At 37.7% G+C, this 205,505-nt stretch overlaps 1 protein-coding gene and 1 pseudogene across 5 annotated transcripts; both read right to left on the reverse strand.

Annotated features, from left to right (window-relative positions):
• Positions 1 to 23,934: 23,934 nt before the first annotated feature.
• Positions 23,935 to 204,995, reverse strand: LRRC28 (leucine rich repeat containing 28). Of its 5 annotated transcripts, XR_012330255.1 has the most exons (12): positions 204,864 to 204,995; positions 201,016 to 201,243; positions 185,758 to 185,798; positions 172,616 to 172,653; positions 171,816 to 171,953; positions 151,491 to 151,573; positions 84,352 to 84,463; positions 72,089 to 72,191; positions 56,859 to 57,034; positions 54,956 to 55,115; positions 32,866 to 33,216; positions 23,935 to 24,236 (listed from the first exon to the last, which is right to left on the reverse strand). XR_012330255.1 is itself a non-coding variant. In XM_019945867.2 (10 exons), the coding sequence occupies exons 2-10, from the start codon at positions 201,181 to 201,183 to the stop codon at positions 24,164 to 24,166; spliced, it is 1,104 nt and encodes a 367-aa protein (XP_019801426.1). In that variant the 5' UTR covers positions 201,184 to 201,243; positions 204,864 to 204,995; the 3' UTR covers positions 23,935 to 24,163. The 5 variants fall into 5 exon arrangements, 1 of the variants encoding a protein (XP_019801426.1); XR_012330252.1 differs by lacking the exon at positions 151,491 to 151,573 and having other exon boundaries at positions 84,352 to 84,558; XR_012330253.1 differs by lacking the exons at positions 151,491 to 151,573; positions 204,864 to 204,995 and adding an exon at positions 204,665 to 204,803 and having other exon boundaries at positions 84,352 to 84,558.
• LOC109551766 (coiled-coil domain-containing protein 117-like) lies at positions 81,630 to 84,341 on the reverse strand (annotated as a pseudogene).
• Positions 204,996 to 205,505: the final 510 nt, after the last annotated feature.

Below are 205,505 nucleotides of genomic sequence, written 5' to 3' on the forward strand. Positions count from 1 at the left end.
AAAGATGGGGCTCCCGGGGGTGAAGTTCGAGTGTACGTGAGGCCCAGGTCCAGGGCAGCTCTCCAACCACACTGCCTCCGGCCTCGCTGTGTCACTCGGGGTCCAGCTGGAGGCAGACACCCCACAGCTCTTTGAACAGAGGGAGTTTACCATAAAGAATGGCTAATTCTGTGCATGAAAAGGGAAAAGGGGAAACCGAGGCAGCACAATAGGGGAGCAAGTGCAGGAAGAGGGCTGGGGACGAAGAGGCCAGGGTGGAGTGATTAAAACCCAGGACTGAGGGACCCCATGAAGCTGGGACCCAGACCTGAGGAGGTGGGCACAGCTGGCTGCTGCTGGTCCCCCACAGTGAGGGGAAAGGAACGATGGGACTCTCTTCCACGGAGTGGTGTGTAGTTGCTGAGATACCACATGCTAACATCTCACACTGCTACAATGTGTTTGTGTCATAGCTACACCAAGTGCTCCTGGAGCAGGTTTGGCTGGCAACCAGCCTGGTACCTGGTACTAGTGGGTATCCAGAGATGGAATTAGAGTTGGTGTGTTTAAATCTTGTCTCCTCTACTACACAGTAGGTTTTTGAATCTCGGCATCTGAACTGATGGCTTCCTAGGCATGGACAAGTCATCAGGGACCTCACAGAATTTCTCCAGGATCTCTTTCTTACCCTCTGTCTAGTCTTTTCAGGCTGCTATAGCAAGTTGCTGTAGACTGGGTGTCTTATAAACAACAGAAATTTATTTCTCACAGTTCTGGAGGCTGGAAGTCCAAGATCAAGTTGCCAGCAGGTTTGGTGTCTGGTAGGGGCCTTCATCCTGACTCAAAGACGGCGTGTGTCCTCACATGGCAGAAGGGATGAGAGAGCTCACTAGGTCTCTTATATAAGGGCACTAATCCCATTCATAAGGGTTGCACTGGATTGACTTAATCACCTTCCAAAGGCCCCAACCTCCTAACACAATCACAATGGGGATTAGGATTTCAACATACGAATTTTGCAGGGGACACAAGCATTCAGACTATAGCACCCTCCATTCCAGACCTACTTCCTCTGATGTGACAGCCCTCACACCTATTATGGTGACAGGGCAATTGACATATAGTCCCCTCAGGTAGGTGAAGATTGCATGGATTATGTATTTCCTATAGTTGGTAGCAAAGACAAATGTCTCACTCCTGGGCAGGTGACATCTGTCCTGAACCTGGGATTCTGTAGGCTTCCTCTGCTGAGCCCTGGCGACCTCGGGTCCCCTCTGCTCTGGCTCGGTCAGAGCCGAGGCTCTCCTGCTGGCTGGGCTCTGCCTCGCTTCCTTCAGGTGATGTCCTGAGACCGCCCTGGGAATCACAGGAGATCTGCTTGGCTTTGTGCCAACTCTATGGGGACTGAGGGGGCACCTAAGTCAGGAACTAAGGCCCTCCCTCCCCTGAAAACCTCTGCAATTGGGTTCCCAGGGAAGCTGCCTCTGGGTGGAGCCTGGCCCACAGAAGTTTTTCAGCGTATCCTCTGGGGGTCAGCCTGGTGGGAGGAAGGGAAGGGGCTGGGTGGGATGGGGCAGAGGGAGAAGATGGTCTCAACCAAGGGCTCACAGAGCTCTGGAGCTGGGGGTGTTCAAAGTTTGGGTGAGGGGACTGAAGCTTATAACCCAAATTGATCAGTTGCTAGACATGTGGCTGCCCTTGGGAAGGTGTATGTCCTTGGGAAGGGGTGTGCCCTTGGGAAGGGGTGTGTCCTTGGGAAGGGGTGTGCCCTTGGGAAGCAGTGTGCCCTTGGGCGAGGCAGCCCTCGCAGCACAGTGTGCTGGCAGCTGAGACACAGACCTGGAGGTTCTAGGCTCCTCCTTCTTTGGACCATAAGCCTCATGACTCAGCTTTGGAGATGGAGGGCAGCAAGGGAACGCAGTCACAATTTGTGGGGGCGAGGAGGGAAGGGAGGGATTGCACGCTGTCCTGTCGACCCCCACAGCCAGCCTGGGACCTTGGGGAGACGAGTTCAAGCAGCACCACCTGAGTCTGACCCACCGCTAAGGGCCTGTGGCCCCAGGACCCAGTTGCCCATAGCAGGTGCTCAGTACAACCGCTGGTGCTTGTGCCTTGGCCTCATTTTTTGTCCCTTCCTGTGCGCTTCAGGAATGATCGCTTGTGAAGATCAGCCCTGGGTGCTGCCAGAGACCCTTATTTTAAGGGCCACCCACTTCCTGGCCCTCCGCACTGGCCACTCACTAGCTCCTCTCTGATGAGGCTGACAGGAGCCCCACCTTGTGTGCGTCTCAGTTACTAGTGCCACGAGGACACTCTGTGACAGATCGCCACAAAACTGAGCAGCTTAAAACAAGAGGCATAAAAAAACAAAACAAAACAAAACAAAACAAGAGGCATTTATTGATCTAGCAAGTCTGTGGGCTGGTGACTCAGTCTAGGCTTGCCTGAGCAGTTGTCCTGGTGCTGGCTGGGCTCACTCACCTGCCTGGGGATCCACTGACTGTTGGCTGGTCTGGGGTGGCCTCAGTGGGGCAACTGGGGGCACTAGCTCTGTTTCATGTGCACACTGACTGGCAGACCAGTTGAGGGTGTGCTCATGGCCATGGCAGAGAAGCAGAATAAACAAACCTCCATTTAGCAGCACTTTTCAAGCCTCTACTCACATCACACTTGCTAACAGTCCATTGGCCAAAGCAAGTCACGTGACTCCCATGGGGTCACACAGGGAGGGCCCTACAAGGGGACTGATGGCGGATGGGTGTTGATACAGGGAGGGTGAGAACTGACAGCCTCCTGCCCCATATGCTGCCCAACGGTAGAGGGAAGGCTGACCAAGAGGCTCTAAGAGTCACAGTCATAAGGTAGTTCTGACATTACAGCAAATGGTCAGGCTCCTGAGCTCTTCCACGGGTTGGACCAGAGTGGCCATGAGAGCATCACCATGAGGCTCCCTGGAGTCCAGAGCAAGTGGAATGCCAAAGGGCACTCCTTAGCCCTGAGCAGAGGTGACTTCCTGGGAATGGGCGTGGGTGGGCTGAGGCCCTGGGGTCTGCTCAGAGTTGGCCTGGTGATGAACCCCATCACAATCACAGCCACACGGGCTGGCCTGGACACTATGGGAGGGGAGGGGCACAGGTGGGACAAGGAGGAGGGGCAGCAGGCCTTACCCAAGGTGCATTCCAGGTGCCGCGTGTGGGAACACAGACTCGCAAACAATCCAGTTCCCTCCGTGGCAATTCCTTGTGACCTTTCTCAGGATGAGGGCCCTCCTGCCTTCCCTGCCACACTTCCACAGGTTCCTCTTCTTAGAGTACTTCTCACTTTCGTGCTGGAACCAAACGAGATGCCACACAGGGTATCTCCCAAGGGGATTCAGAACATGGAACAGACATGAGTAGTCCGGGCATTCACGTTCTCCACGGTAATCGATGATAGGATTTATGCTCATGTGCTGGGCAGGAATTTGGGGTGGAAGGAATATTTATGTATTTAGTTGTTATTGATAAATTTACCTTGAGCCTGAGGCTTCATCATACCAGGCTGGAGGGAATTTGATCTCAGTTATTCTTGGGCTTCCAAATAGCAGGAGTCCCAGGCTTTCTGTTGTTGGTCTGCCCTGGCATGGCCCCCAGCCTCTCTGCTATCACATTTGCATTGTGTGGGCGCAAGAAACTTGATGAGTCTCAGAGTTCTGGAAGACTCACATCTCCAAGTGCAGACAGGACTGCCCAGGATCCTCGACACTTCTCCCCAGGGAAAAAAGAAAATTAATATCACACACATAAAAACCAAGAAACCAACTCAACTGATTCTCCATTCTTGCAAATAATAATAGCTAAATTTATTGCCTACTTACTATGTGTCTAGCACTGTTCTAAGTTTCTTAGTAATAATTAACTCACTTGATCATCATAACCACCCTATGAGGTTGGAATTACTCCCATTTTACAGATAAGGAAACTGAGGCACAGCACTGTTCCGTAGTTTGCCGAAGGTCAAATAGCTAACAAGTGGCAGGACTAGGATTTGAACCCAGGTGTCCTGGCACTCTTGACTTTTCTGCTCTCCGGCTTCTCTAAAGAAAAGCACAGCCTGCAGAGGATTGCCAAGTGGCGAATCCAGGACCCCTGTCACCTGGGAGTGGAGTCCCAGTCTTGGAGGTGTCCAAGAGGCTTCACTCTATTCTCCTCTGGTCTCCAAGCCTGTGGTCCTCAGTCCTTCTGCTGAGGGTCTTCACAACAGCCAGAGAGGAACACTTGGAAAGGGATCCAAGATGGGCAGAGCCAAGGCCAAAAGTACCTTTGACACACCTGTTATTTCAGTCAAATCATCCTGTGGCATCAATATGCAACAGTAATCCTCCACTGCCCTGGACCAGTCTGAAGACGGCATGTCTACCAGAAAGTGAGTGGGTGGGAGGTTGCCCTGAGGAGGCCCCCCTCAGCTCTTGCTCACCTAAGCTAAAAGGAGACTTTCTCCATTAACACACCAAACTACAGGAACTTTGTTCTCACATAAGTAGATGCCCAGTGTTAGGGTGGGCTTCAGGGCTGTTTTAATCCAGGGACTCTGGCCTTATCTCTCGGAAAGTCTCTCTACTCTCTGCTCCCTAACTGAGGCTTACCCTTAGTTCAGCTTCCTTCATGGTGGCAAAATGCTGGCAGCAGTCCCAAGCCTCACACCCACATGCCCAGATGTCCAGAGAAAAGGAAGGTGTTTCTTTCCCTACTGGCTCTTAAGAGGGTGGAATGTTTTCACGTCTCACTATCTCCAACTGGGCCACCCGCCTACCACCCAGCCATGTGAGGACCAGCTCTGGGGCCCAGGATAATGCCATGTGCTGATTGGCTTAGGTCTCGATTCCTCAACCAATCACGGTGCCCAAGACAATGGGCTGACATTTGGACCAATTAGGCTGAGCACTGAAGCAGGGATGCTTGGGACAGGCCTGGGGAAGGGGATGGGGGGCAGAGGCTGGTGAGCAATGGACAGATGGACCCCAGGTCTAAAAGGGGAGGAAATTAATCAAAAAGGAGGCAAGCCCCCCAAAATCGAGCTCTCCAGCTCAGGTTGGTCCTTTACCTCAGAGGCTGAGCAATTAAGCTCGCTTGTGTCCTAGCTTGTGTCCTGCCATGGATCTTTCCGGTATGGTGTGTCCTGATGACCTGGAGGCCAAAGCCAGAGAGAGAGAGAGAGACAGGGTCAGAGAGCAGACAGTGGCTTTGGGTGCCTCTTTCACAAAGCCCTGGAGCAGGACCTGGGGCCCCCCTGCTAATATCTCCCAGCTTCGAGGGGCATTTACAATAGAGCCATTCTGGAAGGATTTCCTGTTAAGTGGGGCCCCACTATCAGGAGGTCGATGGCCTGGAACCCCTGCTGCCTGTCAGACTTGTGTTCTCAGTGATGATTTTGATGAGTCCAGATTAAAGGTGCATTTAAACAACAATACAGCAGCTGGAAAGGTGAGAGAAGCAGGTACAGCATCATCCTCCAGCCCACCCTGGGCTCCCAGGTTCCCTTTGCTCCTCGCTGGCATTAGGCACGGGTGCTATTCACGGTGCCAGGGCCAACGTCACGACCCAGAGTGGGAAACAGTGTCATTTAAGTGTTGGCTGGCACTGAATACCTTTCTGCTGCCTAATGCCACACACAGAGCCCGCTCAACTTAAAATTGGGCAAACGTGCCTTGCTTTTTATTTCTTTAAGGGACATTATCACCAAAGTGATCATGTTGTGGAATAGAAGGAAAAGGGTTCCTTGGCCAGACACACAGCCCCGGAGTCAGCAAATGCTGATCCTTTCTGGGGCTGCAGGCAGCGGCCAGGAGCTCAGGAAACCCACGTGCAAAACGGATTGACAGGCTCCATCTCAGAAATGCAGTTTTAGTGAAATGCCCATTGAAGCCATACCATACCGTGTTATACATGGAACTTTCTGTATGTAAACATATGACAAATAAACAGAGAAATTCCAGAACACATTCACAAGAGAGGCTGCCTCTGTTGCAGGGGCCGGAGTCTTGGGTGGGTATGATATGAATTCCGCCACTAATATTTTTATTCTCTCCAAGTCCTTCCCGAGGTTGGTGGGAATGGAGGCCTGGCTGCAGAGGGAGATGCGGTTTGATGTCTGACCTTGTTTTGGGTTTAAAGGCATCCAAGTAACTTGTGTCAGCAGTCTGAAGTGCGTCAGAGCCAAGCGTCTCCAGCTGGGCCCGGAGCCACGAGAGGAAAGGCAGCGGCAAGCTGGATGCCTGTGTGAGTTGAGTGGAGGCTGGAATTGGGTCTTGAAAGTGTGATCCCCTTGGGAACAGGAGAAGGGCTTTCCTATGCCACCCCTCCCAACCTAAGTCAGCTCCAGGGACACAGAAATATTGAGCTGAACCCAAGAGAGGGTGTGAGTGGGCAGGAGGAGGGGGGTTGGGGGAAGAAGGTTTCCTTTTCAGTCCCTGTGAGGTACCAGGCATATTTCATGACTCCTGAGGAAATCCTTGGAGCAGCTCTTCATGGCCCCCTTTCACTAGGCAAGGAAAGGAGGCTTGGAGAGGCCGAAGGGCGCAGCTGGGCTGGTTGAACACGTGCTGTCTGACTGCAGAGCCATGTCCCCTCCAGCCAAGGCAAAGGGTGCCTCTAGATACTGGGGACACAGAACGTGGAGGAGCTGGGGGACAGGACTTGGGGAGTGCCAGCTCTGGAGTCGGCACTGCCTGGCCCGCGGGATGGCTCAGCCCTCCCTTTAGCAGCTACCTAGGTTCTCGGGCTCCAGGGCCAGGCCCTTGAAGCTCAGAGGAGCACTTCTGAACTGGGTCCTGGGCCAAAGAAGTCAGCAAAGGGGAGGCAGGGGCTCGGGAAGCATCGCACAGAGGCCGTGCGCATCTGCTTTACAAGGGATTTAAATCAACCCGGAGGCTCAGCCTGACCTGAGTCTCTGTTAGAAGATTATCAAGAAAAATGGAACAATAAAAAAGCTGTTACTTAATAAATGCAGGTTTCCAGGGTAGGCACGTGGGGCCCAGGGTAGGTCTTGGGGGTAGACATCAAAGGGCCTCTCTGAATCCTCTCTAGCCTGTGGCTAGAAGCAGCTACTCTTTAGCTGTTCACCATGGGCCTTTACTTGTGTCACTTGAGGTCCCAACCAAGTGGTGACCCCCTCAGGCAGGGTGTTCACATAGGATGGACTTCCTTCTCCACAGACCTGCTGCCTGGCTGGCTCCGATGTTGAGAGGGGGTGTGACATGGGGCAGAGCAGGCAAGGCCCCAGACAGTGCACCTGACTCGGATGGGAGGGCAGAACACATCCAGGTCTATGCACTGTCTCCCCACTCCTGGTGCCTCCGTGTGTGTATCCTTGTCCATCTGGTCCCAACTGTCCACCTGGAGTGACTGGAAACTTCCTCAGAGCAACATACTGGATGCAAGGTGGGGATATGCCCAATTTGAGGCTACAGGTGTAGGCAGAGAGGTTGAGGAGGGCAAGTTGAGCTCATGGAATCATTCAGTTTTCTAGCTTGGGTCTGGGTAAGAATCAGGACTCTTTTTTTTTTAAGACTCTTTCTTGTCTGCAGAAGTATCACCAAGTCTGTTCTATTCTTCAGTTGGAAGGAGTCTTTATTTTTAAAACACTCACCCTGGCACATTCAAGCCACAGAGTGGCAGGGAGCCCGGGGAGACCTGGGAGGGCCCTGTCCAGCACCTGGAAGGCTGGCCATTGCTTTCAGGGCAAGGATGGACATTCTTATCACAACCCCTGGCCCTGTCAGGCCAATTGAATGCCTCAGAACAAAGAACACATTTTTTGATCGAAACACTTTTAGGCACAAGAATGATTTTTATGAGCAAGAGTTGTTTATTTTAAGAAGAAAGATTGATGCCACCATTTCATGTCTGCAAGAGTCACCTGGCCCAAGAAAAGTGTCTATACTTGCTCACTTCTCAGAAATGAGCACAGGTGCCTTTTGCTCCCTGACCATGTCACGATCAATTACTCCAGCCACAGCCTACCCAGCTTCGTTGGCTGGAAATGGCAATGTTTGCCAAATAAGAACAGAGCACAAGGCTCCTGGGGTATCTCCTCCCCTCTCCCGGGCCGGACCCACCCTCTTGCTCTGTCAGAAGCAACCTGTGGGATGGGGAGAGGGTGGAGAGCCAGAAGCCGGAGCCCACTCCCAGCACTGGGGCGTCATTTCATCTCACTGCACTTAGGTTGCCATCCAATCCCTTCATTCATTCATTCATTTTGGACAAGACATGTCTGATCTTTGGAGTCTCCCAGTAGTGTGGTCTCATGGGCTCCTTTTCCCCAAGGCTCTGTGGCCTGGAAGAGCCTCTTTCTTCTCCCCATTACCGTGGGACCACAGTCTGAAGCAATGGCAGTTGGGCTTCCCTCTGCCATGGCCAGAGGCAGCTCCCCATCTTAGAAAGGAACTGGGTAAGAATCAGGACTTCTTTTTAAGACTCTTTCATAAAAAGTGGGGACCCCAGGGAGTCTCGTCAGCCCACTTCTTCCTCCCCAGGTGAACTGCTTTCTCTAGTCCAGCAGCAGAGGGAAGTATTGAGGGGACATTCTGGGACCTCATCAGGCTTGCAGGATGGAATCTTGTTTTTACCGAGCTTGGAGGGGAGTTCCTGGAGAGGACTGCTATGGCCAGCACCCAGTCCCCGGGCCCCAGTCACCGCCTCACAATGTCCCTGCCTGGAACAAACAGTGGATGTGAACAGGGTGATGTTTATCCTTATTTGATTATAATGTGGTCCCTTACCTCTCTCCATTTCCCTTTTCTACTAATGTCTTTTCACTCCAAGGGCTGTAAATGAATATATTATGAACTTCTCAAAGGCACCGGCCATGTTCCCTATGTATGTATCCCTGCAGGGCATAGAATAGTATCTTAAATATCATAGATGCTCGGTAAACATTTCTAGAAAGATAGGACCTGAATGTCACTCAGACAGTCACTCATCACAGACTGCATGGGAAGGACTGCATTGGGAGGAATGGGACCCTCATACGTAAAGAAGGAAGTCATCTATAGCATCAGAGAACTAGGAATAAAATGTCACAAGAGTCAGAGAAGAGAGCTTGCTGCTCACTGGCAGTGGTGAGCAGGGACGCTTGCCCTGAGGAGGGGAAAGTGAAGAGGTCCAAAGGCATCTGACCCAGAGAGCAGAGTGAGCAAAGAGTAAGCAAAGGGTGGCTGCGTGAGTCCCAGGGCACAGACTAGACTCCACACTGTCACTGTCACTGGATTGGGTAAGGAATAGGCCTTCCCCGGGGATGTGGGTCTTTACAAAGCCAGACTCAGCAAGAAAGGGGGAGGCACGACCTGCCCTCCTGCATGGCACAGAGTAGGGCAGGGCGGGCTGCTGGGTAGATGTCCCAGTGAAGGCTTCCTGCCTCTGTTATTCTCCTTTTTCATAGGGCCTATGTGAGAAGGCAGCCCTGTCACAGGGGAATGCCTGGACCACTTGGTACCAGCAAGCCTGCTTTGTGGTGCCAGCTGTGTGCAGGAGGAGTAGGCTGGAAACGCCAGCTACCTGGCCACTAGAGACCTGGGCCCAGGAAAGGTGTGGAGAAACCACCTGTCCCAGAGGAGCCTGAGCCTGGGGGTGGCCCCCCTCATTGGAAGAAGGGGCCCGGGTCCCAGCCACACAGTTTGTAGAGTGCCCTGCTCCCGAATCATAAAGGCACAGTGTCCGCCGTTGCTGACATCTAGATTAAGTAATTTTGAATTTAAGAAAATAAGAGGATCAGCAGCCACTCTGTATAAGAAATTCAGGAAAACAAAAAGCAGATCAGGTCGATACAAGAATGACTTAGTTTAGGAAGGCAAGACTTATCTGTATGTAAGAGAACGTGGATGGGACATTCATTCTGAAGTACTGTAGGACAGGGGACAATTTGTCATATGAAGATGTCACACATCCTTTCCCCCACCCACTAATGCCAAGTGCCTCAGACCCATGTGACGGCCCAAAGCACCCCCCAAAAGAGCCAAACATGCCCTAGGTGGCGGTGCCTAGGCTGCGAACCTCTGACTGGAGAGTCCTGAAGGGCTCAGTGGGGGCTCGGGCGGGATGGTGATGAGGGGCTGCCTGGGTTGCAGAAATACTGGTGGATGAGAGTTGGCTGACTCTGGCAACTTTCTGGACTTGGGAGGCTAGTTAGAGGGAGGACTCAAGCATGACTCATGCTGGAGGCCAGTAGTGGCTCCCTGATGACAAGGCATAGATGTGGAGGTTAGGGCTGGGGCCCAAGAGGAGTGCTGTTGGGCTTTTTCTCTTGTCTGTTTCTTAAAGCTTCATGAAGTATAATTTACGTACCATAAACTCACCCCCTTCAGTGTAGAATTCAGAGGTTACCGGTGTACTTACAGAGTTGTGCGGCCATCACCACAACCTGTTTTAATGGGCTGTAGAGCTTTCATGAAGCTGAGGAGGCACACCAGGCCTGGGGCGTGTGGTCAGGCCACCTGGGGTGTGGTCAAGCCTGGCCTCAGGGGCATGGTCAGGCCACCTCGGGGTATTGAGAAAGCCCCTTCTTCAAGGTGATGGTGGGAGCTATGGGCCACCTCGGGACTGTGTTGACTTAAGGCGGAGACAGAGAAGGAGGAGCCAGAGACATAGAGAGGTAGGAGGAGGGGCCTGTTGGGCCCGAGTTCAAGGAGAGGCAGGTCAATGAGGTGAAGACCACTGGTGATGCAGAAGAAGATGGGAGGGTGGGCAACTGCAGCAGGGGAGGCGGGCTGTCAGCCACCTCTGAGAGCAGTGTCAGAGGGTGGTGGAGGCAAGATGGAGATGGAACGGGAATTGGGAGACTTAGTAGAAACCTGGGCACCTGTCTTCCCCTCTCCATTCCTCATCTCCAGTCCTGCCTGGTTTACCTTCTCCTCCGACCATTTCTCCCATCTCCAATCCGGTGAATCCAAGCCATGGCCACCCCTCCCCCTAGGCCACAGTGAATTCCAGTGGGCCTCTGTCCACTTTCCACCCTCAGCTGCCTCCAACCCATTCTCCAGGGAATCACATCGAGAAGTGGGACGAATGTCAACTTCCCCCAGACATGTCACAGCTTCTCGTTATCCCTGGGGAGAAAACCTGATGGCTTTAGCAGCAAAGTGCAGCTGCCACACCCTAGGGTCCTGCTTCCGTGCCAGCCCTTGGTCTCTCTGCCCAGCGTGCCCATTGCTGGTCTTCCTCAGTCCCGGAACGCACCCGTGCTGCTTCCCTGCTGCAGAGCCATCGGGAGGTAGACCTCTGCCTGGACCTTGTTCCCCCAACTCCTCCACGACAGGCTGCTTCAAATCTTTCCAACTCAGGAGCCACATCTGCCCCATGCAGCCCCTTTCCTGGCACTTGCCGTTCTTTGTAACCATCCATTTTGGTATGTTTATGTTTGCTGTCTATTTTCTTCACTAGAATACCAGCTCCCTGAAGGTAGACCGCAGCTCTGTATTGTTCACCCTTGAATCCCCAGAGCCTAGCACAGGACCTGCCACTTCAAAGGTGTTTCCTGGGAGTGAATGAATGGGCGGAGTTTTAACTTCAACCCCTTTCACAATTAGACTGTGAAGACAGTTCTACTAATTTTCCTTTGGTACCGCTTTCCTCTTATAACAAATGTGGCCCTCCCAATCTCTCAGGACCGAAGATCATTCTTTGCTGTATTGTTATGCGGTTCTGGCTAGTTGTTTAGACTGCCGGAAAGTCTTGGTTTCCTTCTGATGTTGGAACTGTGCAGATTCCCATACCAACTTGTGCCCTGCATGGCACGGAGCCTGACAGAGGAGAGGGCCTGAAACCCAGTGGAGTTTATTAGTGTCTTAGCCAAGCCTGATGCCTGGGGGACAAGGTGCTGTCCCCAGGCTGCATCTCTTGGGGGCACAGCCTTTGAATCTACTCAAAGCCAACCTGGCCCTGCCTGTTGGTCTCTTTTCCCAGAGCCCCAAACAACATGCTTCTTTCCTGTCTTGTGTGGCTTTTCTCATTTGTAAATTCTGGAATAGGGAACCAAGTTTCTCTCCTCACCCTGCTACATTCTGCTCCCCTGTGGGCTCTGGAACATGTTGCCAATCTGTAAATGATGTTTTAGTTCTTTGTTGTTGCTTTGGAGCTGTGAAACCTGTGATGTTAACACCAGGTGCTGAAAAATGAAAACTTATCATCAATCCCATCATCAAAGCAAGGTGGAGTAGAATGGTTTCAACTAGTCCCAAATTTCCTGGAGGAATTTGGCCTCTGTTCAGTTCCCCTCTCCCGAGGCTGATGTTACTAGCGGAACAGAGTTCTCTTCAGCTGCCCAGGACAGTCTTGGGTTTACGCAATTAAAAATCCCATCCAGTGGCCTCAGTGCTAAGCATAAGACAGGAACTATTTCTTGACTGAAAATATATTAGTTGTTTCTTGCAATTGGACTGTGGGACTCTAAGAATAGTATATTTTTTTCAGTAAGCAGAGCTTTAACAACCAGCAAGTTTAATTAAGCTTTTCTGCTGCACTTTTTGTTTTAAAAAAATTTAGTAGCAGGAGAGTATTTTTAGAACTGAAGTGATTATTTTGTGTAACAGATACATGTCTGAATATTCTTAAACCTCTATGTAGGGCAAAACATAGTTAGAGAATTGACTTCATGGGTCTAAAAGCATGACCGGTTGTTTCTACACATGTCATCAACACCATAGCTATTTATTCTATTCATTCATTATGTATACCCTGCCTTCTTTCTTCCTAAGTACAGGTGGGCTAGGATTGGGAGGAGAATTTTTTTTAATGTTTTACAAACTTGGTGTACACTGAACATCTTTTTTTCAATTCCCTCTGGTTTTGCTGGTCTAGGTGGGCTCCCTTCCTAGATTTGGGTTTCATTTGGATTTTTTCTTTTATTGAGAGGCACCATGATATCACTTAAGAGGTGAATGTTTTATATGTTACTTCAAATAGTAAAAATAACATTAAAGTTTTTGTTATGATAAAGCTGCAGGTTGAAAAAGAAAGCATTCGTCTAACTAAAACTATGAAGTGTGCAGTGTCTCAGCAGCTTACTGTGATGAAGTACCAGATGGCATGTTTTCAGATGAAGGCTCTAGCTAGCTACACTGGATCTTTAAGACTTTAGAAAAAAACGTGACATAAAAGTGGTGCAAAATGAAATATCAGATTTTTCTAGAAGGTTCTTTGTATACAAGTAGAATAAAGGTGATTTTAATATTGGTAAAGTGGAAAATGCAGTTTGCAGTTTATGGCCCCTACAACTCCTGGTTAAGATCATTAAAATATTTATCTACAAATAATGCGAATCATCTAACAGAAAGGGAGTAACTGATCCAAAGTAGAAATTATCCACGCTTGCACAGATTATCTACAATTTTGGCAGAGGCTGAGAAGGAACCTGTGAGAAACCTGAGGGTGAGGTGGGGCAGGACGTGATGAATTCTATTTAAGGAATTTTCCACATCCTCTGAGGTGAGTTTGCCAATTCAGACACATCAGTGAGATCCACGCAAAGATATGGGACTGGGCAGGACTGTCCCAAAGGAAGGTGGCATGTGAAGACAACTCCTTGGGGTGGCCACAGGCACAGGCGATAATCAAGTCATTTCTTGCTTTCTTCTTGATATTTGTGGTATCAGATGATTCTGCTCTTTAATCTCACATTTCCATGTTTACCTTTAGAATAAGTTTCAGTATTTCCCCATATCTCTTCGTCTGCCAAACACTGCAAGTCCAGGGACTTTTTGTGAAGGATCAGGCACCATTTCTTCTTTAACGATGTGAGAACTTCGGGCCTTCCCTTCATCTTCAGATCTTCACTTGGCTCAGCCTCCTACAGGAAAGAGAGATGCGCTCACTTTCAGTCTAGGTTTCCTAAGTTCTTCAGAGGAACTACGACCACCATAGCCATCAAGACACACTGCAGCCACCCACTCCCTCGCCGATGAGCATCTCGGGTCTGCTGCCGGGAGGTGAACGCCTGGCACCGAAAAAACCAGGGCACTGTGAGTCGGGTCATAGTAGCGCTGGTTTGCTAGAGGCAGAGGAGAATACCGACAGTATCAAATTCAATTTCTTTGCTTAAATTTGGATTCTGTTTCCCTAAGCAATGTGCATATTGTTAAAGCAAAAGAGGATGGAAAGAAAACACAGGTACTGGTAAAATTATGCTCACTTTTAAGTAATGCCTTCTTCCTGAAGCAGCGGTATTTTTCATCATTCCCCACCCCCACCCCCACCCCCTTTCTTTTCTCCTCGACCCTTATGTCTTCACTCTTCACACTTCCTAAGTCTGCAGAGTTCCTCAGCCACTTGGCTGTGAGCCACGAAAACTCCCCCAAAGGGTTTGGTTTGCTCCTCTGCAGCTGACACACGCCCTGCCCCTCCTGCTGCTACCCTAGTCTTTTTCGATGCCATTTTCTCATTGGCATTAACACATTTCTTTCTGTGAGCTGCTTGTTTTAACTAAAGCTGTATCCCATATTCTTATTTTTGCAGTGATCCCAGATTATTATGCTAACTATAAATATTTTGGCTGCGAATCTGATGTAAGCAATGTTTTGAATTTAATATTAAACAAAAGCTTAATTGATCAAATCCCAGATCATTTTTTGTTGTTGTTCTAGAGAAAATATGCCGAATGGAAACGTTTTGGGGGAAATCTCTTTACTGAAAACTGTAAGTGGTCGTGGCATACTAGACAGTTACACAAATAAAAGTACATTTTGAATTAAATCCTACTTCTGGGCTCTAGTCACAATGAATTTGACACTAAATAAAAGGTTAAAATTTTCCAAGACTGCTCTAGTTGAAAAGAGCTAAACTGATGATGTATATTTATAAAACTAGTAGCAATCTAATACTTGCTTATAAAAAAATTAATCTCCCATCTGCCTTCCCAAATAAATTGGTACCACATAAAGAAACTAAAAAATATTGATATTTTCAAATACAATGGAAACAGTTTTTTTGTTTAAAAATATATTAAATATATATATATTACATAGTATTGGTAGAAATGTAATACTGTGCAGCCAGTGATTATGTATGTATTTTTATTGATATGGATTTTCACAAAATATTAGTTGAAGAAAGCAAGTTATAAAATAGTATATATGCTAAGATGCCATTTAAGTAAACCCACAAGTGTATGTGTAGCATTCATAGAAAAGAGTGAAAAGATAGACAAATACTCACCAAAATATGGGGGGATTATTGGGATGGTCAGCTTTTTCTTCAACCTTTTCTCTAGGCTGCAGTGTTGCTTTTGTAATCAGAAAAGGCTACTTTAATGTGAATTACAAGCTGTAAGAAAATTACATGGATAGAGAATTCTTGCAGGAAGACTGGGTTTAAATAAAAAAGAGCAGGTTTTCATTTTAGGGCTGTCTACCAAGTGCTTTTATGCATGATTGGATTATATAATCAATGTTCAGGACTCATTAGTCATAACTCAAAACACAATTTACCTGGATTGTTTCAAATAGTAAGATCATACTAATAATATTACAACTGGGTTTTTCTCTTAAACTTTTTTACCAGACCAATCAACCACAAATAAAGAAAATAAACCTGAAGAGTGCAAGACTCCTGTTTCTTATATACAATTACAAAATCCCTATCTTTTTATTTAAAATCTAGACATCATTTTGGTCTACTGAATTAGACTGCATACCCTCAAAGTGGGTGTAATTGTTTGGTCAATAAATTTAACAGTGATTTTTATCAGTTTCAGAGAATTATGAATAGCCTTAGATTGAGGTACTTTTTAATACATTATAAAATAAACATATATCTGTAATTATGCTGAAAAGATATGAAATGACCTTTAGTAAATAATACCTCCCTGTAAATTTTTGTTCTAGATAAAGAATGGTACCAGGGCACTTCCCTGGTGGCACAGTGGTTAAAACTCCGTGCTCCCGATGCTGGGGGCCCAGGTTGATCCCTGGTCAGGGAACTAGATCCCACATACATGCTGCAACCAAGAGTTCACATGCCACAACTAAGGAGCCCACCTGCTGCAGCTAAGATCCAGCACAACCAAATAAATAATTTTTTTTTAAAATAAATGAATGGTACCATAGTGTTGCAAACCAGGGGAAAAAGCAAGTATGACTTCCAAGTACTTTACAGAACAGTACTTACTAGTACTTTACAGAATTTTCCACTTGATTATATTTTCAAACACATTAATTTCTTGGTGTTTTACTTTCAGTGGTCTTTAGTCCTTGAGGAGCCCTCACTGGAATGGTGACTGTTTGCTCAATGGATTGAGTTGGAACCCTTACCAACTGGGATTTTTAAATTACTATAGATTTGGCCTGATGCTGGTGTTAACCAGTGAGCACAGACTCTGAAACCAGATGAGTGTTAATACTGAGTTTCCATCCACTTCAGACACACTGACTGCAGTTCCATTCATGGCTTCTGGAATGGTTGTTGGTCTATCCAAAAATAGTTCATTAACAGATATGTAAAGTAAGTTGCATCACTGGCTTTGAGTTTAAAATTGAGATATAATTCACATACCATAAAAGTCACCCCTTTAATGTGTGCAATTCAGTGGTTGTTAGTATATCCACAAGGTTGTGCAACCATCATTACTATCTAACTCCAGACCATTTTCATCACCCAAAAAGAAACTCCACACCCATTAGCAGTCACAACCCATTTTCCCCTCCCCCTACCCAGGCAACCATTAGTCTATGATTGTGATTTCTTCTTTCACCCATTGGTTAATTAAGAATGTTCTAATTTCCATATATTTATAAATTTTTCAAATTTCCTTGTTTTTTATTTCTAATTTCATTCTATTGTGGTCAGAGAACATACTTTGTATGATTTCAATCCTACTAAAAATATTGAGGCTTTCAAAATGACCCAACATATGATTTACCCCAGGGAATGTTCCACGTGCACTTTAAAAGAATGTGCACATGCTGTAATTGGGTGGATTGTTCTATGTATGTCTTTTAGGGGTGCTTGGCTTAAAGTGTTGTTCAAGTCTTCTATTTCCTTGTTGACTTCTCTCTACTTATCCTATCCATTATTGCAAGCGAGGCACTGAAGTCTCCAACTGCTATTATTGAATTGGATATTTCTCCCATCAATTGTATCAGTTTTTGCTTCATGTATTTGGAGCTCTGTTGTTAGGTACATATATGTACATGATTATGTCTTCTTGATGGATGGATCCTTTGATCGTTATGTAGTGTCTTTTTCTCTAGTAACAATTTTTGCCTTAAGGTCTCTTTTGTCTGAGATTAATATATCCACTCCAGCTTCCTTTTTGTTAAGTTTGCATGGTATATCTTTTTCCATCTTTTTACTTTCAAACTGTTTGTGTTATTGATTTGTAAGCAGCACATAGTTGGATCATGATTTTTACCCATTCTGGCATTTCTACCTTTTAATTGGAGTGTTTAATTCATTTACATTTAATGTGATTACTGATAAGGTAGGATTTAGTCTGACATCTTTCAACTTGTTTTCTATGTCTTATGTCTTTTTGTTCCTCTATTCTTCCATTACTTCCATGCCTTCTGTTGTATATTTTTTAGTGTGCCATTTTAATTCCATATTTGTATCTTTTACTACATATTTAGCTATTTTCTTAGTGGTTTCCCTGATGATTATAATTAACATCTTAATATACAGCAGTCTAGTTTGGAATAATACCAACTTAATTTCAGTAGTATACAAAAATTTTGTTCCCATATAGGTTTGTTCCCTCCCCCTTCCTTTGTACAGTTATTGTCACACAGATTCTGTGTTTTTTCACTTTGTGACCATCAATACAGATTTATAATTTTTTAATGGAGTTGCCTCTTAAATCAGATAGGAGTAAAAAAGTTATGAACAAAAAATGCATTTATGGTCTTTCATATTTACCTATGTAAATATCATCGCTCTTTATTTCTTCATGTGGATTTGAGTTACTGTCTATTGTCCTTTTATTGCAGCCTGAAGGACTCTGTTTAATTATTTCTTGTAGGGCAGGCTTGCTAATGATGAATTTTGTTTTTATTTATCTGGGAGTGCCTTAATTTCTTCTTCATTTTCAAAGGATTGTTTTGGGGATACAAAATTCTTGTTTGATAGTCATTTACTTCAGCACTTCAAATATGTCATCCCACCGCCTTCTGGCCTCCACAGTTTCTGATGGGAATTCCTTGCATCTGAGTCAATTCTCCCTCGCTGCTTTCAAGATATTCTCCTTGTCTTTATCTTTGGACAGTATGATTATATGTCCAGGCATGAATTTGAGTTTATCCTGCTTCAGTCTTATTGAGCTTCTTGGGTATGTAAATTAATATTTTTCATCAAAGTTTGAAGTCTTTGGTTATTATTTTTTCAAATATTCTTTTTCTCTTCTCCCCTTATTTGACTCCCATTATGCATATGTTGGTGCACTTAATAGTATCCCATGAGTTTCTGAGGCTCTATTAATTTTTCTTCATTCTCTTTTCTTTCTGTTCCTCAGCCTGGATAATCTCAATTGATTTATATTCAAGTTTGCTGATTCTTTCTTCTGCCTGCTCAATGGCAGGCAGATGATGTTGGGCATCTCTAGGGAATTTTTCATTTCAGTTATTATATTTAAACTCTACAATTTATATATGGTTACTTTTAAATAATTCCTATCTTTTATTGATGCTTTCTATTCGGTGAGACATCATTTTCATACTTTAGTTATTTGAATATATTTTAAATAGCCGATTTTAAAGTCTCTGCCTGCAAATTCCAATGTTTGGACTGCCTCAAGTACAGTTTATTGACTTTTTCCACTGTGTATGGGACATACTTATTTCTTTACATGTCTCATAATTTTCTGAGGAAAACTTTTTTTTTTGTGGTATGCGGGCCTCTCACTGCTGTGGCCTCTCGCATTGCGGAGCACAGGCTCCAGACGCGCAGGCTCAGCGGCCATGGCTCACGGGACCAGCCGCTCCGCGGCATGTGAGATCTTCCTGGACCGGGGCACGAACCCGCATCCCCTGCATCGGTAGGTGGACTCCCAACCACTGCACCACCAGGGAAGCCCTGGACATTTTAAATAATAGGATAACTGTGGAATTAGATTTACTAACCCCTTTGCCAAGGTTTTGATGTAGTTGCTAGTTTTTGTTTATCTAGCAAGTCATATGAACTAATTCTTTAAAGTCTATTAGATAGACACTGAAGTCTTGCTCAGATAGTTTCTTAGTGAACTAATGATTGGACAGATATTTCCTTAAACACCTGAAACCAGTTAACTCTCACGGTCTTTGCTGACGGCTTTGTGTGCATGTTGGGACACACTTCAACACTCAGCCAGGAAGTTGACAGCTCTGCCTTCACCTTCAATTTCTGCTTGGGCAGATCATCAAGATCAACCTAAGGTGGCAGTTTAGGAGGTTCCCAGGTCTTTCCTGAACAGGAGTAACAATCCTTGGCTTGAGCAACGTCTTTGGCATGTGCATGCACATGACCATCTAAATTCCCAGGAATGGCAGAGCATTTCCAAAGCCTCTATGAATATCTCATTCCTCAGCTTTTCCTTTTTTAAGTTTATGGTTAGCCTGTTGTTTGCTCCAATGTTTATTCACTACTTCAGGCAGCCACAACTGCTTCTGATTTTTTTTTTCATTAAATTTTTTTTTTTCCCCTGTGTAAAAGGCTTTTCATACCAGGCAAGCTCTGATCAGAAAAATAAAGACAGCCTTGCAAGTGAGGTCTTCCAGGGAACCACCAGACAGTTCTCTGGGAATGAGGCTTTGAAGAAGCTCCAACCCCACTCTGCCCCTTCCAGTGGCTTCTACATTACGGACTGTTGGTTTTCAAGGATAAGCAGAGCTGGAAATGGGCAGGGGGAATGGAAATAGGACTAGTTAAAATGCCACAAAGCTTACTGTTCTTACTGAGATTCAGCTATTTCTCTTGCATAAATATTCCTTGGGTTGCTATGAGGTTAATTTCCAGAGTTCTGAAAAAAGTTGATTCTGACAATCTTTGCAAATTTTCTCCTTGTCTTTATGGAGAGGAGAATTTTCAGAAGTCCTTATTCTCCCATTCTGGCTGGCTTTAAGTATTTAATGTCCTTTTATTTTTCTTAGCAAAATGAATCTGGTTAAAACAATAAAGCCACCACCATTGACATTTCTAGGCATTCGCATGGTTCAAGCTCAACTATTCTATAAACAGCAGTATCTGTGAGAACTAAACGGGATATAGTATGAATTATAGAAAATGTCCACACTACAAATGAATGGTGCCAAAATGTTTCAGTAGGCAGACTCAGAGTATTAGAAAATTTTTTCATTATATAAAAAAGAAAGAAGGAAAGAAAGGAGGGAGAGAGGAAGGGAGGGAGGGAGGGAGGGAGGGAGGAAGGAAAGAAAGAATGATCTTGGATTACTATAGTCTCAAAATTGCTATGAGAAGCAAAACCTGACAGGTAAGAAGCATAATCCACACTCTGCTGTAAGATGAATTGGGGGAGGGGGGGCGCAGAAACCTGGCCAACCCTTGCAAGTCTCTTAATTACATATAGAAATGACCTCCAAATGCTCCACCTTCTGTCCAGCCACCACACTGGACTGCCAGTACATTTCTGTCTCTGATGTACAAGGGACCATATAGTCATGCTTCAAAGAGAATATCCTAGGCTGTAAAGCAATCTCTTTTCCTGACCAAGGATAGCATTCACTCAGCTATGATCAATTCCTTTACTAGAGACACTTGCATCACTTTCAGATCTATTGGCTAATAGCACAGGGAGGTACTTCCTGGGTAGGGATAATGAAATTTGAATGATTTTTAGATAGACATGTAGTTATCTTCAAGAATACGGACTTATAAAAATCCCATCAGTTTAAGAGAAGGCAAGATATTCACTTAATTCCTGGAGAAATGTAGAAGAGCCTCATTAGGAGCAAACAATAGTTGCTGGAAACCACAAAAATAATAAAATCATAATAAAATGTCCAGGGTTATATAAGGATACATTTTAAAACAAGATTCCTTATTTTTAAATAATATTACAAGTCTATGAAATGAATTTACATCTCAATATTTAATTACATCAGGTTGCATTAGTTAGGAATCCATGTTCATAAATCATTTGAATAAAAATGTTTTGATTTCTCCTGAAGCAATGTATCGTGTTTAAGATGAACATGTTTGATTTTTCAATTCAGGGAACAGAAACCTAATTTTACTATTAATGATTTCTAAAATTGGCTTTGAAAGAGATTACAAAATAGGTATATATTTTAGGGAAAACTGTGCAAACCTCGTAAGCTGACTGGTATTGAAGGCTTTTTTCTTAGACTGTAAACATTTTAATTCTTAATGCTTAATGTGGAAGAAAAGTGAGAGGTACCTTAAACTAGGCAGACAAGCCAGTGTGAAAGGTTTTAGTGAGTGTTGAGTACATTGACTAAAAGATGTTTAATGCAGACCTTGCTTTTCCAGAAAGGAGGGCCAGGTAACAAAGCAGTTCATCATTCTTTTCTATTAACCAAAATGTATCCTCCACTAGCCAGGACTCTTTTGTATTGATCATTTTAAAAAATGTTAAAGTGTGCTCAAAATATATATTTTATTCATTGAAGATGCAACATTTCATTCATCTACACAATGTTATGTAATTGAAGATTTTGGTATGATAACAATTGGGCATTTTGAAGAACACTGATAGGGTAATCCACTTTAAATGGACCCCCCCCCCCCTTGTACTATATCATAAGAAGGCCTATGCCCAACAGGGTATCCTGTATTTTAAAATTTACCATTAATCACATATCAGATTACTGATGAAAACTTACCTGAACAGACTGTATTTTCCAAATAACTCACTTTTTTGGGCATTATTATAATTGCATGAATTATTTCTCTACCTAGTATAACCATTGCTCAAGAAAACATATATATAGTAACTTTAGAATTTTCTGCAAAGCTCTGGACACAATTAAATATTTAGACTGTAGGCAAATCTTCTCCAGTCTACAACACTTCTTTATAATATCAAAAGACATCAGTGAATCCAGTACAAAATTTTTATAATGAACAGCACCAAAGAAGCCAAATTATAAGTTCCATTTCTCATCAATTAAGCTGGGTGCTGCATCAAGGATTAAGGCTGAGGCCACCCAAAGGTTGTCTGCCTAGCCCACTGCTGGTGTTCAACACACATTGCTTGTACAGAGGCTGTTTGGATTGTAAGTGTCTTTGTAAAATTTCAAACAAGTTAAAAGTATTACATATCCTTATCTCAACAGAATCCTGAATATCAGGTTAGCAAATTTCATAGTTCCATTTTAAGACATATGATTGTAGAGGGTAAAGTAGAAAGATGTTGAAACATATTACTGTCACTTAAATGATAGGTAGCAGCCACATAGGCCTGAACCACATTTGTGAAATTTCATGCCACATTTTTCACCTCCCAATTTATATACATGGAGGGGTTACACTAAAACTTCAATTATTCCAAAGGATGAAAGAAGTGTTACATTTTGATATAGATCTTCAGTTTCTATTATACCATAAGCCTTTGAAATATTAAGGCTGAAGAGGCCAAGTTATGAAAGGGACAAGAGGAAGTAAGAACAGTGGAAATACAGTTGATAATGTTCTGCCTTCACCATTCTATGTGGATAATCTGCTTTCCAGGCAGCAGGTGGTGTGACTGTGAAAAGATCACACATTTGTCAGTAACTATGTAGGATTTTTAGCACTGTTAGAGCCTAGCATTACAGATTTAGGGCAGCTAATAAAATTCCATAAACCAAATTTTTGACAAGTCTGAAATTTTTTGAAAATAATTTTCCTACCAAGTAAAACTTCTTGGTTCCCTTTTAGTCCTGTCTCATAGAAAACTATGTATAATTAAACTTTTTTAAAAAAGTAAAAAAAAGAATCACTTCACAGTAACCAGATGAACATCTGGCAGCAAAGCAATATTAAAATGCCATCCTTTCAAAGGAAGAGCAAGTATGTGAGTCCTCCATTAAGAGCATTATCTTATGTCAGAGCATAATCTCACACTTTCCATTTATGGCCTTTTTGCAAAAGTCCAAGGCTGAATTTGGACCTGCTTTTTCCTGTGTTTTCTCAATGTTATCTGGACAACAGTGTGTCAAGTACATAAGAAACCTAAGGTCAAAATGAAGATGATCTAATGCACCAGGTATTTAAATAAATGTGCACAGGCTGTACTTAGAATCACCTTGCTAAAAACTAGTAGCAGAAGTAGCTGAAGCCTGTTTGTCATATGTAACAAAAATATTTCAAAGTCAATATAAATTTAACCATAACCCATTTAACAAAAAACACCAGAGATCATATATTAATGTGTTTTTTTTCTCTCCCTTTCTCAGTAGCCAGAAAATGTTTAAGTCTAGAAAGAAAAGGATCAGATCTTTTAAAGCCTCATATGTCCCTCTTCTCATATAAAAAAATCTTATCAGGAAATTAAAAATTCAAAAATTATTTTTCTGTAGTTTTTCAAAATAAGTGTGTATTTCATTTATAATCTACAGTTTTATTTTTAAAACCCCCTCACAAAAGTCTCTTAATATGTTGCAAAACTTTATAAACAAGGTTGTAACTTTCCAGAGGGTATGTGCCAGGACCCTCATGAAGCCCCTACTGGAGTCTAACTTGGAAGCCAACTCAGGCACCCGCCCCCCCTCCCCCCCCACTGCTATTCAATACTATTGAGGTCACAGGGTTTACTGAAATTTGTTAAAAACATGGAGAATAACCTCTGGGGAATAATTCTCTGGGGAAAGAAAGAGAGATGAGAAGATTACAGATACCACTGAAAGTATGTGTGTTCAAAAGTTAATTTGGTTATATTATCAAATTACAGTTCTTCAGGGAGCTTAAACTTGCTCTAAATTAGATTCGGGGAGGCACATCAAACTAAATAGTCTGCATAAGAGACTCGCTGACATAAAAGAAAAACACGGAAGACAAAGGGTTCTTAATTTGGGGAAGGATATATTCCAACTTGGGGGAAGGGTGAAGGCATTTCAGCTCTGAAGCTCGATCATGACATTTCCAGAGTCCTGCAGTCCCCAAGCGTGACAGGACAGATCGGAAGGGCCTGTTGGGCCTGGCTGGACTCTCCTGTCCCTCTGTCACACTGTGCGATATGCAGGCAACTGCAGTGTCAAGCTGGCAACACTCCTGAGGCTCTTGAGTGTTTATCAACTCAGTAGGTCAAAAGTCTGCAGACACTGGGTGGAGCAGCAGTAAGCCACAAAACTCACAGTTGTCCTCCTGGAAGGGGAAAGAGGGGGAGAAGGACACTGTGAGTTCAAAAGGAAAGTCTCAGAATTCTTTCCATTAGAGACAGTCTTTTCCTTTGTTAAAATAAAGGATTAGGATGGTCAACAGAGTACACAACAGAAATATAAATTCCTTTTAAAACTGAGCACTGGAATCAGGTGAGGTATGTGTGTGCTTATTTTATTAGCAGTTTTCAGATGACGCAACATCCCTATGTTAGCAGCAAAGGAAAAGTAAGCTTTTTCCATGTTACAGTCTGAATTCGGCTTACTAGAACCAGTGCAATGACAGAATTTGAAATACGTTATAAAAGTCACTTTTTCTAAGAAAAAGTCACCAATTTAGCTAGAACACATATATATCGAAGAGCTTAAAAAACATAATTTTAAGGAATTTATCCTACAAATGTATGCCCACAGATTGCTTACAGAGGTAATTTCAGAATCTGAATCATGTAGTTTGAGGGTCTTCTCCCACACAACAGAGGAAACCCATCTCAGACTCCTGCTTGGCATATTTCTGCAGCGAGTCATGAGCCCTCCGATCCCAATCTGGGCAGCTCCAGTTGTTGGATGCCTTGTTTTCCCACCAGAAGTGCTATCCTCTGGTGAGGAGAGATTAATCTACTGTTGTTTTCACAGGACCCCTGTGCTGACTGTTTTCTCTTTTCTCCACCCCTCAACTCAGTCTTTGCCTTTCTCTGTAATCCAACAAGGTGACCTCTACAGACCCAACCTCCAAGGCTGCCTGATAGCTGGTTTCAGGCTGAATTAGGACAAGGGAGGTATAGCAGGAGGGTAAAGGGCAGGAAGAGAGAAAAGTTGAATATTTTCTTTTTCTTCTTTTTTTATAAAAAGTCTAGTTAATAGAGGTATAGTTACAGACAAACATAGAATAAAATTCACCCATTTTAAGTGTACAGTTGAATGAGTTTTGAAATATATGCAATTATTTAACTAACACCACCATCAAGATATAAAATACTTCTCATATCCCCAAATGTTCCTTGTGTCCACTTGCAGCCAACCCCCATCCCCTAAACCCCCTGACAAGTTTCTGGCAACCATTGATAATTTTGTTTCTCCGTGGGCTTTATTTTTCCCTGGGCCACCACAATCCTCCAAAAGAGGCTTTGCCATTATTTCATCTTGGATGATCAAAGATCTCAAGGCAAGAGCTAGACCTACTTCTATGGGTTCTCTTGCCTTAGATTTTTGTACTAATCCAGGATTCCCTTACCAACTGGTTCCAGCTAGCTCCCCTGGATGGACCCTCCTGTATGGCTCTAGTTCTCACTAGGCTCCAGTCACACTCAACCAGGCAGTTGACAACTCTGCCTTAGCCTTCACTTCCTGCTTGCACAGAGTCTCACTTCCTGCAAGCAGAGGTGAGAGCTCAGGGCCTTCTTGGGTCTTTTCTGAGCATGCTCACATCCTTTTGCATGCACATGACCTTACATACTCCTAGGAATATGTTAGTGCTTTTCAAAGCCCCAGTGGAAACCTTAGTCTATTGTTTGCCCCAACAGCTACCCACTGCCTCAGGCATCTGTGAAGTTAAGCAATTGCCTATAATTGTTTTGACAATTTTTGACAAATACCCTCAGAGAAGAGGCTTTTTGCACTGGTGATCTCTGACTGAGGAAATAAAGACAGGCTTGCAAGTAGGGTTTTTCAGTGAAACACCTTTTGAAGATGCTCCAACTTCCTTCCACCCCTTTCCAATTGTTGCCCAGCTGCTGGTTTTAACTGTGATAGCAGATTCTTGGTTTTCAAGGTTAAGACTAGAAGTTGGGACTATAGGTTAAAATATCACAAAGGTCTCTGTTCTTTTTGAGATTCAGTCACTTTTCTTGAATAAATGCACTCTGGATTGCTGTAAGCCTTTTGTTAATTTCCAGAGTTCTGAAAAATTCAATTCTGACAAGTTTTGCCAGTTTTTTCATTGCTTTTATGGAAAGGTTGACTATTTCTATCCCACTCCATCTCTACATCTCTGACCAGAGCTTTTATTGGGCAACCCCTCCTGTTGGTTCTAAGTCTCAACAGCCTCCAGATCTTCCTTTGTCCTTCATGCTAAAAGATTAAGAACGGTAAACCTTCCTACTGCTGTAAGTTCCCAGGTACTTTATCATCCTTGTGGGTGCTCTGAACCCTGCCTGAACTTCTGTAAATAGTCCTTCTCCATTAATTTCTCTTCAAAATCCCAGCTTCTGTGTGTTTTCCAGCCAGTACCCTGATTGATTTAGTAGGGAGTAGTCTAAGGAAACAGTCCATCAAAGTGGGATTCTGGGATTGGGTTGGTAAGTGCATGAATGACCTCATTACCAGGGAAAAATGGGACATCACTGATTACTCGAAGTTGTGGTATCACAATTACTCAAATTATCACTAAGACTGCCAGTGGAGGGTAAGGCACTGGGAGTTCAAGTGCTGTGGCACTTGACTGCTGTGGCATCATGGTGAATTCAAAGATTGTGGAGGGAGATGGCTTCTTTTGACTGCTTTAAAAGATTTCCCCAAATCCCAACCCCCTTCCAAAAAAAAAAAAAAAGATAAGCTTAGTGCCTTCTTGAACTCTCAACTCAAGGCATAGGTAGAGAATCAGAAAGTTTCTATGGTGGCTTTAAAGGAATTCTTATTTTATGAAGCTGTGGGAGGGACATGCCTGAGGCCTGAATGTACAGGCTGCAGAATCACATACCAGGTAAAAGTATACTAAGTCTCTTACGCTAAGGTAAAGGTTCTTGTGGGAAGGGGTGAGGACTTAAGAATTGAGATGGAAACCTTTGTGTAGACACAAAGCTAAGGACCTTAAACCTCTAATATCTCTAAACATTTCTTCACATCAGAAACAGCCCTTCTTACTATCTAAGAAAACAAGCATTCACTTGAATAAAAAGATTTCACTGACTTCATCTGGTGTGGTTACCTAAAAAGGAAATTCCTATCTTCTTCAGGCAGGAACAATACTCACTGCCTCTAGGGCCACAGAGAGAGCAAAATCCCAGCATGATTCAGAGAGTTAATTGCAAGGGCTGCTCCTGGGAGAGATTATGTACATGAAGGAGTTGTAGAATCTTGTCAAATTTTATTTGCAGAAATCTGGAGAGTAAGCATGGAAATGGAGTCTAAGTATAATACATTAGCCAGTGAGAATAAGTCTAAGGTTGGATCAGGCCAAGAAGGGTGTTTCACGAGGCCTCAGCATTTAATGTGTTAGTATGAGTACCTATAATGGTTAATAGAAGTCTTGCTTCAGTAGAGGCCTACAGTCAATGAGACAGAGATGCTAGAACTTCCACTGCACAGTCTAGAGGGAGGAGATCAAAGGCTTAGAGAAATGGGAATGTTGAAGTGGATCCAATGTGGCCTAACCTGCTTAGCCACCACCTGGAAACCTCTGGGAGGGTCAGGAAGACAGTCCCTTCACTAAGACATTAATATATGTATTGGTGAGGGGAAGTCAAACTGGAAGTAGCAAGCACACCTGATACTTAATATGACACATGCCTACTAGAGGTGAGAGAGAAAGCCTGCAAAAGCTCAGGTGTCTGCTACATTGGTAAAGTTTCAAACAGAAAAGAAGAGTTACATCCAGAACTGTCCACTTGAAGAAACAGATACACACTTGTGGGTCCCTTTGGATTTTGGAGGCAAAACACATTTTGGGAGCCCCAATCTTCCAAGGTTCTTTCTCTTACAACTAAAACACCCTGGTCATAATACAACAAACAAGCATTGGAAGACTCTGAAAGACATAATGAAGATAGACAGACTATGATCCTGGGACTTGAGAAGCAACACAGCAATGGTAAACTCCCGAGGCTTCCTTATTGCCTCCCATATACTTCAGATAGGATGCTGTAGGAACTTCCAACCCAGAACCACCAACAGGCAGAGTCAAAAAACCAAAAGAAAAGAAAACAAAACACAACAAAAAAAACAACCCCCCCCAAAAAAAACTCCAAGAAAAGCCTGTTATCCCTATCCAAAGGATTAGGACAGAGAAATCCATCAATTTCTATCGAAAGTAAATAACTAGTTGCTTAGGGCTAGGTATGGGGAAAGAGAGAGGTGATAGATAAAGGGTACAAGGTTTCTCTTAGGGTGAGAAAAACGTTCTAAAATTGTCTGTGGTATTAGTTGCATGTTATCTGTGACTACAGTACAAACTGCTGATTTGTATACTTTAAATGGGTGAATTGTATGATATGTAAATTGTCTCAATAAAGCTGTTAAAAAATAGCACTAAAAGGAGAAATAGATAAACTCACAATTAGAGTGGGAACTTCAACTTCTTTACTCTTAGCAACTGACAGAACTACCAGACAGAAAATCAGCACAGGTGTAGAAGAACTGAACAACTCAATGAACCAAAGAATCTAATTGACATATACAAAACACTCCACCCAAAGGCAACAAAGTACACTTTTTTTTTTCCTAAAAGCCCATGGAATATTCACCAGGACAGACTATATTCTGTGCCAAAGAACAAGCCTCACAAATTTGAAAGAATTGAAATTATATACAGAGAACACATCTGGTTTCATCTCTGACATAAAGAGCCTAGAAGTCCTCACTCCTGTTCTTACAACAAGAACAAGCTGAACAAATTGAAAATCAACAACTTTTCTCCACTCACCAGAGAACTGAGGTCATAGGGCAAACTGCAACTTCAAAATCTGGTGAGACAGGTACCTCCAGAGTCACAGCTGAGACTTGCTTACCTGGATAGAAGATGCTAGAATTGCTGGAGGCTGAGTGTGGACAAGCCTGAGAGTGAGATACTCCTGAGGCTGCAATGTTAGGGTGATACACACATTCTTAGGTTTTACCTACAGAAACCCTACAGGCTATCATGGTGAAAATCCGTAAAAGATCCCCTTGTTGCTCATTCAGGAAGAGAAAAAGAGTAGTCATTACGTAACATGTCCAGAGCATCCTCCATAACAAAGGACAGTTCTCCAGAGAAAGTTTACCAGAGCCTTATCCCAGGTGTGGAAGGGCATTCTTCCCACCCTAGCCCCCTTTAGCCTGCCCATCCCACCTAAGAGGGGAAAGCAAACTATGCAAGATGAGAAAAATTTATGAAGGTCACAGCCTAGAAATACAGGCCCACTAAAATAATGATATAATCATAAAATTTAGAACATTTTCCTCCCTCATTTACCACAAGAGTAAATGGCCTCCAGAATAAGGACAGTGGATTACAGATAAAATTGATACACAGAAATCTCTTGCATTCCTATACACTAACAATGAAAGATCAGAAAGAGAAATTAAGGAAACAATCCCATTTACCACTGCATGAAAAAGAATGAAATACCTAGGAATAAACCTACCTAAGGAGGCAAAAGACCTATACTCTGAAAACTGTAAGACACTGATGAAAGAAACTGAAGATGACACAAATAGATGGAAAGATATGCCATGTTCTTGGATTGGAAGAATCAATATTGTCAAAATGACAATTCTATCCAAGGCAGTTTACAGATTCAATGAAATCCCTATCAAATTACCAATGACATTTTTCACAGAACGAGAACAAAAAAATTTAAAATTTGTATAGAAACACAAAAGACCCCGAATAGCCAAAGGAATCCTGAGAAAGAAAAATGGAGCTCGAGGAATCAGGCTCCCTGACTTCAGATTATAATACAAAGCTATAGTCATCAAAACAGTATGGTACTGGCACAAAAACAGAAATATAGATCAACAGAATAGGACAGAAAACCCAGAAATAAACTCACGCACCTATAGTCAATTAATCTATGACAAAGGAGGCAAGAATATACAATGGAGAAAAGACAGTCTCTTCAATAAGTGGTGCTGGGAAAACTAAACAGCTACATGAAAAAAAAAAAAAAAAAGAAAAGAAAGAAATTAGAACATTCTCTAACACCCTACACAAAACTAAACTCAAAATGGATTAAAGACCTAAATGTAAGGCCGGATACTATAAAACTCTTAGAAGAAAACATAGGCAGAACACTCTTTGACATAAATCGCATCAGTATTTTTTGCATCCACCTCCTAAGAGTAATGAAAATAAAAATAAACAAATGGGACCTAATTAAACTTAAAAGCTTTTGCACAGCAAAGGAAACCATAAACAAAATGAAAAGACTACCCATAGAATGGGAGAAAATATCTGCAAACAAAGCAACTGACAAGAGATTAATCTCCAAAATATACAAACAGCTCATGCAGCTCTATATCAAAAAACAAATAACCCAATCAAAAACAGGCAGAAGATCTAAATAAACATTTCTCCAAAGAAGACAAACAGATGGCCAAAAAGCACATGAAAAGATGCTCAACATCACTAATTATTGGAGAAATGAAAATCAAAACTACAATGAGGTACCACCTCACACCAGTCAGAAGAGCCATCATCAAAATGTCTACACACAATAAATGCTGGAGAGGGTGTGGAGAAAACGGAACCTTCCTACACTGTTGGTGGGAATGTAAATTGGTGCAACCACTATGGAGAACAGCATGGAGGTTCCTTAAAAAACTAAAAATAGAACTACCATATGATCTAGCAATCCCACTCCTGGGCATATATCTGGAGAAAACCGTAGTTCGAAAAGATATATGGACCCCAGTGTTCATTGCAGCACTGTCTACAACAGCCAAGATATGGAAGCAACCTAAATGTCCATCAACAGAGGAATGGATAAAGAAGATGTACTACATATATACAATGGAATATTACTCAGCCATAAAAAAGAATGAAATAATGCCATTTGCAGCAATATGGATGGACTTAAAGGTTATCATACTAAGTGAAGTAAGTCAGACAGAGAAAGACAAATATCATATGACATCACTTATATGTGGAATCTAAAAGAAATGATACAAATGAACTTGTTTACAAAACAGACTCACAGACATTGAAAACAAACTTATGGTTACCAAAGGGGAAACGTGGTGGGGAGGGATAAATTAGGAATAACAAATACACACTGCTGTATATAAAATAGATAACAACAAGGATCTACTATATAGCACAAGAAACTACTCAATATTCTGTAATAACCTATATGGGAAAAGAATCTGAAAAAGAATGGAAATATGTATATGTATAAATGAATCACTCTGCTGTACACCTGAAATTAACACAACATTGTAAATCAACCATACTCTAAAATACAATTTTAAAATAAATTAATTAATAAAAATAAAAAAGCAAAATAAATAAAATCCCAGCACTGTTAAACCTTGGGTTCATCTTACTGGGCCCACCCAGGGGCCTGCAGGGGGTGCAGTGGGCAGTCCTGAGGGTGCTGGGGGAAGGGGGCTCACCATGCTCCTAAAGCTCATTTACCAACAGTGCAGCCTGGGCTTGACAGGATATTGAGGTGAGGATCTAGTTTTTAAACTATACAGGAGTATGGAAGAAAAGTCATGAGAAAATAGGAGAGAATGAAGAATGTTATGAGATAAATGCATTCCCATTAAAATTTTGCATTTAAAAACAAAAACAGCTGCAAGATGCAGGCTCTCTGAGGAGTATACAGGGAAGCCCAAAGTTAAGCAAGGAGAATCATAAAAGGACACTAAAGGAATCTGAATTTCAATCTGAAGCCTCTAGTACCTACTACAACAAACATAAAACAGAGCTCAGTTCCTAGCCAGATTAAAATAAAATCTCATACTAAATGCCTATTTAGCTCAGTTCTTATTACCCAATATGTCTGTCTTTCAACAAAAAATTACAAGAGATGCCAAAAGGCAAGAAAAAGCACATGCTGAAGAGACAAAGAAAACCTCAGAACCAGACTCAGATATGACAGAGATGTTAGAATTATCATAGGGAATTAAAAAAAAATAGAACAGAAAATCCGCGATCTGTGGGACAATTTCTAATGGTGCAAGATATGCATAATTAGAATACTAGAAAGAAAAGGAGATAAAAGAGAAGAAGAGAAGAATTTGAAGTAATAATGGTTAAGGACTTTACAAAATTAATGACAGATCCAGAAACTTAACAACACTAAGCAGGATAAAAATCAAAAACAAAAACACTACACATAAGAAATATTATATTCTATCACTTATATGTGGAATCTAAAATATGACACAAATGAACATATCTATGAAACAGAACAGACTCACAGACATAGAGAACAGATATGTGGCTGCCAAAGGAGAAGAGAGTGGAAGAGGGATGGATTGGGAGTTTGTAGTCAGCAGATGCAAATTAGTAAATATAGAATGGACAAACAACAAGGTCCTACCACATAGCACAGGGAACTATATTCATAATCCTGTGAAAACCATAATGGAAAAGAATATAGAAAAGAATATATATATATATATACATACACACACACACACACACACACATATATATATATATATAAAACTGAAAATCACTTTCTGTATAGCAACATTGTAAGTCACCTATACTTCAATGAAAAAAAAAAAGAAATATCAAACTGGAGAAAACCAAAGAAAAAGGAAATCTTAGAAAAAAGCCAGAGGAGAAAAAAACGTTACCTATAAAGGAACAAGTATAAGACACAGTAGACTTCTTATTAGAACCATGCAAGCAAGAAGAGAGTGGAGTGAGATATTTAGTGTGCTCAAAGAAAAAAAAAATCACTAACCTAGAATTTTATATCCAGTGAAATTATCCTACAAAAGTAAAGGAGTATAAAGAATTTTTCAAACAAACTGAGAACTAAGGGAATTCATTGCCAGCGAACTTGTCCTGCAAGAAAGGTTGAAAGGAGTTCTTCAGGGAGAGGAAAGGGTATAGGTAAAAAATTCAGATCTAGGGCTTCCCTGGTGGCGCAGTGGTTGAGAGTCTGCCTGCCGATGCAGGGGACATGGGTTCGTGCCCCGGTCCAGGAAGATCCCACATGCTGCGGAGCAGCTGGGCCCGTGAGCCATGGCCACTGAGCTTGCGCATCTGGAGCCTGTGCTCCGCAATGGGAGAGGTCACAACGGTGAGAGGCCTGCGTACCGCAAAAAAAAGAAAAAATTCAGATCTAAATAAAACTAGGGATGACATGATACTATATATAGAAAATTCTAAAATCTCCACACACACACAAAATTAGAATAAATGAATTCAGTAAAGTTGCAGGATACAAGATGAATATACAGAAATATGTTGCTTATCGATACTAATAATGGATTATCAGAAAGAGAATTCAAGAAAACAATCTCTTCTACAATTGCATCAAAAAGAATAAAATGCCTAGAAATAAATTTAACCAAGAGGGTGAAAGACTTATACTCTACAAGACATTGATGAAGGAAATTGAAGATGATACATATAAAAGATACCCTCTTTTCATGGATTGGAAGAATTAATACTGTTAAAACGTCCATACTACCCAAGGCAATCTACAGATTTAATGTTATCCTTATCAAAATACCCAAAACATTTTTCACAGAACTAGAACAAATAATTCTAAAATTTACTTTTTTAATCTATTTTTTTCATTTAATACTTTTCAACTTGAATTTTAGTTTGTCAATAATAATACTGCCATTCCCACCTTGTTTGTTTGTCTTGTTTTGGTGTAATTTAGCTTTTTGTCTTCAAAAGTTTAAGTAATTTTGTCTTAAGGTATTCTTTCCTCTCTTGCTTTCACCTTCTCTCTCTCTCCCTCTCTCCCTCCCTCTCTCTGCCTTAACACAACTTAAGACATAAGAATCTCTTGAGGAATTGAATCCATTCACATTTATACAGTAGGTCCTTACTAGTTATCTGTTTTATATATAGTAGGATATATATGTCAATTCCAATCTCCCAATTTATCCCTCCCCCCTTACCCCCTGGTAACCATAAGTTTGTTTTCTACATCTGTGACTCTACTTCTGTTTTGTAAATAAGTTCACTTGTGCCCTTTTTTTAGATTCCACATATAAGTGAAATATGGTATTTGTCTTTCTCTGTCTGACTTACTTCACTCAGTATGACCACAAAAGACCCTGAACTGCCAAAACAATCTTGAGAAAAAAGAACAAAGCTGGATGCTTCCTGACTTCAAACTATACTACAAAACTACAGTCATCAAAACAGTATGGTATTGGCACGAAAACAGACACATAGATCAATGGAACAGAATAGAAAGCCCAGATATAAACCCATGCACTTATGGTCAATTAATCTATGACAAAGGAGGCAAGAGTATGCAATGGAGAAAAGACAGTCTCTTCAGTAAGTGGTGCTGGAAAAACTGACAGCTACATGTAAAGGAATGAGATTAGAACATTTCCTCACCCCATATACAGAAATAAACTCAAAATGGATTAAAGATCTAAATTTAAGACTGGAAACCATAAAACTCCTAGAAGAAAACATAGGCAGAACACTTTTGACATAAATTGTAGCAACATTTTTTTTGGATCTGTCTCTTAAGGCAAAGGAAACAAAAGCAAAAATAAACATATGGGACCTACTTAAACTTAAAAGCTTTTGCACAGCAAATGAAACTATCAACATAATGAAAAGACAACCTACTGAATTGGAGAAAATATTTGCTAATGATATGACCAATAAGGGGTTAATACCCAAAATATATAAACAGCTCACACAACTTAGTATCAAAAACAAACAACAAAAACAAAAACCAAACAACCTGATTAAACAATGGGCAGAAAACATGAATGGGCAGTTTTCAAAAGAAGATATACAGATGGTTAATAGGCACATGAAAAGATGTTCAACATTGCTAATCATCAGAGAAATGCAAATCAAAACCAAAATGAGATAGCACCTCACATCTGTCAGAACAGCTATCATCGAAACGTCTACAAATAACAAATGTTGGCAAGGATGTGGAGAAAAGGGAACCCTAGCACACTTCTGGTGGGAATGTAAATTGGTGCAGCCACTATGGAAAACAGTATGGAGGTTCCTCAAAAAACTAAGAATAGATCTACCATATGATCCAGCAATTCCACTCCTGGGTATACAACCAAAGAAAACAAGAAAAGATACATACACCCCAATGTTCATAGCAGCATTATTTATAATAGCTAAGATACAGAATGGAATATAATTCAGCCATAAAAAATAATGAAATTCTGCCATTTGCAGCAACATGGATGGACCTGGAGAATATTATGTTAAGTGAAATTAGTCAGACAGAGAAAGACAAATACTGCGTGTTATCGCATATATGTGGAATCTAAAGAATAAAACAAAGAATATATATAACAAAACAGAAACAGATTCATAAATATAGAGATCAAACTAGTTATTACCAGTGAGAGGGAAAGGGGAAGGGGTAAGATAGACATAGGGGATTAAGAGGCATAAACTACTATGTATAAAATAAATAAGCTATAAGGATATATTGTACAGTACAGGGAATATAGCCAGTATTTATAATAACTTTAAATGGAGTATAATCTATAAAAAATTGAATCACTGTGTTGTACACCTGAAATTAATGTAGTATTGTAAATCAACTATACGTCAATAAAAATTTTAAAAATAAAAACATTCTTCCGAATAAAATGAATAAATAAATAAATAGGAAGGTTGTTGGAGAAGGAATAAAGTTAAGTAAAATCTTTTATTTTTATAATTTTCAATTGATCTAAAAATTAACTTGTTTCACGTAATAAGGGTAACAATGTAGCATGATTACAACAGATGAATAGTGAAATGAATGACAGCAAAGGTATAAAAGGAGTATAGGTATAAAAGGTATCAAAGGTATAAAAACTTCAACAATGAAAATAAAAATACAACATATCAAAAATTTTGAGACATAGTAAAGCAGTGCTGACAGAGAAATTAATAGCTTTAAATGCTTAAGTTAGAAAATAGGAAAGGTCTTAAATCAATACTCTAAGTTTCTACCCTAACCTCCCCCTCCAAAAAAAAAAAAAAAAAAAAGAGCAAAATAAATCCAAAGCTAGTAGGAGGAAGTAAAGAAGAGAAACCAATGAAATTAAAACCTTCACTAGGATTAACAAGATCAATAAAATTGATAAATCTCTAGCAAGACTGACAAAGATTAAAAAAAGGAAAACACAAATTAATATAAGAAATGAAACAGGTGATATAAATACATATTCTGCAGTCATTAAAAAGATATAAGGGAATACCTTAAACAACTTCACACTAATAAATTTGCCAACTGAGAACAGATGAATCCCTTGAAAACCACAAACTACCAAAACTCAACCAAGATAAAATAGCCCACTTGAATAGTCCTATAACTATTAAAGAAATTGAGTCTGTAATTAAAAACGAGAAATTTCCAGGTCCACCCAGATTGTTTCACTGGATAGTTCTATCAAACACTTAAAGAAGTACTAAGAGGAATTTTTACACTGTCTCTTTCAGAAAAATAGGAGAGGAGGAACACTTCCCAGCTCATTTTATGTGGCCAGTATTACTCTGACTCTAAAACCAGACAAAGAGTACAAAACCAGAAAACTACAGACCAATATCTCTCATGAACAGAGATATAAAAATCCTCAAGAAAGTATTAATAAATTAAATACAGAAATGTATTATAAAAAGAACTATACACACCAATTAAGTGGGAGTTATTCTGGGTATGTAAAGCTGGTTCAATATTTGAAAATCAATGTCATCCAATACATCAACAGGTTAACAAAAAAAAATTAGTATGATATCAATGAACTCAAAAAGTATTTAACCAAAGACAACATCCATTCATGATTAAAAAAAAAAAAAACTCTCAGCAAACCAGGAATAAAGGGGATCTTTCTCAATTTGATAAATATTTGATAAAACCTACTGCTTACATCATACAAAATGTCCACACAAAATGGACAGTGATGTCCATTTTCACCACCTTAGTCAATAAAGCAAGAAAAAGAAATAAAAGGCATACAGACTGGAAAGGAAGAAATAAAAACTATTCCTACTTTCAGATGACATATCTACATGGAAAATGCCAAGGAATCTATAAAAAATACTCTTAGACTCTTAAGCAAATTCAGCAAGGTTGCAAGCACATCAGATCAAAATATAAAAATTAATCATATTTCCATATACTAACAAAAAACACATGGAAATTGAATTTTTAAAATATAGTATCATTTATAATCACACAAAGAAAGTGACATACTTGGGTATAAACTTAAAACATTTAAGGATGCTTAAAATTATTAAATGCTGATGAAAGAAATAAAAGAATACCTAAATAAATGGAGAGACATACTGTGTTCATGCACTGGAAGACTCAGAAATAGTAAAGATGTCAATTCTCTCCAAACTAATCTATAGATTAAATGCAATTCTTATCAAAATCCAGCACAAAATCCAGCTTATCTTTGTTCTTTGGAAACAAAGATAAGCTTATTCTAAAACTTCTACAGAAAAGCAAAGACCTTAGAATAGTTAAGACAATCTTGAAAGAGAAGATTAAAGTGAAAGTATCACTTCACCTGCTATTAAGGCCTACTATATAACTACAGTAATCAAGGCAGTTTGGTACTGACTGAGAGAAAGACACAGATCAATGAAATTGAAGAGAATATAAGAGAATATCTTCATGACCTTGGCAGTAGGTAAAGATTTCTTAGGACACAAAAAGCACTAGCTATAAAATTAAAATGGATAAACTTGACTTGACCAAAATTAAAACTACTCTTCAAATTATACTCGTAAGAAAATGAAAAGGCAGGCATCAATTTTGAGATTTTCTTAATTCAGGAAGTTATGTGAATTTTAAGTTATTAGATACTTTGTATTATCTTACTTTAAAAAAAAAAAACTAAAGTTGGTTAGAACCCTAGTTCAGATAATTTGCTACACCAGAATATATATGGTTGTATAAATAACAACTGAAATGAAACTCAAGCACAAAATGATCTTAAAAGGCAAGTGCAATTTTGAGGATCAGCTACCTAAACTTATTTCTTCCTGTTTTTTTAAAAGATAATTATGTTAACTAAAAAATCATTCATAGAAGTGATGCACTTCATACCACAACCATTTAATTAAAAATTAAGGTTCTATGCAAAAAAATCCAATTCCATAAAGATATGGGATTGTTATTCACTGATGCATACTGCTCACTGGATCATCATTAACTCCTTATGATGCTCAAGGGGGTAGGGTGGGTAACATGGAGGTGTCATATTTGTGCTACAAAGAAATCCCAAGCCTGTGTATTTATTTATTTAAAAAAACTTTTTATTTTATATTGGAGTATAGTTGATTAACAATGTTGTGTTACTTTCAGGTGTACAGCAGTGATTCAGTTATACATATACGTGTATCTATTCTTTCTCAAATTCCTTCCTGTATCTATTCTTTTTCAAATTCTTTTCCCATTTAGGTTGTTACATAATGTTGAGCAGAGTTCCCTGTGCTTTACAATAGGTCCCTGTTGGTTATCCATTTTAAATATAGCAGTGTGTACATGTCAATCCCAAACTCCCTAACTATCCCCTCCCCAGTGGTAACCATAAGTTCCTTCTCTAAGTCTGTTTGTGTTTTGTATATAAGTTCATTTGTATCATTTCTTTTCAGATTCTACACATAAGCGATATAATACAATATTTCTCTTTCTCTGTCTGACTTACTTCACTCAGTATGACAATCTCTAGGTCCATCCCTGTTGCTGCAAATGGCATTATTTCATTCTTTTCAATGGCTGAGTAATATGTGTACTTATTTACTTTTGGGAAACTCATCTAAGAGCATACTGTATTTGCTTGCTTCTTTAATGATCTAAGTTGTTACAAGTACGTCAACAAGTCTACTGCCTTAACAATACATTTGTGTTGGTTAGGTCCTTTAAAAAAATTACAGAACTGTGGAACCAGAGACATGATAGTTTCAGGGGAGAAACTTTTAGCTAAGCAATAAACTCTAGAATTAGGAAAAAGATGCTGATAAATTCTACAAAGAACATCAGACATGACATTTGTTGCTTTAGAATCTCTGAGCATACTTATAGGCAAGGCAGAAGAAAGAGCATTTCAGCTTAGTTTTAAAATAAATACCATTATTTTTAAGAAAAAAATCACAATGTTGTTGCATATATTGGAGCCCACAAAAATCATAAGAAATGTGGTGTTTTCTTTATAAACCTATTTTCTGATTAGAAACAAAAAGCATATCCTTGACTCATACAGAAATTCAAGCCAGAAGAAAAATAATATTAGAAAGAATCGATCAGATGAAATCCCAAGCCTGTGAACATATTACCATGTAAGAGAATTATGTGAGAATCATCTAATAACATACGGTATTTCTTGTTACATTTATGGTTAATGACTGTCTCTCATGGGAAGATTCTGTGTGCAGAACCAAAGACTTAAATATACACATGCTTCTCTACTAGATCTGCCCATGCCCTAGAACTTTACGAGTGAGATATGTATGGGAAAAGAAGTATCAGGTGGTTTGGTCATAACTGAACCCCTAATACCTAGTAAAGAGTTTGGCACCCAGCAGATGGTCAGTACATGATTGTTTAGTGATACAATGAGAAAGAAAAAGTTAAGAACAATTTACTTAAATTTGTTGAGGAATATTTTACCCATGCAAAATTGCATAAGTTACCTTAAGTTGGTGCCAACAAATAGGCTTCTGCTGAAAGAAAAAAAACCAAACCCAAACGTAAGTACGCAATTAATGTCAGTATTACTGATGTCAACTGGTTTCACAGAAGAAAGTAATACCGACACAACTAGGGCACCTACCAGGCACCGGTGGGGGACCATGGACACCTAAGGGGACAGGAGGGACCCTCAGTGACTGGCTTGCGGGATCTTGATTCCCAAGCTGGAGGTCAGGCCTGAGCTCCTGTGGTGAGAGCTCTGAGTCCAAACTTCTGGACTAACAGAGAACCTTAGATCCCAGGGAATATCAATCAGAGTGAGGCCTCCCAGAGATCCTCATCTCAGCACCAAGACCTAGCTCTATCCAACTGCCTACAAACGCCAGTGCTGGAGGTATCAGGCCAAACAACAAGTAAGACAGGAATACAGCACCACCCATCCAAAAAAAAAAAAGTAATGAAATGACAAAAAAATTTGTTGCAGACGAAGGAGCAAGGTAAAAACCTACAAGACCAATTAAATGAAGACGAAATACACAACCTACCTGAAAAAAAATTCAGAGTAATGATAGTAAAGATGATCCAAAATCTTGGAAACAGAATGGAGAAAATACAAGAAACATTTAATGAGGATCTAGAAGAACTAAAAAGCAAACAAATAGTGATGAACAACACAATCACTGAAATTAAAAATACTCTAGAAGGAATCAATAACAGAATAACTGAGACACAACAACGGATAAGTGAGCTGGAATATAAAATGGTGGAAATAACTGCCAGGGAGAAGAATAAAGAAAAAAGAATGAAAAGAATTGAGGACAGTCTCAGAGACCTCTGGGAGAATGTTAAACACACCAACATTCGAATTATAGGGGTCCCAGAAGAAGAAGAGAAAAAGAAAGGGTCTGAGAAAATATTTGAAGAGATTATGTTCAAAAGCTTGCTTAATATGGGAAAGAGTCAATCAAGTCCAGGAAGCGCAGAGAGTATCATACAGGATAAACCCAAAGAGAAACATGCTGAGACACATATTAATCAACCTATCAAAAATCACATACAAAGAAAAAATATTGAAAGCAGCAAGGGAAAAGCAACAAATAACATACAAGAGGATCTCCATAAGGTTAACATCATATTTTTCAGCAGAAACTCTGCAAGCCAGAACGGAGTGGCAGAACATATTTAAAGTGATGAAAGGGAAAAACCTACAACCAAGATTACTCTACCCAGCAAGGATCTCATTCAGATTCAACGGAGAAATTAAAACCTTTACAGACAAGCAAAAGCTAAGAGAATTCAGCACCACCAAACCAGCTTTACAACAAATGCTAAAGGAACTTCTCTAGGCAGGAAACACAAGAAAAGGAAAAGACCTACAATAACAAACCCAAAACAATTAAGAAAATGGTAATAGGAACATACATATCGATAATTATCTTAAATGTAAATGGATTAAATGCTCCAACCAAAAGACAAAGACTGCCTGAATGGATACAAAAACAAGACCCATACATATGCTATGTACAAGAGACCCACTTCAGACCTAGGGGCACATACAGACTGAAAGTGAGGGGAAAAAGATATTCCATGCAAATGGAAATCAAAAGAAAGCTGGAGTAGCAATTCTCATATTAGACAAAATAGAGTTTAAAATAAAGAATATTACTAGAGACAAAGAAGGACACTACATAATGATCAAGGGATCAATCCAAGAAGATATAACAACTGTAAATATTTATGAACCTGACATAGGAGCACCTCAATACAAATGCTAACAGCCATAAAAGGGGAAATTGACACTAACACAATAATGGTGGTAGGGGACTTTAACACCCCACTTTCACCAATGGACAGATCATCCAAAATGAAAATAAATAAGGAAACACAGCTTTAAATGACACATTAAACAAGATGGACTGAATTGATAATTATAAGGCATTCCATCCAAAACCAAAAGAATATACTTTTTTCACAAGTGCTCATGGAACATTCTCCAGGACAGACCATATATTGAATCACAAATCAAGCCTTGGTAAATTTAAGAATATTGAAATCATATCAACTATCTTTTTGACCACAATGCTATGAGACTAGATATCAGGTACAGGAAAAGAAAAACTAAAAAATACAAACATGTGGAGGTTAAACAATACACTACTAAATAACCAAGAGATCACTGAAGAAATCAAAGAGAAAATCAAAAAATACCTAGAAACAAATGACAATGAAACCACGATGACCAAAAACCTATGGGATGCAGCAAAAGCAGTTCCAAGAGGGAAGTTTATAGCAATGCAATCCTATCTCAAGAAACAAGAAAAACCTCAAATAACCTAACCTTACAGTTAGTGAAAGAAGAACAAAAAAAAACGGAAAGCTAGCAGAAGAAAAGAAATCATAAAGATCAGATGAGAAATAACTGAAAAATAATGAAAGAAACAATAACAAAGATCAATAAAACTAAAAGCTGGTTCTTTGATAAGATAAATAAAACTGATAAACCATTAGCCAGACTCATCAAGAAAAAAAGGGAGAAGACTCAAATCAATTGAATTAAAAATGAGAAAGGAGAAGTGACACTGCAGAAATACAAAGGATCATGAGAGATTACTACAAGCAACTATGCCAATAAAATGAACAACCTGGAAGAAATGGACAAATTCTTAGAAAAGCACAATCTTCCGAGACTGATCCAGGAGGAAATAGGAAATATAAACAGACCAATCCAAGCATTGAAATTGAAACTGTGACTAAAAATCTTCCAACAAACAAAAGCCCACGACCAGATGGCTTCACAGGTGAATTCTATCAAACATTTAGAGAAGAGCTAACACCTATCCTTCTCAAACTCTTCCAAAATATAGCAGAGGGAGGAACACTCCCAAACTCATTCTACGAGGCCACAATCACCCTGATCCCAAAACCAGACAAAGATGTCACAAACAAAGAAAACTACAGGCCAGTATCTCTGATAAACATAGATGCAAAAATCCTCAAGAAAATACTAGCAAACAGAATCCAACAGCACATTAAAAGGATTATACACCATGATCAAATGGGGTTTATACCAGGAATGCAAGGGTTCTTCAATATATGCAAATCAGTAAATGTGATACACCATATCAACAAATTGAAGGATAAAAACTATATGATAATCTCAATAGATGCAGAAAAAGCTTTTGACAAAATTCAACACCCATTTATGATAAAAACTCTCCAGGAAGTAGGCATAGAGGGAACCTACCTCAACATAAGAAAGGCCATATACGACAAATCCACAGCCAACATCGTTCTCAATGGTGAAAAACTGAAAGCATTTCCACTAAGATCAGGAACAAGAGAAGGTTGCCCACTTCCAAGTTTTGGAAGTTTCAGCCACAGCAATCAAAGAAGAAAAAGAAATAAAAGGAATCCAAGTCGGAAAAGAAGAAATAAAACTGTCAGTCTGCAGATGACATGATACTATACATAGAGAATCCTAAAGATGCTACCAGAAAACTACTAGAGCTAATCGGTGAATTTGGTAGAGTAGCAGGATACAAAATTAATGCACAGAAATCTATTGCATTCCTATACACTAATGATGAAAAATCTGAAAGAGACATTAAGGAAACACTCCCATTTACCACTGCAACAAAAAGAATAAAATACCTAGGAATAAACCTACCTAAGGAGCCAAAAAACTGTATGCAGAAAACTATAAGACACTGACGAAAGAAATTAAAGATGCTACAAACAGATGGAGAGATATACTATGTTCTTGGATTGGAAGAATCAACATTGTGAAAATGACTATACTACCCAAAGCAATCTACAGATTCAATGCAATCCCTGTCAAACTACCAATGGTATTTTTCACAGAACTAGAACAAAAAATTTCACAATTTGTATGGAAACACAAAGGACCCCAAACAGGCAAAACAATCTTGAGAAAGAAAAACGGAGCTGGAGGAATCAGGTTCCCAGACTTCAGACTATACTACAAAGCTACAGTAATCAAGACAGTATGGTACTGGCACAAAAACGGAAATATAGATCAATGGAACAGGATAGAAAGCCCAGAGGTAAACCCACGCACATATGGTCACCTTATCTTTGATAAAGGAGGCAAGAGTGTACAATGGAGAAAAGACAGTCTCTTCAATATGTGGTGCTGGGAAAACTGGACAGCTACATGTAAAAGAATGAAATTAGAACACTTCCTAACACCATACACAAAAACAAACTCAAAATGGATTGAAGACCTAAATTAAGACCAAACAGTATAAAACCCTTAGAGGAAAACATAGGCAGAACACTCTATGACATAAATCACCGCAAGATCCTTTTTGACCCACCTCCTAGAGAAATGGAAATAAGAAAAAATAAACAAATAGGACCTAAGGAAACTTAAATGCTTTTTCACAGCAAAGGAAACCATAAACAAGATGAAAAGACAACCCTCAGAATGCGAGAAAATATTTGCAAATGAATCAACCGACAAAGGATTAATCTCCAAAATATACAAGTAGCTCATGTAGCTCAATATCAAGAAAACAAACAACCTAATCCAAAAATGGGCAGAAAACCTAAGTAGACATTTCTCCAAAGAAGATATACAGATTGCTAACAAACACATGAAAAGATGCTCAACATCACTAATTATGAGAGAAATGCAAATCAAAACTTCAATGAGGTGTCACCTCATACCGGTCAGAATGGCCATCATCAAAAAATTTACAAACAATAAAAGCTGGAGAGGGTGTGGAGAAAAGGGAACCCTCTTGTACTGTTGGTGGGATTGTAAATTGGTACAGCCACTATGGAGAACAGTATGGAGGTTCCTTAAAGAACTAAAAATAGAACTACCATATGACTCAGCAATCCCACTACTGGGCATATACCCTGAGAAAACCATAATTCAAAAAGAGTCATGTACCACAATATTCACTGCAGCACTATTTACAATAGCCAAGACATGGAAGCAATCTAAGTGTCTATCGACAGATGAATGGATAAAGAAGATGTGGCACATATATACAATGGAATATTACTCAGCCATAAAAAGAAACGAAACTGAGTTATTTGTAGTGAGGTGGATGGACCTAGAGACTGTCACACAGAGTGAAGTAAGTCAGAAAGAGAAAAACAAATACCGTATGCTAACACATATATATGGAATCTAAAAAATCCCCGAATGGTTCTAATGAGCCTAGGGGCAAGACAGGAATAAAGACACAGACATAAAGAACGGACTTGGGCTTCCCTGGTGGCGCACTGGTTGAGAGTCCGCCTGCTGATGCAGGGGACACGGGTTCGTGTCCTGGTCCGGGAGGATCCCACATGCCGCGGAGCGGCTGGGCCCGTGAGCCATGGCCGCTGAGCCTGCGCGTCCGGAGCCTGTGCTCCGCAATCGGAGAGGCCACAACAGTGAGAGGCCCACGTACCAAAAAAAAAAAAAAAAAGAATGGACTTGAGGACACAGGGAGGGGGAAGGGTAAGCTGGGACGAAGTAAGAGAGTCGCATTGACATATATACACTACCAAATGTAAAACAGCTAGTGGGAAGCAGCTGCATGCACAAGAAGATCAGCTCAGTGCTTTGCGACCACCTAGTGGGGTGGGAAAAGGAGGGTGGGAGGGAGACACAAGAGGGAGGAGATATGGGGATATAAGTATGCATATAGATGATTCACTTTGTTATACAGCAGAAACTAACACAACACTGTAAAGCAATTATACTCCAATAAAGATGTTAAAAAAAAGTAAATTAAAGTAATACCCACAAAAAGCAAGGGTAAGGAAATGTGAAACATTTCATAAGTGATAAGTGATTTAACCATATAAGTATTAGAAGATATTATTTTGATAATATTTGAAGATAGTGAGTGGGAGGAAGGAATATTAAGCTGTTGTAACAGACAAAGGGAAGTAATAAGACAGAGACAGTTCTGCACGCCCTGTAACAAATGGGTCTCTATTGCAAGGCACAACAGTTACCCAGACATCTGGTCCTCTCATGTGATTACTCTGGCTTAAAAGACCATGGAGAATTCCTGAAAGAACCAAGCTCTGTAAATCTGAGCTTCAAAGCAGCCGACTGAAGCCATGCTTTCATCACTACCACAGTGCCCTGCTCACAGTAGATGCTCAATGCATGTCTGCTAACTGAGTGGATAAATCAGTAAATGAGTGGATGCATTATTCTGAGCTATTTGGAAATAACTCCAATGGCTTTTTAAAAATGGAAATAGAAAAAAAAAATCCTAAAATTCATATGGTCCCACAAAAGATCCTGAATAGTCCAACAAATCTTGAGAAAAAAGAACAAAGCTGAAGGCATCATGTTTCCTGATTTCAAAATATACCACAAACCTACAGTAATCAAAACAGTATGGTACTGGCATAAAGACAGATACATAGACCACTGGAACAGAATAGACAGGCTAGAAATAAACCCACACATATGCAGCTAACTGATCTTCCACAAGGAAGCCAAGCATATACAATGGGAAAAGGACAATCTCTTCAACAAATAGTGTGGGAAAACTGGATATCCATATGCAAAAGAATGAAAGTGGACCCTTATCCTACACCATACACAAAAAAATCAACTCTAAATGAATTAAAAACGTAAACAGAAGACCTGAAACTTTAAAACCCCTAGAAGAAAACATAGTGCACAAGCTACTTGACATTAGTCTTGGCAATGATTTCTTGGCTATGGCACCAAAACCACAAGCCACAAAACAAAAATAGGCATGTGGGACTACATCAAACTAAGCTTCTAAGCAGCAAAGTAAACCATCAACAAAAGCAAAACATAACTAACAGAATGGAAGACAATATTTGCAAACCCTGTATTTGATCATGGGTTAATATCTAAAATATATAAGAAACTCCTATCATTCAGTAGCAAAAAAAAACAATCTGATTTAAAACTGGGTAAAGGATTTAAGTAGACATTTCTCCAAAGAAGACATACAGATGGCCAACAGGTATATGAAAAGGTTCTCAACGTCACTAATCATCAGGGAAATGCAAATCAAAACCACAATGAGATATCACCTCACACCTGTTAGGATGGCTGCTCTAAAAAAACAGACAAACAAAAAGTAAGTGTTGGCAAGGCTGTAGAGAAATTGGAATCCTTACATATGTTGGTGGGAATGTAAAATGGTGCAGCCACTATGCAAAATAATTCCTCAAAAAATTAAAACTAGAATGATCATATCCAGCAATCCCAGTTCTGAGTATATATCCAAAAGAATTGAAATCAGGGTCCCAAAGAAATATCTGCACTCCCATGTTCACTGCACCATTATTCACAATATCCAAAATATGGCAACAAGCTAACTGTTTATTGACTGATGAATAGATTAAAAAAATGTGGTATGCACATACAATGGAATATTATTCAGCCTTAAAAATGGGATGGGGGCTTCCCTGGTGGCGCAGTGGTTGAGAGTCCGCCTGCCGATGCAGGGGACACGGGTTCGTGCCCGTCTGGGAGGATCCCACATGCCGCAGAGCGGCTAGGCCCGTGAGCCATGGCCACTGAGCCTGTGCGTCTGGAGCCTGTGCTCTGCAACGGGAGAGGCCACAACAGTGAGAGGCCTGCGTACCACAAAAAACAAAACAAAACAAAACAAAACAAAACAAAACAAAACAAAAACGGGATGAACCTGGAAGACATTATGGTAGGAGAAATAAGACAGTCACAGGACAAATACTACATGATTACACTTACATGAGATATCTAAAATAGTCAAACTCAGAAGCAGAGAGTTGAATGGTGAGTTACCAGGGACTGCAGGGAGGGAGAAATGGGAGTTGTGTTCAATGGGTATAGTTTCAGTTATGCAAAATGAGTAAGTTCTAGAGAGCTGCTGTACAATATAGTGCCTACAGTTAATACTATACTGTGCACTTAAAAATTTGTTAAGAAGGTAGATCTCAAGTTAAATGTTCTTACCCCAATTAAAAAAAAAAAAAGGAATAGGAAGCATGAAGAATCTGGATCCTCAGTTAGGAAGTCAACTAAGAGATATTCTACTTTAAGCTAAAATATTAACAGTTGTCATTTCCAGTGGCAGTACTTCCATTTGATACAATTTCCTTTTGCAGAATTCTATTTCCTAATTTTGCTTTGATGATAACATATGACTTGAACAGATTTATTTTGTCTCCCCCCAAATAAATAAGTAGAAAAGAAATCACTGGTCTACTAATGTTTTAATAATTAAACATTATTTTTAATTTTTAAAGTGACACCAGTTTGTTGTAAAAATTCAACACTACTCAACGAAAACCACTGTTCCTTCAGTGAGCCTTCAAGACGTTTTCTACGTATTTAACAATTTAAACTTTTGGGTTGGCCAAAAAGTTTGCTCAGGTTTTTTCCATAAGATGTTACGGAAAAACCCAAACGAACTTTGTTGGCCAACACTATATATATACATATATATATATATATACACATATACACATATATATGTAAAAGACTATATATGGATGTGTATATATATGTATATATTTATATATATATACATACCCATAGCTGACAAAAATTGGATATCATTGTGTAACCTGTTTAAAAACATTTTTACCTAAACTTAAAAAAAAATTGCTCCAAGAACCTTTCCTTGTCTTTTTTAACCTATATAAAGCTTTAAGCAAAGGATTTTTTAAAGTTCCTTTAGATACATACTATTTTTTAATTGTGATTTTGTGTATTTATAAAAATACATCCTTATTGAAAATATTCAAATGATTCTGTATTATATAGAATTGAAAATTAAAGTCCCCACCTGACTACTCCATAAGCCTACATTCCTCCCTTCCAAGGTAACCACAGTTTAGAGTTAGATCTACATCCTGCTGGATTTCTTTAGAGCACACACACATATATGTATATGTGTACACACATACGTATTTCAAAAGTATCTTGTTCAGATTAGAGCTTATTTTCATTTTATATTTATAGTACCATTTCAAAATTTCTTCATATGTAGTGATTCACTCAGTAGCTAATTACAGCATAGTGTCTAAAACATGGATTTGGAGCCAGACTTGCTATGGATCAAATCCCAGCTCTGCTATGAGGGCTTGGCCCAGTTTCTGATCTTCCTGTCCCTCAGTTCCACACCCTCCTACTCCTGTAACATGGGGGTTATATTAGGTTGAACCACATGGAAGGCATATGATTCACACAGTTCAATCTAATAATGGTACCTATCTTACAGTACTAAGTAACACAGCTCAACTTCCAGCTGGGTCTCCTGACCCCTAAGGCCTATAAGTTCTTTCATTCCAGCCCAGGGCCTCACTGTACAAAAGCAGAGATGTCACCATACCAACACCTGAGTGTACACTGTTAATATCTGCTATGGCCCAAACTTAACCCAAGCGATATGGGAAGGAACACTGCGATTCTGGGCCATTGGCAATTTCTGTTTCAAAACATCCTGGTGATTTAAGTGAGCCTTTTGAATGTCTGTGATGGTTAATTTTATGTGTCAACTTGGCTAGACCATGGTACCCAGTTGTTTGGTCAAATATCAGTCTAGATTTTGCTGTGAAGGTATGTTTTAGATGTGACTGACATTTAAATCAGTAGACTTTGAGTAAAGCAGATTACGTTCCATAAGGTGGGCCTCACTCAATCAGTTGGAGGCCTTTAGAGCAAAGAAGTAGAAGGACTTTTCCTTAAGACAGCAACTTAAAAACCCTGAGTTTCTAGCCTGTTGCCCTGAGAAATTCAGACTTAAGACTGCAATATCAACTCTTTTCTGAATTTCCAGCCTGTCAGCCTGCCCTGTGGTTTTGGACTTGCCAGCTCCCCAGTCATGTGAGCCAATTCCTTAAAATCAATCTCTGTCTATATTTATTATTTACAAATACAGATATAGATATATGTTTTGTTTCTCTGCAGACTGCTAACTAATACAAGTTCAGCTACTGGTAAGAGATGCTGCTGTAACAAATATTTAAAAATCTAGATGTGGCTTTGAAATTAAGTAGCAGAGGCTAGAAGAGTTCTGCCTTGAGACTATTGGTAGAAATATAGATGTTAAAGGAGAGCTGGTAAGGGCTTACAAAGGAAAGAGGAAAGCTATAGAAAAAGCTTCTATTGTCTTAGAGAATACACATATTGTCATGAACAGAATGTTGCTGGAAATACAAGTGTTAAAGGTGTTTCTGGTGAGGTCTCAGACAAAAATGAGCAATGTGTTATTGGAAAATGAGAGAAAGATGATCTTTGTTATAAAGCACAGAGGACTTGACTGAACTGTGTTCTGTTGGATGGAAAATAGAACTGCTAGGTGATGAACTTGGATACAGGCAGACCTCAGAGATATTGCAGGCTCAATTCCAAACTGCCGCAATAAAGCAAATACAGCAATAAAGCAAGTCACACAAATTTTTTGGTTTCCCAGTACATATAAAAGTTATACTTACACTATATTGCAGTCTATTAAGTATGCAATAGCATTATGTCTAAAAAAATGTATATACCTTAATTTAAAAATAATTTATTGCTAAACATGCTAACCATCATCTGAGCCTTCAGTGAACTGTAGTAGTAACATCAAAGATTACTGATCACAGATCCCCATAACAAGCATAATAATAATGAAAAGTTTGAAGTATTGTGAGAATTACCAAAAGGTGACACAGAGACAGGAAGTGAGCAAATGCTGTTGGAGAAATGGTACCAATAGATTTTCTTGACACAGGGTTACCACAAACCTTCAATTTGTAAAAAGTGCAATATCTGTGAAGTGAAATAAAATGAAGCACAAAAAGATGGGTATGCCTATATTTAGCTGAGGATGTTTCTAAGCAAAGCATTGAAGGCATGGCCTGGTTTCTCTTTGCTGCTTACAGTAAAATGTGAGAGGAGGAAGATAAATTGAGGGAATTGTTCAGCAAAAAGGAACCAGAACTTGAGGATATGGAAAATTCTCAGGCTATCTACATTGTATAAAATGAGAAAGCACGTTCTGGAGAGAACACCAAGGATGTGGCTGGACAACATTTTCTAAAGAGATTAGGCATGTGACTTGTGGATCCAGTCAACCATTTCAGCAGAAAGGCTGACAGCTTGGATCAAAGAGGACAGAGATGGGACAGGGTGAAGACATGCTGTCAGCCTTCTGGGATTCTACAGGCAGGAAACAAGCTATCAAGTAAAGGGAAGAATAACCCCGGGGATGGGGCCACCTCCTCAATTCCAGAGGATGGGGCAACTTCCTTAGTTTTAGACAGCAGGGCCCCACTTAGGGCTGAGGAGGTGGGGTCACCACCCCACTGGGCCTAAAGGACAGAGCATCTAGCCAGAGGATTATTCTCAAGCATTAAAATCTAATGGAATTTGCCCTTTTAAGTTTTGGAACCTCTTGTTCTCCTTTCTGTAAAGGGAATGTCTATCTTATGCCTGTCCCACCAATATATAGTGAAAGCAGATAACCAGTTTGGTTTTACAGGTTTACAAATGGAGAGGAGTTTTGTCCCAAGGCGAGTTATACCTGAGTTTTATCCATACCTGATTTAGATACTTAAGATGAGATTCTGAACTTAAGAGTTGATGCTGGAATGGGTTAGGATTTGGGGGGTGTTAGGATGGAGTGAATTTATTTTGCATCTGAGAAGGACATGGATTTTGGGAGGACAGACTGTTATGGGTTGAACTGTATCTCCCCCAAATTCATGTTATAGTCATAATCCCCAGAACCCCAGAATGTGACTGCTATGGACTGAATTGTGTCCCCCCATCCTGCCACCAATTCATATTTTAAGTCCTAATCTCCAATGTGATGGTATTTGGAAATGGGGCCTTTTGGAGATATTAGGTTTAGATGAGTTCATGAGGGTGGGGCCCTCATGATAGGATTAGTGCCCTTATAAGAAGAGACACTGGAGAGCTTGTGAACATGTGTGCTCGTGTTCTCTGCCACTCGAGGCAGCAAGAAAGCAGCTATCTTCAAATCAGGAAGACAGCCCTCAGCACAACCTAACCACATGCACCCTGATTTCAGACTTCCAGCTTCCAGAACTGTGAGAAATTAAATTTCTGTTGTTTAAGTCACCCAGCCTATGGTATTTTGTTATGGTGGCCCTAGCAGAGTAATACAGTAACCTTATTTGGAAACAGGGTCATTGCCAGTGTAATTAGTTAGATGAGGTCATTAGGGAGGGCCCTATTGAAATGTCACTGGTGTTCTTATAAACAAGGGAAATTTGGACACTGAGATAGACACACATAGAGGTAAGATGATGTGAAGAGAAGAAGGGAGACGATGGCCATCTGCAAGGATTAGATCCTTCCATCACAGCCCTCAGAAGGGACCAATCCTGCCACATCTTGATTTCAGACTTCTAGCCTTCAGAGCTCTGAGACAATATCTATAGAAGCTCTGTAAGTCACCCAGTTTTGTGGTATTTTGTTGAGGTATCCCTAGGAAACTCATAAAATACCCTTGAAAAACCTTGGGAAATACAAAACTTATGAGATGCATACATGTGTGGGAAAAGTCAGACACACGTTATACTAATAAATAATCCTATGAGTTGACATTCTCCATTTAAAAAAATGAACAGTAATCTGGGGGAATGAAAATTTGCTATGCCTGTCATGATCAAAAGTTATGAACATACTAGCCATTATTCTCTTCTATAAATATTTGAAGATTTGGGTATTTACTATTTATGCAAAATACTGTAATTTCTTTTTAATTGACTGTATTAAATTTAAGTTGGAACTAACACTCGTATGGGACTTGGTATTTTAGAAGAATATTCAGTATGTTCTTTTAAAATAATGACAGATGTCCACATTAATTTAGATATTGGCTGATACAGTGTATTATTTTATAAGAAGCAATGAACACTGAACAGAATATATTAGAAAACTTAAAAATAATATTATCAAGACCTTTTAGAGTTTATGATACTAAAAATATTGATTTTATTTTTAGCAATAAGCTATTGAGATTCAAGTATTTGGTTTTCAATTACAAAAGAAAGTACTTTAAAAACTATGGTAGAAACTGAAGTCAAAGCTTTTAACACAATCTCCATAGCAACGTGGGAAGGAGCAAAGTCTGGTGGACCAAATGAAAGACACAAATTCTCAGTTTCAGATCTTAGCATTAACTCGCCACAGAAAGCCATGTTTGTATCTTGGTATTTCATTTTTTGCTATTAACGTGGGCGCTTCTGGCTTTTCTTAACAAAAGGGCATTGCCTAAGTCCTATGTATTTGATACACTCATTTTATTAAACTAACACTTTTATATTTTACGTTCTAAAGCAATATAAGATATTCATACTGAATTTCTAGGTTTAAGCAGAGAAATAAGTAGCAGTAAATATGCAAATACTTATTGAACAAGTTTCCCAAATTTCATATAAAGATAACACAAAAATATCTTCATTTAAGGGATCTACTTTATTTGCACAAATTAATTACCATGATAGAAAGAAAGTTTATCTTTTCAAACAGGTATTTAGAATTTTATCAGCTACTAACAGAGCATCCTTACCATACTGAGTTGTTTTCATTTTCATATTTTTAGTAAGAAAATATCTTCTATAGGAAATTGTGCAACAACAATGCAGCAGGATTTTACTGTAGTTTAATGGAAGATTTTCCTATGATGATATCTTACTAATATGAAGATGATTTGCTAAAGACACATATATAAAATAAATTTTTAAAAGTCTTTGAGCTACAAAAAGAGATCATAGTTAAGTCACTTAATATTTATTACATACCAGACACTATCCTGGGCTCTTTACATAAATGATCTCATTTAATCCTCACAATGACCTTATTAAATAGATATTATTACTATGCTCATTTTATTGATGAAAAGATGAAGCTCAGAGATGTTAAGTAATTTGCCCAAGGTCTCCCAGGGGAAAGTCAGAATCAGGGCCTGTGCACTTGACCGATATTCCCTACTGCTCCTCATAGATGTGCCTATTTTATTAGTTTTTATTCATGTAGTAACATACTCAAATCCTGACTCAGTCCTTTCAACTCTAATTTAAAATGGAATTTTACTAAATTTGGTGATCTGATCACCTCTGATCAGAAGTAGCAGATTAGCAAGGTTTGGAGGAGGGCTTCTGTAGGCAGGCACAGTAAAGCAGGAAACATTAAAAACACAGAAAGTTGAAACAGGAACTGAAAGTATAGCAAAATAGGATTATTCAGGGTAAGAAAAAGACAAATGCAGTTTTGGGAAGGAGTGGGTAGAGAGATGGAAAAGGTAACTACCATTTGCCGAGCACCCATTATATGCCAAGTGTTTGCCTTCATCATCTGCTAATCCTTAGATGGCCCTGCCCAGCAGGCTGTTCTTTCCCCATTTTGAGGCTCTGAGAGGTTCAGCACCCTGCCCACGCTTGCTCTCATTCTACAAAAATGATTATAAAGGAAACGCTTCTAGGACTGAATAGGGGTAACCAGTTATCCTGAAAAATGTACTAACCCAAAATACCACATTTGATGGATAAGTGAGGTATTATAGTATTTTTTTTCATCTTTGAAAAATGTGAACTTAGAAGATCCTAAATTTAGAAAATCTATAAGCTGAGACTGTGCTAATGGGGGATTTTTTCATTTCATGTCCTATTTTTAATTGTCTGATATTCTTTTAATAAACTACCAGAATGGGGGGTTTTACTTAGTTAACATTCTTAGCAAATTCAAGGCACTGTGCCAAGAAACAGACAGTGGTAAGAGAATGCTATTTGGAAGGGTTAGAAATTCAAAACAGAAATACACACACACACAATGCTCAGCCACACACTTTCAGTTAGCAATGCGAATTAAACAGAAGAGCTGAGCTGGACCCATTATATAACAAATATTTTGTTCTTACATTCCTTATTGCCTAAAGACTATTGTGAATAGGGAAACAGCAGGAAAACACTCCTACAAAGAATGAGCTACTCTAAATAACATATACAATAAAACCGTTCTGTATAAGACCAAAAATGTAATAAAGAGAAATCCAGTTTTCTTGTGATACTGAAAATGTGCATTTGTTTCATTGAGCTGTATGGCAGGAAGCATTCTATGCCCCTTTAAAGCTGCTGACTTACCAACACTTTTATGTGTGTCCTCCACCCTTCCCCACGTTCCCACCCCTCCCCCAGGTGTAAGCCCTGGTGTCCACTTAGGAATGATTACCCCTGGTGCAGTCCTGCCATTGGCGTCTCTCTCAAGGGAAATAGCTTGGGGTAAACAATCGTAAACATGGGCTCACTACACCGGTGACAGTGCCCCAAGGGGCAGTGCAGCAGCTCCAGAAGACTTCTGGGTAACGAGACTGGAGACAGAAAGTCCAGATCTGGAACACAAGAGAAAATCATGCACAAATAAAAAATGAGATTTCCTTAAACTTGGCTTCTTAAAATATTTCTTATTGTTAGCAAATAAGTTCAGTTAGTGAAAAGTACTGCATGTTGAAGATTCTGTTATCCGATAGGCATTGAATAAAAATGTAACATTATTTGGAAATGAAAGATGCTTTTTTACATTTTTGATACTAAGAGAAAACCTTAATCTACTCTTTTAAGAGCAACCTGAGCTGTGCTGAGATAGAGGCCAGGAAAGAATAAGACCAAATATTCTTTAAGAACAAAGACTGAAAAGGCATTACGTTTACCGAGGGAGGGTCTGTAAACTTCTATAAGAGACAGAGAATTAAAAAAAGACTGGGACTGAAGACTAAAACAGACTTTCATTAAATTCTTCCTAAATCTATTGGGCATTTAGAATCTTTCAAGCTAAATTATATTTACTGAAAAGAATGAAAAGGGGAAACAAAAAAATCAAAGAAAATGAAAAATAATGAAACCAAGCTTTTCCTTGTCTCACTCCCATGAGCTGTCACTAATAAAAATAGGGTGTTTCCTCCTCAGTTTAGTCTGAGTTACACAAAAGAAACGTTTAAAGCAAAACATCCCAATGGCCCAGGCAATCCTGAGCACAAATGTACACTGGGTTGCTATTGAGAGTAAAACATCTAGAGAGAGAAACGGTCATGATGAGGTGACACCTAAAAATCACTGAATCATCTTGAGGAAGGAAATACAAATTATCTTATCATCTTTTATATCTGTCCAGACTTATCAATAACCATTTTGAAAAATGTAATTTGCTCATAGGTGAATAATTTCAGTTTTCTGTTTAGTTTTTAAAAACAACTTAATTTGTATTAGACATTCCTGGATGTTTAATGTTAGAGGTTTCTGTATGCATCTTTTTTTTTTTTTAAAGCAAAGACAAAACATTTAGTAGTTTTAAAAGCACTTGAAATTATTTTCTTATTAATGTTGCCTAGTGCTTTCTTAAAGCATCACAGGTCCACTCCATGTCACCTATGACATCTACACACCGCCAAATCCTGTGGTAACACTGCCAAAGGCTCCTGAAATTAATTTCCCTTTAGGTATATATATTTCTCAGGTGTAAGGAGGTTACAAGGCAAAAACTTGCTCTGTTGGAAGAAGTACCCAACTTTGCTTTAAGGATAAGATCTTTGCACATTTTTCGATATGGAAGAAAGTACCTCTGCCAGCCTTCTCATTTCCACCAAATATGTGCTCCCAAACACCAATTTCTCTCATTTAAACTGCGTAGTTTAACTTTTAACCTCTGTTCTTTGTGACTGAAGACCATATTTAGTGAATGCTTCTCTGTGTCTATAGGGGGTGCTGAAGGGCTCAGTGTTGATAAAATATTTTAATATTAAAATATAAAATATTAATATTAAAATAAAATATTAAAACTTTTCTCTTATAAAAAGTGTTCCATTACACAACTACGCAAATGTACTTAATGCCACTGAACTGAACACTTAGAGATGGTTAAAATGGTAAATTTTATGTTATGTACATTTTACCACAATTTTGAAAAATGAACACTAAAACAACATAAAACACAATTCCTAAGCTCACTGAATAAGAGGCAGGAAAAGAAAAGAAAAAAGAAAAGAAAAGAAAGAAAAGAAAAGAGGAAAGGAAAGGAAAAGAAAAGAAAAGGAAAGAAAAGGAAAGGAAAGAAAAGAAAAGAAAAAAGTCCCGGGTACCTTTTAGAAAACTGTGGTAGGTGTGATGCAGACTCCTCATGGCCAGCTCTTGCAGAGGCAAGACGTGATCCTTCTCTGTCCCTATGGCCTTCACCTCAGCAGGGAGGAAAACTGTTAGTTGCCCTGATGAAAAGGAAAGCAGCTTCACCTCGGAAACTTGAATGGGAGCACCACAGCTACAGAAAGACACACATTCACAGTAGTATTAGCCAAAAGGAAATGACTATATGTGCCAATAAAAATATGTTAATCAAACTATACATTTAAAATTTTAAGACACTGATGAATTAGCAGAATTCTTTTCAAAGTGAACAGATGCTATTCTGGGTTCCTTAATAAAACCTGGCATAGAAATTTAGATGCATCATTTGGAACTCAGCTAAATCTTCACTGAGGTCCAGGCACTTCCAGTAAGGACAAACTTAGAAGAAATTTCCTTCATAGGATTTATACAATTTGCTTTGTAAGCTCTATTCATCCTCATTTTCTTACCCTTTCCAAGTTTATGTTTATTGAAATTTTCAAAATTAAAAGGAACAAAGAGTACTCTGTTTAGTTATAGTACCATGGTTTAACAAAATTTTTGTGTTGGGGGAACAAAACCCTACAAAGCAAACAGATCTGTAATGATAGCAGATAACTTTATTGGGTCCTTCCATAAACCTGTGAAGAAAATATTCTTGGCAAAGCCTATTGAATAAGCCAAGTCACATCCTATTCCCTACAGCCACTCATAACCAGAAGGCAGAGGCATCCTTGTTCCTTTAGCTACAGGGTTACCAAAACTCAGGAGTCCAATCTCATTCTACCTCCTGTCTGAGACCACCAGCTTACCTAAAAGTCTCAACACTTTTCTTCTCTAACAACAAACAGATGCCAACAAGCCTTGGCTCTCCAGATACAACATGAGATAATCTCCCTACCCTCAACTAGAAACAGGCAATGAAGGAGGCACAGGACTGGAAGGCAGAAGCCCTCAGCTTATTTGTTCATTACAAGTTCCTGCATTTGCTCATTCCTTTCATCAGAAAATGTTTCCAGAGCACCTACTATACGCCAGTCAAAATACTTAAATTAAAAAAACAAAAGATGACCCCCTTCCCTTGAAAAATGTAATAATTACAATATAATTATTCTAATATTGGGTCAGAGAAGGTGGAGGAACTGACTTTTTCTAAGGAATTAGGGAAGGGTCTACAGAGAAGACAGTATCTGACCTAGAACTCAATTAATTTTACTCAATTTCTCCACTCAGCTCAAGAAAAAAGAACCTCAGAAGGCCACGCTGGCCCTCCTACTAAGCAAAACCTCTATCCCAAAAGGAACCATTTTTCCAAATTCTAACATTACAGTTTGGTTTTGCCTTCTTCAATAGCATGAAGAATCCTGTATCTGGCTCCTTTTGTCAACATATTCTTTCTGGGATGCATCCACGCTACAGTACGTACTATAGCTTATTCATTTTCATTGTTGTGTAGTACTGGTAAACATATGGGCTGTTTCCAGTTTGGGGCTATTATGAACTTTGTTGTATATATTATTTAATATATATGAGCATAAAATTCTGTTAGGGACATACTTAAGATCAGAATGAAGCTTATTATAGTGAGGAGAGATGGACAATTAAAAGATAAACACATGCTAAAATAGAGTGAAGAGGGGAGTGAGAGCTGTACTACTTTAGATAATATAATCAAAGAAAGTCTTTCTGAGGAGGTGACATTTCAGCAGAGACTTGATTGAAGAGAAGAGTTAACTCAGGGAAGGGGAACTCAGTCACAGCCCGGTAGGTACCTTAAACTGAGGACAAGGAACTAAGAGTTCAGGGGTCCAAAGCAGCAAGAGTTCACAGGACAGAGAACCTTAGGGGAGAGAGATGTACAGAGAGAGAACTCTGGAGATTTGCAAAGGTTCCACTTGAGTATTCAGATGAGTACTGATCAGCACATATGAGGAAACTACCTGAGGCTGGAAAAAGGACGAGCTGAAAAGATTAAAGGTAACAGTGCCCAGCAGTCACAGAGGGTTGGAAATAGTGTCTGCTCTTATCAGTCAGACTTGAACGTCATAATTCAAGGGGCATTGTGTAGAGTACACAAAAAGGTCTTATCTCAGTAGTGGTGAATAGTTAGTGCTAGACTGAACACCATTCCATTCCCACCTAACAAATCCTTAAGAGCCATATCTGAAAAGATTAAACTGTTTCCAGTTAAATGTATCCCAGAACATATATCAAGAATAGTTACATGAATACAAAAATATCCAGCACTCAGCATCATAAAATTCACACTGTCTGGCATCCAACCAAAAATTACCAGGCTTTTCAATATATGACCTATGATGAGGAAAAAAAAATGCAACTGAAAACAACCAAGACAGATGTTAAAACTGGCAGAAAAGGTCATTATAACAATAATTATAATTACTGCATAGAAGGACATGTTGCATACATAGCTCTCACCTAGAGAAACCAGAAATAAGAGAGCAAATTAAGCCCTAAGTAAATAAAAGAAATAATAAAGAGCATAAAGAAAATCAATGACATTGAAGAAAGGAATAGAGAGAAATCAGTGAAAGCAAAAGCTGGAACTTTGAGAAGATCAATAAAAACGATAAACCTCTAACTAGTCTAATCAGAGAGAAGACACAAATTACCAATATCAGAAATGAGAAAGGAGGTATTGTCCGATTTATAACAAAAATATAAGAAGCAACTTTATGCTAATAAAAAGTCCTTGAAGGACAAAAATTAGCAAAGCTCACTCAAGATACAGAGAAGTTGAACAACCCAACATTTATTAATGAAGTTGAATTTGTAGTTAAAAGGTTGGAATACTTCCCAACTCATTCTATGAAGCCAGCATTGTCCTGATACCAAAACCAGATGAACACACAAGAAAAGAGAAACAACCAGTATCATTCATGAACATAGGTGGAAAAAGTCTAAACAAAATTTTAGCAAATTGAATTTAACAATGTATAAAGTCATATGACCAAATGAAGTTTATCTTATTAATCAAGATTATATTAACCTTAAAAAAATCAATGTAATTCACTATGTTAAAACCTAAAAAAGAAAAACCATATAATCATTTCAATAGATGCGGAAAAAGGGTCTAACAAAATTCGATACCCATCCGTAATTTAAAAAACTCTCAGCAAACTAGGAATAGAAGGGAATTTACTAATCTGATAAAGCATATGTATGAAAAAACAACAGTCAATATATACTTATTGTTGAAAGACTGTTTTCCCCATAAGTTCAGCAAGACAAACATGTCTGCTCTCACTGCTTCTACTATTTAACATTGTACTGGAGCTTCTAACCAGTACAGTAATGAAAGAAAAAGAAATAAAACATGACCATATTTGAAAGGAAGAAGTAAAACTGACTTCCTTCCCAGAAGACATGAGTGTATGTAGAAAGTCCATGATAATCTAAAAAAAACCCTACTGGAACTAGTAAGTGAGCTTGGCAAGTTTGGAGGATACAGGATCAGTTATACAAAATCATTTGTATTTCTATATGGTTGCAACAATCAATTGGAAATTTAAAAAACTTTAAATACCATATACGATACTATGAAAAATATGAAATACTTAGAGATAAATCAGACAAAAGATGTCTAAGACAAGGAATTAGACATTTATTGTGATCATGGGCTGGGAGACTTAATATTGTTAAGATGTTAATTCTCCTCCAATTGATCTAAAGACTCAATGCAATTAAAATCACAGGCTTTTAAAAATATATATAAATTGAAATTTTGATTCTAACATTTATATAGAAATGCAAAGCAGCTAGAATAGTAAAAAAATTTTTTTTTAATTTTAAGATTTACTGTAAAACTATGGTAATCAAGACAGTGTGGTATTTGTGTCAAAACAGACAGATAAATGGAGCAGAGTATCTAGAAATAGACCCACACATATATGGACAACTAATTTTCAACTAACATACAAAGGAAATACAGTAGAGAAAGGATAGTATTTTAAACAAATGGTGCTTGAACAACTGGTATATCCATATGTAAAAAAAGGAACTTCAACCATACCTCATACCATACACAAAAATTAACTCAAAATGAATCATAGACCTAAATGTAAACTTAATTCCTTAAAAATTCTGGAAGACAGGGCTTCCCAGGTGGCGCAGTGGTTGAGAGTCCGCCTGCCGATGCAGGGGACACGGGTTCGTGCCCCGGTCCGGGAAGATCCCACATGCCGCGGAGCGGCTGGGCCCGTGAGCCATGGCTGCTGAGCCTGCGCGTCCGAAGCCTGTGCTCTGCAACGGGAGAGGCCACAACAGTGAAAGGCCCGCGTACCGCAAAAAAAAAAAAAAAATTCTAGAAGACAGTATAGGAGAAAATCTTTGTGATTTGGGTTACACTACAAGCAAGATTGATAAAGGAACAAATTGATAAATTGGACTTTATCAAAATAAAAAATGTCTGCTCTCCAAAAGGCCCTGTGAAAAAATGAAAAGGTAAGCCATGGACTGGGAGGAGATACTTCCAAAGCATATAAATGATAAAAGACTTTTATCCAGAATCTATAGAGAATTTTCAGAACTCAATAATAAGAACACAAAGACCCAAGGAAAAAATGGGAGACTTAGACACGATATCAAAGCAGATATATGGATGGCAAATAAAACATAAAAAGATGCACACCCTTATTTACTAGGGAAATGAAATTTAACAACGTAATGGAAAAATCACTACACACCTAGAATAAAATTTAAAATATGTAAGCACTGATAATCTCTTATATTACAGGTGGGAATGTAGAATGTTACAGTTATTTTTGTAAAGTCTGGAAGTTCTTCCAAAAATTAAATATACATGTACTGTATGATCCAGACACTCCACTCCTAGGTATTTATCCAAGGAAATTTAAGTCTAGGACCTTTAAAAGACAGTCTACATTTGTTCACATCAGTTTTATCTGTAATAAAGCCAAAAACTAGAAACAACACAAATGTCCATGAACAAGTGAATGGAAACAACCTGCGATATATCCATACAATGGAACTCTACATAGCAATAAAAAAAAGAACTGTTGATCCACACTATATCATGTATAAATCTCCAAATCCCTATGCTGAGTGAAAGAAGACAGAGAAAAAGAGAGTATATACTGTTTGATTCTATTCATATAAAACTCAAGAACATACAAATTTATTGACAGTTAATAGAACACAGATCAGGGTTGCCTGGAGATAGGATGCAGACAAGGAAGGAAGGATTACTAAGGGGCACGAGGAAACTTTGGGTGGTGGTGGATATGTTTATTATCTTAATTGCAGTGATGGTTTCAGAGGTACGTATGTATGTGTGTGTATACATATATACATCAAAACTTTTCAAATTATATATATACTTTATATAGGTGCAATGGGGATAAAAGCCTAACTGGTGTGAGAGAATAGAAAGAAGTGGAAAAAGTGAGTATAGACGACTCTTTCAAAGAGTTTTTCTCTAAAGGGAAGCAGAAAAATAGTGGAGAAGTTGGAGAATAAAAACAAAAGGTTATGTGAAAGAAGTACACCATAGAGGAATACATACAGCATCATTCAATTTACACAAAGTTAAAGAAAAGATATAAAACTTGACAATACACTATATGGGGATGTATTTACATATATTAAAATCGTAACTCAGTGAAAATGAATGATAAATACAAAATTCAGAGTAATGGCTAACCTTGGAGAAGAAGGAGGAGCATACATGGGAGAGAACCATACAGGGGCTTCAAAATTGTTAGTAATGTTATTTTTGTAAGTTAATGATATTTACACTGATGTGCAGGGTCAAAATATGGAAGCTTTCTAGTCAAATTTTAAGAAATGACCCTCTTACCTTAGTTGATGCAAAAGGGAGAGAACTTAAGCAGAAAGGTATCTCATGGATGCTGGTGGCCTTACCATTTCCTTGTGGATTCTGAATCATACCCCTTAACACAAGCAACACTGTATTCAATGAGCCATGGCTATTCTTGCCTACAGGCCAAATTGGGCCTGGAATTTTCTATATCCTGTCATTCCAGATACAAATTTTACTCCTCCCCAAATCTAATTCCTTTATAAAGTCTCTCCTGACATCATCTTTTACCAATGATATGTCACAACGTTTGATGTTTCTAAATCACACATTATCTAACTGTATTATGGAAGTTCTGTTGTTAACTCATCGAATGTGATCAGTTTTCTCTTCTATCTAGCAGTTCTATATTGGTGCCTAAGCAGTTCCAAATACAGATTGGTTGTTTTGAGTCTTCACACACAGGGAAAGAAATTTGAAAGAGAAAAGATAAAAAGGAAATGGTGAAAAGAATACTGAGTCATCCACATGGTGCCAAAAAGGAAATAATTTTGGGGTAGTTCGTGGGGGTCCAGTCTGTCTCAGGAGCAGATGTGCCAAAAAGATATGAGCATCACATTATCTGTATTTGGTTACTCACCAGGATGGCAACATTTAAGGAAATGGTTATTTAGGAAAATATAGTAATCTGTCAAATGGAAAATGTCTCATTTATGGATTAAATTAAATATATCTTGAGTTGTGTGTTTATCAGTGGTGAACTATGAAGAACCACAATATAGGCTAGTTAAATCTGTTAAGAGAATGACAGACAAGCCACAGACCGGAAGAAAATATTTGCAAATCACGTATTTGATGAGAAACATGTATTCAGAATATATAAAGAACTCTCAAAACTCAGTAAGAAAAAGCCCAAACAATCCAGTTTTTAAAAAAAGGGCAAAAGACTGGAATACGCTTCACCCAAGATACAGCTGACCCTTGAACAACATGGGTTTGAACTGCGTGGTTCCACTTAAACATGGATTTTTTTCAATCATAAGTACTACAATACTACACGATCCAGGGTTGGTTGAATCCACAAATGTGGAATTGCAGATGCAGAGGAACCCCGGATACAGAGGACTGACTATAAGCTATATGTGGTTTTTGGACTGTGCCGAGAGTCCGCCCCAACCCGCGCATTGTTCAAGGGTCAACTGTACATGGAGGGCAAATACGCATATGAAAACGTGTTCAACAACAACAGTCATTAGAGAAATGCAAATTAAAACCATGAGATAGTACCCACTTACTAGAATGTCTGAAAGAAGAAAAAACTGACAAGAACTCTCATGAAATACAAAACAGCACAGCCATGTTGGAAAACATTTTGGCAGTTTTTAATAAAGTTAAACGTATCCTTACCACATAGCCCAGCAAATGCATTCTTAGATATTACCCAAGTGGAATGAAATTATGTTCACACAAAGCCCCAGACATGAATGTTTGCAGTAGCCTGTGTCATTTCATTTATATGACATTCTGGAAAAGGTAAAACATAGGGACACAAAACATAACCATTTCCAGAGGCTGAGGTGTCTCCCGAAGAAAAAAGGTTCATTTTAAAGGGACATGGGGGACATTTTGGGGGTGAATGAAATGTTCTAAACCTTGATCATAGTGGTGGCTATACAACTGTATGCATTTGTCAAAATTCACAGTACTATACACTAAAAAGGGTGAACTTTTCTGTATGTAAATTATAGTTTAATAAAACAAGCAAAAACCAAACAAACAGTACCACTGTGCTAAAGCACAGTCCTAGAGCCCTCTGTTCTGCTGGTCATTAGCCTTTTAGTTGCTGGATTATGGGGCGATCTTAGGGGAAAGGCAGATACAGCAGTGGGGGACCTCAGGGGCTTTTAGTTCAATAGCTATTCATTAACTTGTGTAGAAATACTTCAATACTGTCAAAAATTTAACAGTTAGTATGGATACACTAGTGCAAAGCAGCTTCACAGTGGCCTGCCAACTGGTGTCAAAATTTCTATGATATTTTTCTTTGATTTGCTACTTTGCCTTTACCCCTCTTACTTTCAAAACCTCAGTTGACCCTATGTGATCACATAAACATGAAGAGTCTGTAGCAGCACAATTGTGACTTTGCATGAGTATTTCTGTGGGTTAGAAAGGTATTACCCTTATGAAGCATTTTGTGAAGATGAGGAAATAAATTTAAATTTTACTGTATAATTACTATTTGTTTCTTAATATGGAGAAAATTGAGAGGATCATATCCAATATGCTATTATGCAGTATGGCCACTAAGTCTGGAAACACAGGCAAACACATAATAAGTGACTCTTTTGATGATATACAGTAATACATAGTGTGATGATTAAATTTTTGTATCAACTTGGCTAGGCCAGGGCACCCAGATATTTGGTCAAACACCAGGCCAGATATTTCTGTAAAGGTATTTTTAAGATGAGATTAACATTTAAAACAGTAGACTTTGAATAAAACTGATTACCCTCTATAATGTTGAGTGGGCCTTGTCTAATCAGTTGAAGGCCTTTAAGAGGAAAAGACTGAGGTCCCCCAAGGAAAAATTCTGCCTCCAGACTGTCTTTAGACTCAAGCTACCACGTCAGCTCTTCCCTCGGTCTCTAGCCTGCTCTGCGAATTTCAGACTTGCCAGTGCCCACAATCATGTGAGCCAATTCCTTAAAATAAATCAATCTCCCTCTTCCTCTCAGTGCAAGCCCCCCCCAGCTACACAACACACACACACACACGCACACACACACACACACACACACACACACACACCTCTCTCTCTCTATTGGTTCTGTTGCTATGGAGAAGCCTAATACTCATGGTAAAGCATATTATTTGTTTCCAAACTTTATAGCCATACTTTAGTTATGAGAATCCTGGGCAAAATCATAGAACAAAAAAAATATAGGGTAAAAAGCAAGCAAGCAATTCATGAATAATTACTTCATACTGCTATTGCCTTAACAGCTGCTGCTTCTTAACCTTACAAGTGTTGATGAACTCTATAAGGAACACTGTCCAAGGAATTTAACAATAACAAATAAAGGTTTAGAAAACTGAAAGCCAGACTTTTCCTAATGCTTCCTCTGTCTCCAATAATTAGAAAGATTAGGTTTCTGACAAACTGCTGAAAAGACTCACATTAACAAGTATGTGGATCCTCATTTTATATAAGGTCTAATTTCCCTTTGACAATTCTTTTAGCAGAAGTTCCTACTCTTCACCGCTGGCTTGTAAACAGCTAATTAAATTCATTTTACAATACTTCTATTAAATGCCTTCTCTAGTTAACACTGGAGAAGAGTTGCAGCTATGTAGAATGCAGGCTACAAGGCAGGAATTCACATGAGTTAGTATCTTTCTGTTGGCCATAGCCAACCTCCCCTGACCTCATCAGATACCAAATATCCACCCCACGACATGGAATAATGCAGGAACAAGAAAGGTATTTTTCATCCCTGTTCTCAAGAAGCTAGTAGAGGGGCTCAAACATATAGAGGTGATTCTAGACCAAGGAGAAGAGGGAGACAGTATATGTAGTGCAGTGGTTAAGAGTGTGGACAATGAAGCAGATAATAACTCTACTGCCATCTAGCTTTGTGACCTGAGACAATCTTTCTGAGCTCTGGTTTCTTCATTTCTAAGATAAGGATGATTATCACAAGGGTTGCTGGGAGGATAATGTGCAATACGCAAATAAATCAATGAGTACACTGCCTGGTACACAGTAAAGTTTAAGCAATGTTTATAGCTGTGCTTTCTCTTTATTATTATAATAAATGATTTTGGGGGATAATATACATGGTGTGATGGTTAAATTTTTGTATTAACTTGGCTAGGCCACGGCACCCAGATATTTGGTCAAACACTAGTCTAGATGTTGCTCTGAAGGTATCTACTGTTGAAAACTAAGATTAACATGATGATATTCCAGAGAAAGGGAACAGGGATTCAGCTCTGTGAATGCACAGGGCAGATGGGGTTACACAACAGTGCTAGTGGCCAGACTCTCAGGTCCATGGAAGAGAACAGCAAATGGGAGAGAAGGCTGGAAAGGTACCTGTCTTGAAAGCTAGTGTCGCTCATCTCAGTAAGAAGTAATCATGAAATGAACTGTCAGTAAAGAGGGATGGAAGCTCCATGATACGCTCAGTTCACAATAAAATGAAATAACTAGTAGCTGGCAATTGTTAAGCCTTGGCATCTTTGATTTCTAACTCGATAGTTTTTATTACTTTAGAATAAATGCTGAGGTGGTTACAAAAAAGATTGTACATCTGAACCCTTAAGTGAGTTATTAAAATGAGCTGAAGTCTGTTATAAATGTTAGGACCCTTGGCTTAGTTACATAAATAATTTATAACAATTATCACAATTCCCTTTCAACTCAATGTTTTCAGAGCTGCCATTCAGCATTTAAACCTAAACAAGCTAAATGAATGGTAACATCATTTTGCCACGGAGATTATGCTCCAAAACATGTATGTGATGTAGCAAATTAATTCGTATGCATTTTCAAACTTACCATGCCACCAACCAAAGTGTTAAGAGTAAAGAATTAGTTTCAATTCCCTTACCAAAAGAACGCAAGTAACTGTCTTTTATACTTCAGAAAATACACTGTCATCCACATGCTCGTTATTGGGGGAACTGCTACCAGATTAACCCTTTTTAGCAAAAAAGTTTTTTTTTTTTCAGCTTAAAATAAGAGGAAAAGTAAAGGGAAAAAGTAGATATGGAGAAGGAAAGAAATTATGTCACCCTGATAGAATAAGCCTTGGTTTGGATAAAACGTCTGTCCTCTTGGCAGAGCCTCTTTAAGGCTTAGTTTTGTTCCATCTGAGAATGCATTTATTTTACTTTCATTCTTGAAAGGTATTTTTTGCTGGTTGCTAGGTTGACTGGTGTTTTTCTTTGGCACTTTAAAAATATCATTCCACTGTTTTCTGGCCTTCAAAATTTCTGATGAGAAGGCAATGGTCTTTTGAATTATTTCTTTGTATGTAGTTTGTCATTTTTCTCTGGCTGCTTTCAAGATTTTCTTTTTATCTTTGGTTTTCAGCAGCTTTGACTGGGTACAGTTTTCTTTGTAATCTATATTACTTAAGTTCACTGAGTTTCTTGAAAATGTAAATTTATGTCTTTCATCATATTTGGCAAATTTTTGGACAATATTTCTTCAAACAATTTTGTTGTTACCACCCCATTTTCTCTCTATTCTCCTTCTGGGATGACAAATATCAGGCTTTTTTGTACTGTTTGGCAGGTCCCTGATGATGCTGATGTTCATTCTTGCTTTCAGTCTTTGTGTGTGTGTGTGTGTGTGTGTGTGTGTGTGTGTGTGTGTGTGTGTGTGTGTGTGTTCTTCAGACTGAATCATTTCTATTGATCTACCTCCAAGTTCACTGACTTTTCCTCTCTTATACCATTCTGTGTTAAGCTCATCAAGTAAAGTTTTTACTTTCTGTGACACTAGGTCATATTTTCTTTATTCTTCAAATGTTACTTAATTTTGGATTGTACCCTGGACATTTTGAAAGTTATATTGTGGATACTCTGGATTCTGTTATATTCCTCTAAAACTTAAAAGGAGTGTCACTATTTTTGTTTTAATAAGCAATTAATTACTACATTGGAATCAAACAACAAACTCTGTCACTTGAGTGACAGCTCAAATCATACCTCAGTTTTTTTTTTAATATGTAGCTAGGCCGCTTTGTGCCTGCCACATGGAGGTGTGGTTCAAGTATCTAGTACAGTTTGTTTTTTGTGTGTAGGCAGCCCCCACACAAAAATGGACTGTGAGCCAAAGGATATTTTCTAGTATGCTGATTTAACTCAGAACTCTGAATGCATTTCTCCCAAAGACAACTCTGTTACCTTGAGTGGTTATATTAACAAACCATTTAACCAAATCATTTATCCAATTTGTACCCAAATCCAGCTATAATTGCTTATTTATATAAGACAAAGCAAAGCAGTGTCTTGGTTTCTTTTTCTCATAATCAGACAACTGAGAAAATAACTCTGGTATTGGGCCACTTTTAACATTAAGTTCTCCTGAGTAAGCAAATGTGCCAATTACCACTTTTTAAAGTTCTAACATGGGAGGGACTTCTCTTTCAAGGTAAAATATAGAAGAATGGAAGACATTTGTTTCTGTGGTAACAATAAGAAAAATCCAGACAAAATAAAAATTGTACTTTTCCAAGAGGCTAGCAAAGAGCATGAATGCAAGGAATCTGTGACAGCCATCCTCCAGGATGGCTCCCATGCTGCTCCCCTCCTGGAAGTTCCCTCTCACAATGAATAGGGTTAACCTGTGTAATCAATAGGATATAATAGAAATGGCAGTGTGTGACTTCAAAGCTAGGACATAAAGAGGCAGTCCGCTGCTCTAAATTTTCACCACTCTACTTTTCTCTTAGGGTATTTATTTTTTGTATTAGTTATTTTTATATATTAGGATAAACATCTAAATTATCTTTTCTACAATTATTAGCACAGTGCTGACTTGCTAAAGTTCAATAATTACTTGACAAATAAATGAACATAGAATAAGGAGGAGCTAACTTTATTCACATTTCTATGAATATCAAAGATAATTTTGTGAGACTTCTGAGATTTCTTGAAACTGTGCAACATTTGTTATTATCTATTTTTATATCTTTTTATATGCCTTATACCTGGTTCTCTATTTTCCTTCTGAGATGTGAATTATATATATATATGTCAGACATTTTTATATCATGCCACAGGTCCCTAAAGCTGTATTCATTTTGCTCTAATTTTCTTAGACTGTTAATCAGAGAAGGGTAATACAATTCTTTCAGAGAAAGCACAGTACAGCAGGAGCTGATGTGTTCTTTATTCCAGACCTACCTCTGGGCTAGAAAGAACATGTGATGGTGGTGGAGAACCAAGTGTGCTGATCCTTCTACGCTTAGCTTAAGTATCATCTCCTTGGAGAGAATTAGCACTGAGTTTGTTTAATTATTGACTGTTCACTTGGATCCCTAGCTAGATTATGAGGTCCAGGAAGGCAGGTACTTGAATTGTTTGGCTCCTACATTGTATGTCCATTGTCTAGACAGTGACCAAACAGAGTAGTTGCTCAATAAATACGCACTGAATAAACAACCGAACCAAGATCCTTGTTCAGAATCAAAAGGTACACTTTCTAGGCCTCAAATACCCTTATGCTCTTTATATAAGATTTACCTTAGAACCCTGTTCTAGACCTTGCCCCTCCTTTTCCCAAAACACCCCCACTTTGACTTGGAATGGGAGAGTCCCTTTGCACATATACAACAGATAAAAGAGATAAAAGAAGGGGAGCCCCTAAATTCTGTTGCCAAGACTTCAACAGTCACATGTATTAGAATTCTGAATACATTTTTGCCACAGAAATATTTTATAAGTAAGTATAATTTGGGGGGTGCAAAATGGGTTAAATGACCTTTTAATGAGCTGGCTAGGAGTATAACCACCAGAACCGCTTCTATAAGAAATGCATTCTGAGTTAAACCAACAGATTAAAAATACCTTTTGGATCACTGTTTATTTGTATGTGGGACTGCCAACACTCCAAAATCTATTAATATTAGAAAACTGATTGTTTGATAACTGTCTTTTTAAAAATTTTATTTATCTTCTTATTACTACTACCAAAGGAAGATGCTAATAATAATAAAAAATGTAGACTATCTGCTAGTAATTTGCATATTCTGCCTTACTGTTTTCTCAAAGATTTGGAACTCTCATAAAATTCACTACCTCTGCTACCAGATACCAAGTCAACAATTAAAATATATCAAAAAAAAAAAAAGGGAATTCCCTGGTGGTCTAGTGGTAGGGACTTGGTGCTTTCATTGTCGTGGGCCCAGGTTCGATCCCTGGTCAGGGAACTAAGATCCCGCAAGCTGCACGGCTCGGCCAAAAATGAAATAAATAAAATAAAATATACTATCTCTCTACTCTGCACAAATAGAACTTTCTGGCAGTCAGTAATATCCATGTCTAAACACCAAAGAAGAAGGCTCTTTACCTCAAGTAAGAGCTATTCTTTAATTGTGGTAGAGATTTAAATCATATTTCAGTGCAGTCTCTGAAGGCTTTGGTGAAAGAAAATTGCCTTCAGTTTTGGAGCCTACTTGCATCATTCCGTGTATCTTGGTAATTGAGGGTATTTCACTCACCACTTGGAAAAATTAGGCTATATTATAGATCTTTTACAAACTCATTATGATTAATGAGTGAGTAGGATCATAGCTGTCACATGATCAGCTGTAGAAAAATCAATGAGCTAAAAACTCCATTACATATTCTATTTTCTATGCTTCATAGAAGGTTCTGGAATATGTCTCTGGGCTTGTATTTCATCAGCCTATACAGGCACTGAATTCATCTAGGGCTCTCCCAAGATAACAACTGTATAATTTTTCTTAGGGGAAGGCCACTAGGATTACCCTCTCTGGAGCAATCACTGCTCAATGCCCATCCCCCAGAGCCATGCCAGCAGGGGAGTGGCTGTCGCTACACACAAGTTTATTGGCATCCCTTTCCTTGCCAGAACTACATACAGTATGAGCCAGGTTACGCAGGATGTTTGAAATTATAAGGAGAGAGTCAACATGCTGGCTAAGTACCCTCAAAGGTGTTCCAAGTATCCTTTGGCTGCTTAAGTGAGGCCAGTCAAAAGCAGGTTCTGGCAGCTGAGTTGTCCGGTGTTAAGCCCATGCCACTCTGGGAACCACTTTAGGGTTGGTTCTTTCTCACTGTTATAGAAGGAGAAGCTGAAGCCATCTTTCTAAAAGCCTAACTGAGAATGAAAGATCATTGCTGCTCTGAAAATAAAAGCCTATCGTTTCTTATTAACTGAAACATACGTTTTGGTTGCTAGAATCATGATTTGTATTGAGGGACTATTTCAAATGTTGAGCTCTAAATATTTTCAATTGGTATAGTCCTAGATACTAATGTGGTAAAATTGTCACTGCAATGGAGTGCAGAGAAAGAAAAGCTTTTACGTTAATGCAGATTCCTCCAGTTTCTGTGACTAATACTATTGAGCTTATAATGGTATGCATAGATTAATTTTTCTTTTGACTGGAAAATAACAAACAACTTACTGACCAAATTTACAGCTTACTAACTAAACCTGAAGTACAATACTCTAAATTGCTTGCTCAATATTCTTGACTTTTAAGGGTATTTGTTTTAACATATTAAGCCCCAAAACAAAACTGAACAGGATTATCAAAAGTAGTTCATCTATTTTTGAGTTTTATCAGGACTAAATACTGAAGTAGAAACAAAGCTAGCAAAAGAGGTGAGTGATAGTATAAAATGTGAAATCAGCCTTACCCACTGCACCCGATGACTTTGTTGTACAGATAGGACGGCAAGCCTTTCAGATGAATGTTGTTATCCACGTACACATATTGTAGTTCTCGAGATCGACCTAAATCTGGATTAGAAAGAAAAGTGCTATAATTCCTATAAACATACACCAATATAATGTGAAACATAAAATTTAATACATAATATTAGAATAATTCAAATTTCTACTCTGGAAGAAAAAAAGTGTTGCAGATTTAACTAGGTGTGAACTTATGTCAGCTGTAATATGAGATTCTACATCAGAAAACATGACTATTGAAAAATTACTCAACCCACCTGAACCTTGAGCATTTAAGCTGTAAAATGAGTACTGGGAATGAAATATTATTAGATTTCCTTCCCACATAAAAATTCTATGACTTTTAATAAACAATTTCTATTTATTTATTGTTTGTTATAGGTCGTTTATTTAGTTTCATTTTTCTCCATAGGAAAAAGTGTTACACAAACTAAGTTGGCAGGTCAGCCTACTGTGTCTCACCTCCCCTGGGCAGAAAGATGGGAGGAGGGGTAAAGGAGGGCTAGGGATCAATCTGACCCTGGCTGGGCCGGGCCTCAGGAGCCAGGTGTGGATCTAAGAATGGATGGAACTGCCCGTGGCTGCAGGGGCAGGAAGAAGCAAAGGGAACCCCAAATCCCAGTCCTCAGTGAGGTGTGAGGTACAGACGGATGGACAAGACCTGCAAGCCAGGAAGCCGGGACAGGAATTGGTTTGTACCAGGAAGGGAAGAGGTGAGAAAGGGAGCCCAAAGAGAAGAATCTGCAATAGGAACAAGTATGCCAGAAAGAGGGAGAATCCAGAAGTTTCGCAGAAGTAGCCGGACAAAGGGGGAGCAAAGACTGGAGGAGGATTCAGTGAGGAAACAAAGCACAAAGTACTGAAGGTGCTCTCTGGCCATCACAGGCAGCAGAGACACTTCCAAGTGCCGAGGTCATCCCTTCCTGTCTACTGTGTGCCCAAGATTGTTCGACCAGCTTTCCTTTCCACTCCTATCACTCACAGGGTAGAGCTATTTGTCTTCATCGTTACAGAGGCACAGAACAGAATCCTCAGTAGCCTTGCCAACCCTCTGCCTCCTGAAGTAAGAACATAATCTTCGAAAAGTTTTCAATCTCTGAAAAGTTTCAAACTATAATTCTGCTTGTGAAAATAGGAAATAGGCTGAAGGAGCTCTCTTTTTCCCCTGTCCTTCTACAGTTAGGAAAGACAAAGGCCCAGAAAGCTAAATTAGGTGGTTCTTAAGCATATTTACATTTCAAAACAAAACCCATTCACCCATTAAGGACCTTTTAGGCACTATGGTAGGCCTTGGGGATTCAGATATGAATATGATATTGAGGACGGACATGAAAAATGATAACTGTAATATAATATGATCACAGCTATTAAGAGGGTTGTATAAAGTCTCTGTTTCACAGATGGGTTCTGGATAATTTGTTACATTAAGTGAGAGGGGGATAATATAAGATTGAGGTAAGGAAGGGTTTGCCATGGAAATGGGTAGGAAAAGGTGAACATTACCTCCTCTTTTCCACTACAAGTCCTATCACAGTATTCTTGCCCAGGAATAGCACTGGGGCAAGTTACAAAAAGAGGAACCAAAATTGGCAGCACTGGGAACAGGCAACAAAAGCACTGGGAAGTGGCAACTCTTAGGGAGAAAAAAAAATTACTGGCCTACTAGCTAGAGATGCCCTTTCCCAGTGTGGTGGTTGTAATATATCTAACAAACACAATAAGCAGAACTGCTGTGTGATTTTGTGATTTCAGAGTAAGTCACAAAAGGCATTGTGGCTTCCTCTTTGCTCTCTCCCTTGGATCGCTTGTTCAGGAAGACAACTCCTTTGTCATGAGGGCCCTCCAGCAGAGGAAATGAGACTGCCAGCCAACAGCCATGTGAGTAAACCACCTTGGAAGCAGCTCCCCCAAGTCCCAGGTCAAGTCTTCAGATTACTACAGCCCCAAGACTATGTAAATATCCTGTTCCTTCTCAAAGTTTTGCCCATTAATTTTAGCATTCATCAATGGGTCTTGTTTGCAACAATTATTACACGGTATTCATTTAGTGGTGATTTTCGATTACCATCTTTCTGTCTACATTTATTAACTGGAATTCTTCTGTAAGGAAGAGCCATCCCTTCTCCCCCATTTATTTGATTTTTATAACAGTATGGATTCATGGATATTTATTTTATTGTAAGGACTAAAAACCCAATACCATTATTGTTCATTGTAGTGGTTAAAATGTTTCAGTTTTGGCAATTAGGAACACTTAAAATTGGTCCTTATGTTCTTTCAACAAGTTTTCATCCTTTTTTGAGTATCATCATACTTTCTGGCACCACAAGACAGTCCCAGCTCAGCTTGTATTTTCCCTGCTATAGCCCTGAAATCAATTACTTCTCCAAGGAGCCTTAATTCCTTTTAATAGGGTATGGTGTTTAGAAACCAAGATCTGAGTGCTAGGTGTGCTCATTACTATGGGAATGACATTGCTTCTAGGATCCCTAAGTAGAAAGATCTACAAAACATATGTAAGTATACTAACTCATGTATACGTATACAACTATATTGTTGGAAGTATACCTTCATCATAGATTCCTAGGAGTGGACTTGTTAGGTCAAAAGGTAAATACATGTGTAGATTCTTTGGTATTTCCCTCCAGAGGAGTTACACCAATTTGCATTCCCTTCATCAATGTATGAGAGCATTGGTTTTCCCACAGTTTCACCAAGTTTTAAAACATGTTGTCTTATTTAAAAATTTCTGTCATTCTGAATTTGTATTTCTCTAATTATCAGTGTGAACATTTTTCAATGTGTCTGAGGGCGATTTTTACATAGTTTCTTTTTTGTGAATTGTCTGTTCATATCTTATGTGTCTGTTCTTTCACTTATTAGCCATGTGATCAGAGCCTCAGTTTGCACATATGTTAAAATGGCATAATAGTGCCTAACCCCTCAACTTTACCAAGTTGTTAAAACCGAATGTGAAAGTAATCTGTAAAATTTAAATCACTATACAGTATGTTTTTTTAAGCATAAGAATACATAATTACCACAATAATATGTATTGCTACTTTAGTAAACATGTATAAACTTCTCTACTGGTATAAAAGGCTACAAATTTATAAAACATAGATGGAAAAAATATACATAGAAATATCAGAATCTACTTGCAATGAAAGAGACCTCAAAATTACATTAAAAATTCCTATTTTATATTTTTTCACTACTTCTCTGACTGTATACAAATCCTTTCATCACATATAGAAGTCTGCAGACTTTAAAGGCATATAGAAAAGTTTGGAATTTTTAAAAAATTGAAACTACACTGATAAAATATAAATGAGCTCTGGTCTCAGATATGACTGTCAGAGCCTACAGGGGTTTCAGGGAAAGATTCTTTACTTGAGTTTATGCAGTAGTAAGGAGTATAGGATACTAATTAATGGAGCAGGAACACACTCTCAGAGTCAGAGAACTTGGGTCTGAATCTTCATTCTTCTATTTACTAAATGTGTGTCCTTAGTTTCCTCATCTGTATAAAGAGAAAAATAATGCTGTCCCTTAATTTTAGTGAAAACTACTAACAAAGTTCATAAATTATCAAGCAGAATTCTTGGCATACAGCCTTCTCCAGTATATGGCAGTTATTATTATTCTCATTATTAGTGACACATTTGGAAGTGTGGCCTACAGTAGAAGGCCAATTAAGAGAGAATTCTCTTTGGCATGCAGCAAAAGGTACTCTTTTCTATACTTTAACTGCACAGAAAAGAGTTGGAGGCAACAGCCTCTAGAGACAGTAATTCATCTCCCTGAGCCAAGGACACAAAATGGGACATGACAGAGGAAATACCTCTCTCCTCTAATATACACAAAAGAGCTTGTCCAAATTAAATGAGGCTACATGCAAAGATCATAATACAAAGTTAAATAAAATTTGGCACTTGCTACTTCTTATATGGTTTAGTCCTCTTTCCTATCCTAGTTTTATAGGAAAAAAATGAAGAGTTGATGATTTTAAAATGCTATTTGGTTTAGACCTTATCTCAGGTTTTCAATATTCCAAAGATTTCTGTTTATACCTCCTGACCAATTTGTGTGGGGAATATAATTTTTTATACATGCCCGTAATGGAATGAACTACTTTCTACTGAAGCTGAAAGAAAACACAAATCAGCTGTGTTCAAATCTATTATACATTAGCCAGTATATTATCACACAGACATGAGTATTTAATACAAACATTTAAACTTTGCAAATAACACAATCTCAAATAGAGTAAGAAAAAGCAGTACTGAAATTACAAGATGTAGTGGGCTTTGGAGTCAGACCTCTGAAACCTGGCTTTCCAATTCAAATGCTCCAAGCCTGTTACTCCTCTGTGAAATGAAGATAATAATACCTATGTCATGAGCTTGTTATAAAGATTCAACAATGTATATAATGTCAAGCTTGGTCCCTTGCATAAGAGTGGTACTCAATACATCTTAGTCTTTTATCTCTCTCTCCTGAATATAAAGTGAAGATCACAAAACAGAGTGTATGATTCTAAAGAGAACCAGGCAACCCTTGCTTTAGCTGACACAGCACAGCCTGCTGGCAAGGCTAAGACAACTAAACACCCAGCAAGGTCACAGGCTACACAGGCATGGCTGTGAGAGTGTGCTCTTGCCAAAAAGCCGTCAGCTGGCAAAACCCCAAGCACAAAGGAATGGCATTTTTAATCATAATGAGGCTGAAATATAAGTACTTTCTGCATGAAAAAGCTTTGAGCTATTTCTTCTATTCTTAAAAAAGAAAATCCTCACTCAATAATTAACTTTGGAAGAGACCGTTAATCTACTAGCTAATAAGCTGGTTTGTTTCTTCCTTCTCTTAATTTCAATGGACCAATAGTTTTCAATAAATATATCATGCAGTAATATTTTTTTAAGTTCCTGTGCAAAAATTGCTAAGTATGTGAACTATGTAAAGCAAGGAAGTTGTCCATCTGCAAAGATGCTAAAGCAACAAAGAACTTTTTCATGTGGCTTTTTAAAGTGGTGTACTGTGTCTAAAATGTTTCCCTTTTTTTTCTTCCAGACTCATAGATCAAAGTATTGTTACTTAAAAATTAGCAAAAGCTAATAGTCCTGCATAAACTCCAATTCTCTCTCTCTCCTTAAACTTCAAGGCCCCGGCATATGCAGTCCACATGGCTGAAGATGGAACAAAAACCTCCTGTGTGTTGAGGCTGTTGCTCTTTTAACTGTAACTGTAAAAGCAAGCATAGAATGACAGCATGCGCCAGACCAAATAGGATCTGTTTACTGCACATTAACCAGCATGAAACTCATTTATTTTATCAAAAGGTGAATGATGTATTCTCTTCAACAAAATGATGGGGTAATAGAAACCACACATGAAAGCAATAGATCAAAACAGGTTGTTTGGAATGCTCTATCAATGTAATTCCAATTATTGTGGTTCAATAAATCAGACAGATTATTAGTCACAATTACATTTTTAATTACTGTAAAAACTGGGTTTCTTCACAATGAATTCAGAGTAATTTACAGTGTATTCCAAAATTATCTTTAAAACTAATTAAATTACCTACATGATGCATTTGACAAAGAGAACTTTTTGACTACTTATTCAGAATAATGAATTTTTTAAAGTGCTAGTTTCTCTAAATACACACACACACACACACACACACACTCCATTAAATCTTTTACATAATCATATTCTTTCTGATCTATTCAACTTTTTGTTTTAATATCTTTATTGGAGTATAATTGCTTTACAATGGTGTGTTAGTTTCTGGTTTATAACAAAGTGAATCAGTTATACATATACATATGTCCCCATATCTCTTCCCTCTTGCGTCTCCCTGATATATTCAACTTTTACCAAATAAGATTTCACAGTGAATTTAATAAGATATTTTACACACAGTAGATCATCAACTGTTAAATTAAAATAAATTGATTCTAATGAATTTGAATGACTGAAGGCTTCCTCTGCAGTTGGTTTAAATATTCAAGCATTAGCATCTCTACTTGCGTTGCACAGTCAAGTAATAAAGAAATTATTATAAGCAATGGGCAAGATACTGTGCTAGATGCTTAGGGTATAAGACATAAGCTGTCTCAACCCTTTCTTACAGTCTAGTCAAACAATAAATGTTTATATTGATTGTGTGCTTATGTAGTATTTATGAGTGATAGAAGTGTTTTAAATCTTATTTAGTTCTCACAAAAGTGCTATGAAGTAGGTATTAATATTACCCCATTACTGAGACTTAGACAAATTAAATAGCTTTTCTAAGCTCAAGATCATACAGCTATTAAATGGTAGAGCTGGAATTTAAAAGCATGCCTGCCTGCTTCACCATGACGTTAGTTAGGCAGCCTCCCTTAACAGATCATTTCCATATAAGCAGGGCACTCCCACATAATGTAGGAAGTGACACTACCTTAGCAGGCGGCATGGGTGCAGTAGGCACCTGAGGACGGGCATGCCCAAGCATCCAGGTGTGACGTCAGGAGACAATGACAAGGAGATAAATGATGAACAAAATATCCCTTGGCTTCTGTTAAAAGATGGGGTAGGTCTGACTTACAGATTTAGGGCTGCAGTTGCAAGAAATACCAAGAATTCCTTCAGAGAAGACCTAGAGAAGGAGCCTTCACGCTGACTGTCCCGCACAGGCTTGGGCATTACAGCAACACATCTTCTAGGCCAGGGCAGCCAGCGCGGAGAGCAAAACATCTTCACTCTGCATCTTACCTTCAGCTCTTGCTCAGCTGGACTGGGACCTGTCCTCCCTCTCCCCAGATTTAAGAACTTGGCTGAAAACTAAGACTGACAGAAACTCCAGATTCTTGCTTTAAAGTCAACTGACAACGTCTTCCAGACTTTGCTTGTACCATACATTCTTGCCACTATTTAGAAAACCAAATTAACAAAAACTTCGCTGGCAAAGATTCTGCTCATGAATCTAGCCCTCACACTACTTATTTTTGTTTCACATCTGTACCTTTTTAAGAATAAGCAGCAATTCTTTTTTAAAATTGATATCTGAGGAAAACAGGTTCACTTTTTCATATTAATCACTGCCTACTCCAAAATCCTATTCCAAAACTTTGAGAAAAATATACATTTGTCCCTTTAAAGTTCACCTACTCTAGGTGAACTTTTCTCTTCATATATTAGCATAGTAAAGTCAATGTCTGCCCACACTGTAGAAGCCATGTTAAATAGTCCTGTCAGCCATATTAAATAATCCTGTTAATGCTCTAAGAAAACCTTAAGGCAAGAGTAAAGGTCTGATATGATAAAAAAAATAAAGCAGAGGGGATCATTAAGACAGTGGAAAAAGTCAGATGAGTAAGCAGCACCAGGATGAAAAATTTTTTTATAAATACTTGCAAAAAGATAGAGCTCAAAAAGGAGGACTGCACATCCATTTTCTTGAACAAATATACATTGCAGAGTTACAACTTTGCTCCTGAAATAGGGTCATATAAACTTTAGTTAACAGAATACTTCTCTCTCATTTCTTCCCACTACTAGTTTTTGGACCTTGTTTTCAAGCCTTTCTTTTCTCCTTTTTCATTATGCCTTTGATTAGAGACCTGCCCAACAGTCTCTACAGAACACGATTTTAATGGCATGTTTGGGTCCCTCCTTGGAAAGCCAAGATACCTTCGACTCAAAAATAAGACTGATTCCAACCTCTGGGACTTCTGGTCTGAGCCAGAAGAAGTATTTTAGCACTGAAACGTATTTAAGGCTACAAACTTTGCAAACTATTCCCATTAAACAATGACCTCAAGGCAGTACTTCTTCAAGCTGCAGATCAAATACATTCCATGGTTCAGTAAAGTACAGTTTACATGCATCTCTAAGTCTGAGATTAAGGAATTATTAATTGGTTTCCATCTGGTTTCCATCCTAGAGTTGAAGTTCTAATAGCTTCACTTTGTGGACTTAAGTATTTCCTTGAAAAACAGTAAACAGCAATTCTTTTCCTGACCTTCTAAGCAGATACAAAGAAAGCAGGAATGAGAAGTAATAGAAAAAAACAAGTGTAGTTAAAAATTTGTGTCTTTTATATGCCATTTGCAACAAAAGAAGAGATTTCAACATGGGTTTTGAAAATGCCTACAAGCTACTTTCTAAATAAAACTGCACCAATACTTGGAATAAACTTTTTTTTTTTCCCCTACACAATGTATCCAGCTCCTACAAAGGAAAAACGACTACAGCTACTACAAAAAATTGGAGTGATCTCCTGTTATGTGATAAAGGGCCAGTTTTACATCCCTATCAAAGTTATAGGGTATAACCCACAGCAATAAAGGAGCTGTCATTTCACTCATAGCACACGTCCTTGGCACACAGAATAACTTCTCCTGAGAAAATAAATACTTCACTACTAGAACGTCCAAGGAACAACCCTGGGACTGATTTAGAAACACAAATAATTATCCACTGGTAGGAAGCTGTTTTCTCACTAACTTTGGGGTTTACTACATGGTAGTTTACACACCAGGATACTCCATAAATCTCAATGTCATTTGTTCTTAGCTAAGAATTCATTCACTGTTTTCTAAATTAACACTCAAAAATTCCACCTGCCACCGTGGGCGCAACTTTTGTTTTCTTAAACTACAGAAGTTCCTGACATTGAGTTTAGCTGACACAGCACTTCCTGGGGGCTAACTAAAAAATGCTCTTCCATAGTCAGTCTGTACATGGGCAACCTCACAGTACTTGTATCTATTATTCAACATTAAATAAGTTGTAAACATTACTGAATAATGGTTTATTAATTATGCAAGAGAAACCAGTAAACCTAGTAAAAAAGTCTTACAGGAAAAAACCCTTTTCTTTGTATTTTCCTAAATTTTCAGAAGCCCAGAGGTGAGTCAGATCTTTATGAGCTATTTAGTCAACAGAGCTATATTGAATCAACAACAAATATTCATGTTTCAAGGCCTCTATTAAGTCTCATAGCATGAGGCTCAAGTTATTAATTTCCCCACCTCCTCACTGACAGCAGTGGGAACAGAGTTTCTGTGTGTAGACTAATCTGTCATTCAGCTGTCATGGTATAGTTATAGCAGGAACATCCTTCTTTCTTGATACAACTTTTCTTCTTAAAAAGAACACCCTCCACGAGTGTTAATAATTTTGATAGTATTACAAGTGATTTAAGTCATCCTTACTATAGCTTCTGTAGTCATTTTTTGAAGAGGCTGTAATCTGACATTCCTTTAAAAAGCCCCATAAAAAACTGCTTTTCTCCTAAGTCAAAGTTCTTTGGCAAGAAACTGAATTCAGCGAGTAGCTCCCCAAAATAAGACTCCTACCTCCAATCACAGGCAGTGATATTAAAGCACCCATTTCATAAACACTCAAGTTCTACATTAGAATCATGGTTAAACATAGGAGCCTTCTATTTGAAAACTGTAGTTATATGTATGTGTATACACACCGTATCTCCTAACTACTGTAAAGAGGCATCCCTATATGCTAAGTTTCCAGGAACAGTTCAGTTCTCTGAGGAAAGGCAGTGCCAGCAGCTGCCTACTTCACTTGACTCTGTCCCGCATAGTTCTTAGCATTAGATGGCTTTGCTGTATCAGAAAGGAGTTCAAGGAAGGGTTTCAAGTACACAAACTCCATGGAAGGACAGCTATGGACTTATTTTCTTCCTAAAGACTTAATTGAATTCCCTTTCCAAATCCACCTTCAATGGCGTCAAAAACAAAAATCAAAAACCAAAATGAGACTGAGAAGATTGTTATTTCTGTCAGCTTCAATTTCCTCATCTTCATAGATTATGCTGTCTCTGCTCTTCTGAAGCCCTCTTTGGGCAACCTCATACTGTAGCTCTCTAGTTGTCCCACCCATTTCTTTACAAAGATCATCCAACCCAACAATATAGAAAGGCCACCAGTGCTTGTCTTGGCCCCCTGGCCCTTTACTCATGCTGTTCTCTGGAGACCAGGGCAGAGCATTGCTTCAGGCAGCCTGTTTCTTTCTCACTGGATGATCTTCATCACCATCCTCTTGCTTGTATGTCTTTCTAAAGTAGAGTAAAGCCTGCCCACAGGCCTGTGTCCTGTCAGGGCTGTGAGCCTTGTGAGTTGAGATGGCACCCAGGGGAGTGTGGAAGCTGCTTCCATATCTTGGGCTGTACACGGTCCCAGGTTTGAGAGTTACGGTGACCTTGAATGTTGGGAGGGACCCTCCTCAGAACTCAGTGAAGACCCTCTTGCCTCTCTCTTTTTTTTTTGCAGTACGCGGGCCTCTCACTGTTGTGGCCTCTCCCGTTGCGGAGCACAGGCTCCACATGCAGGCTCAGCGGCCATGGCTCATGGGTCTAGCCGCTCTGCGGCATGTGGGATCTTCCCGGACCGGGGCACGAACCCGTGTCCCCTGCATCGGCAGGCGGTCTCTCAACCACTGCGCCACCAGGAAAGCCCCCTCTTGCCTCTCTTTGATAACATATTAACAAGTTCACAAAGGAAAACCTCCTCTATCACAGAGGCAAGGCTTTGTGGGTGACAAGAAACCTGGAGATAGAAACTAACTTGTTAGGCTGTCCTTACCACTGAACACTGAGTGCTGAAGAAGGGATGCCCACTTCTGTAGCCACAGCAGCATTCACCACAGTGCATAGAGAAGATGCCCCAGTACATAACTGAAAGCAGAAAGCAGCCGGGCAAAGTGTAGTGAACTCTATCCTCTACCCCACAGCCATTTCTATCACTTTGCACTAGCCACTGCCACTCAGGTCATCTGCTGCTGTAACCACTCAGCAGGACACACAATGTCACTCCTTGGCACCCCAACTGTTAACAGTGGTCAGCCGCCTACTGGAATGGCTTCCCTCTCTTCTCTCAACACCACTGCCACCACAGCACACGCTCGACTGTGTCACTGGTGAAACAGCAGGTAGGAATGAGTAGCAATTGACTAGGGGGATGAGGAACCACAGCTGGAGTGAATAAGAAACAGCTATTTTATTCAACTTGAAAATAACTCTAAAGTAAGCAGGATAAACATTGTTATTTTTGGTTTACAGACAAGGAAAATGAAGCTCAGAGAGGTTTTGGTGATTTACTCCAGGTAATGTTCTACAACCTGTGGTTTATGCAGCAGGTATATTTATTTTCTAATACCAATTTATATTCAATAATTTTCTCACTTGAAAAAAACCTCTGATTTCTTAGAAAGGTAGGTTACTTCTGAAATGGTTTTACTTTATTTTCTTAATTTCTAAAAAGAATTTAATTATATTTATAGAAAAGTAATCTTCTTAAATTGGATAATTATTTATTATTACTCAAATTGATGTTCATGTCTCAGGATTTTCAAGTTTTCTTAAAGAGGTTTTTAATTGAAAATAATATGTATACTGTATTACGGTAGAAAATATTTCCTTTTAGGGGCTAGTAAATTATTCACTTCATTGCCCTCAGAGATAAATTACTCATAAAAAATGCTTTTATGAATAGGATTATATGATGCTTATTCTAACAGTTTAGCGTTCTGTGGGCCTTCAAATTTTAATTTTTTTTAAATGGCAGTTTTGTTTCTTACAAGTTAACAAAATAATTCAATTCTCTGTAAAAATAAATGTTTATTAAAGGTCTATGTTCTTTAACATATATCAAAATGGGCCAGCTACAGAGATCTACAGTGCAAAGTATGTTATTTATTAGCCAGGGTGACATTTCTAGCTCAGCAGGCAGTTCAAAAGTCTTTAAAAATTTCTAGTCTGGTTATCTGGCAATACTAATCATTAGGATACCCAATAAAAATTTTTTTACCTAGAAGTCAACATGTAAGCAGATACATTTGTACAGTAGCTATTCTTTCATATTGCTCAATACCTCTTGTCAATTTTATAATTTTATATATACAAAATATACATATATAATACATATATTTTAATTCCTTTCTCTGAGTAAATCATCTCATATCTCATATATTTTGTCTCTAAACAAACTTTTAGCACAAGTTTTTTAAAATATGAAATCCCTAACAGAAATAAACTTTTTAAACTGGGAATGATGCTTTGTTCACTGCAAAAATGGATTTAGAGAAGCATCTTCAAGATAAGCAGAATGAAGGAAACTAACTAATCCTTCCTAGCAAAGACTTTCCATCTTGTTCTTTAGCTGTTTTGCTTTACCACATAAACATGATTACTTACCAAGCGGCAAAAATGCAAGACGGTTTCCAGCCATGGAGAGCTCATTGAGGCTGGGCAGCTGGCAGAGATGGCGCGGCACACACCACAGACGATTTCGGTCCACAGTGAGGTACTGCAGAGAAAGGCACAGGTGAAGCCTCTCGGGTAAAGTTAGCAAACGATTGGTAGAAATGTCTAGTGTCTGCAGCTCCTTCAAATCGCCAACCTCTACAACCAAAATCAAGATAAATTGCATCCTGATTAAATGAATTAATTAAATAAAATGAATCAACACTGTAACAGTTCAACCAAATAAAATTAGTAGCTGCAAATATTTCCATAGACATTAATACTGAAGTGCAGGATTTAGGTCCAGTATGCAAATAATCCAACTTAAGTAGGTGTCTTTAAATTAGTCTACCAGAATTTTTTTAAAAAGGGAAAAGTGCTGACATTGGAGAAAGGAGAAACACAAAGTGATGAATCTGAGCCAAAAGTCTGTTACTATGGCTTCTGCTTCCCGATGAATCAAAAGTTGTCGCAAATGTGAAAGAAGAACAATTACAGTCACTTCATGGTAACTGGTTCTTGCTACTTTTGTGGTTTTTACCTTCTATCTAAGTAGATAGTAGGAGACTTAAAAACATAAATTATAGTATCCCAGTAAGTGCACCTTGTTCATGTGAACTAAGTAGAAAATTTCTGGACTAAGAATGAGGATGGCTTTTGAAATTTTCACCACAGTTAAGATTATAATAATAAAATTATTGTAAGGTAATATTTTTAGATATTGTCTAGCCATGTGGTTCCTCTTTTAAAACCCAAAATCCTATGAAGATTTACTTTAATCCCACCTGAATGAAATCCTTCCATTTACTCCAATATTCCTTCATTATTGGTGTCTATATTTGTAATATATTTGTATATATTTGTAATCTATTCCATGGTGAGACATGGCATACACCAAATCACCACTTCTGAAAGAGGGGGGAAGTTCTTTATAAGGTATTCTGTCCTTCTCAGGGAAAACCACCAGGAAGCACTCAGAGCAGAGGAGGTTCTGCTAACCAGTCTCTAGGGGAAGGACATTACTCTGTCCAGGACAGCACACTGCACTCGAGGCTCTACAGGGAGCACTGCGCAGGACAAGTCTGCTTCTCTCGTATCAAGGAACTTCCGTATTGAAGACCACTGTAATGCCACCTCTCACTTCTCCAACCTGACCCTGTTCAACAAGCTGTTCCTCTCAGGTTAAGGTTTCTCATGATCCTCCCAACTTGAATGCACCCCACTGGGCACATTCCAGTTTGTTCAGGACTTGGATTAGTATGAGCAATGTCTTCTCTATTGGAGAGAAAATCTTCTGCCTCTTGGATGTCCAGTTACACAGATTAGCTTTTCTTATTGGCAAACAGCTTGGCAAACTATGGCTCACAGGCAAAATGTGGCCCATGGCCCACTTTTGTACTGCACTCAAGCTAAGACTGGTTATTTTTAAGTGTGGTAAAACCCAACAACAACAATAAGAAAAAAAATGTATATATATATATATATATATATATATATATATATATACATATACACACACACACACACACACACATATGACAGAGACCATATGTGGCCTGCAAAGCCTAAAAACATTTAGTATCTCACCATTTACAAAAAAAAGTTTGCTGGTCTTTGTTATACACTTACTCTTAACAGGAGCATTTTTAATAACTATTTTTTATAAAAGTAATACAAGTGCAAAAATACATTAATTTCTAGTTATTTTACTAATATATAGAAGGGATTTGTGCTAGGAAGTTCACACTTTATTTTCTTATTTCCCCATTACTACAGAAATACATATTTGAAGACAGGAGATAGGATTCAATGAACAGTCTGTGACTCCCAATGGGAGTTTTGTTCTGTTTTCACCTAACTGATGCACATGGGGGTCAATTTCACTCTTGGCTCCATTAGCACAGTATTTCCTCTAGCCAAGTCTGTCTGCCTATCTATTTCAGATTGCTTCTGATGGGGCGTGTGGGGGTGAGGGAGTTGACAGAAGAACATGTTTTAGAACTGAATAAAAAGAAAAAGAAACAAGAAATCTTCCTGACCTCACTTTATAAAGTTATTAGGGGAGTGAAATGGGACAGAAATGCAACGAATCAGCTTACACACCACAGAGCCAGGTGCTGAGAGAAGAATGAGACAAGGTTTCTGCCACTAAGAATCACATCACATATAAAAGACATTGTGTGATAGGAGCTCAGGAAAAGAAGAGTTAGATGAAGGGTTGGAGAAGCTTTTGCAAAATTTATTGAAGGAAATGAGAACTCGAATAGGTCAAAAATAAAATGGATATAGCATTTCAAGCGAGGCATGGGGATGGGGTTGAAAGCATGAGGAAAAGCATGCAAGTGAAAAAATAGATACAACATGCACAATGGACTATTTGAGACCCGACAAGTACCAAAGATACCAATGGGAAAAAAAGCAGAAAATAAGTTCAGTACAGAGGGCTTGGTGGAGACATTGATGATAATGAATACTGGGTAGAGAAGTTTGGACTTATCACAGTGAGAACATAACACTTCCTGAAGATTCTCAAAGGATGAAAGGACTCTTTTGGAAATATGAAAATGGTAAATATGCAGAAAGCAATGAAATGGAAAGAGATTATAGGCAGAGAAAACAAGTAGACAGTTGATGAGAATGAAGGCAGTGTGACAGAGCTTACAGGTAAATTCCAGAGATATTTTAAGAAAAGCAGAGAGTATGCTTGGTTGGAAATGGAAAATGGTGAAACAGGAAAAAGTCAAAGATAATTTTCAAGTTTCTAGACTATTATACTCTAAGTATGGTGATGACAATGCTAAAAGCTTAATCTTTCTGTAGAAAAAAATTTTAATTACACCAATGCTTCTGAATTGTAGTACCTATAAGCCACCTACTTAAAAGAATTTGAAAAATCCATCAAAATCACATGGGAGTAAAGCAAAATAAACTATTTTCATCATTATTTCAAAAATAATTAACTGTGTAAAACAGTGTTTTGACATGGCTGCAAAAACTACTAAAGCGGGCTTCCCTGGTGGCGCAGTGGTTGAGAGTCTGCCTGCCGATGCAGGGGACACGGGTTCGTGCCCCGGTCCGGGAAGATCCCACATGCCGTGGAGCGGCTGGGCCCGTGAGCCATGGCCGCTGAGCCTGCGCGTCCGGAGCCTGTGCTCCGCAGCGGGAGAGGCCACAGCAGTGAGAGGCCCGCGTACCGCAAAACAAAAAACACAAAAAAAACAAAAAACTACTAAGGCTTGCAACTGTCCACCATTTTTATTCAGCATTGCCTTTATTGTACTGTGAAATGGGGAAACAATATGTGATTATGAATTTAAATTTTCTATAATTTGATTATTTACTTTTAACAGATCAGTATTCACATGCTGCTTTAACAGATACACATACATTTTCAGATATTAAAATTAATAACACTTTTGACAAAGAAAAGAACACATACTGTCAGTATCAAAGGTCAAAATACTAAGGAATGGGAAGAGGAAACAGGAGCTGACATTTCTTATTTCCTATACGTGATGAATAAGACTTAAACGTGCAGGACTGCATATATTAAATGAACAAATGTAACAAAAGGACATTTTTGTCTAAGTAACTTAATATATAGGCCTTTCCATTTGTTAGAAAAAACCTGAGCTAATTATAATATTACTCCAATTACAATACTGAGTAAAATACTATATATAATATAGTTGGAAAGTTAACGATTTTGTCATCCTACGAAAGTATTTGGGAAAGAGAGAGAAATAAAATTAAATAGCTTCTCAGGTGGAGTGAAATAAACATAATTTTCATGACCATTTTAAAACAGGCCACAAATATAAGACTATACATGGCATCTTTATTCTAACAAAATTAAAATATATACTTATTAAGCTCAGCTAATGGGAAGCACATTTTTAGAAAACAAGAGAGTCAAACAAACTTTATCTAAGATTCTAACTTAAACACAAGAGACAGGAAATAAACCTGGGGTAGCAATATATCATGCAGGAATAAAGAAACAGAGCCCAAAGTGTGAGCTCAAGTTAAAAACTGGAAAACTATCAGCCAAACATAAATCTAACAAATTTGGTCAAGTTCAGAACCTACACTGAGGCCAGGACAACAGGATACTCTTATATACTCTGCTGCTCTTCCTTCATTCCTGAAGATCCAAGTACCCTGCTTATATCATTTCCACCAGCCTGAAGAAATTTTATTTCTTTTAGAGTAGGTATGCTGGCAACAAATTCTCTTAGTTTCCCTGGGAATGTCTTTATATCATTGTAATTCCTAGAAATTGTTTTCATTAGATACATAATTCAGGGTTGACCATTCTTTACTTTCAGTACTTTTAGATGGTGTTCCACTGTCTTCCAGTCACTGTGGTGTCTGAGAAGAAATCCACAATTATTTGAATCATTATTTCTTTAGGTGTTCTCAAGAACTGTTCTTTATCTTTAGTCATTAGCAGACTGATTACTATGTATCTGTAAATGGCTTTCTTTGAACTTATCCATGGAGTCTGCTGACCTTTTTAAATTTGTAAATTTATGTCTTTCACCAAATTTTTGAAGTTTTAGACATTATGTCTTCAAATTTAAGAATTATTATATCTGGGTAAATATAACAAACTATCACTTTTCTCCTTTTAAGTTAAGTTTTGCATAACTGCTGAAAGCATTTCAATATATGGCATACTACTTATAAGTGTAACACAAAGGTCAGTGGGGTAATGTAAAAGGAGTTCCAAAGCAGATTTTGAAAGATTTGTATAATGTAATCCCTAAAGCAATAACTAAAAATAAGATAAACACTCAAAAAAAGATAAACCCAAAAAGCCAATAAATGAATTAAAACAGAATACAAAACATACATTCAAATAATACCAAAAAAGGCAGGGAAAAGGGAACAAAGAAAGAAAACCAGATGTTACAAACAGACAACTAATAATAAAATGGCAGGCCTAAATCTAACAAGATCAATAATAACATTAAAAGTAAATAGCCTGAGATGACCAGACTGGACTTAAAAACAAGACCTTAGTATATTCTATCTAAAAGGAATCTATTTAAAATATAAATACATAGATAGATAAAACTTAAATTAATACAAACATATGCCATGCAAACAATGACCCCCCCGCAAAAGCTGGAACTTCCAGTATGATGGATTGAGAAGGATGCCAAATCCTCTGCTGAAAAAGCAACTATAAAAATTACACAAAATTATCAAAAGCAACCATTTCAGTACTCTGGAAATCGACCTATGCTTTTCAACAAATAGAGAAGAGCTTACTCATGAAAAACTACTGCACTTCAGATTAGAAGAACAGAAATCTGTGGCATGCTTCCTTGGGGTGGCTCCTATTCCCCCAACCAGCTTGGTTAGGACAATAGTTCTAATACGGCAGGGCAGGCTGCAAAGAACCAACAACTTCACTGACAGAGTGAGCTGACTTGGAACAAAAGTCAGGGAGTCGATTTGGAACAAAATGTGAAAAACCCGTACCCAGTACTGTTGTCAGTAATGATTAGTAATCTTGGTCACAAGCAAACATGAAAGACCAATGATTTTTATGAGGCTGAGGGGTTCCTGGTTGGGGAAAGCAATGGAATGGGCAGATAAGCCAGAACTGCAACAACGAAGAATGGGATATAAAGCAGTCAGAAAGTATTTGACAGACTCTCCACATATCCCAGGCTGACAGGAGGTGGTGAGCAAGCATAAGGGAGACCACAGAGGGCTCCAGCTATTTACATATCCCAGGACTACACAGAACTTGCACACATGCACAGAGGAGAAAACAGAGGGCCCAACAGAAAATAATAGCTGGGGTAAACTTGAAAACTGCCTAAACATTAAATGTGTTTCTGAATCCACACACAGATCCACTGGCAGAGGATAGGAGCCTTACTAGCTTAAGGTGTTCAACCACTAAGTTATACAGACACAGGGCCAAATCATAGAAAGCTAGGCTTAAAAATTAAAACAAAAATAATAACAACAATAAAAAAACATGAAACAGAGACATCAGTCACTGTGGGGGAAATGAATTTCATGTTTTAGTCCAGGCAAATTACTAAGATAAATAAATAAGATAGCAACAATCTTTAGGTAGGAAAACATAATCAGGATCCAGAGTTGTTAAAATATATCATTTAAAATGTACACTTTTTAAAAAAATTATAAGACATACAATAAAACAGGAAAGGGTAACCCATATTCCGGAAAAAATGAGTAAATAGAACTGATTCTAAGTGGACCCAGATGTTGGATTTAGCAGACAATGACAGCAGCTATAATAAAAAGCAGCTATAATAAATATGTTGAAAGAACTAAAAGAATAAGTTTAAAGACTTGATGGAAATTATGATGACAATGACTCAAAAAACAGAAAACTTATTCTCAATAAAGAGAGGTAAGAAAACAGAAATTTGGGAGTTGAAAAGTACAACTGAAAAGAAAAATTCACTAGAGAGCCTCAACAGTAGGTCCAAATAGGCAAACAAGAAATCAGTGATAAACAGGTAACAAAAATTATCCAAACAGAAACCAGCCAAAAAGACTGAAGTAAAGTGAACAGGGTTAGAGATCTGTGGGACAAAATCAACTGCACAAACATATGTGTGACAGGATTCCATAAAAAGAAAAGGAGAATGAAGGAGAAGAAAAAAATATTAGAAAAAATAGTGGCCATAAATTCCAAATTTTGATGAAAAATATTACTCTAAAGATCCAAGAGACTCCATAAATACTAAGTAGGAAAAACACAAAGAGATCCACACTTATACACATCATAAACTGTGAAAGACCAGAAAATCTTGAAAACAGCAAGAGAATAATTACTTATTATGTTTAGGGGAACAATGCACACATGGCAAGAAGAAGCATTCTCTCTACTCAAGTTTCTAGCAAATGCAATAAGGCAAAACAAATAAACTAATAAGAAATATCAAGACTGGAAAAGAAGTAAAACTTTCTTTATTCACATATGACATGCTCCTTAGAAAATACTAAGCAATTAATAACAATTATCGGAACTAATAAACACTTTATTTTTTTTTTTGTTTCCTTGGGGAATTGCTCTGTGTTCTAAATCCTCTACTGGGACCAAGGAACTCTTCCTACCTCACCCAGGAAGAGGAGGAAAGCCCTCCTGAGCTGGTGTGGTGAAGTGGGGGGAGGGGAGAAAGATGGGGGCTGGGAAATACTCCTAAACCCCAGTACAAAGAGACTCTCCACCTCAATGGAATAAAGCATTTCTCCTTGGGAAATTCATTCCTGGGAGCATCCACCGTGTGCCGTGAGGTACCCTACTTACACCGTAACAATCTCAACAACAGTTCTGAGGGGGTGGGCATCATTGCCCCATTTTCCAGATGGGGCCTCTAAGGCTCAGAGAGATAGAACCAGTCACTGTCAAGATCACCCATGTAGAGCCTGGTGAAGGCCGGGCTGGAATTCAGGTCTCTTTGGCTCCAGAGTCCATGCTCTTCCCTTCCCTTTGCCATGAGGCCTCCAGGTGTCTAAAAACTGGAGTTCCAGGGGTCTAGTGTTAACAGCTCAGGTATTTGTAGGCTGAGGATGCGCCCAAGCTCCCTCTGGCCGTTATTTGACCAAATGAAGAGCTCTGTCTTTTTTAAAGTCGCTGCCCCATGTGACGCTGCCTTCCAAATCCTCCTTGTCCCCACCCTCCAGACACAGCCCATGGCCCAGGGAGCAGGAAGCCTGGTTCCTAACCAGGCTCATTGCTGTGTGTCCACAGTTAAGTCCTTTGACATCTCTGAGCCTCATTCTGCAGGTTCAGAAATCCAGGCCAGTCACGGGGTCCTTCCTGCTCCACAAGGTGTGGGGCACACACCCAGGGGGATAAGCCTACACCAGGGGTGCACAGGGACTGGCGGAGAGCCAGCATCTTACAAACACGCCAGTCCACTGGGCATGATCTAGCACCGGGAACCAACACTTTTAACAAGGTTGCAGGATACAAGATCAATATTTTTAAAATCAATTGTATTTCTATATACCAAGGCAAACAATCCAAAAATTAAATTAAGAAAATAATTCCAGGACTTTGCTGGTGGTGCAGTGGTTAAGAATCTGCCTGCCAATGCAGGGGACATGGGTTTGATCCCTGGTCCAGGAAGATCCCACATGCTGTGGAGCAACTAAGCCCGTGCACCACAACTACTGAGCCTGCGCTCTAGAGCCCACAAGTCACATCTACTGAGCCCGCGGGTCACAACTACTGAAGCCCACGCACCCTAGAGCCCGCGTGCCGCAACTAATGAAACCTGCACACCTAGAGCCCATGTTCCGCAACAAGAGAAGCCACCGCAGTGAGAAGCCTGTGCACAACAATGAAGAGTAGCCCTGCTTGCCACAACTAGAGAAAGTCTGCACACAGCAATGAAGACCCAACGCAGACAAAAAAAAAAAAAAAAAAAGACAATTCCATTAACAACATCACCAAAAAAGAAAATACTTGAGAATAAATTTATCTGCTGAAAGCTACAAAATACTGCTGAGAGACAAAATATCTGCTGAAAGCTACAAAATATTGCTGAAAGAATATCTAAATAAATGAGTCAGTTCATGTTTATGGACTTGAAGACTTAACACTGGTTAAGACAGTTTGCTCTCCAAACTGCTATAACACAATTCTTATCAAAATCCCAAGAGACTTTTTTTTTTTTTTTTTTTTTTCGGTACGTGGGCCTCTCACTGTTGTGGCCTCTCCCGTTGCAGAGCACAGGCTCCGGACGCACAGGCTCAGCGGCCACGGCTCACGGGCCCAGCCGCTCTGCAGCATGTGGGATCTTCCTGGACCGGGGCACAAACCTGTGTCCCCTGCATTGGCAGGCGGACTCTCAACCACTGCACCACCAGGGAAGCCCCCAAGAGGCTTTTTTAAGTAGAAATTAACAAGTTGATTTTAAAATGTATATTTGATGCTGCAGAGGGTGTGGAGAAAAGGGAACCCTCTTGCACTCTTGGTGGGAATGTAAATTGGTATAGCCACTATGGAGAACAGTATGGAGGTTCCTTAAAAAAATACAAATAGAACTACCATATGACCCAGAAATCCCACTATTGGGCATATACCGTGAGAAAACCATAATTCAAAAAGAGTCATGTACCATAATGTTCATTGCAGCTCTACTTACAATAGCCAGGACATAGAAGCAACCTAAGTGTCCATCCCCAGATAAATGGATAAAGAAGATGTGGCACATATATACAATGGAATATTACTCTGCCATAAAAAGAAACGAATTTGAGTTATTTGTAGTGAGGTGGATGGACCTAGAGTCTGTCATACAGAGTGAAGTAAGTCAGAAAGAGAAAAACAAATACCACATGCCAACACATACATATGGAATCTAAAATAAAAAAAAATTGGTTCTGAAGAACCTAGCGGCAGGACAGAAATAAAGACGCAGATGTAGAGAATGGACTGGAGGACATGGGGAGGGGGAAGGGTAAGCTGGGACGAAGTGAGAGAGTGGCATGGACATATACACACTACCAAATGTAAAATAGATAGCTAGTGGGAAGCCGCCACACAGCACAGGGAGATCAGCTCGGTGCTTTGTGACCACCTAGAGGGGTGGGATAGGGAGGGTGGGAGGGAGACGCAAGAGGGAGGAGATATGGGGATATATGTATATGTATAGCTGATTCACTTTGTATAAAGCAGAAACTAACATACCATTGTAAAGCAATTATACTCCAATAAAGATGTCAAAAAAAATAAAATTTATATTTGAAATGCAAAGGCCCTAGAATAGCCAAAACAATTTTGCAAAAGAAAAATAATTACACTTCAACCAGTGAATGAACAAACTTTAGCATATCCATATAATGAAATACTACTCAGTAACAAAAGGAAATAACATATACGTAACAACACGGTTGAATCTCAAATGCATTATGCTAAGTGAAAGAAGCCAAACTCAAAGGGTACTAATGTATGGTTCCATTTATATGATAATCTGGAAAAGGCAAAACTATACAAGTAGAAAGTAGAATAGTGGTTTCAGGGCCTGGCAGGGTGTATGAAGGCTGTCATAGGGGGCATAAAGGAATCATGGGGGCTGCTGGAACTCTTCTATATTTGATTGTGATGGTGATTATGTAACTCAAAGGGTGAATTTTCCTGTATGTTAAAATAAAAAATAAAACAGTAACACAAAAATTGTTTTTTAAAAAATTCTTTCTAAAAGCTAAAAATATTTCCATTAAATATAATATATAAATTAAACATGTATATTTAAAAATTCCATATACTGATCATCTGAACATTGTAAATCAGAATAATTATTCTTAGCATAAATTCATATAATTTAATCAGTTCTTAGCTGTTTTTATTTCTAACAATGTGTTACCTGCACTTTTTGAGTCTTTTTTCAGTACGGTATTATGTTTCTTTTTAATAAAATTGTTTACAATTCATTTTATTACCAATTAGTTTACTGACACCTTCCGAAATATTTATTGCTATGCCATCTTGAAATTAATGTAGTATTACTGATGTAAAGTTACAATGTATTTTTTTTGGAATACAAGGGGAATCCTACTCTTTTCAGCTGGTCTCCGGGTCACCACACCAATTCTCAGGGAGTAAACATCAGTTTGAACACTTTATTTCTTTAGTGTGCCCAGAATAATACTAACTTCAGTTGTTTGCACTGTTTACTTTCATGCTAAATATACAATACCTTAACTTTTCAGCTACTTATAGAATATCCTGAAAATGATTTCATTACTGCCACACAATAAGTACTTAGACTAAGCATAAAAATAACATTAGAGTGCCAATTTCAAACGAAAAAACAGTAAGTCTCCTTTAAATCATCATTCTCTGCTGATGCATACTGACCTAACCTAAAATTTAAATGGGAATGGGAGGGAAGCCACCCACTCCATGCCAAGCCAGTGACCACAGAGAGTCAATAACAAGGCTTGATACTTTCAAGCACTGGCTTTTTCTGGTACCCCTAAAAACATCTCTAATTTGAGATCCAAAGCACACTGGGTTAGGGAGAGCATACAGAGAAATAAAAGACAATATTTCAATGCCAGCCAAACTCCATTCTATAAACAGTAAGTGTCCCTCTCTAGATTCATTCTCTTTCTCTTGATTGGGCTGTGAAACGTACATAGTCTGGTATGTAGAAATAGGTTCAAACCATCAGCTGTGCAACTTTGGGTTATTTACTCAAATATTTAGATCATTGGTACAAAATAATGTACCTAAAATTTCAGCAAGAATTTCAGAAGTTAGATAAGTAAATAAATATTGTCCTTCAAGGTTGTCAGCCAGCAAAGCAAATACAATTATGTGTTTTTTCCTTCATATCTTTTGAAATTCCTATTTTGTAACTGCCTTAAGATCTTGATATAGAATTAATTCATGGATACTAGGAATCAAATCCACCCCAAAAAGGATAAGGATTTGCCACCATCAATTTCATTGAAAACTACATGCCTCAAACTCTGAAGGCAAGTCAAAAAGAAAAAAATTTTAAAAAGGTTTAAAGAAGACTGGCATCCCCAGAATAACATATGTTGAATGTGTTCAATGACAGCTCAGGGGCACTCATATAGCAATGATGCTTTCTTGGTTTGGGGAATATTCAGAAACGCTATCAAAAGGTAAACCACACAGTCTTACTGGAATAATTTGAAGAAATTAACAATGATTTTGGCTTTGTGAATTTAGAATTTGGGTATATTTGTTCAACTATTACATCCTTTTCACATTTGGGAAGGTGTCACCATATCCATCCAGTTTGGAAAATCCAAATCCATTCCTTAATTGGTCCATATCATGGGCCAGAAACAGCTTGAATTTGGTTCACATCATGATACAGTAAGACTAAGGGAGTGATTATTTGTGGGGGCTCAAACAGTATCAGCATATTTCTCCCATCTTCACTCTTATCATATTTCACTATAGTTTCATACCTACTTGCATGTGTTCCCTCCTATGATAGCAGGAACATAATTATTTCAAGGGCACCGTGAGTTAAACAGGTGTTACAAGACTTGCTTTGGAACCTATTCACCAATTATATTGTTTCTGAGGGATAATGGTTTAAAAATTAAACATGAAATTATAAACATTTTTAATAACCTTAGTAATATACTACCTAGGGTCTTCTAGCATAGGACAAAACTGTCCCTATAACGGGATTGCAATATATTCATAACTTTGTGTGTGGCAGGTTATGTTTAATAACAAATAATCATAATGGAGAATAAAATTGACAATACCAAAAAGTTCACTGAGAAAATCTATTAACTATGCATTTGTCTGTTATAAGCAATATACAAAAAGAACTTTCTAAGTTAAGAACAGCAAACCAGCAATTAAGAAGTCCTCTTAATTATGAAAAACAATTAAATGTTATTTGGGAGTTTCAAAATAAAATGCTCCGAAACATAGGACATCTAAGAAGCACAATAGAAACTGATTTAACTTAAATATTTATGTCTGGGTATCAAGCTTGTCAATTAGTTCCCAATAGAAATTTTAAAATGTTAAAGACATTGCTTCAAAAAAGAAAATCACATTGTTTTGACATTTTACCTGGTGCTTTGCCTATGATTAAATTATGCACTAGACCTCTCACTGAATGTTCTTCAAAATAAGTTATTTGCCAGGTGTTAATTATTTATGTAACCAACTAATCAATATCACATTTGAGGTATTATACCTAGCAAAATGTCACTGAGAATACTGCAGAAGATAAGAAAAAGTATCTAAGAAAGTATTCTTGCTAAGTGGCAATTATAACTACTACTAGAGAGAAATGACATGTCTCTTCTTCAGATATATTCTGTCTTAGAAATTTAAAGGCCTTTATTCTAAAACTTTGTACTTTATTATTGCTTTGTGTCAGTACATGGATGACCACTTGGAAAAATCTTTTATAGTCCTCATTCTGTAAGATTTATGGAGCCAACCTACGCAGATTTTCACTTTATGTTTGTGATTGTCTATTTCACAGATATTTTTCTAGGTAGGCTTCTTTCCTCTTTACTAAGGTAGCACGATGGAGTTTTTAGGTTTTGACCTGAATGAGACCACCAGCTGTCCATTGTTGGCATGAGACTATTATAATCACTGCTTCAGAAATATCATATCATAACCCAGAATAAAAATTTATTTTTTCATTTTACTACTTTGCAGAGAATAGCTGCAAGCAATCCATATTTCACTATCTGAAAAGAATAATATTGTTATAATAATGATTGCTTTCGGGCTTCCCTGGTGGCACGGTGGTTGAGAGTCCGCCTGCTAATGCAGGGGACACGGGTTCGTGCCCCGGTCCGGGAAGATCCCACATGCCGCGGGGCGGCTGGGCCCGTGAGCCATGGCCGCTGAGCCTGCGTGTCCGGAGCCTGTACTCCGCAACGGGAGAGGCCACAACAGTGAGAGGCCCGCGTACCGCAAAAAAAAAAAAAAAAAAAAAAAAAAAAAAAAAAAAAAAAGATTGCTTTCATCTCACCTTCTAAACTCAAAATAGGGAAAAATTTTAAAGAGAAAATTTTTAGCATAAATACATTTCAAATTGATTCATTCTAGTGTATTTCTTTGAAATTCCCATGAGAAAATAGAAAGTGGTTGATAATAGAATGACCTCCACTGATAGAACACTTAGAAACTAATGGAAAAATATACCATGCTCAACATATGAACCATAGTTTTAAAAACAATTTTCTATTAATTAAAAGAATCCTACATTTAATTCAAAATATAACTGTTATTTCTAAATAAACACTCTTTAAAATAAACTCACATTACCATTATTGACATGAGAAATTTTATGTTACAGAAATCTTAATTTGTACATGTTGATTGTCAATCTTAATACAAAAGCAAGTTCATTGATTTACTACCTGCTATTGTTTAGAGTTAAGGAGGAAACCACCAACAGAATGAAAACAAAAAGTACTCAATAGTGATTAATATGAAGGACAGGAATGAAACAGGGTCATAGAAAGATGTTAACTTTCCATTTTTTAACTTTCCTGTACTGTTTATTTATTTCTATGCTCAAATATTACTTTTATAATAATACAAAAACTAAAATAGTATCACATACTAATATGATACTTCATCACATAACTTTGGGATTCCTTTGAGTAAGAGATGCCACAATTCTAAACACCTGTTACACTGGGGTTTTTAAAAAACTTAATAGTTGTATTTATTTTGCCTAAGAGGGATCACACAGAAATCCGTGATTAAATTCTAAGAATTTGGATTTCCTAATGACATTTCAGTTCACTGAAATACAGTGCAACAGAAAAGAAAAATTTAACAGATATATTCATACAGCGCTGCTAAGCAAACCTATATTGCTGAAAGTTTACAAGTTCTGTCATTATAAAATGAAAAAAATGAAAAAAGTTTATACAATTTCTGTTAAATATTACAGAAAATTGTATGGTGCTTCTAAAGAGAATACATAAAAATATATTTTCTCAGATTTCTATTTGTTCCCCAATCTTTGAAAATATACTACAAAGTAGTACCACTGCTTTGCTGCAAGTCAGTCAACATACACTGCAGTTCAAAATCTTTTCTTGCGCTCTATAAACCTTTTGTTGTGTACTGCATTAACAAAAGCTTTCAAATGCCCCTCAATTAACAGGAAGCAACAGAATAGTGGAACAAAAAGAATGATAAAAACTTGTAAGCACATAAAGAATACTAAACAGTTCAATATGAACAGATGACTTATGGCTCTATAACTTGTATTTCTTTCAAAAATTAGTTGTACATAAAATTTCTAAGAATATTAACATTTTCCAAATTACTTTATTTTAGGATCTACTCATCCTATTATTTGAACTGGCAGTTTCGTACCAAATAAGAAATTACGTTAAAACAATACCCAGGGGCTTCCCTGGTGGCACAGTGGTTGAGAGTCCGCCTGCCAATGTAGGGGACACGGGTTTGTGCACCGGTCCGGGAAGATCCCACATGCCGCGGAGCGGCTGGGCCCGTGAGCCATGGCTGCTGAGCCTGCGAGTCCGGAGCCTGTGCTCCGCGACGGGAGAGGCCACAACAGTGAGAGGCCCGCGTAAAAAACAATACCCAAAAAATAACAAAAAACAATACCCAAAAAGCAACTTAAAAAAAAAAGAAATTAAAAAAGCCCATATTTAATTTTTATATTAATTTTTATCAAAAACAGGTCTTTCCAATAATAGTTGTGACACAGCTTTGGAACACCACCTACCTAGAGCAGTGTTTACTCCAACTACGTTCACAGGAACACCAGTTTAGAGGGACGTACCCATGGACAAATAAGTTTAGGAAGAAGTACATGCTATACTGCTTATCATAATACACATTAGCTTATTAAAGAACAGTTAGCCAGTCAGGAAATCCATTTAATTGTGATTCACCAGCAGTTTCCCATTCAATTGGCCATGGTACACTTCTTTCACAGAGCATATAGAGTTTGGAAAATGCTGATAATCAGCATTTAAGGCATTTTCCCCTCTATGTACTCAGTAAGAAAGGTCTAATACTTAAAACAGTAGTAGTGATTTTTTTTTTTTTTACTTTTGTATAGGAAAAGCAAAAAAGAATAATTACGTTGAACGCTGCTCAAGAGAAAACTAAAATGTGACACTAAACTCTGACTTTATTTTAATACTCATGGTCATTGTAACATGTGTACATATGACATTTGTGAGACCATGATTATCATAACCTCAGGTTATCAGCTTAAAAATTACTCCCCTGAGGTCCAAGCCTGTATTAGCCATGGTCTTTTCAACACAATTTTTCAGATATTTTAATTTTATTCTTGAATCCCTTCCGAAGAATGTTCAGAGAATTTTAAAACTAAATCTTGCCTAATCTATCTTTATAACCCTGTCCCATCACCCATCAACTTTACACTTTCTTCCTTCTAGGTAAACAGGCATTTCAGCCCTTTATGGCCCATGCTGCCATTATAACACTAGTAACTTTAAAGTTTTTTATAAAATATAGAACAAGCCACATCCATGATCTCTTCAAATCCTTCCACAAATATATGACTTTCATTATTCCTAGACAAATAGCTTCTACCATGGAAATTCTTCAGAAAAAAGTTCCAAACAGAAAACTAATAAATGAAACTAAAAAGGAAAAAAGGTCATCCTGGCTTGAAATGACTCAACAAAAATATGGGTACAACTACTATTCAAATAATTATTAATATTTCTTTGCATTCATTTTCATTAACATACAATAACAGTATATAGGACATAATTTTTATTTTATGAGTGACTGAACACAGTCACTACAAACATTGTAAAAGGCTTACTGGTTGAGCAAGTATGGCATTAGAACTAATTACACTTATAAGGGGTGTTTAAATTTGCAGAAAGCATGAGCTTATTCCATTAATGGTTCAGAAAAGTTGAAAACTTGATGCTTTTTTTCAAATGTAATACTTTTTGTTACAAATTTATATTTTAAAGTAAAAGCTTCATGGCTAAGAAACAGGTTACTAGTAGGCAAAGACAGTGTTTCTAACATCTTATCTTAATCATGACCACTGTCATAGTTGGTGCTTAGTCAAATTAGTATCACAGAGTTTCAGAAAACTTCAAACCTTTCTGCAAGGCCCCTTTCATTACCCACAAAGTAGCAATAGCTAATTTTTGCAAAACTAGGTAATGGTTGGAAAAAAGAAAAAAACATGATTGGGTCAAAGCATATGGACATATAACTGCATGGGAATCTACAATTACCTCAAAATTAAAAGTTTAATAAACAAACATATGAACTGCCAATGGCACTGCTGGCGTACAATCCTGGAACTCTGTTTCCTACCATAAAAATTTTAGGACAGTAGCAACTTTCCACTGGAAGTTCATTTTAAGCCTACAATTAAGACAGTTAAGAAAGTTATTTAGGTTGGTGATTCAAAACACCAAGACACTCTTGGCATCACAATAACAATTAATACAGAAACAGCACCTAAAACAGTAAAATGAATCAATTTCCTTTTCTGTTGCCAGGATATTATTATCTGTTGATCTGCTGTTGTCCTCAACAACTCAATAATGTTTCATATTTTAAATAAATAGTCAACACTGGAATTGTACTGTGCTCTTCTAAGTATTATTACATGAATTGCATACTTATTGTTTAAATCCATTATAGGATAAACTCTCAATTTTTCATTCTCTGAAGAGTTGAAAATCTATAAAAAACATTTTTTAGCTTTTATTATTTTATTCCTTTTGAGTAAAGAACATAAAAAAATGTTAAATAATACATTAAGTAAATAAAATCCAAGGCCTGACTTATATATACACATTATTGCTATCTGAGAAAACTATAATCAAAGACTACATTTGTCTTTGATTATAGTTTTAGACATGAATCTGCAAGAATGGAAGTAACTCTGTTGTTCTGAATGAACCACACCTCAGAAAAATGCTAAAGATACCAAAAAGATTTCTCAAGCTATGCTTGAAGCAAGAATAATTAGCTAACAAATGACCAATAAAAGGCTTCCACCTTCTCCACCAAAGAAAGTGATGTTCAAACATCCTAAAGACAAACTTAAAGCCCAGGTTAGGTGAAGTGGCTGGGAAGATTTTCACACATCTTAGAGCAGTTTACAAACTCAGAGAAAGAGCATCCCGAGATACTGAACGAACATAACAAGCATATTCTCAGTGTTTTTATCAAAAACTATGGACATAGGACCTTGTCCAATAACTTTAGAAGTGACAAAGACCCAGGAATGGGAAGATATTGTCAAAAAATTATGATAAAAATAGGGATTCTGTAGCTCCATGAGCCCCTTCAAAGGTTTAAAAAGCTAATTACACAAATGGCTTGAGACTATTTTAAGAGTGGGGGCCTAGGGTAGTGTGAAGAGCTCCATGAAATCTCTCCACCAAAAATAAGCATAACGCTGGACAAAACTGTGAAAAAACAACTATTTCAGGGCTCTAGAAATCAACCAAAGGCAAACAAATTCCGAAATGTTTATTCTTGAAAACCTGTTAAAGCTTCATCCCAAAATAGTGGGCGTCTACAACCTTTTCTGGCTTGGTGTGGCCCCTCTCCCATCCTATCCCCAAGTTCAATCTCAGGAATGTCAGTTTACCAAGGCAAGATTGACTATGAAAACAAGCAGCTTGGCATTCAGAGAGGGAATCTTCGATTTGGGGCAAGGGACAAAATCCCACATCTTTTTCAGCTAAAAGTGGCAAACTCTGTAGGAAAAGAATGAAGAAAATACAGAGCATCAGCTGTGCCAGCCTGGAATTGCAGACCCAGTTGGAATGAGCTATTGAACACTCAGAAATTGAACTGGGAGATTATGGAAGTGAGAGAGCCAAGCAAGTGCTAGATATGCTCTCTAGAAGTCCTTAGACAGCTAGGAAACTATGTGGATGTGCAGGGGAGACTCAAGGGAGTCCACAGAAATTAAAAGCCAAGGTAGATGAAGTAACTGACTGACCCTGAATGCACTCCTCAATTCAAACACATTTCAAACAGCAAAGATAGAAGCCTTATACGCTTGACGTGTTTGAACAAACCTCTTTTCAAATCAATGGCTACCCTAAGCTATAGAGACACAGTGACAACCACTAGGAAACTAGGTTAAAAAATAAGAATAAAATCTGAGCAGAGCCATCAGAGGTTACACACTACAGCAGGGGAAGATTCTCCACTTTAAACCCAAAGTAACAAAAAATAAATAAAAACAACTCTCAGAAAAATAAATCAAAATCCAAAGTGGACATATTACCTAAATTTGATATATTACCTAAATTTCCAGTTTTCAACAACAACAACCAAAATACAAGACATACAAAGAAACAGAAAATTGTGACACATAGCCAGGAGAGGGGGGTGGGGGAGGGAGTCAACAGAAACTGACTCTGAATAGGTCCAGCTGTTGAACTTGGCAAAGATTTCAAAGAAGCTGTTATAAATGTGTTTAAAGAAGCTAAGGAGACTATGTCCAAAAATTAAACAAAAATATGATGACAATGATTCAATAGAGCATCTAAATAGAAAACTACAAGCCATAAAAAGAACCAAAGAACAACTCTAAAGCAGAACATACAATAATTGAAATGAAAAAATCATTAGATGTTCTCAGGAGCAGATTTGAGATGGTAGAGGAAAGAATCAGTAAACTCAAAGACATATCAATAGAAATTATCAAATCTGAAGAGAAAAAAAAATCAAGGGAAAATAATCAGAGCCTCAGTACATGTGGGATACCATCATATGCATAATAGGAGTCCCAGAAGAGGAGAAAAAATATGTGAAAAAACAATGGCTAAAGATATCCCAGATTTGATGAAAAACTTAATCTACAGATCCAAGTTCAATGAATTCCAAGTAGGATAAACACAGAGATCCACACCTAGACATACCATAGGCAAATTGCTGAAAGACAAATACAAACAGAAAATCTTGAAGTCACAAGGGAAAAAGTGACTCATACATATAGAAGAGTAACAATACAATTAAAACCTAACTTCTCATCAGAAACCACAGAAGTCAGAAGACACTGAAATGACATGTTTAAAATGGTGAAAGAAAAAAAATGTTAATCAAGAGTTATATACAGGGCTAAATGAAGTCACAGAAAAGACATCCTCAGATGAACACAAAATGAGAAAATAACGTGTTAGTAGACTTACCCTATAAGAAATATTAAAAGAAGTTTGTAGGGCTGAAAAAAAATACCAGATGGTAAATAAATCAACAGGAAGGAAAGTTCTTTTATGAGATAGCATATGATCTATCCTGGAGAACGTTGTATGTGTGCTGGAAAAGAGTATGTATTCTGCTCTTGTTAAGTAGAGAAATATACTTAAGTTCAAGTTGGTCAATGGGTTGTACAAGTTTTCTATATCCTTAGTTGTTCTATCACATGAAAAGAAAGAAGTATTAAAATCCTCAACTATAACTGTTGAGTTGTCTATTTCCCCTTTTAATTCTGTCATTTTCTGCTTCATGTATTTTGGGTCTCAGTAGTTAAGTAGATATACATTTATAATGTTACATATTTTTAATGTATTGATCCTTTTATCATTATGAATTTTCCCTCTTTAACTCCAGTAAGACTCTTATCTTAAAGTCTACTTTGTCTGTTCTCAAAGTAGTTTTTGCACCTAATACTGTCTGCAAGATACAGCTTTTTATTTTTAACTTATTTGAACCTATTCAACCTATTTCAATCTATCTGGTTCTATGTATCTCTTTTGGTAGGATATAGTTGGATCTTGCTTTTTTTATCAAGTTGGAAAATTTCTGCCTTTTGATTGCAGTGTTTAGACCACTCACATTTAATGCAATTATTGATAAGGTTATATTTATATTTGATTTTACTATTTTTATTATGTCTCTTGTTTCTCTTTTGTTAAATCTTTTGTCTTATGTATTTTTATATACTATTTTAACTTCCTTTCTTAATTTTTTAGCTGTACTTCTTGAGTTATTTCCTTAGTGGCTGTACTAGGGACCACAATACATATCATTAACTAATAACAATGTATTTCAGATTAATACTGGCTTAATTCTGGTAAAATACAGCAACTTTGCTCCAGTATAGCTCCATTTCCACCTTTCTCATTGTTATAACTATTGCTTTAAGAAATCTTTATGTTTTCTTAAAAGAAATTAAGAAATATACATCAAGCTTTTATATATCCTAAGCAATTAGACCATATATTAGGACAGGGATTGGAAAACTGTTTTGATAAAGGGTCAGATAGTAAATATTTTAGGCTCTGCAGGTCACATACAGTATCTGCTGCATATTACTGGGTTTTTTTCCCTCAGTTTCATTGAAAAATAATTGACATACATTAGTGTATAAGTTTAAGGTGTACACTATGATGGTTTGATTTACATATATGGTAAAAATGATTAGCACAATAGGTCCAACTAACATCCACCTTCTCACATAGGTACAATTTAAAAAAGAAGAAAAGGAAAAGAATTCTACTTGTGTGAGAACTCACAATTTACTCTCTTAGCAACTTACCCATATATTGTACAGCAGTGTCAGTTATAGTCATCATGCTGTACGTTACATCCCTAGTACATATTTAACTTATAAATGGAAGTTTGTATCTTTTGGCCACTTTTCTCCATTTCCCCCTCCCACCACCCTCTGTCTCTGATAAATACAAGTCTGATCTCTGTTTCTATGAGTTTAGAAACATAGATCATACAGTATTTACCTTTCTCTGTCTGACTTACATCATGTAGCATAATGCCTTCAGGTCCATTCATGTTGTTGCAAACGGTAGTATTTCCTTGTATCACAACTTCTTTATCCACTCAACCATCAAGGTACACTTAGATTATTTCCATGTCTTGGCTATTGTAAATAATGCTGCTATAAACATGGGGGTACAGACATCTTTTCAAGTTAGTGTTGACATTTCCTTTGGATAGATTGCCAAAAGTGAAACCGCTGAATGCTATGGTAGATCTACTTTTAATTTTTTGAGGAATTTAAATACTGTTTTCAATAGTGGCTGTACCAATTTATAATTATATCAAGAGTGCAGAGGGGTTCCCTTTCCTCTAGATCCATGGCAGCATTTGTTATCCCTTTTCTTTTTCATGATACAGCCATTTTACAGGTGTGAGGTATCTCATTGTGTTTTAACTTGCATTTTCCTGATGACTAACGATGTTGAACATCTTTTCATGTACCTGTTGGTCTTTTACATATCTTCTTTGGAGAAATGTCTATTATGATTCTTTGCCCATTTTTATTTTATTTATTTATTTATTTATTTTTCTTTGCCCATTTTTAAATTGGAATATTTGAATTTTTTGCTATTGAGTTGTATGAGTTCTTTATGTATTTTGGATATTAACCCCTCATCAGATATATGGTTTGAAAATATGTTTCCCCATTCTATAGGTTGTCTTTTCACTTTGTTGATGGTTTCTTTGACTATGCAGAAGCTTCTTAGTTTGCTGTAGTCCCACTTGTGGACTGTTGACTCTGTTGCTTGTGCTTTAGGTGTTATCTCCAAAAAATTATTACCAACACCCATTCAAGGAGCTTTATTCCTATGTTTTTTTCCTAGGAGTTTCATAGTTTCAGGTTCACATCTAAGTCTTTAACCTATTTCAAGTTAATGTTTGTGAGCAGTGTACAATATGAGTCCAGTTTCATTCTTCTACATGTGAATATCCAGTTATCCCAGCACCATTTACTGAAGAGACTGTCTTTATTAATTATTCTTGCTCCATCATCAAATATTAGTTGACCATATATGACTGGGATTCTTTCTGACCTTGGTATATTTCTCTGATTTCATGCCAGTACACTACTGCTTTGATGACTATAGCTTTATAGTACAGCTTAAAATCAGGAAGGGTAAGGACTCCTACTTTTTTATTCCTCAGGATGTCTTTGACTGTTTGGGGTCTTTTGGGGTTGCATAAATTTTAGGAGTGATTTTCCTACTTCTGTAAAAAAAAATGCCACTGGAATCTTGATAGGTCTTGCACTGAGTCTATTGATGTCTTTTGGTAATACTGACATTTTAACAATATTAAATCTTCCAATCCATGAATTCAAGATAGCTTTCCATTTATATGTGTTTTCCGCAGTGATTTTCATCAAAGGTCTGGTAGTTTTCATTGTAGAGATATTTTACCTCTTTAGTTAAATTTATTCCTAGGAATATTACTTTTTTTGATGCTATCATAAATGAGATCAATTTCTTCATTTCTCTTCCAGAAATTCTGTTGTTAGTTTATAGAAAGGAACTGGTTTTTGTATGTTAATTTGGTGTCCTGCAACATTACTGAATTCATTGATTATATCTAACAGTTTTCTGGTCGAGTGTTTAGGATTTTCTATATATAAAATTATTTTGTCTGCAAATAGAGACAATTTTACTTTACCCTTTCGAATTCTGATACTTTTCTTTTTCTTGCTTGATTGCTCTAACCAGGATTTCCCATACTATGTGAATGGGTGGTGAGAATGAGCAAACCTGTCTTGTTCCTGATCCTAGAGGAAAAGCTTTCAACATTTCACCATTGGGAATGACGTTAGCTTGAACTTTTATAGTCCTTATTACACTGAAATATGTTTCTTTTATGCCTAATTTGTTAAGAGGCTTTTTTTTAAAAATCATGAATGGGTACTAGAGTTTTCTCAGCTGCTTTTTCTGTGTCTGTTGAGATGATCATATGATTCTTTTCTTTTTTTCTTGATTTAAAAAATTTTTCATTTTATATTAGAGTTGATTAACAATGTGGTATTCGTTTCAGGTGTACAGCAAGCTGATTCAGTTATACGTATCTATTTTTTTTTATTAAGTTCTTTTCCCTTTAGGTTATTACAGAATATTGAGCAGAGTTCCCTGTGCTATACAATAAGTCCTTGTTGTTTTATCTATTTTAAATATAGCACTGTTTATATGTCAATCCCAACCTCCCAGTCTATCCCTCCCCCTCCCCCTTCCCCTGGTAATCATAAGACCATAAGTTCATTCTCTAAGTCTGTAGGTCTGTTTCTGTTTTGTAAATAAGCTCATTTGTATATATTTTTTTAGATTCAGCATATAAGCGGTATCACATGACATTTGTCTTTCTCTGTCTGACTTACTTCACTTAGTATGATAGTCTCCAGGTCCATCCATGTTGCTGCAAATGGCATTAGCTCACTCTTTTTAATGACTGAGTAATATTCCATTATATAATGTACCACATCTTTATCCATTCATCTGTCGATGGACACTTAGGTTGCTTCCGTGTCCTGGCTATTGTAAACAGTGCTGCAATGAACATTGGGGTGCATGTAACTTTTCAAATTATGATTTTCTCCAATATATGCCCAGGAGTGGGATTGCTGGATCATATGGTAGCTCTATTTTTAGTTTTTTAAGGAACCTCCATACTGTTCTCTATAGTGGCTGTGCCAATTTACATACCCACCCACAGTTTAGGAGGGTTCCCTTTTCTCCACACTCTCTCCAGAATTTATTATTTGTAGACGTTTTGATGATGGCCACTCTGACTGGTGTGAGTTGATACTTCATTGTAGTTCTGATTTGCATTTCTCTAATAATTAGTGATGCTGGGCATCTTTTCAAGTGCCTCTTGGCCATCTGTATGCCTTCTTTGGAGAAATGTCTATTTAGGTCTTCTGCCCATTTTCTGATTGGGTTGTTTGTTTTTCTGATATTGAGCTGCATGAGCTGTTTATAAACTTTGGAGATTAATCCCTTGTCTGTCACATCCTTTGCAAATATTTTCTCCCATTCTGTGGGCTGTCTTCGGTTTTGTTTATGGTTTCCTTTGCTATGCAAAACCTTTTAAGTTTAATCAGGTCCCATTTGTTTATTTTTGTTTTTATTTCCATCATTCTGGGAGACGTCTTGAAAAAGATATTGCTGTGATTTATGTCAAAGAGTATTCTGCCTATGTTTTCCTCTAACAGTTTTATAGTGTCTGGCCTTACATTTAGGTCTTTAATCCATCTTGAGTTTATTTTTTGTATGGGGTTAAGGAATATTCTAATTTCCATTTTTTATATGTAGCTGGCCAGTTTTCCCAGCACCATTTGTTGAAGAGATTGTCTTTTCTCCATTGTCTTACCTCCTTTGTCATAGATTGACCATAGGTGTAGGGTTTATATCTGGGCTTTCTATCCTGTTCCACTGAGCTATATTTTTGTTTTTGTGACAGTGCCATACTGTTGTGATGACTGTAGCTTCATAGTATAGTCTGAAGTCAGGGAACCTGATTCCTCCAGCTCCGTTTTTGTTTCTCAAGATTGCTTTAGCTATTTGGGGTCTTTTGTGTCTCTATACCAATTAATATGTTTTTTGTTCTAGTTCTAGTGAAAAATGCCTTATATATTGAGGTGCTCCTATGTTGGCTGCATTTATGTTTACAATTGTTATAGCTTCTTCTTGGATTGATCTCTTGATCATTATGTAGTGTCCTTCTTTGTCTCTTGTAACAGTCTTTATTTTAAAATCTATTTTGTCTGATATGAGTATTGCTACTCCAGCTTTCTTTGATTTCATTTTCATGGAATACCTTTCTCCATCCCCTCACTTTCAGTCTGTACATATCCCTAGATCTGAAGTGGGTCTCCTGTAGACAGCATATACATGGGTCTTATTTTTGTATCCATTCAGCCAGTCTACGTCTTTTGGTTGTAGCATTTAGTACATTTACATTTAACATTATTATCGATATGTATATTGTTATTGCCCTTTTGTTAATTGTTTTGGATTTGTTTTTGTAGGTCTTTTTTCTTCCCTTCCTCTTTTGTTCTCTTCTCTTGTGATTTGATGACTAACTTGAGTACTGTGTTTGGATTCCTTTTTTTTGTGCATCTATTGTAGATTTTTTTGTTTGTGGTTACCATCAGGTTTTGATATAGCAGTCTATATATAAAAAACATTGTTTTAAGTTGGTGGTTTTTAAATTTCAAATGCATTTCTAATATCCTGCATTTGTACTCTCCTCACAATTGCTGGTTTTGATATCATATTTGTGTGTGCATGATTTCCTACCTTTACTGTATCCTTGCCTTTACTGGTGAGCTTTTCCATTTGTAATTTTCTTGTTTCTAGCTGTGGCCTTTTCTTTTCCACCTAGAGAAGTTCCTTTAGAATTTATTATAAAAGTGGTCTGGTGGTGCTGAATTCTCTTAGTTTTTGCTTGTCCTATAAAATTTTTGATTTCTCTGTGGAATCTGAATGAGAGCCTTGCTGAGTGGAGTATTCTTGGTTGTAGATTCTTCCCTTTAATCACTTTAACTATATTGTGCCACTCCCTTCTGGTCTGCAGAGTTTCTGCAGGGAAATCAGCTGATAACCTTATGGGAATTCTCCCGTATGTTATTTGCTGCTTTTCCCTTGTTGCTTTTGATGTTTTTTTCTTTGTCTTTAATTTTTGTCAATTTGATTACTATGTGTCTCAACATGTTCCTCCTTGGGTTTATCCTGCCTGGGACTCTCTGTGCTTCCTGGACTTGGGTGATTGTTTCCTTTTCCATGTTAGGGAAGTTTTCAGCTCTTATCTCTTCAAATATTTTCTCAGTTCCTTTCTCTTTCTCTTCTCCCTCTGGAACCCCTATAATGTGAATGCTGGTGCATTTAATGTTGTCCCAGATGTCTCTTAGACTGTCCTCATTCTGTTCTGAGGCAGTGATTCCCACCATTCTGTCTTCCAGGGCACTAATTTGTTCTTCTGCCTCAGTTACTCTGCTATTGATTCCTTCTAATGTATTTTTCATTTTAGTTATTATATTGTTCATCTCTGTTCTTTAGTTCTTCTAGGTCTCTGTTAAACTTTTTTTGTATCTTCTCAATCTGTGCCTCCATTCTCTTTCCAAGATCTTGGATCATCTTTACTATCATTACTCTGAATCCCTTTTTTGGGTAGATTGCCTATCTCCACTTCACTTAGTTGTTCGTCTGGCATTTTATCTTGTTTCTTCACCTGAGACATAGTCCTCTGCTGTCTCATTTTGTTGGACTTTCTGTGATGGTGATTTCTGTTCCTCATTCTGCAGGGTTGTAGTTTTTCTTGCCTGTGCTGTCTCCCTCATGGTGGATGAAGCTGTCTAAGAGGCTTGTGCAGGGTTCCTGGTGGCAGGGACTTGTTCCTGCCCACTGGTAGGTAGAAATGGGTCTTGTCCCTCTGGTGGGCAGGCCTGTGTCAAGGGTTGTGTTTACCAGGAAACTGTTTATTCAAAAGACTTTAAGCAGCCTGTATGCTGATGGGTGGGGCTATGTTACTTCCCTGTTGGTGGTCTGGCCTAAATGATTCTTCTATATCACATTGATTGATTTGGATACGTTGAACCATCCTTGCACCCCAGGGAGAAATCACACTTGATCATGGTGAATGATCCTTTTAATGTGTTGCTGAATTTGGTTTGTTAGTATTTTATTGAGAATTTTTGCATCTATATTCATCATGGATATAAGCCGGTAGTATTCTTTTCTAATCGTGTCCTTTTTTGGTTTGGGCATCAAGCAGGATGCTGGCCTTGTAAATCGAGTTTGGGAGTGCTCCCACCCCTTTGATATTTTGGGAGAGTCTAAGAAGGACTGGTGTTAATTCTTCTTCACACATTTGGTAAAATTCTCCAGTGATACCATCTAGTCCTGGGCTTTTCTTTGTTGGGAGATTTTTGATTACTGATTCAACCTCCTTACTAGTAATTGGTCCATTTCTAGATTTTCTATTCCTGATTCAATCTTAGAAAGTTGTATGTTTCTTAGACTTTTCCCAAGTCTTCTAGGTTGTCTAGTTTGTTGGCATATAGTTGTTCATAGTAACATCTTATAATCCTTTAAATTTCTGTGGTATCAGTTGTAATGTCTCCTTTTTCATTTATAATATTGTTGATTTGGGTCCTTTCTCTTTTTTCCTTTGTTAGTCTAAGGGTTTGTCAATTTTGTTTATCTTTTCAAAGAACCAAACTCTTTGGTAATCTTTTTTTTTTTTTCTTGCCTCTCACTGCTGTGTGTGCTCTCCCATTGCGGAGCACAGGCTCTGGACGCACAGGCTCAGCGGCCATGGCTCACGGGCTTAGCCGCTCCGCGGCATGTGGGATCTTCCCGGACCGGGGCACGAACCCATGTCCCCTGCATCAGCAGGCAGACTCTCAACCACTGCGCCAACAGGGAAGCCCTGGTAATCTTTTCTACTGGTTTTTTTGTTCTCTATTTCATTTATATCTGCTCTAATCTTTATTGTTTCCTTTCTTCTGCTAATTTTGGGGTCAGTTTGTTGTTGTTTTACTAGTTCCTTAAGGCATGAAGTTTGGTTGTTTTTAGGGGGATCTTTCCTACTTCTTAATGTAGGCATTTATTTCTATAAACTTCCCTCTTGGAACTGCTTTGGCTACATCTCATAAATTCTGGTATGTTATGTTTCCATTTTCATTTCTCTCAAGAAATTATTTCCCCTTTAATTTTATCTTTGAGTTATTGGTTGTTCAGGAAAGAGTTGTATAATTTCTATGTGTTCATGAATTTTTCAGTTTTCCTCCTGTTATTTTTTTTTTTAATTGATGCAGCTCAGTAATTTTTATTGCAACTGGAAGACAATACATCACAGAAACTTTATGGTAGGTCTGGGGAAAAGTGGTATTCAAAATAGACGATGAAACAGTTTGTCTTTGGCAATATGATTACATATGAAGAATGTGAAATGCAAGTACGGATGCCTCCAAAGCAACACTATCAGGTCCCTAAAGTTCAGTGGATTGTGCCTGTTTCCACACTGCTCCTTTAGATAACACAAACACAACTGAACATCGCTTTCTCCTCTATGGTTCTCCCTTTCTATTCATGATATTGGCAGTTTCATACAGAAAAAACATTGAAAAAAATTGGCTTTTGAAAACTTATTACTCTAGTAATTAATTTGGCCATGTAGGACTACTGGCCAGAGGTCAGACAACCCTAAGTATTGAGAGTAAACCTCTTGTCTTCTGATTGCTGTATGATCATAGTAAGTCAGAAGTGCTCTTTCACCCAGGCCTGATTTCAAAAGTAGGGCAGACAGCATCCTCTTGTTATTGATATCTAGTTTCTTGCCACTGTGGTCAGAGTAGATTATTATTTCATTCTTCTTAAATTTGCTAAGGTTGGAGGTTTTGTGGGTAACATGGTGTATCCTAGAAAATGTTCCATGTACAATTGAGAAGAATGTGTATTCTGCTACTGTTGGACAGAATGTTCTGTATATGTTTGTTAGGTCCATTTAGTCTTCAATGTCTATTCAAATCTGCTGTTTCCTTAATGATTCTCTGTCTAGATGATCTATCCTTTGTTGAGAGTGGAACAGTAAAGTACCCAGCTATTGCTGTATTGCTGTTCATTTCTCCTTTTAGTCTGTTAGTTTTTGCTTTATATATTTAGGTGTTCTGCTGTTGGGCACATAAATATTTACAATTGTTATATCTTTTTGATGGCCTAGCACCTTTATCATTATATAACAACCTTCTCTGTCTCTTTAAAATGTAAGTACCCTTTAAAATGTAAAAACCATTGTTACCTTGCAGGTCATTAAAAAAAAATGTCCACAGGCTAAAGTTGGCTTATGGGCTACCGTTTGCCAACCCCTGTGTTAGACTATAAAACAAGTCTTACTAAATTTTTAAAAACACTGAAAACATACAAGAATATTCTCTGAGCATAACAGAATTATATTGGAAATCACCAACAAAGAGAAATTTCAGAAATTCCCAAACATATGGAAATTGAACAACACACTTCTAAATAACTCATGGGTCAAAAAAGAAATAATGAAGAAAATTAGAAAATATCTTGAATCAAATGAAAACAAAAATATAACATAACAAAATTTATAAGAAGCAGCTAAACAGTGCTTTAATAGAGAAATTTATACTTTTAAATGTTTTCACTAGCCAGAAAAATCTAAAACCATATAATATAAGCTTCCACCTCAAGAAGCTAGAATAAGAAGAGCAATAAAACCCTAAGAAAGTACAGGGAAGGAAATAATAAAGATCAGGGCAACAAGCCATAAAATATAAAACAGAAAAATGACGAGAAAGCCAATGAATCCAAAAGTTGGTAGTTTTAAAAGATCAACAAAATTGGCAAACATTTACCTAGACTAACCGAAGAGGGTGAGAGCAAGAGAGATAGAGGGAGAGCAAGAAAGAGAACACACATTACCAAAATTAACACTTATTCTACAGAAATTAAAATAACTGTAATGGAACAGTATGAATAATTTTATGCCCAAAACCAGACAGTGTAGACAAAAATGGACAAATTCCTAAAAAATGATGAAAGGGTCTAAAGAAAAAGGAAACCTCAGTAGAACTAAAACAAGTAAAGAAACTGAATTAGTAACAAAATCTTTATACAATGAGAAAAACAGGTACCATTTATCATAGATAAATTTTATCAAACATTTTAAAATAAAACTATCAATCCTAAAGAAAATTTACAAGCTAATCCTAATATTTATATGGAAATGAAATGACCCAAAATAGACAAAACAATTTTGCAAAGAAGAATAAAGTTGGAAGACTGATACTACCTGATTTCAAGACTTATTATAAATACAAGTACCAAGGCAATGAGGAAAGTTTTCAACAAATGCTGCTAGAATAGTTGGAAAATATGCATATTCAAAAACAAACTTAGATCATAATCTCACATCAAACATAAAAGTCACCTGAAATTTGAGCAGACTAAATATAAGAGATAAAACTATGAAAAATCCACAAAAGAACTTAGGAAAAAATTTACAAACTGGGCTTCATAAAAATTAAACACTTCTGCTCTTTGAAACATACCATTAAGAAAATGAAAAGGGAAGTCACAGACTGGGAGAAAATATCTGCAAAACATACATTTGATAAAGGACTTGTATCTGAAATATATAAAGAACTATAAAAACTCAATAAGAAGATGAACAACACAGTTAAGAAATAAGCACTTCAGCAAAGAATACATATTAATGGAAAGTTTTCATTTGAAAAGATGCTCAGCATCATTAGTGATTAGTGAAATTCAACTTAAAACCACAAAGCGACATCACTACGTAACCCACTAGAAAGACTATAATCAAAAGACTGACAAGGGCTTCCCTGGTGGCGCAGTGGTTGAGAGTCCGCCTGCCGATGCAGGGGACATGGGTTCGTGCCCCGGTCCGGGAAGATCCCACATAACGCCGAGTGGCTGGGCCCGTGAGCCATGGCCGCTGAGCCTGCGCGTCTGGAGCCTGTGCTCCACAATGGGAGAGGCCACAACACTGAGAGGCCCGTGTACCGCAAAAAAAAAAGAAAAAAGACTGACAATACCAAGTGGTGATGAGGATGTGGCAAAAACAGAATTCTCATACACACTGCTGATGGGAATGTGAAATGGTAATGCCACTTCTGAAAAGAGTTTGACAGTTTCTTAAAAAGGTAAACTAACACTTATGATGGACTCAGAGATTCCACTTGTAGTTTATTTATCCAAGAAAAATAAAGACATATGTCCACACAAAGACTTGTACACAAACATCCCTAACAGCACTATTCATACCTGGCAAAAATTGGAAACAGTCCGAATGTCTATCAGCTGGCAAATGGATAAAGAAAATATGGTATACCCATACAATAAAACATAAATCAGCTCTACAAAAAGGAATGAACTACCAAGGCATGCAACTACACAAATTAACCTCAAAAACATTAAGCTAAGTGAAAGTATCCAAACACAAAATTCTACATATGTTATGATTCCATTTATATGAAATCTGTATAAAAAGCAAAACAAGAGAAACAGAAAGAAGGTCAGAAGTTGTGTCACAGAGTGAGAGTGGACTGACTACAATTAAGCATGAGGGAAGTTTCTGTGATGATGGAAGTGTTCTAGAAGTGGATCATGGTGATGGTGGCACAACTGATAAATTCACTAATAATTTAGAAGTTAGAATTGCCATTTGAAACACCTTGAATCTTTATATCATAAATTTATGGTATGTAGTAAGTTATACCTCAATAAACCTGTTATAAAATGTTCACCAAAAGGGATGTGGTACTAATTAGGACCCAGTTTAGACTGAGCTACTAATAACAAACTAAAACAAGGTTACTAGATTAGGATAATCATAATCATAATTCATCAAGATTCTAGCATTAAAACCACTGACGTAAAGGTAAAGTATTATAGGTTTCTTCTGTATGGCTCTATCCTGTTAGACACTTTTATCAGTTACTTTTGTAAAGACACAGAGGACTTGCTTTTCAAATGTGTAAGTGATTTAAAAGTGGGAGGGATAGCTAGTTTGACAACTGACAGAATCATAACTGAAAGTGATTTTATATCTATTTATTGACAAATAATTTAAAGTTTCACGGGACTTCCCTGGTGGCGCAGTGGTTAAGATTCCAAGCTCCCAATGCAGCAGGCCCAGGTTCAATTCCTGGTCAGAGAACTAGATCCCCATGCATGCCACAACTGAGAGTTCGCATACCAAAACTAAGGAACCCATGAGCTGCAACTAAGGAGCCCACTGGCCACAACTAATAAGCACATGTGCTGCAACTAAGGAGCCTGCCTGCTGCAACTAAGATCCAGCGCAACCAAAATAAATTTTAAAAATAAATAAATAAAGTTTCACAAAGGTAAGTATTAGGAAAAATGTTACTGGCAAAAATAATAACTCTCTAGGTGGGAGTGTGAATTGCTACAACCACCATGGAGAGTCATATATATTCCCTGTAACTAGCAATTCTACTCTGATGAATGTACCCTAGGTAGGAGCTGCTCTTCTCTTGTGCGCTTCAAGTGGTTCCAGAAGGGTAACCTTTGACTTGAGCAGCTTTACACAGGGCTTCCAATCTCCTCCGGTTTACTTCAACATGCTGGAAAAACACCATTTTCAGCATGTACCATGACATGAAAAGGACTGGGAAGCACTTCCTTACAAAAGCTCTCACACATAAGCACCAAGAAACATGGAGAAACAACATTACATCCACCACTCCCAAATAAAAACCACATCATCAACATCCATCACCTCAGTAGCAGAGAGCACACTTAACACCAGATCTGAGTTTCTAAATACCACTCTCCAACAGAAAATACAAAATGATCCTGGAACTACTTATGATGGCAGCAAACAAGGAAGTGCTTGAAAAAAGATGGGACATGTCAAAAAGACACAGGAGCCAACCAGAAGGAACTCTCAGTGGCTAACACTGGAACAATTTGAGCAACAAAGTAATAACAGCATTGGATTATAACCCATAGAATAAAATAAATATCCAAGAGTTCTTATTGGCATGAATAAATAAAAGAGGGAGAATTCTTTACATAATTCCAACTGATCAACGTAGAAGGAATGAAGGAAATACAAATGGCACAATTAGTAAACATCACAGTAATCACTGCTGCAGCCAAGATCTACCAATGAATGCCAAAATCAGACATGAAAGTCTGAGAAGAAACGGCATAATGATGTAGTTTCAAAGTATCTCCAAACTACTTAACAATTACAAAGGGAAAATAAAAAGTGGAGAAACCCAGTAGCCAACAGCTTAACCAAGAGATTAAGATTAACATCACTAGCAACAAGACACAGCAATACTATGTACCTCACAATATGTCACAATCAGAAGGATACAAGATCACTTCTATGATATTCTTGTCAAAATGTAAAACCTCAATCTAATCACGAGGAAATAGAAAATTCTATATAAGGTCTTTTCCTGTGCTAAAGTTCTAGGATTCCAAAGGTAACAAACCAGCATCAACAGCTTCCTGAAAATTTCATTATGAGAAAAGTACAAAAGATAACAAGAGGTAAGACTACAAGACAGAAAAATTTAATGTCCCAAAGCATTATAAATAATGGGTGTGTTTTAAAATGCATATCATATATCATACACATACATATTTAACAGATGACTTAAACAAGAACATCAAATTCTTATAGCATAATATCTTAGGCTCTACGAAGGATACAGTGTGACAAGTCTCTCTCCCTTGGGAACCCAGATAATTTAGTCCTTTCTCCTTAAACTTTGACTATGGTAAAGAGCAAACATTTTTCTCCATCTTCCATTCCAGATATGTGCCTTTTCCCTCTCACTCTGTTTTCATTCATTCATTATTAATTGAACTACCTATGAGAAAGGCAGGGTACCAAGAACTGTGGGAGATACAAAGATAAATAAGATTAATCACCTCCTGTCCCCAAACAGCTTCCATTTCCTGAGGCTTTTAAAAACAGGAGTTTTGAAACTTACCCAGTTTTACCCTGTTTATTACTGTGGAATCACTGGCCTGCCTCAACTAACTACATCCTCCTTGAAAGCTCAAGTTTCTGAGGCTTTTCAATCCTGACTTTCATGAAAATCATCTCTTTGTCTTTTCACTTGTCTTTTCACTCTTACCAGCCAACTAAGCATCCCTATTATTATATTAATTTTTAAATTATATTATATATAATATATAGTATTATACTAAAATAACTTATTTCATTTTGCTTATTTCAGAACTTTATATAATTAGAATCATATAATGTACGTTCTTTTGTGACTGGCTTCTGTTGCTCAACATTATATTAGTGAGGTTCAAACGTATTGTAGAATGTAGCTGCCTGCTCCTTTTTTCATTGTTGTCTAATATTCCAGTTTATGAATTAACCAGTTTCATCCATTCTATTGTTAAAGGACACTTGTGTTGTCTGCAGTTTGGGACAAGTATGAATATTATGAGTTTAATGAACATTATTACATGTCTTTTAGTTCATACGAGAATAAATCTAGGAGAACTGCTTGGTCAGAGTATGCATATCATCAACATTATAGGGTATGAGAGCCCCTGTTGCTCCACAAGCTCATAAATGCTTAGTTTTGTCAGTCTTTAAGTGAGTCTAGTTGCTATTTAATGTAACCTTGTTGTGGTTTCAATTTGCATGTCTCTGATAACTAACAAAGCTTAGCATATTAACATGTTTACTGGATGTTTGGATTTCCTCTTTAGAAAAGTACCTATTCAAGTTCACTGCAAATGTTTTAAACTGGGTTGTTGGTCTTTTTCATATTGATTTGTAGGAGTTCATTATGGATACAAGTCCTTTGTCAGTTATATGTATTGCAAATATCTTCTCCCATGGTGAGAGGTACCTTCTCCTTATTTGATGATATATGTCAAATAGCCACAAACTATGGTCCACATGCCAATTCTGGCCCACTATCTAATTTTGTATATAAAGTTTCACTTAATATTTATTACACATCATTAAAATATTGTCCTTTGTTCACTTTCATGCTACAAGGGAAGAGGTGAGTAGCTGGGACAAAGACAGTAGTGCCAGAGTAATTGGCCCTTTACAGAAAAAGTTTGCCAATCCTGGATCTAGGTAATGAAAATGCTTTCTAAATTTGTCAAGTCAATCTTTCCCTTTATACCTATGCATTCTGTATCCTGTTTTAAGAAGTCCCTACCCTGAGGACATGAAGAAATTCACCTGCATTATCCAGGGGAATTACTAGTTACGTTATTATATTGATTTCTAGTTTAATTGCACTGTGGTAAAAGAAGAGTAAGATTTCAGACTCAGGTCCGATGATCCAGGGACAACTTCCCCGGGAGAATACATTGCGTGGCTTAGGCTGTTGCAACGTCATGCTGGCCTCTGCTGCCACAGGCTCGCCCCACATACCGTACGAGTCCCTGCCCCCAGCCTAGTGAGCCTGAGTCCCATAATCAGCTGCTAATTTAACCCCGTTCTGTCTGAGTGAAGAACAGAGGCCCTCAGGCGACCTACATGCAGAGGCGGGGCCATAATCCAAAGCTGAACCCAAGGAGCTGTGTGAACAAACAAGAGAAAGGGAAATTTCTCCCAGCAGCCTCAGGAGCAGCAGATTAATCTCCAAATCAACTTGATGTACCCTGCATCTGGGGAATACCTGAATAGACAACGAATCATCCCAAAATTGAGGCAGTGGACTTTGGGAGCAACTGTAGACTTGGGGTTGCCTTTCTGCAACTAACTGGTTTCTGGTTTTACATTTACTTTAGTTTAGAATTCACAATTTATTACACTGGTAGATTTCTTTACTGATTTGGTTGCTCTTTTCCTTTTTTTTAATATATAGATATTTTTTTTCCTTCTTCTCTTTTTGTGAGAGTGTACCTGTATGCTTCTTTGTGTAACTATGTCTGTATAACTTTGCTTTTACCATTTGTCCTACGGCTCTCTCTGTCCCTTTTTTTTTCGTTTTTTTTTTTCTTTTAGAATAGTTTTAGTGCTTGTTACCATTGGTTGATTTGTTTATTGGTTTGGATGCTCTCTCCTTTCTTTTTCTTATGGCTTTTATTTCTTTTAATTTTTAATATTTTTTAAATTTTAATAAATTTATTTTATTTATTTATTTTTTCTTTCTTTTTTTCCTCCCTTTTCTTCTGAGCCGCATGGCTGACAGGGTCTTGGTGCACTGGCCGGGTGTCAGGCCTGTGCCTCTGAGGTGGGAGAGCCAAGAACAGGACATCGGCCCACCAGAAACCACACGGCTCCACGTAATATCAAATGATGAAAGCTCTCCCAGAGATCTCCATCTCAATGCTAAGACCGAGCTCCACTCAACGACCAGCAAGAGACAGTGCTGGACACCCTATGCCAAACAAGTAGCAAGATAGGAACACAACCCCACCCATTACCAGAGAAGCTTCCTAAAATCATAATAAGGTCACAGACACCACAAACCACACCACCGGACACGGTCCTGCCCACCAGAAAGACAAGGTCCAGCCTCATTCATCAGAACACAGGCACCAGTCCCCTCAACCAGGAAGCCTACACAACCCAATGAACCAACCTTAGCCACTGGGGGCAGACACCAAAAACGACATGAACTACGAACCTGCAGCCTGCGAAAAGGAGACCCCAAACACAGCAAGTTAAGCAAAATGAGAAGACAGAGAAACACACAGCAGATGAAGAAGCAAGGTAAAAACCCAGCAGACGAAACAACTGAAGAGGAAATAGGCAGTCTACCTAAAAAGAATTCAGAGTAATGATAGTAAAGATGATCCAAAATCTTGGAAACATAATGGAGAAAATAACAAGAAATGTTTAAGAGGGACCTAGAAGAACTAAAAAGCAAACAAATAGTGATGAACAACACAATAAATGAAATTAAAAATTCTCTAGAAGGAATCAATAGAATAACTGAGGCAGAAGAACAGATAAGTGACCTGGAAGATAAAATAATGGAAATAACTACCACAGAACAGAATAAAGAAAACAGAATGAAAAGAATTGAGGACAGTGTCAGAGAACTCTGGGACAATATTAAACGCAAAAACATATGAATTATAGGGGTCCGAGAAGAAGAAGAGGAAAAGAAGGGACTAAGAAAATATTTGAAGAGATTATAGTTGAAAACTTCCCTAACATGGGAAAGGAAAGAGTCAATCAAGTCCAGGAAGCGCAGAGAGACCCATTCAGGATAAATCCAAGGAGAAACATGCCAAGACACATGTTAATCAAACTGTCAAAACTTACCTACAAAGCAAAAATATTAGAAGCAGCAGGGAAAAACAACAAATAACACACAAGGGAATTCCCATAAGGTTAACAGCTGATCTTGCAGCAGAAACTCTGCAAGCCAGAAGGGAGTGGCAGGACACAGTTAAAGTGATGAAAGGGGAAAACCTACAACCAAGAATACTCTACCCAGCAAGGATCTCATTCAGATTCGACAGAGAAATTAAAACCTTTACAGATAAGCAAAAGCTAAGAGAATTCAGCACCACCAAACAAGCTTTACAACAAATGCTAAAGGAACTTCTCTAGGCAGGAAACACAAGAGAAGGAAAAGACCTACAATAACAAACCCAAAATAATTAAGAAAATGGTAAAAGGAACATACATATTGATAACTACCTTAAATGTAAATGGATTAAAGGCTCCAACCAAAAGACATAGACTGACTGAATGGATACAAAAACAAGACCCATATATATGCTGTCTACAAGAGACCCACTTCAGACCTAGGGACACATACACACTGAAAGTGAGGGGACGGAAAAAGATATTCCATACAAATGGAAATCAAAAGAAAGCTGGAGTAGCAATTCTCACATCAGACAAAATAGCCTTTAAAATAAACACTATTACAAGAGACAAAGAAGGACACTACATAATGATCAAGGGATCAGTCCAAAAGAAGATATAACAATTGTAAATATTTATGCACCCAACAAGGAGCACCTCAATACATAAGGCAAATGCTAACAGCCATAAAAGGGGAAATTGACAGTAACACAATCATAGTAAGGGAATTTAACACCCCACCTTCACTAATGGACAGATCATCCCAAATGAAAATAAATAAGGAAATACAAGCTTTAAATGATACATTAAACAGGATGGACTTACCTGATATTTATAGGACATTCCATCCAAAAACAAAAGAACACACTTTCTTCTCAAGGTCTCATGGAACATTCTCCAGGATAGATAATATCTTGGGTCACAAATCAAGCCTTAGTAAATTTAAGAAAACTGAAATCATATCAAGTATCTTTTCTGACCACAGTGCTATGAGACTAGATATCAGCTACAGGAAAAAATCTGTAAAAAATACAAACACATGGAGGCTAAACAACACACTACTAAATAACCAAGAGATCACTGAAGAAATCAAAGAGGAAATAAAAAAAATACCTAGAAACAAATGACAATGAAAACAAGATGACCCAAAACCTATGGGATGCAGCAAAAGCAGTTCTAAGAGGGAAGTTTATAGCAATACAATCCTAACTCAAGAAATAAGAAACATCTCAAATAAACAACCTAACATTACACCTAAAGCAGAGAAAGAAGAGCAAAAAAACCCCAAAGTTAGCAGAAGGAAAGAAATCATAAAGATCAGATCAGAAATAAATGAAAAAAGAAATGAAGGAAACAGTAGCAAAGATTAATAACACTAAAAGTTGGTTCTTTGAGAAGATAAACAAAAGTGATAAACCATTAGCCAAACTCACCAGGAAAAAAAGGGAGATGACTCAAATCAATAGAATTAGAAATGAGAAAGGAGAAGTAACAAGTGACACTGCAGAAATACAAAGGATCATGAGAGATTACTACAAGCAAATATAGGCCAATGAAATGGACAACCACTAAGAAATGGACAAATTCTTAGAAAACACAACATTCTGAGACTGACCAGGAAGAAACAGAAAATATAAACAGACCAATCACAAGCACTGAAATTGAAACTGTGATTAAAAATCTTCCAACAAACAAAAGCCCCAGACTGGATGGTTTCACAGGTGATTTCTATGAAACATTTAGGGAAGAGCCAACACCTATCCTTCTCAAACTCTCCCAAAATATAGCAGAGAGAAGAACGTTCCCAAACTCATTCTACGAGGCCACCATTACCTGGATACCAAAACCCCACAAAGATGTCACAAAGAAAGAAAACTACAGGCCAATAACTCTGATGAACACAGATGCAAAACTCCATAACAAAACACTAGCAAACAAAATCCAAAAGCACATTAAAAGGGTTATACACTATGATCAAGTGGGTGTTTTCCCAGGAATGCAAGGATTCTTCAATATACGCAAATCAATCAATGTGATAAACTGTTTTAACAAGTTGAAGGAGAAAAACCATATGATCATGTCAACAGATGCAGAAAAAGCTTTTGACAAAATTCAACACCCATTTATGATAAAAGCCCTCCAGAAAGTAAGCATGGGGGAACTTACCTCAACATAAGAAAGGGCATATATGACAAACCCACAGCCAACATCATTCTCAATGGTGAAATACTGAAACCATTTCCTCTAAGATCAGGAACAAGACAAAGCTGTCCACTCTCACCACTATTATTCAACATATTTATGGAAGTTTTAGCCACAGCAATCAGAGAAGAAAAAGAAGTAAAAGGAATCCAAATCGGAAAATAAGTAAAGCTGTCACTGTTTGTGGATGACATGACACTATACATAGAGAATCCTAAAGATGCTACCAGAAAACTACTAGACCTAATCAATGAATTTGATAAAGTAGCAGGATACAAAATTAATGCACAGAAATCTCTTGCATTCTTACACACTAATGATGAAAAATCTGAAAGAGAAATTAAGGAAACACTCCCATTTACCACTGCAACATAAAGAATAAAATACCTAGGAATAAACCTACCTAAGGAGACAAAAAATCTTTATGCAGAAAACTATAATACACTGATGAAAGAAATTAAAGATGATACAAATAGATGGAAAGATATAACATGTTCTTGGATTGGAAGAATCAACATTGTGAAAATGACTATACTACCCAAAGCAATCTACAGATTCAATGCAATCCCTATAAAACTACCACTGGCATTTTTCACAGAACTAGAACAAAAAATTTCCAATTTGTATGGAAACACCAAAGATCCCGAATAGCCATAGCAATCTTGAAAAAGAAAAATGGAGTTGGAGGAATCAGGCTCCCAGAGTTCAGACTATACTACAAAGCTACAGTAATTAAGACAGTTTGGTACTGGCACAAAAACAGAAATATAGATCAATGGAACAGGACAGAAAGCCCAGAGATAAACCCACATACATGTGGTCATCTTATTATTTTTTTTCAAGTGTGATTTTAATTTACCTTAAAGTTGAAAAAACTTCTTTCAGTCTCTTATTCCACCTCCACCCATGAGCTGAACACCCCATGAAAGCACTGTGTTCACTGGGGCTGGGCAGCAGCTGCCCACCAGTCCCAGCCTGGCCCATCCCTCCTCAAGACACAAGCTCCTCAGACCAAGCAGGACGATTTCGAGAGCGGCGTTTCACAGACCTTGTGGGCTTCACATCTGCTGACCTCCTCTCTCCACTTCTGTAAATCCTAAGACTTTTTTTTATGATGAAAAACTTATACCCGAAGGGCCACTTAGTCCATGCCTGTGAGAATGTTGACTTTATTGTCCCAGGTCACCTTATTTTTGATAAAGGAGGCAAGAATATACAATAGAGAAAAGACAGCCTCTTCAGTAAGTGGTGCTGGGAAAACTGGACAGGTACATGTAAAAGAATGAAATCAGAACACTCCCTAACACCGTACACAAAAATAAACTCAAAATGGATTAAAGACCTAAATGTAAGGCAAGACACTATAAAACTCTTACAGGAAAACATAGGCAGAACACTCTATGACATAAATCACAGTAAGATCCTTTCTGACCCGCCTCCTAGGGAAATGGAAATCAAAACAAAAATAAACAAAGGGGACCTAATGAAACTTAAAAGCTTCTGCACAGCAAAGGAAACCATAAACAAGACCAAAAGACAACCCTCAGAATGGGAGAAAATATTTGCAAATGAAGCAACTGACAAAGGATTAATCTCCAAAATTTATAAGCAGCTCATGCAGCTCAATATCAAAAAAACAAACAACCCAATCCAAAAATGGGCAGAAGACCTAAATAGACATTTCTCCTAAGAAGATATACAGATTGCCAACAAACACATGAAAGGATGCTCAACATCACTAATCATTAGAGAAATGCAAATCAAAACTACAATGAGGTATCACCTCACACCAGTCAGAATGGCCATCATCAAAAAATCTATAAACAAGAAATGCTGGAGAGGGTATGGAGAAAAGGGAAACCCCTTGCACCGTTGGTGGGAATGTAAATTGTTATAGCCACTATGGAGAACAGTATGGAGGTTTCTTAAAAAACTAAAAACAGAACTACCATACGACCCAGCAATCCCACTACTGGGCATATACCCTCCGAAAACTATAAATTAAAAAGAGTCATGTACCACAATGCTCATCACAGCTCTATTTACAATAGCGGACATAGAAGCAACCTAAGTGTCCACTGACAGATGAATGGATAAGGAACATGTGGCATATACACAGAATGGAATATTACTCAGCCATAAAAAGAAACAAAATTGAGTTATTTGTAGTGAGGTGGATGGACCTAGAGTGTGTCATACAGAGTGAAGTCAGAAAGAGAAAAACAAATACCATATGCTAACACATATATATGGAATCTAAAAAAAAAAAAAAAAAGGCTCCGAAGAACCTAGGAGCAGGACAGGTATGAAGACGCAGACGTAGAGAACGGACTGGAGGACATGGGGAGGGGGAAGGGTAAACTGGGACAAAATGAGAGAGTGGCATGGACATATATATATACACTACCAAATGTAAAATTGATAGCTAGTGGGAACCAGCCACATAGCACAGGGAGATCAGCTCGGTGCTTTGTGACCGCCTAGAGGGGTGGGATAGGGAGGGTGGGAGGGAGATGCAAGAGGGAGGAGATATGGGAATATATGTATATGTATAGCTGATTCTCTTTGTTATAAAGCAGAAATTAACACACCATTGTAAAGCAATTATACTCCAATAAAGATGTTTAAAAAAACCCACAATACCTTTATTGTACTTAATAAAATCAAGAACTTCTTAAACGTGTCTAATACCCTATCCATGTTCAATTTTCCCAGATAGTCACAAAAATTGTTTTTGTAACCAGTTTATTTGAATCAAAATATAAACAAGGTCCAACAACTTCATTTGGCTGATATGATTCCTAAGTTTTTTAACATTTACAACAGTTCTCCCTCCTTTTCCTTCATGTTTCACTTACTTTAAAAAGTGGATTTTTTTGTAGAATTTCTAACATTCTAAACTTGGTTTATTATGTCTTTATGGTGTCATTTAAAATTTTTATTCACCCCTTGTATTCCCTGTAAACTGGCAGTTAGAAAAGCTTAAATAGATTCAGGTTCAATTTTCTTTGGTAAGATTAGATCTTAAGGGTGGGGCTTTATAGTTCTGATTACATCACACTGGGAAGGATATAATGTCTGTTTCACCCACCTTTAGTGATGTTAAGATTAATCAGTGGATTCAGGTGTCATCAGCCTGATCCATCCAGCACAAAGTTCCTTATCAACTTCTTACCTAATGGTTCAGGAAGCTATGATCTTTGCTGCAATCAATTATTTCATTAGATATTCCAAAATGTTGGTTTTTCTAATTGCATCATTCCTTCTATATTTATTAGGTATCATTATTCCATATGGAAAAACTCTCCTTCATTCAATTATTTAGTTACCCTGAAATACAACTGGTTTAGAAAAGGCATAATAATGTTTGATTCTTTCCCTTTACCCTATCAACCTGCCATTTACCAACTAGTTTTTTTTAAAGAGTATCATTATGAACTCATAGAAGTTTATGTATCTGATGTGTTTTTAATCCATTTCAATCATCATTCTTTTTGATGGTCAAACTGTCCAGTGTTGACTCCTCTATTATTTACACATGACCCCACTAGTCTTTGACTGATTTTCTGTTCTCTGGCACAAGACATCCCAGGTGCATCTTTTACATGCTATGCCTCAACCAAGCAACTTAGATTTGTTTTAGTATAAAAGTGTGTAACAACTGCAATCTCTTTGGCCTGGGAATTCTTCAGTACGTTGTTAGCTCACAAGTGCCTTCAAAACAGACTTTTTCCCTCCAGTTTTTCTAACTGACCTTAAAGGAGGGTTGGTTTGAATTACCCAGTCTGCCAATTTTGTAAGCAAAAGTCCTAAAGTAAGTAAAGCAGAAAGCACAAAGAAACAGACTAACAGAATAATATATTAGTGGAAGAGAGTACCAAGACCAGCGTTTTAAAGTCTGCTTTCCTCTGCTGTATGTCATAAAATGGAAGACTAGTTCAGAATAATCAACTAAACTGCAGTAAAATTTGGAAAAGCTACAGGACTGGAGATTCAAATCACTGTTCAGTGGTTTTTTTCCCTGAACCCAGAAGTTGGTTCCAAAGTTAATTTTCTTAATTCAGCAGTCAAAGAAGCTACAAAATATCACACTGGCACTGGACTAAGAACAAAAGTAAAAGTGAAATGGAAAATAACCATTAACAGGCCTAATTAGTGTGTTTAGTAGTGGCAGCAAAATGAGGAGCCAGATAACACCCACCAACACACCGTCTGGATACCAAGATTCTTATAGAATGGAATGAACAAGTTTTTAACACTCCAAATGCTAAGCATATACATCTAAAGTTGAAGTAAAAAGGGAGAGATCCTACAGGGAAAAAAGACAAGCGCACCGTTCTTTAATAGAATTCTTTCCTTTGGGCAGCAAAAACAGTCAAAAAATTCCTTTTGTTAGATGGCTGACATACTAAACTTCATTATATGACTTCAACCGTTTTTGTCCCCATCTCACACACCAGAAGCAATATTAAAAGATCTTCACAGTAACTAGCAATCAAGCCTCAGATGAGACCACAGGCCTCAGCCAACCCAACGATGGCTGCAGCCTTGTGAGACCCAAAGCAGATAATCTAGCTAAGCTGTGCCTAGACTCCTGATCCACAGACAATGAGATAATAAATTTGTGTTTTTTAAACTGCTAAGTTTGTGGTCATCTGTTATCCAGCAGTAGATAACTAATATAGTATCACAAGCTAGTACATGCTTTTAATTTAATTTCCTCAATCTTATAAATCTTTGAATTAAACATTTTTTTAAAAAGACTATGTATTTCCGGTAACACGTTAGAAAAAAGCACAGGACTGAGAATCAAAAGACATGGTGAAAGTCATGATTCTACCTTACTAAGTAACCTTGTGTAAGGTTCATAACCTCTCAGAGCCTCAAGATTCCTTATTTGTAAGCAGGGGTAAAACCAGCCCTGAGGATGATAGAAAACAAGTAAAGCACTGTGAGAGTTACAAAGCATGAAATAAACCAAAATCCAACTGCTTCTCATCAACAGTTCTGATACCACTCTAGTGTAAGCCTCCATCCTCTCTCACGTGGCTTATTTCAGTAGATTCCTGACTCATCTCTCAGTTTTTATCCTTGGCTCCTTCTTTACACAGTTGCCTGGGTGATCCTTTTAAACCTAAGTCACATGATATCACTCTTCTGCTCAAAATCTTCCAGTGGCTTTCCATCATATCTGGAATAAAGTCCATAAAGACCAAGTCTTTAATAAGTACAGTCATTCACCCCTTGGTTTATAAGGGGGATTGGTTCCAGGACCCCCACAGATACCAAAATCTTTGGATGCTCAAGTCCCTTATGTAAAATGGAGTAGTATTTGCGTATAACCTACACACATCCTCCCATATACTTTAAATGACTTCCAGATTACTTATAATACCTAATACAAAGTAAATGCTATGTAAATAGTTGCCAGTGCTGCAAATTCAAGTTTTGCTTTTTAGAACTTTCTGGAATTTTTCTTCCCCAAATATTTTCAACCCACCATTGGTTGAATCCACAGATACAGAATCCACAGATACAGAGGTCCAGCTGAGTAGTACAGATGATCCCTGACTTACAATGGTTCAACTTACAATTTTTCAACCTTATGATACTGCAAAAGCAATACACATTCAGTAGAAACTATACTTTGAATTTTGATCTTATAAATCTCTTGTGATGCTGGGCAGTGGCAGTGAGCCACAGCTCCCAGTAAGCCAGATGATCAGGGTAAACAACCGATACACTTACAACCATTCTGCACTCATATGACCAATTCTGTTTTACACTTTTAGTACAGTATTCAATAAATTACATGAGATAGTCAACACTTTATTATAAAACAGGCTTTGTTTTGGATGATTTTGCCCAACTGGAGGCTAATGTAAGTGTTCTGAGCACATTTAAGGTAGGCTGAGCTAAGCCATGGTGTTCAGCAGGCTAGGTCTATTAAATGCATTTTCTACTTAACGGTATTTTCAACTTACAATGGCTTCGTAAGATGTAACCACATTGAGAAAAACCTGTGTACTACACCTTAGCAAAAATCTCAATTGTAGTATCTTCTTTTTTTTTTTTTTTTTTTTTTTTTTTGCAGTACACGGACCTCTCACTGTTGTGGCCTCTCCTGTTGCGGAGCACAGGCTCCGGACGCGCAGGCTCAGCAGCCATGGCTCACGGGCCCAGCCGCTCTGTGGCATGTGGGATCTTTCCGGACCGGGGCACAAACCCGTGTCCCCTGCATCGGCAGGCGGACTCTCAACCACTGCGCCACCAGGGAAGCCCCTCAATTGTAGTATCTTTAATTTACTTTTAAAACTGAATGGGTGGAGGATTAGGAACCAAGATGGCAGAGTAGAAGGACGTGCTCTCACTCCCTCTTGCGAGAACACCAGAGTCATAACTAGCTGCTGGACAATCATCGACAGGAAGACAATGGAACTCACCAAAAGACATACCCCACACCCAAAGAAAAAGGAAAAGCCACAATGAGATGGTAAGAGGGGCACAATCACAGTAAAATCAAATCCCATAACTGCTGGGTGGGTGACTCACAGACTGGAGAACACTAATACCACAGAAGTCCACCCAATGGAGTGAAGGTTCTGAGCCCCACATCAGATTCTCAACCTGGGGGTCCGGCAATGGGAGGAGGAATTCCTAGAGAATCAGACTTTCAAGGCTGGTGGGATTTGATTGCAGGACTTCAACAGGACTGCAGGAAACAGAGACTCCACTCTTGGAGGGCTCACACAAAGTACTGTATGCATAGGGACCCAGGGAAAGGAGCAGTGACCACAACGGAGACTGAACCAGACCTACCTGCTAGTGTTGGACGGTCTGCTGCAGACGAGGGGGTGGCTGTGGCTCACCATGGGGACAAGGACACTGGTAGAAATTCTGGGAAGAACTCCTTGGCATGAGCCCTCCCACAGTCTGCCATAGCCCCACCAAAGAGCCCAGGTAGGCTCCAGTGTTGGGTTGCCTCAGCCCAAACAACCAACAGGGAGGGAACCCAGTCCCACCCATCAGCAGTCAAGCCGATTAAAGTTTTACTGAGCTCTGCCCACCAGAGCAACAGTCTGCTCTACCCACCACCAGTCCCTCCCATCAGGGAACTTGCACAAGCCTCTTAGATAGCCTCATCCACCAGAGGGCAAACAGCAGAAGCAAGAACTACATTCCTGCACCCTGTGTAACAAAAACCACATTCACAGAAAGATAGACAAGATGAAAAGGCAGAGGGCTATGTACCAGATGAAGGAACAAGATAAAACCCCAGAAAAACAACAAAATGAAGTGGAGATATGCAACCTTCCAGAAAAAGAAATCAGAATGATAGTGAAGATGATCCAGGACCTCAAAAAAAGAATGGAGGCAAAGATGGAGAAGATGCAAGAAATGTTTAACAAAGACCTAGAAGAATTAAAGAACAAACAAAAAAGAGATGAATAATACAATAACTGAAATGAAAACTACACTAGAAGGAATCAACAGCAGAATAACCGAGGCAGAAGAACGGATAAGTGACCTGGAAGACAGAATGGTGGAATTCACGGCTGCAGAACAAAATAAAGAAAAAGAATGAAAAGAAATGAAGACAGCCTAAAAGACCTCTGGGATAACATTAAACACAACAGCATTCACATTATAGGGGTCCCAGAAGGAGAAGAGAGAGAGAAGGGACCTGAGAAAATATTTGAAGAGATTATAGTCAAAAACTTCCCTAACATGGGTAAGGAAATAGCCCCCCAAGTCCAGGAAGTGCAGAGAGTCCCATACAGGATAAACCCAACGAGACACATGCTGAGACACATAATAATCAAACTGGCAAAAATTAAACACAAAGAAAATTACTGAAAGCAGCAAAGGAAAAATGACAAATAACATAAAAGGGAACTCCCATAAGGTTAACAGCTGATTTCTCAGTACAAACTCTACAAGTCAGAAGGGAGTGGCATGATATACTTAAAGTGATGAAAGGGAAGAACCTACAACCAAGAGTACACAACGTGGCAAGGATCTTATTCAGATTCGATGGAGAAATCAAAAGCTTTACTGACAAGCAAAAGTTAAGAGAATTCAGCACCACCAAACCAGCTCTACAACAAATGCTAAAGGAACTTCTCTAAGTGGGAAACACAAGAGAAGAAAAGGACCTACAAAAACAAACCCAAAACAATTAAGAAAATGGTCATAGTAACATACAAATTGATAATTACCTTAAACGTGAATGGATTAAATGCTCCAACCAAAAGACACAGGCTTGCTGAATGGATACAAAAACAAGACCCATCTATATGCTGTCTACAACAGACCCACTTCAGACCTAGGGACACATACAGACTGAAGGTGAGGAGATGAAAAAAGATATTCCATGCAAATGGAAATCAAAAGGAAGCTGGAGTAGCAATACCCGTATCAGATAAAATAGACTTTAACATAAAGAGTGTTACAAGAGACAAGGAAGGACACTACATAATGATCAAGGGATCAACCCAAGAAGAAGATATAACAATTATAAATATATATGCACCCAACAGAGGAGCACCTCAATACATAAAGCAACTGTTAAGAGCTATAAGAGGAAATCGACAATAACACAATAATAGTGGGGGACTTTAACACCTCACTTACACCAATGGATAGATCATCCAAAATGAAAATAAATAAGGAAACAGAAGCTTTAAATGACACAGTCGACCAGATAGATTTAATTGAAATTTATAGGACATTCCATCCAGAAACAGCAGATTACACTTTCTTCTGAAGTGTACATGGAACATTCTCCAGGATAGATCACATCCTGGGTCACAAATCAAGCCTCAGTAAATTTAAGAAAATTGAAATGATATCAAGCATCTTTTCTGACCACAACGCTATGAGATTGGAAATGAATTACAAGGAAAAAAATGTAAAAAACACAAACACATGGAGGCTAAACAATACGTTACTAAATAACCAAGAGATCACTGAAGAAATCAAAGAGGAGATCAAAAAATACTTAGAGACAAATGACAATGAAAACACGATGATCCCAAACCTACGGGATGCAGCAAAAGCAGTTCTAAGAGGGAAGTTTATAGCTATACATGCCTACCTCAAGAAACAAGAAATATCTCAAATAAACAATCTAACCTTACACCTAAAGGAACTAGAGAAAGAAGAACAAACAAAACCGAAAGTTAGAAGAAGGAAAGAAATCATAAAGATCAGAGCAGAAATAAATGAAATAGAAACAAAGAAAACAATAGCAAAGATGAATAAAACTAAAAGCTGGTTCTTTGAGATCAACAAGATTGATAAACCATTAGTCAGACTCATCAAGAAAAAGAGGGAGAGTACTCAAATCAATAAAATTAGAAATGAAAAAGGAGAAGTTACAACAGACACCACAGAAATACAAAGCATCCTAAGAGACTATGACAAGCAACTCTATGCCAATAAAAGGGACAACCTGGAAGAAATGGAGAAATTCTTAGAAAGGTATAACCTTCCAAGACTGAACCAGGAAGAAATAGAAAATATGAACAGACCAATCACAAGTAATGAAATTGAAACTGTGATTAAATATCTTCCAACAAACAAAATTCCAGGACTAGATGGCTTCACAGGTGAATTCTATCAAACATTTAGAGAAGAGCTAACACCCATCCTTCTCAAACTCTTCCAAAAAGTTGCGGAGGAAGGAACACTCCTAAACTCATTCTATGAGGCCACCATCACCCTGATACCAAAACCAGACAAAGATACTATAAAAAACGAAAATTACAGACCAATATCACTGATGAATATAGATGCAAAAATCCTCAATGAAATACTAGCAAACAGAATCCAACAACACATTAAAAGGATCACACACCATGATCGAGTGGGATTTTTCCCGGAGATGCAAGGATTTTTCAATATACGCAAATCAATCAATGTGATAAACCATACTAACAAATTCAAGAATAAAAACCATATGATCATCTCAATAGATGCAGAAAAAGCTTTTGACAAAATTCAACACCCATTTATGAGAGAAACTCTCCAGAAAGTGGGCATAGAGGGAACCTACCTCAACATAATAAAGGCCATATATGACAAACCCACAGCAAACATCATTCTCAATGGTGAAACACTGAAAGCATTACCTCTAAGATCAGGAACAAGACAAGGATGTCCACTCTCACCACTACTATTCAACATAGTTTTGGAAGTCCTAGCCACGGGAATCAGAGAAGAAAAACAAATAAAAGGAATACAAATTGGAAAATAAGAAGTAAAACTGTCACTGTTTGCAGATGACATGATACTATACACAGAGAATCCTAAAGATGCCATCAGAAAACTACTAGAGCTAATCAATGAATTTGGTAAAGTTGCAGGATACAAAATTAATGCACAGAAATCTCTTGCATTCCTATACACTAATGATGAAAAATCTGAAAGAGAGATTAAGGAAACACTGCCATTTACCACTGCAATAAAAAGAATAAAATACTAGGAATAAACCTACCTAGGGGGACAAAAGGCCTGTATGCAGAAAACTGTAAGACACTGATGAAAGAAATTAAAGATGATACCAACAGATGGAGAGATATACCATGTTCCTGGATTGGACGAATCAATATTGGGAAAATGACTATACGACACAAAGCAATCTACATATTCAATGCAATCCCTATCAAATTACCAATGGCATTTTTTACGGAACTAGAACAAAAAATCTTAAAATTTGTTTGGAGACACAAAAGACCCCGAATAGCCAAAGCAGTCTTGAACGAAAAAAGCAGAGCTGGAGGAATCAGACTCCCTGACTTCAGACTATACTACAAAGCTACAGTAATCAAGACAATATGGTACTGGCACAAAAACAGAAACATAGATCAATGGAACAAGATAGAAAACCCAGAGATAAACCCCCACACATATGGTCAACTAATCTATGACAAAGGAGGCAAGGATATGCAATGGAGGAAAGACAGTCTCTTCAATAAGTGGTGCTGGGAAAACTGGACAGCTACATGTAAAAGAATGAAATTAGAACACTCCCTAACACCATATACAAAAATAAACTCAAAATGGATTAGAGACCTAAATGTAAGACCAGACACTATAAACTCTTAGAGGAAAACATAGGAAGGACACTCTTTGACATAAATCACAGCAAGATCTTTTTTGATCCACCTCCTAGAGTAATGGAAATAAAAACAAAAATAAACTAATGGGACTTAATGAAACTTCAAAGCTTTTGCACAGCAAAGGAAACCATAAACAGGACGAAAAGACAACCCTCAGAATGGGAGAAAATATTTGCAAACGAATCAATGGACAAAGGATTAATCTCCAAAATATATAAACAGCTCATGGAGCTCAACATTAAAAAAACAAACAACCCGGGCTTCCCTGGTGGCGCAGTGGTTGAGAGCCCGCCTGCCGATGCGGGGAACATGGTTTCGTGCCCTGGTCCAGGAGGATCCCACATGCCGCAGAGCTGCTGGGCCTGTGAGCCATGGCCGCTGAGTCTGCACGTCCGGAGCCTGTGCTCCGCAACGGGATAGGGCACAACAGTGAGAGGCCCGCGTACCAGAAAAACAACAAAAACAACAAACAAACAAAAAAACAACCCAAACAACCCAGTCCAAAAATGGGCAGAAGACCTAAAAAGACACTTCTCCGAAGAAGACATTCAGATGGCCAAGAAGCACATGAAAAGCTGCTCAACATCACTAATTGTTAGAGAAATGCAAATCAAAACTACAATGAGGTATCACCTCACAGCAGTTAGAATGGGCATCATCAGAATATCTACAAACAACAAATGCTGGAGAGGGTGTGGAGAAAAGGGAACCCTCTTGTACTCTTGGTGGGAATGTAAATTGATACAGCCACTATGAAGAACAATATGGAGCTTCCTTAAAAAACTAAAAAGTGAATTATCATATGATCCAGAAATGCCACTACTGGGCATATACCCAGAGAAAACCATAATTCAAAAAGACACATGCACCCCAATGTTCATTGCAGCACTATTTACAATAGCCAGGTCATGGAAGCAACCTACATGCCCATCGACAGACGAATGGATAAAGAAGATGTGGTACATATATACAATGGAATACTACTCAGCCATAGAAAGGAATGAAATTGGGTCATTTGTAGAGACGTGGATGGATCTAGAGACTGTCATACAGAGTGAAGTAAGTCAGAAAGGGTAAAACAAATATCGTGTGTTAGCGCATATATGTGGAACCTAGAAAAATGGTACAGATGAACTGGTTTGCAGGGCAGAAATTGAGACACAGATGTAGAGAACAAACGTAAGGACACCAAGAGGGGAAAGCAGTGGGGAGGTGGGGCTGGTGGTGTGATGAATTGTGCGATTGGGATTGACGTGTATAAAATTGATGACTAATAAGGACCTGCTGTATAAAAAAACAAAATTAAATTAAAAAATTAAAAAAAAAAAACTGAATGGGTGATGGAAGTCAGAATAGTAGTTACCCTAGAAGAGGGGTGAGAGTGTCTGGAAAGAAGTGCAAGCAGGCTTATGGGGTTCTGGTTACAAAAGTGTATTTATTTTGTGAAAATTCATTGAGTATTACTTTAAATCTGTGTACTTTTCCATATGTAACAACTTTTACATTTTTAAAACATGAATGAACTGGATTAGAATCTTTGATCCCCCATTTAATAGCTATACTTCAGGTTCCCCATCTTTAAAAGAAGTGAAAAACAATAATACCTATTCTGTCTGATTATTGTGGCAATTAATAGAGAAAAGAGTTAAGCATTTAACATGACTGGCCTAGTTTAAACACTTAATAAATGTATTAACAACAATAGTAATCTCTTGATTATCTGGAGAGTTACCACTTTTTACAGTAACTGTTAAGATATGATTATTATTACAAGCAATAACAATAGCATGAATATACACATTTAAGAAATCAAAATTACTAAGACAGAGCAAAAATATCTACATACTAGATCTTCACTAATGTTTAGAATTACACAGTAACCAAGAGATGCCACTTTAAGTTTCTGACAGCAGAGACGCCCCCTCCCTTTGTCAGGGAAACCTTGTAAGACCAATTTCTTCTCTCTCTCAGGAAAGCAAAGGAAAGGCCAGTAGCAGAGAAACTATGAACCAGTCTCCACTGGGTGTGAAAGGCAGAGAATGGGGTTAAGGAAGGAAGTCAAGAGGGAGGAACCCTGATGCTAGGACTGGGCATCTGCCTTATTCAGATGTTCACAAAAGTCAAGAAATAGGTCATTTAAAAAACTGATTTTTTATAGATTAGTAACCTTCTGACCACTTTCAGTCAAAGTATTTGTGATGTTTAGTATTCTTTATTATATTTTGGATTGCATTCATACAATGGGAAATCATATTGATCCTAAAGTCAATGTAATTTGACTAAAGTTTATATTAAATCCCTTTTGTTCTAATTGTGAACTAATACTGCTTTAAGTATGATTATAATGCACACTGTATCCTCCTCCACACACCACCTATACTCTCTCAAGTACTGGAATTAACTGTCCATTCCTATTTGTCAAAAGTCTTATAAGAGGGACTTCCCTCGTGGCACAGTGGTTAAGAATCTGCCTGCCAATGCAGGGGACACGGGTTTGAGCTCTGGTCTGGGAAGATCCCACATGCCACGGAACAACTAAGCCCGTGCGCCACAACTACTGAGCCTGTGCTCTAGAGCCCAAGAGCCACAACTACTGAGCCCACGTGCCACAACTACTGAAGCCCGCATGCCTAGAGCTGGTGCTCTGCAACAAGAGAAGACACCACAATGAGAAGCCCACACACCACAGCAAAAGTAGCCCTCGCTCACCGCAACTAGAGAAAGCCCGTGCACAGCAACAAAGACCCAACGCAGCCCCCCAAAATTAATTAATTAAAAAAAGAAGTCTTATAAGAAATGATAGAGTCTCATTCATTCATATTCTCTCTCTCTTTCAATGAAATTACACCTCAGAATATGCCTCCAGAGTTTATAAACAGTCTAAAAGAAATTTAAAAAAAAAGATCACCAGGGTGGACAGCTGGCCCTCATCTGACAATGAAAGACAGTGGCCAGAAGAAATACATAAAGGTTTGAAGGAGAAGTGGGTTAATCCTTGGGCCTCAAGGCTCTTCCCCAAATTCAGAGGCAATGGACCTTAAGAAGACTAAGATGAAAAAGAAAGAAAAGAAAAGAAGACCAGGAATATGCCAGATAAAAAGCAGCAGCAAAAAGGAAAAGTGTCAGCAGACAGGAAAGCAGTCTGTGTTCAAACATTCCAAGAAAGCACCCACTGCAAACCCACCCGAGCAGTGTGCGTTGCATGATGCAGAGCACTGACAATATCTGTGGTGGAGGAAGAGACAGCAGGAATCAAGGCCATCCAGCCAAGCAGGTGCCAGAGGTAGTGTGCAAAACCACGTTTTTAAAAAATTTTTCTTAATTTATCTCTGTCAGAACTTTCTTTCATTTTTCTCACACAGAAACACATTACATATCTATATTATTGACTGTTTTATATTATGCTATCTTGAAAGGTATTACAAACGCACAGAATAATTGAATAAACTCATTTTGATGCATTATTTATTAAAAGAGAAATTGCTTTTTAAAAGTGTACAAAAATATGAAATTAATAGCACAAAGATGAGGGGTAATTTTGGAAAAGGAAACAATACATCATTTAGTGTGTCTGTGTGTTTAAACAAAACTGAGCTTTATTTAGGTGGCAGTGGGTTAGTCGAGTTCCTTTAAATAGCTAGGAATTTGCGAAGTGCAAAGCTCTTGTAACTTAATCTGTGTTTTCCGCAAATCCCCATTGGTCCATTTACTTAAGAAACCCATGCTTCCCAGCTGGGTGCCAGCATACCAAACCTGCCCAGTCCTGCATAGTTTTATTTCTGTTACTAAATTAGGAAACCAAAGCGGGCAATGTCTGGGCCTACAGCAAAGAGAAAAAGGTTCAGCATCTTTAGTCGGCATGTCTTCTTAAAAGCCAGATCATTGTAAGATATTTAAGTTTTAATTAGAGATACCGAAATAATTTAGCCTAATAAGGAGTAATACTAAGAAATAATTAAATGAAGATAAAGGGAGAAATACAAACATTTAACAAAGGCATTCTTCTGAAGAGCCTTAATCATGATGTTGAAAATAAATTAACTACTACCACTCAAGGCTTAATGTCTCAGTGACTGACACTAAAATACTGCCATCTTTTTCTAGGCAGTGAGGAAGAAACGGGAAGTTATTCATCATAATTTTTACAAAGATTTACTAATATACTTTATGTAAAGCACTGTTAAAAGAAAGTAAGTAGAGCATTCAGAGAATGGATGAAACAAAAAGAAGGATTTGAAGAGAACAAAGCCACTGTGTTTACTTCCAAAATAATTTTAAAATGACAAAAATACAGAAGGAAAAATACATAATTTTCCACCTTTATTTGCCTCTAATTAGCACATTAGGGGGTTTAAAAAGACAGTGGTTGATAATTAACATTCTATGAAGTATAAACATACTTTAAACATATCCGAATACTTTGTCAATAGCTGAAGCCTGTATCCTAAAGGTGTTGGGACAATTTTAGTTCTAGCAATAGCTGAACTTTTCTTATAAACATTTTGTTAAATATTGATAAATTTCAAAGTAGTATTTATTTTACTTTAGTTCTATGAAAGAATTTTAAAATTAATTTATTTGCTATAAAATCTGTATTTTTATATGGATGAAGGCTGTTTAAATACCAGAATTTAGAAATTACAGAAAAATTAAATAACAAAGTCTGAGTGCTATGATAGGCCCTGAATGGCTTATCCAAAATGACCAAAAAAAAAAAAAAAAAGATGTCCACAATATTTACTTTCCCAATCTTTAGCAATACAGAAATTCATTCATATTTATAAAGAAGCCACAGAGAAAAGAACTCTTCCAGTAACCATCCTCACTGTCTGGTATCCTTTCATCTAATCTCTTTATATATATTTATATAATCTTTATAGGACACTGAAAAGCATTTGTGGTGATTGGCTGTGAGCTAAAACTCAGTCTTTACCTTCTTTTGCTCAACTCCCACCACCAAGATCTGGCCATCAGTGAAGAGGAGAAGCAGGTCCACAGTTGGGTGGGGGGACAAGCAGAAACAGTTTCCCTCAGTCTCAAGTCTGTCTGTCCTTCAACCATCCATCCTACTGGAGGCACAATGTAGACAACATCACTGGCCTTGTCTGGCCCTTCACTGTCCCTATGTTATTGATAAGAGGCACACTGTTGTGGGAGGCACAATAAAATTAGAGAAGCAAGCTTAAAGTCATAAGTTACGTAATTAAAAATGAAAGCAAGAAATAGACTGGGTAGTTAGAAATGATACTGAACAGTGTAATGATCCCCATAGGTCATTTTGTTGAAAGGTCCTCCAGACCTTCATCTTTATCTTCTTACTGCTACCCATACATACATACAAATATATATATACAGATGAAACGCTCAAAAAAGAGGAAAAATAATTTTCTTTGGTTTGAAAAATATAAATTAAATTTAATATTTTTAAAAGAAATCTGAAAAAGAAGAAAAATGCTGAGAACTTACATGGCCTCATTTCAAAGCTTCCTATAAAGCTACAGTAATCAAGTTAATGTGGTATTGCCATAAGGATAAACATAAAGACAAAGGGAACAGAACTGAGAGTCTCCAGAAATAAACCCAAATATTTATGGTCAGCTGATTTTTGACAAAGGCACCAAGGTACTTCAACAAAGAAAGGATAGTCTTTTCAACAAATTATGCTAAAACAAGTGAATATCCCACATCTAAAAATATCTCAACCCTTACCTCACATCATACACAATAATTACCTTGAACTGGATCATAGACATAAATGTAATAGATAAAATTTTATATAAACTTATATAAGAAAGCATAAGACAAAAACTTTGTGATCCTACGTTTGGCAAACTGTTTGACAGCACAATTCATAAAACACAAAGCTAATAAATTGGGTTTCATCAAAATGTAAAACTTTTGCTCTTCAAAAGATATGTTTTTAAAAAAATGAAAAGACAAGCCACAGACTAGGAAAAAATATTTATAAATAACATATCTGGTAAAGGACTTTACCCAGGAAAAAGCAGGGATCAGCAACCTTGCTGTAAAAGGTCATTTAGTAAATAATTTAGACTTTGTGAGCCATACAGTCTCGGTCACAACTACTCAACTCTGCCACTGTAGCACAAAAGCAGCCACAGACAATGTGTAAATGAATAGGTATGGGTGTCTTCCAATAAAACTTTATTTACAAAATCAGGTGGTTGGTCAGATTTGACCCACAAGTCAGAGTTGCTGAGCCCTGCTCTATAGCGCTTCGTTCCAGGTGATCTGATTCTCATCCTATGGGGGCTATTTTACAACTCTGTAATTTGTATTGTAGATTACAACCTGATAAAATTTAAAATAATCCTTATTTATAAACACAAAAAATAAATTATATCCCACAATGGAGAGACACCCTCTGCCATTGTGGAAAAAAACCTCCTTTGGTTCCATCTGAATGCTCATTTCAAGATTCTTGATCTATAAATGTGTCTGTTCTTTGGATCCTCCTTTGAACTGGTTATAACACCTTACCAGTTTTCTCATTAACAGGTTAAATAAAAACTTTAACACATTAAAAAAGTTTTATATCTATACAGGAGTCATAATCTTAACTTTCTGTGTGAAAATTATCCTTTAACACCAGAATATATAAAGAACTCTTACAACTAAAAATAACACAAACAACTCAGTGTAAAACAGGGCAAAAGATTTCTGAATAGAAACTTCACCAAAGAAATGGCAAATAAGTACATGAAAAAGATGCTATCAGTCTGTTCAGGATGCTATAACAAAACTACCATAAACTGGGTGGCTTTAAAGCAACAGAAACTTATTTCTCACTGTTTTGGAAGATAGGGAATCCAAGATCAAGGTGCTGGCAGATTCAGTGTCTAAAGAGGGCCTGCCCTCTCATTGACTGTGGAATTCTCACTGCAATCTCACCTGGTAGAAGGGGTGAGGAAGCTTATAAAGAGCCTCCTTTATAAGGGCACTAATCTAATTCATGAGGGCTCTGCCCTTATGGCTTACTGATAATTACCTCCCAAAGGCCCCACTTTCTAACACCATCACTTTGGGGGTTAAGATTTTAAATAGGAATTTTATGAGGACACCAACAGATGCTTAGTCTTTAGTTTTGAGGGAAATGCAAAATAAAACAATAATGAGCTAACTATATAGCCACTAGAATAGCCACAATTAGAAGACTGAAAATACCAAATGTTGGCAAGGATATAGAGCAACTGGAACTCTCATACATTGCTGGTGGGAATATAAGTGGTACAGATACTTTGGAAAACAGTTCAGCAGTTTCTTTCAAAGTTAAAAATATGTTTACCATGCAAACCAGCACTTCTACTCATAGGTATTTACCTAAGAGAAAAGAAAACATAAGCCCACAAAAAGCCTGTACACAAAAAAGAAATAAAATCTAAAATTAAAAAAGAAATCCTTGTACACAAATGTTGTTAGCAACATTATTCATAACAGCCCAAACTGAAAACAATCTAAATGGTCAATTAACTGGTGAGTAAACAAAATATGGCATATCCATACAATAAAATATAACTCAATAATAAAAAGAGACAACCTACTAAAACATAAAAGAACATACATGGGGCTTCCCTGGTGGCGCAGTGGTTGAGAGTCTGCCTGCCAAAGCAGGGGACACAGGTTCAAGCCCTGGCCTGGGAAGATCCCACATGCCGCGGAGCAACTAAGCCCATGCGCCACAACTACTGAGCCTGCGCATCTGGAGCTTGTGCTCTGCAACAAGAGAGGCCACAACAGTGAGAGGCTCGCGCACCGCGATGAAGAGTGGCCCCCACTCGCCGCAACTAGAGAAAGCCCTTGCATGGAAAAGAAGACCCAACACAGCCATAAATAAATTAATAAATAAATAAATTAATTAATTAAAAAAAACATACATGTAAAAAAATCTATGCTAAGTATAAAATAAGCCAGACAGGAAAGACTGCATACTATTGTACATGATTCCATTTTTATGAAATTTCTAGAAAAGGCAAAGCTACTTATAAAAATAGAAACAAGATTAATAATTGGATGGGGGTGACAACAGGGGCTAGCAACAAACAGGCAACAGAGAATTTTCTGGGATGATGGATATATTCTAAAATTAGACTGTAATAAGGCTTCCTCAACTGTGTACATTTAATAAAATTCAAGAAACTGTACATATAATAAATTTTCTGCTACGCAAATTGTACCTCAATAAAGCTATTTTAAAAGATCAATGGGCAACAGTTTAAATAAATTATTAACTCATGCTAGGAACAAAATTACTGACATTGTCATAAAGTTTAAAAAGATATTGTCTAGAAGACTTTTAAAAGTGATATGGAGGAAAAACGTTATGTATACATCACACTTTGTAAATCAGTTCTAGATACTGCCCTAGAGATAAGGAAATCAAAGTTCTATTCCTTGCTTTACCATTTATGTATCATAACTTTACATGTGTTTCTGATTTAGAAGAAGAAATATAAAATATGTATAGGAAATAAACAGACATAGTATGTAAACCCTCATACCCTAATATGTCATGTCTTTTAGCAGGAGAAGCAAATTTTCAAGACTGTCATTCTATACCTTTTATAAAATTAAATCTTTAGAGTCAGTACAAATTAAGTATGTTGCATATTAGTGAGAGAAGGAATATCAGAACCCATCAAGTTAAAACCTACCTACTATATTGGATAAGAAAATGGAGAAGCAGGGATCAAGTAACATTAATTTTATAGGCTGTTGTTTTATTGAAAGTGATAGTTCATAAAGTTCCATGGCATTCTAGGTATGGGAAACTTGAAATAGCTTTATCTATTAAGTTCAAAAGCAATTTCACAGGACACCATAGGCAAACCAAGAACAGTCAACTAAAATACATATGGTGACTGGCACTTTAGAAAAAAAATTCTTAAGAAGTATAGAATAGGAGACGGCAGGGAAGATGGCGAAAGAGTAAGACACGGAGATCACCTTCCTCCCCACAGATATATCAGAAATACGGCTGCAAGTGGAACAACTCCTACAGAACACTTACTGAATGCTGGCAGAAGACCTCAGACCTCCCAAAAGTAAAGAAACTCCCCACGTACCTGGGTAGGGCAAAAGGAAAAAGAATAAACAGAGACAAAACAATAGGGACGGGACCAGCACCTCTGGGAGGGAGCTGTGAAAGAGGGAAAGTTTCCACACACCAGAAGCCCCTTCGCGGGTGGAGACTGCGGGTGGCGGAGGGTGGAAGCTTCGGCGCCACGGAGGAGAGCACAGCAACAGGGGTGCAGAGGGCAAAGCGGAGAGATTCCCGCACAGAGGATCGGTGCCGACCGGCACTCACTAGCCCGAGAGGCTTGTCTACTCACCCGCCGAGGCGGGCAGGGGCTGGGAGCTGAGGCTCGGGCTTCGGTCGGAGCTTAGGTAGAGGACTGGGGTTGGCGGCGTGAACACAGCTTGCAGGGGGTTAGTGCACCATGGCTAGCCGGGAGGGAGTCCGGGGAAAAGTCTGGACCTGCCGTAGAGGCAAGAGACTTTTTCTTCCCTCTTTGTTTCCTGGTGCGCAAGGAGAGGGGATTAAGAGCGCTGCTTAAAGGAGCTCCAGAGACGGGCGTGAGCCGTGGCTAACAGCGCGGACCCCAGAGACAGGTATGAGACGCTAAGGCTGCTGCTACTGCCACCAAGAGGCCTGTTTGCGAGCACAGGTCACTCTCCACACCTCCCTTCCGGGGAGCCTGTGCAGCCCGCCACTGCCAGGGTCCCAGGATCCAGGGACAACTTCCCCGGGAGAACACACGGCGCGCCTCAGGCTGGTGCAACGTCGTGGCGGCCTCTGCCACCGCAAGCTCGCCCCATATCTGCACCCCTCCCTCCCCCAGGCCTGAGTGAGCCACAGCACCCAAATCAGCTGCTCCTTTAACCCCGTCCTGTCTGAGCGAAGAACAGGCGCCCTCCGGCGACCTACACGCAGAGGCGGGGCCAAATCCAAAGCTGAGCCCTGGGAGCTGTGGGAACAAAGAGGAGAAAAGGAAATCTCTCCCAGCAGCCTCAGGAGCAGCGGATTAAATCTCCACAATCAACTTGATGTACCCTGCATCTGTGGAATACCTGAATAGACAACGAATCATCCCAAATTGAGGAGGTGGACTTTGAGAGCAAGATTTATTATTTTTTCCCCTTTTCCTCTTTTTGTGAGTGTGTATGTGTATGCTTCTGTGTGAGATTTTATCTGTATAGCTTTGCTTTCACAATCTGTCCTAGGGTTCTATCCGTCTGTTTTGGTTTTTTTTTACTTTTTTTAAAATTTTTTTTCTTAATTATTTTTTATTATAATAACTATTTTATCTTACTTTATTTTATATTTTTATCTTCTTTCTTTTCTTTCTTCCTGCCTTCCTTCCTTCCTTAATTCCTTCTTTCCTTCTTTTTCTCCATTTTATTCTGAGCAATGTGGATGAAAGGCTCTTGGTGCTACAGACAGGAGTCAGTTCTGTGCCTCTGAGATAGGAGAGCCAAGTCCACAAGAGACCTCCCAGCTCCACATAATATCAAACGGCAAAAATCTCCCAGGGATCTCCATCTCAACACCAACAGCCAGCTTCACTCAACAACGAGCAAGCTACAGTGCTGGACACCCTATGCCAAACAACTAGCAAGACAGGAACACAATCCCACCCATTAGCAGAGAGGCTGCCTAAAATCATAATAAGTCCACAGACACCGCAAAACACACCACCAGACGTGGTCCTGCCTACCAGAAAGACAAGATCCAGCCTCATCCACCAGAACACAGGCACTAGTTCCCTCCACCAGGAAGCCTACACAACCCACTGAACGAACCTTAGCCACTGGGGACAGACACCAAAAACAACGGGAACTTCGAACCTGCAGCCTGCAAAAAGGAGACCCCAAACACAACAAGTTAAGCAAAATGAGAAGACAGAAAAACACACAGCAGATGAAGGAGCAAGACAAAACCCCACGAGACCTAACAAATGAAGAGGAAATAGGCAGTCTACCTGAAAAAGAATTCAAAATAATGATAGTAAAGATGATCAAAAATCTTGGAAATAGAGAAAATTCAAGAAACATTTAACAAGGACCTAGAAGAACTAAAGATGACACAAGCAACGATGAACAACACAATAAATGAACTTAAAAATACTCTAGAAGGGATCAATAGCAGAATAACTGAGGCAGAAGAACGGTTAAGTGACCTGGAAGATAAAATAGTGGAAATAACTACTGCAGAGCAGAATAAAGAAAAAAGAATGAAAAGAACTGAAGACAGTCTCAGAGACCTCTGGGACAACATTAAACGCACCAACATTCGAATCACAGCAGTTCCAGAAGAAGAAGAGAAAAAGAAAGGGACCGAGAAAATATTTGAAGAGATTATAGTTGAAAACTTCACTAATATGGAAAAGGAAATAGTTCATCAAGTCCAGGAAGCACAGCAAGTCCCATACAGGGTAAATCCAAGGAGAAACACACCAAGACACATATTAATCAAACTGTCAAAAATTAAATACAAAGAAAACATATTAAAAGCAGCAAGGGAAAAACAACAAATAACACACAAGGGAATCCCCATAAGGTTAACAGCTGATCTTTCAGAGAAACTCTGCAAGCCAGAAGGGACTGGCAGGACATATTTAAAGTGATGAAGGAGAAAAGCCTACAACCAAGATTACTCTACCCAGCAAGGATCTCATTCAGATTTGATGGAGAAATTAAAATCTTTACAGACAAGCAAAAGCTGAGAGAGTTCAGCACCACCTAACCAGCTTTACAACAAATACTAAAGGACCTTCTCTAGGCAAGAAACACAAGAGAAGGAAAAGACCTAAAATAACAAACCCAAAACAATTAAGAAAATGGGAAGAGGAACACACATATCGATAATTACCTTAAATGTAAATGATTAAATGCTCCCACCAAAAGACACAGACTGGCTGAATGGATACAAAAACTAAACCCACATATATGCTGTCTACAAGAGACCCACTTCAGAACTAGAGACACATACTGACTGAAAGTGAGGGGATGGAAAAAGATATTCCACGCAAATGGCAACCAAAAGAAACCCGGAGTAGCAATTCTCATATCAGACAAAATAGATTTAAAAATAAAGACTATTACAAGAGACAAAGAAGGACACTACCTAATGATCAAGGGATCGATCCAAGAAGAAGATATAACAATTGTAAATATTTATGCACCCAACATAGGAGCACCTCAGTACATAAGGCAAATACTAACAGCCATAAAAGGAGAAATCGACAGTAACACATTCATAGTGGGAGATTGTAACACCCCACTTTCACCAATGAACAGATCATCCAAAATGAAAATAAATAAGGAGACACAAGCTTTAAATGATACATGAAACAAGATGGACTTAATTGATATTTATAGGACATTCCATCCAAAAACAACAGAATACACATTTTTCAGAATACACACATTTTTCTCAAGTGCTCATGGAACATTCTCCAGGATAGATCATATTATGGGTCACAAATCAAGCCTTGGTAAATTTAAGAAAACTGAAATTGTATCAAGCATCTTTTCTGACCACAATGCTGTAAGACTAGATATCAATTACAGGAATAGATCTGTAAAAAATACAAACACATGGAGGCTAAACAATACACTACTTCATAACGAAGTGATCACTGAAGAAATCATAGAGGAAATCAAAAAATACCTAGAAACAAATGACAATGGAGACACGACGACCCAAAACCTATGGGATGCAGCAAAAGCAGTTCTAAGAGGGAAGTTTATAGCAATACATTCCTACCTTAAGAAACAGGAAACATCTCGAATAAACAACCTAACCTTGAACCTAAAGCAATTAGAGAAAGAAGAGCAAAAAAATCCCAAAGTTAGCAGAAGTAAAGAAATCATAAAGATCAGATCAGAAATAAATGAAAAAGAAATGAAGGAAATGATAGCAAAGATCAATAAAACTAAAAGCTGGTTCTTTGAGAAGATAAACAAAATAGATAAATCATTAGCCAGACTCATCAAGGAAAAAAAGGGAGAAGACTCAAATCAATAGAACTAGAAATGAAAAAGAAGAAGTAACAACTGACACTGCAGAAATACAAAACATCATGAGAGATTACAACAAGCAACTCTATGCCAAAAAAATGGACAACCTGGAAGAAAAGGACAAATTCTTAGAAATGCACAACCTGTCAAGACTGAATCAGGAAGAAATGGAAAATACGAACAGACCAATCACAAGCACTGAAATTGAAACTCTGATTAAAAATCTTCCAACAAACAAAACCCCAGGACCAGATGGCTTCACAGGTGAATTCTATCAAACATTTAGAGAAGAGCTAACACCTATCCTTCTCAAACTCTTCCAAAATATAGCAGAGGGAGGAACACTCCCAAACTCATTCTACAAGGCCACCATCACCTTGATACCAAAACCAGACAAGGATGTCACAAAGAAAGAACACCCCAGGCCAGTATCACTGATGAACATGGATGCAAAAATCCTCAACAAAATACTAGCAAACTGAATCCAACAGCACATTAAGAGGATCATAGACCATGATCAGGTGGGGTTTATTCCAAGAATGCAAGGATTCTTCAATATATGCAAATCAATCAGTGTGATACACCATATTAACAAATTGAAGGAGATAAATCATATTGTCATCTCAATAGATGCAGAGAAATCTTTTGACAAAATTCAATGCCCATTTATGATAAAAACCCTCCAGAAAGTAGGCATAGAGGGAACTTTCCTCAACATAATAAAGGCCATATATGACAAACCCACAGCCAACATCGTCCTCAATGGTGAAAAACTGAAAGCATTTCCACTAAGATCAGGAACAAGACAAGGTTGCCCACTCTCAACACGCTTATTCAACATTGTTTTGGAAGTTTTAGCCAGAGCAATCAGAGAAGAAAAGGAAGTAAAAGGAATCCAAATCGGAAAAGAAGAAGTAAAGCTGTCACTGTTTGCAGATGACATGATACTATACATAGAGAATCCTAAAGATGCTACCAGAAAACTACTAGACCTAATCAATGAATTTGGTAAAGTACCAGGATACAAAAATAAATGCACAGAAATCTCTCACGTTCCTATACACTAATGATAAAAAATATGAAAGTGAAATCAAGAAAACACTCCCATTTACCACTGTATCAAAAAGAATAAAATATCTAGGAATAAACCTACCTAAGGAGACAAAATACCTGTATGCAGAAAATTATAAGACACTGATGAAAGAAATTAAAGATGATACAAATAGGTGGAGAGATATACCATGTTCTTGGATAGGAAGAATCAGCATTGTGAAACTGACTCTACTACTCAAAGCAATCTACATATTCAATGCAATCCCTATCAAACTACCACTGGCATTTTTCACAGAACTAGAACAAAAAATTTCACAATTTGTATGGAAACACAAAAGACCCCGAATAGACAAAGCAATATTGAGAATGAAAAACAGAGCTGGAGGAATCAGGCTCCTTGACTTCAGACTATACTACAAAGCTACAGTAATCAAGACAGTACGGTACTGGCACAAAACCAGACAGATAGATCAATGGAACAGGATAGAAAGCCTAAAGATAAACCCATGCACATATGGTCACCTTATCTTTGATAAAGGAAGGAGGAATGTACAGTGGAGAAAGGACAGCCTCTTCAATAAGTGGTGCTGGGAAAACTGGACAGGTACATGTAAAAGTATGAGATTAGAACACTCTCTAACACCATACACAAAAATAAGCTCAAAATGGATTAAAGACCTAAATGTAAGGCCAGAAACGATCAAACTCTTAGAGGAAAACATAGGCAGAACACTCTATGACATAAATCACAGCAAGATCCTTTTTGACCCACCTCCTAGGGAAATGGAAATAAAAAAATAATAAACAAATGGGACCTAACGAAACTTCAAAGCTTTTGCACAGCAAAGGAAACCATAAATAAGACCAAAAGACAACCCTCAGAATGGGAGAAAATATTTGCAAATGAAGCAACTGACAAAGGATTAATCTCCAAAACTTATAAGCAACTCATGCAGCTCAATAACAAAAAAACAAACAACCCAATCCAAAAATGGGCAGAAGACCTAAACAGACATTTCTCCAAAGAAGATATACAGACTGCCAACAAACACATGAAAGAATGCTCAACATCATTAATCATTAGAGAAATGCAGATCAAAACTACAATGAGATATCATCTCACACCAGTCAGAACGGCCATCATCAAAAAATCTAGAAACAATAAATGCTGGAGAAGGTGTGGAGAAAAGGGAACACTCTTGCACTGCTGGTGGGAATGTGAATTGGTACAGCCACTATGGAGAACAGTATGGAGGTTCCTTAAAAAACTACAAATAGAACTACCATATGACCCAGCAATCCCACTACTGGGCATATACCCTGAGAAAACCATAATTCAAAAAGAGTCATGTACCAAAATGTTCATTGCAGCTCTATTTACAATAGCCAGGAGATGGAAACAGCCTAAGTGTCCATCATCGGATGAATGGATAAAGAAGATGTGGCACATACATACAATGGAATATTACTCAGCCATAATAAGAAACGAAATTGAGTTATTTGTAGTGAGGTGGATGGACCTAGAATCTGTCATACAAAGTGAAGTAAATCAGAAAGAGAAAGACAAATACCGTATGCTAACACATATATACGGAATCTAAGGAAAAAAAATGTCATGAAGAGCCTAGGGGTAAGACGGGAATAAAGACACAGACATACTAGAGAATGGACTTGAGGATATGGGGAGGGGGAAGGGTAAGCTGTGACAAAGTGAGAGAGTGGCATGGACATATATACACTACCAAACGTAAAATAGATAGCTAGTGGGAAGCAGCTGCATAGCACAGGGAGATCAACTCGGTGCTTTGTGACCACATAGAGGGGTGGGATGGGGAGGGTGGGAGGGAGGGAGATGCAAGAGGGAAGAGATATGGGAACATATGTATATGTATAACTGATTCAGTTTGTTAGAAAGCAGAAACTAACACACCATTGTAAAGCAATTATACTCCAATAAAGATGTAAAAAAAAAAAAGAAGTCTAGAATAGGTAAAATTATTACTAATTGTTGATTTATGGATCTGATTTGATCTACTATATTAAGAACCTGAAAAAACAGAAAGATTAAAACTTTCATTTTTCCTGTATTTAAAATTAACAGTATTCTGTAGTCTGTATTTCATATATCACTCCCTAAAAAATATGTAAGTATTTGGTTCTTAAACTGCTAAATAATTTAGGAATTTGCTATGTGTAGAATACATATTCAATTATGCCATTGGATCACTTCACTTTAAGTGAAAAAGTCATGGAAATTTATCCCTGAAGACCCCACTTGTGGGTATAAAGACTGGAAGACAACACTCCATATACACAAGACAGTATGAGTGATTCTTCCTTCACTGGTTATGCACTGATACAGAAAAACTGTCTCACATTTTCAAATGTGTAGTGTTCAGCCTCCTGATGATCTCAGGTTATAGAAGAATTGCACCACAAAAATCATAATTTGGGTTTGAGATATATACAACATGCATAACTGTGCATACTTTAAAAAATACTGTCCAGTGTATATTTGCTCTGCTTTAAGTTAAACATATTTTTCAAAGCATCAAAGAGGGCAGAGTAGAAGGATGTGCACTTACCTCCTCTTGCAAGAGCACTGAATTCACAACTAACTGCTGAACAACCATTGACAGGAAGATGCTGGAACCCACCAAAAATGATACTCCACATCCAAAAACAAAGGAAAAGCCACAGTGAGATGGTAGAAGGGATTCAATCACGATAAAATCAAATCCCATACCCGCCAGGTGGGCAACCCACAAACTGGAGAACAATTACACCACAGAAATTCTTCCACTGTAGTGAAGGTTCTGAGCCCCACATCAGGCTTCCCAGCCTGGGGGTCCAGCAATGGGACTAGGAATCCCCAGGAAATCTGACTTTGAAGGCCAGTGAGATTTGACTGTAGGACTTCCACAGGACTGGGGGAAATAGCGACTCCACTCTTAGAGGGCACACATAAAGTCCTGTGCGCAACAGGACCCAGAGGAAAAGAGCAGTGACCCATAGGAGACTGAACCAAACCTACCTGATAATGTTGGAGGCTTTCTTGCAGAGACGGGGGGCAGCTGTGGCTCACTGTGGGGACAAGGGCACTGACAGCAGCAGAACTGGGATGTACCCATTGGTGTAAGCCCTCCTAGAGGCCGTCATTAGCCCCACCTACAGTTTGTAGGCTCCAGTGCTGGGTTGCCTCAGACCAAACAACTACAAGGTAGGGAACAGAGCCATACCCATCAGCAGACAAGCAGATTAAAGTTTTAGTGAGAAAGGCTCTGCCTACCAGAGCAAGATGCAGTTCTACCCACCACCAGTTCCTCCCATCAGGAAGCTTACACAAGCCTCTCAGATAGCATCATCCACCACAGGGCAGAGAGCAGTAGCAAGAAGAACTACAATCCTGCAGCCTGCAGAACGAAAACCACAATCACAGAAAGTTAGACAAGATGAAAAGGAAGAGGATGATGTCACAGTTGAAGGAATAAGGTAAAACCCCCAAAAAACAACTAAACAAACTGGAGATAGGCAACCTTCCAAAAAAAGAATTGATAATAATGATAGTGAAGATGATCCAAGATCCTGGAAAAAGAATGGAGGCAAAGATTGAGAAGATGCAAGAAATATTTAACAAAGACCTACAAGAACTAAAGAACAAACAAGTAGAGATGAACAATACAATAAATGAAATGAAAAATATACTAGAAGGAATCAATAGCAGAATTACTGAGGCAGAAGAATGGATAAGTGACCTGTAAGACAGAATGGTGGAGATCACTGTCACGGAACAGAATAAAGAAAAAAGAATAAAAACAAATGAAGACAGCCTAAGATACCTCTGGGACAACAATGAATGTACCAACATTCGCATTACAGGGATCCCAAAAGGAGAAGAGAGAGAGAAAGGACCTGAGAAAATATTTGAAGAGATAATAGCTGAAAACTTCCCTAACATGGGAAAGGAAACAGCCAACCAAGCCCAGGAAGTGCAGAGAGTCCCAGGCAGGATAAGCCCAAGCAGAAAAACACTGAGACACATAGTAATCAAATTGACAAAAATTAAAGACAAAGAAAAAATATTAAAAGCAACAAGGGAAAAATGACAAATAACATACAAGGGAACTCCCATAAGGTTATCACCTGATTTCTCAGCAGAAACTCTGCAAGCCAAAAGGTAGTGGCATGATATATTTAAAGTGATGAAAGGGAAGAACCTACAACCAAGAATACTATACCCAGTAAGGCTCTCATTCAGATTTGACAGAGAAATCAAAAGCTTTACAGACAAGCAAAAGCTAAGAGAATTCAGCACCACCAGGCCAGCTTTGCAACAAATGCTAAAGGAACTCCTCTAGGCGGGGAAGAGACTGGCAACTTAACAAAAAAACAAACAAAAAAAACCTTGTACATACATAGACTGTTTTATCAAAACTGCATGGGGGGCTTCCCTGGTGGCGCAGTGGTTGAGAGTCCACCTGCCGTTGCAGGGGACATGGGTTCGTGCCCCAGTCTGGGAGGATCCCACATTCCACGGAGCGGCTAGGCCTGTGAGCCATGGCCACTGAGCCTGTGCGTCCAGAGCCTGTGCTCTGCAACGGGAGAGGCCACAACAGTGAGAGGCCTGCGTATCACAAAAAAAAAAAAAAAAAAAAAAAAAAAAAAAAAACTGCATGGAAACAGCAAACCCAAAAACTACAATAGATACACACATGCAAAAGAAAAAGCAACCCAAACACAGCACTAAAGAGGGTCATCAAACAAGAGAAGAGAACAAAATAGGAAGGGAAGAAAAAAGACCTATAAAAACAAATCCAAAACAATTAAGAAAATGGCAACAAGAATATACATATCGATAATTACCTTCAATGTAAATGGATTAGAAGCACCACCCAAAAGACACAGACTGGCTTAGTGGATACAAAAACAATACCCACGTATATGCTGTCTACAAGAGGAACATATACAGACTGAAAACATACAGACTGAAAGTGAGGGGATGGAAGAAGGTATCCCATGCAAATGGAAACCAAAAGAAAGCTAGAATAGCAGTACTCATATCAAACAAAATAGACTTTAAAATAAAGACTCTAATAAGAGACAAAGAAGGACACTACATAATGATCAAGGGATCAATCCAAGAAAAAGATATAACAATTGTAAATATATATGTACCCAACATAGGAGCACCTCAATATATAAGGCAAATACTAACAGCCATAAAGGGAGAAATCAACAGTAACACAATAATAGTGGGGGACTTTAACACCCCACTTTCATCAGCAGACAGATCATCCAGACAGAAAATGAATAAGGAAACACAGCCCTACAATAACACACTAGACCAGATGGACTGAATTTATATTTAGAGAGCATTCCATCCAAAAGCAGCAGAATACACATTCTTCTCAAGTGCACACAGAACATTTTCTAGGATGGACTACATGCTGGGCCACAAGGAGAGCTTCAGTAAATTTAAGAAAACTGAAATCATATCAAACATCTTTTCTGATCACAATGCTATGAGATTAGAAATAAACTACAAGAAAAAAACTATTAAAAACACAAATGGGCTTCCCTGGTGGTGCAGTGGTTAAGAATCTGCCTGCCAATGCAGGGGACACAGGTTCGAACCCTGTCTGGGAAGATCTGACATGCCGCGGAGCAACTAAGCCCATGCATCACAACTACTGAGCCTGCGCTCTACAGCCCGTGAACGACAAACTGAGCCCACATGCCACAACTACTGAAGCCCGTGCACCTAGAGCCCGTGCTCCGCAACAACAGAAGCCACCGCAATGAGAAGCCCACGCACCGCAACAAAGAGTAGCACACTCTTGCCGCAGCTAGAGAAAAGGCTGCATGCAGCAATGAAGACCCAACACAGCCAAAAATAAATTAATTTATTTTAAAAAAACCCACAAACACGTAGAGGCTAAACAATATAGTACTAAACAACCAATGGATCACTGAAGAAATCACAGAAGAAATCAAAAAATACCTACGGACAAAAGAAAATGAAAGCACAATGATCCAAAACCTATGCAATGTAGCAAAAGCAGTTCTAAGAGGGGAGTTTACAGCAATACAATCTTACCTCAGGAAACAAGAGAAACCTCAAATAAACAACCTAACCTTACACCTAAAATAACTGGAGAAAGAAGAACAAACAAAACCTAAAGTTAGTAGAAGGAAAGAAATCATAAAGACCAGAGCAGAAATAAATGAAATAGAGACAAAGAAAACAACAGCAAAGATCAATGAAGCTAAAAGCTGGTTCTCTGAAAAGATAAACAAAATTCATAAACCTTTAGCCAGACTCATCAAGAAAAAAAGGGAGATGGCTCAAATCAAAATTAGAAATGAAAAAGGAGAAGTTGCAACTGACACCACAGAAATACAAAGGGTCATCAGAGACTAATACAAGCAACTGTATGCCAATAAAATGGACAACCTGGAAGAAATAGACAAATTCCTAGAAAGGTAGTCTCCCAAAACTGAACCAGGAAGAAATAGAAAATATGAACAGACCAATCACAAGCACTGAAACTGACACTGTGATTAAAAAACTCCCAGTAAACAAAATTCCAGGGCCTGATGGTCTCATAGGTGAATTCTATCAAACATCTAGAGAAGAGCCAACACCTATCCTTCTGAAACTCTTCCAAAAAGGTGCAGAGGAAGGAAAACTCCCAAACTCATTCCATGAGGCCACCATCACCCTGTTACCAAAACCAGGCAAAGATACTACAAAAAAAGAAAATTACAGGCCAATATCACTGACAAACATAGACGTAAAAATCCTCAACAAAATACTAGCAAACCAAATCCAGCAATACGTTAAAACGATCATACACCATGATCAAGTAGGATTTATCCCAGGGATGCAGGATTTTTCAATATCCGCAAATCAATCAGTGTGATACAATACATCAACAAATTGAAGAATAAAAACCATATGATCATCTCAATAGATGCGGAAAAAGCTTTTGACAAAATTCAGCACCCATTTATGATAAACACTCTCCAGAAAGTGGGCACAGAGGGAACACACCTCAACCTAATAAAGTTCATAGAGGACAAACTTACAGCTAACGTCATACTCAATGGGGAAAGGCTGGAAGCATTTCCTCTAAGATCAGGAACAAGACAAGGAGGAACAAGACACAACTTTTATTCAACATAGTTTTGGAAGTCCTAGCTATGGCAATCATAGAAGAAAAAGAAATAAAAAGAATCCAAACTGGAAAAGAAGATGAAAACTGTCACTGTTTGCAGATGACATGATACTATATATAGAAGATCCCAAAGACGCTACCAGAAAACTACTAGAACTCATCAATGAATTTGGTAAAGCTGCAGTTTACAAAATTAATACACAGAAATCTGTTGTATTTCTATACACTAACAACGAAAGATCAGAAAGAGAAATTCAAGAAACAATCCCATTTACCATCGCATCAAAATGAATAAAATACCTAGGAATAGCCTATCTAAGGAGACAAAAGACCTGTACTCTGAAAACTGTAAGACACTGATGAAAGAAATCAAAGAAGACACAGACAGATGGAAAGCTATACCATTTCGTGGATTAAAAGAACCAATACTATCAAAATGACTATACTACCCAAGGCAATCTACCAATTCAACGCAGTCCCTATCAAATTACCAATGGCATCTTTCACAGAAGTAGAACAAAAAATCTTAAAATTTATACGGATACACAAAAGACCCCAAACAGCCAAAGAAGTCTTGAGAAAGAAAAATGGAGCTGGAGGAATCAGGCTGTCTGATGTCAGACTATACTACAAAGCTACAGTCATCAAAACAGTATGGTACCGGCACAAAAACAGAAATATAGATCAATGGAACAGGATAGAAAGCCCAGAAATAAACCCACACACCTATGGTCAATTAATCTACAACAAAGGAAGCAAGACTACACAGTGGTGTAAAGACAGTCTCTTCAACAAATGGTGCTGGGAAAACTGGACAGCTACATGTGAAACAAATGAAATTAGATCATTCTTTAACACCATACACAAAAATAAGCTCTCAAAGTGGATTAAAGACTTAAATGTGGACTTCCTTGGTGGCGCAGTGGTTAAGAATCCTCCTGCCAATGCAGGGGACATGGGTTCGAGCCCTGGTCTGGGAAGATCCCATGTGTCACAGAGCAACTAAGCCCATGTGCCACAACTATTGAGCCTGCACTCTAGAGCCCGTGTGCCACAAGTACTGAAGCCCATGTGCCTAGAGCCTGTGCTCCGCAACAACAGAAGCCACCGCAATTAGAAGCCCGTGCACCGCAACGCAGAGTAGCCCCCACTCACCACAACTAGAGAAAGCCCATGTGCATCAACAAAGACCCAATGCAGCCAAAAAAAAAAAAAAAAAAAAAAATCCCAGCAATATCTTTTTCGATCCATCTCCCAGAATAATGGAAATAAAAACAAAAATAAACAAATGGGATCTAATTAAACTTAAAAGCTTTTGCACAGCAAAGGAGACCATAAACAAAATGAAAAGACAACCCACAGATTGGGAGAAAATATTTGCAAATGATGTGACTGAGAAGGGATTAGACTCCAAAGTTTACAAATAGCTCATAAGGCTTAATACCATCAAAACAAACAACCCAATCAAAAAATGGGCAGAAGACCTAAATAGACATTTCTCCAAAGAAGACATACAGATGGCCAAGAGGAATATGAAAAGATGTTCAACATCGCTAATTATTAGAGAAATGCAAATCAAAACTACAATGAGATATCACCTCACACCAGTCAAAATGGCTATCATCAAAAAATCCACAAACAATAAATGCTGGAGAGGGTATGGAGAGAAGGGAACCCTCCTAAACTGTTGGTGGGAATGTAAATTGATGGAGAACAGAATGAAGGTTCCTTAAAAAACTAAAAATAGAGCTACCATATGACACTGCAATCCTATTCCTCGGCATATGTCTGGAGAAAAACATGATCCAAAAGGAAACATGCACCCCAGTGTTCACTGCAGCACTCTTTACAATAGCCAAGACATGGAAGCAACCTAAATGTCCATCGACAGAGGAATGTACAAAGAAGATGTGGTACATATATACAATGGAATATTAGCCATTAAAAAGAATGAAATAATGCCATTTGCAGCAACATGGATGTACCTAGAGTGTCACACTGAGTGAAGTAAGTCAGAGAAAGAGAAATATCATATGATATCACTTATATGCAGAATCTAAAAAGAAATGATACAAATGAACTTATTTACAAAACAGAAACAGACTCACAGACTTAGAAAACAAACTTATTGTTACCTGGAGTGGAGGAAGGATGGGGGGGAAGGGATAGTTAGGGAGTTTGGGATCGACATATACACACTGCTATATTTAAAATGGATAACCAACAGGACCTACTGTATAACACAGGGAACTCTGCTCAATGTTATGTGGCAGCCTGGATGGGAGGGGAGTCTGGGGGAGAGTGGATACATGTATCTGTATGGCTGAGTCCCTTTGCTGTGTACCTGAAACTACCGCAACATTGTCAATCAGCTATACCCCAATACAAAATAAAACGTTAAAAAAAAGCATTTTTTAATGCATTTATAAGAATATTTCTTTGGTTACTTGACTGAAGATTTAATAATTAAAATTTTAACCTTATTTTACTCGTAAGAAACTTGTACTTTCCTTCATAAAAATGTACATTTATATTTTAAAAAGAGGTAAAAATGGATGAAGGAAAGAGAAATTCTGAGATCTATTACTCTAAACATCTATGTATCTTTCAGCTATTTTTTCCAACAAACTTTCGTGTTAGGACCTAAATGTATGTGTAAATAATATGACTCCTACAAAACCTGCTGTTATTCCTTAAAAAAATAAATAATAAGGCACTAATATTGGTACTATAAATTCATACTAAAGTGATGAATACCAAACTTTTTAAATTAAAAAGAAAAAAGTCATCAAAACAGACCTGCCAGACTTTGATTCTCTTTCAGAATAAGTCAGGAGCAGGGAAGTCAGCAGATCCAGCTAAGAAGTAGAAGAGACATACAACCAACTAATGGCATTTGTTATAAGCATATAAGGACATTCATTTTTTGAACGCTTTGTCACTTCCATAGCCACAGTTTTTATTTCAAGTTCTCTCACCACCTTATAAATACCCAGTGAAAACTACAACAAATTGCTCAAAAACATCAATGTATCTGCTTAATATGTTGATTTTTTATAAAGAAATTGAAAAAAACCCAAAGAACTGTGATGCCAATTGTGTGGGGTGGGGGCAGGGTGAATTTGGTAGCAAACTAAATTTTGTTTAATTACTTCTCATTACATCAATCCTTGGCAGATCATAATGCTTTTTCTGCACTAAAACAATCATTAACTTTAAAATTACTTGCAGAACAGACAATCTGATTTAAATTAAAACCTTTAACAAGATAAAAGAGATGAAGTAACCAATAAGCATGTTCAAATAACACATGAAGAAACAAAACAAAATATTTTACACATTGAAGACATTATTTTTAAGAAATACATATTTTAGCACATCATCTATATTCTGCCAGTTAATTTTTCTCCACAATTGTATTAACATGAAACTGTAATTTTCTGATGTCACAAAACAACAGTATACTGAAATCAAGGTAGAAAAATCAATTAAAACCATACAACCACCATGAAAATATAACCTTTGTTTATGTATCTATTTAATACTTGCCTTTCCCAAAGATTGTTTAATAAATGCAATATATCAAATCATTCTATTAAGAAAAACATGCTGAATACTTGAAAGCTATGAATGAACTGCGTAAAAATGAACTACAAACCCAAGTTTTGCCATATCAAAAGGTATGATAGAAATTACTCCTTGCCACCTCCAAAATACTGCAAGTTGATTTGAATACAAAAATAAAATCTCTGAATTCCCATTAATATGTTGTGCCTAAGAAAATACATAAGTTCTGAAGAAAGTTTATTCCAAAAGATTAAGAATACTTCTACAGGGCCTCTCCCTGGCAATCCAGTGGTTAAGACTTCACCTTCCAATACAGGGGGTGTGGGTTCGATCCCTGGTCAGGGAGCTAAAATCCCACATGCCTCGTGGCCAAAAAACCAAAACAGAAGCAATATTGTAACAAACTCAATAAAGACTTTAATAATGGTCCACATCAAAAAAGAAATCAAAAAAAGAACACTTCTACAATTATCAGGGGTTTTTTTTTCTTTTAATATTTCTAATTCCTGGTCTTCAAAATAAACATGATTACTACCCAACACGGGCTTCTATTCCGGCAACCACACACTTTTAGCAAATTATTTCAATGAAGGACTGAAATAATCCTTGAAGGATTTTAATTGGGGAAGTAGTTTACTAAATCTGTATTTTAGAAGGATGATCCTGGAAGCAGTGTGTATGATAGACTATGAGACAGATACATTTCAAAGACAAAATAATGGAAAATATCCAACTCCAAGTCATTTGCTCTTGCACACCACGTAAAGATCAGCTCATTCCCTCACATCATGCCTGACTTCTCTTTAAACTCTCTTCACTGACCTCAGTACTGTCTTCAAGGTTCCCATACAGCACCAAGCTTGTAATAGACCATGGAGTAGAAAACTGTGTACAGAAAGGGAAGAGAAGCAGCACGCGTGTGAAGTGAATTTGGCAGTATTCCCCTTAAAAGATTTTAAATTAGACCACTGCTGTGATGATATTAGCTGCTTTGAAATCTTTTCACAAAGGAATGGGCCACAGAAAGGAATTCAACATGCCTTAGCCAATTGTATGATGGGAGAGGCTTTCCAAGTCTGAGGGACCAACTACTCTCCTTTTGCTTTTTTTTTTGAAGTATCAACAGAATGAACTTTTGTGTTTCTGACATTTGGGAAGTTTTCCAGCACTTCCCTTCACACCTTTCCTAAAAAGGAGTATTTTCTGTATCTATTTGCACTGAGAAGGATGCACAGTCCAGAAAACAATTTTTTTCTTTTAGAAGAATTTTAATGGTCATTTTGATTCTAAGACTTTTGCCGAATTTTCAAAACTTGTAAGTTTTTAAATACAATTTAAAAGTTTTAACTCTATTTGTAAACAGATTTTACAATGTGTAATAGTATTGACAGAATTTTTTTCTGATAAATCTGTTTTATCTAATCTAGTACACCAAAATAATTTTATGTAAAAGTCTGAATTAAAAATCTATATAATACTATAAAGTTACTAATATATGTTTAACTATATAGTATAAAGTTAACTTTACAAATAAAGTACTATATGTGCTACAAAGAGACTAAAAAAGTAGATAGAATTCTATAAGAGACACTGAAAGAACAGGTTATGAATATGAGTTTAGGACTCTGGTAGACAATTTATTCAGTGGTCACCTAGCAAACCGAGGGTAGGTAGATTGCTAGAGTTTTATCCCTCTATCCATTAGTTGCCAAAGTGGATATCTGAACCACTTGCCACACTACCAAGATAATGACCAACTACTCAATACTTCTTTCTCTCTCTTCTCCACCTAGTCTCTTCTTGGAAGTTCACAGTTTAAACTATTTGACAATAAAATATTATAAGCTCCTTGGGCTTCCCTGGTGGCGCAGTGGTTGAGAGTCCGCCTGCCAATGCAGGGGACATGGGTTCGTGCCCCGGTCCGGGAGGATCCCACATGCCGCAGAGCGGCTGGGCCTGTGAGCCATGGCCGCTGAGCCTGCGCGTCCGGAGCCTGTGCTCCACAACGGGAGAGGCCACAGGAGTGAAGGGCCCACGTACTGCAAAAAAATAAATAAATAAATAAAATATTATGAGCTCCTTTGAAACCTGGCTCTGGATTTTGTCCCCCTTCACTGTCCCCAGTTCCTCTAGTACACAGCATGGTATTTTGAACCAACAAATACTCTTCTGTTGAGTAGGTGAAACAGTAAGTGCCCCAGGTCATGTAGATAACCCTGTAAAATAGAGAAAATCTATTTACATATATTGATGACTATACACATATAGCCTGGTAACACCAGATGCGACTCTGCCAGAGATTAATTATTTACATTTTTTTAGTGAGAAAAGTGCTAGCTAGCTATTTTGCCAGTACTGATGTGGAATCAGTGAAAAGCTATCTCACTAGGAGGGTAAATCACCCTGAATTACTATGGTATCCACCCAAGGAGGGTAGTACGGGGGTGAACAACCTTGATTATTTGGCGGTAGTGGCACAGTGAGATCCTTTGTGCTTTGAGGATTCAAAAAGAAAGCTGCTCTCTTCTCCCTTTCAGTTGATCACTAAAGAAGAAAGAGCACAGGCACAGTGAAACTAGGGCTGACCCAGTGTTCCCGGGGCCACCCATCATTCCTAGAAACTGAAACCCACAGAATGCAAACGTGGAGCACCTCTGACCAGGCCTGTACCTACAGGAGCGGGGCCAGCACCTCTGAAGAGTCACAGAAGCCTGCACTACTATCTGTCAGACTATGCCAATGAATTTTCAGCAGGTGGGCAGAAAGCAACAGGGGAAGCTCCAGAGTGATTGGGCTTCCTAGGAAGCCTGTCCTCTGTAGGAAGAAGGCTGACCCCAACCTCCACATTAGACCAGTGAGCATAAAGATTTCAGAATAATTTGGTGGCAACAGGACAGAGCTAAGAAGAGATACTAAATTTCATTTTAATAAAGCAACAGAGGCTCAACTGGAGGACAAATAAATTTTAAGAAAAAATGATAAACTTGACCATACTTGAAGCCTGAGTTTTAGAACAATTCATGCTAGTTATATGTAGTATGTATTTCTGTTTTTGCATGCTTTTATCCATTTAAGTACAACATAGACTGCTTTTCTTTTTTTATAAATTTATTTATTTATTTATTTTTGGCTGCATTAGGTCTTCGCTGCTGCACGCAGGCTTTCTTTAGTTGCGTTGAGTGGAGGCTACTCTTCGTTGCAGTGCAAGGGCTTCTCATTGCGGTGGCTTCTCTTGTTGTGGAGCACAGGCTCTAGGCAAGCAGGCTTCAATAGTTATGGCACGCAGACTCAGTAGTTGTGGCACGTGGGCTCTAGAGCGCAGGCTCAGTTGTTGTGGCGTACGGGCTTAGCTGCTCCGCGGCATGTGGGACCTTCCCAGACCTGGCTCGAACCCATGTCCCCTGCATTGGCAGGCAGATTCTTAACCACTGCGCCACCAGGGAAGCCTCTAGACTGCTTTAATATTTTCAATTTGGGCTAAAAAATCCTTCCCTTCTTGGTATGCAGAACAATTTTTCAAAGATAAAACCATTTAAAAAAAAAACAGGCTGATTTATATTGCAGATGTAAGCAACATCTTTTCTGACTCCTAGTGACATTTTGTTGTCTGTTACCATAATCTTCTCTCATGGGAATTCACAGAGTTTATAGTGAATCACAGCATAAGGATTCTCTTTACTATCAAGGGGCAGCTGGATTTTCTGATTCTTCTCATATCCATTGGCCTTCGTGGCCAATGGTGAATCACAAAGTATTTGGCAAGTTGCTCTGCACCGATGGAAATCTTTCTCCAGTAACCCTTTATTATATCATAATAGATAATGTAATTTTACTTAAGTTAGAAAAAGCCTTTGGAAGAAAATGAGTTTAAATTTATTTTGTAACAAAATAATGTTATAGTTTTGATACTGGAAGTAGGAGAAGGCAACATATAAATGTTTAAATGGCATACAAGTTATATATATATAAGAATGCAGGTAAGCAATAAGATGAGAAATCAAAGAACATCTAATAGGACTTCCACTTCCAGATATGACAGGGACACTGACACCAGACTTCCCTCCCACCAAAATATAGCAATAAGACTAGTCAAAAATATATGAGGCAACTGCTTTCAAGCAACAAACAGGAAACAAAGGACTCTGATCTTTGAAATAAGGTAAACACCCCTTGTGTCCCAAGCTGGACAAGGCTTTCTTGCCCACAACACAGGGAAGTGGAACCCAAGTAGAACCTTGCAGTCTCACAGTGCTAAAGAGACAGACATCACAGTTTGGGAGGCTGAAGCAGCTGGAAAATGCAAGACAAGGTACCAAAGAGGAAAAAGCTGTGAGACGGTGAAGAGGGGCTTAATAAATAACATATGCGAGATCACAAAAGAAGTTACTGGAGTAGAAGACAGATAAACAGATATCATCCAACCTCTAGATAAGGAGAAAAAAAAAGATTAAAAAAGAAAAAAGCCTCAGTGACCTGTGAAACATTATCAAATGATCTAATGTGTGTAACTGGAGTTCTTGAAAGAAAAAAAAATGTGGGGCAGAAAAATATATAAAGAAATAATAACAGGTAACAGGAAACTTCCCAATTTGGGAATCAAGAAAAGCCCTTGCAGGATAAATATAAAAAATCCTACATCATGGTACATCATAGACAAACTGCTAACACCAAAGATAAAGAGAAAAATTTTAATATAGCCATAGAAGAAGACATATATAGGCTAACAATGATACAAATTACAACTGACTTCTCATCAGAAACAATGGGGTCAGAAGACAATGGAAAGCTGTCTTTTAAAGTGCTAAAAAAAAATTGTCAACCCAGACCCCTATATCCTGAGAAAACACGCTTCAAAGTCAAAGGTGAAATAGACATTTTTGCATTAAGAGAAAGTGACATAGTTCAGTAGAACTATGACAGTAGAACTGCACTACAAGAAATATTAAAGAAAGTATCAATACTTTAGGCTGAGGAGAAATGATACCAAATAAAAAAGAGATCTACAAGAAAGAATGAAGAGTACAGGAAATGGTAAATATATGGGTAAATACAAAGAATATCTTTTTAAAAAATTATTGTGATTTCCTTTAAAGATAACTGACCACTGCAAAATAAGCATTATATTGTGGGGTTCATAACATATATAGATATAAAATACATGATACAATAACACAAAGGAAGGAGGGTAAATGGAAGTATACTATTGGAAGGTTCTTTTTTATTTTACTATTTATTCATTTATTTTTGGCTGCTTCAGGTCTTAGTTGCGGCACATGGGCTCCTCGTTGCAGCACGAAGACTTCTAGTTGTGGCATGCTGGCTCCAGAACACATGGGCTCTCTAGTTGTGGCACAAAGGCTCAGTAGCCCTACAGCATGTGGGATCTTAGTTCCCCGACCAGGGATCAAACCCGCATCCCCGGCACGGGAAAGTGGATTCTTAACCGTTGGACGACCAGAGAAGTCCCTGGAAGGTTCTTAAAATTTATATTAAGTGGTACAGTATCCTAAGTAAGCTGTAATAAGTTAAGGGTGCATACTGTAAACTGTAAAGAAAAACCAGTAGAGGAAATAAAATGGAACACTAAAACGTACTCAAGTAATCCAAAAGAAGACAGAAAGTAGGTAGAGAAAGAAAAGTAGAGAGGAACAAAAACCAAATTGTGGTAGCCTGTGAGGGAGGAGAACTTAATGCCAGTAAGAAAATAAAAAGTCAAAAGAGTTGTCACTTACACCCTAACCATGAAAAGAAGTTGGATAAGCTACATAATTATAGTTTTTAAAATTTTTCAGAGACTGAGGACACCCAGAAACCAAAATCAACTCCAAAAAGTGATAAGCCCATTTTAAAACAGAAGAGATTTCCAGTTGCTATCACCCTTGACTGTAATGGGAGGACAAAGAATCTGCCACAGACAAGCACTAAAAAGAAACCAGTCTAACTTTGAAGGGCTATGTGGGGACTGGCATACCAGCATAGAATCCAGAGCAGCCCCAGACACAGAGAGACGCTGTATGAACTACCTGGCCCCCCTTCACACAAACTCTTTTCCACTAGTTTCACCAAAAATGGGGGCAAGAGAAGAGAGCTGAGATCATCTCTCTAAAGTCCTCTAGGCTTTGAGCTAAGGAAGACTTGAGGAATGAAAGATAACAGGAAAGCCAAGAGAAACTTTGCAGAGGCAAGACCCACCTTCAGAGTACAGGGCAGCCATACACAGGCCAACGATGGGGCAGCAGGGCTAAAAGAGCTCTCAAGGCACAGAAAGCAAGGGGCAGAACTAGAGAGCAAAGAGAATTCTTCAGCAACCTAAATCTGGCCACTGGTCTGTAAAGTAGGGAGATACCGCCTACAATTCAAAAAGAAGATTTGGAATAGTCCACGAATACATTAGAAGGTGCTCAATACCATTAGTCAAGAGGGAAAGACACATTCAATTAAATACAAATTAAAACAATGTAATGTAACTTCACATCTATTACTACAGCTAAAATAAACAAAGCCAAAAACAGACAACACTAAATACTAGCAAACATGCAGAGTAACTAGAACTCTCATATATTTCTGTGAGAAGTGTAAAATGGTATAACTATTTTAAAAACTGCTGGGCAATTTCTTATAAACTTAAGCATATACCTATATTATGAATCACATTTCTACTAATAGGTATTTACCCAAGAGAAATAAAAACATATATCCATGAAAAGTCTTATACAAGAATGTTTATATTAGTTTTACTGATAATAGCCCAAAGCTAGAAAAAACTGACATGTCCATTAAGAGGAAAGTAAATTATAAATTGTATGTTTATACAATGGAATTCTACTCTGCAATAAAACAGGATGAACTACTGACACATGCAACAGCATGGATGCATCTTGAAACCATTATTTTGAGTGAAAGAAGTCAAACAGAGAACATACTATATGTTCCCATTTATATTATTTTCAACAACAGACAAAATTAATCTATGGTAAGAGAAATCAGAATAGGGTTTGCCTATAGCAAACTGATTGACTGGAAATGGCGTAAGAGAACATTCTGGGTTAATGGAAATGTTCTGTATCTCAAATAAGATGTTGGTTACATGGGTATATACATTTATCAAAACTCAAGAATTGTACACTTGAGCATTTCACTGTATGTAAATTTTACCCCAATTAAAACAAAGAAAAACCTTGAGAGGACAAAAATATGAAGAACAAAAGTTAAAAGAAAAATAATACAAGAGAGGAGAAAGCCATGGTAATTGTTAAAGTTAGGTATTGGGTATATGGGGGCTTACTATTCTATTCTGTCTACTTTTGATTGTGCTTAAAATTTACCACAATAAAAAGTTTTTTTAAAAGGCAACTGAATAATAGTGTGTTGTTATTTGAAGTTTGCTAAGAGAGTAGATCTTAATTGTTCTCACCACACACTCACACAAAAGGTAACTTTGGGAGGTTAACAAATACATTAATTAGTTCAATTGTAGTAATCATTTCACAATATATATATATGTCAAAACATCACACTGTATACTTTTAAATATGTACAATTTTTACTTGTGAAAAATAAACAAAAATTAAAAATTTTTAAGTATCACAGTAAAAAAAAAGCCAAAATATTCATTTAACCTTTTCCATATGGTATTTAAAATATAAACCCACAATACTCATTGCCAAATAATATACAAAGTTATTGAAAAAAAGGGAGGAGGGACTGGATCTGCTCAGAAAAATAGTACTTCAGGTTCCAAAGTTCTTACACCACAGATTATGATTTCAATAGCATTAGCCAGAAGATTTTTTTTGGGGGGGAGGTAATTTGGAACCAAGTTAAACCCAAACTATTAAATTAGTCTTATCTTTCAGGTTGGGGTCTATGGACCAAGTCTGGAAGATTTTGAAAGCAGATGTACCAAGCACCTCTCTCCATCCATGGTTCATGATGTCTGTGAGAGCCTGTCAGAGCTCCACACATATTACCTAGGTGGACCACTTCAGTGTTTTCTGGCCATAGCTCCACTACCAGTATCCATATCACTGTGGCTGAGGACTTTTCTGAAACTGCAGAAGGCTGCTGCTCTGTCCATGTGTGTACATGTGCAGCATGCCAGAAGTAACAGAGAATTAACACCCACCCTCCCACCCAATCAGCTCTCAACCATAATTTTTGGAAGTTGATGTTGAAGTACTGTAGCTCTTTCAGCACTTTAGTGTGATGATTCTGAGAGATATATTTCACACAGAATTAAGCTCTAGTTGCCCACTGTGGTGGCTGGTGTAGGAGTTCAGAGTATGCCACCCCAAAATATGCCATCCTGGTGTACTGATGATTTTAAGTTAAAGGCACTGAAAATCAGCAGATGCAAGAAGGGCACTCTAAGCTTCCTTCTTCTTCCTGAAAGGAGATAAAATTCCCATGCAAAAGGTGTAACCCCCATACCAGGAGGAAGGAAGACATTCTTATGACCAGAGACAGGGAGGTGAGGCTAAACGACAAACAAACCTTGTTAAGCCAAACCTTATCTTCCTAGTCACTTTTCTACAAATAACTGCCCTTGCACAAACTCCTTTGTCTTGTCCATTTTCACAATTTATTACTCATTGTCCAACCTAGTATATATGTGTTTGGTTCTAACTACACTTCTTTGGGTCTTCATTTTTCTTATGAAGGCTCCTGTGTACATGTAAAAATTACTAAATAAAATCTGTATACTTTTCTCCTGTTAATCTGTCTTAACGTCAGTTTCTCAGGCCCAGCTATGGGGCCAAAGAGGGCAGTACACTTTCCCTACACTGACTTAACAACATACTCTTTATAGCCTGTCTTCACATTTCTATACCCATCATCACCCCACGCCAATGTTCTCTGTACTTCCTCCAAAATTACTTGAGTTCAGGTTAAAATATATATATATATATATATATATATATATATATATATATATATATATAATAGAAAGGGTACAAAGCGTACTACAAAAAGGAAAAAACAGATGACAGAATGAACCACTTCACAGGCATACTACTGATCGTGCTGTTGCTAACCCTGGACTTCCTACTACTAATAAGAGCTTTTGCAATTTCAAAGCATAACAGTTAAGTAAATAGGAGAGTTCAATATACAATTAATCCTATACCCCAAGACAGGCTGTTTTAAGCCTTTGGGCAGCTATGTTACATGGAGCTCTTTTGTTGACAATTCACAGAAGCCAACTAGAGTTAGCTTAAGCGCAAAGTCTATGGGCCTTAAGAACAGAATCAGTGATTGGGAAATTAAAGAAAACTTAGGAAGTCTCTGCCTCCATCTTTTTTCTAGTTATTTACTTCATCTTTCTCTCCTTGTTTCCCAGTCCACATGGCTACTCCCAGACCTCACAAGATTATACAGTACTGTATAGAGGCCCAGAGAGAAATAGAGCCTGATTTTCTTTCTCAGCCTCCGCTGTTCTCTCTTGTTCTCTTTCCTTCTCCCACATTGTCCTTTTCAAAATGCCCAGGGAGAGAAATGGTCCTGCTTGGGCCAGGTACCTACACCAGGACCAATCAACTGTGGAGAGAAAGCAATGTCACAAGGTAGAAAAACGGCAGTACTCTGCAATCCAATAGAATGGGGGAAAGGGACATTCCCAAAGAATGGGTATTGGCAAACAACCCAAGAGAATCAACTATATGAGTCATGGATCTGTTTGAGAAACTGATAAAAACATTGGATCTTCTTCACAGCAATATGTACACACTCACAAACACCAAACTGTCCATACAATTTGAGGGCATTCATGAAGCCTCTGTAATCCATTCTTAGATCCTAATTTTAAAACTCTCTATTATCCATTTAGATATTTTAAATGCTTAAAAATTTTTCAAATACTGCTCTTAAATTTTCAAATTTTAAATACTGAATGTGAAATTACATTCAACGGTTTTTCAACCACAAAAAAATACACATAATAAAATATTAAGTCTTTCACAGGAATATAACACGTAAGAAGTCTATACTAATAACATGGACTAGGTAGAAGAGGCTAACGATCAGACATCAACTGGAGTCTACTGTCATCAAATGGACACTATATGGCAGTCCCTCACATTTTTTACTGCAGTTAAAATAACCTTTCCATAGTATGTCCCCAAAGACGGTCAAACACTTGGGGGATGTGTACCTAGCCCCTCTCCCATTCAAATCATAACACTTGAAATTACCTCATAAAGAGATACATAAAGTTATTCAAAAAATTAGTAAGATCTAGTGCATTGCTACTTATGATGGCCTAGAAAAAAAAAGTCTATACATAGTTTAATCAAAAGTTTCTACTCAAAATACACAGCTATTACTGTATGCAATTTTACTCAAAACAAGCAAAACCAAACACAAACAAAAGAAATAAGCTAGGGAAATAAAATCAGAAGTAAATGCCTCAAATCTATTATGAAACAGGTGAAATATAAATTTAAAATCATATTAAAGTAGTCAGGAAACCTATACCCTCCACTAGTTACTAGGAAGCAGTCAATGACATTAGTAATATATCCTTAACCTCTGAGAGTATATAATGGAAGGAAATGGCCACATTTTACCACAAAATGTTCTTACATTACAGGAAAAGACAGGAAAACAGAAAACAAAGAATAATGTTTTAACAGAGAGTTGTGTTACTCAGACGTTCTTTAAATGTATCGAAAAAGGGGCTTATGAATACAGTACTATACCTATGTATTTTGATTCTACAACATATCTTGTATAAACTTCATATATGAAAATACTACGAAAATCTAAAATATTCAGTATTATATCCATGCGTTTTGACTCTATAATGTATCTTGTGTAAGTTTCATATATGAAAATACCCTGAAAATCTAAAGTGTTATCTTTGCTGATATATTTTCTAGACAATCTCTGAAAGAGAATCTAATTTCCTGAGTATGTGAATACATAAACTTGATGAAAGCTAGAATGATGAAACACCACTGAGTCTGATTACATACAATAAAATTTAAAGATTATATTCCCACACCATACTGAAAATTTTTGTATTAAGTAGAGTTGGAAAAAGGAAGACTCTCATTATATGAGGTTAAAAAATATTTTTTTAAGCAGAGTCAACTGCTATACTAATTATCATTTTTGTGTACAATATTGAACCTATATATGAAAGTCAGCACATAAAGTCTAAAAATTAATCAGCTACTGTGTTTCATTTAGAAATTTCTGTACTTGAAAAACTTTGGAGAAAGTATTTTTTAAATTATAAATTCATTCATGGATTTAACATGAATAGTTTTTAACAGTTTCACATGTCCCTGAAGTTCTGTGACAGGTAGTAATTTGTAATTTTGGTTGAGTCACACGTTTCACTCGGATACACTAAAAGACTAGCTGGTATTCCTGAGTTACTAGGAAGAAATAATCCCAGCCAATGTGAGTGACGTCTGTATTTTTTTTGCTCATTTTTGAATGCAGAGTAACTCTTATGTAATACCTGAAGCACAAGATTTTTTTTAAATCATACTTCACTTTTTAAAAAATATGCGAAATGACACAGGACAGAGGAATCTGCAAATGTGTGGGTTCACAAAGGAAGGTCTCTGAATACACCTTGTAAGAAAGGCAAAGGGTTTAATGGTAGCTCAGGAGAATGCAGGATTTTGGTACTATCAATAGGTACATCATAATCTAATAGGATGATCAGAAGGCAGAACTGACAATTCTAGGACTCAAACTTAAATTCTGCTACTAAATTCTAGTATGATTTCACATTAAATCCAAGTTAATGTACATCATTTATCTCACTAGAGAATGAGAGAAAACACTGTATGTATCTGCTTTTGGGACACTAAAATGCAAAGTTCATATAAATTCTCCTATGTGAAATTCAGAACTGAAGTAGCTTTTGGTACAAATATTTCACCAGGACAGTGATTTGAAGGAGCATTGATTCCAATGCACAACTGTAGTAATTGTAGCTGAAAAACATAAATGCCACCTTCTCATACTTGCATCAAGGAAAAGACTCTGAGTCATATTTCATCCACATTCCTTAATGTCATCTTCAAACAAGTAGACAATCAAATACTTACAAATACATCTAAAGCCCACTGCCTAGACACAAAGTAAGAAATATTAATAAAAATAGACTTGTAATATACAAAAAGCTCGTGTGCTACAGACTATGATTACCTGGAGGTAGGAATTGCAGTTGGTTATTAGCTAATCGAAGATGACGTAAAGCTCTCAGATGACCAATTTCTGGGCAAACAATTTCTAAGGCATTGTCACTAAGATCCAAACACTGTAGTTTTACAAGGGACCCAATGGCTTCGAAGAGAAAAGAAGGGTAAAAGCATGATTAATTTGACCCAAGTGTTTTAACACCAAACTTTAATGCAAGTACTCCAAATTTAAATATTTTAATGCTTAATATCCCTGTCTCCAGGGCTGACATAATAGTAAAAACATATATCAAACTAAACTTTTTAAAAATTTTTATTAGAGTATAGTATCAAACTAAATTTTATGAAGTGATAACACTTCTACCTTGATATAAAGTAAGTTTAAAAATAGCACAAATAAAAATGTTAAAACAATGTAAAAATTACTTGAATAAATAATTCATGAAATATATAAAGTCTTTTTTATCTAACCAAAATGCTTAACTGGATTTATTAAACTTAAAAGTTATCATTTTATTATTTACCCAATGACAGTTTATCTGATAATAAATTTTTACCTAACCATTATAACCATTTCAGACTTCTTAAATTTAATTTAATCGTAACAGTTAACTGGATTACTAATTAGAGGAAAAAAAGCTTTGAAACTAATAAAGATGCTCTATAATTAAAATTCCCTAATTTTCCAACCAAAATTGGTTTAAAGAGACAATCTGTTCTATTATTATAAACTATAATAGCACTATACTATCTGTTCTACTATTTAAACTATAGCACCTCCTAACTAAAAACTTGAAGTGCACATACCTTCCGGAACCACAACTATGTTATTTGAGTGAAGATACCTAGAGGAAAAGAAGGGAAAAACAGCTGTTATCATTCAGTACTTCTGCTAGATAATCACTCTGTAAAATGCTCACTTAGAGATTTATCAAATATAAAGGGACCAGATTTTCTTTCATACCCTACTCTAAATGTGTAACACAAACTATATGGTCATCACGGATAATTAATAATACTTTGAGAATAATATTGTATGCTAGAATTGCAAATATTAAAACTATTTGCTAATTTAGTTGCTATTTTAAAATTAAAACATACACAATAAAGTATTTTTTTCAACCTCATAAAACAAATTACTAGTTTCTCTAGTTCATTTTAAATTATTCAGGTTTTCAGAAAAACATCTATTGTGTAGAGAAAAGTCAACACCTATTGTGTAAAGGAAAATGCAACTTTTAGTTTTTAAAGGATAACTTCACAAAATAATCAAAGATATTTCAAGCCAGTATGGAGAACCAAAAATGAAGCAATTAAATACTCATCATTTATGATATCTGTAGAAATATTCAACTGTCAAGGTACATAATATATTTCACAGCAAGAGGAATTTTGTAAATAAGAAATCAAATTCTTTTCTCAGAAAAAAAAAAGTCTACCCGGCTGACAAGTCCAGGCAAGTCTAAGTAAATAACATTCCCCACTGAAGTATCTTTAGCACTCTCTGGTGGAGACTTCATGCAATAGTCGGCAGCCAACTATTCAGAGCAAAACAACAGTGACCAATGAAAATCACATAATAATAATTTAAAAAATAAAATTAGATCATTGATTTTGAGGCCAGAGAACTAGATTTTGATAAAGTATTTTCAAACCTGTTGTCTTATTTATTATACCTCATAATCACTCTTCATATAGTATATCTTACATAGAATTTAAAATATTTCTTCTATATATTTTAGCCTGATATCAAATGTTAAAATGTCAATGACACAGAATAAGAAAGATACAAAATTAATAAATTTAAGAAGATTTTTATATGCTGGATTAAATCAATTCTGTGTAGGTATTAACTTGCTGGGCCTAACATAATTTAAACAATTACACCATTCTATGATTCATTTTATTCCTTGCTTTGTGTATACAGAATGATTCCATATTTTACTTTTTTTAGAATGTTTCCATATTTTAAAATCAATATTCTTTAAACATTACTTTTAGGAAGAAATATCTAACTACTTTAACAGATTACTCTAAAAATTCTTTATGCCGAAAGACTATATATATATATAAGTATACACACACATTTGCATGTATTACACAAAAGGCAGAGCGCCTAGACACCAAAATAGATAACTGATTTTTCAGTAATCCACAAAATTTTTGCCTCAACTCCAATGCTACCTACAAAAAAGGACCTTAAAATGTCCAAGTCAAAATATGAACTAAAGTACTATTATCATTAAAATCAAAAAGTATATTTTAACATAATAAATTTATCTACATTATAATGAAAAGCAGTAAATGGTAGTTTAGAATGTTCTCAATCCCGACTACACATTAGAATCACCAGTGGTCTTCAAACTATAGATGTCCAAGGCCATCTCAACTCAAGTTGCTCTGATGTGCAGCTGATGAAGAATCATCACTGGTAAAGTGGATCAGAGTAGGTTCTGGAGCCAGACTGCCTGTACCTTAATATCTATGTGACCAGGGGAAAATTACTGACCTTTTCACTTTCTTAATCTACAGAAGTAGAGGATAACAGCACCAACAACATAGGGATGCTGTGAGGATTAAATGAATTAATAAATGTAAAGCCCTTAGAACAGAGTTCCACGAATGCCACTGTTATAATTATTATTGTTATCATAAGTCATTTGTAATCAAAGGCTTAGCAATTTTAAGTCACTTCTGTCTACTTAATTTTTGTAATTTCAAAGTAGTTAAAATGTTGGTGTTTTGACGTAACTGGTTTTCATCATGTTATTTTTCTACTCAAATAATGCAGGAACTCCCATTCACTGCTGGTGGGAATGCATGACTGTACAGCCACTTTGGAAAATGGTTTGGCAGTTTTTTAATAAAATTAAATATAGATATTTACTTAATAGTAATATGGCAATGTCAGTTTCTTAGTCTTGACAAATGTTCAATGAAATTGTAAGATGTTAACAACAGGAGAAACCTGGGCATACTGGAACTCTGTACTTACTATCTTTACAACTTTTCTGTAAATAAAAACTGCTCCAAAATAAAAAAAAAAAAAATTTTTTATTAAAGGAACAGGACTTATACTTCCAGCCATGACGAAATAATAAGGACCAGATTTACCTAATTGCTATAAGCAACAAGAAAACCAAATGGAATATATGAAACAATTATTTTCTAATACTGACAAGAGGCAACTAGTACTATGTTCCCTGAGAGAGAAGAAACAAGTGAGGTGAGCCACACAGTGTCCACAGATTTATGCCGGGAGGCAAATAGTGCACTGTGGTACAAAAATGGGATCCCAAACAAAGAATGAAGTCTCACTGAGTTATGAAGAAACATATCAGAGTTCAGGGAACCTGAGGCAGCTGGAAGTTGTGGGTACAGTTCTGGAGGAGAGGGCACTACTGAAAAAAAAAACTTCAAGGGATCCTTTGACTCTTAGCTGAATTCTATAATGCACTCCAGTCAAAAAGTAACTGAAAACCTATCAGCTGAACAGTCCACAGAGCTCATACAGGGCTAGAAAGCATTCAAGTTCTGAGCAGCAAGTGTACCAAATCCTTGTTGATCACTTGGTTCATTTAAACGAGATTCTAGAAAGGTCCTGTGTGGGTAATAGGGCTAAACTATCCCTTTAGTAGAAGTTACTCTAGACCTGTCCTAACAAGCATAAAGACAGGCCATGAAAAGATCAAATTAAATTGCAAATAACTGCAGGCCAGAACAAAGCACCACAAAAAGGAAGACAACAAAGTGTAGACACAATAAAGTATTCATAAGGCCCAGCATCTAATCAAAAAGTGCTAAGAATTAGGAAAATGTGACCAATAACTAGGATAAAAAACAGTTAATACAAACGGAACCAGTATGACACAAATGATGGAATTAGCAAATAAGAACTTTAAAACAAAACAACTATAACAACTATATTCGGGTATTCAAAGAAAAATATAAACATTGTGAGAGAAATGTTAACATATAAAGAAGAACCAAATAGAGCTTCTAGAGATCAAATATACAACAAACTAAGTGAAAATCTCACTAGGTTGGATTAACAACTTACTAGATACTGAAGAAGAAAATACTACCAACCCTGAAGACAGGGAAATATAATATGTCCTAACTGAAGTACATTAAAAAAAAAAAAAGACTGAAAAGAATAGAACTGAACAGTGTGTCAGTGATTATGGGACCATATTAAACTAACAAACATGTAAGAGTCCCAGAAGCAGGGACCAGAGATAAGGGTATAGAAATAAATATCTAAAGAAATATATTTTAAAAATCCAAATCTGATGCAAACTATAAAGACACAAACCCAAGAAGCTCAATGAATGTCAAGGATAAAGAAAAAGAAAACCACAACAAAGTACATCAAAATCAAATCCCTGAAAACCAATAGAAGAATCAGACATTCTTCAAAGCAGCCCAAGGAAAAAAGACACATTACATACTGAGGAAGAAATATAGGAATGTCAGCAGATGTCTCTTCAGAAAGTATGCAAGCCAGAAGACAATAAACACCGTGAAAATGTTGAAAGAAAAAAAGTAACTGACAACCAAGAACTCTAATTCCAGAAGGCAAAACATACACATTTCAGAACTATGAAGATGAATGTAAAGCAAAAAACTATAAACTTTTAGAGAAAAAAAGCAGGAGAAAATCTTCAGGGTCTAGGACTAGACAAAGTTCTTAAATTTGACACTAAAAACATGATACATAAAAGCAAAAATTGACAAAGTGGACCTCATCAAAATGTAAAACTTCTGCTCTACAAAAGAACATGAAAATAGAAGTTATACAAAGGGAGAAAATATTTGTAAACAACCTATACAACCAAGGACTGTTTTCTAGAATATGTAAAGAACTCTTAAAACTCTTACAACTAAAGAAAAATATCCAAATAGAAAATGAGCAATAGACATGAACAGACATTTCACTGAAGAAAAGATAAAGATCACAAGTACTTGAAAAGATGTTAAATTAACGTTATAAGCCATTAGAGAAATACAAATTAAAATCATAATTAGATAAAACCACACATCTATCTGAATGACAAAAATTTAAAGTAATGACAAGAAAATAATGCAGGTGAGATGTGGAGAAACTGAAACAATCACACATTGCCGGGGGAGAATGTAAAATGGTACAGCCAACCTGGGAAATTATTTGGCAGTTTTTAATGAAACTACAAATTCAGATCAAAAGTGGCAGAATAAAGACCTCCAAAAATTCTCTTTATTTGTAAAATCAACAATAATACTGGCAATAATTATCAGAAGCTACATGTACAGAACTCTGGAAATTAACCAAAGACTTGCAGTAATACAGGGAGGGTTTATGTAAGAAAAATGGCAAAAATCTCAGTAAGAAGACTAAGCTGTGAATTTTGGGGTATTTTTACTTGCCCCAGTCCTATACCCTACTCTCCACCTCTGCAGAAGCCTGGAAAATCACTTTGCTTTTCACTTCAATTGCAGTAGCCTGGCTAGTACCTAAAGGGGCAGAACCAAGTTGGAGTTCGTTTCCAGAGAACTGTCATTTGACTGTCTCATGGATCTCTGAAAGACCCCACTTGCAAGGCTGTTTTTAACTTGATCTGACTAGAAGCTTGCCCGGTACAAAAACCCTTTCTCCAATTGAGATAAATTACAGGCAATTGTTTAACTTCGCTGGTGCCTGAGGCACTAGATAACAGCTGGAGCAAACAATAGACAACCAAAAACCTTAAATGAAAACGTTGGGGAGTTCCTTCCAGAGAACTTTGAAAAACTCTGACATATTTCTAGAAATCTAGGTCACATGCATGCCCGGAGCTGCACATATGCTCAGGAAAGACCCGAGAAGACCCTAAGCTCTCACCTCTGCTGGACTTGAAGTTCTACATAAGAAGTGAAGTCTAAGGCAAAGTTGTCAAGTGCCTAGATGAGAGGGGAAAGCTTGCCACAATACATATACAGAGACCCTCAGCAAGGACTGGGAGACTTAGCAGATTCAGGTAGGTAAGGAAATCTCTGCTTGATCATTAGCTGACCACTAAGGTAACTGAGCACAAGAACAACACAAAGATGTCTTGTCTCATCACTTCTATTCAACATTCTATGTTCTAGCCAGGGCAACTAAGCAAGAAAAAGAAATAAAAGGCATACACATCAGAAAAGAAGAAATACAACTCTTTACTGGTAGATGACTTGATCTTATATATAGAAAACCCCAAGGAATTCAACAACAAAAAAGAGCTAATGAATGAAGTTGGCAAGGTTGGAGGATATAATATCAATATACAAAAATCAACTGTATTTTTATATACTAGGTACTGAACAATTCTAAAGTGAAATTAAGAATATAGTTTTTGGGCTTCCCTGGTGGCGCAGTGGTTGAGAGTCCACCTGCCAATGCAGGGGACACAGGTTCGTGCCCCAGTCTGGGAAGATCCCACATGCCGCGGAGCAGCTGGGCCCGTGAGCCATGGCCGCTGAGTCTGCGCGTCTGGAGCCTGTGCTCTGCAACGGGAGAGGCCACAACAGTGAGAGGCCCGTGGGGGAAAAAAAAAAAAGAAGAATATAGTTCTATGTACAATAGCATCAAAAAGAAAAAATCTAAGAGAAGAAATTCAGCATTTTTACGCTGAAAAGTGTTCAATGTTCAAATTTTAAAACTGTTGAAGGAAACTGAAGACCTAAATAAATAGAAAGATATCCCACATTCAAAAATTAGAAGACATAATACTGTTAAGATGGCAATAATCCACAAACTGATCTAAAGATTCAGTGTAGTCGTTATCAACAATCACATTTGGCGTTTTTTTTTTTTTTTTTCATGAATTGACAAGTGGATCTTAAAATTCACATGGAAATGCAAGGGATTTAGAATAGCTAAAACAATTTTGAAAAATAAGGATAATGTTGGAGGATCCATACTTCTCAATTTCAAAACTCACTACAAAGCTAGAGTAATCAAGTCTGCATGGTACTGGCAAAAAGATAAAACATACAGATCAATGGAACAGAAGTGAAAATCCAGAAACATGCCCATGTGTCTATGGTCAACTGATTTTTAACAAACATGCCAAGACAATTCAATGGGGAAAAGAGTAGCCTTCTCAATAAATGGTGGTGAGATAACTGGTTATCCCATGCAAAAACAGAACATAGACTTCTACATCATATCATATGCAAAAATTAATTCAAAATGGATCAAAGACCTAAATGTAAGAGCTAAAATTATACAACTCAAATAAGAAAAGAGGAATAAATCTTCATGACATTGGATTAGAAAGTTTCTCAGACATGACAACAAAACACAAGCAACCAAATAAAAATTTATCAAGAAAGTGAAAGATAAACCACAGAATGGGAGAAAATATTTGCAAATCATATATATCAGGGGTCCCCAACCCCCAGGTCGCAGACTGGTACTTGTCCGTGCCCTATTAGGAACCAGGCCGCACAGCAGGAGGTAAGCGACAGGCGAGCAAGAGAAGCTTCATCTGCCACTCCCCACTGCTCCCCATCGCTTGCATTACCACCTGAACCACCTGCCCCCACCCCGTCCGTGGAAAAATTGTCTTCCCCAAAACCAGTCCTTGGTGCCAAAAAGGTTGGGGACTGCTGATATATGTGATAAGGGTCTGGTATTCCAAATACATAAAACACTCTTAGATAATAATTTTTAAATGGACAGCAGATTTGAATAGATTTCCCCAAGGAAAATATACAAATGCCCAATAAGCACAGGAAAAGACATCATTAGTCATTAGAAAAATACAAATGAAAACTACAAGATACCAGTTCACACCTATTAGGGAGTTACAAGGAATTGGGGGAGGGGAATGACTATTGATGGGTTTCTTTTGGGGTGATGAAAATGTTCTGGATTAGACAGTGATAATGGTTGCTCAACCTTGTTTATATACCAAAACCACTGAACCATACACTTTGAAAGTGTATGATTAAAATTTTATGGTACGTAAATTATATCTCAATTTAAAAAATGAAACATGCAATTTCCATGTGACTCAACAATTACATTCTTAAGCATTTATTGCAGAGAAATGAAAACTTATTCACACACAAAAAAACACGTACATGAATGTTCATAGCAGCTAAAATTTCATAATAGCTAAAAACTGGAAACAACCAATATGTCCTTCAATAAGTGAGTGGATGAACAAACTCCATTACATCCACACTGTGAAATATAACCCAACAACATAAAGGAACTATTGGTACATGCAACAACTTAAATAGATCTCAAGGAAATTATGCTCAATGAAAAAAAAAGCCAGTCCTGAAAGGTTATATACTATATGATTTATATAACATAACAAATTAAAATGACAAAATCATAGAGATGGAGAACAGAGTAGTAGTTGCCAGGGTTTGGGGGACAGGGAGAATGTGATTATAAAAGGGTAGAAAATGATGAAAACTGAATAATATCAGTGGATTGTAGCAATGTCAGTTTCCTGGTGGTGATCTTATACTGTAGTTATACAAGACATGAACACCGGCAGAACCTCAAAGAGTACCCAAGGATGTTTACATATTATTTCTTAAGATTACGTGTGACTACCATTATCTCAAAGTAAAAAGTTTAATTTTTAAAAAAGGAGAAATAAAGACATTTTTCAGGCAAACCAAATCTGAGAGAATATAGGAATTAATATTAAAGACTTTTTTTTCTCATTTTAAAATTTCTTTAATTGACAACTTAAATTCAAAATTATAATAGTGTATTTTGCCAGTTATCAATTTTGTCTCTCAGCTCCAAATCTACCTGCTATGCCATATTGGAGCTGGACCCTGTCAAAATTTCTCCTTTGCCAACTGATCTAATGTTAGGCCTAATGTTATCAAAAGAGGGTACTGGAGTGACTCTGCAAGATGAGAGTAGCAGGAAGGCATTTCCTTTCTGGGTCCAGTCCCCTTTCAATTTTTTATCCAGCACACAGCCAAGGCCCAGTAGTCCTCTTGGACAACCTTAAACTACATTCTCAAAGTGACCATGAAGTCACTTTTGTGGCATCTCAGGCTATTATCCTCAGGCCACACTCTCCCCATCCAACAATGCATTTCTATAAAGAACTTCAGTTGGCCTCAAGCAACTGTCTTCCCACCCTGTGGCTACTTCTGCGTTAGCTCTGACATGCTCTCAGGCAATTGCCTCCTTCCTACCAGTCAGACTGTTTCTAATAGATCAGCTCTACATTACCAACACCGTCCTGAAACAGTGAGCTGATATTACAGATCTGCTCTGGCCTAACCAGATGGCAAGGTTCTTCACCACCAGAGCACTGTATGTTTTGTGGCAGCCACATCTTATTTGAAGAAGTCTAATCTCAGCCTAGGTTTGGGGCTCTCCTAAGTCTTTAGTTCCTTCATTGTCTACTTTCTCTTGGTCCAGATCTACTTTTTTGTACTTACTAATTAATTATGAATACCATGGAGTCCTCTTTTACCTCTTTTAGTAGTTAATAACATTTTACTAGTTAACAATTCTTTATATTACTTCTCCCTGCTTAAACAGGGGTATGGTTTCTATCTCCTAACTGGACCCTGACTGATATATACATGGTTTATACATACATAGATCTATCTCTCTCACAACACTCACACACATGTAAAACACAGGACAGTAGCACAAAGGATAGGAGCGATGAACTGAAAGTATTGATCTAAGGTTCTTATATTAAATGTGAAGTAGTATATTATGTGAAGGTAGATTATAATAGGTTAAAGAAACATAATATAAACCTTTCAACATTGAAATGAAGTAGAGTTAATAAATCAATAATAGTAAAATTTAATCCTAAATAACACAAAAATAATTTAAAAGAAGAAAAGTAAAGAGGGAAAAAATAACAAAGAACAACTGGGACAAACAGAAGACAAACTGTTAAGTTGGTGAACTTAAATTCAATCATATCAGTAATCATATTAAACATAAACAGTCTAAACACTCCAGTTAAATGAGCCAGATTGTTAGACTGGTCAAAATCAAAGAACCAACTAATGTTGACCTCAAGAAACCCACTTGAGTTATAGAGGCAGAAACAGATTAAAATAAAAGAATGCAAGCTCTAATTCCAGTACAGCAGAATAAACTCCTACTGGACCAATCCTCTGGCAACTAAAACACTGAACAACACACACAGACAAAATGAACCTAAGGCACTGCAAGAGTAAACAAATAAGCCAATTCTGAAGGAGAGTCAAAACTTATAAGAAAGAACGGCACTGGGTGATTCTGGGTTTCATTTAAAAAAAAAAAAAGCATTTAGTCTAAGGAAGGATACAGTTATCACAAAAAATGGCTAAAATTCCAACAGAAAACTGCAGTGTTGCTAGCCTAAAGGAGGACAGAGTTCAGGGCAACCATGGCCCCTGACAAATAAAGGGAGAATACCAGAAAAAAAAATAAAAGCCAGGGAGGGGAAACCCCAAATCCTATGTATAAACTTTGCCTAAATCAGTGGCTGACTGCAAAACCATTTACATGTGGAAGAAACTACAACTAAAGATAAAAGAACCAGACTGAGATTTCAGCTGCCTTCCAAGAGGCTGTTTACTGCTTGAGTCAAACCAGGTAAATTAATCACTGAAATATTGGGCTGGCCGGAAAGTTCGTTCAGGTTTTTCCATAAGATGTTATGGAAAAACCCAAACAAACTTTCCGGCCAGCCCAATAAAAACATCAACACTCTTTGATGAAATATAACATATTCCAGTCTCCAAAACATATGTCCTCATTTGTCAGAATATAATCTAAAATTACTCAATATATGAAAACCCAGAAAAATGTCAACAACAACAATGGATAGCAATCTCAAGAAAAGACAGCAACCTCAGGAGACAAATACTTTTAAAGGGCTCAAAGAGGGCTTCCCTGGTGGCGCAGTGGTTGAGAGTCCGCCTGCTGATGCAGGGGACACAGGTTCGTGCCCCGGTCCGGGAGGATCCCACATGCCGCGGAGCGGCTGGGCCCGTGAGCCATGGGCACTGAGCCTGCGCGTCCGGGGCCTGTGCTCCACAATGGGAGAGGCCACAACAGTGAGAGGCCTGCGTACTGCAAAAAAAAAAAAAAAAAAGGGGGGCTCAAAGAAATAAAAACCGTCAAGTTAGAATTCAACAGCCATTGTATAGATAATTCAGTGTGGAGTCTTATGGTGCAATCTTCTTCATCTTCATGATTGTTTCACCTTTTTGCCTGAAACCCCCAAGAATTTTTCCTTTAGCTTTAAAGTCTGAAAAAACCTTTGAAAAAATTTCACGCCCATTACTAACAAAAAAATCTTGAGAAAATAGGAATTAATAGTGTGGTAAGTAGCCCCTAGGATGGTCCCCAATGATCTCTGCTACCTGGCATTCAGGACCTTGTGTAATAGCCTCCCCTTGAGTGTTCATTAGATCTAGTGGCTCCCTTCTAAAGGACAGATATAGTAACAGTGACAGGATGCCACTTCCAAGATTAGGTCAGAAAGAGACTATGGCTCTTGTCTTGTATACCCTTTCTTGCTCTTCTGCTTGCTCACTCTGATGGAAATCAGCTGCCATGTTGTGAGCAACATAACAGAGGCCAAGTGGCAAGGAACTAAAGGAGTTCTCTGCCCAACAGCCAGCTAGGAACTGAGGCCCTCAGTCCAACGAACTGCAAGAAATTGGTTGAATCCTGCCAACAACCACATGAGTGAACACAGAAGAGGATCTTTCTTCAGTTGAGCTTTCAGGTAAGTCAGCAGCCCTGGGCAACAATCTTGATTAGAGACTTGAAAGAGACATTGAAGCAAAGGCACCCAGCTAAGCCAAGCCCAGATTTTGGACCTTCAGAAAATATCAGAGAATAAGTGTTTATTCTTTTAAGCACACCTACATTTTAAGCAAGTACATTTTGGGTAATCTGTTAAGCAGCAATAGATTACTAACACAGATGGATATTTACTGAACACAAAAGAATTGTGTTAACTGTAAAGCCAGCATCTTTCTTAGTGGGGAAAACCTGGAGGTATTCCCACTAAGGTCAGAAAGATGACAAGGATGTCCACTACCTCAAGTACAATTTCACACTGCCCTGGAGAGGGACTAGCCAATGCAATCAGAATAGAGAAGATAATTAAAGATTTGGAAAAGAAGAAATAACACTGTCTGTATTTTCAGACATGAGAGTATACCTGGAAAACTCTGGAGAATCAATGATAAAACTAACTCAAACAATAAAAGATTTCAGGAAGGAGCAAGATATAAAGTTAACATGCAAAAACCCATAGTGCTCCTATATACAAAAAATAGCCAGTTAGAAGATATAACAGATAAGAAAAATCATTTACACAGCAAAAAAAATAAATATTTAGGAACAAACTATTAGAAATGTTCAAAATCTATATGAAGAAAAATATAAAGCACCTATTAAGGACAGAAAAGTAGACCTAAAAAAATGTTAAGTCATCCTTGTTCTTGGAAATACACACTGAAGTATTTAAGGGTAAAGAACCACAATGTATGTAACTTTTTCTCAAAAGCTTCAGAAAAAAAATAAATACACATATAATATGTATAAAGAGAATGAAAGCAAAAACTTGATAAAGCAAATGGGGTAGAACATCACCAAAGATGTTTAAACTGAACCTAATCCAGAGGAAACAATCAGACAAATCCAGACATCTACTTCAAAAAGATATTTTTTGGGGAAAATTGGGATAATTTAAATACTAACTATATATTAGATGATATTATTGAAATAATATTACTTTTCTTAGGCCTAAAAACAATACAATTACGTGCAAAAACGTCTTTATTCTTAGGAGATATATACTAATGTATTTAGGGGTAAAGTATCATAATGTGTGTGAGAGAGGGAGAGAAGGAAGGCGGAGGGAGAGAGCGAGAGTAAAGAGAGGGTAGGAAAGGCAAAGAGAGAAAGGAAATGTGGCAAAATGTTAAGTGGTTAAATTTAGGTGAAGACTGAACAGTTGATCCTTGAACAACATGGGTCTGAACTACACAAGTCCATTTATACTCTGATTTTTTTTTTCAACAAGTACCTACTACAGTTCTACACCATCTGAGGTTGGGTGAGTCCACAGATGTGGAACTGTGGATATGGAGAGCCGACTATAAAGTTATACTTGGATTTTCAACTATGAGGGAGTGGCACCTCTAACCCCCATGTTGTTCAAGAATCAATTGTATGGATGCTCATTGTACTATGCTTTCAACTTTTTTGTTGGTTTGAAATTTTTTTAAATAAAAGGATGGATAAAAAAGAAAACGACAGAGACTCCCGGCTTATAGAGGAAGGTGTAAAGTTAGCTTTCCCTACTTTACCTCCTGAAAATCATACCAAATAATAAAAGGAACAAGGAAAGGTGATGCAAATTCCTCCTTCAACGGAATTAGACGGGTAGAAAGAAAGGGAAATACAAGATATTGAAATTTCTTATCTTCTTTAGTGAACAGATACTTGAAGTTGATGTACTAAAAAACAAAGGTGTAAACATTATTTAGTATTATGGAGGTAAATCATCAACAGAACTAAAACAAATGTAGGATGTAAGGAAGGGGTCTTTTACTCTATATTTTAAATCTTTTATACCATCAGACTGTTTATATCAGTATCACATGTAGTAGTAGTAACAATAATAATAATAAATATTCCCAATTACATGGAGTATCCAGAAGGATTCTGTGACAAAGATGCTGCCCCCAGAAAAAAATGTAACTTTCATCACCTTCACTACCCTGAAGTAAGATATTTAAAACACAAATTTAAATGGTAAAATACTTTAAAATACTATTGGGTTTAGCAGAACCACAGGTCTACCTACATGAGCACCATGATCATAATACCAAAAAATAATAAATTAATACATTAAAATTGTATTTCCCATTATTTCAAATAACTTAAAATTATGTTCATTCTTGTCTTTTAAAAAAATTTGAATAAGCAGACTCACAGTTCCACAAGGTTTGGAAGCTTCTGAGCAAGGTTTTCTGGCTGAAAATTAAAAACTCAGAATTAAATTTTATTTTTGAAAAATGTATAAACATTTCTAAATAGCTTAAACACAAAGTACTATCTTTTGAAGGGCGGTGAATTTTCAGAAAAGGTGAAAATAATAAATCAGCAGGTCTGGGTTTATACTTACATAGACCATACTACAATTTAAATTTATACATTTGAACAGAAACCAGATCTCATACTCCACAATCATGGAAGAAATGAAAATGTTTTTAACAGACAAAGACAGAGGGAATAACACTATGTGACGTCGGAGCCAGAGATTGGAGTGATGCAGCTGCAAAGTCAAGGAACACCGCTGGCAACCTCCAGAAGCTCAGAGAAAGGAACAGATTCTTCCTCAGAGCCACGAGAAGAAACCAACCCAGCCAACACCTTGATTTTGAACTTCTGCCCTCCAGAACTGTGAGACAATCAATTTCTGTTATTTTAAGTCACATAGCCTGTGTAATTTGTTATAGCAGCCATAAGAAAATAACACCTACCCCCCCCCAAACCAAAATCCCAAATTGCACCTCAGGAGGAAGAAACTAAAATCCCAGGGGGCTGACATCAAAACCTAACCAAACTCAGGATAAAAAGAGTAAGCTGGAGCTCAGGTGGTCTAAGGGAGTGTCACATCTGGCCCAAGTTCTAAGTTCGGAGTAGGAGTGTGATATGGCAGGGATAGGAAACTGGCCATTGGGAGGAGAGGAAGGGAGATGGGTCTAGGTCTCTTACACAGAGTCATAGCTCTGGAAGGACTGGCTATTCCATGAAAAGAATCCTAGAAAAATTCCAGTCGTAGACTGAAAGCAGACTTCTCTCTGCTGGAGGCCCTGGGTAGAAGGAAAAGCCTCCTGTAAGTAACTGAAAGTCAGCCTGCATCTCTCACACATGCACATGCACACAGATACACATAAACACAAAGACAGGAGTTGTTAAAGCTAAAGGAGCACACTGAGTTAGGAGTAATTTTTTTTTATTCTACATTAAAACATACTGTAGAGTTAAACTAAATATCAGTAACAAAGAATCAGGAATGACTTTTTAAAAGAAATTATGTCTAACCTGAGGCTTGAAAGACAAATATAAATTATCAGAGGTTGCCATGGAGCGGGGAGGAGAAAGTTCTGGTTAGCTTTGTAGGCACATGAAGCAACATATGAAAAGACAAAAAGAGAGGTATGTTTGGGAAATCAAAAATATAATTTTTTCTGCTGTAACTCCCCAACAGTACTCATGACAAAAATCTTATATTTTCAAACACTTGTTATAAAAACAATTGTGTCAACAGAAAAACAAAAGTTTGGGGGACTATAAAGTTTTAGATTTGTAACAAATAATTTTTCTGAGAGAAATTTATAAACAGTGATTATCATTAGGAAAAGGACCAGTGTTGCTATTCTCCATCTACTTTTTTATCATCTGAATCTTTAACAATGAGCATGTATGTCTTTTAAATTAAAAAAAATTAAATTTTAAAATGTAGTATTTAAATTGCTACATAATTGAGTAACCAATCATATGATATGCAATTTAGGTTCTAAACACTCAATAAGAGAAATGCCATTAGTTTGGTATTTCTGGGCCATCAGGTATGAAGGTATATGATTTTGCAGAGAGTACCAAGGAACAGATCACTAAAGGCTTATATTTTATATTGAGGAAAAACTATTTTTAAAAATCTTGAACACAATGGAAATCCACTAGTTTATTTTAATCAAGGAAATAAAACTATTAATTTCATATAGGTATATTGATGTATTTAAATACTTAGCAACAGTATCCCAAGCTACTTACACATATAATATCCTCGCCCTTTTACAATAAAATAGCACTGAATATGAATACTGTTTATGAAGTCAGTGAAACATTTATTGAGTTCCCACTTTTGATAAAACCACATTTTGTTTTCAAATGCTGAATGCTGTGATTCCCTTTCCCCCATGTTTTGACATCAATTATCTGCAATGAGGTCCTTCATGAATGGTCTTTCCTTGAATGTTGCTCTTGGATCTGTCCAAGTCCCCAAAATGTTTCTTCTAGTACTGGTATCTCGCCTAGTAAGAGGAATATACACTTCCACTTATGGGCATACTTACAAAGCATCCCAGGCAAACTAAAGCACTCTGTGGGTGGTGGAGGGGAGATAAGAGGCTTAATAGTTGTTCCTCTAAAAAGGAAAGGCTTGTCCAGAAAAGCAGTGGTATTAGACCCTCATCTAGTTTGATCTGCTACAATATCAGTATCATATCTGGCTAACTAAAGGACCCATGGTCATTCTTTCCAGATGCCTACTTGTCTCCATCAGACAGAATCGCAATTTTTCCATGACAAACTAGTTACCTCTTTGAGCTATTTAGCTACACACACAATTAAGCACTGAATAATGTTCCTGCTGCCATTAGTGCATCACTATGTCTTTATTAGTAAGTATCCTGAGTTTTAATTTAAAAATAAGCACACCAACCTTGAGAAAACTGCAGTTCATCAGAATACTGGGTTTTAAAAAACCCCAAAAGCCTGGTAAATAATCAGCCTGCTGCAAAGGCTGTGGCTGACACCTACTGGTGTTCTATAATACATTCTCTGCTATATAGTGGCACATTTTAGCAATGTAACTGAATAATATAAGAGAAATATTATACATTTTAATTTTTCTATTTCCATAGTTTATGAAAAGTGGGTAAGAGACTGGACAACTATATGTTAACATCAACATTTTTGTTACTCTGCGGGTAACTAAGCTCTAATGCTGGATTACAGATGCCACACAAACTAGTTTATCTTGATTTATAGGATTTAGTCTATTAAGTTTTAAAATGTTTTTAAATTTTAAAATCCTGATAGACAAAAGTAATAACCTTAGGGCTTCCCTGGTGGCGCAGTGGTTGAGAGTCCGCCTGCCGATGCAGGGGACACGGGTTCGCGCCCTGGTCCGGGAAGATCCCACATGCCGCGGAGTGGCTGGGCCCGTGAGCCATGGCCGCTGAGCCTGCGCGTCCGGAGCCTGTGCTCCGTGACGGGAGAGGCCACAACAGTGAGAGGCCTGCGTACCGCAAAAAAAAAAGTAATAACCTTAAAGTGCCTTGCAAAACTGTTATTACTAATATTTCCTTCTTTTTCACAATTTTGACATACAGAAGTTTTAATAAACAATCTGTACCCAAATTCCTTGAGTAGGAATACTTCCTACTAAACTACTTAAAAATTGTTTTATAAATTAAGACAAAATTCTCTTCATTAAATCTCATACTATCACTTAACTGAACAATTTTTTCTTTACAAATAATGTAAAGGTAAACTTCAGCAAGCACAGTTAGTATAAAATTTACCTCAAATTTTGAATCAATTATGCTTTACCATGTCCTTTTATGGAGAACTTTCAACCCCCTTAAATGGGAATGTTTTAAAATTGCGTATCTTGGAACAAATATTTCAAATATGTTGCAAACACATGTTCAATCCTGTCCTCTTGTAGTGACTGTGCACTACTTACTTTCTTTTCTTCTCCTTCTGGGCAGCTGGTAGGATTACACTTCTCTCTTCAAGCTCGACGTGACTAAGTGACTTGCTTCGGTCAATGGAATTATGTCAAAGTAGAGGCCTTAGAGAGCTTGAGCACGAAAGGTCCACAGTGACCTTTATCAGCTTTCATCCCTGAGTAAAGATACCATGAACCAAAGTCCCCGAGAGATCTGAGAGAGTAGTGCAGCATGAATGAGAAATCATTGTGCTGTTACAAACCACTAGGATTCAGGGTTCTGCAAAACCTGCCATCCAGCCTCTAACAACACATTTTAAAGAAGTCATGAATTAAGTGCATAGTTTTTACAGCAGTTATAAAAAGTAGAATAAAGTCAGACTTCTACCTCACACCATATACAAAAGTTAACTAAAAATTAACTAAAAACGGATCAATGACTTATATCTAAGAGCTAAAACCATAAAACTCATAGAAGAAAACATGGGTAAATCTTCACGATCATGGATTTGGCAATGGATTCATAGATATGAAACCCAAAGCAGGAGCAACAATAGAAAAAAATGGATAAACTGGACTTCATCAAAATTTAAAATTTTTGTGCATAAAAGGACATTTCAAGAAAGTGAAAAGGCAATATATAGAAGAAAATATCTGCAAATCATATAACCAATGGGGTCTAGCATTCAGAATATATAAAGAACACTTACAACTCAACCACAAAAAAACAAACAACCCAATTGGAAACAGGCAAAGGATTTGAAAAGACATTCTTTAAAGAAGATATGCAAATGGTCAAAAAGCACACGAAAAGACACCCAAATTCATTAGCATTAGGGAAATGCAAATCAAAGCCACAATGAGGTACCACTTCAAAACCACCAGGATAGCCATAATTTGTTAAAAATGTAAAATAACAACTATTGACAAGGATGTGGAGAAACTGGAACCCTTGTACATTGCTGGCAGTAATGTAAAATGGTTCAGCCACCGTAGAAAACAGTTTGGCTGTTCCTCAAAAAGTTAAACATAGAATTGCCATAAGACTCCATAATTCTACTCCTAAATATATACCCAAAATAATTAAAAACAGGTACTTAAACATGTACATGTACACCCATGCTCATAGCAGCACTGTTCATAATAACCATAAGGTGGGAACAGCCCAAATGTCCATCAATGGATTAACAGATAAACAAATTATAGTATACTCATACAGTGGAATCTAATTAAGTCATAAGAAGGAATGAAGGAATGATACATGCTACCACTTGGATGAACCTTGAGAACATTTTGCTAAGTGAAAAGAAGCCCTACACAAAAGGTGACATACTGAATGATCCCATTTATACGAAATATCCAAAATAGATAAATCCAGGGAGATAGAACACAGATTGCTGGTTGCAGAGCTGGGGTGTGGAGGAGAGTGGGGAGAAACTGCTTAATGGATAAGGGGTTTTCCTTTGGAGTCATGGATATGTTTGGAGCTAGAAAGAGGTGGTGGTTGTGCAACACTGTGAATATACTAAATGTTATTTAATTTTTCACTTTAAAATGGTTAATTTTACATTATGTCAATTTCACCTCAATAAATTATTTTTAATTTTAATAAAGTTAATAAAGTTTTGGTACTGAAGGCAAAAAGTACTTCATTCAAAAACCACCACAAAAAAAAAAACACAAAAAAAAAAAACACAAAAAAAAAAAAAAAAAAAAAAAAAAAACCACCACAACATACTCAACAAGCTTTCTAGTTGGATTAATAATTTGGTGTCACTGCTTCTGGGCAAGCATACAGCAAGGGTTAAATACCATGTGGCTATATGAAAACAACTAAGGTAAACCTCTTTTACTACCAGGAATATTATTTCATTCCTCCTCCAGTATTTCTCCCTCTTTTATATATGCTATAGAGGAGGATCTCTCAGCAGGGAAGTCAGAAGCTCCGGCAGGCTAATGGGAACAGAGAGAAATTAGCAGCACCACCTTTCCTTGTCCACAATAGCAGAAAGGCCCTCCACAGTCCTACTCACCATTTGCTCCCCAATGTCCCTTACTATTTACCCTCTTGTCTCTTGGCTCACTTCCCATTAACTACTCATTTTCCTCTTTTAAAATTTCTCTCCAAATAAACATTAAGCAGACCAAAAAAGCATGAGCCTGTCTTAAACACTTGTCATATTTCCTTGGTGTTTCCGGGAGATAGAAAAACACATCAGATTCTCAATATCTGCATCTACCATCATCAAAATCTCTGATGGTTAAATTCCTTTCTTCTGAAACGAGTGACACAAAGGAATGTTATTAAGTATCGTTTTCATTTGAATTATCCTAGAAAGCCTGACACACATTTTGGGAGGAGAGGGATGAGGGGAGGTGCCAGGGAGAGGGAGAAGAGGCAATAAGAAACGTGCTTAAGAGCATTAACAGCTCACTAACCCCTCCTAACAAGGGCTGTGCAATCACTGTTAGGTCAAGGACCACTAGAAGTTACCACTGACATCCTGTTTCCCAGCAAAAATGTAATGACTACACTGGGCAAATAATGAGTAATCTAGTCATAAGCAATACAAAAAGATAATCCCAAACATATGTCAGTGTTTTATGGGAAAGTGCAAATTTTGATTATTTGGATATGAAAGCATAGCATCTTTAGGGTTTTTTGTTTATTTTCTTGGTTCTAAAAGAAAAACAATGAAAAACCATGGCAAATACCCAAATTTCTTGGAATGCATCCATCAAAATAATCACAGATATTTTATGTCCCAAGTTCATTAAAACAAAAATTTCATTGGAAATTCATTGAATACAAGCATTACAAATATTAAAATAAAGCCATTTCAAAAGGGAAGGAAAGGGGAGGAAATTGAGGAAAGGAAAATTTTTCAAAATGTGGACAAGTTCTTTTGTTTCTAAAGTTGTCTTTGAGGTGTCTAAAAAGAATTCTGGGGAAGTTTTTCTTTACAATTCTGTAGCATTAACACAGTGGCAGTTTGACTTTCATGATAAAAATGAGTTGCTACTACCAATTTTAAGGTATTCTTTTTTTTTTCAGTCACTCACACCACTGGTCCAACAGAATTTCTACAATGATGGAAATATTCTCTAGCTACATGACCAATATAGTGGCCACTAGCCACATGTGGCCATTAAGCACTTAAAATGTAGTTACTGTGACTATGGAATTGAATTTTCAGTATTATTTTGTTATATCAATAATTTAAACATTAGTACCACACATAACTAGTAGCTATAATGTTAGTGCAAATTTTATATCATTACACTCACTACCAATTTTTCACTTAAAATCAGCTCTTTTAGATATAAAACATAAAAGAACTACTTAAATAACTGCATGAATGATAAAATTTTTAGATTTTTTTCTTCGAAATGATGAAATATTTGTTTGACATTTATAGAGGCTAAAATTATCACCTTAAAAAATATAAATAAATAAATGTTAAGTATCTGCAAAACACGCCACAACTAGAGAAGCCCACACACCGCAACTAGAGAAGCCTGCACACCACAACGAAAAGATCCCGTGTGCCACAATGAAGATCCCGGGTGCCACAACTAAGACCCAACATAGCCAAATAAATAAATATTTTTTTAAAATTTTCTGTAAAGTATTAATATTAAAAATATTTGTTTAAAAAGGAAAGCTATATAGATATCATAAACAAGGGTTGAAGATCAGATCATCATATGCCCCCTACTTTTTATTTTTAAAAAAACCTATTTAATATGCATTCAGTAAGTATGATTTTATAAATGGAATTTTCAAAGCAACAAAAATAGACACAAAAAAAGAATACTAAACATTTTTTCCATAAGGCCAGATCAACCATTTAAAAATATACCTACCCTTTATAATTCTATATGCGTATAACATAATTGTTTATTTTAGGAGGGAACAGTGTTCCAAGCTCAATGTATGATATTTTAAGCACATTACATACATTTTATCTATTTATCTATCTATCTAGAGAGGGAGAGGGAGACACAGAGACTGATTCGATGGGGCTAACATTTAAAAACTGGTATCTCACTCAGTGCACAGGTACCTCATTTTTAGTATAGTGAATGCTTGAAAATGAATTTAAACTTGTGGAAACATATACAAAGTAATGGCTTCTGAGTCTTCTGCTTGTACACAGAATCCCTCAAGTGGACAAGGATATGGTCTAGTGTTAGATAAAGATCTGTATCCCTGCCCCCTCCTTCTAAACCCTCCCTCCTAATTCCCCAGGCAAAAACTACAAATCACAAAGAGTGGGTTAAATCATGTTCCCCATATTTCTTTAAGAAAGTATAGAATGATGCATGTTGTAAAAGTATTTCTATCAAAACAGTTAGACTCACAGTAAAACTCAGAGGTAAACTTCAAAGAGGTAACTAGGAAAACTCACCTAACATGGAACACCTCATTGCTCCACAGTGGCTAAATGTGGCTAAATTTTAACTACATGGTGCTAGGCTAGAAACAGGTCATCAATAAATACCTGCAGAATTAAAAAAGCAATACTGACTGGACTACAAATTAGAAGACCTGCTTTTTTGCTCTAACTGGCCATAAAAATGACTTTAGACCCATCTACTAACCTCTTCTAAGCTTACTTACCTCAAAAAAGAAAAACTGCCTAAATCATCTATAAAGTTCCATATAGCTTTGAAATTCTATGATTCAACAGAATAAATTATAGGTCAGACATTCATTTTCCAAGCTATTTCAAATAGTTTGTTAAGTATTTGACAAGGAGCTACTGTCAACCAACCAGTAACAATGAGGAAAAGTTACTTAAATCTGAAAATTCAGTAGGAAAAACAGCTTTGATTTATAACAAAACCCACACTTTTCAGGCACAGGTATATTACTGAGACGGGGTACATTTGTAATGAATGTTTTGCAGGACTATAAGCTTTAAAACATAAACAGAGCATCAGAATGCTTTACCATTTGACATAAGTCGTTTCCACACATTCAATTTAAGAAACAACTAAGATGTTTTTATACAGAGCTAACTCAAGAACAGAGTATTCACAGTGATTATGGAGGCCCTACATCCTAGCAGCAATGGAAGCTGCAGGGGTCCGACAGATTAGGGAAAAACAAGAAGCCCTTGTGTTGGAATTCAAAATGAACCAATCAAACAGAAACAAAACCATTCCCTCTCCCTACTTCTTCTGGCACACTTGATTGCATGGTGCTCTTTTTTTTTTTTTTTACCATCTCTTTAACTTATTGTTTTTCCCTTCAGGGTGTTCTGATGTTCATTTGATCCAGATCCTACTCCTACCAATTTCAAAGTGGGTAGAGCGTGTAGCTGTGTGACTTCTCAGTCATCAACCCCTTTCACCCTCAACCCAGCCACCAGCTGCAAGGAGCATAAACGCAGGCATCACCATCATTGTAAATCAAAACGTTTAGACTCACTGATTAATAAAATTTGAGAGCTGGATAAGATCTTAGTGGCACTAAATTCCAACAATCTTATTTTGATTTTTAATTATAAAAATCATATACTGAAAAGAATATAAAACAAATTTAGTAGTAGGAACTTTCCCTTTTACAATAAACACTTAAATGTAAGGCTCTGTTTATTCCAGCTCCTACCCCCCTTCTTGTGCCCTCCCCTCTTCCACAGCTATAATCACTATTGTTTGATGTATTCTTTTTTTATGCCTTAGTTTATTTGTCTATAAAGTAGGAATAATAGTGCCTACCTCATAGGACTGTCTTGCAGATTAATTAGATTAATACGTATAAATCACTTAAAACAGTGCTTGGCACTTAGTAAAGACTCAAACGAAATCTGCTACCAGATTTCAACCCACCCCATATTGATGAACACTTAGGTTTTCACAATTTTTCATCATATACAATGTTGTGATGAGTATCCTTGTCCACTTGACTATTTTTTCTGTTGGGTAAATTCCTGCAAGTGAAAATGCTGGTTCAAACATATGCACATGTAAAATTCTGCTAGATATGGTCTAACCACCCACCAAAGTAATGAGTCAATTTCTACTCCTTCCAATAGTGTATGAGAGCATCTTCTCCCCATTGTCTTCAACATAGGGCACTGATAATCTTCAACTGCTATCTCAGAAGGATATCATTTTTAAGTTCTCTCCTGTTACATAGATTAACTGCTTAATCAGGATCCATCCACTCTTATTGCTCTTAGCCATAAGCCAAACTCCCTTCTTTCACTAAAATTTAGATGCCTCTTTCTTATCCATTCATATTTATAAATAAAATTGTCAACAGGTGAGATGAGAGCTCTATCAGTATTTGGGGAGGTCACTCTTCCACATCCCCAGGAAGGCCTGCTGCCTACTACACTCATTAAGAGAAGCTGGCAGATCCATTAAGTGATTTTGCTTCCAAGTTGAGTTTTTTTCTTTTCCCCTCCAAGTCGCTTGTGGCCTTTTATTTTATAAATGAAGGAACTGAGATCCAAAGAGGTTAAGCACATAGGATCTTGGTCTATTACTTCCTAGTACTAAGTTGTGCTACCAAACAATGAAACACTCTCTTGCTGGGACTGCAGAACTCAAATGCTTCCACTGCTAATTCCTGCTTCCATGTTTCATTCCTTCTCTAACTCTTACAAAGACCCCAGCTACTTGCAGGGAGGGGGTGTGGGGATTAGGCTGCAAGGGGACAAGGTAGGCTCTACCTCAGCCCCCTCCAGCCTGCACACTCATATCCTGTCATCATCTGAAACTTCTCCATGACTGATGTTTCTCTCCACAACTACAATATCCCATCCTCCCAGATGGCTTACTCAATCATGCCCAGTATAATAAGTCTTCAACATCAATGGATCCTTTGGACCCTCTCCATTTTCCCTATTCACTCACTCCTTTCTTTCTTTGCCTCCAATCCACCTCAGACTCCATGTCCCATCATTTTAATCACTCTTGCCAAAATCCTAAACCTCCTTAGTCCCTCTATACCTGGCAAAAACCTAAGCCTGCATAAATGCGACATCCCAACTTCTTCATACCTCAGACATCTGAGAACTGCAGGAGAAAACTCCCTAAACAAGCAGATGGTTCCCCAGCATAAGTCTAGCCATCAACTGCTTGCTGAATGATTCTACTACCTTTCTCTAACCAAACTGCTATGACTCTTCGCAACAATAATTTCAAACCTGCAATCTCCACAAATCTTCACTCCCTAAGCAGCTGGCCTTGCCTGGTAGTCACCAGACAAGAACTCTCTCCCCCACAATCTGAATCTTCCTTTGCACCTATCCTTCCTTTCTCTTGTTAAAGGCGGAAGAGATACTATTTCTTTTTTTTTTTTTCTCCCCCTGTAACTTACGAAGGTGCTGCGATGTCTTCCCAGATGTGGTCCCCATGTAAGGTCTTTTTTTTTTTTACATCTTTATTGGAGTATAATTGCTTTACAATGGTGTGTTAGTTTCTGCTTTATAACAAAGGGAATTAGTTATACATATACATATGTTCCCATATCTCTTCCCTCTTGCGTCTCCCTCCCTCCCACCCTCCCTATCCCAGCCCTCCAGGCGGTCACAAAGCACCGAGCTGATCTCCCTGTGCTATGCGGCTGCTTCCCACTAGCTACCTACCTTGTGTTTGGTAGTGTATATATGCCCATGCCTCTCTCTCGCTTTGTCACAGCTTAAGTCCTTCCCTCCAATTGTGCTCTGGAGCCCATCCTTTCCTACCTTCTTAGGAATCTTGAACTTTTAATTGTTCCTTATTTTTGAATCTTCAACTCCTTTCTAATGGAGATTTCCCATCAGCATTTACACAGGCTCAACTCTTTCCTCTTAGGAAAGAGGGGTGAAGAGGAAAGAGAAAAGGAGAAAGAAGAAAAAATTCTCCTTTTTCGTCAAGACCCCTCCAGCTATGACCGCTTTTCCACATCAAAACCAAACCTGAAGACCCATCTACCTTGTTATCTATTTTTTCATCTCCTTCTCACCAATTAACCCCTCAAACTTGCATTCTACTCTCCAGAGCTTCTAACATAGTCACCATCATAGTCACCATCACTTTGTCACTAAAGTCTTTGGACAAATATTGATCCTAATCTTCTGCCACTGAATCTCAGATCGTTATTTTTTTTCTTCAGCTTGGGATGTCAAGAAACAAAAATTCCATGAGAGTAAGAATTTGTTCCATGATGTATCTATGTCAGTGCCTTGTAGAGTACTGGATACACAGAAAGTACTCAATAAATAAATGAATAAATGATAGTTTTCCTCCCAGGCTCCTGACAAAGTCATTCTTCAGGGTCAATGCAAATAGCACCTTCCTTAAAAAATCTTTTACAATCCTGCTACACAGAATTAGATTATGTGTCCTACCAATGTTAGACAGTAGCCAGGCACTGGGGATACAGAATTTAAGACAGACTCCCTGCCCTCAAAGACTCTCAATCTGCATCTGTTATACCTGTACTATAGACATTATGCTCTTCTACTTTATATTCATTTATTTATTCATTCAACAACTATGTGGATGCCTATCAAATACAGAACCTGTCTCTCCTATTCTCTTATTAACTTCAAACTACCACAAAGATCAGAGACTTAATAATTCTTGAACTGCATTTAAAATAATTATAGAAAAATTCTTTAAATCACTTTCTAAGATAAATGTTAGGAACCAAAATCATGTTTCCTAACTACTTCTTATTCACCTATTAATTATATAACTGGATTCTTATATAAATTGACTCATTATATTTTAAACAGTTTTAAGACTTTTCAGTTATACAAATAAGTGGTAATATTGTAAAATGAAATACTGCTAAAAAGTACTTTAAAATATAAAATGTTCCTACCCTTTGACCCAGCAATCCTACTTTTTAGACCTGATCCTAAATACAAGGATGTATATATATTTCTTGGCCTAGAATTTAGTGGAATGAGAATGAAGTGAAGAGAGAAATCTGCAGAGAAATATGTAGAGTATGATTCCCTTTTGTTGTTTAAAAAGGGAAAAAAATACAGAGTACATAATTACATAAACACAAGCAAAGGAGTGGAAGGACACAACCAAACTATTAACACTGGTTATTCCAAAGCACAGAATTGGAGGAATAGAAAGAGAAACTACTACTTTCCATATATTTCTTATGTTGGTTGCTATAAGGGCACATATTTTTATATGTAAAATATGAACAGTTTATTCTTTTGTATATAAAAACGGCTTTTCCCTGTGCTTTAATTTTAATATGGGCATTTCCCAAGTTCTAAGCATCTGACATACAACACAATCATCCTACAAATATAAACCATAATGCAATACTGAGCAGCTTGAAGGGAAAAAGGAAGGACAGAAGTTGGGCATTAGTGACTCCTCACCAAGAGGCTTCATACGAAGAGGGGAGAAGGGGAATGCTGAGGAGAAGACATTTAAACACAATAAAACAATGTTAATAAGAAATAATAAAACAATGTGGAAATGGAAATGATTGGCAGGTTCCCAAGCTTTTCTAAAAAAAAAAAAAAGGCCAATTAACTCATAATGTGTTTGAGATAGTATAATGCTTCCAATAATGTGTTTTTTTCCTTTGGACAGTACTGCAGTTTAAGTCAAATTTTACATACTAAATCTCTATTATTTCTATAGGAAATATACTTTATCAATAACACCAGCAAACATTCTAAAAGCCTGCAGTCACTAGTTTGGAACACTCAAGGGCAAGTACTGTTTCATCAGCTTTGAAAACCTGTGCAGTATGCCATTCTCAGACTACGCTGGATATAAGTAAGCTGTCCTATACTCAGTATAGTCACGGAATGGTATGGTTGCTACCATTCCCACCATCCCGATATCTGTATGGTACTTCAGTTTAAAAAGCTCTTTGATACAAAGGAATGAAATGTTCCAGCTAAGACAAAGCATTAAAATAAAATATATACACCTACCATTATAAACATATGCAACAATTTAATCTTCAGTGACTACAAAGGTGGCAAAGCATGAACTTGAAATGTATGCTTGGGAGCCATTATATCAGTTAAAATTGTATAGTAGATACTTAAATATTTTCATAAATAGAAAACTGCAGCCAAGAAATGGCCACAAAACCAAAAGTTTATTGTAACATTTATAAGCAAAGGTCAATTTCTTCTACCCGTGGACTATAACTGATGGTTGAGAAGTAATCCACTCACAACTTTTTCTTTGTACATCAACAATAAACATGAGAAAATGTGGGCTGTAATCCTTGACAAATTATTTCTTACACCACTTCTCCAAAGGGCAGAAAAACACTAGGTAAATACGGTTTCGCTTCATGCAATGATGATCTCGCAAAAAGGGTCAATATAACTATATACAGATTATTAAAGTTTGGAAAGTGAAAAATCTAATTTAAAAAAATCTAATTAGGCATGCAAAATAGTATATACAAATATGTCAAACACTAAAAATGAAAGATATACTTGCACTTACTTTCAGACACAACAAAGATAAACAAATTTTATAATGCTTTCTACACATTGTAGGTATTTTGCACAGATTAACTAAAACTTTTCCAGAAAAACACTCCATATATATGAAGCCAGTAAGGCATATTTTCAGATACTCAGATACTCTCAGAGAAGGGAATGAAAAATGGGTCTGTTCACAAAGAAACAACAAGAATTCATAAATCATCTAAAGTGAAAAAGAACTAGAATTCAAAGTGTAAGACTTAAATGAAGTTCAGTGATAATGAGAAAAGGCCACATAAAGCAAAATCCATTTAAAACAGAGACCAAATATCATGATACAGTGGGAATAAAAAGTTTGACATGCACACTCTCTTGAAAAATATTTTAGTTTGTTTAATCTCATACGTAATAAAATTTAGGTTATAACGATAACTATGTGCTTATTCTTAGAACATAAAAAGAGTGAATCAAATGTTGGCTTTTGTGGCAAAAATTTTTCCAACAAATTGGATGACAGCCCAATTCAAAGTCATCTGATTGTCACAGTGCAATCATAAAGAAGGTTTTTTGGTTTTGGGGTTTTTTCAAAACACTCAAAGGCTACATCAAGCCTCCTAATGCCTGTCTTAATATTTTAATCTTCAAATCATTCCCTTTTTAAATACGTCTAAATCAAAGTCATCCTTGTTGGTCTTTCTCTTCTTTACTTTTTAACTGATCTGTTGGGTACTGTAACATCCATAAATCATCTAAGAATCTTAACACACAAAGAAAGCACAGGCCCAGAGAGATGCACAGGCTAAGTGAAGAGGGGTTTCTGAATAGGGACTAATTTTTTTTTAAATTTTATTGGAGTATAGTTGATTTACAATGTTGTGTTAGTTTCAGGTGTATAGCAAAGTGATTCAGTTGTACATATATTGATACATGTATTCATTCTTCTTCAGATTCTTTTCTTAGATAGCTTATCACAGAATATTGAGTAGAATTCCCTGTGCTATACAGTAGGTCCTTGCTGGTTATCTATCTTATATGTAGTAGTGTGTGGGACTAATTTTATAAGTGGTATATTAGTGAATATTTTGCTTTCCTACACGACTCTTGAAACTTCATAACTGCAAGAACTTGGATAATGAATTCTCAAGTAATGAGAACCCCCTGTATGTGTACTTCTATTACCTGTTTATACAACAAGAGGGGATACAAATCTTGGTCTGAATATTTTAAGATATATAAAATATATCTTGGTCAGAACCACATTATAAATGACTTTTTTTTTTAATGCAACATAATACTGTACCAAGGTTGTAAGGGAGTTCCTTTTCATGTAGAGTCTCTCCAAGTACTGTAGTCCCTCATCTTTTAGTAACTCCAATGGGAAATGTTGCAGATTCCTATAATTTAAGAACAAATTCTTGTGCTTTTCCAGCCTTGCCACAGAGATCGTCTTACAAAGTTCGGATGCCATGACTGAACATATCCCATCAGGCACACTGCAGCACTACATCTTGTCAAAATTGGTCCATTTCTAAAGAAAACAAAAAAATGGAAAATTATGATACTGCTAACAAACGTTGCCAAATAAACCAGTTAGCATATATAGCTATTTGCAGACATTAAAAAGAGTTATACATCAATTCCTATATTTTTCTAACAACTAAATTTTCACACATATTTAGAAGGAGATTAAAATGAATAACTATTTAATAAAAATACTCTCACTATTTAAGCAATATTTACTACTTAGCAGAAATAGTCCTATTTGAAAAAAATAGTTCTTGAACTTGAGATAGGAATCCCTATCTAAGAGAACAGAGACCAGTTTCATAATATGCAACCAAAGAAAGAGCTTAAAAAATTAGACACAGCAAACCCATTTCCTTCTTGAACTACTTCATTTTGTCTTTAGCTTAAAACATTTTAAAAATATTTAAATGTATATAATATATAATATAACTAGATCACTTACAACTTCATTTTCTTCACTTCTTACTACCTAAATATTGTCCTATATGCGAATATTTTCTTTCTTTTATCTCTTTATTCTCTTTTCTTTCTTTCTTCTTAGCTTTGCAGATGATCAGAAGTAGCAAAGAAACAGGCCTGGTAACATAGAGTTTTACTTAATTATTTCAATGAAAGAAGAAATACTGCACTAGGAAATAAGAATCCTGTACTTTTCTATTACAATCTTTCTGGGCCTTAGTTGCCTTACATAAAATGGAGACAGCAATTTATTGGTAAGGGCCAGAACCTAGAACAGATTAAATACCTTTCTAGCTCCAAATTGACAAGGATAGGAAGAGAAATAACATTTCCCATCTTACCAGCTAGGCACAGGGCAGAAACAAACTTCACATCACTTACCACAAGAAGAAACAAACTCAGAGATTCAATAATTTGTCCAAGGTCAAACAGTTCATAAGGGAACAAGGATTTTTTTTTCTTGGGCTGGGGAAGGGTGTCCAGTGGATTTCAAAGCCTGAAGTCTTTATACACACAGACTGACAGGATTCCACAGGATACTAAGAAAATGCTAAAACACTAAAAACAAGTTGAGCTTTGTTCAAAGATTCTACTCTGGTTTTCCTGGGCACCCTTTCTCAAACTCTCCAAAGAGAAGTACCTTTCAAAGAAAATGTTTTTTCTTAAGAAAAACTATTTTCACAGGGAATTAATACCAAGTTAGTACAAAATTCAGTAACATAAGCTTTCAATAAGCAGAGTTTTCTAACTTTTTGGTTATTTTCTATTATTTCCAAACTCTTAATTCCCAACTAATAAGAAAGTATTTGCTATTTTATATAAAAGGTCAGAGAATATGGAGTATTCAATTATATCCCTAATGCAACATGAGAGTCCAGTACCTTCCCATATTTATACTAGCTACTCACTTACCTATTTTTATGAGACATATTACTTGACTTTGAACAAGATACTCAACCTTTCCACATCTTAGTTCTCTCCCTGTAAAGCAAGGGTAACTAGGCTACAAATAACATCGTTGATTGTATTTAGAAAGGGAAGCTTTCTGGGTAATTATTCACTGAAATAGTAAACTAGAAGCCGTTTAGATGTCTCACAAGCATCTCAAACTTAACACATTCAAAAACAGTTTTTGATATTCATCACCAATCCAAATCTTCCCCAGTCTTTCCAACCACCAGGAAAGCCGGAAGTCATGAACGATTCCTCCACCACCTCCAATCTATCACAAGGCGTATGGTTTCCATCTCCAAAATACACCTCAAATCTATCCACATCTCTCCATCTGCCCAGATGGAAAGCCACTGTCATCTCCTGCCCTGCCATATGTATTACTGGTCTCCCTGTGTCCACTCGAGTCACTTTGCAATACATTAATCACTTAGCTGGGAGCCTTTAAAAAAGAAATCCAACTATGTCTGCCTCTCTTTCTCAGGTAAACTTGCTCCCTAGTCACATGCATTCTAAATAAACCCTTCAAAAGTTTATTAAGAAAAATCAAACTTACCAAGTATTGAGGGCTCTTCACAATCTGGCCCCACCCACTTCTCCAGACTGGCAGCACCCTCCCTGGCTTCTCATCAAACTCCTGGGCTTTTCTAGTGCTTCGAAGTGCTAAACTCTTCACACCACTTCCTGCTCTCCTTTAGCCTTTGAAAGCACTGTCCCAACGCCCTTCAGGTTTCAATGTAAAAATCACTTCCCCATCCCAAGCTAAAGTCTTCTCTCTTACTCTTTCTTTGTAGGACTCTTCACAATTTGTAATCTATATATTTATCGGTGCATCTATCTATCGTCAATCTAGCCAAGAGACTGTACCGTAAGCTCCTGAGGGCAGAGACCTTGCTGTTTTCTTTACATTTGTATACCTGCCTCTAGCACAAAGCAGGCCCTCAAACAGCTGATAAACAACTGACAGTAGGACATGTGAGTAATATTGTAAGGTAGATTTTTTTTCACCTCTGATCTAAAGTCAGCTTGCAGATACTATATGCTGAGTGCATGCTATGTGCAATAAAGATCTCTCAATCCTTAAAACTCTGCACTGCAATAGACATTATTTAGCCTATTTTATAGATGAGGAAACTGAGTTTCTCAGAGGATAACTTGCCAGAATACCAACCCAGGTGTTCAACTCCAAAGCCTGTGCATTGCTCTACAAGGCAGACTTCCATGAACTTCAGTGGGGCCTGTGCTTCTTCCTATTATTATTTAAGTGGTAGGCAAAGCTTATGCAAATCTAAGACTACAAAGCAAAACCCACACTCCCTGATGGGAAGATCCAATAAGAGAATACAGTGTAACCTGATGGCTTTCCTTCTAATCCTGCTGAATCCTGATGGGTGGGATTGGTTGCCCTTAAAACGTCATTACACTCTGTTAAAATGCATTTTGCTAGGAAGGCAGTTTGGGAGATGAAATCTACACAAATGAAATCTGAAAGCTTTCAATAATAAATAATGGTAATGGTTTTCCGTATGCATTCACTGGCAATGCACAGCCTTTACCAGCATAATTTTCTTACACATATTCCCTTCACTACCTCTTATCTACGATTAAAAGCAAATGGTATACTTAATATTAGCTGTATACAACTGCACCTGCATAACAGTTTTCTGACAGGTAAACACCAATCCACTCTATTATTATTTAAAGCAAACTAACCTTTCCATCTTAAGAAAATTCCACACATTTTAAAACAGGTGTGTTTTAAGGGAAAGGAGTCCCTTAGATTGACTTCCGTACTTAAGTCAGTGGAATACCCACTCCAATTTCCTAATATTGTAGATTAATGAATTAAAACCCGCACATTAAAAGCATTTATTAAAGGTTATGTTCTCAGTACTGAAAAGAAGGCTGTCAGAAGTCTTAGTTAAAACACATGCCGTTTTGCCCGAGTTAACGAAACACTCTGGTTGTTAGAGTTTGGAAGCAGTGAAGCCAGTGGCAGGGATTTCACAGACCCGGTATCGGGATTCTCCGACCACCGAGGGCGAGGAGGGCCCGGCAGCTGTGGCGACCCGAGGCCCGGGCGGGCCCGCTCGGGCCGGGGTCCACTCGCTGCAGCCCGGACGCTTCTGCCAGACCCGGCCTCAGGGCCGGGGGTCGGGCCAGAGGGCCTTGCTTCGTGAGCCACCCGAAACGGCGAAGTGCCACACTCACCTCGACCAGCGGAGCCAGCGCTCCCGGGCACAGGGGCGCTGGACGGCAAGCCGGGACTCGGCGGGCGGGGCGGGGCGCCGGGAGGGGACGGGGCGGGGCGCGGACGACGCGGGGCGGGACGGGGCGGAACCCTCACTTCAGAGGGTTGGGGGAAGACAGAGCGGAGGAGAGGAAGACGAAACCTCGCGATAATGCTCCACCGTTCTCGCGGTTTTTACGATAGATCGCACGAGAGGCTTGTTTTCCAAGCGATGTGCCTATTGGCCAACAATGTGGCTTCTCCATGACTTGGCCCCGCCCTTGGCCCTGTCTTTGCTTCCGGCTCCGGCTTCCGGGTTTGTTGTTGAGATGAGCTCTTTGCTCAGAATTTTGAGGGGGTAGTTTAGCCGGCTGCAGCTTCAGGGACCGTCAGTAACTGATCAGTTCTTTCATTCATGCATTCACTGACGCACTCGTCCTCTCGTTCAATGCATACGTTGAGAAATTACAACAGTAATAACACCCAGTCGCTTTACTGTATACCAGGCAGCGTTCTAAGATCTGTGCATAGGTTATCTCAACCCTCACAACAATCCTATGACACAGGTACTATTACTATACTCGTTTGACGGATGAAAAACTTAGGTCAGGTAGGTTTATGTA

This window comes from Tursiops truncatus, chromosome 2, assembly GCF_011762595.2.
Source record: "Tursiops truncatus isolate mTurTru1 chromosome 2, mTurTru1.mat.Y, whole genome shotgun sequence".
Classification (NCBI taxonomy): domain Eukaryota; kingdom Metazoa; phylum Chordata; class Mammalia; order Artiodactyla; family Delphinidae; genus Tursiops; species Tursiops truncatus.

Coding starts and splice junctions, on each gene's coding strand:
- LRRC28 (XM_019945867.2), bottom strand. CDS start 201,183: ATGGCATCCGAACTTTGTAAGACGATCTCTGTGGCAAGGCTGGAAAAG. Junction 172,654..185,757: donor CTTCCAAACCTTGTGGAACT/GTGAGTCTGCTT, acceptor CTTTTCCTCTAG/GTATCTTCACTCAAATAACA. Junction 72,192..84,351: donor TCTTGCATTTTTGCCGCTTG/GTAAGTAATCAT, acceptor TTTCTAATCCAG/ATTTAGGTCGATCTCGAGAA.